This window comes from Delphinapterus leucas, chromosome 16, assembly GCF_059928025.1.
Source record: "Delphinapterus leucas isolate spDelLeu-1000000601 "Yukka" chromosome 16, BTC_Dleu_Yukka2, whole genome shotgun sequence".
NCBI classification, from domain to species: Eukaryota; Metazoa; Chordata; class Mammalia; order Artiodactyla; family Monodontidae; genus Delphinapterus; species Delphinapterus leucas.
In genome coordinates this window covers 77898134-78140285 of record NC_143144.1, presented here as the reverse complement: position 1 = coordinate 78140285, position 242152 = coordinate 77898134, and the positions used below count along the sequence as shown (strand labels likewise).

Genomic DNA, 242152 nt, shown 5'->3' with positions numbered 1-242152 from the left:
CTCCTGACATTTCACCCTCTCAGCCCACACCCCAAGCTTGACACCACCCCAGGCCCCTTGGGCCAACCTCAGCCCTCCTACAACTACCTGCTCCATTGAGGACACGTACAAGAAGGGAATGTGCCCAACTTTGCCTCTCATGCCCTGCGTACGGAGGCTGTAATGGGTCCAGGGAGGCTGTAATGGGTCCAGGGAGGAGAGGCAGGTTGATGCGGGCGTGGCTGTCTGCCCATCACAGCCGCCTTGCCCGTGAAGACCCCCAGGGGCTGTGCGTGGAGGATGCGGTGAAGCTGTCTCAGCCCCATCTGTCCACTGCTCACTCCGCACTCTTCTCTACCTCAGGGACACGACAGGGCAGGGCCCCGTGGCCTTTCTCACTCCTTGTGGGAGCCCACGTTACCTGTCTACCTAACATGAAGGGATAAGTGCTTAGATGTGACGCTGGAAACAGTGACCAAACCGACACTTGCTTTGAAAAAGTTCTTTATTTGGCTTGTCCTATAATAAGAAAAGGCTAAGATATACACCACAGGCCAAAGAAGCTGGTTCATACAAAGTCAGAAAAGAAATTCTATCTAGAACAAGCGCTGCTGCTTCTAGTGTGTGGCTCACTGCCTCACGTGGGATTTTAGGTTCCAGCACCTGCTTGCCTGACATTTTGTCCCAGCACCAAGTCTGCGTTTCTGGGAAAACCTGCTCCCATCTTTCTCACCCCCTCTTCCACCACCCACCACTGTGCACCTGGGCCAGAGTTGGGTGCTCTGTGTGCCAAGCTCTGGACACTGGTTTCTTCCCTCCTCTCACGGGCTCCAGAGCATGGGGGCCTGTGTCTGAGCACTGCGCGTTATCACCTGCTTCACATCCTAGAGCTCAGACGCTGGCCATGGGCAGCACGGGTGCTCCTCCCCAATGTGAAGGCTGCTACAGCCAAGAGCACGGCCAGGAAGACCCCAGCAAGGATGGTGGTGCTGTGGTAGCTCCCCTGGGCGCTGGCCTCCTCTTCCAGGTTAACCTCTGGCTGGTCTGGGAAGGAGAGGGGAGAGAAGTAAGGACGGGGGTCCGAGGGCAGGGTGATGGCAATCAGAACTGTTTGGTGGGCGGGGAAAAGAAGGGAGAAAAGAGTGCCTTGCAGGAAACTGAGGTCAGACCCCAAAGAGCAGCTGAGTGTCAGCCCTGGCAGATTTCACAGTGTCTTGTCAGCCAACAGGAGCAAAGGTTTGTGAACAGGAAGTCAGAGCTGGCCTTTGGCATAAGATCTGGCTGAAGGCTCCCGATGGATGGGAGGAGAGTGAGTTGGGGCATTTGAGCCCATTTGGGAAATGGGCACAAAGGTCCCAGCAAGAGGGACACCGGACTTAAGCTAGCGCAGTGTCGGTGGGAAGAGAAGGGAAACGAGAGACATGAGCAGAGTCCCCATCGGCCGCCTTTGCCCCTCCCTCTGCCCTGCCTTCCTTCTCTCTTGTAGCTCCAGCCCCCGTGGTGGGTACCATGCAGGTGACTTATGGCCGCACTGGGTCCCCTCCCGCTGGAATGGAAGCTCCTCCGGGCAAGGATTTTGATATATTTAGTTCTCTGTCTCCTGGCACAAAATAGGTCTTCCAAAGATGCCTGGAATGTTGCAGATGGGAGGAAAGAGCCTGGAAGCAAGCCAGACTTCCAGGGGAGGGCCCGGATCTGGGCCCTGAGGGGAGAGAGCTGTCAAAGATCCTTGTGGGGTGAAGCCTGTGACTGCGGGAGGATTTGTGACTCTAGCGCCGCCCCACATCTGCCCCTGTCACCAAGGCCACCACATTTGTTGACCTGGCCCGGCCTGGACCAGAAATCATGGGAATCCCTCGGCAAACATTTCCTCACCCACACGCACAACAGAGCGGCACAGTGGGAAATCTGCTCCCCGTTCTAGATGGGGAAAATGAAATGGCTTTTCCAGGATCAAGCCCTGGGAGCCGTGAGAATAAACCAGCCCTGCCTGGATCTACACGGCCCTGCCCAGACCCTGACTGCATGCGCTACTCCAGGGCCACAGTTTGTCATCATCATTATAAGTAATAATGTGATGATTAACGTTAACATTGGTGACAATCACGATAGCAGCAAAAGCACCGCTCTTTGCAGCCAGTGGCTTGTACCCGGCAAGGGCCAGAGCAGTGTAACTAACAGTATTTTGTGTAACGCCCTCAACAGTCCTAAGAGGTGAGCGTTAACGCTTTTGTTTTACAGATGAGTGTGAGGTTGGGTATTCAGAGCCCAGAGGGTAAAACTGTCAGGTGTTCCGTGTCCCACATTAGAACTGTCTTGACCAAACCCTACACGCGCATCCCCCATAGACCAGAAGCTCTTGGAAGAAGGTGAGAACCAGGTCTAGCTCCACTTCATATCACCCAGGGTAGCACAGGAGCCCTATTCGAGGCGAAACGGGACACCCACGGAAGCAACCCAAGTCCCCATGGTGCACGGGCCTGGGCCCCGGCAGATGGCGGGGTGGGGAGATGGCCACCTACCCAGGCTCCTCTTCTCAGCATGCGGGACCTGCAGCTGGATGGGTCCCAGGGCGACATCCACCTTCTCCTGGTAGGAGCCCACACCCCTCTTGGCCCTCACGATGCAGCCTCTACTGCAGCGGGACGAGGCATCGTACGCCCTGCACACGACCATCTTGCACTTCAGGTACACGGAGGGGAAGCGGCTCAGGAAGTGGAAGGAATTGAACTTGAAGCGGAGGACGTTGGGTGAGGGCTGGTGGTAGGATCGGTAGGTTTCATCCTTCACACACCTGGAGGAGGAGAGGAGTCACCGTCAGCTCTCAACAAGGCACTGCACTCCTCATGCCACCCACCCCGTGGGCTGTGCACCCTCCTCAGAGGGTGGCGGTCAGGGGACCGCCTGCTGCCTTCACAACCTTCCTTGTGGACCACCTGCTTGGCATGCTCTTTGTGCGGCACCCCATGTCCTCCTTCTTGTTTAATCCTTCCAACAGGCTGTGATATGGGCTTCACTACGCTCATTTGATGGCTGCAGAAACTGGCTCAGAGAGGTGCTATTGCCTGTCCAGAATGATGCAGCTGGGACGGGGCAGAGCTGGCATCCCAACCTCCATCTGCTTCAAAATCAACGTTTTCCCACTACAGGCATGTCTTTTTTCATATTAAGGCTTGCCTGGAATTTAGTCACTCAGTCTAATTTTACTTTATAGCTAACCTGCTTGATGGCCACTCAGCTCTCCAGATGCCCAGAGGTGACACCCTGGCTGGTTAAGCTGGAGCTACTGGGAGCCCAGTCTGCCTTCCTTGAGCTCTGGGCTGGTTGTGTGTGAATTATCAGGTAGAGGCTGAAGTCCACCCCATGAAGACACTCCTTACCCACTCCGGATGAGATCATAAGTCAAAGATGTAAAGTCATCGGGAGATGGTGATGCCACACAGGTGTCCACAAATAAGGCCAGGGAGGCGTTAGAATGGAGGATTTCAGCCTGAAGGTACAAATCCTGGTTCAGGTCCACATAGTATGGGCTGCTGGTCACGGGATATAAGAATGAAGAGGATGTATAAAAGGAAATGTTCACGTCAAAATTGCTGTATTGTATGTTCTTGACCTCGAGGGTGTCATTAGCAATGTACATCGTGTTAACCCAGGTGTTCTGGAGCATTTTGCAGCTGACGTAAATGTGGAGGTCCTTCCTCCTCTTGATGATGCCACTCGAAACAGCTGCTTTGAGGGAGTTGGAGTAGGTGATGGTATCATTATCCACCTGGGAGAGACAGGCAGGTGAGCAGAGTCAGGCAAACGTCACCTGCTAAGGGAATCTTGCTGCTTTGGGTGAGAATGAGACTGAAATGATGCTGCAAGATTTCAAAACCTTCCCAGAACCACACAGAGACGGCACATGCCTATCACCATGGCTACCGTTCCCTGGGATGGATACACTTCACCAGCAAGACTCCCTCCTTTCACACATCCCCTTTCCTCTGCCACGTGATTGGGGACCACAGTGTGTTGGTGCCTCCCAGGAGCTGCTGCTTATGGAAAGATGGGGGTGTCTGGATGACCCCCTACCCCTGCTGTATGACTAAGCTGAGTTTGGTCTCCACGGCTCAGGGCCCTTCTGGCTTGTTCTATTTCATTCTCACTCTTGCTGGGAGAAATCAGGGGAGGCAGTCGTGGGAGGGGCTAGTGGGATTCGTTTTCACTGTGCTGTTTGGATGGGTCAGTAGTTACTGCAGTTTGGTGTCTGAAGCTGCTGGAGCCTGAAGCAACAGAGATCCAGAGTTATGGCTGCGGCAGGTCTCTGACCTCTGGGGCAGGAAATTCCCCAGAGGCTCATATGGACAACAAGGTGGTAGTGGTGTGTGTAGGGGTTGGAGTGGAGGCCACGGCAATGCTGGAGCACTTCCTGTCACGCTTTGCTTCTCCACTCCCCAAACCACAGGACCATTTCCTGCTGTGCCTTTCATGAAGCAGCAAATTCATAAGAATGTTGGTCTCTCATGCTGTTTGATGTGCCTACCGTCTCATAAGAGTGACCTTTCCAGAGACAAGAGTCTCACACCTGGTGGTCTGTAAGCATTTCAAGGAAAGGGTGATGTCTAAGCATCTCTCTTTTCCCAGGGCTTGGTGTTAACTATAGCATCAGTAGCATCAATAAAGATCCATGGAATGGAGGAAAGGTCCAGGGGACAGAAGTCCAGCAAAAGTACTTGTGATGAAAGGAGGATGGTGCCAGGAGCAACCAGCCCAAATGGCCAAGAGGACACAGGTGAGCAAGCGCCCCTGCAGGCCCCATGGTCATGATCATCTGGCCGCAGGTGAGGTGAGCACAAAAGCAGCATCCCCAGTTGGAGACTGGGGGTGGTGCACTCTTTCCCTCCCAAATGCTGTGATGGTCCTAAGCAAATTGTCCTTGCCTGGTACGAGTTCCCACCAGCCGTGGGTGCCTCTGCAAGAACAGGCACAGAAATAACACCATAGTGGCCTAAATAGAAGCCCTAAAATGTAAGACAACCTCACTCTTAAAAAAAAATAGGGGCTCCCTGGTGGCGCAGTGGTTGGGAGCCCGCCTGCCGATGCAGGGGACACGGGTTCGTGCCCCGGTCCGGGAAGATCCTATATGCTGCGGAGCGGCTGGGCCCGTGAGCCATGGCCGCTGAGCCTGCGCGTCCGGAGCCCGTGCTCCGCAACGGGAGAGGCCACAACAGTGAGAGGCCCGCGTATCGCAAAAAAAAAAAAAAAAAAAGCAAGTTTGTCACTGTCACTAAATGTCATATGACATTTAGTTATATACCCTGTCAGGAGCAAAAGTTCATTCCTTGCCATTTGGGAAATTAGACAAGTTCCCTTCTGAAGCCAGCACTTGTACAACTAAATATAATTATTCTTTAGAGCAGCATGTGTTGGAGAGGCTTTAACTTCATGTCTAAGGTTGCAAAATTCAGCTCTGAGTTTGTCCCTTCCAGAAAGACATGTGAAAAGAGAAAAGTTTAACAACTGTCTAAAGTGGTCTTGCCACCCTGGGACCCTTGCCTACTCTCTGACCGTGGGTTTCCCTTTTCTCCCGTCAGAGGGAGGCTCTGGCCTGCAGGGGGCGCCAGAGCCCGCACTTTGGACTCAGGTCTGGCAAAGGGCTTAGGATGGGCTCTATGCCTTCCATTCCTTCATGGGAAGTACACTGTATTTTCCGCCCTTATATTTTCTTTAAAAAAGCGGGGGGAGCTTTATATTGGAGTGCCAGTGGTTATCGCAATAAACCATATAAATGTTGCCACCTTGCTACTCCTTCAAAGACAAGCTGAGGTGCCTTCAATTGAACTCTGTATATTCACATGAAAGTGTTCTTGAATCCACATTTGCCTGTGGCTTCCGTGGTCAAGCTAGATTCTGAATGCACGTCAAACAATGAAAGTGGGGGGCAGGTGTATTTCTTGAGAAGCTGTTCTGATTTTAAATGAAAATTCATTATTAGACGTCTGCTCAGTGTACAAGGCACTTGGGATGGAGTGGGAGTCTGGCAGACACGTCAACGGCTATCCCATAGAGACTCGGCCTCTTCCGCCTGGCATCCCACTCCTGTGGTGGGGAGACCTTGCCTATTCAGACACACGAGCCAACGTTTGTCAGACACCCACTAAACAGGGCACCTGGAGGAGATGTAGAAAGTCCCGGCTACGGATCATACCGTCCTGCCTTTGAATGCCGGCTCCACAGTTCATGACCATGTGGCCTAGGGCAAGTGGCTTAACCTCTGCAAGCTTCCGTTTCCTCACAATTAAATGGGAATAGAAGTTGTCTCGAGAATTTTGAAAGTCTCGTGGAACTCTTAGTTCAGTGCCTGGCACGCATACTAGCCCTTAATAATATGATTATAAAGGCTTAGGCTCCACGCCAGGGGCACTTGCAGTTGCATAGATGAATGAAACATTGGCCTGCCCTGGAGGCACGGTTTGCTGGGGGATACAGGTATTTAAGTAAGCAGAGGAATCAGAATGTAGCCTGTGCTACCCATGACCAGCCAGGTTAGAAGACCAGGGCTGGCCCGTGGCTTTGGCAGCTCCTGTTGGAGATGAAGGAACACAGATAGGAGGGCTCAGATGTCAGAGGCTCCAGGCTGCATATTTGGAACTGGGAGGGGTGGGTCACCTTTGGCAGACTGATTCCCACTGACTAAACTCAGGACAAGCCAGAATCCAACACGATTGACTGACAGCGCGAAATGTAAAAGCCAGGTCGACTAGAACGTTTGCAGGGCGTGACCCATCTATACCCTCTTCTGCGTGTAAGCCTCCCTGACCCACTCAGCTCCGATCAGAAGGAGCTCTGGCGTCTGTAGGGACTGTCCAATGGGAGCTGGGGGGCCACAGTGGCAACTGCAGACCCTCGGGCCCAAGCACCCACCTGTGGCTGACAGGCCCATCTGGTTAGCTAAACAAGTGTCCCCTCCCTCTCTCACGGTTCCTTGTGACCTTGCCAGGTAATGAACAGCACGCTCATAGCACCTAGCCGGGCACGCGGCAAATGTACGGTACGTCTTTGGTGACGGGCAAACCCTCTGATCGCGTGTGTCACACACATTGTACGTACTTGAGCCTTTTGTGCTGTATATTTATACTGCGGTCCTAAACCTAATAAAAATATTTGCACTGTGTCTGTTCCCTGACAGACAAAATCTTGAAGTGATTACTTAGGTGTCAGCCAAAAATTCAGAACTTAGAGTGCAGAGTTTTAAATGAATTTACATAAAATTAAATGCAACAGCTCTAAGTTTACCATTCGGTGGGGTTTGACAGTAAAAGACTCAACACTCCCATTAATTCAAACAGCTCCATCCTGCCCCTTTGCAGGCAGTCCCCTCCCACCAGGTCAGCTCACTATGTACACAGATTTCATAGAAATGACATCACAGGGTGGGTAGTGCCTGGCTTCTTTCACTCAGTGCCACATTTTTGAGATTCTCAGAGTCTGGCGTTGGCCCTACCGTTTCCTGGCTAAGTAGCTTTAAGCAACCTGCTTGGCCCCTCAAAGCCCAGTCTCCCTGTTTTTCAAGCAGGATGACAATGAGGGGAGACTTGCATCATCTTGGTGGGGATTTGGGGGAGTTTGACACAGACTAATCTCAGTGTCTGCCACTTGTAGGGGGACAGGATTAAGAAGTTTCCTGGGACATGAGACTTCTCCATGCTAAAATCTGCAAAGTCCCAGGTCAACCAAGACAACTGGTCACCCCTGGTGGTGACAGCTCAACAAATGATAGCTGCAGAGGCCAATTTACTGTGAAGCTAATGGAGGTTAAGCTTCAGGGCCCCCCTGCACAGGCTCTTCCGGGGCTCAGCAATGCACTGGCACAGCCATGTGTTTTTGTAAGATTTCTAAAACTAAGATATGCTTGCATTCTTTCCATGAACGAGGCACCTGCCTCTCTTGCCCACCCCAACACCAACCTGTATCAGCTCCAGGCCCTTCAGAACCTGGAGCTGCCCCTGGGAGCTGCTATCGCTCTTGCCGAAGTGATAGCAGCCTGCCAGGCACCCTGTCTGGTGGACAACGTGGGAAAAACTCCCCACTGACTTTCCTTCCTTCTATTTGGGCATGGCTGCAGCTACGTCATGGCACCAAGGGACGGATTTGTATCTTCAGCCCGATTACGTTCTGGTTATACCATAATCGTGTTTCCTGGGTCCCCAGAATTCAAAAAGCACAGCGCAGGGCACTGTAAGAAAGCTGGCTCAGCAGGAGGGAGAGGAAGAAGCTCCAGGCTTACCTGCTCGATGGTGCCACAGCCAGAGTAGGGAACTGTGAAGGTCACCTGGCTCGAAGTAATCTGGGGCCGACACCGGTAGCTCCTGTTCCAGCCGGGAATGACAAGGTCCTTGGCAGAGTAACCCAGGGACTGGAGGTAGCCCACGCTCACACTGGCGCGCATGTGATTCTGCAGGCAAAGCAGCTCTGGGGGCCAAGGGCAGACAGTGCGGTCAGTGTCAGCGCCCGCCCCCAAGCCCACAGAAAGGTGCAGAGGTTGAGGTGGCTGGCAGATGGTCTGCCTGCGGACACAGCTCACCACCGTGCCAGGTGCCCTGGGGCTCAAGTCAGTTTCACTCTCATGAGACCCCCTGAGGGCCCAGGGACTAGGATTTCTCTGATGGAGAAGTGAAGGCAGGGTGTGAAAAAAGCAAAATGTTTTGCTAAGTTGCCGCTTATCCATATAGTAAAGTAACGCTCGGGTTGAATTGAGGGGATGTCGGAAAATCAACATCCTTAGCTATGGACCTAAACATAGGTCCTTTAGCTAAGGGGCGGGTCAGTGCTTAAAATCCTGACCTCAGGATTTTAAAAGAGAGCCAGTACCTCACCTTGCCCGGCCCCTGGCCAATCTGTACATCGGTCCACTTAACAGCTCAAACCGTGGCCATCAGCCTCTGCTGGACGTGGTTGAGCGGCCAGCTCAGACCGTCTTCAGGCAGCAGCCGAATGTGCTAGGTCTCAGGACAAGGTCTGGGAAGGCCACAAGGCCTCAAGCCAGGTGATCCCCTCTGCCCTTGACACTGACAGCTCACTGTCTGTTGAAAGCAACACCTTGCCCTTCTACTTCATCTCTGCTGACCACAGGAAGGCCAATGCCCCACCCATCGGCCATGTCTGGGAGCCAGAGTCCCAAGACCCACTGCCCTTGGCCCCTTTCTGCACCGGATCGAGCCTTGGTGACCTGAAAAGGCGGCCATCACTTCTCATCTCACAGCCATGGGATGGCTGAGCAGCAGAAGTCACTCCGAGGGGCTCCACCCAGACAGACGGGGACTTACTTGTGCTCCCAGGGGACAGGCTGGAGTAGTATTCAGCCTGGAACCCTCTCATCTTGATGCTGCCATCGCTGATGAAGCGAATGGACATGAAGTTGGATGACGAGGTGAAGGAGCCCCTTGCCCCATCACAAACCCGGGTGAGCAGAGGGGAGCTGTGGTAAGGGCCGTCAAACACTTCAATATAATCATAGTTACAGCCGCCTTCAAGCCTGCGGAGACACAGCACACAGTTCTGGCTTCACTTTTTTTTTTTTTTTTTTTGCGGTACGCGGGCCTCACTGCCGTGGCCTCTCCCGTTGCGGAGCGCAGGCTCAGCGGCCACGGCTCACGGGCCCAGCCGCTCCGCGGCCTGTGGGATCTTCCCGGACCGGGGCACGAACTCGCGTCCCCTGCATCGGCAGGCGGACTCCCAACCACTGCGCCACCAGGGATCTGGCTTCACTTTTAACCAGGATTTGATGCAGGGGGTCAGATCTCCGTGAGAGGCATCACACGTCTAACCAGAAACTGTGACAAAATTAATAATTGAAAGTAATCGATTTCTTTTTTTATTGAAGTGTAGTTGATGTACGGTGTTATACAAGTCACGGGTGTACAGTACAGTGAGCCACAATGTTTAAAGGTTACGCTCCATTTACAGTTATTATAAAATATTGGCTATGTTCCCTGCATCGTATTGATACAATGTATCCTTGTAGCTTATTTTATACATAATAGTTTCTACCTCTTAATCCCCTACCCCTGTACTGTCCCTCCTCCAATCCCTCTCCTCACTGGTCACCACCAGTTTGTGAGACTTTCTTAAATTGGGCAGAGATTCATCTTTCCATGACCTCCATACATGGTTCTAGTCCTGCCTTCTGGGGTCACACATATGAGATCTACAGCCCCTCTCCTGACAGCCTTTTGCATCACATGAGAAAGGATCACATCCTACCTTAGACTTTTTCTTTGATCAAAAAGACCCCAGCTTCCCATAGAATTTTTTAAAATCCATGAATTCATAGTGATAGAAACAAATAATTGAACAAAAAAAATACTGGGCAAGTCAAATAGCCTCTCTGCAGCTCAGGTTTCTTATTTACGAAGGTGAAATCTCCCTACCCGTGTACACTGAAGAAAGCCGTCGTGAGGCTCAAACAATGTAATACATGGAGAAGTGCTTCATAAAATGTCACAAATGGTGGTCATTGTTATTAAGATGCTGACTCAGAACCAGTCACGGTCAACCTTCCTCCAAAGGATTTCATACAGTCCCCACAATCCAGTATGAATTGTAATGATGAAGAGATTAAAATAATATTGTACCTTTCTCAAAACCCCACACAAATTTCTAAGGCAGAGACTCCCAAGGCCACTGCAACCAAGAGAGAAAACTACTTTGTTCAGTGGTGGCTGTTAGAGGAGAAATTATGGACACCCCTTCCCAGGACTCTAGAAACTACTGGTGACTCGCTGTGGTCACCCCTCCTTGAACCAATCATGTATCACTGTCATTCTGATGAAGCCTCCTCCACTTAAAACAAGGATTCCCACTCTTCGCTGGATGAGGAACAGATAACCTAACCTCTGCTGCAGGGATTTCTCCTCCTCTGCCCGAAACTCGCCCAAAAAAAGGAGGAAGTAGAGTGAAAAGGGTTCAGAAAAACTGGTGTGGTTGTTAATAGGATTCTTGTTATTATTTCTCCTAACAATTATTATTATTACTATTATAATAAATACTGTAATAATAATAATTATTATTACTCCTAACGATAATCCCACTGGATAACATTGTCCAAGTATTTTCATATATTTCTCTCTTGTGACCCTCCCAGTAACCAGCAAGGGTAGGAAAGCAGTTATTTTATTCTCCTCTCTTGAGGCTAAGGTGAATTAAGTGATTTCCCTTGGTCACACAGGAAATTAGTGACATAGGTGCAACTTGAAACCAGTTGCTCTGGTCCTGGTGCCACCTCTGTGCTCGGTCGAAAATGGAACCCATAAGAAAAAATGTCAACGGGGCAAACATCTCTCCTGAAGTGCTAGGTGCCATTTATCCCCTTCTAAAGTGTCTGCAAGGTCCCTCGCACACACTTACTGGACGTCTCTGAAGACCAGAGTCACACGGTAGTTGTTTTGAACTTCGATGTCCCACACACACTTGGCATTGTTCGGATACTTCCCAGGGTAGAATGGGCTGAAAAAGCTCCCTGAAGGTTGGGACAGGAAGCCTCCACAGGAATAATTTGCTGTTGGGATAAAATGGAAATACTGATGACCCACAATGCACACTGCACAGTCACCTGGGGGAGATTTTTTAAACAATTCCCAAGACAGAAACCCACCAGGCGGTGCCTAGACCCCAGCTACACACAGATGGTCAGTGGGGCAACCCTCCACAGAGACTGTCCTTAGGGAAAACATCTCCTCACCATTCTCCTCATCCCTCCCCGGTGTCCCTGTCACTGAGGAGAAGGGAAAGGGGACTTGTCAGGGAGCTCAGGACTTACTGGCTGGGCGGGTGGGGGTGTAAACAGGATCTGTTGACAAAGAGAAAACATAATGATCAGTCCCCTGGTACCCTTGACACAACTGTTGAGTCCTTGCTGGCTCTGTGCCTGGAAATGTGCCAACCCTGGGTTCACAGTGAATGCTGGATACAGGCCTTGCCCTCAGGGACCACACAGCCTGGAGGAGAGGATGGAAAAGAGCAAATCCCAGCGTCATGGGCTGGGACTGCGATGGCGCAAAGCCCAGGAGGTGGTGGGAGCCTGGAGCTTTGGCTCCTGACCCAGACTGAGCAGGGTAGGCATCAGGGTAGGGTTGGATAATCAGGGAGGCAAGGCAGAAAGGGAGAAAGGGTGTTCCAGGCAGAGAGAACAGTGTGTGCCAAGGAACCTAGGTGTACGTGGCACATTTGGGGAACCTCAGTGTGTATGCAGCAGGGACAGGAGGGCTGGCGGGAACTAGGAGAGAATTGTGCAGAGCCCTAGAGGTTGTGCTGAGCAGTGAGGATCTGTGACCAGAAGGCCCTGAGGAATCAGTCCCCGAGACTGGGACTGACCTTGGCATCTTGTGAAGATGCCCCTAGCTGCACTGCAGAGAACGGATCAGAGGGGAGGGGCAGCCTGAAGCTGCTGCTGCTTCAGGAAGCCAGGTGGGGAGGAGGGGAGGGTGGGGACGGAGAGGAAAGGTCTCAGGGGTGGGGGGAGAGGGGGAGCTCAGCAGCAGCTCGAGAGCAGCCGGTCAGGAGCTCTTGCTGATCACGCACCGAGCTCGGAGGTGAAGCGGGCTCCAGCCAGCCAGCGCTGACCGGGGTCTAGTGTCCAAGGGGAGGCGTGGGATCTACACGGGGGGTGGGGGCAGCCTCGCCTAGGGACTGACCAGAGATCCGAATCTTAGGCTGGCCAGGCTACTAAAGGGCAAAGAGGAGCCTAAAGAGAGGCCCAGCCCTCCTGGGGCTGGGACATCAGCTGCAGGCGTTGCCACGTGCCAGGAAAGGCAGGAGAGGCAAACGCTTTGGAGAGCGAGCACCGTGACTGCAGCTCGGGGACCAGCAGGCAAGGCTGGGGAGAAGGAGCCCGTGCCCTCTCGGTCAGGTGGAGAAATACGATAGTTACTCTAAGTGGTTGCAGTTGATGGGTGCCACCAATCTAGAAAGAAAAGGAAGTGATTTTAGGATATTGCTGGATCATTTTTTAATTCCATGGTCATCAGTTTGATGGAGAAAATAAATCCTTTTCCTTACTGCAGGACTTCTCAGAGCCTTGACCATTCCAATTTAACACTGTGACTGGCCAAAAAGGGTCGGAGTATATAGCACTTCCCAACATATTTAGCACCAGATATTTTCTCTGTATCATAAAAATCATTTGAGGGATTGTTCTCAATGTGAAGCATTCTTTAACAGACAAACGTTTGTAGGAGTGTTCCTCGGCCATGTTTCTAGCATGGTCACAGTTCTCCATGGAATGACTATGAGTTATTTTCATTGGAAACAACCAGAAAACCAAACCTCTTCCCCCACAGCGTGTCTGAATGAGCGCTGGCAGCAAGCGGTGGTAGGAGACCAGAGGGGCCCTCCAGCCAGAGATGAGTAACAGCCATAGTCGGGGGGACTCGGCTTATCACCAAAACAGATTCCAGAGTCCTCAGAGGGAAAGCACTCCATAGGAGGAGGCTGCTCTCCTTCTATTTCTGGAAACCCGAGAGGGTAGAATTCCGGAGAGGAGTCTTGGGTCGGGCTGCAGTGACTCACCTGTGGTAGTAGAGTAGATTTCTGGGCCTGCAAGAAAGAGGGAACATGATCAGCCTCAGCACCCGGTATGTGCTGAGACACACCTAGCAGTTTCCTGGGAGAGAGATGCTGAGTGCCTGGCCCCCACCCTCCAGGGCATCAGAAGAGCGGCCTGGGACTTGTCCAGGAGAGCTGAATAGCAAACCTCAAACTCATATATCAGTATCCACAATAAAAACGGTTTCGGGGGAATTTGTTGTTGCAGCCTGTATTCACCCTTCTCTGCCCTGGTGGTCCACCAAGGAAGGTACTACACCAGACCCAAGAGATTCAGGGACAAAGGAATATGGGTGATGCATTCAGGGAAACTGCCCATCTTTCAGGGAAGTTCAGGTTGAGAGGAGCCCAGCACAAAGAGCCCTTTTCTGGAGAAAACCACACTAAAATTGAAGCTCAATGACTTGGAAGCCAAGCTGAGCAGATGAAACTGGCGGCCACGTGGTGCCCACAGTTGTGGGAGTTCCAACTGCTGTGGGAACTGCTCTACAGGCACCCAGGCAGAGGGGTCCAGGAAGCCCAACATCACTTATTTCCAATGTCAAGGTGATTAGCTCTGTGTCTAGACGGCCGAGTGGACCCAAACCAGACCTCAGCCTCACAGCATTTATGCGCCCCCTGAGGCAGCCACACTGAGGGGTCCTGGTCTAATTCAAAATCCCATGTGTGATCTGTCAGGCCTGACCGTAAGTGATGAGAAGGCTGTGCCCGGCAGGCCAACAGGAGCTACTGCCCTGTGCACGGCAGACCTGCTGCCCAGACAGCGCATCCCAGTTCCCTGCAGGGGCTACTGTCCCGGACTCAGGAACCAATCCCTGGGCCACCTGCAGTCCTAGGCCATGACCTCCATTCAGAAACCTCGTGACAGAACTAGAGTCTCTTGCCTCTGGCTTGCACTGTGGCATATGGAGAAAAAGGGCTTCAAGTCACTTTCAGTTTGGTTCTTTGTTCCAATTCACAGCTACATGCCTGGCAGCTTGTTAAAGAGCTCATACTAATTCTTAGCAGAGAGACAAGGTGATGTAAGGAAGCGAGAAATGTAGAAAATCCTTTGAGAGGGGATCAGAGTGTCAGAAGGAAACCACGCCCCCAGAGATGGACACCCAGCTTATGTGAGACCAACCTGAGCAGACGACACCGGCGTCCTCGCTGTGTCCACAGTTGTGTGTGTTCCAGCCACTGTGAGGGCAGCTCCACAGGTAGCTCTCATGCCCCATGCAGCGCACGTCATCCAGGACGATCGGCCCTGAGCCCTGACCGTACCGGGCACTTCCAGGGGCCGACGTGGCCCAGCCACAGCCCAGCTGCCTGCAGACCACGTCGGCGTCGTTGGTGTCCCAGCCGTCGTCACACACGGTGCCCCAGGAGCCTCGGTACAGGACCTCGACCCGGCCCTGACACCTGTCACCACCATTCACCAGCCTCAGGGCCAATCCTGATTCAGTTCCTGGAAGGAGACGGGAAAATGCACTGTCCTGTGTGTTCCGGAGGAACAGGTCCTGAGGACCGAACGCAATTCACAATCCTTCCAGGGAAAGACTTCTGAGTTCAAGGTAATGTTTTCCTTCCTGAGGACCTGACTGAGCCCGGTCATCATCATTTACCCCACGGGGCTGTTTGATAGAACCCTTGGCAGTGGACAGAGGAACGAATGTTCTCTGATGGGTTCCCCACAAGGCCCAGCAATTCAGTGGCTGATCCCAGCCTTGGGAAGGAGGTGGGAAGAGGGGAAGCCCACAGCCTGAATCCGCAGGGACCACTGGGATGAACTTGAGCCCCTGTAGCAGGAGCCCAGCAGAGACAGCTTCCCAGACCCCACCAAAGAGCCACCTTCGGATGTTCACTCCCACATGGGAACCCACTCCATCAGGCACAAGGCTATTCTAAACACTACTTTTCGCTGAGCACTCACTTGTGTCACTTTCAAACCCGAAACTTAACCTGACTCTTGAACAAGCCGTGCACCCACTGAAAATAATCAGAGCCCATGGACATGATTAGGGACAAGGCATCTATTGGTAGCAGGCTGTTCAGAGTCCTTCCAGGGCTTGTCAGCTGAAGAGCTAGAAAAAAACAGACTCTCTCTCATACTGGGATCGAGACCTGTGGCTAACAACTGTCCCTTGGCAGGGAAGAGATCTCACAGTGAAGTCCATAAACATTAGAAAATAGAGGTAATAAAAGTGCAGGGGAAAAGCTGTACTGGAACTTCTGGATCCAGCTCTACCTGAAGACCGTCCTACCACTGACCTATGGAAGTCATCGCGTTCCCCAATCCACCCCCAGCTCAAGAGAGTGTGAGCTGGGATCCTGTCACTTGGCAACCAAAGCATTCTGGGTAATGTATGCCACAACTGGGAGGCGAAGGTTCTCCACAACTCGGGCACGCAAAAGGAACCCTCCACATTAGATGAGGCGGTGAGCTCAGAGGCTCAAACCAAGAGTCAGGAATTGCACCCAGGCCTGGTCAGTGGAGTGTCTGCAGGATCCAAGTGAGGCTTACCATCGGCAGGAGTTGTGAGCGTCCCCCAGCCTGAAGGGAAAACACAGCAGGATTAGAGAGAAGGTGTCTACAGTCAGGGTTGCTCTAGTGACCTGTCACTCACATCAGGAAATGTGGGGTCTGAGACTCTCCACTGCCTGGGGGAGGAATAGGCCTTTTCTGAGAGCCTGCCGTGAGCCAGATCATGCCCTCCAATGTCCACGGCATGGCGATGAGGCGCCCCACTCCACAGGAGCAATTAGCACGCTCTCCTGACTGAGTGCTCTCCGGCGAAAGTATCCCTTTTGGACTCTGCAGGGGGTTGGGACCCGAAACAGCCCCCGTTCTTCCTGCACACATAACTCTCGGTCTAGACAATGCTTTCAGGCAGAAATGACCCCAGGAAAGGCCCCCCTATCACCCAAAGCTCTGGGAAGACCCTGTATAGCCACAATGTCCTTAAATCGCTGAGCCAGACCCGAGGATCCTTGTGCTATGGCTCCTCTGGAAGCGTCTGCTCGCTCTAGAGTGACCAGGGCAGGTACTGAGTTGGGGCAAACATCCACTGGCCCCACCTGGGGCTCCTGGCTGGAGTCTGTGGAGGTGACTGGGGAGGGAGGGGACAGCCCGGAGTCAAGAGGCACAGTACTCACCTGGCAGGAGCGTGGATTGGGGCCTGGCAGCTGGGAGAGAGAGAAGGCAGATCACACACATTGCACAGAAGGGGCACCACAAGGGCAAAGGGGGACGGAGCTCAGCAGGTGATATGCTCAGTCCATGCCTGAACCCTGCCACGCGGGGTGGGACCTCTGCCATCCTCACCCCACTAAGAGGCTCCTCCTGAGAGGTCCAGGCAGCCCAGCATCCCTTATTTCCAATGTCAAGCTGATTAGCTCTGTGTCTAGATGACCGAGTGGGCCCAAACCAGTCCTCAGCCTCACAGCATTTATGGGCCCACTGAGGCAGCCACACTGAGGGGTCTAGTTCAAAGTCCAAAACCCGTGTGAGATCTGTCAGGCTTGTCTGTAGGTGGTGACAAGGCTGTTCCCGCAGGCCACACAGGGGCCACTGCCGTGCGCACGGCAGACCTGCTGCCCAGACAGTGCATCCCAGGTCCCTGCAGGGGCTACTGTCCCGGACTCAGGAACCAATCCCTGGACCACCTGCAGTCCTAGGCCATGACCTCCATTCAGAAACCTCATGACAGAACTAGCCTCTCTTGCCTCTAGCTTGCACTGTGGCATATGGAGAAAAAGGGCTTCAAGTCACTTTCAGTTTGGTTCTTTGTTCCAATTCACCAGCTACTTGCCTGGCAGCTTGTCAAAGAGCTCATACTAATTCTGAGCAGAGAGACAAGGTGATGTAAGGAAGTGAGAAATGTAGAAAATGCTTTGAGAGGGGATCAGAGTGTCAGAAGGAAACCACGCCCCCAGAGAGGGACACCCAGCTTATGTGAGACCAACCTGAGCAGACGACACCGGCGTCCTCGCCGTGTCCACAGTTGTGTGTGTTCCAGGGGTTGTGAGGGCAGCTCCACAGGTAGCTCTCATGCCCCGAGCAGCCCACATCATCCAGGACGATCGGCCCTGAGCCCTGACCGTACCGGGCATTTCCTGGGGCCGACATGGCCCAGCCACAGCCCAGCTGCCTGCAGACCACGTTGGCGTCGTTGGTGTCCCAGCTGTCGTCACACACGGTGCCCCAGGAGCCTCGGTACAGGACCTCCACCCGGCCCTGACACCTGTCACCTCCATTCACCAGCCTCAGGGCCAATCCTGAATCAGTTCCTGGAAGGAGACGGGAAAATGCACTGTCCTGTGTGTTCCAGAGGAACAGGTCTTGAGGACCGAACACGATTCAGAATCCTTCCAGGGAAAGACTTCTGAGTTCCAGGTAATGTTTTCCTTCCTGAGGACCTGACTGAGCCCGGTCATCATCATTTATCCCCACGGGGCTGTTTGATAGATCCCTTGGCTGTGGACTGAGCTACGCATGTTCTCTGATGGGTTCCCACAAGGCCCAGCAATTCAGTGGCTGATCCCAGCCTTGGGAAGGAGGTGGGAAGAGGGGAAGCCCACAGCCTGAATCCGCAGGGACCACTGGGATGACCTTGAGCCCCTGTAGCAGGAGCCCAGCAGAGACAGCTTCCCAGACCCCGCCAAGGAACCACCTTCGGATGTTCACTCCCACATGGGAACCCACTCCATCAGGCCCAAGGTTATTCTGAAGACTACTTTTCTGCTGAGCACTCACTCATGTCATTTTTTAACCCCAAACTTATGCTGGCTCTTGAACAAGCCGTGCACCCGCTGAAAATCATCAGAGCACATGCACATCATTACGGAGAAGGCATCTATTGGTAGCAGGCTGTTCAGAGTCCTTCCAAGGCTTGTGAGCGCAACAGCTAGAAAAATACGTACTCTCTCCCCTCCTGGGCTGTAGACCTGTGGCTAACAACTGTCCCTTGGCAGGAAGCAAGCTGACAGTGAAGTCCATAAACATTAGAAAATAGAGGTAATAAAAGTGCAGGGGAAAAGCTGTGCTGGAACTTCTGCACCCAGATCGACCTTAAGACCGTCCTACCACTGACCTATGGAAGTCATCGCGTTCCCCAATCCACCCCCAGCTCAAGAGAGTGTGAGCTGGGATCCTGTCACTTGGCAACCAAAGCATTCTGGGTAATGTATGCCACAACTGGGAGGCGAAGTTTCTCCACAACTCTGGCACGCGAAAGGAACCCTCCACATTAGATGAGGCGGTGAGCTCAGAGGCTCAAACCAAGAGTCAGGAATTGCACCCAGGCCTGATCAGTGGAGTGTCTGCAGGATCCAAGTGAGGCTTACCATCGACAGGAGTTGTGAGCGTCCCCCAGCCTGAAGGGAAAACACAGCAGGATTAGAGAGAAGGTGTCTACAGTCAGGGTTGCTCTAGTGACCTGTCACTCACATCAGGGAATGTGGGGTCTGAGACTCTCCACTGCCTGGGGGAAGAATAGGTCTTTTCTGAGAGCCTGCCGTGAGCCAGATCATGCCCTCCAATGTCCACGGCATGGCGATGAGGCGCCCCACTCCACAGGAGCAATTAGCACGCTCTCCTGACTGAGTGGTCTCTGGGGAAAGTATCCGTTTTCGACTCCGCGGGCGGGGGAGACCCGAAACAGCCCCGTTCTCCCTGCACACATTACTCTCGGTCTAGACAATGCTTTCAGGCAGAAATGACCCCAGGACGGGCCTCCCTGTCACCCAAAGCTCTGGGGAGACCCTGTATAGCCACAATCTCCTTAAATCGCTGAGCCACACCCGAGGATCCTTGTGCTATGGCTCCTCTGGAAGCGTCTGCTCGCTGTAGAGTGACCAGGGCAGGTACTGAGAGGTGGCAAACATCCACTCGCCCCACCTGAGGCTTCTGGCTGGAGTCTGTGGAGGTGACTGGGGAGGGAGGGGACAGCCCGGAGTCAAGAGGCACAGGACTCACCTGGCAGGAGCGTGGATTGGGGCCTGGCAGCTGGGAGAGAGAGAAGGCAGATCAGACACCTTGCACAGAAGGGGCACCACAGGGGCAATGGGGGACGGAGCTCAGCAGGTGATATGCTCAGTCCATGCCTGAGCCCTGCCACGCGGGGTGGGACCTCTGCCATCCTCACCCCACTAAGAGGCTCCTCCTGAGAGGTCCAGGCAGCCCAGCATCCCTTATTTCCAATGTCAAGTTGATTAGCTCTGTGTCTAGATGACCGAGTGGGCCCAAACCATTCCTCAACCTCACAGCATTTATGGGCCCCACGAGGCAGCCACACTGAGGGGTCTAGTTCAAAGTCCAAAACCCGTGTGAGATCTGTCAGGCTTGTCTGTAGGTGGTGACAAGGCTGTTCCCCGCAGGCCACACAGGAGCCACTGCGCTGCGCCCGGCAGACCTGATGCCCAGACAGTGCATCCCAGGTCCCTGCAGGGGCTACTGTCCCGGACTCAGGAACCAAACCCTGGGCCACCTGCAGTCCTAGGCCATGACCCCCATTCAGAGACCTCGTGACAGAACTAGCCTCTCTTGCCTCTGGCTTGCACTGTGGCATATGGAGAAAAAGGGCTTCAAGTCACTTTCAGTTTGGTTCTTTGTTCCAATTCACCAGCTACTTGCCTGGCAGCTTGTCAAAGAGCTCATACTAATTCTGAGCAGAGAGACAAGGTGATGTAAGGAAGCGAGAAATGTAGAAAATGCTTTGAGAGGGGATCAGGGTGTCAGAAGGAAACCACGCCCCCAGAGAGGGACACCCAGCTTATGTGAGACCAACCTGAGCAGACGACACCGGCGTCCTCGCCGTGTCCACAGTTGTGTGTGTTCCAGCCACTGTGAGGGCAGCTCCACAGGTAACTCTCATGCCCCGAGCAGCCCACGTTGTCCAGGACGATTGGCCCTGAGCCCTGACCGTACCGGGCACTTCCAGGGGCCGACGTGGCCCAGCCACAGCCCAGCTGTCTGCAGACCACGTCGGCGTCGTTGGTGTCCCAGCTATCGTCACACACGGTGCCCCAGGACCCTCGGTACAGGACTTCGACCCGGCCCTGACACCTGTCACCTCCATTCACCAGCCTCAGGGCCAATCCTGATTCAGTTCCTGGAAGGAGACGGGAAAATGCACTGTCCTGTGTGTTCCGGAGGAACAGGTCCTGAGGACCGAACGCGATTCAGAATCCTTCCAGGGAAAGACTTCTGAGTTCCAGGTAATGTTTTCCTTCCTGAGGACCTGACTGAGCCCCGTCATCATCATTTATCCCCACGGGGCTGTTTGATAGATCCCTTGGCTGTGGACTGAGCTACGCATGTTCTCTCATGGGTTCCCCACAAGACTCAGCAATTCAGTGGATGATCCCAGGCTTGGGAAGGAGGTGGGAAGAGGGCAAGCCCACAGCCTGAATCCGGAGGGACCACTGGGATGAACTTGAGCCCCTGTAGCAGGAGCTCAGCAGAGACAGCTTCCCAGACCCCGCCAAGGAGCCACCTTCGGATGTTCACTCCCACATGGGAACCCACTCCATCAGGCCCAAGGTTATTCTGAAGACTACTTTTCTGCTGAGCACTCACTCATGTCATTTTTTAACCCCAAACTTATGCTGGCTCTTGAACAAGCCGTGCACCCGCTGAAAATCATCAGAGCACATGCACATCATTACGGAGAAGGCATCTATTGGTAGCAGGCTGTTCAGAGTCCTTCCAGGGCTTGTCAGCTGAAGAGCTAGAAAAAAAAGACTATCTCCCCTCCTGGGATGTACACCTGTGTCTGACAAGAGGACCATGAAGTCCATAAACATAAGACAATAGAGGTAAGAAAAGTGCAGGGGAAAAGCTGTGCTGGAACTTCTGGATCCAGATCTACCTCAAGACCGTCCTACCTCTTAGCTAAGGAAATCACTGCGGCCCCCATTCCCACTCCCAACTCAAGAGAGTGTGAGCTGGGATCCTGTCATTTGGCAACCAGAGCATTCTGAGTAATGTATGCCACAACTGGGAGGCGAAGGTTCTCCACAACTCGGGCACGCAAAAGGAACCCTCCACATTAGACGAGGCGGTGAGCTCAGAGGCTCAAACCAAGAGTCAGGAATCGCACCCAGGCCTGATCAGTGGAGTGTCTGCAGGATCCAAGTGAGGCTTACCATCGGCAGGAGTTGTGAGCGTCCCCCAGCCTGAAGGGAAAACACAGCAGGATTAGAGAGAAGGTGTCTACAGTCAGGGTTGCTCTAGTGACCTGTCACTCACATCAGGGAATGTGGGGTCTGAGACTCTCCACTGCCTGGGGGAGGAATAGGTCTTCTCTGAGAGCCTGCCGTGAGCCAGATCATGCCCTCCAATGTCCACGGCATGGCGATGAGGCGCCCCACTCCACAGGAGCAATTAGCACGCTCTCCTGACTGAGTGCTCTCTGGGGAAAGTGTCCCTTTTGGACTCTGCGGGGGCGGGGGGATGGGACCCGAAACAGCCCCCGTTCTCCCTGCACACATAACTCTCGGTCTAGACAATGCTTTCAGGCAGAAATGACCCCAGAACAAGCCTCCCTGTCACCCAAAGCTCTGGGGAGACACTGTGTAGCCACAATGTCCTTAAATCGCTGAGCCAGACCCAAGGACCCTTGTGCTATGGCTCCTCTGGAAGTGTCTGCTCGCTCTAGAGTGACCAGGGCAGGTACTGAGAGGGGGCAAACTTCCACTGGCCCCGCCTGGGGCTCCTGGCTGGAGTCTGTGGAGGTGACTGGGGAGGGAGGGGACAGCCCGGAGTCAAGAGGCACAGGACTCACCTGGCAGGAGCGTGGAATTGGGCCTGGCAGCTGGGAGAGAGAGAAGGCAGATCACACACCTTGCACAGAAGGGGCACCACAGGGGCAAAGGGGGACGGCGCTGAGCAGGTGAGACGGTCAGTCCATGCCTGAGCCCTGCCACGTGGGGTGGGACCTCTGCCATCCTCACCCCACTAAGAGGCTCCTCCTGAGAGGTCCAGGCAGCCCAGCATCCCTTATTTCCAATGTCAAGCTGATTAGCTCTGTGTCTAGATGACCGAGTGGGCCCAAACCAGTCCTCAGCCTCACAGCATTTATGGGCCCACTGAGGCAGCCACACTGAGGGGTCTAGTTCAAAGTCCAAAACCCGTGTGAGATCTGTCAGGCTTGTCTGTAGGTGGTGACAAGGCTGTTCCCCGCAGGCCACACAGGAGCCACTGCCGTGCGCACGGCAGACCTGCTGCCCAGACAGTGCATCCCAGGTCCCTGCAGGGGCTACTGTCCTGGACTCAGGAACCAAACCCTGGGCCACCTGCAGCCCTAGGCCATGACCTCCATTCAGAGACCTCATGACAGAACTAGCCTCTCTTGCCTCTGGCTTGCACTGTGGCATATGGAGAAAAAGGGCTTCAAGTCACTTTCAGTTTGGTTCTTTGTTCCAATTCACCAGCTACTTGCCTGGCAGCTTGTCAAAGAGCTCATACTAATTCTGAGCAGAGAGACAAGGTGATGTAAGGAAGCGAGAAATGTAGAAAATCCTTTGAGAGGGGATCGGAGTGTCAGAAGGAAACCACACCCCCAGAGAGGGACACCCAGCTTATGTGAGACCAACCTGAGCAGACGACACCGGCATCCTCGCCGTGTCCACAGTTGTGTGTGTTCCAGGGGTTGTGAGGGCAGCTCCACAGGTAGCTCTCATGCCCCGAGCAGCCCACGTCGTCCAGGACGATCGGCCCTGAGCCCTGACCGTACCGGGCACTTCCAGGGGCCGACGTGGCCCAGCCACAGCCCAGCTGTCTGCAGACCACGTTGGCGTCGTTGGTGTCCCAGCTGTCGTCACACACGGTGCCCCAGGACCCTCGGTACAGGACTTCGACCCGGCCCTGACACCTGTCACCTCCATTCACCAGCCTCAGGGCCAATCCTGATTCAGTTCCTGGAAGGAGACGGGAAAATGCACTGTCCTGTGTGTTCCGGAGGAACAGGTCCTGAGGACCGAACGCGATTCACAATCCTTCCAGGGAAAGACTTCTGAGTTCAAGGTACTGTTTTCCTTCTGGAAGACCTGACTGAGCCTGGTCATCATTATTTATCCCCACGGGGCTGTCTGATAGATTCCTTGGCTGTGGACTGAGCTACGCATGTTCTCTGATGGGTTCCCCACAAGGCCCAGCAATTCAGTGGCTGATCCCAGCCTTGGGAAGGAGGTGGGAAGAGGGCAAGCCCACAGCCTGAATCTTCAGGGATAACTGGGATGAACTTGAGCCCCTGTAGCAGGAGCCCAGCAGAGACAGCTTCCCAGACCCCGCCAAGGAGCCACCTTCGGATGTTCACTCCCACATGGGAACCCACTCCATCAGGCCCAAGGTTGTTCTGAAGACTACTTTTCTGCTGAGCACTCACTCATGTCATTTTTTAACCCCAAACTTATGCTGGCTCTTGAACAAGCCGTGCACCCGCTGAAAATCATCAGAGCACATGCACATCATTACGGAGAAGGCATCTATTGGTAGCAGGCTGTTCAGAGTCCTTCCAGGGCTTGTCAGCTGAAGAGCTAGAAAAATACGTACTCTCTCCCCTCCTGGGCTGTAGACCTGTGGCTAACAACTGTCCCTTGGCAGGAAGCAAGCTGACAGTGAAGTCCATAAACATTAGAAAATAGAGGTAATAAAAGTGCAGGGGAAAAGCTGTGCTGGAACTTCTGCACCCAGATCGACCTTAAGACCGTCCTACCACTGACCTATGGAAGTCATCGCGTTCCCCAATCCACCCCCAGCTCAAGAGAGTGTGAGCTGGGATCCTGTCACTTGGCAACCAAAGCATTCTGGGTAATGTATGCCACAACTGGGAGGCGAAGGTTCTCCACAACTCTGGCACGCGAAAGGAACCCTCCACATTAGATGAGGCGGTGAGCTCAGAGGCTCAAACCAAGAGTCAGGAATTGCACCCAGGCCTGATCAGTGGAGTGTCTGCAGGATGCAAGTGAGGCTTACCATCGACAGGAGTTGTGAGCGTCCCCCAGCCTGAAGGGAAAACACAGCAGGATTAGACAGAAGGTGTCTACAGTCAGGGTTGCTCTAGTGACCTGTCACTCACATCAGGGAATGTGGGGTCTGAGACTCTCCACTGCCTGGGGGAAGAATAGGTCTTTTCTGAGAGCCTGCCGTGAGCCAGATCATGCCCTCCAATGTCCACGGCATGGCGATGAGGCGCCCCACTCCACAGGAGCAATTAGCACGCTCTCCTGACTGAGTGGTCTCTGGGGAAAGTATCCGTTTTCGACTCCGCGGGGTGGGGGGGACCCGAAACAGCCCCGTTCTCCCTGCACACATTACTCTCGGTCTAGACAATGCTTTCAGGCAGAAATGACCCCAGGACGGGCCTCCCTGTCACCCAAAGCTCTGGGGAGACCCTGTATAGCCACAATCTCCTTAAATCGCTGAGCCACACCCGAGGATCCTTGTGCTATGGCTCCTCTGGAAGCGTCTGCTCGCTGTAGAGTGACCAGGGCAGGTACTGAGAGGTGGCAAACATCCACTCGCCCCACCTGAGGCTTCTGGCTGGAGTCTGTGGAGGTGACTGGGGAGGGAGGGGACAGCCCGGAGTCAAGAGGCACAGGACTCACCTGGCAGGAGCGTGGATTGGGGCCTGGCAGCTGGGAGAGAGAGAAGGCAGATCAGACACCTTGCACAGAAGGGGCACCACAGGGGCAATGGGGGACGGAGCTCAGCAGGTGATATGCTCAGTCCATGCCTGAGCCCTGCCACGCGGGGTGGGACCTCTGCCATCCTCACCCCACTAAGAGGCTCCTCCTGAGAGGTCCAGGCAGCCCAGCATCCCTTATTTCCAATGTCAAGCTGATTAGCTCTGTGTCTAGATGACCGAGTGGGCCCAAACCATTCCTCAACCTCACAGCATTTATGGGCCCCACGAGGCAGCCACACTGAGGGGTCTAGTTCAAAGTCCAAAACCCGTGTGAGATCTGTCAGGCTTGTCTGTAGGTGGTGACAAGGCTGTTCCCCGCAGGCCACACAGGAGCCACTGCGCTGCGCCCGGCAGACCTGATGCCCAGACAGTGCATCCCAGGTCCCTGCAGGGGCTACTGTCCCGGACTCAGGAACCAAACCCTGGGCCACCTGCAGTCCTAGGCCATGACCCCCATTCAGAGACCTCGTGACAGAACTAGCCTCTCTTGCCTCTGGCTTGCACTGTGGCATATGGAGAAAAAGGGCTTCAAGTCACTTTCAGTTTGGTTCTTTGTTCCAATTCACCAGCTACTTGCCTGGCAGCTTGTCAAAGAGCTCATACTAATTCTGAGCAGAGAGACAAGGTGATGTAAGGAAGCGAGAAATGTAGAAAATGCTTTGAGAGGGGATCAGGGTGTCAGAAGGAAACCACGCCCCCAGAGAGGGACACCCAGCTTATGTGAGACCAACCTGAGCAGACGACACCGGCGTCCTCGCCGTGTCCACAGTTGTGTGTGTTCCAGCCACTGTGAGGGCAGCTCCACAGGTAGCTCTCATGCCCCCAGCAGCCCACGTTGTCCAGGACGATTGGCCCTGAGCCCTGACCGTACCGGGCACTTCCAGGGGCCGACGTGGCCCAGCCACAGCCCAGCTGTCTGCAGACCACGTCGGCGTCGTTGGTGTCCCAGCTATCGTCACACACGGTGCCCCAGGACCCTCGGTACAGGACTTCGACCCGGCCCTGACACCTGTCACCTCCATTCACCAGCCTCAGGGCCAATCCTGATTCAGTTCCTGGAAGGAGACGGGAAAATGCACTGTCCTGTGTGTTCCGGAGGAACAGGTCCTGAGGACCGAACGCGATTCAGAATCATTCCAAGGAAAGACTTCTGAGTTCCAGGTAATGTTTTCCTTCCTGAGGACCTGACTGAGCCCCGTCATCATCATTTATCCCCACGGGGCTGTTTGATAGATCCCTTGGCTGTGGACTGAGCTACGCATGTTCTCTCATGGGTTCCCCACAAGACTCAGCAATTCAGTGGATGATCCCAGGCTTGGGAAGGAGGTGGGAAGAGGGCAAGCCCACAGCCTGAATCCGGAGGGACCACTGGGATGAACTTGAGCCCCTGTAGCAGGAGCTCAGCAGAGACAGCTTCCCAGACCCCGCCAAGGAGCCACCTTCGGATGTTCACTCCCACATGGGAACCCACTCCATCAGGCCCAAGGTTATTCTGAAGACTACTTTTCTGCTGAGCACTCACTCATGTCATTTTTTAACCCCAAACTTATGCTGGCTCTTGAACAAGCCGTGCACCCGCTGAAAATCATCAGAGCACATGCACATCATTACGGAGAAGGCATCTATTGGTAGCAGGCTGTTCAGAGTCCTTCCAGGGCTTGTCAGCTGAAGAGCTAGAAAAAAAAGACTATCTCCCCTCCTGGGATGTACACCTGTGTCTGACAAGAGGACCATGAAGTCCATAAACATAAGACAATAGAGGTAAGAAAAGTGCAGGGGAAAAGCTGTGCTGGAACTTCTGGATCCAGATCTACCTCAAGACCGTCCTACCTCTTAGCTAAGGAAATCACTGCGGCCCCCATTCCCACTCCCAACTCAAGAGAGTGTGAGCTGGGATCCTGTCATTTGGCAACCAGAGCATTCTGAGTAATGTATGCCACAACTGGGAGGCGAAGGTTCTCCACAACTCGGGCACGCAAAAGGAACCCTCCACATTAGATGAGGCGGTGAGCTCAGAGGCTCAAACCAAGAGTCAGGAATCGCACCCAGGCCTGATCAGTGGAGTGTCTGCAGGATCCAAGTGAGGCTTACCATCGGTAGGAGTTGTGAGCGTCCCCCAGCCTGAAGGGAAAACACAGCAGGATTAGAGAGAAGGTGTCTACAGTCAGGGTTGCTCTAGTGACCTGTCACTCACATCAGGGAATGTGGGGTCTGAGACTCTCCACTGCCTGGGGGAGGAATAGGTCTTCTCTGAGAGCCTGCCGTGAGCCAGATCATGCCCTCCAATGTCCACGGCATGGCGATGAGGCGCCCCACTCCACAGGAGCAATTAGCACGCTCTCCTGACTGAGTGCTCTCTGGGGAAAGTGTCCCTTTTGGACTCTGCGGGGGCGGGGGGATGGGACCCGAAACAGCCCCCGTTCTCCCTGCACACATAACTCTCGGTCTAGACAATGCTTTCAGGCAGAAATGACCCCAGAACAAGCCTCCCTGTCACCCAAAGCTCTGGGGAGACACTGTGTAGCCACAATGTCCTTAAATCGCTGAGCCAGACCCGAGGACCCTTGTGCTATGGCTCCTCTGGAAGTGTCTGCTCGCTCTAGAGTGACCAGGGCAGGTACTGAGAGGGGGCAAACTTCCACTGGCCCCGCCTGGGGCTCCTGGCTGGAGTCTGTGGAGGTGACTGGGGAGGGAGGGGACAGCCCGGAGTCAAGAGGCACAGGACTCACCTGGCAGGAGCGTGGAATTGGGCCTGGCAGCTGGGAGAGAGAGAAGGCAGATCACACACCTTGCACAGAAGGGGCACCACAGGGGCAAAGGGGGACGGCGCTGAGCAGGTGAGACGGTCAGTCCATGCCTGAGCCCTGCCACGTGGGGTGGGACCTCTGCCATCCTCACCCCACTAAGAGGCTCCTCCTGAGAGGTCCAGGCAGCCCAGCATCCCTTATTTCCAATGTCAAGCTGATTAGCTCTGTGTCTAGATGACCGAGTGGGCCCAAACCAGTCCTCAGCCTCACAGCATTTATGGGCCCACTGAGGCAGCCACACTGAGGGGTCTAGTTCAAAGTCCAAAACCCGTGTGAGATCTGTCAGGCTTGTCTGTAGGTGGTGACAAGGCTGTTCCCCGCAGGCCACACAGGAGCCACTGCCGTGCGCACGGCAGACCTGCTGCCCAGACAGTGCATCCCAGTTCCCTGCAGGGGCTACTGTCCTGGACTCAGGAACCAAACCCTGGGCCACCTGCAGCCCTAGGCCATGACCTCCATTCAGAGACCTCATGACAGAACTAGCCTCTCTTGCCTCTGGCTTGCACTGTGGCATATGGAGAAAAAGGGCTTCAAGTCACTTTCAGTTTGGTTCTTTGTTCCAATTCACCAGCTACTTGCCTGGCAGCTTGTCAAAGAGCTCATACTAATTCTGAGCAGAGAGACAAGGTGATGTAAGGAAGCGAGAAATGTAGAAAATCCTTTGAGAGGGGATCAGGGTGTCAGAAGGAAACCACGCCCCCAGAGAGGGACACCCAGCTTATGTGAGACCAACCTGAGCAGACGACACCGGCGTCCTCGCCGTGTCCACAGTTGTGTGTGTTCCAGGGGTTGTGAGGGCAGCTCCACAGGTAGCTCTCATGCCCCGAGCAGCCCACATCATCCAGGACGATCGGCCCTGAGCCCTGACCGTACCGGGCATTTCCTGGGGCCGACATGGCCCAGCCACAGCCCAGCTGCCTGCAGACCACGTTGGCGTCGTTGGTGTCCCAGCTGTCGTCACACACGGTGCCCCAGGAGCCTCGGTACAGGACCTCCACCCGGCCCTGACACCTGTCACCTCCATTCACCAGCCTCAGGGCCAATCCTGAATCAGTTCCTGGAAGGAGACGGGAAAATGCACTGTCCTGTGTGTTCCAGAGGAACAGGTCTTGAGGACCGAACACGATTCAGAATCCTTCCAGGGAAAGACTTCTGAGTTCAAGGTAATGTTTTCCTTCCTGAGGACCTGACTGAGCCCGGTCATCATCATTTATCCCCACGGGGCTGTTTGATAGATCCCTTGGCTGTGGACTGAGCTACGCATGTTCTCTGATGGGTTCCCCACAAGGCCCAGCAATTCAGTGGCTGATCCCAGCCTTGGGAAGGAGGTGGGAAGAGGGGAAGCCCACAGCCTGAATCCGCAGGGACCACTGGGATGACCTTGAGCCCCTGTAGCAGGAGCCCAGCAGAGACAGCTTCCCAGACCCCGCCAAGGAACCACCTTCGGATGTTCACTCCCACATGGGAACCCACTCCATCAGGCCCAAGGTTATTCTGAAGACTACTTTTCTGCTGAGCACTCACTCATGTCATTTTTTAACCCCAAACTTATGCTGGCTCTTGAACAAGCCGTGCACCCGCTGAAAATCATCAGAGCACATGCACATCATTACGGAGAAGGCATCTATTGGTAGCAGGCTGTTCAGAGTCCTTCCAAGGCTCGTGAGCGCAACAGCTAGAAAAATACGTACTCTCTCCCCTCCTGGGCTGTAGACCTGTGGCTAACAACTGTCCCTTGGCAGGACGCAAGCTGACAGTGAAGTCCATAAACATTAGAAAATAGAGGTAATAAAAGTGCAGGGGAAAAGCTGTGCTGGAACTTCTGCACCCAGATCGACCTTAAGACCGTCCTACCACTGACCTATGGAAGTCATCGCGTTCCCCAATCCACCCCCAGCTCAAGAGAGTGTGAGCTGGGATCCTGTCACTTGGCAACCAAAGCATTCTGGGTAATGTATGCCACAACTGGGAGGCGAAGTTTCTCCACAACTCTGGCACGCGAAAGGAACCCTCCACATTAGATGAGGCGGTGAGCTCAGAGGCTCAAACCAAGAGTCAGGAATTGCACCCAGGCCTGATCAGTGGAGTGTCTGCAGGATGCAAGTGAGGCTTACCATCGACAGGAGTTGTGAGCGTCCCCCAGCCTGAAGGGAAAACACAGCAGGATTAGACAGAAGGTGTCTACAGTCAGGGTTGCTCTAGTGACCTGTCACTCACATCAGGGAATGTGGGGTCTGAGACTCTCCACTGCCTGGGGGAAGAATAGGTCTTTTCTGAGAGCCTGCCGTGAGCCAGATCATGCCCTCCAATGTCCACGGCATGGCGATGAGGCGCCCCACTCCACAGGAGCAATTAGCACGCTCTCCTGACTGAGTGGTCTCTGGGGAAAGTATCCGTTTTCGACTCCGCGGGGTGGGGGGGACCCGAAACAGCCCCGTTCTCCCTGCACACATTACTCTCGGTCTAGACAATGCTTTCAGGCAGAAATGACCCCAGGACGGGCCTCCCTGTCACCCAAAGCTCTGGGGAGACCCTGTATAGCCACAATCTCCTTAAATCGCTGAGCCACACCCGAGGATCCTTGTGCTATGGCTCCTCTGGAAGCGTCTGCTCGCTGTAGAGTGACCAGGGCAGGTACTGAGAGGTGGCAAACATCCACTCGCCCCACCTGAGGCTTCTGGCTGGAGTCTGTGGAGGTGACTGGGGAGGGAGGGGACAGCCCGGAGTCAAGAGGCACAGGACTCACCTGGCAGGAGCGTGGATTGGGGCCTGGCAGCTGGGAGAGAGAGAAGGCAGATCAGACACCTTGCACAGAAGGGGCACCACAGGGGCAATGGGGGACGGAGCTCAGCAGGTGATATGCTCAGTCCATGCCTGAGCCCTGCCACGCGGGGTGGGACCTCTGCCATCCTCACCCCACTAAGAGGCTCCTCCTGAGAGGTCCAGGCAGCCCAGCATCCCTTATTTCCAATGTCAAGCTGATTAGCTCTGTGTCTAGATGACCGAGTGGGCCCAAACCATTCCTCAACCTCACAGCATTTATGGGCCCCACGAGGCAGCCACACTGAGGGGTCTAGTTCAAAGTCCAAAACCCGTGTGAGATCTGTCAGGCTTGTCTGTAGGTGGTGACAAGGCTGTTCCCCGCAGGCCACACAGGAGCCACTGCGCTGCGCCCGGCAGACCTGATGCCCAGACAGTGCATCCCAGGTCCCTGCAGGGGCTACTGTCCCGGACTCAGGAACCAAACCCTGGGCCACCTGCAGTCCTAGGCCATGACCCCCATTCAGAGACCTCGTGACAGAACTAGCCTCTCTTGCCTCTGGCTTGCACTGTGGCATATGGAGAAAAAGGGCTTCAAGTCACTTTCAGTTTGGTTCTTTGTTCCAATTCACCAGCTACTTGCCTGGCAGCTTGTCAAAGAGCTCATACTAATTCTGAGCAGAGAGACAAGGTGATGTAAGGAAGCGAGAAATGTAGAAAATGCTTTGAGAGGGGATCAGGGTGTCAGAAGGAAACCACGCCCCCAGAGAGGGACACCCAGCTTATGTGAGACCAACCTGAGCAGACGACACCGGCGTCCTCGCCGTGTCCACAGTTGTGTGTGTTCCAGCCACTGTGAGGGCAGCTCCACAGGTAGCTCTCATGCCCCCAGCAGCCCACGTTGTCCAGGACGATTGGCCCTGAGCCCTGACCGTACCGGGCACTTCCAGGGGCCGACGTGGCCCAGCCACAGCCCAGCTGTCTGCAGACCACGTCGGCGTCGTTGGTGTCCCAGCTATCGTCACACACGGTGCCCCAGGACCCTCGGTACAGGACTTCGACCCGGCCCTGACACCTGTCACCTCCATTCACCAGCCTCAGGGCCAATCCTGATTCAGTTCCTGGAAGGAGACGGGAAAATGCACTGTCCTGTGTGTTCCGGAGGAACAGGTCCTGAGGACCGAACGCGATTCAGAATCATTCCAAGGAAAGACTTCTGAGTTCCAGGTAATGTTTTCCTTCCTGAGGACCTGACTGAGCCCCGTCATCATCATTTATCCCCACGGGGCTGTTTGATAGATCCCTTGGCTGTGGACTGAGCTACGCATGTTCTCTCATGGGTTCCCCACAAGACTCAGCAATTCAGTGGATGATCCCAGGCTTGGGAAGGAGGTGGGAAGAGGGCAAGCCCACAGCCTGAATCCGGAGGGACCACTGGGATGAACTTGAGCCCCTGTAGCAGGAGCTCAGCAGAGACAGCTTCCCAGACCCCGCCAAGGAGCCACCTTCGGATGTTCACTCCCACATGGGAACCCACTCCATCAGGCCCAAGGTTATTCTGAAGACTACTTTTCTGCTGAGCACTCACTCATGTCATTTTTTAACCCCAAACTTATGCTGGCTCTTGAACAAGCCGTGCACCCGCTGAAAATCATCAGAGCACATGCACATCATTACGGAGAAGGCATCTATTGGTAGCAGGCTGTTCAGAGTCCTTCCAGGGCTTGTCAGCTGAAGAGCTAGAAAAAAAAGACTATCTCCCCTCCTGGGATGTACACCTGTGTCTGACAAGAGGACCATGAAGTCCATAAACATAAGACAATAGAGGTAAGAAAAGTGCAGGGGAAAAGCTGTGCTGGAACTTCTGGATCCAGATCTACCTCAAGACCGTCCTACCTCTTAGCTAAGGAAATCACTGCGGCCCCCATTCCCACTCCCAACTCAAGAGAGTGTGAGCTGGGATCCTGTCATTTGGCAACCAGAGCATTCTGAGTAATGTATGCCACAACTGGGAGGCGAAGGTTCTCCACAACTCGGGCACGCAAAAGGAACCCTCCACATTAGATGAGGCGGTGAGCTCAGAGGCTCAAACCAAGAGTCAGGAATCGCACCCAGGCCTGATCAGTGGAGTGTCTGCAGGATCCAAGTGAGGCTTACCATCGGTAGGAGTTGTGAGCGTCCCCCAGCCTGAAGGGAAAACACAGCAGGATTAGAGAGAAGGTGTCTACAGTCAGGGTTGCTCTAGTGACCTGTCACTCACATCAGGGAATGTGGGGTCTGAGACTCTCCACTGCCTGGGGGAGGAATAGGTCTTCTCTGAGAGCCTGCCGTGAGCCAGATCATGCCCTCCAATGTCCACGGCATGGCGATGAGGCGCCCCACTCCACAGGAGCAATTAGCACGCTCTCCTGACTGAGTGCTCTCTGGGGAAAGTGTCCCTTTTGGACTCTGCGGGGGCGGGGGGATGGGACCCGAAACAGCCCCCGTTCTCCCTGCACACATAACTCTCGGTCTAGACAATGCTTTCAGGCAGAAATGACCCCAGAACAAGCCTCCCTGTCACCCAAAGCTCTGGGGAGACACTGTGTAGCCACAATGTCCTTAAATCGCTGAGCCAGACCCGAGGACCCTTGTGCTATGGCTCCTCTGGAAGTGTCTGCTCGCTCTAGAGTGACCAGGGCAGGTACTGAGAGGGGGCAAACTTCCACTGGCCCCGCCTGGGGCTCCTGGCTGGAGTCTGTGGAGGTGACTGGGGAGGGAGGGGACAGCCCGGAGTCAAGAGGCACAGGACTCACCTGGCAGGAGCGTGGAATTGGGCCTGGCAGCTGGGAGAGAGAGAAGGCAGATCACACACCTTGCACAGAAGGGGCACCACAGGGGCAAAGGGGGACGGCGCTGAGCAGGTGAGACGGTCAGTCCATGCCTGAGCCCTGCCACGTGGGGTGGGACCTCTGCCATCCTCACCCCACTAAGTGGCTCCTCCTGAGAGGTCCAGGCAGCCCAGCATCCCTTATTTCCAATGTCAAGCTGATTAGCTCTGTGTCTAGATGACCGAGTGGGCCCAAACCAGTCCTCAGCCTCACAGCATTTATGGGCCCACTGAGGCAGCCACACTGAGGGGTCTAGTTCAAAGTCCAAAACCCGTGTGAGATCTGTCAGGCTTGTCTGTAGGTGGTGACAAGGCTGTTCCCCGCAGGCCACACAGGAGCCACTGCCGTGCGCACGGCAGACCTGCTGCCCAGACAGTGCATCCCAGTTCCCTGCAGGGGCTACTGTCCTGGACTCAGGAACCAAACCCTGGGCCACCTGCAGCCCTAGGCCATGACCTCCATTCAGAGACCTCATGACAGAACTAGCCTCTCTTGCCTCTGGCTTGCACTGTGGCATATGGAGAAAAAGGGCTTCAAGTCACTTTCAGTTTGGTTCTTTGTTCCAATTCACCAGCTACTTGCCTGGCAGCTTGTCAAAGAGCTCATACTAATTCTGAGCAGAGAGACAAGGTGATGTAAGGAAGCGAGAAATGTAGAAAATCCTTTGAGAGGGGATCAGGGTGTCAGAAGGAAACCACGCCCCCAGAGAGGGACACCCAGCTTATGTGAGACCAACCTGAGCAGACGACACCGGCGTCCTCGCCGTGTCCACAGTTGTGTGTGTTCCAGGGGTTGTGAGGGCAGCTCCACAGGTAGCTCTCATGCCCCGAGCAGCCCACATCATCCAGGACGATCGGCCCTGAGCCCTGACCGTACCGGGCATTTCCTGGGGCCGACATGGCCCAGCCACAGCCCAGCTGCCTGCAGACCACGTTGGCGTCGTTGGTGTCCCAGCTGTCGTCACACACGGTGCCCCAGGAGCCTCGGTACAGGACCTCCACCCGGCCCTGACACCTGTCACCTCCATTCACCAGCCTCAGGGCCAATCCTGAATCAGTTCCTGGAAGGAGACGGGAAAATGCACTGTCCTGTGTGTTCCGGAGGAACAGGTCTTGAGGACCGAACACGATTCAGAATCCTTCCAGGGAAAGACTTCTGAGTTCAAGGTAATGTTTTCCTTCCTGAGGACCTGACTGAGCCCCGTCATCATCATTTATCCCCACGGGGCTGTTTGATAGATCCCTTGGCTGTGGACTGAGCTACGCATGTTCTCTCATGGATTCCCCACAAGACTCAGCAATTCTGTGGATGATCCCAGGCTTGGGAAGGAGGTGGGAAGAGGGCAAGCCCACAGCCTGAATCTTCAAGGATAACTGGGATGAACTTGAGCCCCTGTAGCAGGAGCCCAGCAGAGACAGCTTCCCAGACCCCGCCAAGGAGCCACCTTCGGATGTTCACTCCCACATGGGAACCCACTCCATCAGGCCCAAGGTTATTCTGAAGACTACTTTTCTGCTGAGCACTCACTCATGTCATTTTTTAACCCCAAACTTATGCTGGCTCTTGAACAAGCCGTGCACCCGCTGAAAATCATCAGAGCACATGCACATCATTACGGAGAAGGCATCTATTGGTAGCAGGCTGTTCAGAGTCCTTCCAGGGCTTGTCAGCTGAAGAGCTAGAAAAAAAAGACTATCTCCCCTCCTGGGATGTACACCTGTGTCTGACAAGAGGACCATGAAGTCCATAAACATAAGACAATAGAGGTAAGAAAAGTGCAGGGGAAAAGCTGTGCTGGAACTTCTGGATCCAGATCTACCTCAAGACCGTCCTACCTCTTAGCTAAGGAAATCACTGCGGCCCCCATTCCCACTCCCAACTCAAGAGAGTGTGAGCTGGGATCCTGTCATTTGGCAACCAAAGCATTCTGAGTAATGTATGCCACAACTGGGAGGCGAAGGTTCTCCACAACTCGGGCACGCAAAAGGAACCCTCCACATTAGATGAGGCGGTGAGCTCAGAGGCTCAAACCAAGAGTCAGGAATCGCACCCAGGCCTGATCAGTGGAGTGTCTGCAGGATCCAAGTGAGGCTTACCATCGGTAGGAGTTGTGAGCGTCCCCCAGCCTGAAGGGAAAACACAGCAGGATTAGAGAGAAGGTGTCTACAGTCAGGGTTGCTCTAGTGACCTGTCACTCACATCAGGGAATGTGGGGTCTGAGACTCTCCACTGCCTGGGGGAGGAATAGGTCTTCTCTGAGAGCCTGCCGTGAGCCAGATCATGCCCTCCAATGTCCACGGCATGGCGATGAGGCGCCCCACTCCACAGGAGCAATTAGCACGCTCTCCTGACTGAGTGCTCTCTGGGGAAAGTGTCCCTTTTGGACTCTGCGGGGGCGGGGGGATGGGACCCGAAACAGCCCCCGTTCTCCCTGCACACATAACTCTCGGTCTAGACAATGCTTTCAGGCAGAAATGACCCCAGAACAAGCCTCCCTGTCACCCAAAGCTCTGGGGAGACACTGTGTAGCCACAATGTCCTTAAATCGCTGAGCCAGACCCGAGGACCCTTGTGCTATGGCTCCTCTGGAAGTGTCTGCTCGCTCTAGAGTGACCAGGGCAGGTACTGAGAGGGGGCAAACTTCCACTGGCCCCGCCTGGGGCTCCTGGCTGGAGTCTGTGGAGGTGACTGGGGAGGGAGGGGACAGCCCGGAGTCAAGAGGCACAGGACTCACCTGGCAGGAGCGTGGAATTGGGCCTGGCAGCTGGGAGAGAGAGAAGGCAGATCACACACCTTGCACAGAAGGGGCACCACAGGGGCAAAGGGGGACGGCGCTGAGCAGGTGAGACGGTCAGTCCATGCCTGAGCCCTGCTACGCGGGGTGGGACCTCTGCCGTCCTCACCCCGCAAAGTGGCTCCTCCTGAGAGGTCCAGGCAGCCCAGCATCCCTTATTTCCAATGTCAAGCTGATTAGCTCTGTGTCTAGATGACCGAGTGGGCCCAAACCAGTCCTCAGCCTCACAGCATTTATGGGCCCACTGAGGCAGCCACACTGAGGGGTCTAGTTCAAAGTCCAAAACCCGTGTGAGATCTGTCAGGCTTGTCTGTAGGTGGTGACAAGGCTGTTCCCCGCAGGCCACACAGGAGCCACTGCCGTGCGCACGGCAGACCTGCTGCCCAGACAGTGCATCCCAGGTCCCTGCAGGGGCTACTGTCCCGGACTCAGGAACCAAACCCTGGGCCACCTGCAGCCCTAGGCCATGACCTCCATTCAGAGACCTCATGACAGAACTAGCCTCTCTTGCCTCTGGCTTGCACTGTGGCATATGGAGAAAAAGGGCTTCAAGTCACTTTCAGTTTGGTTCTTTGTTCCAATTCACCAGCTACTTGCCTGGCAGCTTGTCAAAGAGCTCATACTAATTCTGAGCAGAGAGACAAGGTGATGTAAGGAAGCGAGAAATGTAGAAAATCCTTTGAGAGGGGATCGGAGTGTCAGAAGGAAACCACACCCCCAGAGAGGGACACCCAGCTTATGTGAGACCAACCTGAGCAGACGACACCGGCATCCTCGCCGTGTCCACAGTTGTGTGTGTTCCAGGGGTTGTGAGGGCAGCTCCACAGGTAGCTCTCATGCCCCGAGCAGCCCACATCGTCCAGGACGATCGGCCCTGAGCCCTGACCGTACCGGGCACTTCCAGGGGCCGACGTGGCCCAGCCACAGCCCAGCTGTCTGCAGACCACGTCGGCGTCGTTGGTGTCCCAGCTGTCGTCACACACGGTGCCCCAGGACCCTCGGTACAGGACTTCGACCCGGCCCTGACACCTGTCACCTCCATTCACCAGCCTCAGGGCCAATCCTGATTCAGTTCCTGGAAGGAGACGGGAAAATGCACTGTCCTGTGTGTTCCGGAGGAACAGGTCCTGAGGACCGAACGCGATTCACAATCCTTCCAGGGAAAGACTTCTGAGTTCAAGGTACTGTTTTCCTTCTGGAAGACCTGACTGAGCCTGGTCATCATTATTTATCCCCACGGGGCTGTCTGATAGATTCCTTGGCTGTGGACTGAGCTACGCATGTTCTCTGATGGGTTCCCCACAAGGCCCAGCAATTCAGTGGCTGATCCCAGCCTTGGGAAGGAGGTGGGAAGAGGGGAAGCCCACAGCCTGAATCCGCAGGGACCACTGGGATGACCTTGAGCCCCTGTAGCAGGAGCCCAGCAGAGACAGCTTCCCAGACCCCGCCAAGGAGCCACCTTCGGATGTTCACTCCCACATGGGAACCCACTCCATCAGGCCCAAGGTTATTCTGAAGACTACTTTTCTGCTGAGCACTCACTCATGTCATTTTTTAACCCCAAACTTATGCTGGCTCTTGAACAAGCCGTGCACCCGCTGAAAATCATCAGAGCACATGCACATCATTACGGAGAAGGCATCTATTGGTAGCAGGCTGTTCAGAGTCCTTCCAAGGCTTGTGAGCGCAACAGCTAGAAAAATACGTACTCTCTCCCCTCCTGGGCTGTAGACCTGTGGCTAACAACTGTCCCTTGGCAGGACGCAAGCTGACAGTGAAGTCCATAAACATTAGAAAATAGAGGTAATAAAAGTGCAGGGGAAAAGCTGTGCTGGAACTTCTGCACCCAGATCGACCTTAAGACCGTCCTACCACTGACCTATGGAAGTCATCGCGTTCCCCAATCCACCCCCAGCTCAAGAGAGTGTGAGCTGGGATCCTGTCACTTGGCAACCAAAGCATTCTGGGTAATGTATGCCACAACTGGGAGGCGAAGTTTCTCCACAACTCTGGCACGCGAAAGGAACCCTCCACATTAGATGAGGCGGTGAGCTCAGAGGCTCAAACCAAGAGTCAGGAATTGCACCCAGGCCTGATCAGTGGAGTGTCTGCAGGATGCAAGTGAGGCTTACCATCGACAGGAGTTGTGAGCGTCCCCCAGCCTGAAGGGAAAACACAGCAGGATTAGACAGAAGGTGTCTACAGTCAGGGTTGCTCTAGTGACCTGTCACTCACATCAGGGAATGTGGGGTCTGAGACTCTCCACTGCCTGGGGGAAGAATAGGTCTTTTCTGAGAGCCTGCCGTGAGCCAGATCATGCCCTCCAATGTCCACGGCATGGCGATGAGGCGCCCCACTCCACAGGAGCAATTAGCACGCTCTCCTGACTGAGTGGTCTCTGGGGAAAGTATCCGTTTTCGACTCCGCGGGGTGGGGGGGACCCGAAACAGCCCCGTTCTCCCTGCACACATTACTCTCGGTCTAGACAATGCTTTCAGGCAGAAATGACCCCAGGACGGGCCTCCCTGTCACCCAAAGCTCTGGGGAGACCCTGTATAGCCACAATCTCCTTAAATCGCTGAGCCACACCCGAGGATCCTTGTGCTATGGCTCCTCTGGAAGCGTCTGCTCGCTGTAGAGTGACCAGGGCAGGTACTGAGAGGTGGCAAACATCCACTCGCCCCACCTGAGGCTTCTGGCTGGAGTCTGTGGAGGTGACTGGGGAGGGAGGGGACAGCCCGGAGTCAAGAGGCACAGGACTCACCTGGCAGGAGCGTGGATTGGGGCCTGGCAGCTGGGAGAGAGAGAAGGCAGATCAGACACCTTGCACAGAAGGGGCACCACAGGGGCAATGGGGGACGGAGCTCAGCAGGTGATATGCTCAGTCCATGCCTGAGCCCTGCCACGCGGGGTGGGACCTCTGCCATCCTCACCCCACTAAGAGGCTCCTCCTGAGAGGTCCAGGCAGCCCAGCATCCCTTATTTCCAATGTCAAGCTGATTAGCTCTGTGTCTAGATGACCGAGTGGGCCCAAACCATTCCTCAACCTCACAGCATTTATGGGCCCTACGAGGCAGCCACACTGAGGGGTCTAGTTCAAAGTCCAAAACCCGTGTGAGATCTGTCAGGCTTGTCTGTAGGTGGTGACAAGGCTGTTCCCCGCAGGCCACACAGGAGCCACTGCGCTGCGCCCGGCAGACCTGATGCCCAGACAGTGCATCCCAGGTCCCTGCAGGGGCTACTGTCCCGGACTCAGGAACCAAACCCTGGGCCACCTGCAGTCCTAGGCCATGACCCCCATTCAGAGACCTCGTGACAGAACTAGCCTCTCTTGCCTCTGGCTTGCACTGTGGCATATGGAGAAAAAGGGCTTCAAGTCACTTTCAGTTTGGTTCTTTGTTCCAATTCACCAGCTACTTGCCTGGCAGCTTGTCAAAGAGCTCATACTAATTCTGAGCAGAGAGACAAGGTGATGTAAGGAAGCGAGAAATGTAGAAAATGCTTTGAGAGGGGATCAGAGTGTCAGAAGGAAACCACGCCCCCAGAGAGGGACACCCAGCTTATGTGAGACCAACCTGAGCAGACGACACCGGCGTCCTCGCCGTGTCCACAGTTGTGTGTGTTCCAGCCACTGTGAGGGCAGCTCCACAGGTAGCTCTCATGCCCCGAGCAGCCCACATTGTCCAGGACGATTGGCCCTGAGCCCTGACCGTACCGGGCACTTCCAGGGGCCGACGTGGCCCAGCCACAGCCCAGCTGTCTGCAGGCCACGTCGGCGTCGTTGGTGTCCCAGCTATCGTCACACACGGTGCCCCAGGACCCTCGGTACAGGACTTCGACCCGGCCCTGACACCTGTCACCTCCATTCACCAGCCTCAGGGCCAATCCTGATTCAGTTCCTGGAAGGAGACGGGAAAATGCACTGTCCTGTGTGTTCCGGAGGAACAGGTCCTGAGGACCGAACGCGATTCAGAATCCTTCCAGGGAAAGACTTCTGAGTTCCAGGTAATGTTTTCCTTCCTGAGGACCTGACTGAGCCCCGTCATCATCATTTATCCCCACGGGGCTCTTTGATAGATCCCTTGGCTGTGGACTGAGCTACGCATGTTCTCTCATGGGTTCCCCACAAGACTCAGCAATTCAGTGGATGATCCCAGGCTTGGGAAGGAGGTGGGAAGAGGGCAAGCCCACAGCCTGAATCCGGAGGGACCACTGGGATGAACTTGAGCCCCTGTAGCAGGAGCTCAGCAGAGACAGCTTCCCAGACCCCGCCAAGGAGCCACCTTCGGATGTTCACTCCCACATGGGAACCCACTCCATCAGGCCCAAGGTTATTCTGAAGACTACTTTTCTGCTGAGCACTCACTCATGTCATTTTTTAACCCCAAACTTATGCTGGCTCTTGAACAAGCCGTGCACCCGCTGAAAATCATCAGAGCACATGCACATCATTACGGAGAAGGCATCTATTGGTAGCAGGCTGTTCAGAGTCCTTCCAGGGCTTGTCAGCTGAAGAGCTAGAAAAAAAAGACTATCTCCCCTCCTGGGATGTACACCTGTGTCTGACAAGAGGACCATGAAGTCCATAAACATAAGACAATAGAGGTAAGAAAAGTGCAGGGGAAAAGCTGTGCTGGAACTTCTGGATCCAGATCTACCTCAAGACCGTCCTACCTCTTAGCTAAGGAAATCACTGCGGCCCCCACTCCCACTCCCAACTCAAGAGAGTGTGAGCTGGGATCCTGTCATTTGGCAACCAGAGCATTCTGAGTAATGTATGCCACAACTGGGAGGCGAAGGTTCTCCACAACTCGGGCACGCAAAAGGAACCCTCCACATTAGACGAGGCGGTGAGCTCAGAGGCTCAAACCAAGAGTCAGGAATCGCACCCAGGCCTGATCAGTGGAGTGTCTGCAGGATCCAAGTGAGGCTTACCATCGGCAGGGGTTGTGAGCGTCCCCCAGCCTGAAGGGAAAACACAGCAGGATTAGAGAGAAGGTGTCTACAGTCAGGGTTGCTCTAGTGACCTGTCACTCACATCAGGGAATGTGGGGTCTGAGACTCTCCACTGCCTGGGGGAGGAATAGGTCTTCTCTGAGAGCCTGCCGTGAGCCAGATCATGCCCTCCAATGTCCACGGCATGGCGATGAGGCGCCCCACTCCACAGGAGCAATTAGCACGCTCTCCTGACTGAGTGCTCTCTGGGGAAAGTGTCCCTTTTGGACTCTGCGGGGGCGGGGGGATGGGACCCGAAACAGCCCCCGTTCTCCCTGCACACATAACTCTCGGTCTAGACAATGCTTTCAGGCAGAAATGACCCCAGAACAAGCCTCCCTGTCACCCAAAGCTCTGGGGAGACACTGTGTAGCCACAATGTCCTTAAATCGCTGAGCCAGACCCGAGGACCCTTGTGCTATGGCTCCTCTGGAAGTGTCTGCTCGCTCTAGAGTGACCAGGGCAGGTACTGAGAGGGGGCAAACTTCCACTGGCCCCGCCTGGGGCTCCTGGCTGGAGTCTGTGGAGGTGACTGGGGAGGGAGGGGACAGCCCGGAGTCAAGAGGCACAGGACTCACCTGGCAGGAGCGTGGAATTGGGCCTGGCAGCTGGGAGAGAGAGAAGGCAGATCACACACCTTGCACAGAAGGGGCACCACAGGGGCAAAGGGGGACGGCGCTGAGCAGGTGAGACGGTCAGTCCATGCCTGAGCCCTGCCACGTGGGGTGGGACCTCTGCCATCCTCACCCCACTAAGAGGCTCCTCCTGAGAGGTCCAGGCAGCCCAGCATCCCTTATTTCCAATGTCAAGCTGATTAGCTCTGTGTCTAGATGACCGAGTGGGCCCAAACCAGTCCTCAGCCTCACAGCATTTATGGGCCCACTGAGGCAGCCACACTGAGGGGTCTAGTTCAAAGTCCAAAACCCGTGTGAGATCTGTCAGGCTTGTCTGTAGGTGGTGACAAGGCTGTTCCCCGCAGGCCACACAGGAGCCACTGCCGTGCGCACGGCAGACCTGCTGCCCAGACAGTGCATCCCAGGTCCCTGCAGGGGCTACTGTCCTGGACTCAGGAACCAAACCCTGGGCCACCTGCAGCCCTAGGCCATGACCTCCATTCAGAGACCTCATGACAGAACTAGCCTCTCTTGCCTCTGGCTTGCACTGTGGCATATGGAGAAAAAGGGCTTCAAGTCACTTTCAGTTTGGTTCTTTGTTCCAATTCACCAGCTACTTGCCTGGCAGCTTGTCAAAGAGCTCATACTAATTCTGAGCAGAGAGACAAGGTGATGTAAGGAAGCGAGAAATGTAGAAAATCCTTTGAGAGGGGATCGGAGTGTCAGAAGGAAACCACACCCCCAGAGAGGGACACCCAGCTTATGTGAGACCAACCTGAGCAGACGACACCGGCATCCTCGCCGTGTCCACAGTTGTGTGTGTTCCAGGGGTTGTGAGGGCAGCTCCACAGGTAGCTCTCATGCCCCGAGCAGCCCACGTCGTCCAGGACGATCGGCCCTGAGCCCTGACCGTACCGGGCACTTCCAGGGGCCGACGTGGCCCAGCCACAGCCCAGCTGTCTGCAGACCACGTCGGCGTCGTTGGTGTCCCAGCTGTCGTCACACACGGTGCCCCAGGAGCCTCGGTACAGGACTTCGACCCGGCCCTGACACCTGTCACCTCCATTCACCAGCCTCAGGGCCAATCCTGATTCAGTTCCTGGAAGGAGACGGGAAAATGCACTGTCCTGTGTGTTCCGGAGGAACAGGTCCTGAGGACCGAACGCAATTCACAATCCTTCCAGGGAAAGACTTCTGAGTTCAAGGTAATGTTTTCCTTCTGGAAGACCTGACTGAGCCTGGTCATCATTATTTATCCCCACGGGGCTGTCTGATAGATCCCTTGGCTGTGGACTGAGCTACGCATGTTCTCTGATGGGTTCCCCACAAGGCCCAGCAATTCAGTGGCTGATCCCAGCCTTGGGAAGGAGGTGGGAAGAGGGGAAGCCCACAGCCTGAATCCGCAGGGACCACTGGGATGAACTTGAGCCCCTGTAGCAGGAGCCCAGCAGAGACAGCTTCCCATTCCCCGCCAAGGAGCCACCTTCGGATGTTCACTCCCACATGGGAACCCACTCCATCAGGCCCAAGGTTATTCTGAAGACTACTTTTCTGCTGAGCACTCACTCATGTCATTTTTTAACCCCAAACTTATGCTGACTTGAACAAGCCGTGCACCCGCTGAAAATCATCAGAGCACATGCACATCATTACGGAGAAGGCATCTATTGGTAGCAGGCTGTTCAGAGTCCTTCCAGGGCTTGTCAGCTGAAGAGCTAGAAAAAAAAGACTATCTCCCCTCCTGGGATGTACACCCGTGTCTGACAAGAGGACCATGAAGTCCATAAACATAAGACAATAGAGGTAAGAAAAGTGCAGGGGAAAAGCTGTGCTGGAACTTCTGGATCCAGATCTACCTCAAGACCGTCCTACCTCTTAGCTAAGGAAATCACTGCGGCCCCCATTCCCACTCCCAACTCAAGAGAGTGTGAGCTGGGATCCTGTCATTTGGCAACCAAAGCATTCTGAGTAATGTATGCCACAACTGGGAGGCGAAGGTTCTCCACAACTCGGGCACGCAAAAGGAACCCTCCACATTAGATGAGGCGGTGAGCTCAGAGGCTCAAACCAAGAGTCAGGAATTGCACCCAGGCCTGATCAGTGGAGTGTCTGCAGGATCCAAGTGAGGCTTACCATAGGCAGGAGTTGTGAGCGTCCCCCAGCCTGAAGGGAAAACACAGCAGGATTAGACAGAAGGTGTCTACTGTCAGGGTTGCTCTAGTGACCTGTCACTCACATCAGGGAATGTGGGGTCTGAGACTCTCCACTGCCTGGGGGAGGAATAGGCCTTTTCTGAGAGCCTGCCGTGAGCCAGATCATGCCCTCCAATGTCCACGGCATGGCGATGAGGCGCCCCACTCCACAGGAGCATTTAGCACGCTCTCCTGACTGAGTGCTCTCTGGGGAAAGTATCCGTTTTGGACTCCGCGGGGTGGGGGGGACACGAAACAGCCTTGTTATAGCCGCACACATAACCCTCAGTCTAGACAATGCTTTCAGGCAGAAATGACCCCAGGAAAGGCCCCCCTATCACCCAAAGCTCTGGGGAGACACTGTATAGCCACAATGTCCTTAAATCGCTGAGCCCGACCCGAGGAACCTTGTGCTATGGCTCCTCTGGAAGCGTCTGCTCGCTCTAGAGTGACCAGGGCAGGTACTGAGAGGTGGCAAGCATCCACTCGCCACACCTGGGGCTCCTGGCTGGAGTCTGTGGAAGTGAGTGGGGAGGGAGGGGACACCCCGGAGTCAAGAAGCACAGGACTCACTTGGCAGGAGCGTGGATTGGGGCCTGGCAGCTGGGAGAGAGAGAAGGCAGATCAGACACCTTGCACAGAAGGGGCACCACAGGGGCAATGGGGTACGGCGCTGAGCAGGTGAGACGCTCAGTCCATGCCTGAGCCCTGCCACGCGGGGTGGGACCTCTGCCATCCTCACCCCGCAAAGTGGCTCCTCCTGAGAGGTCCAGGCAGCCCAGCATCCCTTATTTCCAATGTCAAGCTGATTAGCTCTGTGTCTAGATGACCGAGTGGACCCAAACCAGTCCTCAGCCTCACAGCATTTATGGGCCCACTGAGGCAGCCACACTGTGGGGTCCTGGTCTTATTCCAAATCCCATGTGTGATTTGTCCGGCCCGACCGTAGGTGATGACAAGGCTGTGCCCGGCAGGCCACACAGGAGCCACTGCCCTGCGCACGGCAGACCTGCTGCCCAGACAGTGCATCCCAGGTCCCTGCAGGGGCTACTGTCCCGGACTCAGGAACCAATCCCTGGGCCACCTGCAGTCCTAGGCCATGACCTCCATTCAGAGACCTCATGAGAGAACTAGCCTGTTTTGCCTCTGGCTTGCACTGTGGCATATGGAGAAAAAGTGCTTCAAGTCATTTTCAGTTTGGTTCTTTGTTCCAATTTACCATCTACATGCCTGACATCTTGTCAAAGAGCTCATACTAATTCTTAGCAGAGAGACAAGGTGATGTAAGGAAGCGAGAAATGTAGAAAATTCTTTGAGAGGGGATCAGAGTGTCAGAAGGAAACCACACCCCCAGAAAGGGACACCCAGCTTATGTGAGACCAACCTGAGCAGACGACACCGGCGTCCTCGCTGTGTCCACAGTTGTGTGTGTTCCAGCCACTGTGAGGGCAGCTCCACAGGTAGCTCTCATGCCCCGAGCAGCCCACGTCGTCCAGGACGATCGACCCTGAGCCCTGACCGTACCGGGCACTTCCAGGGGCCGACGTGGCCCAGCCACAGCCCAGCTGCCTGCAGACCACGTCGGCGTCGTTGGTGTCCCAGCCGTCGTCACACACGGTGCCCCAGGAGCCTCGGTACAGGACCTCGACCCGGCCCTGACACCTGTCACCTCCATTCACCAGCCTCAGGGCCAATCCTGATTCAGTCCCTAGAGGGCAGCACAAGGACACCTCCTCTTATCTCTCCTGAGGTCACAGGCCTAAGGCCCGTTCCAGACTCAGGGGAGTTCCTGTCGGTGAGTCTCCCCTGGGCAGGAATCACCTTTCTTTTATGCCCAGGAGTTAATCTTCATCACAGGGAAGTGAGCAGAGATTCCTATTCTGCCCAAGTCTGAAGATGCTCAAATGCAGAGGCACAGCCCATCACTCCAAGAGGAGGCGAGCACGAAGGTTACCCTACCCACCCAAGATACACCCAGGCTAGTGCACCATGGTCGCAGGAGGAAAGTCAAGACCATCCCCCTGCTGGTAGCTTGTTGGCTCCCGGGTGGTTCTCCCTGGGCTCTGGCCGCACCCCTGGAGATGACGGGACCGGGTTCAAGCATTTTACACCCAACCCTTCGGGCTGGACAGCCATCCATGGCCTGAGAGACCAGTAGAGGTACCAGCAAGACGGACAGGCATGCAGGGCCTACACTGACCGCCTGGAAGAAAATCTTTCCTGAGTATCTGGACCCGATCCCACTGGACACAGCTCACCAGCCCACTAAGATCGGACCTCAGACCTGGCCTCCAGAGACTCTTGCTTCACTCACAGGCACAAGGATATGGACAGCCACACCCTGAACCTCCTCCTGTCACATCCAAACCCCCAGTTTATCCAGAAGCGGAAACTAAGCCCCAGGGAGGTGGATAGGAATATTTACCTATGCGTGACGGAGCACGTGAGGATACGGCCTGCCGGGAGGCTGCAAGTGGCAACAAAGGGAAAGGTCAGAGTTAGACAGCACAGGAAGGAAGCCTTGGCAGAACGTTTACCCAGCATGGTGGTACCAGTTCCACATCTGGATCCTGCCACTTGCTACCTGTGTTTGCTGAGCAAACCTCCTGCTCTGCCAGCTCCTCTGGGACAATGGCCCTGTCTGAGGTCGGCCGGCTCCCTCCACCTCTCTAAGCCTGGCATGTTCTCCTTCCCGTGAAAAAACCTTTGCCACCTCCCTTCCATGAGCCATGTCCGCACTGGCACATCTGAGGGGTTGTCCAGAGGCAGAAGTGGACAGAAAAGTCAGGGGGTGAAGCTGGAGCCAATCATGGTCCTTGGCACCCAGAGCACTGCAGTCCCTTATGACCCACCATCTCCTGGGCACTGTCCCTGCCACTTCCGGATGCAGGTGTGGCCCTGTTGGATCGGAGGCATAGCCCAGAGTGAGGGATGCAGGCACTCCTTCCTGTTCTCATGTCCCATCAACAGAAGGTCAGTGATTATCAACCTTCTCCCACAAAACTCTCCTCAGCTGGGATGTAACAGGGCCTAGAGTGGTGGAACACATCCCTGGTTCTCTGAACCTGCAGGTGACGATCTCTGAGACAGTATCAAGGACAGGATGTGACAACTCAGATGGATCAATGGGAAGACGGGAGTGTTGGAAACCCCATGTCTAGTTAAGAAGAACCAGCTGGGAGACTGAGCAGGGGAGGGGACAGAACCTCCCAGGTTCTGCAAAGTACAGCGATTCCCCCAGAGGGGAGAAGAATGGGGCATGGGCAGGGAGTAAAGGGACATCCGGAGGAAGGTCGCCTGAGCCTCACTCAGCCAGGCAGTGGACTGGGGCCGAGCAGCTGCGAGAAAGACACGGAAAGTCAGACACAAAGCACACAGGGGTCCCACTGGGATCCCAGGGGGAAGAGGCTCAGCCTTCACACGTTGCTGACACTTCTCTTAGGACCTCCGCGTGGGGAGTGTGTGCCCACCATCGACGACTCAGTCCACTGGGGCCCCTCGTTCTGTCTCACTTCCTGTGCCTGACCGCCTGGACCTGAGGGCTTACTTTCCTGAATATGAAAGTCCCTGGCATGCCTGCGACCGGCCACCAGTGCGACCAGCCACCGGAGCTACCGCCTTAACTCCCTGTGGGAACAGCAAGGAGGAGCCCAGGTGGTTAAGGTAGGACCCCAAGTCCACCAGCCCAGCTGCAATGAGGGTGAGGCTCATCCAGGCGCCCCAGAGTTTCTGCCTGGGGTCCAGCTCCTGCCCCAGTGTCCTAGCAGGCTCGTTACCAGTCCACACAGCCACCCGCTCCCGTACCCCTCCGCCTTCTCAACTGTGTTCACCACACTCACACGTGCACCTTTTACACTGGAACTCTGTTGACTGAGTCGGCTCTGAGAGGACCCCAGTCTGTAAGCCATCAAGGGCACCTTTCCCTTTTGGCAATAGCATCCCCTAGACTCCGCCGGGGGTGTGGGACATGAAAAAGCCCTGTTCTCCCAGCACACATAACTCTTGGTCTAGACAATGCTTTCGAGCAGAAATGACCCCAGGACAGGCTCCCTGTCACCCAAAGCTCTGGGGAGACACTGTGTAGCCACAGTGTCCTTAAATCGCTGAGCCAGACCCGAGGGTCCTTGTGCTATGGCTCCTCTGGAAGCGTCTGCTCGCTCTAGAGTGACCAGGGCAGGTATTGAGAGGGGGCAAACGTCCAATCGCCCCGCCTGGGGCTCCTGGCTGGAGTCTGTGGAGGTGAGTGGGGAGGGAGGGGACAGCCCGGAGTCAAGAGGCAGCAGGACTCACTTGGCAGGAGCGTGGACTGGGGCCTGGCAGCTGCGAGAGAGAGAAGGCAGATCAGACACCTTGCACACAAGGGGCACCACAGGGGCAAAGGGGGATGAGGACGGCACAAGGACACCGCCTCATGTCTCTCTTGAGGTCACAGGCCTAAGGCAGGTTCCAGACTCACACCATTTCTAATGGCCACAGTTCCCCGGGCAGGGGGTCACTTTGAACGTGGCCACGAGTTAACCTTCATCACAGGGAAATGAACAGAGACTTTCCTTCCCCAAGCCCAGGCTACCAGAAGCTCAGGCTCTACTGGCTGACCTCCCAGCTCTCCTACTTGGGGCACCCCCAGGGGGGTTTACGGGACCTCTGATGTCCACAGGCTGAAGGGTCATGGTTCCTGTATAGTGCAAAGAAATCAATGTGGCCTCATATGGGCTCAGCCAAAGGCACAGACAAGGTGGCCCCCTCAACAGGTATGCACCTGCCTCTCCAGGCTGTGCAGCCAGAGACCCAGGACCCTAGGCTGACCAGAGGTCAACATGCATTGGTGAGGACCACACGGTAGGCTCTGAGCATGGGCAATAAGACTCTCTTGGAGACAGAACACCAAGCTCCATCTTGGAGCTCCTTGGAGATACCTCTGCAGGTTGATTCCTCCCGTCTCTCAGAGTCAAGGTCCAGGGAAGAGATACCTTTTCAGACCTGAGGCCTTGTTCAGAAGTCCCCACCCTTGAAAGCTGAGCACCCCCATCTCTTACAGCTTCTGCACCTCTTCTGGATCAGAGATGGACCTCTGGGTGCAGAAAGGTAATGAGCCCACAGGGATCCCACATAAAAAACTTTACCTTCTGCTGCACTTGCTGTTGAGGGTTCCTCCGTGACAAACAAAGCTACAGAGTGGAGAGAAGGAAAGGTCATTCGATGTTGGCTCTCCTCCAGGAGGGTCGACCCTCTGCGCCTTGGCTCAGAAAAGGGGCTGGATGCAAAGATCCGGAAGCTCTGCCCACTGCCCAAAGGCTGAGAACCTATCTCTCTGTCACTCTGTCAGCCTTCATTCAATGTTGGAGGCCACCAGGGACATTCTTGGTTCTGGACATTCACCACCTCCTATGCTTCCACAATGTCCATCCCAAATATCACCCTTTGATGAACAGCCCAAATCTATCCACAAGATTAAACTTCAAATACCAACTGCCTATTTCTATGGCTCAAACGTAGTCTCAAATGACAATACCTACCATCACTGAGATATGCCTGAATGTGGCCCCAGCTAGGAGGAAAGGCAGGTTCCAAAGATGCAGCCCCAAATGTCAAAATAACGTGCTCCAAAGCGACTGCTCTCTTGGGGAACACATTCTCATGTGACAGCTGGGTTATCACGGTCACATTCTGTGCATAGTGACATGTATGTACACACAGCAGTCCACATAGTAAATGCCAGAGGTTACTCTAAAGATGGATGATTTGACTAGAAACTCCCCTTTGGGGCACACAAGACGGGTGACATCCTTAGAGGCTTCTTTGTGGATTAAAGGACCCGTTGGTGCTAGAAGACCCACCAGCACTCTGAGCATAAAGGAGAAATGTTGAGATTTGCTAGGTTAAGTCAGGGAGAATTTCTCTTCTTCACGGAGGCTGTACATATCCTTCATTTGTCATTTAATCACCGATAAAGAGAACATATTGGTTACTGCTTAGTTTGCTTTTGATATAGATTTAAGTTTTAAAGACCAAAACTCCCCAATCCTTCTTCCTCGCATTTAAAAGGATGAGAAGGTACCACTTAGGAAGGTGTTTGGTCATCCGAGGCCAGGGATGGTTGTGATGCTGTTCACAGGATCGTGTGCCCCGGGGGATGGCACCAGCAAGCTCTGGGGGTGCCGAGACTAAAACCCATCTCCACCACTTCAGGCGACTTGCCTGAAGCTTTAGGACTTCAGGCAAGTCGCCTGCCCTCTCTGAACCTCCATTTCTTTATCTGTGAGAAGGGACAATGACACCTGCCCCCTAACATCAAATAAGAGTAGATCAGGTAAACTGCAGAGTGCCCTGGGTATGTGTCACGACACTGAGGACCTTGGGAGCCCTGTCCTCAGGGTGGCACAGGTGACAGTGCCAGTGACGTCTGTGCTACCTGAGCACCCGACTCCAGCGTGCTCCCCATGGCCACGTTCACGGTCGCACCACCCGCTGTGGGGCAACTGGGCGGGGCAGGGGGTGCTCCCTTCCCAAGCAGTGCACGGTGCCCACAAGAACGTCCCCTGTGCCCTGACCAGGGTGGGTCCCACCCAGGGCCGGCAGTGAATGGCCACAGCCGAGCTGTGGGCAAACAACGTCTGCATCCCGGGCGTCCCAGCTGCCGTCACACACGGTGTCCCAGCAGCCTTGGTACAGGAGCTCCACCCGGCCCTGACACCGGTCACCTCCATTCCCCAGCCACCCTGCGTGGACACGGTGGAAAGCCCTTGCCGTCACGCTCTCTGCCGCCCCGCCTTTCACCAGCTGGCACCCTCTGCCCTCCCTCCTCTGACCACTGTCCCCTCTCCTGGACCAACGTTTCTCCTCTCTCAGGACCTTATATATGGTGGCTCCCCCAGCGCCGTCTCAGCCCTCTTCTCTCCCCCACCTGGAGGGCCTCATGGACTCTGAGAGCTTTCCAGGAAGAAGACCCCCAGTTCCACCTCTCCAGCCCTGATCAGCCCTGACCAGCTCAGCCCCAAGCTCTGGACCAACGTTTTCAAATGGCCTCCTAGATCCCATCCCCTCCCCTGGCCGACCCTGGCCCACACTGAACACAGGCTCTTTCCTCCATCTGAACCAGCAGTGTCATCACGTTCCACATTAACTGTGTCGGGAATGTGGGCGTAATATTTGATTCCTCCTTCTCCCCACCCCTTATACCCAGTCTGTCACCAAGGTCGTCTTTCCGTTTTTACTCCACTGCCATTTTGCGAGGTTAGGTCTTCCTTCTCTTGAGCCTGGCCTTCCCCGGGGGCCTGCCTATTCGTCTCCCTGCCCCTGCCCTTCCTGTCTCGAATCCATCCACACCCACTGACTCAACCAGCATTCCTGAGGTGCCTACTCTGTGTCAGTTCCTGTGCTGAGCTGATTCATCTGTCTCCCCCAGACAGGGCACCGTGCTCCTGCCTGCCATGGTCCTGTGGAATCACCCACGCTGATGACACAAGGAAAACAGGCAGCAGGTTTTGAGGGATCCAGCCCAGCGTCCTGACAACAGGAGCCTTGTCAGTGGTTAGTCTGAGGTTATGAGAAATTTTTGGTCGGGGAGTGATCAGAGAGGTTAGAATGGGATGGAAGAGAAAGGGGCAGGTGGCGCCCATGGTTGTTGTCAGGGTAGGGGTCGGGGAAAGAGAGAGGAAAGGCCAAATGGACTATCTGTTGGGTTTTCCCAAGGTGCATTCTGGGCTCCCTTAGCCCCTCCTGCTGTCCCCTTCTGGTCACTCCTGTGAAAGGTCCCTGCAGAAGAGATCTCAGCCTCGGCCTGTGCCTTGCTGGAGGTCAATCATCAGAAAGCTGTCCCTCAAGTCCCTCCCAGGACATTTCTGGACTCTCAGGGCATGCTCTGAAAGGGCAGGGATTGGCCTCAAAACAGCTAAGACCCAATGGCAGGGTCAGCTGCCCTAAGTGAGCACATGAAGGACCCTGACATATCAAATTCGGTGCAAAGTGTGCGTATTCTCACTGAGCAGAGGAGAAGAGATGATACATTTAGAAAGAATCCTGGACAGAGGCAAAGGCACCTGTTCTGGGTTCAAATCTCTACCCAGCCACTGACCCACCATGTGACCTTAGACACAGAACTTGACAAGTTACCTAACAATGCCCCGGTTTCCCTATCTGCACAAGGAAGGTGATGATACTACTTCCCTCAGTGTTGTTGGAAAGATTTCATGATAATAGCACTTACTATGTGCATTAGTTGAGCACTTATTATGTGCCAGCCAGTCTTTTTTTTTTTTTTTTTTTTTTTTGGTATGCGGGCCTCTCACTGTTGTGGCCTCTCCCGTTGCAGAGCACAGGCTCCGGACGCACAGGCTCAGCAGCCATGGCTCTCAGGCCCAGCCGCTCCACGGCATGTGGGATCTTTCTGGACCGGGGCACGAACCCGTGTCCCCTGCATTGGCAGGCGGACTCTCAACCACTGTGCCACCAGGGAAGCTCGTAGCCAGTCTTTTAAATGCTTTTTTATATATTAACTCATTTGGTGTATGAAAATAATTTTGTGCAGGGTACAAAGCAAATGCTTGGGAGATGTTAGCTATCTTTGATAGAACTGACATTCATGGTGAGAAGAGACACTGATTTGTTTTTCACCTCTCTCTCCTGACACCAAGCTGAAGGTAATCTCATTCAATGAATAACTGAGAGGCAGAGAGAAGAAGGAAGGAGAACGGCAGATGAAACTGGCTGAGCATGTGTCTGGGACACGCAGAGGATCTCTGAACCCTTGACCCCTCCCTCTCCATCCCTGCGTTCTAAAGGGCAGGCACTTGCTCTGTGGCCAAGACTGCACTCAGCCTCAAGTAACCCTGGCCGACCCAGCCAGCGAGCAAAACCCCAGGGAAGACAAATAAAGAAAAAATATCTTACCATTATCTGTGGTGTGGAGAACCCACGGATCTAGAAAGAAATCAAATTCATCTTAGGCGATTCTGCTGTTTGTAAATGATCTACAGACACAGAAACTGGCTTGACGTTCACCTCACAATCATGCCACGGGGTGCTGTGGTTCAATGTTGGGTTTCTGTGCCTGCAGCATTCTTGCTGAAAGTGTTTGGGGTTTTGCAATAGACCTTTAAAACAAGTGGGTTGGATCTGGGGTGTTCAGTAATATTAGATGTAATAAAGTACGTGTCTCCTTTCCAGGCCCTCTAACACCAGTTATAGTCACAGGATGTGATCTATGCTCAGGAAGCACCCAGCTTATTCCATGCTCTCAGGTACTATCTTTTCTGCCATACAGAATGCATCTATCTCAGTGAAGTTTAAGGATTTTGTGGATGGGAGCCTTGTCTGAGCCCTCTCCGTGGACGAAGGGGAGGATGTCCAGCCTAAGGGGATGGTACGGAGGGACAGGATAGCACAAAGTGGAGACTGTGCCAGGCTGCTCACTGCTTGATGCGTCAGTTTGAGACATGACCAAGGATGAGCATCCGGGAGATGTGCACATGGATACATCTCTGGATTTGCCTCCATCATCTCCATGCAGATTTAGACGAGGACTTAGAAAGCAGACAAGAACCGAGTCTGACTGCAGCTGCCCACACACCTGCTCTTCACCCATTTGCCCCAAAAGACAAACGGTGTTCTACCACCAATGGCAGGTGACACTTCCAAACTTTGTTGATCAGAAGCCTTTTTTTTCTAGAGCTTCATAAAATGTATCAAAGGCACAGTTTGGGGAATGGGACCTAGAGATAACCTCCCATCAGCACGCTATTCTGGTTAGCTACACGATATAAGGATGGCTAAGCATGGGGAGCGGGAGTATCTGACTGCAGGGGGAGGGTGACTACTGTCGTGGTTAGCTACACGATATAAGGATGGCTAAGCATGGGGAGCGGGAGTATCTGACTGCAGGGGGAGGGTGGCTACTGTCAACCTAAGTCTGTATCTATTCCCTCAAGTTCCTGGCAACAGTGCCAATGAGTAACAGAAAAACACCCTTCCTCCTCTGTCTGGCTAACTCCACCATCAGCCCCGGACCTCAGTTTACCTGTGGCTTCCTCGGGGCTGCTCTCTCTGATGGCTTGAGCATGTCTCTCTTGCTCTGGACCTCTTGCTGCAGCACCCGTCACAGCTGTAGTTGTAACTGTGTGCTCAGAGATTAATGTCTATCTTTCCACTGGACCCTGAGTCCCTGCAGGGACTTCTCCTGTTTAGAAGGATCCCTGGTAGGACCTCTTCTGGCCAAGTGAGGTGGCATGGATGTGGAAGCCATTGTGAAAGATGTGTAAAATTTCAATCTCTGCAATTCACTTATGGAGAAGTCTTTACATCAACAAGTCAGACTTATGATGTAGCCAATAACCATTTGGGAAAATGTTAAAAATCTGCATTTACTTGACATTAAGCAAAATACAGACATCAAGAAAAAATAAGTTTAAAAAGGTAGCCCTTAAACTATATACACGTATCTTCTGTTGCTTGCTTTGGAAATTTTTAGCAAAGTCCCATAATTACATTGTAAACATGAAAACTTCATTCAGTCCTGGGCCATGCAGCATGCTTGCTCAAAGTGCGGTCTGCAGACCATCCTTATTTTCAGTTATATAAAAATGCAGATTCCTGAGCCCCACCCCAGACCAGCCAAATCCGAGTGTCTGGAGTGGGGAGGTGAACTCTAAGGACCTGCATTCAGCCAAATATCTTAGTTGATTCTGATGTGCACTGAAGTTTGAGGCAAAGGCAAATTAAAATTGAAGAAGAACCTAACTAGATAACCACATGGTCCATTTATGCTGTAGCTGAAGGAAGTTTCTATTGCCCTTGTATTTCCGTAAAGGACACAGATCATATACGTATGCGATCCTCATACCATTCATTAAAGTCCAGTGAGGCAGTGTTTATTCTTTAAGATATAAATAACTGTATAGAAGGATAAATAAATTTTAAACCAAATACAGGATGCTGTTTTCAAAGTACTTACCACTTGTTCTGGGAAGATCTGATTCAGAAACTATAAAGGAATAAAAGAAAAATCAGACGCATGCATGCTTCACGCACAGGGAACCCTAACCAAGAAATCCACCTTTGAGCCATTGCTTTTCTTATAGTTGACTCTGAAGTAAAGACGTAACAACTGCATGTAACTCAACATCAACAAATCTGGAATCTGTTTTTGAAATTTAATTCAAATTGAAAAGATTTCTTGAGGCTCTAGTGCAATGAGAGGTCTAGGCTTGCTTCTAAAATGCCTCAAAAGTCCACACTTGTGCCATCTCTTCTCCTCCTTCACAGGCACCCAAGGGTGCTGATTTTTAAAAGCTTAATCATGGCAGAAGATTTTGTACATTTTCTAACCTGGGGACCTGGGGTCATATTCAAGAGTTTTATATGTGTCATCTTAGTTAATCCTCGTACAACCCCATAGGGAAACTGAGGCTTGGGTAGGTGACCCAAATCAACTGACTAGTAAGTGACAGGGCAGGATTTGTGCTCAGACAGTTGCTCTTAACCATTTCACTATTCTGCCTCCCAGTGTATATATTTTTAAAGTTTGTATTATTTGGCCCAAATCATGGTCTGCAGTTTTGCACAGGCAGGTATGCTCATGCATGCACAGGACTAGAATAAAAGAGGAATTAGGGAGCAGAAGAAGTTAGCCTTTAAAGCATTGACTGAGGCAGGGGTATTCACTATTTCCCCAAGACCTGTTAACAGTTCTAGAAAAGAAGAGAAATGTGATTATATCCAGAGAGGCTCAGTTAGATGCTGCTGTCCCTGTCTGCCCCTGCTGCCCTGCTGTCTGTAACCCCTGCTGGACACCCAGTGGGGCAGTCTGGGGGACAGAGACCTTAGGAAAGAAGTGTGGCTGGACAGAGACTTGCATGGAAACTTGGGGCCTATCTTATGGTCAGTATGGCACCTCACAAGGAAGGAGCTAAGGGTCCAGGTGGACCCCCTCAGAGGACCTGTCCTACATCTAAAACCCAGCAGGATTCTCTGCAGCAGTCCCTCCTGAGTTCTTGGGGGTGGCCTTGGGCACCACAATCGCCCGGCTCCCAAGTTTGAGAGTTACCGGAGCTGAGTGTCTGTGTCTCCCAAAAAGCAGTTTCTCTGGTGTCACTCACTCTTGATGTTGCTGAAAATACAAGGAAAAATAGCCAAATGAGAGTCTTCCGAAAACAAGAATTAAATCCGGACCCACCCTCCCACCATCTAATTCAAGCAGGGGAGAACGTTGCATTACTCTTTGCTTTGGAGGGTAGCTGGACCCATCATTCATTAATTGATTCACTCAGGGAATATGGACCAGTCTCTGACCGCACAGGGGGCACAGGACAGTAGGGATCCATCAAAGAGGGTAAGGTGTAGTCCTCTGGAGCTCAGAGGCCACCTGGCAGCCAGACTTGCTAACCAGTAACTCTCCATCTTGGCCAATGAGGAACACAGTGGAAGGGGAATGGAAATCTCAAAAGAAACAATTCCCGGGCTTAGGAGAAGGACAGGAGGAATCCAGAGAGGAGAGGATATTTCAACAAGGCTTAGAAGAAGACATAGACATACATCAGGAGAAAACAGGGTGGAAGTCGAGTTGCCAGATGAAACACAGGATGCCCAGTTAAATTTGAATTTCAGATAAACAATGAATACTGCCTTAATATAAGTATGTCTGCAATATTACATGGGATATATGTATACTTAAGAAAAAAAATTTATCTGAAATTCGAATTTAACTGGGTGCATTGTATTGTTACTTACGATATCCGGCTACTCTAGATGAAAGGCATCTCATAGGTGGCAGTAGACAAGAAGTTGTCTTAACTACCCTATATGTAACCCACTAGCCAGATCCACTGAGGCTCTCCATCCTCTCTGTAAACCTACTGAACACTAGGGCTGGTATGCTAATGTCTAGTACACTTGGCATCTTTCACTCCAACCAAGCTGTGTGATCGATTAAAGGCAGGTGTGAGTCCTGAACCTGTTTATGCTGGTTGTACCTGGCATTAGATTAAATATTAAGTAAATTGATCAAATATGGGTACAAAAAGAAAGATGCCTTTAAAAAAAATAAGGCTGAATGCTTTGGAAATAAAATAAAATCAAGTTGCTAAAAGACATCAAGTGGGTTAAACAGTAAAAAGTAGAAGGATATGTAAAGTAATAGAACTTCTCCCCTCATACTGCTTTGCAAATGTCTTTCATTTCGTGCTCTACTTTAGAGAAGCTAAAATTAGAAATTATAGATAATGCCAAATGGACGTAGTTTCTGTAAGAAAGACATTGCAGAATTGCAGAAGATCCCTACTGAGAGAAAAGCCTACAGCAACAAATTGGCAAATCAAGGTGTGTTTATATGTTTTAAGATAAAATGAAACATTTAAAATGTGTCTGTATCATATTTTATGATTTCCCCATTTTAAACAACATTTTTGAAAAACCAACCAACTACCGGACCCAGTTACGTTAGAAAAGTGTTCCTTTAGAACAATGGCTCTTAAAACGGTTCCATGAATCAGCAGCACCATCCAGCATGTGGGAATTTGTACAAAATGCACATTTTTAGGCCTCCCCCAGACTTAAGAATTTACCCTGGAGGTGGTGCCCAACAATATATGTTTTTAACAGGCATTCGAGGTGATTCTGATACACACTAAGGTTTGAAAACCGCTCGGTGTCCTGCAGCAAGAGCGTTTCGACACAGTGATAGGGAATAATTCATTCAACAATCATTTACTGGCACCTCCTGCATGCTAGACTCCAGGAAGCCGGGGGAATGCTGAGATTACATGATGCCGCCGCTGGTAATTGGCTCTAGTGGTCGAGGCCTGCAGGTAAGCAATTACAGGACAGGAGACTGAGGGCTCTGATTGCCGGACGTCCAGGAGTCCGGCAGAAGATCACGCGAGATTTCCTGGAACGGGACCTGGACGTCCAAGCGGACGTGCGCCAGGCAGAGGGGAAGATGTGGGTGAAAATGAGCTCCAAGGAAGTAAAGACATGATGAATAAACTTTCCTTTCGAAATAAACTCATGAGAATAAAACTACAAACTCTATGTGAAGCTTCGTGGCTCTCTCCTGGCAAATGAAGAGATGAATCGGGTTTCTGGATGGAAGGACTGAATATAGGAAAATCAGTCATTCTAAACTAATTCATAGGTTTGATATAATTTCCATCCAAAGGTTTTTCTTGGATTGATTGGTTCTTTAAAAAATGATTCTGGGGGCTTCCCTGGTGGCGCAGTGGTTGAGAGTCCGCCTGCCGATGCAGGGGACACGGGTTCGTGCCCCGGTCCGGGAAGATCCCACGTGCCGCGGAGCGGCTGGGCCCGTGAGCCATGGCCGCTGAGCCTGCGCGTCCGGAGCCTGTGCTCCGTGACGGGAGAGGCCACAACAGTGAGAGGCCTGCTTACCACGACAAAAAACAAAAAACAAAAAAAAAGATTCTGAAGTTTAGCAGGAAAAATAAATAGGCTAAAAATGACTGATAAGTTCTTGAAAAAGAAAACAATACTGATGAGGCAGGGGTGGGGGCAGTGAGAGTGGGGCTGGGAGGTCTTGTCCACCTATGAACCTGGGAGACAGGTGACTTAGGTTCAAATTCTAGCCCTGCTGCTTATTTGGTCTCTAAACTTGGGCAATTCATTAATTCTCACTCAGTCCTCGTTTCCTCATCTGTGAAAAGGTAGTTACACTAACCTACTTCACAAGGTTATTGCGAAGACAGTCAGAAAAATACATCAGGTGCTTACTATAGTGTTTGCCATGTAGTCAGCACTCAAAAAATTATTAGTAGCTCCAAAATATTCAAAATAAAGCCATAAAATTAAACAAAGTTTAAAATTTTAAATACTTTAAAAATTATTTTAGATACCTATTTCACACCAGAAAGCAAAATAATTTTCAGAACAGAAGAACTAGATGTTTTTAAACACACCAAGACAGGAAACTAATTAAATGTTTATCCGGTTTCTGTGAAATTTCTAGGTGTTAAATCAACAGGAAATCACAAAGGAAAATAGCAATAAATTTAATTTTGTAAAAATGTAAAATATTTGTGTGGAAGAAAATCAAAATTAAAAGGCAAACAACAAACTGGGAAAATATTTGTCATCAATGTAATGGACAAAGTATTAACATCCAAATTATAGAGAGAGTTTATATAAATCAACAAAGATGATACTAGCTTTCACACACACAAGATAAATGGATAAAGGATATAAACAGACACTTCAAGGAAAAGGAATGTAAATGGCTTAAAAACATTCACCTTCACTGTAAACAAAGAAATGCAAATTAAAATGACTGTAAACCGTTTTTCACCCAACAATTCAGTCAAGATTTTCGTGGTAAGCGGGCCGCTCACTGTTGTTTGACTTAGTAATTCCACTTCTAAGAACCTAGCCAAAGGAAATCATAATTTACTTAATGTGGACAAAGATGCATGAACAAACATTATCTTCACAGTATTAGCCATTATAATTACAGAAAGAACCTGAAAGGGGGTGGAAGAAATAGGGAGAGGTTGGTAAAAGGGTACAAACTTTCACTGATACCATGAATAAGTTCTCAGGATCTAATGTAAAACATGGGGACTATAGTTGATAACACTGTATTTATTGTACAGTTGGAATTTGTTAAGAGGGTAGAACTTAAATGCTCTCACCAAAATAAAAGATAAAAATGTGAGGTTATAGATATGTTCATTAACTAGGTGGGGGAGAATATTTTCATAATGCATATGCATATCGAATCACCACGAGATACTCTTTAAATATCCTATAAATTTCTTGGTCATTGTACCTCAATAAAGCTGAAATTAAAAAAAAAAAATAAGGAGAAAACCTGAATAAACGTCAGTCTCCAAAACCATGACTGCATGTTAAAATGTTCAGAATATAAACTATAGAAAGACTGTATATGAAAAGATATCACTTAGGGACTTCCCTGGTGGTCCAGTGGCTCACACTCCGAGCTTCCACTGCAGGGGGCACAGGTTCGATCCCTGGTCAGGGAACTAAGGTCCCTCATGCCGCACAGTTGCAGCCAGAAAAAATGATATCACTGCATACACACATAATCTGAAAGAAATACATATTTTAACAAAGGCAATCTCGAGTGATAGGATGATGAGAGTTTTCACCTTTTCTCTGTTTTTCTCTAGCTCCTACATTTTCCACACTATGCGTTAAAAGCTGTGGTTTGAGGCTGAAGGCATGAAATGAGGTGGCAGGTAAGGTAGGAGGCAGATTCTTTTAGGGGAAGAATCTTTTAGGGAAATGGGGTTGTAGCCTAAAAGAAAAGAACAAGGATGAAAAAGAAGATAAGGAAAAAATGATGCTAAGGATAAAGCCGAGAGGGAGGAAGAGGAGAGAAAAAGAAGGAGGGGAGAGGGGAGAGGTAGGGAGGGGAGATGCTCATACCTTTTAGCGATTAGGACATTCCGGCATTAAGCTAAGTGGTCTACCTGTAGTATCTCATTTTATCTTCACAATATCCTTTATGGTAGAATTATTACACAATCTGTTCTATAGAAGAGAAATCCAAGGCTTAGGGAAGGAAAACAACTCGTCAAAGGTCACACAGCTGTGACAGAGTGAAACTGATGCTGGAAGTTGAGTGCATTGATCCCAGAGCAAGTGTGCTCACAGCTCAGCTCCACTGCTTCCCAAAATTCAAGTGAAAACACTGAGATTCCATTTCAACTTGTCAGAAAGCAACACAGTCTGAAATAATAATATTTAGTAATGGAGAGGCTGTGGTCAGTATTGTTCCTGATACGGTGTCTGGCTCCCCATAAACTATACGTAAGGGAAGAGAAATACTTCACGGGACCTGGCACAGGGCACAGAGGGGATGTCTCAGGGCACAAGCACCCTCTCTCCTGCCCGTCCATTACCATCAGCGGGAGCCTTTGGTAGGCTCCTGGTGATGCACTGTGTTGTCCTAAGTGAGCAAGGTGTGGCCCCTGCACTCCAGGGACTCCCGGCATAGCAGGATCTCTAGAAAAATCCACAGATGATCTAGCGTAAGAGTTAAGATGTTATGGGAGAATACGAATGGCAACCACAGGGTGACACACTGCGTGCGTGTGGTGTGTGTGTGTGTGTGTGTGTTGAGAGTACATGTTAGGGTTCCTGGATGGGACAGTGTCCATCGTATTTAAAAAGAGCAGCTAGATTTAGCCAGAGGAGGGGAAGAATAAGACTGCGTTCCAGGTGGAGGGAACAGCGTGAGCGCAGTCACCATGGCAAGAGGCAGCATTACTGCGTGGCCTGAGGCGGGCGGGACAGGTTGCTTTGTACTGTGAGACATCCCGCTACCAAGTGTCCTGGAAAACAGGTAGAACAAATAAAATCATGGGGTGGAAAACAGCAGGGAGCAAGTGGGAACTGAAACCCAGGTGGGGGTCTGGAGAGACACAGGAGGCTGGAGAGGATGGCCGGGCAGGAACGCAGGGTCCCGGTGCCAGGCTGTGACGCTTTGGGACTCGGTCCTGGGGCACGGCCTTGGACTTTACCTCCTTTCTGTAACATTCCGCACCTAGACTGGACTCAGTGACATAATGCCCAGGGGGGGATTTTGCACAGTAAAAACGAGTTGCAGCCAAGAGAACTGGCGAGGGAGTAATTAGACGTCTGTGAGGTCTGTTTAAGTGATAACAGAAGTGCCTCCCCCAGTCCAATGTCACCCGCATAAGGACATCTCGCAGCGCCTTAAAGTCCTTCCATTCCATTTCCTCCTTTTTTTCATGGCGTTAATCATTGCCAAAACCCCTGATAAACTGTGAAAAGGGGAAGTACAGGCATTAACACTTTGCTAGGAATTAGTTTGTAAGCAATTATAACTTTCTTATTTTGCAAAACATTGACCTTGAAGAAATGGGACCAAGGGAAGTTGAGCTAAAAGAAATTCTTTCGCAATAACTTTACAGAGTTATAGAAAAGTTGCAGAAAATACAGAGAGTTCCCATATACTCTTACCCAATTTCCCCTCATGCTAACGTCTCACATGACTGAGGTACATTTGTCACAATTACCAAATCAACAATGGTACATTCCTACTAACTAAACTCCAGACTTTATTGGGATTTCACCAGTTTTTCCTTTTTCTAGGATCCAGTCCAAGATACCACTTTGCATTTAGGAAGTTATGTGAGGAAAATGCCTAGGAGAGTAACAGTGGACGGCACCCAGGCCCCCTCACACCCTCCAGGTGCCAGACACCGCATGGGTGACCTCAGGTCTATACAACCCTGTGAAGCTGGAACACAACCCCAATTTACCAGTGAAGAAAATGGGGCTTGCAGAGGCTCCAGAGCTGGTAAATGGCAGAACCAAAGACATTGCCAGGAGCAGCAGGGGTTCCACGGCCCCTAGAGCCCTGCACAAACCTGAGCTCACTGACTCCTTCTCAAGAATTTGTGCAAAGACCGGAACTGAGAAGAGTGTCTGCTGCATGGGTTCCCCCAGCACAAAGCTCCCCTGGGGGGCTCAAGCACTCCTCAGATCTCTGCAAGGAACAGCAGGGGTTAATGGGCCAAAGCTGCTACCCGTTACCCGAATGCCAGCAGACCTCCTCCTGGTTCAAATCCCGGCCCACCGCCCACAGCAACTGCTGACCTTGGATGGGACACAGAACCTTTCTGAGCCTCAGTTTCCTCTTCTGCAATGCGGATACCTAACTCGTTAGCAGATTTAGACAAGGGAAGATAGGTACCCTGTCTCACAGAGCACCTGGTACAGAGCCAGCGCTTTGCAGAGGGTTAATCCTTACGTCTAAAATACAAATGCAGGCACGCTTGTATGTGTGTGCACATAGCATATGTGTGCACATAACATCATGTCAAACCACAAGTTCCCTCAAGACACGCGTAGAAGCTGCCTTAAGCTCCTTTGTAGATAAGGACATGGCAATTCGCTCCCTGTCCTTTAGGGGCTGACATGAATCTCCCATTTTCAGAGCCAGTGCAAGTCCAGAGATTAACTTCGTACTCATAAAAGCTGGAGCTAAGAACACTGCCTTCCATTTTCAAATATTTTGATGGAGGCGTAATCTCCAGCCCCGAGATTGTCCAGAGCCAGTACCCCCCAAGGTCCTCCTGACAAGAAGGGAAGGTGGGTGTCAACTGTCAGCGTGTTCCTGGGCAGAGACAGAGGGTGAGAGAGACAGAGAGAAAAAAAGAGAGAACTAATAGACAGACTGGCTAATTGTCCTGTTCACTTAGCATCTCGGTAAAATGACATTGAGATTCAAGGTCTCACTGATTTGCCCAGGGCTCTTTCGTGTCCCTTTTATCACTTGACACTCTAAGAACACAAAGATATGCTTGACTAACTAAGCTTCAGATCATTTCTCTAGGACTTCCCTGGTCATGCGGTGGTTAAGAATCCGCCTGCCAATGCAGGGTACACGGGTTCGATCCCTGGTCCGGGAAGATCCCACATGCCGTGGAGCAACTAAGCCCGTGCGCCACAACTACTTAGCCTGCACTCTAGAGCCTGCAAACCACAGCTACTGAGCCCACGTGCCACCACTACTGAAGCCCATGCGCCTAGAGCCTGTGCTCCGCAACGAGAAGCCACCGCAAGGAGAAGCCCACGCACTGCAACAAAGAATAACCCCTGCCCGCCACAACTAGAGAAAGCCCGTGCGCAGCAACGAAGACCCAACGCAGCCAAAAATAAATAAATAATTTTTTAGAAAGAGAGAATTTAACCACATCTTATAAAAAAATAATCATTTCTCTAAAGTAGCGACAGACACAAACTTGCTATCATAATGATCTTATCTGTGCTCAGCCACTTGATCTGATTTTGCTCTGTAAATACTAATTAATAAGCCAGACACACCTGCAGAAAGAACTCACATGATGAGCATTTCCAGGGCAATCTTTTCTGCCCATTTTCATCAGTACACAAACTAAGGTCTTAACCAATGATGACAAAGTTTTAGGACCTCTTAATAGTGCACACTTTTCCTTAATTTCAGGGATTTTTCTAAGACCAGTCAATCATTTCCTTAGTTGAGTAACTCACTGTAGACACTGACATAATGATTGACTTTTTCTAACTACAACCATGGCATTTCTCAGCCAGAAACAAAATAAAAATACTTGCAATTACAATGATTAGCAAAGAATTGCCCCCACCCTTGATAGAAAACTCTTGAGATGGAAAGTCTAGCACCAAGAAACAGATCTAATTTGCCATGATTTGGAGTTAGAGCCGTGAAATTAACAAATGTAGCAATTAGATATAATACCTGTAGATAGAACTTGACCCAATAAAAGACATATTTCAAGGATGACTGTAGAGATCCCCATTTTTCTGGGTTCTTCTCAATTTGAATAAAAATGCCTTGCTATTTATAAGTTCCTAGCTATAAGGAGGCGTGTCTTCCGGGGTACTCTATTTCTACTGCTGCCGTAAAGATAAAGGAAGTAAGTGACTTTTCTAACAATCGATGGTTAATCTGTGGGAACAATTTAGGTGTGTTGGATTGATTGTCATATGAACCGTCTGGCTATTGCCCAGCTGCACAAGCACTGACATTAGCGATGCAATTTCCACTTCCTTCTAGGTGAACCTCGAAGTCTCTCAAGTGCTCCCTGAATATAGGATTGATTTTAATCTTGGAGAATTTGAGTGAATTTGTGGGAAGACTGCTCCAAGGTTCGGGGCCGAGCAGGATGTGGGCGGCTGAGCAAACACAGGACATGGTGCCAAAGGGGAAAATCATCTCTTGGGGATGATTTGCCCTGGCAGGGAGGTCTCCTGTTGGCCCTTTGCCTTGGAGAAATGAGGATGGCGTCAGTGCAGACATGACCGGAGAGCAGAAGACGTGAGTGATACCCATGGATTCCACAGGCTTGTATTAGCTTTAGCCATCACCGTCTGCCTCTCTCATGGATTCCATAACCCAGGAGCTGAGAACATGGGATCTCAAACTGAACCACCTCCAACCACTCACAGTCTTTGATTTCTTGCCCTTGGCATTCACATTGTCTGACCTTTGGAGCTTTGCAAACCCACCACACCTGCCCCCAACCTTGCCCGCAATCTCTCTCTTACATAGAGGGTTCCACGCTTTGGGACCCCCAGTCTTTCTTTATCGCCAGACTCTGGTTTTACTCCGACAATCTACCAGGAAGGTTTCTTGTCGTATATTTTTTATCAAAACTCTATTGGTGGTTGGTAACTCTTGGTTAGAAGCATATGGCTTTGTAGGACTTGCCTCTGTTATCGTGGCCTGAGTGAGCCATGTCCCACCTCTCAGCTGAGATGTGGAGGCTATGAGATGACACCTTGGCCTCCTTGCTACGAGCTGTTAACCCCTAGTCTCCTGGTGCTTCATTCTGGAAGTATACCAGGAGCCCATGCCCTGTATTAGCCAACAAGCAGGATTTAGGGCTGGATGTCTGCATCTGGCTTCATCCACATGAAAGTTACTTTCAACCTTGGATTTCTTTTTTTAATCCTATAGCTCCTCCCGTCGTTCCCAATTTCCTTCTCTCCCCTTGATGAGAATAGGCAAATTTCTGCAGGATAACCTCACTCTTTCTCATTCTCCTACTTTCAGTCCAACAGTTGATGAGATTCAGGTGACAAGAGAACCAGGACACACATCTGCTAGGGAATGCCTAAGACCAGACAGCACTGTGGAGCCCTCTGACGGGGGTTATGATTGTTTGGATCTTGAAGTGCTGGGCTGAGAATGATTATGAAGTGCTGAATTTGGGATCATCAAAAAAAAAGAGTGCTGTGATTGATTCGTAATGCCTGCCCTGAGCACAGCAGAGAAAAATAGAGGTAGGAGTACAAAATATTCACGAGGGAGGAGGGGGTACAAAGTGTCCCTCCCCCACAGAAGCACACTGCCTGGTCTTAGAGACAGACCTGCATGGTGACAGTTACAACAGGGCATGAGTATTAATACAAGCTGCTATGGGAGAATACAGGGAATAAAACGTCAATCAGATGGCAGAAGCAGTTTCTCTAAGGAAGTGAGACTTGAAATATAAGCAGGGGTCATCGGGCAAACAAGGGTGGGAAGACCAGATGAGAAACAGGAGTGACCTTTCAGGATTGTGTGAGAGTGGAGTGGGTGGTTGGGATCCTGCCAGGAGACTGTGGAGGAGACCGCATCAATAGCTCAGCTCAGAGCAGAAAGAACAGCACCATTTCCTCATTTTTGTCATTGTGATGACCCTGTCCTCTCCCCCCTGTGGTTAGCGTAAGGATCCTAACACAACAAGGGCTTGTGAGCTCTTTGTTCAGAAGACACCAGGAAGGAGGAAGAGGAGGGAACGTACCTGTCATTTCAAAGCCAGCTGGAGAGGTGTCCAGGTGGAGCAGGAAGGCGGTGGGGTCCTGGATGTGCGGGAAGAACACAGTGGGGCCGCGGGCCACCTGCCACCACCGTGTGCGTCCTTCATCACCAGGACCCCACCCTGTCCCAAGGCCCTTTGTGTCCCATGGCCTTTCATCAGACCCTGTTCAGAGTGGTCTTCCTTTTGTGTAGAGAAGAGGGTACTGGAGAGACCCATCCCTCTCAGAGGGCCAACCATTCTTTCCCCTGCCCACTGGTTAGAAGCATCTATGTCAACAGCATGTCTGGGTAGAAGAGCAGAGCTACAGAACTCCATTTCCTAATGAAACCTGACATTAAGAACAGTAGGGAGAAGGAAAAGCTCATTAACGATCCAAGACTCTAGGGCTTCCCTGGTGGCGCAGTGGTTGGGAGTCCGCCTGCTGATGCAGGGGCCACGGGTTCGTGCCCCGGTCTGGGAAGATCCCACATGCCGCGGAGCGGCTGGGCCCGTGAGCCGTGGCCGCTGATCCTGCGCGTCCGGAGCCTGTGCTCCGTAACGGGAGAGGCCACAACAGTGAGAGGCCCGCGTACCACAAAAAAAAAAAAAAAAAAAGATCCAAGACTCTGCCCTCAGACCCCATTTCTCAAGGACCTTCCCTGGGTGATTACGGCCCTGATGACCACATGCTCTTGAAATCTCCAAAACACAGAACCAAGCACTGGGCCTCAACGCGAGAGGCCTGGCCTTCACTGGGGAGAATCCTCTATAGGGGTCCCTCATGGCTTTTTTTAAGAGGCAGAACACTTTCCTAAGTTGAAAGTCGTGGGGAAGCTCCAAATATCAACATTAACAAGTCACTGGGACCGCTCTGAGTGTGGCAGGGGAGTCCCTGCCAGCTCAGCCAGTGCCACCAGCCCCTGTCCTCCTAGAGGGCAGCCTGTGGCAGAGCTGGGGGTTCCCTGATGGAGGCCAGCCTCTCCCTTTACAGACCAGGAGCTGGAGGCCCAGAGAGGCTCCTGGGGTTGCCAGAGGCTCTGCCCTGATACTGAGCCAGGTCCCAAGTGGACGCCATAGAGCAGGCACCTGCCCTCAGCTTGGGATCTCTAAGCCCCTTTCCCCAGAGGTCGGCTCTACACCCTGCCGGCCACCTGGGTCCTCCCACCCTGTGAGGTCTCTGATCTCTGAGCCCGGGAGCCCCGTGACGTGGGACAGACCTAGGTGGGAAGAATCGGGGGGCTGTGGCCTCTCGGACATCACCGTATGCTTCCAGGTACTGGGTCCCAGGAGTCTGTGTGACCATGGCTCCCCTTTGGGTGTCAGCTTGACCCCTAAAATCTAATTTTACTGTCGCTGAGTAGCCTGACATAATTGTTAGCCATTGTTACCATTGTAACAACCCTCTGGGCACTGTGTATGTGATACCTACAATGTTGCAACATCACTCAGCTTTGCCCTCAGAGAGCCTGTCTTCCCAACCGGGTTACCAGGGACCCGCACCCCACCCCAGCCCCCAGCCTGAGGACCAAGCTGAGTCTCATCCTTTCCTGCTGCTCCCCTGTAATTGGGAGCTTCAAGCCGATCAGGTGTTCAGTCGGCACTGGCTGTTGAAAGTGGCTGTCAAAAGCAGCACCACCCCCTGCCCCTGCCTTCCAGGGTAACCTACAGCCTCAAGCAGGGGACACTCCAGGGAGAGGAAGTGACACGCAGAGCCAGGCCAGTGTCCAGGGCGGCAGAAACTGGCTCTCGTGAGAAGGATGGAGAGTAGAGGCCTGACACAGCTCTCTGCTCACCAGGGGGCAGCCCAACTGCAGAATCTTCCAGCAACAAACACAGCCCTCTAATGACCCTAGAAAATAGAAGGCTCACCATATTCTTCTCATCTTTCTCAGTGCAACGCGGAAAGCCCTCACCGTGGTTTACGAGGGCCCGCTCAACCAGCCCCCGTGACCTCTCTCCCCGCAGCCCACTCTGGCAATCATCCAGCCCCAGGATCTTTGCACTTGCTGTTGTCTCTGCCTGGAAGACTTTTCCCCCAGAAATCTGTGAGTTCACCCCTCCCTTCCTTCGGGACTTTTCTGACATATCATCTCCTCCGGGCAGACTTTCCTGACCCTCCCTCCCCAGCACTCCCTACCCACTCCACAGCCCTTCTCACAGTCTGGCTTCCTTATAGTTTACTTCTTTATTCTTTTGCCTGTCTGCCCACTAAAACTTAAGCTTCACGAGGCAGGAATTTGTGTCTGTTTTGTTTACTGCTGTATCCCCAGAATCTAGAACAGTACTTAGCACATAGTAGGTACTCAGGAAATATGTGCAGAATGAGTGGACTGAATGAGTGTGGGCAGCTCGGAAGAGGAGGACCAGGGCTCTTTACCCAGATGGTTTGAGCGCGTTCTACCTTAACTGGGTGTCAACCACGTGCTGAGGATTATGTTATCCATACATTTGTTCAGTCAACAAATAAGTGCTGAGCACCTACGATGTTCTAGGAACTGCTCTAGGTAATAGGGCTGAAGTTTAAAGCCAGATAGACATGACCCCTGCCCTCCTGGGCTTTATAAACTAGGGCAACACAGACAATAGGCAAGAGATAAATATGTAGGGAGAAACATTTCAGATTGGGATAAGAGTTTTGAAGGAAATGAACAAGGTGATAGAATAGCAAGTATCTGTGGTAGGGAGGGCTATTTGGATAGGGTGGTCAAAATCTCACACAAGCTCAATAACTCCTTCAGAGATTCCTCATCTCAGGCTCAGAGAAGTTAAGTAACTTATGAAAGTCACACAGCTAGAAAGTGGCAGAGCCAGAGCTTGAACTGAAGTCTAACTCCAAAGCCTGGTATTTTTCCACTAGACCCCAAAGCCTTCCCCTTCCCCCAAGAAGACTGTGTTTCCATTCAAATGGCAGGCCTTGTGTCTAAGTGCCCCTCACCGAAGGATGCCTTGCTATTCAGAAACATTCAAAGGAATGGGTAGAGAAGGAAAACTGGCTCTGAGGTCATCAGAACAAGCACAGAGTTTTTTGACATATGCCCCACAAAGGATGCTAAGTGGCTTCTCCCTGAAAGAGTAAAGGGAGGATATCTTTAAAGGCAGCACTAGATCTAGACCAACATGGTTGGAAGTGGTATAGGCGAAATTGCAGTGCCCAATAGGCTCACAGCAAAGTGGGAAAATAAAACATCAGAGATGCGACCATCTCCCTGGAGTTATTTACTCCTTAACACTTTCCCTTAAGGTACATGAGGTTGGTGGAGCCCAGCGCACTTCCCCAGGGAAGCCTCAAGAGTGAAGGTCTAACAGCAAAGTGAAGGAAGCGCTGGGCGGTGGGGGAGAGTGGGGATGGCTGCTTCAGGCGGGGCTGTTGACGGGGTGGCAGCATCATGGAGTGTTAGCCTTTTCAAGTTCAATTCGCCCCAGTGTGATCAGATTCTAGGAAATCCAGTTACATTAACTACACTCGCCAGACACTAATTGGTGAGCCAGGAGACTCATTCATTTGCAATCGGAGTATACTTTGACTAAAGAATTATTCTGCTTGAGAGATCAAATTATACGCCAGTAGTTTGCTTGGGGAACAACGAATGAGAACAAGGAAACTGGACAGTGTCCAAAAGAAACTCTTATCAAGATAATGGAGCCTGTCATTACCCCATTTGGGAAGTCTCAGCATAAAGAACCGTTTGGGGTTCCTCTAGATGCTTGTCATCCTGTCCGCCCTTCCAAACCCCCGACATGGGGCCCCTGGTAAGTAAGAGACACAGGAGACTCAGATAGACCACCTCCAGCAAGAGCATGGGTGAACTTGGGCCACAGCCAAGTTGGTTCGTTTCATGATTTTCCATGTTCGATTCAGTTGCTTCAGAAGGGTGGCATTTGACAGTCTTTTTGCTAAATTAAGGGACTAGAGCTCAGCTACTTTAGGTGAAGTCTCGTGGCCCAGAGGGGCTGATGTTGGGTCTACTGAAGGGTTTCCTGAGCTGCAGGTGAATCCTTCATCCCCAGGTCCTTCAACACCTTTACACATGACTGGACAACAACATAGAGGGAGGGATGAAACAGAAACAGAAGTTACCACCCGTACGCATGACAATCTAGAAAGGCTGAACCACCAGCCAAGCCAACCGTGATTAAATGTACCCAAATCACACCTGTCTTTGAGTCTAAAAATCAACTGTGCCAGTCCTGGATGGTGGGGGTGGGTGGTGGGTTTTTACACGTGTAAAAACCGTTATAACGTTAGAATCGACCGGAAATATAACAGGAGTGCAGTGGGAAAAGGCGCCACCAAAAGTGAATGGATCTAAGGGCATCTTAATTGCTGCTCAGGCGTGGGGTGGGCCTGAATGAGGAAGAACCCACTTCCCTCTGGATGAACCAGACCATACCTCAGGTACTACCTCAGGTTCATCCGGCCAGTTGGTGCAGTAAAACCACTGGTGCTCACCCAGCACCAGCATCATCTGGGCGCCTGTTAGAACTGCAAGGTCTCAGGCTGCAGAGTGGGTCCCAGCAATCTGCGGCAGCGCCGAGGCTCACTCTGCACTACACAAACCTGCGGGGAGCGCTGCCTACGCGGCGGGCTCACTTGCCCAGCCAGGGACATCCAGGGGAGTAGAGCAGGGCCCTGACCTGCAGGGACAAAGCAGGGCCAGTGGTGGTGGGGAAGGAGATTTTAGAGGTGATGGCAGCTGAAGTCAGGAATGTAAGCTGGGGGCCGACTGGATGGCAAGGGCGTAGGGACAAAGGGGATGAGGGAGCCCAGGAAAACCAGTTCTGCTTCAAGTCTCTGGGCCTCCAGGTGAAAGAGGCACCACATGGGACAGGGAGCTCAGGAGGAAGGGTGGGCACTGGGGACAATGAACGCTTTGTCTCTTCTCTTCCCTCCTGACGGACTCCATCTGCTCCCGTGGCTTCATGGGACACGCACTCACCCCAGTCCTTTCTCCCCAGTCCCTGCGTCCCCCTCCCTCTTCGAACCTCCCGCTGGTCACCTCTACCTGCACAAAAGCTTAACCTGCACCTTCCGTCGATGCAGCCCTGGAGGGGGTGGGAGAGGGGCCCCGAGACAAGATACTACACTGAAGGACAAGCAGCAGGGGTGGCCGAGACTGAGCCACAGATGACAGCAGCCCAGACCCCTGGACTGCCGTGTCCTCTCCACCCAAGGTGGGGAGGGGAAAATGTTGGGAGGTTCCAAGGGTGGGGGTCTGGAAGGCGTGATGAAAAGGAGGGGTAAGGCTGGGGGTGAAGCAGATGAACCTGGGGGTCACCTGTGAAATGAGGTACGGACTTGTCATCATTCGTGCGGAGGCACTAAGGACAGGGAGGGGGAGGCTCGTGCCCGGGAGTGGTGTCTGGCAGCAGCGCATCAGGCTGAGGTTCTTCGAGTTGCTAAGGTCTGGTGCGGCCATGGGACAAAGGAAGGTCACTGGGCAGAAGGGGTCCAAGAACCGAGGCGCTGCTGGGCTCTGCACTTCAACGTGACCCCGACCTGCTGTTCCCAGACATTGGCTTTCACAGCCCTATCAATTTTCAGATAAATGTTATTTGGGGTCATTTTTGTCCCCACAAGCCTGCCATGTTTTATTTGGTAAATGGAGACGTTTTTAAGGCCCAGTTTTCATCACCATTGTTTCATAAACTTATAGATGTTTAAACAAAAAGAATCGGGGATGACAGAAGATCAGATTCAAGGACCATCCTCCCTGAGAAGAGACCTGTTTTCTCATTTTGCCACAGATCAGTCCCTCTTCATCCTAGTGGCGCTGTCCACACGTCAGCATCTGGGGGCCGGCGGTGAGGGCCAGCGGCAGATGCCAGGGCAGCATCCCTGCCTGAGAGGGACCGGGGCCGTCCAGTCTCCCTGGGACAGCCCAACTTCTTACTTCTTATCCCAGAGCCATGATTGCTGGAGCATCCGTCCATTTACACCAGTGTCCTGGTTGGGATGAGTTGACATGGCCCCCGCACCCTCCCACATCTGGCCCCCTCCAGCCCGGCTGGCCTTCCTTCCTGTCCGCAGCCACACCACGTGCCCTTCCCCCTCAGGATCTGGAACTCTCTGCTCACATCCTTCTCTCTCCTTCAACAGGGAGTATGGGCCTTTCAAGCCAGTGAAACAACACCAAAGCAGAAGAGGAAAGCCATGTGGGCATCACAGGAGGGGGTGACACTGGTGATACATGATCCAGATTCAAACCCAGACTGACCAGCCCCAATACTGTGGATCTTCACACTTCTCTGGGCCCCAGAATTGGAGGGGAAATATGAGGGGAGCCCAGATCTTAGCAGGAGCCCAGCAGGACCACCATCGGACCTTTGGGCAGGGCATCAGACCCAAGCCACCACTCTCAGTCTTGGAGATGAGGCCTGTGTCCAGCCTTTCATTCTGATTCTGAGGATAGAGGGCAGTGGTTCCAAACAGCAATCAGGGTGGGCAAAGAAGAGCATCCCGAAGGACACTTATCACCCAAAAGGAAAGCTTTCTATTAACAAAAGGAGGATCGTCCGTTGCCCACGTTGGCTGGAGAGCCCACTCTAGCCCCAAGGTGAGCTCAGGTGGCAGGTGTGGCCCCAGGGGCCGGGAAGCTGTGGCCATGGCCGCTCGGCTCCAGAGAGCTGGTTCACACTGAGTTGGAGGCAGTGGTTCAAATCCGCTTCTTTGTGCATCAACAACACTCAAGTTAGTCTTTGTTGTGGCCTTGACAGGTGGTGTTGAAAACCACAACACCTACTATAAAACTCCAAGGAAATTGGAATGAGAAAAGAGCCTTAAATGGGTATAGGGCAATGACAAACACATAACACTCAGCCAAACCAAAGAAAACAAAAGTACCTTAAAAACAGCACAGCCATAATGGAGTTCTTATGCACGGCCAGCGAAGAAGGCGACGTGATTGACGGCCTCCACAAAGCTCTCACTGGGTCTCAGCTAGTTCCTTGAGTGAGAAATGTTTTCTCCATATTTCCTTCTTCCTTGTTACAACACAAGACTCAGAGAGCCAGTGCACATGTGTGTATGTGTGTGTGTGTGCTGCACACACGCATGGGCAGTATCCCCCAGGAGATGCCTGACCAACCATCTGGGTGGATTTAATGGCATGAACACATTTTTGCCGTAGCCTTTGATCGGGCTGAGAATTGACCACCAGGGAGTCCAGTCCAGGAGGGAGTTGACCTCAGGCCAAGAGAGCCAGCCTGGCTTTACCCAAGGCTGGGGGAGAGCTGCGTGGCCTGCCCCACCTCTGGGGTCACTTCCGAGCCATTGGCGGCCTGGGCGCTGAAGAGGGGCTCTGGACTGGTAGACGAGCCGGTGCCTAACCCTTTCCTCTTGCCGAAAGTGCCAGGGCATAGGGAGGGCTTTAACCCTTTCTCATTCAGCCAAAAGACTTATTCAGAATTCTCTCTCCTCCTCTGGGGTTGCCTCACACATTCTCAGAAAACCAGATTAAGCCCTCTTGCCTCTCTCCACGAAGCCTTTTCTCTCCACACTCATGGAGTCAGTGGCCCCACTCACTCCCTGTCTTCCTCTGGCTCACATGCAACATTGGACGGGGCCTAATTATTCTGCGTATCACAAGCTGGGTCCTCCTTGTGAAATCAGGAACCACAGCTTCCACTCCCCCAGCACTGCATACCCAGCAAGATCTCAAACAGTACTTGAGGACAAGTTGCAAAAGCTGTCATGCTCTCAGCACCCTTTGACCACAAAGGCTTACATATGCTCTTCAGGTGAGACTCAGCCCACTTCACAGATGAGGAAAACTGAGGCTCGCAGAGGTGAAGTACCTACTCCCATGATCAAGTTTAATAAGTGAGCAGAGTGGGGAGAGCTCAGGACACAAACTCATGACTGCCTGACTCAGATCCTACAAGCTCGCTGATGATACTCTCCTTGGCTGAGATTCCCTGAAGGGGTGTGATATTTCTCCCATAGTTTGTGTGCACCTGCCTTGCTCCAAAACAGTTTGATGCGATTTTCAAAACCACATATGGTGTAATAGCAAGGAGAGAAATGTTTAACAAGACCATGAAAACTAATGGTAGGTTAGAAAACAAAGCTAGGGGAAATTTTCAACACAAAATTGAGAAATACCGTAAGGTCCTCCACCGAAGGACCTTAGTTGCTAGGCAGCAATTGGAATTGTGGCTCTAAAATTCCTAGCAGCCAAAGCAAAGAAGGAAACGAGATCAGTATAAAATTTAACTCATCTGTTGTTCTTAGAGGCATTAGTTTTCTTCCTCCCAAGCCCTGAAAAAATGTCTCCCAAATGGCCTCACGGACAGATTACCTGGGTGAAACACGGCAGCTTTCAAATCATATTCCCACATCCCTGGGGTGCCATGGGTGTGATGAAGAGAAGGGCGAGGAAGCTAGCTCTGCTCCTGTGCTTACCTCCTCCCCACGAACCTCAGCTCCAGCAGAGCAGAGATTACACTTAGAATGCTACGGTGGCCTGTGAAGCCTAGAGACAGGCAGCTCCTGCGTGTCAATTCACTGCCATCAGGAATTTTGACTTTGACTTTATTAAAATTTTCCATCTTATCCTATTTTCTAGCACCCAAAACTCCCAGGAGGCTTTCATTTCTCTATGCAAACAGACATACAAGGATCTCAGTCCCGTGCAAGAAGCCCCGCATCTGGACCCCCTGTCCCTTTCTCCTCTCTTCCTCTCTTCACTGCTAGGAGCCCTCAGTGCCTTTCCTGAGCTGACAAAGCCCCTTGGAGGTGGTTTTTCTCTTTACCTTATTATTCTCTCAAGAATTCTCCAGTAGAGCTTTTGTCTCTTCTCTCCTCGAAAAGAAGGAGAAGGGAAAAACACTCCACACTCAGCAGAGAGATAAGGGCTGTGTCCCCCTCTTAAAATATACAGAATGCCCTTGATTATAATATGGCGTGGATCATATAGAAGTCTTGTCCTGAGTTACTATGTTGGAAGAGGAAGAAGGAAGAAACAGCACAGTAAAAGTGTCTCAACCGAGACAATTCCCAATTTCAGAACTGTTAAAAACTGAACCCACAACGTGTATGTGTGAATCAACAAAATAGTTGGATTAGAAAAGATTTTTTTCTGATAGTTCCTTGCAGTACAAAAAAGAGAGCTTAGACGTCATCTACTCAATGCCCCTAAAGGTTATGTATCTTCCCTAAGTTTCCCGACCCCTCCCTGGTCAAAGGTCTTTTCCGTTCCACCTGCTAACTTTACAGATTTCTAATAAAACTAAGAACATACAACTCCTTGATAACCACTGCCTCTCCAGTAGCAAACTACAATGATAGCTTCGAGATAAGTGGAGATAAGAGAGCCAGGGTTTTTGAAGCTGGCTTCCTGGTTGAACCAGAAATACCTTGCCTCCCTTGTCCTGTGGCCCAAGGTGAGGAGGACCCTCCCTGGGGATGGAGCAACTTTCTCCAGGTCCTCCTGGAAGCTGTCTTCATAGAACCGTAGAAACTTACACAGGGCAGGGGCTCATTAAGTTTCCCTTTTGTTTTTCAATAGGGCGACCTGCAGTGGGAAGCTGATGCGGTTGCTCCAGACTGATTCCAAAACCAGAGGCCACTAAGCTCTTCTGGTGAGGGGTTGGGGTGGAATGGGGGGAATGGAATCATCAGGGGTATCAGGGGTATCGGTTTAAAATACAGAAGCCTGGGTCCCATGCCCTCGAGATTCTGATACACTAAGTTTGGGGTTGGACCTGGAGATCTTTCTGCTTAAATTTCCCAGATGATTTTGATATACACCAACGTGTGGGAACTGAGAGAGGCCAGCTCTGAGCAGGACCTCCTGGCTGCAAACACGGAAGGAAATTCACACTGGGGCAGTGGCAGATTCATTTGAGAACAGCAGGAAGGAGGTTTGGGCTTCAAGGAGGTGGTTTCAAACAGCTTACGGAGGACTCTGCATTTAATTCACTGGCAGGGTTTTGAGGAGGAGAGTGGTGGGATGCGTCTTTTATAAAGACAGACAATAGAACAAGAAGTGACAGTGTGTCTGTATCGGGACGCATGGAGGCACACACACATTTATTGAGCACAGCCATACTCGTCATATCGTGCAGGAGTCTGGAAAACTACCAGGAAGAATACAATAATCCCTGCCTGAAGAAACAAACAATCCAGCTGGACAGAAAAATCACTGGCTCGTCAGAAAATAACAGATGGAAACTTTTCGGCCCCTCTAAGACCTTAGAGACCATAGAAGATTTTGACTTTAAGAAAAAAGCTTAGATGAACTCTAATTCCTTTAAAAGTTTGAATCTGGGGAACAGATAAGAGTCAGATCTCTGATAGGGAAAGATTTGTGAGATGGTACCTAGCAGTGCCTAGGCATGTGTAAGTTCAAATCTTCATCGATATTATGTATTCACTTTTTTTTATAGCTAGAAAATCACTGGGTGTTTTGAATTATTATTTGCATAAATATTTTTTATTTCAAAGGTAAAAATGAAATCACCAGCAGTACACAGGCCATCTGTGCTGTGTCTGGTGGGTGAATGCACCAGGTGGCCTGTGAAGCCAGCTTCCATGGATTCGAGGGATGCAAGGAGACTTAGAGCAGTTTAGGGCTTCAGCTGGACCTTGTGGTTGCTGTCAAAATCCTTGACATTTCTGGGAGATGTGTCCCCAGATCTTGTAAGTGTCTGATCACAAACCGCTTTAGAAAATTCTAAGGTATTGACAGAACAGCAGCCAGAGGGAGTTGCAATAAGCTGTAATTGGAGTCATGAGTTACCATTTGGTTTAGATTTAAAACAGCCTCATTGACAAATTGCTGCAACAAGCTATCAAAATTTAACTTCCAGGGCTTCCCTGGTGGCGCAGTGGTTGAGAGTCCGCCTGCCGATGCAGGGGACGCGGGTTCGTGCCCCGGTCTGGGAAGATCCCACATGCCGTGGAGCGGCCCCGTGAGCCATGGCCGCTGAGCCTGCGTGTCCGGAGCCTGTGCTCCGCAACGGGAGCGGCCACAACACTGAGAGGCCCGCGTACCGCAAAAAAAAAAAAAAAAATTAATTTCCAGGTCATATACAATTTTGTAATGGAAGTGCAACTTTTTTTAAAAAAGGGAAAAATGTTTCATTTTATGAAGAAGGGCAAAATATATGAAAATAAACTCTTTCACTTTACATTTGTATAAATGCATCTTCCAAATAAATGTTTTTTAAGAAGAATACGTTTGTATCTTTATCACAAGCCACGGTGATAACTGCTTCACAATTTTCATATGGAATAAACACCACATTAATGTTTCTTAATCCAATCAAATCCTGCCACAAGCCTCCCATTCACCAATTTTTTTTTTTGGCTGTGCCACACAGCTTGTTCCAGAATCTTGGTTCCCCGACCAGGGATTGAACCCGGGCCCCAGCAGTGGAAGCTTGAACTCTTAACCACTGGACCGCCAAGGAAGTACTCCATCCACCAATGCTGATGAGAAGGCCAACACCCATCATTCCTCAGGGATTCTCCTGCCTTCTAGGGTGGTACCGAGGTCCCAGGTTCTTCCTGGGTGGTCTCAAGTCCCCACCACCCCGCTCCACCTCTCATCCCCACCCTGTGGTTGACTGACACTAGGTTAATCCTGATCCTTCCCAGCCATCCATCACTATAACTTTGTAGAAGCAAGTCTTCCTTGAACTGCATCCTGCCCAGGCCAGCTGGCTTACTCAGTAGTGGGTGACCCTAGTGTCCAAGCCCCTGGGCTTAGTGCCCAGGCCCCCAGGCTGGCAGCCCCAAAGCTCTGGTTTGTGATTTAAAGCAACCACAGTGCTCTACAGCGCTTCTGAAGAACACCAGCCTAAGTTTTCTTTCTGGAACAGGGGGCGATACTAAATTTTTAAGTGACAGAAACAAAAACTAAATTTGTGTTTCGATTCCACCATGGACTGCGTTTTTTCAGTGTATCAATTACACAAGCAAATTTCTAAAGGAGAAGTACGATTTTTAAAATAAGTTACAGAATAATAAAATGAATGGCTTCCTATCATAACACAGACTCCCACCTATTTCCCTAAAAGATTTATGAGTCTCGAAATGGCCCCGGAAGGATTTTAAGTATATTTTCTTTACACAAAAGAAATGTCCTTGAAACTTCATGAGTAACGTTGTGAATGGAACTTTATTTGTATGGAAAGTAGGGAAACTGGTCATTTAAAGGAATCCGTCAGGACCCTACTTGTACATTGAAAAATCATTTGCTAGTGATTTGGGGGTAAATCAGGCTTCTGAAGCATCAGCTTGCTCAAAGGTTTAGTTTACTTTACTTTTCTAGGTTAGTTAAACTGTTCTTTCCATTTTGGCTGAGAAACGGAAATTCAAAAGGCAAATCAGTTGTCCTTATAACCGGAGAGTAGGAGCGTCCAGTGTTAAACCCATAGGAAGCCATGGCTCCTTCACCTTGGCTTTTAGGACCCCTCGGCTTCCCTGTTTGGAAACCGCCCACCTGCAGTTCCAGGTCCCCTTAAGGCTCCGGATCCCAGCACTAGCAAGGACCTCAGCGAACATTCACATCCAATTCTTCTCCTGCCCCTGTTTTAGAGACGAGAAAACAGAGTTCCAGGGAAGTCAAAGCACACATCCAAATTCAAAGGAGTGGGTCCAACCCCTCCTGCTTCCCACTGGTTACCCTGCCTCTGGGAAGTCCCCCCTCGGAAGGGGCTGCTGCAGGCTGGACAGAGCTGCTTGCCCTCCAGACCGTTCAGCTGGGGGACGTGTGTGACGGGAAGGACAGGCCGCACAAGGCCACTGTGGGGCAAAGGGAAGCATCTCACCCAGCTTCCGAGCTGTGCAGGGGCCACTCAGGTAAGTGTGTTCCAGAAGGACTGAGCCGCCCGATCAGTGAGAAGCCCCTGCAGCCCCCGCCATGCCCCGGAAGCCCCAGGACAAGGGGCAGGTCATCTGAGTGCCCTTTGTGAGGCAGTGACTATGGCAAAGGTTGCACAGGAGTTGGGGACAGCTTCCTGTGCCCACTGCCAGACTTCCCAGCTGCCCTCTGTCACCTCAGTCAGCGTCCACGGCCTGTCCTTCCACATGGTGGGGCCTCAGTCTTCTCCGACCTCTTCCTAGTCTGTCTCCCTTTCGTTTTTGTTGGTTTTTTTTTTTGCGGTACGCGGGCCTCTCACTGTTGTGGCCTCTCCCGTTGCGGAGCACAGGCTCCGGACGCGCAGGCTCAGCGGCCATGGCTCACGGGCCCAGCCGCTCCGCGGTATGTGGGATCTTCCCGGATCGGGGCACGAACCCGCGTCCCCTGCATCGGCAGGCAGACTCCCAACCACTGCGCCAGCAGGGAAGCCCTGTCTCCCTTTCTTTTTGACCTGCTCTTCCGGAGCCAGACAGCGGGTTCCCTAGCCTCCCCTCTGCCTTTAGCTCTTTGAATCAACCCCAGATGGTGAAACTTTCTTGCTTTGAAAAAATTCAAAAAACAAGGCTCCACTACTCTCAGCCGCCTTATTTTGTGGGAAATAAAACACAAGAGTCGTGAGAATAAAAGTTGTTGAGCACTGTCTAAAATAAGGAAGTGTCTCTTTGTCCCAGTCCTGCTAGGGCAAGGTTCCCTCTGCCTTCCTCTGAGACCAGCAGAAACAGGAATGGGATGGAATGGCCCGTGTCAGCCTGGCTGAGAAGCACCCTTGCCCTAAATAAGCACGTGTGCACAGGTGCACAGGCACAAACACAGGCAAAGAAGAAAAAGAGATTCAGCTGGATATTAAATGAAACCTGTCATTCAGAATTTTTTCAAAATTCATTTTGTGCATTATAGATGGCATCTTTTCTCAGGTCCACATGTTATATGAATTTCTCCTACCACCTAGAATATTCCATGGTTCCTTTCCTTGTTCTAATTGGGCCACTTCTAGATCGTAGGAATAGTGCTGACAGTGCTTGTGCCATACACAAGCCATCACAGTGTCTGTGACTAGAAAGGACAGGCCCTCTTTTTTCTGTTGCAATTCAAAAAAATCAGGGGAGGACTCTGATTGGCCTAATTTAAGTTCAGTGCTCACCCCTGAACCAATCAGCAAAGGCCAGTTGCTGGAGTCTCTAAGAACATGGCAACTCCTGCTCCAGTGGATGAAGCAGTTTCCCAAAGCAAGAGGAAAGCTACCCTCAAAAGAATCGAAGACAAAACACTCAAGACAATAGACATCCACAATAAAGTACTCGTAAGTCTGCACAGAGGTGTAATGAGCTATGACAACACCACTGCCCGAAGACACATTTAAACATAATAAATACATTGAACAGAAGGTAACAAAATGTCAATAGCTCTCACATTAAGATGGTAGATGGTAGAAACTGAATACCTTTATATTTTTCTAAAAAACGTTAGAATTATGTATTAAGTTTAGAAATTTAGGGGTAAGAATAAAATAAGAAATGCAGAATTTATAGCTTCCACATCAGCAAAGGAGGAAAAGGGAACATGAAAAAATTTCATCAATCTAATTGAAGGCAGGACTGCAAAAAAATGCAAACAAAAAGGATGGGAAGCACAAACCATAAAAGAAGATGTTTAAAATAAGTTTAAATATATGAGAAACCACAATAAATGTAGATTATGCTTACTCTTTAAAAGAAACAGATTATCCATTCATACTTTTTTTAACTAAGCTATATTCTGTCTATAAAAGTCATGCCTAAAACAAAATGACACAGAAATATTGAGGAAAGATATACTGTATAAGTACTAAACCATAGTTTGCATAGTGGTATTAGTTTATAGTAAAGTATGATATAGCTTACCAAAAATCATTAATATAGATAAGGAAGAATGCTACATAGTAATAAAAGAAACATTCCACCAAAATTTGATTGCATCTACCAAAATAATCTGGAAACATATTAAGCTAAACCTGAGGATCTTAGCAGGTTTTTCTCAGACACTTACAGATGAAGCAGGCATAACATGGTTAAGAATACAGAAGAGTTGTTTAAAAAAAAAAAAATGGGGCTATTAGTCACCAAGCCCTGATTAAAATCCAACCACTAATGCAATTCCAGGTAAATCACAAAAGGCAGAGTTTTTCACTCCGTGGTTCTCAGTGCCCTTTCTCTTAACAGCCTGAAAATAATTTATTAGTGAATAACATGACTGGAAAATGATGGCTCTTGGAAAATGATCCTTTAGTCATTAACCTAATACAAGACACATTTATAAAACTTGCCACAGGGCTTCCCTGGTGGCACAGTGGTGGGCTTCCCTGGCGGTGCAATGGTGGACTTCCCTGGTGGCACAGTGGTTGAGAGTCTGCCTGCCGATGCAGGGGGCACGGGTTCGCGCCCCGGTCGGGAAGATCCCACATGCCGCTTAAGAAAACTTGCAACAGGGTAACAATTTTATAAAAACAAGAGCAAGCCAGTCCTTGACTTTTTATCCTTTCATCGCTTTGAAAAAAATGGCATCAAGCTGAAAGAACAAGAAGACCACCAATATCTCCTGTTGGTCTCTGCCATAAGACCTGCTACCTATTGACCAATGGCCTGGTCACCATTCAGGAACTCTTTCTATGGCAGTGGTTCCCATCTAGATTTTGGCAGGAACTTGAAGAATAAAAGACTCAAAACAACACTAAAGGTTACAACAGGATTTCCACGCCGTCTATAAAAGCATTCACAGTTAATGTGATATTCACTTGGCTGGTCTTTACGACCATATCTCTGTTTGATCAAGAATGTTTGTTGCCCTGACTGTATTCTCTTAAATACTCACGTCCACTTCTGTCTCTGACTCAATTTCATGCTAAGCCTCATAACTCTTTGGGGAAAGAGCTACCTCGCTTCAAATGCCTGTTTAGTTCAACGAGCCTATGATCAATACCACCTCACAAAATAAATCTTTTATTAAAACAAAGATACATTTAAAATGTTTATCTGACTCTTAACCAAGGGTTCATAACCTGTTGAGGTTCCACTCGAGAACCACAGTTCTAGGGTCTTATTATCCTGACATCCTAGAAGTTTTCCTTTATAACATTTTGCTTTCAGTCCAGTTCCAGGAAGGGAAAAAAAAAAAAAGAAAAAAACTTGCATAATCCATTCAATAAGAATTTACGGAGTGCCGGCTCCATGTCAGTTCCTGGTCCAGGTGTTGGGCTTCAGAATGAGTCATACAAAGTCCCTGCTCTTAACGTGCTTCTGGAACAATGGGGCGAACTATACAGCAGGTAGTAGCCGTACAGTGTGATAAGTTAACTAAGGAGGCTCCGGGGCACCAAGGAGAGGCCTCTTGCTTGGGGACTGGTACAGAGTGAGGCCATTAGTCACTAAGGCCATGCCTGAGCCAAGTCATGAAACAAAGTAGGTAGTAAGGAAGCAGAGGACGGAAGTGGGGGTGGGGAGGGCTCTGAGGACAAGAGGATTAGCATGTGCAAGGCCGTGAAGTCTCAAGAAAGCACTGGCACGCTGGGAGGATTGCCAGGGAAGCACTGAGTGGGAGGAGGAGGCACCTGGTGAGAGATGGGGGGCCTTGTGTGAGCCGCTGAACGAGGAGATGGGGTGCATTCGTGGCTGTAGAAGGGGGCTTGGTTTCATCTCTACAGCAATTTCTCACGGATCTAGAGGCCTGATATACCCACCTCTTTGCTGTATCTTCTTTGGGTTTGAATCAATTCTGTAGCCTTTTGACCTGTTTCCAGCTGCCATCAGATGCATCTAGAAGCCTTCAATGTCCATTGTCTACAGGACAGACTTCCAAATTTGACATTCAAGGGCCTGCACCACCTCCATCCAATCTACCTGCTTCTGCACACACTCTCTCCTCCCGACCAACAATGTCCTAGTAACAGACCTTACCCTCCTTCAACTCTTCTCATTTGCTTACAACGGCCAGGTCTCCTTCTGCAAACTTTTTTAGCCTCAGAGCCTGAGAATATGTCTGGCATTTCATACATGCCATCTGGCCTTGTCAAATTTCTTGTAAGTTTATTTCTCATCTCCCGAGCGAAACTGTGAGCTCCTAAAGGCAGGGCACGTGCTCCTAAAGGCACGATGTACGTTTTAAAAAGTGGATTGGATTAACATGGGTCAGAACTTGAGCTTTGTGAAATTGTTGTTAAAAGGAAGATTCAAGGTTAGGGAATGTTAAAGCCTAGCACCAGAGACAGCGTTACTTAACAGACTGCAGGAGAACGGACAAGGACTTACGTTCTCACTATGAGATTCAGACTATCTCACCATGGTTCCTGTACTGCCAAGGTCATCTCCTGACCGCCAGTCATATCAGCAAACGCTGACATCCATAAAGGTCTGAATTACTAAGCAGGAAGATATGGAGAATATTTAGCTCTGAAAGTGGCAATGTAAATCTATGAGGGGAATTTCCCCTTTTACTGTATAAACTTTGGCCTTGTTTGACCCTATTGTACATACATAAGATAGAGTCAAAATAAAAACAGCTATTAAAGGGTTTTTTTTTTTTTAGTGCCAAGTAACCGGAAAGCTTACAAAAAATAATGTCATATTTGGATGTTGTGTTCTTGGCCAAGAAATCAACAACAAATTACTCACGGATTTAGCAAATCCTAGTAAAGAAAAGTTGATCATAATAAGCGTGAAGGGGGAATTCGCTGGCGGTCCAGTGGTTAGGACTCTGCATTTCCACTGAGGGGCCACAGGTTTGATCCCCTGGTCGGGGAAATAGGATCCCAGATGCCACACAGCACAGCCAAAAACATAAAATCTTAAAGGTTTCCGTAAATTATGGGGAGTTCCCTGGTGACCTAGTGGTTAGGATTCCAGGCTTTCACTGCCAGGGCCGGGGTTCAATCTCTGGCCTGGGAACTGAGATCCCACAAGCCGTGCAGCACGGCAAAAAAAAAAAGAAGGAAGCATTTTAATTAGCAAATTAGCATTAACTATGTCAGCCTTGTTAGATTTATAAGGACTTTGAGAATGAGGTACTGGATGCCTCCATGCTCTACATGAACCTCCAATTTTTCCCTCAATACCTTTTTCTACAGCAAGTAGAGAAGTCAAAATCATTCCGTGGACCTTAAGTCCTTCAAACAGACCCACAGAAGCACCTCTATTGGTTGATGGCAGAGTTTCTGCTCAGAACAGCAGTTTGAGAATCAGGAATCATCATTTATTCCACAAATATTTATTGCATCTACTGTGTGCCAGGCACTGTACAGTGAACAAAGAACACAGGAGCCCTGCCTTCCTGGGGCTTCCAGACTAGAGGAGGAGCCGTAAGCGATGAAACATGTAGGTAAAGAGGAACTAAAGCAACACTGTCCCCTTTATCCACGCCTATTTTATCTGAGTCCCCCAACTAATTTATTTGGATGCATTTAACGACCACCAGCGAACAGTGTAGTAAAATCTGTTCTTGATTTGCCTCATCCTTTCCCATAAGGGGTTTATTGAGTTTGCTTGCTTGAACTTGACCACAGAAATACTTCTCACTTGAGTTGAGTCAAAAAGGCAATTCTCTTTAGTACAAGTATTCTAATCTGAGCATCCAGACCTTTCCCTGGGAAAGACAGCCGAGGAGGCTCCCCTCCACTGAGGACCCAGATTCTGACTTTGGCAGAATTTGTGATTCAAGGAAGAAGGCTGGGGTCAGCCCACTGGACCCTCAGCTTCGAAAGAGTCAAGGGCTGGTGAAAAGTAGTAACTGCCAATGCCGTTTGGAATCCCGCCAGACTGCAAGCATGGTGCATTGTAAGTGCTCCATAATCCATTTATGATTAATTTCTTTTGAGCCAGGGGCTCCCAAACCTGGTCCCATGGACATATGGGCTTGAGAGGCCTATGAACATTTAAACTACAGGGGTGTGTGCATCTTCCTAGTTATAGAGTCCATGGCTTTCATCCAATTCTCAGAAGAGTCTGAGCTTTAGAGGTTGATGTTCTCATCTAACGAACCATTATGAGCGGAGGTCCAAAGCGCAGGAAGAAGAGCAATGAATTCAAGTTCTGCAGTCAAGGTCGCTCATAGGAGGGCACCCAAACCGCTCTGGAAGACCAGACAGCGATGACAGAGAGAAGCTTTACTAGGCTCAGTGCATTGTGCTGCAGTACTTCATTTACCCGCCCATAGTTTATGAGACAAGTACCAATGTTATCATACCCACTTTACAGATGAGGAAACTGAGGCTTGGGAAAGTTAAGTAAGTAGACTCTTATCACAAATAATAAGTGACAGTGCTTGGATTCAATCCCAGGTCTATGTTTAAGTGGTTTCCAGCCTGTGTGCTTAACCATTACCTTGTGTTTGCTCTTCCCAAGGTCAGAAGCACTTGCCGTCTCCTATGGGAACGCAAGAGCGCTATGATTACAAAGAGCCTCTAGCTGTCCCCTTTGCCAATAAAATCAAGTCGAAAACCTGGTACCGGAAGGCCCCAAAGCTGTCTCCAGCAAAATCCGATTTAAAAAAAAAGAAAGGGACTCCAGACAGGTTCCCAAGACTTCACAATGCTCAGAGCTCTGACGCTGGTGAACGCATATTTCAAAGAGCCATTGTGCATCTTAATTACAGGTAAACAGGTGGACATAATAGTCTCTGTTGACTCTTTTCAGGTCTAGTCATTTCCTTTGGTCTGCTCAAGGGTGAAAAACTCAAGTTCCCCATCCCCTGTCAAGATCTAAATTTTATAATTCAACTCAATTCCACCATAATCTAACCCAGCACCTATCACTTACAAGTCAACAAGCCCCAGGCAACTGTGGGCAGGAAGGTGGTCACAGAGATGAATAAGACATTTCCTATATCCCTCCTGGCAAAAACCAAGGATGCAGGATACATTTTATGTAATCTATACAGCCCTAAAAATGAGGCACAGATCTATGGAGTCGGATTGAAGAATGGTGGCAATGATGAAGATCACCACTGTCACCCCCATTCAAGGAGGACCGACATGGCGCTGGCATGTTATACGCAGTGTCCCAAAACACTGCAACAATTCTAGGAGGTAAGTTTTACTGGCCCATTTTAGAGCTGCAGTAAAGTGGAGGATATTGCCCAGTGGCGCTACAATAATCGCTAACTAATTGGCTGAGTGAGAGCTTGAACCCGGTTCTGTTTGCCTCCAGAGCCCTGCCTACTTGCAACCAGCTCATTCTGCAAACCTTTTGCCGTAATGTGAATGCCCTCTGCTTTATCTGTTTTATGTACTTGGTCTTCCAAAAGCATATTCAAAATAGTAATTTTTAAAACACAGTGTAATTCTAGATTTTAGCACCACACAACATAGACCCGTGATCTAGGAAGAGTTAAGAGCTTCACGCTGACCTTTCCTTTTCAACATCATTTGAAGAAGTCTTCCATTCACAGTTGCCCATTCACTGAGCAATTCACATCTTCCACCCCAAGCCCGGGGCTGGTGTTCTAGAAGCCCTTCTCCTGGGGAGCTGCCTAACACTAGGTGATCTGGTTTCCTTCCCATGAAAATGAGCTTGAGACACCTACCTAATATCCAACATTATCCAGTGTGTTCATCTTTACACTTCAGTTAATCATTTGCAGTGTTTTGTCACAGTTTAGACCATGCAAGTAACGCACAGCACAAAAATAATCTGCCAGAAAGATTAGCTGTCATTGTTCCAGTATGTTATAAAACTACCGAATTGCTGACGTAAGTTATCACTCCCTTAGATTGTGAGAAAACACCATGTCCCAAGAGTGGCTTTATTTTATGAATAACTCTGATTCCCCCAAGTTTTCCAGGCAAAACGTCCAGCTTCCTCTATTTGTCAAACGTCGGGCTCCTAAGAGCCATATATCATACTGATAACATGAGTTAACGGGTGGAATGATAAATGTTAATTTAGGGAAGATGATGTCTGCTGGACATGCCATAAAATGCTTACTGTTGTTCCTCCTAATAATTGTTTTTGGGGTTTGTTTTGTTTCTTTGTTTTTCGGTCACACGGCATGTGAGTTCTTAGTTCCCTGACCAGGGACTGAACCTACACCCCCTGCACTGGAAGCGCAGAATCTTAACGTCTGGATCGCCAGGGAAGTCCGGTTTCTCCTAATAATTGTTAATAGAGGGCAATTAGGAGATAGCTTTTATCCAGGCTGTTCTGTACTCTATAGAAATCTTACAGGAAAATCAATCATAAGAATTAATGGGTTCAGCCCAGGTGTACTGAGGCCCCAAACTTCATGCTAATTAAGTTCATAAAACTGCCAAGACTGTTAATATTTTGAAAAACTTTTGTCCAATAAACAGAAAAGTCACACTGTTCTCAAATCATAGGTAACATCAAAATCAAGGGGTCTGGGAGGGGGTAAGGAATCTTAATATTTGCTCAGGTAATTCTGATACAGGTGATCTTTGAGACTGCACGTTAAAAGGATGTAGCTGACCATCTGGGTACAGGGCATCCCCTCCCCTGGCAGCACGCCCATCAGCAATGCCCTGGGGCTGACCCACACCTTGGTGTAAGGAACAGTAATGCTAATAGTTCCAGGTCCTTGTTTTTCCTTATTCTTTTCAGAGGCGAGGGCTTGGGTCTAAGGATAAAGGCCGTTTTAACCCCTGGGAAGGTGGCTAATTTGTTTAGTTGGCAAGTGACCGTAAATCATAGAGGCAGATATGCTCGGAGCAGCTTACCAAGTCCCTGCTCTCTCTCAGAAACTCCTACCCCCTTGGCCCCAGTGCCTTCCCCTGATCCCTCCCTCCAGCCTCTCACCAGTCCTCTCCCTCCTTCGCGTCCCCTGAGCTCCAGTACCTCCCCTTCTCCTGGTTCTCTGTCTTTAAGTTTAAAGAAATGTTTATCTTCACTGCTGTTCATTTAAAAATCAGAGAACTCCTATTTTGATTTCACTTACAGAAGTTGACCCAGTTTAACTGTGTTTTCTTTTGTGTGCTGTTTTCTTTGTATGATGGGGCCCCTCAGTCACTAGCTAATTACTACTCATTTCTCTTGAGCTGGGACCTCTAAAAACACAAAGACTTTAGACGTGCTTTTCTTGAGGACAGAGAGTTGTTTTACTCATGCCTGCGTTGCTTTCCACAGAGACGATACTCTCAGAAATAGAGCAAGTGCTCAAAATACAGCTACTGCATTAAGTCAGTCCAGGCTTCAGAAACTTACATCCTGGCTGGGGGTGTGGACGTAAGTGCAGGGGAAAAAATCATGACACGGACCGTATTAGTTTCCTATTGCTCGTGTAACAAATTACCACAAACTGGGTAGTTTAAAACAACGCAAATTTATTTTCTTATAGTTCTGGAGGGCAGAAGTACAAAACAAAAGGTCTTCTGGGCTAAAAGGTTTTAGCTGGGCTGTGTCCCTTCCAGAGGCTCCAGGGGAGAATCGTTTCCTTGTCTTTTCTAGTTTCTAGAGGTGCACGTATTCCTTGGTTCATGGTCTCTTCTTCCATCTTCAGAGCAGATCACGGCAACCTCTGCTTCTGTGGTCACATCTGCTTTCTCTCCTTCTGACCCTCCTGCCTCCCTCTTATTAGGACCCTTGTGATGACACTGGGCCCACCCAGATAGGCCAAAATAATCTCCAGAGCCCAAGATCCTTTATTTAATCACACCTGCAAAGTCCCTTCTGCCATGTCAGGTGATACAGCGGCAGGTTTTAGGGACTAGGACGTGGGGGCATTATTCAGCCGACCTCAGACAAGCACAGACCTAGGGATCCAGGAAACAGTGTTGGCGGAGGGAGACCCCTTAGGTGGGATGAGTAGGGCTTGGCTTTCTATTAGAAGAGGCTTTCCAGCTGAGCCGTGAACGGTAGGTAAAGGTAAGAGCATACGTTTCGAAGTGAAGCAAACCCGAAGCCTCGGTTTCCTTATATGTAGCTTAATATAATGTCTATTCCATAGGGTTATGGGAGGATTAAATAAGATAATGTATGTAAAGTGCCTGGCAACGTGGTGAGCCTGCCGCGTGACTAATATGTAAGACGTAGAAAGAGGATTTTGGAAACAACAGAGATGATGTCCACCTCAACTGCTCATTACAGGCTATTCCCCCTCAAGGCTGGAAGGACACGGAAAAAGTGGAATTGTCAGTGAAAAATGTAGTGTCCTAGGAGTGACCAAGAAAACATCTTACAGCGCCACTCTCCTTCCCAGAGGTTATAAGTTCCACATCTAGCTGTCAAGATCTCTTGCCAAATGACTTGGCCATTTCCATCCAGAATAAAAAGAAGTTAGGGGTGTGGCCAAGCCAAAGGAAATGCACTTGGCTCCGAACCGTTCCCACAGTGACCCAGCCCCACCAGGCAGCCGCCGTCTTGGGCTGTGTCAGGTGCTGGCTCCAGTCCTTACCCACTGCCAGGGAAATGCTCCCTCCTCGGGTTTCCTTTTAAAACATTGGGTTGGTTTTATGAGAAAAATAAGTCTGAAGGGGACTGTTGGTGATGATCCCAGTGGTGGGCGGCTGACTCCATGCTGCTTGGTAATTGCCTCTTAAATGCGCAATGCTGGTGAGTTTGGGGTTTGTTGCAACCAGGAGGATGGGGGGAAGCTCGCATTCTCCTTCTCTACGTGTCAGACCCTGCTCAGGGAAGGAATAGGACCACAGGAACAGGAAAGTCACAGATGGGTACCCAGCATCCTCTGGATGCACTATGGACGTGGCATCAGAACATGGGAGGGAAATTGGAAAGCACAGGCGACACCTTAGGAAGGGCCGAGACGCCAGATGTCGGGTGCCTGTGCATCCTCACGCCTTCAGCTTTCTCCAATATTTAAATATAAAGCGCTCACGTGCCTTGTCACCTACTGAGAGCATCAGCACAGCTCCCATGGTTCTGTCACTCATACCGGAAATCACCACTGGTGCCTGCTTCCTGCACATACTGAGCTCAGCGACCGGTCTCACCAGGGTCTTACCACCTCATCTGTTTGCTCCTCTCTGCCCAGCATTGACCTAAAGTTTCATCAGCAAAACATTACCCACGTTTGGGGACAATGAAAGGGGTTTACAGAAGAGCTAGAGCTTCAAGTATAAGCTCCTCTGTCAGCTCTCCCCACCCACAGGAATTTCTCACTGGCTTCCCGTCAAGATCTGTGTCTCTTTGCCCCTCTGCCCTCAGATTTTCTGGGCTTGCTAACCTCTCTCCGAAGGCTGCCCAGGAAAAACCCAAATTTCTCTTGTCTTCTTTGACAAAGCAGCCATCTCCTTCTGCTTTTCTCCTTCTAGATCAGGAGTTTCGCCTGAGTCAGGGCCTTCACTTTTTCAATCCCAAAGGCCTCCAAATTCTCCCCCAAAACAAAACACCACCTGCTGTGGTGTGAGTGATGCCATTGCCCTGGGGCTGCATGGCAGCTGCAGACAGCTCTCGGTTCAAAGAGCAGTGTCCCCTCTCTCTGCCAGAGCTGTAAAACCACACTGACTCTGAGTGGGCTTAAAGCGCTGTACACACCCCGGTGAGCCAGCACGATGCTGCCTTCCAGTGTGAAGGGTGCCTCCTGGAAGAAGAGAATCGTGTCTCATGGACCCTGGAGTCAGAAAAGACCTGGAATCAACTTCCTGCTCTTATTAGCTGAGCATCTGGGACAAGCTACTTAGTGAGCAAAAGCTCACTTTGCTCATCTCTGAAATCGGGCCATAACACCTATGCTGTAGGGTGTTCTAAGGACCAAATATGAGAGTCGACACACTTCTTTTTTGTTTTTAATTGAAGTATAGTTGATGTATAATATTATATAAGTTACAGGAGTACAATATAGCGAGTCACAATTTTTAAAGGTTATACTCTATTTATAGTTGTTATAAAAATTGGCTATATTCCCTGTGTTGTATGTATCCTTGTAGCTTATTTATCTTATATGTAGTAGTTTGTACCTTTTAAACTCCTACCCCTATATTGCCCCTCCTCTCCCCTCCCCACTGGTAACCACTAATTTGTTTTCTATATCTGTAAGTCTGTTTCTTTTTTGTTATATTCACTAGTTTGTTTTCTTTTTCAGATTCCACATATAAGTGATATCATACAGTATTTGTCTTTCTCTGCCTGACTTATTTCACTTGGCACAGTGCCCTCCAAGTCCATCTGTGCAAATGACAAAATTTCATTCTTTTTTATGGCTGAGTAGTATTCCATTGTCTATATACATCACAGTTTCTTGATCCATTCATCTGTTGATGGACACTTAGGTTGTTTCCATATCTTGGCAACTGTAAATAATGCTGCTATGAACATTGAGGTGCATGTATCTTTTTGAATGAGTTTTTTGGTGCTTGTTGGTCTGTTTGTTTTTTGAATAAATATCCAAGGGTGGAATTGCTGGGTCATATGGTATTTTTATATTTTCCATTTTCTGAGAAACCTCCATACTGTTTTCAACAGTGACTGCACCAATTTACATTCCCACCAACAGTGTATGAGAGTTGCCTTTTGTCCACATCCTCAGCAACATTGAGAGTCAACACATTTCTGTCTTCAGCTAATGGTAGCCATTTCTGTCATTATTATTATCGCTTGGCAAAAACTCTTTAATCCATTTTTAATTAATTTTTATTTTTTGCAGGTTTTTAATCCATTAAAAAAAATTTTATCCTCTCAAAACTCTACGAGACAGCATCCATGCGTGCACGCGCGTGCGCACACACACACACACACACACACACACACACACAGAATTAAAGGTTCACCTGGCCGAGCTGACCTAGCTAATAAGTGGCTGAGCGTGGAGCAGAACCAAGGTGCCCCACCTCCTCCCCTGCAAAGCTGCTCCTTGGCGCTGCCTAAAATCAAAAGCCTCCAAGCTGACACACTGGGTGGCCAGAGGTGAGACAGGGAGGAGAGTGTTCTTCCTCCTCAAGTTACTCAATTTTTCCAGCAACTGGGTGTTGCTGATGTGCGCGCTGACCCGGACCTCAGCCCAGTTCCTGAAGCCTCGGGCTGCACAATTCTCCCGGCTGCATCAACTGCAAGAATAGTTACAAGCACAGGTGTTTCCCATCTGGGAGCTGATTTTTTTTCTCTCTGGATCAGATGAAGTGGTGGAATGTGGTCCCTAACGAAGTCCAGATTGAGCCTTTTAACAGGGAGTTTCCCCTCCGCTCCTATGTTTTACTGATTCCAGGGTCGTGCCCTCCTGCCTTCCGAGGCGATAGCGGCAGCTTAGGATAAAAACACAGCACAACGGTGGACATTCAAAGACTCTCGAGTAAACAGTAACTGCTGGAGAGGGTGCGGAGAAAAGGGAACCCTCTTGCACTGCTGGTGGGAATGTGAATTGGTTCAGCCACTATGGAGAACAGCATGGAGGTTCCTTAAAGAACTAAAAATAGAACTACCATATGACCCAGCCATCCCACTACTGGGCATGTTCCCTGAGAAAACCATAATTCAAAAAGAGTCATGTACCACAATGTTCATTGCAGCTCTATTTACAATAGCCTGGAGATGGAAACAACCTAAGTGCCCATCATCGGATGAATGGATAAAGAAGATGTGGCACATATATACAATGGAATATTACTCAGCCATAAAAAGAAACGAAATTGAGCTATTTGTAATGAGGTAGATGGACCTAGAGTCTGTCATACAGAGTGAAGTAAGTCAGAAAGAGAAAGACAAATACCATATACTAACACATATATATGGAATTTAAGAAAAAAAATTGTCATGAAGAACCTAGGGGTAAGACAAGAATAAAGACACAGACCTACTAGAGAATGGACTTGAGGATATGGGGAGGGGGAAGGGTAAGATGTGACAAAGCGAGAGAGTGGCATGGACATATATACACTACCAAACGTAAAATAGATAGCTAGTGAGAAGCAGCCGTATAGCACAGGGAGATCAGCTCGGTGCTTTGTGACCACCTGGAGGGGTGGGATAGGGAGGGTGGGAGGGAGGGAGACGCAAGACGGAAGAGATATGAGAACATATGTATATGTATAACTGATTCACTTTGTTATAAAGCAGATACTAACACACCATTGTAAAGCAATTATACTCCAATAAAGATGTAAAAAAAAAAAAAAAAGACTCTCGAATAGAGGCCACAGGGAGAGGGGACAAGGGAGCAGATGTGGTTCGACAGCAGGTCACATGGCCGCTTCTGGTAATAGAGTCAACTTGGCTTCCAATTTGCATGAATCAAGTCTCTTGGTTGCCAGAAACAGAAAGTAACTGGAAGCAGCTCACACAAAAAGGAAGATTCTTTATGCATCCGGGGTGTCTTAATGGTCTCCAAGGTCCAGGACACAGCAGGTCCCCAGGAGGGGATGGGAAGAAGGGGCTCAGGCTGCTTGGGACTCTCTCCTTCCCTCATCACTGCTCCATCAGAGCTCTCTCACTGGCCTCTTGCTTCATTCTGTCCTCCCCCTCTCTCTCCTTGGATTTTCTCTGCTTACCAAGGAAACAGCCTCTGGCTGCCAGCAACTCTCTAATTTGCATCTGCTCCTTTAAAGAGACCCACAACCTTAACCCAGAATCTCTTAGTTTCAACTTAAAAAGCCAACAAATTGGAAAGCAGGGCTTGACACTGCATTTGTATGACAATTTACAGAAGGCTGAATCAATTGCCTAAAATAAAGAATGGGTGTGGGCTTCCCTGGCGGCGCAGTGGTTGAGAGTCCGCCTACCGATGCAGGGGACACGGGTTCGTGCCCCGGTCCGGGAAGATCCCACATGCTGTGGAGCCACTGGGCCCGTGAGCCATGGCCGCTGAGCCTGTGCGTCCCAAGCCTGTGCTCCGCAACGGGAGAGGCCACAATAGTGAGATGCCCGCGTACAGCAAAAAAAAAAAAAAAACCAACCAACCAAACAAACAAAAAATAGAATGGGTGTCCTCAGCAATGAACATCAGGGGACTTGGGAGGGAGGGTTGTGGAAGGTTTAACCACTTCTCAGAGCTTCCAGGGCCCTGGTCCCTTCACTGTGCCAGGAGGCTGCTTGGATGCCAATTGCACTTTCCATGTGAATTGGGTGAAGAGATAGCTCCGAGAAAAGTTGTGGATGGGGGAGGGTCCTGAGCAGAAAAAACAATAGATGCTCGGTACAAAGTAGTTTATACTTAAGGCAAAAAGCATCCAGAGAGTGTACGCCATACTCGTTTCTGGCATACACTGCAGTCCCAAACATTTCAGCAGAAACTCAGCTCACCAGGAATCTCTCATCTGAGACTGGAAAGAGGAACACATTCAGAGGATGAGCAGGATGACGAAGGGATGGAAGAATGCATCCCAGGAAGGCTGCATCTCCTTCTTAAATTCTGGGTGGTTAGCCTAGACGATGAAAGAAGTAAGGGTGGGCATAGCTGCTGCCCTTAAATGTGCAATGTGCTGGGGTTCACGGAGGGGTGGGATGGCCTGTATGACCCCTTCAGGCAGAACTGGGGCAAAAAAGTAGAACTTAGCAAGACACAGATATTTGACCCGATTTAAGATAGAGCTGCCCTTTAGGGTTCGGAAGGAATGGACAGCTCACGGTGGTAACTTGTGAAGGAAACTGGGTTAGAGGACTCATAAAATTCTTTCCGGTCTTAGAGAGGAGCCCCCTGGGCTGACCCTGTTCACTGGGCCACAAGCCCTCCTTTTATGAGGCCAACCAGAAAGGTTGCCTTCGCTGGACATTGGGGAAGATACTGGACACAGTGTGTCCTGCAACAGGACTCATCCTGGGGGCTGGAAAACCACTCCCTGTAGGTCTTAAGAAGATTCTGTGGCCAGGGACCATGTGAGATGCCTTCACCTGTGTCCCCTCACATAGGCTCCACAATGTGTGAGAAAGGTATAATGATTCCCACTTTACAGATCAAGACACTGAACCTTTTCACCATAAAGGTCCATCAATCAGGAAATAGAAAAGTTAATCCTGGCATATTCATATGATGGAGTACTACAATGGAGAAATAGATGCAGATACAGATATAGATATAGATATAGACCTATCACGACAGGATAAATCTCAAAAAACAAAGTTGTATAAAAACAGTTATAGAAAAATACACACTATGATACCGTTAATGAAATTCTAAAAGCCTGTATGAAACAGTACATATTGCCCATAGATATATATGCAATATACTAATGTATGAAAAAGTGACACATCAAATTAATAACAACAGTTGCCCCTGGGGTGAGGAGGCAGGAAGGATGGGGTTGGGCAAAGGTGGTCAAAGGGAAGTTCCAATGTGTTTGTAAGGCATCTCCTTTTTATTTGTAAAAAAGCGAATATAGCAAAGTGGGAGCAGTTATTAAACCTGGTTCAATGGAAGATGGGTGCTTGCTATACTGAGAGACAGAGACAGGAACAAACTGAGGCCCCAAGAGACTAAATAACTTCCAACATCGCCTGGGACATGGCCTGAAACGCACTTTCCAGGCTGTGCACCCAGCAGCGGGTGGACTCTGACCCAGTTCTGCTCAGTTCCCGCCTCTGCCTCACGTTGGGCTGGAGCCATCATGCTTGACAGCCCCCTGTCTCCCCCCTATTCACTGTCCGGAACCCCAGCAGCCTCAACCTTTAACAATAGGGAAGCCTCAAAAGGTCCAGAGTGTGAATCACTCACTCAGCATCTCTGCAAGGAGTAAGTAACTCACATCAGAGCCTGAGAAAACATGAGTGATGGGAGAGGCCTGGAGGCCCGGTGGGTGCGGGAAAAGAGGAGGGCAGAAACGGCTGTAAATAAATGTCCTCAGCCTGACAATTTGCCACCCTGGAGAAGACCAACTTATCACCTCCGTTCCCAGTATTTCTTGCTGGGAGGAAGAGGGCCCAGCATGAGGTGGAAACAGATCTGATCTCCCAGGCAGGGTTTCTCAGCTACAGGGCCTGTTAGCATGCAGGTTCCCAGGCTCAGCTCTGGGTGGGTCTGGGGGTCAGGAACCCAGGGTGGAGGGGATTCTCAGACCAGGTGTATCACTGTGAACAGATACACAGCAGGTTACACCAGGTCACAGCCCAGTGCCACTGGGGACACTAAGTCCAGCTGATCTTCAAAAATGGGAGAGATGCTTAGAAGTAAGGAGAGCTATGACCAGAAGAGATAAATACAGCAGGAGAGGAAACCAGCTACCCAAACTGGAGATCAGAGAGGCGTTCCCAGCAGTACTCCCCTGCCCCTTAGCTCTAACTGTCCCAAATTTCGAAGTACGGGAAGCCAGAGGCAGCAGGATGCTCCCCATTGGCCAGGAGGGACACAGCAAATGCCTGAGGGTGTGGCGGACATTTTTCTACTGCAGCTCATTTTTTCGTTATTCCTCAGCTGTTCCTTTCCTACTCCTGGCCCCACTGGAGAGGCTGTACGTAAGGTCCTTGCTGTCAGGGGGCTTGTATTAATATTTTAGCAGGAGAAACAAATAATAAACAAGCAGACAAGTAAATGAGATCGGTGTGTGCGCACACAGAAGAGAAGGGGGCTGCTGTGTCTGGATCACAGAAGGGAACCGGGGGCGTCAGAGCTGCCCCCCTAGGCCTGGCGATGCTGCCCAGTCATGGCTGGGGGAAGCTGCCCACTCCTGCCCCCAGGATCGCCGGCTGGTCCTTCCGGTTGCTTCCTCCAGGCACCCTTCCCTTTCACAGCCAAGTCCTCTGACAACTCCCTGGACTTTCATGAGGTCAGTTCACCCCCTAGTGGACACACCTACCCCGTCATCCCAGCTGTGATGTTAAATGGGACCTTTTCTCCTCTCCCAGCCCAGTAACGAGTAGTTTAGGGGTCTGGAGCTTAGATGTGATATGCCTGCTTCATAGGTAGAGAGGAGGTTATAAAATGATCTGGGAGGAGGAGAGGAGCCCTGTCTGAGCAGGGACCAGGTGGTCCCAGACCTAATAGCCCAATACTCCTAAAGGGGCTTGGCGGGGGCATTCATGGAGGGAAGAGAGCACAGTAGCCAGGCAGGGGCACCTGGGGCGGGTAGACAATGCAAGAGGCCATAGGCACTGCCCGAGAGCCCAGGAGGGAGGTGATGGTGGCTTCATGGAGTAGAGGCAGCCGTGGTCATCAAAAGCCTCCGGTCCTGATTGGGCTCTGAGGGATTTTGTCACAAGGACAGGTGACTGCCACAGGAGAGGGGTGGCACCCAGGGGGTAGAAACGCACACAGAAGCAGTCTGCCTGGCGCACCTCACAGAGCTCCCAGTGCAAGGCACAACGTCCCCCCTGCCCCCGGCCTTATTAGTCAAGAACAGACTTTCTCCCATCAGAACATGTGTTTCTGTCGCAGACAAAGGACGCGTCGGGAAGCCCTGGCAGAGCAGGTTGCAAGGAACCGGGCTTGGAGCTACGTGGGAGCCACGTGGGGGCCAGCAGCGACACTCCCAGCACCTGCGATTGGGGTTTTCACTTTTATTTTCAGGGATAACTCAGCAGGCTTGAGCCTGCTGGGGAATCTCTTCCTTGGGAGGCTCTAAAAGGCACCCTCCTCTCACCTTTGCCCAGAACGCCTGTCTTGGATCTGCAGTCTGGGCCAAAGGAAGCAGAACGCGGGCTTCCCTGGTGGCACAGTGGTTGAGAGTCCGCCTGCCGATGCAGTGGACACAGGTTCGTGCCCCAGTCCGGGAAGATCCCACATGCCACGGAGCGGCTGGGCCCGTGAGCCATGGCTGCTGAGCCTGCGTGTCCGGAGCCTGTGCTCCGCAACGGGAGAGGCCACAACAGTGAGAGGCCCGCGTACCACAAAAACAAAAAACAAAAAACAAAAAGGAAGCAGAACGGGGCCACTGCTGGAAGCCAGTGTGGGGGAGCAGAATCTGAAGTCACTTTCTGGGTCAGGCAGGTGCTTCGTTTAGCTCTAGGGCTTGATGGTGAGTTCATCTCGTTCAGATGTTTGTTTTTAAACTTTAATTAATAGACTATTTTTGAGAGCAGTTTTAGGTTGGAGCAAAATCGAGGAGGAAGTGAAATTCGCCTACACCCCTTGCCCCACCCCACCCACAGGCTCCCCCCATCACCATCCCCCCCCCCCCCCCCCGACGGTACGTTCGTTACAGCTGGTGAACCTACAAGACACATCCTTATCACCCAGAGCTCTCAGTTTGCACTAGGGTTTACTCTGTGTCGTACATTCTATGAGCTTGGACGAATGTATGTGTCCATCATCATAGCATCATACAGAATAGTTTCATTGCCCTAAAAATGCTCTATGCTTCACCCATTCATCTGTCTCCCCCCTAACTCCTGGAAGCCACTGATTTTTATTTTTACCGTCTCCATTGTTTTGCCTTTCCCAGAATGTCACATGGTTGAAATCATGCGGTAAGTAGTCTTTGCAAATTGGCTTCTTTCACTCAGTAATAAGCATTTAAAGTTTGATTTAAATAAGCATTTAAAGTTTTCAGGGTTTGATAGCTCATTTCTTTTTAGCATTGGGTCATATTCCATTGCCTGGATGTTTACTTATTCATTCAACTACCGAAGAACACCTTGGTTCCTTCTAAGTCTTGGCAATTATGAATAAAGCTGCTAAAACCTCCGTGTGCCGGTTTTCGTGTGGACGTAATTTTTCTTTCTAGATGCTTTTGCTTTCACTCTTTGTGGCTTTTCAGCTTAAAGTAATTTGACTGGTGAGAAAGCTGTGCTGACAAATGTTTACCCCTTTTCCCACCCAAATCCAGGATAGGGACTGGGTGTGGGGCTCCAGACCACTAAGCCAGCCAGTACGGAAGATGCTCTGGGGCTGCCGCCATGAGAGCCAGCACACGGGTTCAGGAGGCAAAAAGCCTGGTTTCGACCCTCTGCTCTGACTTTAGTGTGTCATCCAGTGAGGAACGTTGCCCCTCTGAGCTTCAGTTTCCTCCCGTCAAAAGGGAGGCAGCAAGGTTGACTAGGGTGCCATCAGAATTCCCCGGGATGGTGGCTGTAGAGCCTGAGCAACGCAGGGCACAGAAACAGCGCTGCATAAAAGGTCGCAGGAATGGGTGCGTGACCAAGATTAAAAGTAGAAACTGATGTGGTAAGCCCCTACCTCAGCTGCCCTGTCTTGAGAGGACACTCCCTCGAAACCCCCATTCACTTTGATCTACTTTCATTAGTACAGGAGGGCAGCTCAGACTCTTTCATACCTACTCCACCTTTCTCAATTTCAGTCATTAAATGTCAGTGTAATTAACTTATGAGGGAAAGGGCAAGGATGATAAAGCAGAAAACAGCTAAAAATGTTGAGGATTCTAATGAAAAAGAATGTATATATACGTATCACTGACTCACTTTGCTGTACAGCAGAATTTAACCCAACATTGTAAATCAACTATACTTCAATAAAATTATTTTTTTAAAAAATGTTGAGGGTTCTTGGTTGTCAGGATTTTTGATGAAGTTTGAGGTCAGTGCAAGTATTTTACTGATCTTCTCTTCCTGGAGGTTTTAGGATGTGTTCTTTGGGCTCAGCGTCAGTGCCAGGCCTTCAAAGATGAAGCACACTGCTTACCCTGGGTATGGTTTCAGACTTTGTGTTCCAGATCTAATGACTCGTCAGAAGACAGCACAATGGAAAAGGCACGAAGGCAGACAGGCAGCTGGGAGATGATGCCCGGATTATCAGTGAACGAACGCGAGACGGGTGTGCCTCGGGCTCTCCCTTACTGCCCACAGCATTTATGACCCTTTCTGGGGGGCGATGCCCATGAAACCATGTGAGCTTTCCCGTTTTGCAAAGTCATTCTCACAAAACAGCCACTAACATCATTACTGCTTCAGAGATGGGTCAAGTGAAAATTATACCACCCTGGAAATGTGGGTCTTCAGTTACAAATGTCACTGGGCAGCATCAGGCAAAGGGGATAATGGCCGAGTGCTTAAGGGAGGGCTTGAAGCTCACGCAGCCCAATATCAAAACAACAAACAACCGGGCTTCCCTGGTGGCGCAGTGGTTGAGAGTCCGCCTGCCGATGTAGGGGACACGGGTTTGTGACCCGGTCCGGGAGGATCCCACATGCCGCGGAGCGGCTGGGTCCGTGAGCCATGGTCGCTAAGCCAGTGCGTCCGGAGCCTGTGCTCCGCAACGGGAGAGGTCACAACAGTGAGAGGCCAGCGTACCGCAAAAAAAAAAAAAAAAAAAAAAAAACCCAATCCAAAAATGGGCAGAAGACCTAAATAGACATTTCTCCAAAGAAGATATACAGATTGCCAACAAACACATGAAAGAATGCTCAACATCATTAGAGAAATGCAAATCAAAACTACAATGAGGTATCACCTCATACCAGTCAGAATGGTCATCATCAAAAAATCTACAAACAATAAATGCTGGAGAGGGTGTGGAGAAAAGGGAACCCTCTTGCACTGTTGGTGGGAATGTAAATTGATACAGCCACTATGGAGAACAGTATGGAGGTTCCTTTAAAAACTACAAATAGAACTACCATACGACCCAGCAATCCCAGTACTGGGCATATACCCTGAGAAAACCATAATTCAAAAAGAATCATGAACCACAATGTTCACTGCAGCTCTATTTACAATAGCCAGGACATGGAAGCAACCTAAGTTGCTTCGACAGATGAATGGATAAAGAAGATGTGGCACATATATACAATGGAATATTACTCAGAAACGAAACTGAGCTATCTGTAGTGAGGTGGATGGACCTAGAGTCTGTCATACAGAGTGAAGTAAGCCAGAAAGAGAAAAACAAATACCGTATGCTAACACATAGATATGGAATCTAAAAAAAAAAAAAAAAAAAGGTCATGAAGAACCTCGGGGCAAGACGGGAATAAAGACGCAGGCCTACTAGAGAATGGACTTGAGGATACGGGGAGGGGGAAGGGTAAGCTGGAGCAAAGTGAGAGAGAGGCATGGACATGTATCCACTACCAAACGTAAAATAGATAGCTAGTGGGAAGCAGCCGCATAGCACAGGGAGATCAGCTCGGTGCTTTGTGACCACCTAGAGGGGTGGGGTAGGGAGGGTGGGAGGGAGGGAGACGCAAGAGGGAAGAGATATGGGGACATATGCATATGTATAACTGATTCACTTTGTTATAAAGCAGAAACTAACACACCATTGTAAAGCAATTATACTCCAATAAAGATGTTTAAAAAAAAAAAGAAAAAAAGAGAGGGCTTGAAGCCAGGCACTTGAGTTCCGATGAAGCAGGTTTACCTTCCTTCTTGCTGTGTGACTTCAGGCTGGTTACTTAACTGCTCTGTGCCTCACTATCCTCATCAGCAATATGGGGATCCTACAATGGTGGTGGAGGAGGAAGAGGAGATGGGGTGAAAGAGGATCAGGCAGTGCATGTACAAAAGCTTACCTGACCCAGTGAGACACATGTAACAGAATACTATTTTCATAAAGCATTTGAACCAGTTTTCATTTTTAGTTTTTTAACTAATAATGCATTTGTTAGGGTTTATTTCATTTGATGTTTGCTGATTCTTGGCAGGCACCACACGGAGGCAGCTTTTAAAGTTCTAAATAAAACAGCTGCCTAATGGCAGAAAGGCCTCTGCTCTTTACATGCTCCACCCACATTTATTTATTTGTTTATTTTTGCGTTACGCGGGTCTCTCACTGCTGTGGCCTCTCCCATTGCGGAGCACAGGCTCCGGACGCGCAGGCTCAGCGGCCATGGCTCAGGGGCCCAGCTGCTCCGCAGCATGTGGGATCCTCCCGGAACGGGGCATGAACCCGTGTCCCCTACATCGGCAGGCGGACTCTCAACCACTGCGCCACCAGGGAAGCCCCTCCACCCATATTTTGATGGAAATACCAGAGGACCATTGGCTCCGGGTGGGAGCCAGTGCGGACAGCAGCGAGTCAGCCCAGCTGGGCCCCAGAAGCAGTACACAGATGGGTTTGGAGGCCCAGGTAGCTAGGCCCAAGGTCTCCTGCAAAGACCATGGCCCTTCTGATGTGGGCGCCTACACGTGGGCACTGTTTAATTCCAGGAATGGGCCTTGTGCTTGGCAGGCCGACTCCTTCCTGTGAGCTGTGGCTCAGTGCGTCCTGGGGGTGCGGGGGGACACATGCTCAGAAATGTCACCAACAATACTTGTTTCAAGACAGGGGTGGCTTTTCAAGTGAGTATCCTGATGGTCCCCTCATATCCAGGTGGCCAACAGTCACATCCCATAGGCCAATTATGGTGACAGTTCTTTAGAACCATGTGGGGTCCCTGCAGGAGAGAGGTGGGCAGTGGCATGTGAACATGGCTTTTAAACACCTTTGTTTTAAAACACCTTTGCGCTGAGTCTTACAACCAGCTCAGCCCGGAGGACCCAGTAGAAACCTATTTGCCATCGTGGCACTAAGCCACCCTGGTGCTGCCATACCCCTGACCCACCTATAACCACCTTCAGAGGAGAAGGCAGCTTTTGCCATAACCCGGAACCCGCACCGGCCCACTCGCCCAGACACGGGCCCCCTTCCGCACAACCTCAGCGAGCCCGGCCCTGACTTGAGTGGCATTTACCAAAATGGGCCCAGCACCCTTGCCGGCCAATCAAAGCACCACTGTCGGAGGCTCGGGCCTGTCTAAAGCATTAACCAGGTGGAGACAAGCACTGAGCGAGTTCTCGTAAACACACACTGCCCTTCACCCCATCCACCAGACATGGGCATTCTTCCAAATTTTCACACAGAAAAGAGCGTGACCCTGTACAGAGCTGTTGGCATGACACCCACTCAGCTGGGCCCGGAAAGCACAGCAAAGGAACTCTTGCACTCAGAGCCTCTCCTGGCCGGAGCATCTCGTAAAGCATCCCTCAGGGCTGGATGGGGACCGGCAAGTGACGCAAATGTGCTGGCGAAATCCAGCCCCCGTGATTGGCAGCGTCGCTTGACGTTTCACAAAAGCTGGAAGCAGAGGACTGGAGCCGGGGGGCCGAGACTGGAAGATGTGTGGGTGAGCGGAGGAAGCTTTGCAGGAGACAGAGAAGAGCGGTAGCTGCTGATCTACCAGCCAATGGGGCTGTTGAGAGACCTGAAAGGGCCAGGATGAGTCATCAACCCAGCAGGGGGCTGAGTCCGCACGTCCCTATGACCACCTTCTAGAAGTGGTGATGGACCTAGACTACACAGAGATGAAAGGGCCAGAAGCCTTGGTCCTAAGAAGGTAAAGACGGGCCAGGTGGCACCGTACAAAAGCCATGAACTCAGACCTCCTGGGCTTAAATCACAGCTCCCGCTTATTAGCTCTGTGGCTTGATCAAGATGCCTAATTTCTGATGAGCCGTTTCTCTACCTGTCAAAGGGGATAAATGTGGCATCCACCTCAGGGCTGATCTGAGGATTGAACTACTAGCTAATAAATGTAAGATGCTCAGCATGGTGTCTGTTACACAGCAAGCATCCGACAGACGTCTGCTACTGTGAGTGTCATTAAAGACCAGAACAATGGCAGGCTAATACCAACAAAAACACTAGCAGCTGTATTGACCTAGTGGCACGTGCCATCATGGTTAACCCTCACAACTCCAGTACAAGGGGGACATTATTATTGTTCCACATTTTACACAGGGGGAAACTGAGGCTCAAAGACAGTTAACATATATGTCGCTAGTATTTATTGAGTGCTTACTGTGTGCCATGTATTACTTCATTTAATCCCCACAACAGCCATAGGAAGTATTATTATTATCCCCATCTTACAGATGGGAAACAGGCACAGAGAGGTTAGGTAACTCTTCAAATGTCACACAGCCAGTACAATGTAGACAGTAGAGTGAACCCAAGTCCATCTAACTTCGAAAGCCATGCTCTTTCAACTCAGCTCTGCCTCCCAGGTTTTAAGGCTAATTCGGGCTGCAAAAACCTCCATCACAGCCCAAAGGAAGAAAAAGAAATATCTGTTCTGAGTAGTCTTGTGAAAGCTTAAAGGATGAGTATGGGGTGCTAGGATGAGCAGCTCCCACAGGACACAGGGCCCCACAGGCCAGTGCAGCCTTGTGACCAAACACATCATGTCCCTACAGCGTGCCAAGCGGTTCTTTCTGCAGCCTTGTATGTGGGCCTACAGACCAAACATATGCAGGCCAAACTCCAACCCCACCCACAGCCCTGTGGATCTTCGGGAGATATTGCTGAGTGTTTACAGACAATTCAGGCCCATCGGTCGCCAGGCCGATTCCTTCCAGAGGAACCCTCTGTGATCTCTCGAGTGGACGACAGGCCGAAGATAGATGGGCTGGGGACCGGGCAGGCTCTGACCTCAATGCCACCCAGCACGTCCTCCCCACCTGTGGCAGCACCTCGGCAACGGGGACCACCAGAGGAGCAGGCCCACGGGCAAAACAGCTGAGGATGAACCCCTGAAGCCACAGGCCATTCTCTGAGTCACCACCTTTAATGAGGAGGCAGGGGAACGCAAAACCCATGCCAGGAGGGAAAGCGTTTACTGGCTCCTTCCTGACTCTACAAGGACATCTAAGCAGAGAGCAGAGGGACGCACTGCGCTCAACAGGGCACAAGCTGCTCGGCTGCCGAGCGTCAGTACTGATGAGGGCTTGGCTTTGCTGCGCCTCCATTTCGCTGCGGCCTTTTACCTTCCACAGCCTCTCCAGTTTCGAATTGCTCATAGAGATCTCGTGGTCGAGGAAGGATTAAGCTCTCAGTCTACAGAGCTGAACCTCCCTCCTGTCCAAGGCCCCCCCTTGACTGCTGACACTTAGAAAGCCTTCAGGCTCTGCTCCGGGTGTAAGGAGGGTCCTCTGCGGTGGGCGCTTCCCCGCACTCAGGCCTGTGCAAACTTCCAAGCTAAAGTTTGGCCGCCATATTCATGGGTCCAGCTTCCCAAACTCCTGGAAGCTTTCATGGAGCTAAAAGTGCCCACAGCTGCTTAAGGCCGCATCAGTTCAAGGACACATCGAGGGGAGCCCTGCTCCAAACCCCACAAGGTTTAAGATCTATTTCAGAGCCCCAGACAGCTGGAATCAGCTTCAACCTGTGCCTTCTAAAGACTCAGGACTGTTCTCGGGTCGCATCCTGGTCTCCTGAACCATCTCCCTTTCAGAAAGAGACCTAGTTTCTCAACGGAAGCTCTGGGGTCCCACTCTGCATTCACCCCTCTACCCTCGGCCCTGTGCCTTGTCTGGCACACAGCAGAGGTCCAGAAAATCTTTGCTGACTTATTGCACGGTGTGTGGAGTTAACAGCCTCTCTTTAGTTTGAAAAGCTCCAGGTTCAAGGGCAACTGACCTCAGGTCTCTTTCACGAAGCCGGGGTGGCCAGGCACAGTATTCACAGCACTGGTAAACCCCCGGGATGATTCTGAAATAACTGGTGCGGCCTCAAGCTCAATCGGCACGGAAAACGTGATGTAATGAGCAGGCCGTTGACATTATAATCAGTTCAAAGAGACTCCAACCAGCCGTTCCCAGCAAAGAAGGACGCCAGAAAGCAAAGTATGAAGAAGTATTTTAATAGCTCAAACTCCAAGTCACTGTGCTCCCAGTTCTGAAGAGGTTCCTAAAGGAGGCGACTTTGGCCACTTTGGAAGCCAGCGTTCACCCTCCCGTGGTCTCGGTATCTCCCTCCTCTGGATGCTGACTAGGAGGAAAGCATAAGCACGCCTGGTACCATCCTGGCTCCCATGGGACCTTCCTCTTACCTACACGTTATAGCAACAGGCTTAGCTAGACTAAGATGATGACTCGGTTAAAGGAGACAAACGTTGACTGTCCAAGCAGGAGCAGTCCAAGCTGGCAAGAAAAAGCGCGCTGCGTACATACGATACAGAAGGGCGAGCTTCTGCCTGTGGGTTTACAACGTTACACTGGCTTTGCCTACGACCTATCAAGAAGGATTCTGCTGGCCAGTGTTTCTGCTGAACAAGCAACATGGCGGTCAAAAGTCTTGGGCATCCAGTGCCACCAGCCCAGAGTCATCATGCATCGTCCACTGGAGAGTCTTTAAGGGAAACATGAAGTCCAGCTCATGCCTCTGCCTACGGGTCGATTTCTTCGGGAATCACGGTGATCATAATGTCTTCATTGCCCCTGCGGACAACCATGTTCAGGGTGCTTTCCTTCTTGATGACGTCGCTGACGTCGTTGGCGGAGATCACTGACTGTCCATTGATGCTAATGATGACATCATTTTCCTTGAGCCCACCACTGCAACACAAAGGGGAATGCGACTGTAATGTTTCCATTCCTCCTGGTCTAACTGCCACGAAAGGTGATCAACTTTACATCGACAGAGGCACAGTTTAGGACCTAAAAGCCCAGAGCAACCAGGGTGGGGTAATAATGAACTTATGTGAGACTGGCTTAAACCAATGGGTTGCATTATTTCCTTTTGAGGTTTTTAGGCCACATCATCAATCATGTCCATTGTAGAAATGCCTACCAGCACTTGTATGATCTTATCATAGATGGACCCCAAAGGAGACGAGGATGTACCATCTACCATGTACCAGGACCGTGGCCAACTTGCTTGTAATGGGTGTTACAACTCAGAGAGCAGCTCCTACGGGGATGAGTTGATGGCTCTACTGTGAGACACCTGCTTTGTGCTGTTGCTGGGACTGTAGCTCTTCTATATGACAGTGTCCAATAAGCGGTTATGGTTCTTAATGGTCTAGCACAGGAGTCAGCGAACTTTTTCTGTACATGGCCAGATAGGAAATATTTTAGGCTTTGCAGGCCAGATGGTCTCCATCACAACAACTCAACCCTGCCGTAGGAGTCCAAAAGCCACCATAGACAATATATAATCTATTGGGCATGGCCGTGACCCAGTAAAACTTCATTTACATAACACTGGAGTTTGAATTTCGCATCGCTTTCACGTGTCCTAAAATACTGTTCTCATTTAAATTTTTTCAACCACTTAAAAATGCAAAATCGATTCTTCCAGATCTGGTTCCCAGGAAACAGGGTGCTGGCCCCTCCCTGGTCTAGACCTCTCTCTGGATATTTCGTCGATACAGGTAACAGACCCTGATTGTTAGCTGACCTACTTCTTTTCATGTTATTTTGACGTCCCCTGGGTTATTTTTCTAGAGGTGTGGATAAGTACGGCCTGACTGATAACAGACATCATTAGCGAAGGCTTCAGGAGGAGATGCATCCAGCAGCCTCGGACAGGACCTCTGCCCGAGGTCTCCAGGACATTTTGCTCCTTCAAGCCTCCTTCCCCAGCCAGGCCTGTTCTGGAGACTCGTAACAAGTCCGATGTCACTCTTTCCATCTGATGCCCCTCCTCAAGAGGACTTTTGAAGGCAGGAAGCAACCTTTTGCTGCCGAGTCCTGAGCTGAACCAGGCTGGAAGTCCTGACTGGCAGTCGACCAAGGATGTCCGACCGTTTTGTCAAGGATTCTCACAATCACCTGAGCTGATACGAAAAGAACAGCCCCCTGCCCCTTGCCCCCTACCTTCAGGAAACACAAGGATATTAGGAAAAGGGAAAATAATTCTAACTCACGCTTCTGCGGGGGTATCAGGAATTACTTCGATAATATACGCTCCTGAAAGCACATCTGGGAAGTCTCGGTGGCGATCCTTCAGCTCTTTGGCTTTGCTGCTCAGGACAAACATACCTGTATTACTGTTAGGTAACAACGGGGCTCCTGCCCGGCTTCTCCTCCTTCCCTGATTCTAACGTAAAATTCCTCCAGGGATTTTGAATCTGCTTCAAATTGCCTATTTCCTAGAGTTACTGGATAACAGCAAGGGAAGTGTTTTATCATTATTATTATTAATTGATAGTAGCTACCACTTGAGGAGTCAGTCCAATATAGTGGTCGGCCTGCTTTGGAGCCCCAGCTCTGCCGCTTCCTGACTGTGTGATCTAGGGCAGTTGCTTAACTTCTCTGTGCCTTAGTTTTCTCACCTGTAAAACAGGGATAAGACCATCTAGGTCCAGCACCTGGCCCAGTGCCAAGCACGTGATAAATAGTGGGCGGGGTCACCATGGCTAGTGACCACTGCCACCACCCGTTCATTCAAGCTTTGATACGCAGGAAATCACTCAGTCCTCACCACATACCAACCTGCCTGCACAGTTATCCTCATTCCGCAGAGGAGGAAACTGAGGCACTCAGGGGTCAAGTCATCCCAAGGTCACAAGCCAGGAAACAGTAGAGCTGGGACAAGAACCCAGGAAGCTGGACCCCAGGGCCCGTACTCCTTCCTTACGCCTTCATCTCTCAGAGTTCCCAAACAAGACCTGATGCACGTTTTAGTCTTGGCAAGCCAGCTGAGAAAGGTACCACCATTTATTACATGTGTCTAAACTATAGTCGTGTGTTCACAATTAATAGCTAATTAACTACAATAATTAATACATTAATATTTATATCAATATGTGCTGCTCCTTGCCAACTTTACCTACAAGAGTTTCAAGCGAGCCCTTAGGTACCAGGGCTCCTACGATTACACCAGATTTTTTCATCAAGGTTAAAATACCAGTACGTTATGAGTCTGGCAGCCACATACCACAACTTCCACCAGCTCGGGAAAAACAAGCCCATCAGTCATGCTGGGCCTGACGGGCATTCCAGGAGCCTCAGGCCACAGGCGGCAGAGCTGAGGAAAGGCAGGGCGCTCTGGGGCTGAGGGAGGTGTTCGGGGCACTCCTGGAATGTGAGCTTCAACAGAGCAAGTGGTGAAAGGAAGGCATGGGGGAGTGACGAACACCCGGCTCTTCAGGACTGCCTTCCAAGAAGAATGGAATCTTCCAGAAGGAAGGGCCTGCTCAGAACCCAGAAACAAACATGAAGGATAAAACAAGAGGCCAAGGCTAACGGCCCTCTCTCTTTCCTAACGTTACTTAACTTTAACCAGAAACTGAGCTGTCTTGAAGCAGAGTAAGGCTTCCCTTTTAGGGGTGCCAGTGAGAGTCTTCTGAAGTTCAGGTTTGTTTTAAATTTAAGACACAGACAGACACAGACATTCTGTTACCCACCTGGATGTCAGTGACATCATTCGGATGCCAATATACTTCTTCTTGGTGATGGCTTTGCCTGGAAAGGACAACAGAAGGTCAGCCCAGTTGGCGGCTGTGCCGGGTACACCACGAGCCATGGGGTTCAATCCCTCAGTTTGCTGTGTAGAGTCAGGACCATAGGGGCATACGCTCGGCTTGTGGTTCAAATCCTGACTGGGATCCTACCTGCCTCCTCTCTTCCCCAGGTAGAAGGTAAACATCACACCTGCAAGGGACCCTGTTGAGCCTCAAACCCCCAGCCTGACTCGAGAAGAAGGTTCAATAAACATTTGTGGAATGAATGAGCTCCATGAATCTCAGTTTTCTCATCCGTAAGATGGGACTAATAATTCCCACCTGATCACGCAAAGGAATTAAATGACATAATGAATAACGAAGTGAAATGATGTACAGAAATCACCCAGGATCATGCCCGGTACATACCAGATTGAACCGTATGACACATTCATGATCATAGGTTGAAAATAGTCCAACACCTATGACCTAATACCACGGGCTTAATAGCGTGTGTTCCTTTCCCTTCTGACCCTCAGGGTGTCATTTTCCCTGACCCAAGTCCCCGCGGGGCACTTGCTCTACCTTTGGCTTGTCGGTCGTGGGATTCCGTTAGGAACTTTTTAATCTTATCAGATGGAATTGCAAAGGAGATACCAGCTGTCACTTTCAGTGTGTTAATTCCAATCACTTCACCATCCTGAAAAGCAAGATGGAAACAGCTTACTGAATCCGTGAAGGTTCACCTGAAGATACGCACCGATAGAGAGTGGAGAATTTGCAAGAAAGGAGCCTTGGAGCTTCTTCAGAGAAATGTGTGAGGTGGGGGGAGCTGGAGGGAGGGGGCTTCTGGGTCGTAGAGGGAGAGGCCTGACTTGGGCAGCGTAAGCCAATCTCAGCAACGGAAGAATCGACACCCACTCGACTCAGAGCTGAGTGATCACCACGCCGAAAGCACAGCAACAGACACAACAGACAGTTTCAAAATGCACATTTGCTCCTTTGGCATGGAATACGTTTCCCAAAGCCCCAGAGTCCTTTAGATGGCTGTCCACACCTTCCTGCCTCCCCCATTTCCAGTGACCTTAAGATTCCTCTGCTGACGTCAGGGAGAAACAACCTTAGCGCTTAGGGCGGACGGACTTCATCGTCAGGAAAACAAAGCCTCACCTCCGAGCTGACTCCGGGGCACTTGGGGGAGGCAGAGGGCTCACAGTCGCATCTCACTGCCTCTGCTTGTCACAGACTAGCTTTAAATCATGGAGGAAGCCAGTCTACCAGGTGTGCTTCAATTCAAGATAAATTCACAGTTCAGTGAACGCCACACCATAGGAAACCATCCTGGTATAACAGTCTTGCCTCACACCATCCAACCATTATTCTGAACACTATTGTTAAAGGGTCGTTCAACTCGGACTTAGAACGGAAAACTGCCAGGAGAGTTTAAGTCACTTCTTGCACATTTCCCGCAGCGCTGAGAATTCAGTCCCCGACTCAGAGGGACCTCAGGAAGGCACTGCCATCCTGCACTTTGCTAAACAAGGCCTCGAGTTCATCACCTATAAATGAGAGTTGGGATGGGTGACCCTGAGCTGCACCCTGGCTCTGACTGTCTGATTCTAAGGCTTCCCTTTTTTGCCTAAATAAAATATAAACTTAGGTGACATCTTTGTGAGCGGGGTAACTCCTCATTCCAGCCTGGTCTTAGAGGAGGGCCCCTGGCCAAGACAAACCCTGTGGATGAGCCACGCCAGCTCCTTAGGCAGCGTAGGGACAGGCCAGAACTGCTGACACCTTCAAAATAAAGACCCACTCCTTTAACCACTCCTGGATTGGACCTGAATTCCAATGCCTTTACTTGTAACTTTGAAACATAAGCATGTCTGCTGGCAGAGCAGTTCCAATCCAAACTCCATCATGCCTTACTCTTTGCAGAAAAGATAAGAAGAGTAATTTGCAAGGTACAGTACAGTCACAGATTTCACTTTAAAAGAATTAGATAATGTGCTTTGGCAAGTTCATGTGTGAAAAGAAACCAAAAGGAAGAAAAAGACATGTACATAGATTTTTAAAAGGCCTTACCAGGTTTACTAATGGGCCTCCGGAGTTTCCATACTGAAATTAAGCAAAAACGAAAAGGTTATGAGTTTATGTCATTACATGGTCCAATCTAGTTCTCTGCCTGGCAGGTCCCTGAGTGCAAGTTCTTGCCGGAGTTTTGTTCCTGTCTACCTAGTATTTTGCTGGGGAAAAAAGGACCTTAAACAATTTTCAGAAAGTTTTAGATGTGCCATAAAGGGGATATATATAGGTATAGATAGATAGGTAGAGAGATGGATAGATTTTTTTTTTTTTTTTTTTGCCAACTACAAATTCCCAAAGGCCAACTACAAATTCCCCAAACACCCAACACATCTTCCTTGTCTTGGCAATAGGCTGGCTGCCCACTTGCTCCAGTATCACAGTATTTCAAATCTTCAAAACCGCCCCCCCTACATCTATGTGACCCCCTACTTTGCTGCTTGGCCTGGAAATCCACATGGCTTGCTCTATTTCCATTACTTCATGAAGATCACAAGAAAGTTTGGGAATAAAGCCTACCAGACGCAGCGAGTGCACAAGACATGCTGTGTTTCTTATTTATTAGATAGATGTAGGGGAAAATGCTTTTTAGAAACGTTAATCCTATAGAGAAACAGCTGAAGTGGAAAAATGTGACTTGAAAAAGATCCCATTGATGAGATTGTGTGTGATAATCCTTGACTCCTCTCGGGGCTACAGAGCCTGTGCTGAGGTGAGCATCCCTCCTGCCACAAAGTTGAACAAGCAGCTCCAGCCAGGGGTGGCTGACCCTGGGGCAGGGCGGCAGGGGGCACGGAGAGCTCCTCCGGGCTGCAAACTTTGGCAAATCTCAAGTTCCCGTCACAGGAGTCCCCGGAGATTGCCAAGAGGCTGAGGACCAGCCCTCTGCCTCATCTGCTGTAGGGGATCCTTGAAAGCACCTTGAGGATCCTGACTCCAGCCCTGGTTCCTAAGCCCAGCCCAGCTTTCCAAAAGCCCACCCGACCCTGCAGCGGAGAGGGCTCACGTTGATGATGGCATCTGTCTGGATGTAGTCCATGTCCGAGTTCCGGAGCCCCAGCTCTTTGCCGCCTCGCTGGGTGGTGCTGACAATCCCAGTGGTGACAGTGTTCTGAAGGGAAAACGGGCTTCCAATGGCAACCACAAACTCTCCGGGCCGCAGCTCCGAGGAGCGGCCAAGCAGTAGCACGGGCAGCTTTCCCTGGAAACACAAGGTTGGCGTTGCTGCATTTGGTTAAGTGAACAGAACGGATAAACGCACAGATGTCGTGGAGCGCCAGGTAAGGGACACCACTCATACCCACCAGGCCTTGCAGGAAACCGAGGTCAGGCCTAGCATCCCTTCCCGGCTGAGGACTATCTTCCCTCCCACCCAAGATAATCAGTGCCTCCTTGTAAGCTGCTGCAAGTCAAGTGCGCACAGCCGCTGCCACACGCCAAGGAAGACGTGGGACGGATACTGGAGGCCAACTCAGGGTCTCAGCACATCTTGAAGCTATCAGCACAGACTTGCTCTGAAACCCGGAGGCCAGGAGACAGAGGGGGACAGGTTTAGGACTGGGGGCAAGCCTGACTGCAGCACCCTTAGACAGCCACAGGGAAGGACCCAGAGCCCACACCCCCCCACTTATCATAGGCTCGTCCCTCCTGGGTTCTGAAGAATCAGGGGCTCTGTGGGCTTGCAGCTGCCCTGACTCCGTCCGGTGCATCTCTGTGCTAAGCACATGCAATCCTGGGGAGGGGCAGGGGTGGGGCTGGGGGCAACAGGGCATCCAGGGCCCCGAGACGCCAAGACCCGAGAGGTGGGCTCTCCCCTTGCCTGGAAAGGTCTTGCATCAACCACCTCTGCTCCCGTCCCTGGTGGGCTGATTAACCCAACAAAGCCTGGTTGATCCCCGATGCCCTGTGAAGGCCAGGCAGAGTCAGAAGCCCCAAACTACTCTTCAGACCAAAACTGGACAGAATAAAGCCAGCTCTCGTCACTAGGGCTGAGAGCTGGGCTTCCGTCTGAGAAGGCTCTAAGCTCTCCTCCCTCCCTTCCTCCCTGGAGCCAGACAAACCTCCGAGTTCCTTTCTCCTTTGTTTCCTGAGACAAAATGAGCAGCTGCTCTGAACAGTGTGGACCAGCCCAGAAAGCAAAGAGCTGGCCCAGGCCTAGTGCTAATTGCGAGGTAAGAGTCCTCATGTTCGTCCACCTCGAAAAAGAAGGAAAGAGGAGAGGAGGCTGGGAGGGTGCAGGGGGTGGAAACCAGCGGTTACTTAGCACTTCCTTCGCCAGGGATGAAGCAGACACCAGCTGATGAGATGGGGAGATCACTGGGCCCATTTAACAGATGAAGACACTGAGACTCCAAGCAACTGGGTGACTTGAGACCGGCCAGGGATTTAAAAGTGCAACCCTGAACCCAGACTCTCATCCACCACAAAGTACTGAGTCACAAAGAACCCCCTCTGACCCCAAATAAGGAAGATGCTGGTCAGGAACAAGCTGGGTCAGAAAACTCAAGGAGGAAGAAGGGATATGGAAGAAGGGATCCAAGACCTAAAACTTTAAGGGGCTGCATGAGAAGGGATGCCCCTCAGATCACAGGTACTGAGAAGCCTAGAAGAGTGCCCCAGTGAAGAGCACGGACCTGGGACCAGGCGGCCTGATTAGATCCTGGCTCAAGCTTACAGCCACTCTGGTCCTCAGTGTTCTCATCTGGAAAATGGGAATAACGCGGCACACGTATCTCATTGGTGTGTTGTCAGAATTAAGCGACTGGAGACCTGAAAAGCTCTTTGAAGAGCACCTGGCTCAGTTAAGCACCACATAACTGGGACACATAAGCATCAGAGGTGTTGGTTATTGTTATTAGTATCAGGGTCTGTACAGTCTCAATGCGGGAAACCCCACCAATGAAACTCCCACAAAGTAGCGCATGTCACCCAGCCCTCCACTAGGAGGAGGCTGGTGGCACAGGCCTGCCCTGACAGTGACACTTTGCCCTTGCGGTCACCTGAGGCTGGCGTGTGTGGTACTGATCTGGAGGGGGCAGCCTGCAGTCCTCACTCCCCGAGCTCATCCAGAAGCACGCCAATGAGCTCAGCGTGGCCTGTTTACCCTGGGCCCGCGCCAGCCACCCCTGCCAGGAATGACTTCATCCAGTAGCCACAGCGGGTGGGTGGGCAGGAGTCAGGGCCAGTGATGAGCACTGACCACTGTGGGGAGGCCCGCCAGGGACACTAGCACTCCTTCAGGGCCCAGGGACTGCTTTCAGGGCTGGGCTTGGGGGGTGGGCAAGGGGACACAGTGGCAAAGGCTCCTGGGCTGGGTTTGCCAGGCTGCCCAAGATTGCAGTTGCTTTTCACCAGCTTCAAGGCAAGAGTTCAGGTTCAAACACAGAAAGGCGGGCCCAGCCCACATCAGCTCAGCCACAAGTCGAGAACCACATCAGAAAGTTACTGGGCAGGTCTCACTGCGGAGGGTCTTCATTAGCATTTGCTCACCGCCCGCCCCCGTTCCTCCACCTCCAGCCCCTAGGAAGGGGGCCAGACCCAGGCCCCTGCGTCTCAGGGGGTTGAGAAGGCAGAGGGGCCCAAAGACAGCGCTCCCTGGAACTCCCCTCTTCCAAGTCTGAGCTCAGGCCCAGGGGATGGGAAAAGGAGGCACATGCTCTTGGGGAGCAGAAGCTGTGAGGACGGAGGGGAGAGACCCCCCAGGAGGGAAGGAGAACACCCAGGGCCTGCCGCTCGGCTGGCTGCACTCACTGGGGAGGAACAGGCCTGTGGTCAGCAATGGGGCCCAGAGAAGCCTGTGGATGAGCTTGGGTCCAGCGCAGTGAAGTCACCACACTGTAGTGACCATGCAGGCTTGGACAAGTGGACACCAGTGATAGGAGCCCAGAGTCTCCCCGAGGACCAATCCTCACTTCAACAACAAGGGGAAGAAATTCGGATCACAAGTGGTCATTTAGCCAAACCTGCACCGATGGCAACACCAAGTATCACCTTGTTTAAGTTTTTACTCACTCAAACATCTCCTAGATTCTAAAGGACAATCATAAGACAGAAATAAGCAAGTGGACACGTATCAAGGGGGATCCTTAGACTGTGAAGCTTGGACTGATGTGAAAGGAATGACACAGGTGACATTTTACCTCCCAGGTGACAAAGCACTTTCATGACCCCCTTGGCAGTTAGGGCGTGTTTCCTCCCATCTTACAGATGTGGAAACTGAGGCTCAGAGAGGGAGTGACTCCTCACAGCTCACGAGCACCCTGGCTAAACGAGAGAACAGGTCTCCCACCTCCCAGACCTTCACTCCTTGTAGGTGTTAACGTGAATTCTAATTGTAGGCAGGAATCTTTGCAAGAGAGTGACGTGGGGCAGAGACGTGGGCCAGGCCAGATTTACAGCCTTCATGAGGTCAAAATGCCTTTTGGGGGCCATTTGGCTCCCGTTTCCCGCAGGTACCAGCGGGCCGCACAGGCATCAGGCTCTCCAGCCTGCTCCAGACCCAAGTGGGGCTCATCCTCAGCCTCCCTCCTCACCTTGGGCCTGTCTGCTCGGCGCAACTACACCTCTGCTGGCCAAATTCCTATTCGGCAATTGAGCGTTTTATTCCACAGCTGTCTAGACACACGCTCCACGGGGGGACTCGGGGGGAGACGAAAAGCAGATATGGCTGGAAGCGCCAAGGCACGCCTCGGCCTTGACCTGTGGATGGGAAACCCTGGGGCCACCCGTTCCTGGTTTAACCCCGCGCTGCTGTCCGCAGGTTGGTTCCCAGGCCGCCCACATCAAAGCCGGCTCCGGGCTCCCTGCGGCAGACACTCTGTCTGAGCCTCCCTGTGAAGTGGCCCAGCCACAGGCCATCTTGGAGATGCCCGACCCTCTTCTAACAGCCCACATCTCAGCATCTCGCAGGAGCCTCGCAACACGCCTACGAAGTAAAGGCACAGACATCCATCCTCCACTTGGCAGCCGGGAGGAGCAGAGTGGGAAGGAGGAAGACTAGGGCGTGAGGCTCCCGTTCCTTGTCTCCAGATTCTCCAACCACTGGCGGGGAGGGAGGGTGAAATGCAAGTCGGGTACACAGCAAAGCTGGGATGGGGAGCTTTAACGTGGCAAAAGCTCAACCCCCAGGCTCCGGATCAGAGCGGGGCAGAAGCCCTCGGGCCCCACCAGGAGAGCGTGTAGCTCACGTTGTCCCAATCCCTCCAGGACGAGGGGCATCCCAAAGTGAGTCCATCACACTGCCCGTTCTCAAGGTCATGCTCTTGTTCATGAGAGGGAGGAAGCTGGGAGGCCAGTGGGAAAGAGGGGACATCCGCGTTGAAAGGCACAGCATCCTCGGTTTGCAAGTGACTCACTTGTGCTACATGCCGGCCTCACAGCAGAGTCAACAAGAGGGGCTGGAAGGGAACACGGATCCCGAGGACAACTGGGTCGTCGGCCATGCCAGCCAGGCCGATGGAGACAGCCCAGACGAGGGTGTCAAGAGTCCTGCGTGTGGACTCTACGTCCGAGTTAAATCACTAACTACAAGCCGTAGGCGGGATAGTAACGGCGTGATAGATTTACTGCTAAAACCTGGAAGAGGTTGGTGAGTAGCATGATTAAAGAAGGCTCTTACCGTTCGTTTAGATGCCAACAAACAAACAGACAACAACCAGCAGGCCTGGCATCACCGCTCCCACAAAACGCTGCCTACATGAAAGAGAACTTTCTCAACAAGCATTCACTGAGGACGGGCCTGGCACAGGGAACGTGAAAGATCAACGAAACCCACCCGTGCCCTCCAGGCTTACTGTCTGATGGTGGGGGGAAACACACAAGCCAGCAGAACACACAGCAGTAAAAAGAGATAAAATCCATCTCCCTTCCCAAGGGCAGCTCAGCCTAGAATCTTCCATAAAGGCTAAATATAGATCAACACTAAAAATGATTTGGGTGCATCAATTAGGGTTTGTTTGTTTTTTTTCCAGCTGCAAGTAACAAAAAACCCAATGCAAAATGGAGTAGACATCCACCTGCTCACAGGCGCGATGGCAGAGGGCTGCTCACTTCAAAGGCTCAAGGGCAACGTCAGTCAAGGAGAAGCTCCTGCCTTCCTTCCATCTGATCAACGGCAGCCTGGGCCCATGGTCACAGGAGGGCCACCATCATCCCAGGCATGACATAAAGATGCAGCAATGCCCACTGGAAGTAACAGACTCTTTTCTCCCTTGTGTGTCTCTTCAGAAGAGCTGAGAATCCAGAAGGGCCCAGCACATTCTTCCTCGTGGGTCATCAGCCACTGCCTGGTCATAGGTTATCCTCAACCGCCCTTAGGTGGGGGGGGGGGTGGGGGGGGGATCATAGCCCTGGTGACTGCCTTAGCCTCTCAGGATTTGCCTGAGTTAGGAATGCGGGGCGCGGTCAGGAGTGGACCTAAAACAAACTCAGGGCTGTGCCAGCAGGGAGGAGAAGGGCTGCGTGCTGGGCCACCATCAGAGTCCACCAAAGCTGGTTCCTTTTACAGTGGTGATGCTAATACGTGTCTGGAAACATCTGTAGGTGTATATTCCTTCATGCAGGTTTCTTTTTTTGGCAGAGGGGAGAAAGAGGAGAAGTCCGCTTCAGAGGAAAGCAATGGCCACACATTTCTAGGGCAGTCAGCGTGAAATACAAGTGGTCCGAGCAGAGCCTCATCAGTGTAGACAAACCTCCCTCTTATTCGCATGCCCTACACGCCTTGTGCTCTGTCCCATGAGCAGATGGGACGGGCATAGTGCCCATTCCGCTCACCAGGGGACCGACGGTCCTGCAGCTGGTGGTGGTGGTGAGCAGTGCTCACCGCCCAGGTGCTCAGGGTGCACAGCCAGCCACCAAAGAAGAGCCTCTCTGTGCCAGACCTTGCCACGGGGCAGGGCAGGAGACGGGAGCAGACATGACACACAACAGGGCCAGGGAGCTGAAGGAAAGCAGAGCAGAGGCCACAGCCAGAGGAAGCCAAGGTCACACGTCCTCAGGGTGAGGGCCCAGGCCACGGTGGTACCCTCAGACAAGCCCCTGCTGTGTGGCACTGCCTGCTTCACGGGCTCGCTGTGTGGCCTGGGATCCCCCTGAAGGGGCATCACAACTACTGATTCCCACAGGGAAGAAAAGGCCTGTGCTGAGTAAGGGCCCTGGCTGATGACTTGCTATGGGCTTATCCTCCAGCATCCACAAAGGGTAGTGCTGAGTGAGGACACAGACAAAACACACACACAGCACCACCACAGCCTCCACGTACACTGGGAGCACACAGTCCCAGGGAGCAGGGCATCCGTATTAACTCACTCTGACCTTGGGCCACTTGACAGACTTCTCTGGGTCTCAGTTTTATCACTTCTAAAATAAGGGAGTCGAGCCTGGTGATGTCCAAAGTCATCCCAGCTCTGACAATTAGGGATCTTTCCAGAAGACCTGGTAGATTTCAAAAAAAAAAAAAAAAAACCTATTAGCAGACAATGGTTAAATTGGTGAGATCAAAACAAGCACCAGACGTACTTCCCTGGTGGCGCGGTGGTTAAGAATCCGCCTGCCAATGCAGGAGACACGGGTTCGAGCCCTGGTCTGGGAAGATCCCACATGCCGCAAAGCAACTAAGCCCATGCGCCACAGCTACTGAGCCTGAGCTCTAGAGCCCGCGAGCCACAACTACTGAAGCCCAACACGCCACAACAACTGAAGCCTGTGCACCTAGAGCCCGTGCTCCGCAACAAAGAGAAGCCACCGCAATGAGAAGCCCGCGCACTGCATCAAAGAGCAGTGCCTGCTCGCCACAACTAGAGAAAGCCCGTGCGCAGCAACGAAGACCCAACACAGCCCCAAATAAATACAAATAAATAAATTTATTTTTTGAAAAAGAAAAACAACAAGCACCAGAGTCCTTAATAAATCTCTTCTCACACAACTTCGCAAAGAGGTCAGATGATTCCTGCAAACTCTTACAGCCGCAAGAGGAAAGGGGATTCCTGGAATTCTCCAGACGCTGGCTCAGCCAGAAATCATCTAGAGCGGACCTAGAAACAATGATCCATCAACATTTCAGCTTCTGGCCACCCTGGGTTTGGCCTAAAAGCCTTTGAGCGCTCCTCTCGTTGCAACCTCATTCACTAAAGCTTGGAGAGAAGAGCAATAAAATGAACAAATAAAACTAAAAGAAAAATTGGCAACTTTCTTTTAACCTCATGAGGCAACTCAGCTACTTCTTTCTCTTCCTTGCAAAGTATAAACTGCTCCTGTTACAAAAATATTTTTGTTGCTGAATCTGCAGAAGCCACTGTATCCACCAGCTGCCCAGCACACCGTTTTCAAGAGGCTGGGGCTTGCAGGCTGGTGTTGTGTGTTGGATGAAGTTTGCTTCAAAGGTTAATGTTGCAGCAACTGGCTGAGACTCAACTAAGTGATTCAATGTGTCTTCTGGAAACAGTTATGCTAACCTTTCATTTTCTTTAAAAAAATATGCAATGGGGGAAAAGAGCACGTCTCCCGTGCACGACCCCCATACACAGCAAGAAGCAGTGCCATTGAACTTGCGTGCTTCCTAAGGAACAGCAAACTAGACCACAGAGTTCAGGGGGATGTTAGCAGCTAAGACTTGCCTGAGACACAGGGATCCCGCCTGGGGAAGGAGGGAAGTGAGCCCACGAGGGGCTGAGGGACAGGGAAATGTGAGCAGATGGGTGGACCCAGATGAACCACAGATCTGCTACATAATTTGCAGGGCCCAGGACAAAATAAACATGGAGACCCCTTGTTCATAAAGTGCATAAAAAGTGCCATTAAAGGTACTAAAATATAAAGCTTTTTTTTTCTTCTATATTCTCTCTCTCTCTTCATCTGTCCCGATGTTTTTATCTGCTGTTCAGTGTCATGCTCCCTGGGGCACAAAGATTTTCATGGGGTGAGTGCAGACCCAGGAGACTCAGACTCAGTGCTCTGCTCACCAGCTACTGGACAGACCCATGCACTGTGCCCGAGCAGCGACAGGGTAGTAGAGCCAGGCCTCTCCCCATCCCAAGAGCTCACTGCCCCAACCCACAGAGGATGGACCACCCCCAAGGGCACTGCAACTTCCTTCGGCACCAGGATGCACTAGGTACCCGGATGGGGTGGAAAAGGCTTAGCCCTGCCTCGCTGCCGGCAGAATGACCTGTGGCATCATCCACCCGCTGCCCAAGATGCTGTGGGGTGTATGTACCCCATGCCTGTACTCCCTGGGGGAAGGAGGGTGGCAGTGATTGCTGTGCGGGGTCCGAGGTCCCAGGGGCCAGAGGAGTAGGGAAGCCAGGAACCCATGCTGGGGAGGTAGGAAGGCAACAGGAAAAGAAACAGTGCGGAGGCCAAGGCTCTAAGCCCCAGCACATACTCCGCTGTCTCATCAGACTTCACTTACAAAGCACAAAATTCAAAGATAAAATTAAAACAAAGACCTCAGAGCATTAAACCCTCAAGCGGGGTTCCGTTCTGAGCATAGGGTCTGTAAGGGCACAGGTCACATGCCCATAAAGCAGCTGTGCCGGGGGAGGAGGAGGTGAACCAAGACTGAGATGCTTGGCATTCAGATTAGAGAGCGGAGAGGTTATCAGTGACGACAAGGTCAAGGGTACAACCAAGAGAGGGCGGCTGCAGTGTGCAGGTGAGCCGGGAGGCCAGGCCAGGAAGGATCTGCTACACAGCACCGAGATCACAACACGCGCTGAACTCGGAAGGACCGTGTAATCAAGTTACCCCCGTCCGTTTCCCCAGATTGACATATTACAGTTGCTATACAGGGAGGGGAGGAGGGGAAGAGGTGGGATGAGTGGGGGGATGTTCAGGTGGGACAGACAAGAGAAGTGGGGGAGATGGAGAGAAAGAGAGAAAAGGAACAGAGGATGGTTACGAAAAAACAAAACAGAGAAAGGGCTAATGAAGCAAACTTCCCCCTCACTGTGTATGCACAGTTCCATGATATTTAGACTCCTTTAGGCTACATCAAGAAACACTGGCATTTCAAATATTCCCGTACAGAAATGTCAACATTTCTACACGGGAGCCCGACAGCCAGTGACTGTATATAGTTTGCGGCATGGAGAGTCGGAGAAACACCATCTCATCAAGTGTAACTTTTGTCTTCTCATCTATCAACCCCTCCACTTTTTTTTTTTTTTTTTTGCAGTAGGCGGGCCTCTCACTGCCGTGGCCTCCCGCGTCGTGGAGCACAGGCTCCGGACGCACAGGCCCAGCGGCCATGGCCCACGGGCCCAGCCGCTCCGCGGCATGCGGGATCCTCCCGGACCGGGGCATGAACCCACGTCCCCCGCATCGGCAGGCGGACTCCCAACCACTGCGCCACCAGGGAAGCCCTCAACCCCTCCACTTTTATCTGGTGACTTCAAGTTAGCCACTGCTGCTACAACGTTGTTTGGCCAATAAATATTTATGAAAATCACTGGATGTGAAAGTGAATATATGAACAAATAAATCAGGTCTTAAAAGATCCATCAGGATCTTAAAATTGGGATTAGTCCAATATTTGGACTAACCTTGGGGTTAGCCAGGGCCTGGCATTTCAGTTTGGGTAAGGACTCCAGTTGCAGCCTGGTTTTCAGCCGTCTATACGGTGGTAGGCTCAGGGCTCAGGTGGGTAAAGGGACAGCTTATACCCACCAGCTCCGCAAAGGGAAGGGCTGCGGTCTCACTCTGGTAGGTCCAGTGCTCAACACACAGCAGCCACTCGGTACCTGCTGAACTGAACTGAGGGCACAGTCACCATTACCCATGACCACACAGAGCTCATGTGGCTCCATATGCAGGATATATCATTCTTGTAAAATTTATTCTAAAAAATTCTTAAAGACGTATAACCTCCTCTAGATAAAAATAATTTGAGATGGTCAATGACACAGGGCTTACTACAGTGAGTTAATTCATATCTCTTTATGACATAAAATGGTGGCATAGGAAGTATTCTAGCCACAGGGCCAATGGTTTCTATGAGCTGCCTGGCAGCCAAAGCAAAAAGGGAAATACCCTGAGTCATATGTTCTTGCTATCAGATTCTGGTGCCTTATTTAACAAAAGTGACTTGTTGCTTAGCACATTTATTAGAATAATCAGTCCTCAGTTCACCAGAATGTCTTATTTCTGCCTTGCCATAGAAAGTGGTTGGTTTTAGGAAACCAGTTTTGGGAAACTGCCTCCATCCTGCCATGAATAAGAGGTGACCAGCTCATTATGAACCCTTTGCACTTCTAGACTCTCAGGAGATTGACTACATAAGAAATTGGAGCTTTCCAGAGTACGATCGGGAACCCCCAAGAACCAAGGCCAATAAGATACATGGACAATATGCAGAGGAACTGGCTATACAGAAGCACTGGCTTGTGTTCTGGAGGCCTCTAAAAAACTCACTGGGAAATAAGTTTGCACTGGGCCGAAGGTCCAGGTCCTCAGGATGGGCAGAAAAGGAAATCTAAGCAACCCTAGGTACCCCGCTCTTCCCCTTGGCTGGTTCTGTCTGTCCTCCACGTCTCAGCTTGGATGTTACCTCCTCAGATAAGCTTCTCTGCCTATACTACCTTCAGGGTCTCCCCAGCTCCAGTGCCTTCTCCTGCTTCTTCTATCTGTTCCTTCATTGTACCAATGACCCTATTTATTCCAGTTTACCTGTTTCCCACACTAGACCATAAGCTCCATGGCTTTTGTCCATTGCTGTTACATCCTCCGCACCTAACACAGTGTTTGGTCAAATAGATGCTCAATAAATATTTATGGACTCTGTGAATGAATAAGGAATAACTGAAAGAATGAACCGAGACCTTAAAAGTTCATTAGGATTTAAAATTGAATAATAATTTGGAAAACATCTTCAAATTCACAAAATTCCTCTCTACCGATATTACAGAGAAATGGTCAAAACTAAGGCCTCTCTCTGCTTAATCCGGCACGACCGAAGCATCGTCTTCAGCAAAGAAGCACAGTCCCCACGAGAGCGAATGAGATCAGCTTCTCTGTCCTTTCCCCGGTAGTGACCTCGTGCTTCACCTCACTTGGGTCTTAAGAGTATATTTTGGTCCAAGCACACCTTGCTCCTTTAGAACAAGGCGTTAATCATCTCACACTGGGGTTGGCAAACTTTTTCTGTGAAAGGCCAAAGAGTAACTACTTTTGGCTTCACGGGCCATGTGGGCTCCATCCCAAATACTCTACTCCGCTGCCGTCCAGCAAAAGCAGCTGTAGACTCTACTGATACATAAGCAAATGGGCATGGCTGTGTTTCAATAAAACTTTATTTACAAAAGCAGATGGAGGGCCGGATTTGGACTGCAGGCCACGGCTAGCCAACCCTGGGCCCCAACACACTGCTACTCACTCACTAAACTGACAATGCATGCCCTCCCTCCTCATTGAAGGGGACATTCCCGATGAAGCATCTACAAATTCAGTCCCGACAACCCAGCTGCTTTGTCAGAACCATAAATAAGAGTCTTGGTCAAATACCCTGAAGAGAGTCTGCCAAAGTGAAAAAAAGCATTACCATATTAAGAGAAAAACATAGCCAAAGAATTTCCTTAACAATCAACTAAGCTCTTGAAATGGGGCCAGAGAACACACAAGGGCTCCAGCTTTGATAGTCTGGGGAACTGAAATATTTTCATTCCATGAGAAGCTGCAATCAGAACAATGAGAAGCCTCGTCCCCATGAGCCTCTGGACAAAGGCTGGCCCAGAGCAAAAAACGCCGGCTTCCATGCTAGCGTCTGGATTGACATCACCTAATGCAATACTGATTTGCATCCCCCTAAAAATGGTAAAAATCAATACGGTAACAGAAGCCTCGTTACATCGACAGGGTCTGGGGCCTCTTTAACGAATGCAATGCAGGCCTCTCAGTTCAGGGAGAAAAAGAGGAGAGACCACAAAACAACCAGGACGGAGGGAGTGGGGAAAAGAATTCAAATGGAAAAACACAGAAACAAAATACGAGGGTAACTATGGTAGGGCAAGCAGCATTCCAGCTCTTGGTTACTTTACAAGCATGAGTGACAGACTCCAGAAGATGGGGAGCCGGTCCAGCACAGGCTCTGTGTTATCTGATCCACTTTTGGATGAGCTCAGGCGGCTGAGTCAGCGCCTTCTGACAATCAGGTTGTCTGAGGGGAACTGGCTGAAGGCTGGGCGCAGGGTGGGGGAGTGGAGGGGCACGAGTCACACCTGGCACCCGCCACTCCCCTCCCCCACCATCGTCCCCAGGCCGCCTGGACCCTCCTCACTCAGAGAAGTTGGGGCAGATCCACTGCAAGCAGGCCACGTTCCAGGAGACAGGCCTGGAGAGACCAGAGCCCGCTCAGCAGGAGAAGGACCCTCTGCCCACAAAGCAGCACCCGTGCCCAGGGCTGTCACTCTTCAGCCACTTCAAACAGGGCCATAGGTGGCATCTGGCCCAAAGGTGGCCAAGGGCGGATGCAGGTCTGGGAGTGAGGGAAGAAAACCACTTCACAGGCCTCGACAAGCTTGCTTCCAAATATTCCCCTGGGTGTTGGCGTTGGGGTAAAAGTGCCTACAGGAAACCTCACCACCTCACCAGGGCTCTGAGTTACCAAAGACCACAGAGCTACAGGGGCCCCAGCAAAGCAACACGCCGTCCAAACCCCAGGCAGCCGTTGGATCAGATGAGAACTGGCCTTGGAGTCTGGGGGCTGCTGCTCTGCAATCAGCCTGCTGCGCGGTCACCTCCTCACCGGAAAGGGGGCAGCGGATCACTGCAGGAGCCCCAGTGCCTCCCTGCTCCCCGAGCCCTCAGGGCAGCCGGCCTTGCCTGCTGCTGAGTGGAGGGCTCGCAGTTCATACCCAGGACACGGCTGTTGAGCCTCTACCTCCTCACAAGTGACTAAGACAGGTGTGCCCCTCACACTCTAGCAGCAGAGAGAAACCGAAATCCACAAGTAAATAAGACAATAGTGAGTTATGATGAGGGGGCGAGAAGGGACAAATGAACGATGAAATGTGACCACCTCCGGGGTTATGCATCCCCAGAGTGATGAGGGGAGGTTGGGACGTGGGGCGCTCCCCGGGGTAGGGGGTCAGGGAAGGGCCGTCTGGGGCAGAGGCAGAATTTAACCCAAGGCCTGAAGGACAAGGAAGGTCACCTATGGAGGAGCTGGATGGGGACACCCCAGGGAGGGAAGGCCAAGGCCCCAGGAGAACAGCCCTGCATGGGGGGCGGGGGGTAGCAGAGAGGGGGAGGGGCAGAGGGGGGAGTGCGGGGTAGAGTGGGGCGCCCGTCAGGCTGGGTGGCCCTCCAAGGCCCTGTAAGCAGTTATGATCTCTCTCTAAGAACAGAGAGCGTGTGAAGGGGTTTACACAGGGCAGACAGGACCCAATCTGAAAGTTGCAATCATCAAGGCGGGAGGACAGATGACCTTCTCCTGCCTGTTTTCTAATCAACACAGCGGAAAAGCAGCTGGGACAAAAGTAACTTTCCTCTCTCACCTTCTTCAGTACATCCCTGGTATTTCTGTCCTGCACTCTGGCCTAAAGAAACCAAATATTTTCCCTCTCTCTCTCTCTCCCTGAACTACTCAGCAAAAAAACTGCAGAGGCAGGGCTTCCCTGGTGGCGCGGTGGTTGAGAGTCCGCCTGTCGATGCAGGGGACACGGGTTCGTGCCCTGGTCCGGGAAGATCCCACATGCCGCAGAGCGGCTGGGCCCGTGAGCCATGGCCGCTGAGCCTGCGCATCCGGAGCCTGTGCTTCACAACGGGAGAGGCCACAACAGTGAGAGGCCCGCGTACCACCAAAAAAACAAAAAAACTGCAGAGACAAAGTGCTGCCTTTGGAGGAAAGTTTTAAATGTTCTGCAGACACAGCCAGTGTCATGTTCAACGCATTTGGAAACCGTTTTTATGTAAGGCTGAACTAGTCTGCCCTCAAAGCTGCTTTCTATTAAACTGTTTGCATGCACACTGTCCTTCCTTCCTGCAGCTGGCATTCCCTCCCCTGATGAATGCTGGTCCCAGGCATGGTCCTGAGGAAAGGGGAGCTGCAAATCCTAGGACAGAAGCACAGAAAGAGATATCCGGGCCGCCTGTGGTTGGAGGGGATGGGCCTGCAGGGGGACATTCTCCTTCTCCAGCTTGGTGGGAGCGGCAGACCAGGGAAAGACAGCTGCTCTGCCCAGTGAGCTTTCTTCCAAAGGTTCTTCCTGGCTCAAAACTCAGCAGGGAAAGTGAGCGCACATGTGTCCGCTCGGCAGTGAGAAGCAAAAATTCCTTTGGTCGCAAGCCCAGAAACGTCTCTGGCAACTTCAAGACGAGGCAAGTGTACGGAAGATGTGAGGTGGGGCTTGCAAAATGGAAGGGAAAGTAGGTAGATCAGGCTCAGAAAGGGCAGGAACTCAGGGGGCAGTGGGGTCCCGGGAGCAGAGGCTACACCAGCTTCCCCCATATTGTTTTTCTGGGGGTGGCCTCCAGCCGCTGCTCCAAGCTGAAGATCTGCTCGGTCTGATGGGTCCTGTGTCCACCTGGCCCCGGAGGGCAGGGTGCCATGACTGGTGGTCCCTTCAAGACTTTCCAGTGGGGGAGAAATGGACCCCGAAGGAGATGCTGGCCTCTGCTCCCAGAAGAAGGGGGGACGGGGTGGGTGAAAAGTGGGCAGTGATAACAGATGTCCATGGTAAGTTTCATTCATTAAAAGTGGCAAGAATCGCATGCTCAGGAAGGAGGATGGCTGTTTAAGTAATGGAGAGCCCTTCAAGTGAAATCCTGGTGCTGGGGGGAGGAAATGGGTCCAGAGTATAAGGCACCAACTTAACCACTGGGCCCGTGTATGCGGGGGGCGGTCACACCAGTTCCACTGGGTTATTAGCAAATGGCCCTGGGGAGGCTGGGCCTTGACCTCACACGGCAAGCGCCATTCGGAATGACTTCGACCCTCAAGTCCAATTTTGGTTGGTTCTGTTCTGCCTCCTCTGAGATTTCCTGCCCTGTTTCTCGCTGCTGAGGTGACACAGCGCGAGGCAAGCTCACCTCAACCCCCGGCGCTGCCGGCACATTTATCGTGTGCTCGGGCACATCTGTATTCACCCAGGTGAGAGGCTCCTTCCCAACTGAGCCTCATTACAAGCCAGTCCGCGGCCCCTCTCCTAAATAATCAATCATCAGACTAAGGGAACAAAATGGAAAGAGCTGGAAGAGATGTTTTTACTCTCTCCACTTCCAACCACAATCAGCAAAAAAAAAGTGGTTCAGTCAGTGGAAACCAGTCTCTTGTGTGGGCGTCTGCAATTTAACATCCTCTCATTTCCGATTCCATTTTGAACGGCCACGTTAGCTCGACTTTAAATTTTCAAGCTCCTTTTTCTTGGGCTAGAAACGCATCTCAAATAGCGCGCTGCTGGCAGGAAGGCTAGCCTCCCGGGGACAGTAGGAGCCAGGTCAGAAACACCTTACAAAGCTGGTCTGTCGAGATGGGAGATGGTTCACAGCCAGCCGGGACATGCCAGGGATGGCAGGAGAATATACTCGCCACCTTGGCTCAAAAGCTGAAAAGAATATCCCCCGGCCAGAGCAGCTGCATGGGCTGCACCCACGCGTGCCAAACATGAAATTAGCCCGCGGGGGCAGCTCACGCAGCGTCCAGACCAGAGCCCTGCCTGCAGACAGCCCGCAAGGTTGGCTGCTTCCCCAGGGCTCGGTGGAGCTGAGAAGTCCCGCGTGTGGCCACAGGCTATGCTATTCTGGTCACCTCCTTCCGGTGAGACTACCACATCCTGGACACCTTTCGCGCGGGGTGAACCTAAGCCGGGGTGCGCCAGCCTCCCAGTGGGCTATTTAAAGTTGAGTCAGCCCATCACCTCAAAAGGCCAGGCTGCGTCCCTCCCATAACGGTCACGGGCTTGGGCACTTGGGGAGCCTGGCCGGCTTCGGAGGCTATAACTTCACCACAGCATTAGATGTGTGGCCTCGGGCAGGTGACTTAAGCTCTCTGAACCCCTGTTTCTTCCTCTATAAAATGGGAATAATACAGCTATCGTGCAGATTAGGTGAAAGTTACAAACGAAAGCAGAGCCTGGTCCAGCTTTGGAGCTTATCAAGCAGAAGTTATTATGATTATACTGTGACCGATAAACACATTTTGAAAGATTAGTTGTTACAGAAATTCCACGGTAACCTAACAGAAATAATACGCAATTGAGACATCGCTAAAGGCCAGTTACCTGGTTACCTACACCAGGCACAGAGCCTGTTTCTGTCCCAATCAACAACACAAACATAAACAGCCCGTGCTGTACCACCTGGGTCTGACTTCACAGCTTGGATCAAGTAAAATGTACAGAGAGCCAGAGAAGAAGATCCCTCCTGGCTCGAGGTCTATGATCTTTTTTCCTGGGCCAGAAACAAGATTCCAGCCTAGCCTGATTCCTCTTTCCAGATGAAGTCTGGAAAATGACAAGAGCGTGGAGAAACCAGAAAACACCATCTCTCTAGGCACCTGCCACACAGCAAAACAAACCTCCATAACTAACGTACCAAAGAGTGGGAATTGTTGATGGTCTAAAAAAATTGGATTTAAGTTCAGGTATGAAGACTGCTAAACAAATCAACAGAACAAAAATGCCTACATGGAGAATATTTCAAAAGAAAGCAAACCTTTTCCCAAACTGAGCTCTTTGTGTCTCTGTTTAAAAAAAAAAAAAAAAAAATCTACACTCAGAAAATTGTAGTTTAGAGTACACACCCTTTTGTAGGAGAGTCATATGCACGTTAGCATGTTAAAAGCTCTGAGAAGTGCTATGAGGACGAAATCCATTAGCTTTGTTTTAATTCACGGTTTCCAAAACTTTTTTGTGTGGAGTATTGTTTTAAAACACACCTAGTAACTCTGCAAAAACCCAGTTTGGGAGACCTGGTTTGTTTTCAGAGTGGCTGTTCACATGCTAGTGATGGCTAACTTCACAACCCAGCAAGTCCTCTATATGTGAAGAGTGCACAAATGAACAGAAATCTGTAGCCACAGTTGCCTCAGGGCTAAGAATGGAAGGGAGACTCAATTTTCACTGCTTACCTACTAATTTCTTTATAAGCCTATTGCTTTCTTTTATAAAAATTGAAAACACTACTGTGAAAACTCTCACCTGAGGGCTTCCCTGGTGGCGCAGTGGTTGGGAGTCCGCCTGCCGATGCAGGGGACACGGGTTCGTGCCCCGGTCCGGGAAGATCCCACATGCCGCGGAGCGGCTGGGCCCGTGAGCCATGGCCGCTGAGCCTGCGCGTCCGGAGCCTGTGCTCCGCAACAGGAGAGGCCGCAACAGTGAGAGGCCCGCGTACCGCAAACAAACAAACAAACAAACAAAAAACCTCTCACCTGATAGCCTGCTTATTAAAGAAGCTTCCATGAGCTCCCTCCCCTCCCCCACCCCAGGTCACACTCAGCATGTCCTAAATGTTCTCCTTTGGTCCGGACTTGACTGGTTTGGTCCAGCTTCAGAATCTCATGAAATCAGGGAGTTCTGGTGCCTTTTGACCTCTCCAGATTTAGCCAAATGTCTGTCAAGGCACCTGAGAACTTGGTCCTGCAGGTGGGGAACACACTTACCTCGTGGTCAATTTTAATAAGTGCAATGTCGGCCTTCTCATCCACATCTTTGATTTTGGCCTCATACGTGGCACCATTCTTCAGCTCAACTTTGACTCGGTGCTTGTTGGTCACCACATGGGCGTTTGTCACAATCAGTCCATCTTCGGACACGATAAACCCAGACCCACTGGCCACAGGCACCTCCCTCTTAGAAAAAGGAAGCCTAGAACCAAAAAAAGTACCTGGTTAAGGCTGAAACATCTTCAGATCAGCTCTGAGACACACTGATGAACCGATTCTGTAACAGCAGCACGCATCTAGCAATTGTTACTTGACACACTGGCTTTATTTAACTTTAAAAAATGGAACGTTAGACTGACTTCTATACGCATCCAAACATTCCATTTAGAAAATATTCTTAGGGAATCTCTTCAGAACCAGAGGTTCTTAAAATATCTAGAAGGGGCAAGAATGTAGATTTAAGTAGTCAAACAGGAAAACATCCCAAGGGAGAAATGCTTATCTTCCTGTAGGACTATATTCAGTGACACTCTAAATAGATCTGATGTTTTGCTAATGGCAGCGGTTCCGGTGGGAGCTTCAGAGGCCGCGGAACAAAAGGAAGGCTCTCTTTACTTGCGAAACAGTTCGATGTGAACCACAGCAGGAGCAATCTTCTCCACCACATCGGCAATAAAGTTGTATTTATGGCGCAAACTGTTGGGATCTTCCTGCCCTGAGAACAGAAACAAAGACGAGACACTTATAGGTGCTGTGCTCTGTGCTGTGGCCACCTGGAGAAAGATATAGGTTAGAAGAGCCAGAAAACCTGAAAGGAGGGTGAGGACAAGCGCCCTTTGCAACTGGGCTCAGTTGCAAAGATCTTTCTGGTTCTTGAGGAAATACCCACTCAGGTAAGACAGCAAAACCCACCAAAGATGACCTCTTGGCTTGGCTTCCTTGCTCTCAATAGTTTCACCTCGAGAATGTTGAACCAGAGGCTCCAGCAGATACCCGGGCCTCCTACATTATTCCAAAGAGTTGGTCGCCCGAGGGCCACCTTGACATGGCCGTCCACCAGTGTCCCTTCCCCAACTGCCGCAGCACCACACCGCCGCTGTCGAGGGGAGGGCTGAGGCTGTTTTTGACAAGATGCTCATCAAATGTTATAGATTTAAAAGGCTACTAGGAAAAAGCATTAAGGCAAAGGCACAGATGGTGTCTTTCCCGCTGTCTGTCCCCAGAGCAGCTTCCCACCACATCTTAAGCACTCACTCCATTTCCCCGACCCCAGGACATCCCAGACCAAAAGACACAAGAGATGCCTTGATTCGTTGGGGAAAAAAAAAAGAGAAAATCGAATGACCATAATTCTCTCTATAAACATATGCACTGTAATTAGGGAACCCCCCGTATGGTGGGCATTTGCAAAGCTCCTTTCAGACAAAGCTATCAATCACAAATCTGATGTAGGTCTCCCAGCAAGGCAAAAAGTTAGTTACCACCAGCCTGATGTGCACACCCATGGCATCTGATTCAGAAATGAGCTCCTGGAGGCTCAGGGGCTGGGAGCCCCCATTCTGCAGGCACACGGGTGGCAGAGGCAGCCTGAGCCTCTTGCTCTGACCCCAAACCCGTGCCACCTGCTGATACCCCTGAACAAGTCTCTCTGCAGAGAGACAGCAGAGGGGCTCCAGGCCAGTCTGTAGCCAAGAACCCCCGCACCCCTTCCTTTCCCTCCTCTCCGCCTTGGCCCGTGGGTCGAGCACAGGGCTGCACCCAGCAGCTCTGTCAGCCCCGCTGCCACCTGGCCCCATGCAGGAATTCACAGGGGGCTTCCAGAAACCTTCATAGAAATTTGACGGAGAAATCTTATGCCTCTTGCATCTAAAAATTTTAAATCGGGGCTGATATTTTCTGTCTTTTTAAACTATATTTTGGTAGTAATTCATTTTTAGCATATTTTACAAAAGTACTGATCCATGATGAGTAGGAAATAAAAGGGAAAGAACCCTGACCCTTCACCACAGCTGGTCTCCCTCCCTCACCGTTCACACAGGGGGGTTCGCAAGGACGCTGAGGTTTAAAAGGAAACCACAGGCCTGCAAAACTGCCCCTTGCTAACCAAAGGGCCTGTGCCCCCAACACACACACCCACGCCCACACCTACACTTACACACTCATGAATATATGCTCACACACACACATACACTCACACACTCATGATCGTACACACATATACATATACTCACATGTACACACACATAAACACATCCACACACATACGCACATACGCATGCACACACACTTACATACAGACTCTGACTCTCACCAAAACACTTTTGTATACACACACGCTCTTACACTCACACACATACATACATTCACACAGCTACACTTGTATACACAGATACATACACTCCTACACACAAACACACCCCTCTGTGCCAGGGGTACAGCCGTTCTCCAGGTGCCAGGCTGTGAAAGCTGTGACATTCTCAAGTCTTCTGTGGCTCTCAGAGCTGCATGTCCACAGGCATCCCCAGTGGCACCACAGCATCTGTACAGATTGAGCTGTGTGTCCCCACCAGGGACCTCAGCTCTCCAGCTCAATACCCCTGGGCACAGGGACATCTCGGGTACCAGCCTGCCTCTCCCAAGCTTTCCTTCTTGGAAGTGAAAGACCATCGATGAACAAAGGGCCCCTCTCTGTCACGGCTACTGGGCTCTGAGCTGCTTTATTTCAGGGCTGGAATCTGCTCTCTTTTTGCATAGCTTGATTTTTGTAAGGTGCAGAAGAAGATCTGCAACTACTAAGCAAGATTAACTAATTCAACAAATTTACGGTAGCATAATATTTATTATTTTTGCTTTCAGAACCCTTTCATATGGTACCATCGGAAAAGCCTTCCTGGGGCTTCTCTGGTGGTGCAGCGGTTAAGAATCCACCTGCCAGTGCAGGGGACATGGGTTCGAGCCCTGGTCCGGGAAGATCCCACATGCCGCGGAGCAACTAAGCCCATGTGCCACAACTACTGAACCTGTGCTCTAGAGCCTGCGAGCCACAACTACTGAGCCCGCATGCCACAACTACTGAAGCCCGCGTGCCTACAGCCCGTGCTCCACAACAAGAGAAGCCACCGCAATGAGAAGCCTGCACACCACAATGAAGAGTAGCCCAGCTCGCCGCAACTAGAGAAAGCCCGTGCACAACAACGAAGACCCACTGCAGCCAAAAATAAATAAATAAAATAAATAAACTTAAGAAAAGCCTTCCTGGGACTTCCCTGGTGGCGCAGTGGTTAAGAATCTGCCGCCAATGCAGGGTACACGGGTTCGATCACTGGTCCAGGAAGATCCCACATGCCGCGGAGCAACTAAGCCCGCCACAACTACTGAGCCTGTGTGCCTACAGCCTGCGCTCCACAACAACAGGAGCCACCACAATGAGAAGCCTGCACACCACAGCAAAGAGCAGCCCCCGCTCGCCACAACTAGAGAAAGCCCGCATGCAGCGACAAAGACCCAACACAGCCAAAAATAAGTAAATAAATGTATTTAAAAAAAAAAAAAAAAAGAAAAGCCTTCCTTATGGTACCCTTCCTATGGAAGAGCAAAATCAGATATTGTTCCCATGTTATATTTAGAGAAACTGAGGGTCAGAGACTATAAATGACTTCTCTAGAGACACTAAATTTTCTTCCCGGAGTGTATAAATAACAGAAAAGTCTGAGCAAACCTACAACGTTTCCACATCACACACCTGCTGCCCTTCCAGGACCCCAGGTAGCTGTGGTTATTTAACTGGCGCGTCTCCCTGCATTCTCCAACAGGAGATACAAACAAGGGGATAGGAACATTCCTTCCCAACACAGAACCCGTGAGCATCACCCAGAGACAACTGTAAACAAATGCATCTGGGCTTCCTCGGACTAGCTCCCTGGGAAAGGCCAAAAGGAGGCTTAACTCCAACAAGGCCAGCAACCCCCAGGGAAGTGTGGAGATTCTGAGACCCTCAAAAGAAGGACGATTACTAGTCTTGCCACTAAAAATCATTCACTCGCTTCCTCTTTCTACTTCCCACATAAGCCCAGGAGAATCTGCCCACATCAGGGATGAAAGTGAGAATGGGTTTTTCCAGCTAAAACAAGAAGCAGTTGCTTCCTCACACACACTAGAGAAAGTGGCTCCAGGGTCTGTCCACCTGGGACGGCAACGTGGGAGAGCAGGAAGGATGCTGGCCTGGACACTAGAAGGCCCAGGTTCCATCTGCAGTCTACTGGGTGGTCTCCATTTCCCCGTCTGTAAAATGGGGCCAACTACCTCTAGAAAGAGCTGTGAAGTCTATTCCAGCTCCAACATTCTATGATCTAATCCGTGTCTCTCCCCCTCACTCCAACATGCTACAGCAAGATAAGGAGACTGTGGAATCTGAGACTGGGCACAGGACTCCCCTAATTCTGCAGATGTGTAAACAGAAAGGAGGAGCAGTGGGTGCACAGACCATACTGAAAAGCCACAGTGACAAGCCTTAATTGTGCAGCTGAGATGAAAAAGCAATGGGTGGATTGCCCTGGTGGCACAGTGGTTGAGAGTCCGCCTGCCGATGCAGGGGACACGGGTTCGTGCCCCAGTCCGGGAAGATCCCACATGCCGCGGAGCTGCTGGGCCCGTGAGCCATGGCCGCTGAGCCTGCACGTCCGGAGCCTGTGCTATGCAACGGGAGAGGCCACAACAGTGAGGCCCGCATACCGAAAAAAAAAAAAAAAAGCAACGGGTGACCTCTATTATCATTGGTGGATCTGTGTTAATGGGAGAAATAAATAGAGCAGAAACAACTGAACTGAAGGAACTATCAACTAATAGTCCAAAGATGGGCAAAACGTCAAACCAAAGAAGTGTTTGTCTTCTCCAAATGCAATTTCAGAATGAGGAATAAGAGTGTTGCTAAGAGCAGCTTGGCTCAAGGCTAGGGTCCTGCTCCATGTAAAAGGTTGTCCATCGAGCTAAAGGAAGCTGCTGCTGCCTCGTGGTCTTTAGAAACCCTGGCTGGCCCCATCCGCTGTGATTTCAACTGCGGGTCAACTATCTTCCTTCCAGAGGGGTCAACTCGGGTGGAGAATTCCAGAGATGGACCTGGGCTGGCTCTGCCACAACCCACTCTCCGAGTGATGCGGACAGATGGAGGGCTGGGGCATCCAGGCCACTCAGTATGGGGAGGATAGGTAAGAGCACAGGCTCTGGTCTCAGAAGGATCAGAGTGTGACACTTGGTATGGGACTTATTGGCTATGTGATCTTAGTATGTCACCTTACTCCTCCAAGTCTTCTCCCCTTGTCCATAAAATGTGATGATAATAATATCTACCTCCATGTGTTTTCTTTTTTTGTTTTTTGTTGTTGTTGTTGTTGTTGTTGTTTTGCGGTATGCAGGCCTCTCACTGCTATGGCCTCTCCCGTTGCGGAGCACAGGCTCCGGACGCGCAGGCTCAGCGGCCATGGCTCACGGGCCCAGCCGCTCCGCGGCATGTGGGATCTTCCCGGGCCGGGGCACGAACCCGCGTCCCCTGCATCAGCAGACGGACTCACAACCACTGTGCCACCAGGGAAGCCCTACCTCCATGTGTTTTTGATGCTGATTTTATGAGCTCCTGTATATGATGAAGTGCTTGGCCAAGTTATGGCATAGTTTAAAAATAATAAAACAAAAGAACTGGTGGAGGTGCTGCTCAGTAGGCAGCTCTGGACAGGTGTGAGCACCACTTACCTCAGTGGCACAGCAGAGAAGTAAAAGGAGAGGTGAAAGTGTCTAGAGAACCACTCTCCTCACCTTGGCAAATTTGTGTACGTCTCAGAGGCTCCTCCTAACAGGGCCATCGTGGCCACAAGTGCAGAGGCAGGGGTCAAGGGGAAGGTGTGCGGTAAGCCGGTTTTTCTGGCTTTGACATGTACTCTGTTCCCCAGCTTACAAGGGCAACCTGCAGCCACTGGGAGACGGGGACTGTGTCAGCAGGGTAGTCTAGCCTGAACTGAAGCCCAGCTGCACTCCCTCAAATTCCCATGGAGTAACCAACCTCACCAGAAGAAGACAAATATAACTCCCTCTATGAAGTGAGGGCCGTGTTTAATTATGCCAGAACTGAGGTGGCAGAAGGTAATGAGGATGGGAAGTCTCAAGCCGGGTGGAGACCTGGCCCTTCTAGCTACTCCATTATCATACAGAAAGCTGGAATTGGCTGGCATTCGGTAACAGCCTGCCATTTACAGAAAGCTGGTAATTCAGAAACATGAAAGTAAGGTATTTCCTACATTCCCGATGAATGAAAAAAAGAGAAAAGACAAAAATGGCAAACAGGGAGTCAAAGAGGGAGCATCAATACAGATCCTACAGACAATAAAAGCATGATAGGGAAGTATCATGAACAAATTTATGCACATAAATTCTACAGCTTAGAAAAAATGGACAGATTTCTTTTAAGACATAATGTATCAAAACTCACTGAAGAAGATATTGATAACCCAAATAATCCTACAGCTATTAAAGAAGTTGTATTTGTAGTTAACAACCTTCCCAGAAAGAAAATGTCTGGCCCATACAGCTTCACTGGCGAATTCTACCAAACACTTAAGAAAGAAACAATACTAACACTTCACAAACTTTCTTCAAAAAAGAAGGTAGGGCTTCCCTGGTGGCGCAGTGGTTGAGAGTCCACCTGCCAATGCAGGGGATACGGGTTCGTGCCCCAGTCCGGGAAGATCCCACATGCCGCGGAGCGGCTGGGACCGTGAGCCGTGGCCGCTGAGCCTGCGCGTCCGGAGCCTGTGCTCCGCCACGGGAGAGGCCACAACAGTGAGAGGCCTGTGTACCGCAAAAAAAAAAAGAAGGTAAACACTGCGCAACTTATTTTATGAACTCAGCATTACCTTAATATAAAAGCCAGACAAAGATATTATAAGAAAATTATAGACTGGAATTCACTGGTGGTCCAGTGGTTAAGACTCCATGCTTCCAATGCAGGGAACGCAGGTTCAACCCCTGCTCGGGGAACTAAGATCCCACATGCCATGTGGCCAAAAGAATTGTCTTTTCTAATTAAAAAAAAAGAGGATTTGGTTCAAGATGGCAGAGTAGAAGGGCGTGTGTCCACTCCCTCTTGCCAGAGCACTGGAATCACCACTAACTGCTGAACAATCATCGACAGGAAGACACTGGAACTCACCAAAAAAAGACACCCCACATCCAAAGACAAAGGAGAAGCCACAATGAGACGGTAGGAGGGGCGCAATCACAATAAAATCAAATCCCATAACCGCTGGGTGGGCGACTCACAAACTGGAGGACAACTATACCACAGAAGTCCACCCACTGGAGTGAAGGTTCTGAGCCCCACGTCAGGCTTCCCAACCTGGGGGTCCGGCAACAGGAGGAGGAATTCCCAGAGAATCAGACTTTGAAGGCTAGTGGGAGTTGATTACAGGACTTCAACAGGACTGGGGGAAACAGAGACTCCACTCATGGAGGGCACACACAAAGTAGTGTGCGCATCGGGACCCAGGGGAAGGAGCAGTGACCCCATAGGAGACTGAACCACACCTACCTGCTAGTGTTGGAGGGCCTCCTGCAGAGGCGGGGGGTGGCTGTGGCTCACCGTGAGGACAAGGACACTGGCAGCAGAAGTTCTGGGAAGTACTCCTTGGCACAAGCCCTCCTGGAGTCCACCATCAGCTCCACCAAAGACCAGGGAGGCTCCAGTGCTGGGTCGCCTCAGGCCAAACAACCAACAGGGAGGGAACCCAGCCCGACCCATCAGCAGACAAGCAAATTAAAGTTTTACTGAGCTCTGCCCACCAGAGCAACAGCCAGCTCTACCCACCACCAGTCCCTCCCATCAGAAAACCTGCACAAGCCTCTTAGATAGCCTCATCCACCAGAGGGCAGACAGCAGAAGCAAGAAGAACTACAACCCTGCAGCCTGTGGAACAAAAACCACATTCACAGAAAGACAAACAAGATGAAAAGGCAGAGGACTATGTACCAGATGAAGGAACAAGATAAAACCCCAGAAAAACAACTAAATGAACTGGAGATAGGCAACCTTCCAGAAAAAAAATTCAGAATGATAGTGAAGATGATCCAGGACCTCGGAAAAAGAATGAAGGCAAAGATTGAGAAGATGTAAGAAATGTTTAACAAAGACCTAGGAGATTTAAAGAACAAACAAGCAGAGATGAACAATACAATAGCTGAAATGAAAAATACACTAGAAGGAATCAATAGCAGAATAACCGAGGCAGAAGAACGGATAAGTGACCTGGAAGACAGAATGGTGGAATTCGCTGCTGCAGAACAGAATAAAGAAAAAAGAATGAAAAGAAATGAAGACAGCCTAAGAGACCTCTGGGACAACATTAAATGCAACAACATTCGCATTATAGGGGTCCCAGAAGGAGAAGAGAGAGAGAAAGGACCCAAGAAAATATTTGAAGAGATTATAGGCGAAAACTTCCCTAACATGGGAAAGGAACTAGCCACCCAAGTCCAGGAAGCGCAGAGAGTCCCATACAAGATAAACCCAAGGAGAAACATGCCAAGACACATAGTAATCAAATTGGCAAAACTTAAAGACAAAGAAAAATTATTGAAAGCGGCAAGGGAAAAACAACAAATAACATACAAGGGAACTCCCATAAGGTTAACAGCTGATTTCTCAGCAGAAACTCTACAAGCCAGAAGGGAGTGGCATGACATGTTTAAAGTGATGAAAGGGAAGAACCTACAACCAAGATTACTCCACCCAGCAAGGATCTCATTCAGATTCGATGGAGAAATCAAAAGCTTTACAGACAAACAAAAGCTAAGAGAATCAGCACCACCAAACCAGCTCTACAGCAAATGCTAAAGGAACTTCTCTAAGTGGGAAACACAAGAGAAGTAAAGGACCTACAAAAACAAACCCAAAACAATTAAGAAAATGGTAATAGGAACGAACATACATATCAATAATTACCTTAAAAGTGAATGGATTAAATGCTCCAACCAAAAGACACAGGCTCGCTGAATGGATACAGAAACAAGACCCATATATATGCTGTCTACAAGAGACCCACTTCAGACCTAGGGACACATACAGACTGAAAGTGAGGGGATGGAAAAAGATATTCCATGCAAATGTAAATCAAAAGAAAGCTGGAGTAGCAATACTCATATCAGATAAAATAGACTTTAAAATAAAGAATGTTACAAGAGACAAGGAAGGACACTACATAATGATCAAGGGATCAATCCAAGAAGAAGATATGACAATTATAAATATATATGCACCCAACATAGGAGCACCTCAATACATAAGGCAACAGCTAACAGCTATAAAAGAGGAAATCGACAGTTAACACAATAATAGTGGGGGACTTTAACACCTCACTTACACGAATGGACAGATCATCCAAACAGAAAATTAATAAGGAACCACAAGCTTTAAATGACACAACAGAGCAGATAGATTTCATTGATATTTATAGGACATTCCATCCGAAAACAGCAGATTACACTTTCTTCTTAAACGTGCATGGAACATTCTCCAGGATAGATCACATCTTGGGTCACAAATCAAGCCTCAGTAAATTTAAGAAAATTGAAATCATATCAACCATGTTTTCTGACCACAACACTATGAGATTAGAAATCAATTACAGGGAAAAAACGTAAAAAACACAAACACATGGAAGCTAAACAATACGTTACTAAATAACCAAGAGATCACTGAGGAAATCAAAGAGGAAATCAAAAACTACCTAGAGACAAATGACAATGAAAACACGATGATCCAAAACCTATGGGATGCAGCAAAAGCAGTTATAAGAGGGAACTTTATAGCAATACAATCCTACCTCAAGAAACAACAAACATCTCAAATAAACAATCTAACCTTACACCTAAAGGAGCTAGAGAAAGAAGAACAAACAAAACCCAAAGTTAGTAGAAGGAAAGAAATCATAAAGATCAGAGCAGAAATAAATGAAATAGAAACAAAGAAAACAATAGCAAAGATCAATAAAAGTAAAAGATGGTTCTTTGAGAAGATAAACAAAACTGATAAACCATTAGCCAGACTCATCAAGAAAAAGAGGGAGAGGACTCAAATCAATAACTTTAGAAATGAAAAGAGAAAAGTTACAACACACACCTGAGAAATACATAGCATCCTAAGAGACTACTACAGGCAACTCTATGCTGATAAAATGGAAACCTGGAAGAAATGGCCAAATTCTTAGAAAAGTATAACCTTCCAAGACTGAACCAGGAAGAAATAGAAAATATGAACAGACCAATCACAAGTAATGAAATTGAAACTGTGATTTAAAATCCTCCAACAAACTGAAGTCCAGCACCAGATGGCTTCACAGGTGAATTCTATCAAACATTTAGAGAATAGCTAACACCCATCCTTCTCACACTCTTCCAAAAAATTGCAGAAGGAGGAACACTCCCTAACTCATTCTATGAGGCCACCATCACCCTGATACCAAAACCAGACAGAGAAAATTAAAAAAAACGAAAATTAAAGACCAATGTCACTGATGAATATAGATGCAAAAATCCTCAACAAAATACTAGCAAACAGAATCCAACAACACATTAAAAGGATCATACACCATGATTAAGTGGGATTTATCCCAGGGATGCAAGGATTCTTCAATATATGCAAATCAATCAATGTGATACACCATATTAACAAATTGAAGAAGAAAAACCATATGACCGTCTCAATAGATGCAGAAAAAGCTTTTGACAAAATTCAACACTAATTTATGATAAAAACTCTCCAGAAAGTGGGCATAGAGGGAACCTACCTCAACATAATAAAGGCCATATATGACAAATCCACAGCAAACATCATTCTCAATGGTGAAAAACTGAAAGCATTTCCTCTAAGATCAGGAACAAGACAAGGATGCCCACCCTCACCACTATTATTCAACATAGTTTTGGAAGTCCTAGCCACGGCAATCAGAGAAGAAAAAGAAGTAAAAGGAATACAAATTGGAAAAGAAGAAGTAAAAGTGTCACTGTTTGCAGATGACATGATACTATACATAGAGAATCCTAAAGATGCCACCAGAAAGCTACTAGAGCTAATCAATGAATTTGGGAAAGTTGCAGGATACAAAATTAATGCACAGAAATCTCTTACATTCTTATACACTAATGATGAAAAATCTGAAAGAGAAATTAAGGAAACACTCCCATTTACCACTGCAACAAAAAGAAGAAAATACCTAGGAATAAACCTACCTAGGGAGACAAAAGACCTGTATCCAGAAAACTATAAGACACTGATGAAAGAAATTAAAGATGATACAAACAGATGGAGAGGTACACCATGTTCTTGATTCGGAAGAATCAATATTGTGAAAATGACTATACTACCCAAAGTAATCTACAGATTCAATGCAATCCGTGTCAAATTACCAATGGCATTTTTTACAGAACTAGAACAAAAAATCTTAAAATTTGTATGGAGACAAAAAAGTCCCTGAATAGCCAAAGCAGTCTTGAGGGAAAAAAACAGAGCTGGAGGAATCAGACTCCCTGGCTTCAGACTATACTACAAAGCTACAGTAATCACGACAGTATGGTACTGGCACAAAAACAGAAATATGGATCAATGGAACAGGATAGAAAGCCCAGAGATAAACCCACGCACCTATTGTCAACTAATCTATGACAAAGGAGGCAAGGATATACAATGCAGAAAAGACAGTCTCTTCAATAAGTGGTGCTGGGAAAACTGGACAGCTACATGTAAAAGAATGAAATTAGAACACTCCCTAGCACCATACACAAAAATAAACTCAAAATGGATTAGAGACCTAAATGTAAGACCAGACACTATAAAACTCTTAGAGGAAAACATAGGAAGAACACTCTTTGACATAAATCACAGCAAGATATTTTTTGACCCACCTCTTAGAGTAATGGAAATAAAAACAAAAATAAACAAATGGGACCTAATGAAACTTAAAAGCTTTTGCACAGCAAAGGAAACTACAAACAGGACGAAAAGACAACCCTCAGAATGGGAGAAAGTAATTGCAAACGAATCAATCAACAAAGGATTAATCTCCAAAATATATAAACAGCTCATGTAGCTCAATATTAAAAAAAGAAACAACCCAATCCAAAAATGGGCAGAAGATCTAAATAGACATTTCTCCAAAGAAGACATACAGATGGCCAAGAGGCACATGAAAAACTGCTCAACATCACTAATTATTAGAGAAATGCAAATCAAAAGTACAATGAGGTATCACCTCACACCAGTCAGAATGGGCATCATCAGAAAATCTACAAACAACAAATGCTGAAGAGGGTGTGGAGAAAAGGGAACCCTCTTGCACTGTTGGTGGGAATGTAAATTGATACAGTCACTATGGAGAACAATATGGAGGTTCCTTAAAAAACTAAAAATAGAATTACCATATGATCCAGCAATCCCACTACTGGGCATATACCCAGAGAAAATCATAATTCAAAAAGACACATGCACCCCAAAGTTCATTGCAGCACTATTTGCAATAGCCAGGTCATGGAAGCAACCTAACTGCCCATCGACAGGCGAATGGATAAAGAAGTTGTGGTACATATATACAATGGAATATTACTCAGCCATAAAAAGGAATGAAATTGGGTCATTTGTAGAGACGTGGATGGATCTAGAGACTGTCATACAGAGTGAAGTAAGTCAGAAAGAGAAAAACAAATATCATATATTAATGCATATATGTGGGAGCTAGAAAAATGGTACAGATGAACTGGTTTGCAGGGCAGAAATAGAGACACAGATGTAGAGAATAAACATATGGACGCCAAGGGGGGAAAGTGGTGGGGGGGAGGGGGTGGTGGTGGGATGAATTGGGAGATTGGGGTTGACATGTATACACTGATGTGTATAAAACTGATGACTAATAAGAACCTGCAGTATAAAAAATAAATAAAAGAAAATTCAAATAAATAAATAAAAGAAAATTATAGACTAATATCCAGCATGAACACAGACTAAATGTGCTTAAATTTTTTAACAAATAGAATTCAGCAATATAAGAAAAAGGATACTATATCATGACCAGGTGGGGTTTATCCCAGGAAAGGATAAATAAGGTTGGTGTAACATCTGAAAACTAAATAGCGTAATTCACCAAATTAGCATACTAAAAAGAAAACCCAAGCGATCATCTCAATAGACGCAAAAAAAGATCTGACAAATTTGAACGTCCATTCATTATAAAAAAAATACTCAGCACACTAGAAATAGAAGAGAATTTCCTCAGTTTGATAAAAGGAATCAACAAAAAACCTAAAACTAACATCATACTTAACGGTGAAAGATTACATGCTTTCCCTCTAAAAATGAGAACAAGGCAAGGACATCTATTCTTACCACTTCTATTCAATATTTTATTGAAGTCCTAGACAGAATAATTAATTAGAAAAAGAAATTTAAAGGCATAAAGATTGGAAAGGAGACATAAAGCTGTCTTTATTTGCAGATGACATAAGGGTCCACATAGACAAAGAATCTATAAATATATTACGTAGAATAAGTGAGTTTATCAACATCACATGATAACAGGTCAATATGCACAATCAATTGTATTTCTATGTATTAGCAGTAAACAATTGGAAACTGAAATTTTTAAAAATACCAATTATAACACACCATCAAAAATACTTAGGAAAATGTTGAATAAAATATGTGCAAGACCTGTTCACTGGAAGCTACAAAACTGCTGAAATAAATTAAAGAAAAGCTAAATAAATGGAGAGAGACATCATACATGTGGGTCAGAAGACTCCCTATTATTAAGCTATCAATTTTCCCAAAATTGATCTATAGATTCAACATACTCCCAGTGAAAACCCCAGCAGGAGTTTTTGTAGAAATTGATAAGCTATTTCTAAAATTTATGTGGAAAGCAAAGAACCTAGGATATCAAAATAATTCTCAAAAAGAGAAAATTGAATGACATACTATGTGATTTTAAACAGAAAAATTGTGAATAACTAGGATTAGTAGAATGATGTCACAACATTTTACAAAGACAGATCTTTCCACTTCCCTAATAAATATTTATCATTAATAATTTTAAACACAGCAAACGACCCATTAAGAGTAGCCATTTACTATAATTTTATGAGTTTTACAATTGCCAGATTCCCATCCAAAGATAATAATGATTCATCTTTCCCCTTTATAAACTACTAGTCATGCGCAAAACTCCACAAATGCTGCTTCCTTGGAACCATCATCTCTGGAGTTTTACAGATGATACTTCTTAACTACTTTCAACAACTTACTTACATGAAGAAAGAGAGACACAGTGTTGAAAAGTTTCAGTGATTATTATCAGAATCAGAATTAACAGACACTTCCATTATTAAGTGTTTACTGAAAAAAAGCCAGACAGTAAGTTAAGTACTGGACATACATGATCACACTGAAGAAAATTTGTTGCAGTGAAAATGAAAATCACAAGGGGACTATGAATCAAAGGACAGACTTTTATCTGTGTTTCTCTCAAAAGATTTAGCACACAATTGCACATGTGCTTTAAATACATCAAAATGTGTGTTTCATTCATCTTTAAGGCAAAAGTGTCAGGTAAAGATGAGAGGTGAAGCAAGAAGAAAGAAGTCTTGCCGGTCCTAATGCATTTGTTCTCACTCTGCCCTGAACCACCCCTGAGTGCCATAGCAAACTCACAGGATATTTCATGTCTTCTGGGGAAACACAGCGATACTTGATATCTGTTGGACACCTCGAGAACGAGCTCTAGGCCATTCACGGTTTCAAAATCAGATTGCACTACATTCTTTTGATGATTCCATATTTTGTGAATTTGGATTTCTGGTGGTCTCTGTGATTAAAAGAAAGTACCGTACAGGCTTCCCTGGTGGCGCAGTGGTTGGGAGTCCGCCTGCCGATGCGGGGGACACGGGTTCGTGCCCCGGTCCGGGAGGATCCCACATGCCGCGGAGCGGCTGGGCCGGTGAGCCATGGCCGCTGAGCCTGCGCGTCCGGAGCCTGTGCTCCGCAACGGGAGAGGCCACAACAGTGAGGCCCGCGTACCGAAAAAAAAAAAAAAAAAAACAAAACAAAGAAAGTACCGTACAAAAATCAATGTTGAACTGGAAATGGGTTGGCAGTGTCCAATCTGATTCCAAGATTTGAGAGGCTGTGTGGCTCCCAACAGGTGTGCAAAGATCATTTGTATTAATTTTGTAAGTAATTGTGGTTATTGAATAATGAAATTAAAATATCATTTTTCTTTTTTTTTTTTTTGTCAAATGACTAATAGGTTACAAGGACACAAAAACTTATTAAGGTGTTGGGACCTAATTATAATACTTGATAAATGGAACTGTCAGATCCTTCTTTTGGCCTAGGGGGTGCCATGAAAAATTACTGAGACATCAAGGGTGCCCACAAACCATGAAGCTTTGGGAACCTTGGCCAGGTCTCCTGGGCTCTCTCCAGTGGATAATCCTGAATCCCAGCACAGCTACAATAATCCAAAGCATAAGTGGATTTAGAGTGAAGGTAAACAAGGCTTTGCCCTAGAACTGGCCCGCATTTGCCCTGCGAGGGCTCTAGCAAAGCATTCAGCTTTCCAAAGCAAACGCTTTTGGAAAATCTGTAGAAATGAAATATTTAAACTGCAGTTGGTTGAAACCATTGCCTCCTTCCCTCTGTCACACATCTCCTGTCCTGTCGGAGTGCTGTGGGCATTTGGGGATGTGGCTAAGAGGAAAGTAAAACTAGAGGGATCATTTTGCTTTGCGTTTAATTTATGTGCTTTGAAGTCACTTCTGGTTCTAGTTATCTATCCTGGGACAGAAATGGTTTCCAGGGGCACTGCTAATGCCACCCTGCCAGCGCCCCTACTGCAGGCCACAGGTTGTATAGAGTATGGTGATCTGGCCTGGAAGTATGTGGGTAGTGGAGAAATATGCCAGAGGAAAGACTAAACTAACAATAATAGTAGTAATAATAATAATGACAATAAGAAGAAGAAATAATTCTATTCTCTTCAGAGGAAACATTACAAAATATGTCAAATGAAAAGGCGATCAAAGAATCTACAGCCAAAAAATACGGGGGGGGGCGGCGGGGAGGAGTATTTTAAAGGTGAAAGTGGATCCGGTAGTTACAACATCATGACAGTTTTCTGGGTTTTGTGCAGTTTGTAGAATTTGTCCACTTTAAAAAATTTTAATTTGTGGCAGTTTGTTTTCTGCCTAAATAAGGAATCATTTCCATGCCTACTGCTGTATTCATAATTGTGAATTCTTTTTCTTAAGAGGGTGCCCCTTTCAGATCCCATAAAACTGGACCTGCCAGGGGTAGGTGGGAGTACCAAATCTTGCCCAGGGACCGGGCCTGGGTGCCACCCTCGTGGCTCCCTGACCCCCTAGAGCACGTGGCTGGCTCACAGTGTTAAGAGGGGGATGCCTGAGCCAGGCCAGCAGGACACCTGAGCTACACCTACAGGACACACTGCCTCTGCCGGCCAGGACTCTCAGTGCCCGACAAGTCACCATGGCCAGTGTGCCATGGATACACTTTATTTTTAATTGTTTTTATATTGGAGTATAGTTGATTTACAATGTTGTGTTAGTTTCAGGTGTACAGCAAAGTGATTCAGTTATACATATCTATACATATCAACCTACATCTAAATCTATATATATCTGTTCTTTTTCAGATTCTTTTCCCTTATAGGTTATTACTGAATATTGAGTGTAGTTCCCTGGGCTATACAGTAGGCCCTTGTTGTTTATCTATTTTATACATAGTAGTGTGTATATGTTACTCCCAAACTCCTCATGTATCCCTCCCCCCAACCTTTCCCCTTTGGTAACCATAAGTTTGTTTCCACTGTAAGAGGACCAAGGCGGCCCTCCAGGGTGGCCCCCGCTCCACATCTGGCTACAGTTGTCCTAGAATTGGATCTGGACGCTCTGTCCCTCGGCCCTGTCCCTTGGTCCCTTGTCCCTTCTCCATGCGGTGCTGCCCACCCTCTCCCACCCCGGCTTAGCAGCTCAGGTTCACAAACCCAGAGTGTCTGAGGGAGACAGGAAGGCCAAGCTGGACTCCAACCTCAGAACATTCTTAGCAGGGTCAGCAAGGCTGGGTAAGGTCGCAAGTCTCCTTGTTAATGCCAGAGTGACTCCAGAGCAGACCTGGCCTCCAGTCCCGATTCTCTGCCCCTCACAGCTGTGTCGCTTCAGGCAGCGGCTCTGCCTGTCCAAGCCTCATTCTCCCCTCCTGCAACATGGAGATAATACCACTACTTCTGGGAGTTGGGAGTCCTGAATGAGAAAAGCACAAAAAGCACTAAACCCCATGCCCGTCTCGAGGCCACGAGCTGGGTTATCACCTCCCAGCTCTCAGCCCTGCACTCAGCCTCCCCGGTGCATCTCAACACCTCCAAAAGGCTCCTCCCACACTTCTGAAACTTCTAAGAATCCCACTTCTACATTCTAATTCAGGCAGGTCTGGCCCATTTTCGGTGTCTCCTCTAAGTAATTGCCACTTGGGGTGCATGAACTTACTGCAGGACCCCCAAGGACATCCCCATCTCCTGTCTCATCCACAACTCCCTCCATCACGTGGCTTTGAGTCCCCAGCTCTATCTCCCAAGATTCCTTAATGCACACTCTCCACTCCTGCAAACCTGCAGGGAGGGCCTTACCTCCAGTCTACAGAGATGGGGAAACAAACGGAGCATCAGAGAAGTCAAGCACGATGCTCAAAGCTTCAGAGCTGGCGAGCGCGGCCATCTGTCTGGCTCCCCAGCTGGACTCTTTTCTCTGCCTCTGTGGCCTCCCTTCCAGGTCCCAGCCCTTTCACCCAGCCTCCAGTCCCCCGCAGCTCCTGCAGTTGTGGGGACACACTTCCCACTTCCAGGCCTGAGAGCTCAGAGCCAGGATTCAAGATTAACAACGCAACCTTCCCTTCCAGCAAGAACAATCGCGCTCTCCAAATTCTCAACAGAGTTGGTAAGCAGGGCTAATTGGGAAAACAAAACACAGTATATTTGAGGGAAAAGAAATAAATCCTCCTTTATTCAACGGGAACAGCATGTTCTCAAAAACCGTCCCACATTTAGGACCAGCTAGATAATTTGCAGAGCCCAGTGCAAAAGGAAAACGTGGAGGCCCCCTGTTCCAAAATTATTAAGAATTCCAAGCTGGTCACAGCAGAGCATTAAGCCAGGGGTGGGCTCCTCCTGAGGGGGTGGCACACCCATGAAGCTGGCCCTGCCTACTTTCCAAACTCATCTGTTTTAAAACCCAAAGTGCACATGAAGTACTGAGAAGCATCACACTTGCTCAGGACCTGATGGAGATGCTGCCTTAATCTGGCTGAGCCCACAGGCAGTCAGTCTATAGGAGCCGAGGAAACGTCCCATATGCTAGGGGACAGACACCCCCCTCCTGTGATCTAAGATGCCTGGTACAGCTCACACTCCGTGAGGCAACCCGTGCGACTGCAGCAAGCCCCTCGTGCCGAAGGTTCCTCCTCTTTAAAATACGGAGGCTTAATCGGGTGGCTTCCAAGGTCCCTCTCGGCTCCACAGAGAAAGGGAAGAACTCACTTGTGATTTTTCACCTAATTTCTTCAACTTTAAACGCCAGCAAAGACAGTCATACTTTAAAGACTACTAATCGTAGCACAGCCCGATCCTGAAAGTCGACAAGATGCAGGGGAAAGGACAAAATGGGAAGAAAGAAGCTCAGCCAAAATGATGGCTGGATTCATCCAGGGTCTACTTGCCAAAGGACTGTGGCAGGCTGGTCAGGGCAGCCTCCCTCCTGCTCGGCCCCAGTCCCCCTGACACTTCCGGTCCAGCCCTCTCTTCCTTCCCTGTGTGGACCTGGGCATAAGTGACAAAAGAAATAACGTTCTTTTGAAGGCAAGGGCACATATGCATTGTACAGAGGTTGGAAATGAAAGCCAATGGAAAACATATTCGCATTTTCATTTGAAGAACCAGAAGAAGTAATGACCCCTGAGATGCCAGCTTGGACCCACAACTGCTCTGAACTCAAAGTCCTACCCAAAAGCCTTGGGAAATTTCTCTTGGCCTCCAGCAGACACAGCCAGCCAGTCTCCCACAGGCTCAGAAACTGTAAATAAAGGAGCAAACACAGCAGGCTTCCAGTGGGGTGTCATGAAAACTTAAAATAGCCTTTGGGAATGGCTCAGTTGAGTAAGGGGTCTGGGACGCACTCCTCACCTGTCATCAGCCACCCTCCCACAGCCAAAGCACCCCGAGCAGGGGCTCCCCATATGAGGTCCTGTCTCTGGAACCCCATCCTCCAAGGACCAGCCTAGATTCAGGCCTAGAAACCAGTGATACCTCAGAATGCACTGCCATGGGGGTGTATGCTGGAGGCTGTCCTCTTCTTCACCTTTAGAGGGTCCCAGGGTCACATCTGAATATTTCTCTGTCCCTAGTATGGCGAGATTAAAAGTAACTACAAAGAGGCTACTTGCTTGGTAAATAAATCCAGGCCCAAATCCAGAGGGGACCCCCCCCCAGGAGGAAACGTGGGCCCAGGGGTCTGTTCTCACCTGGCCCATTCCACTCACTGTTCGGCACCTTTACCTAGAGGCCAAGTGGAGCCTGGTGAGGCTGGGGTGTGGGAGTAGGGGGATGGGAACGCTGGGCACCATACTGCCCTGAGCCAAAGGTCCCCCTCCTTCTGCTGGGGATAAAACAGCAGAGGAAATGAGAGGGCTGCAGGCCAAGGCCAGCGGATGGGGAGGCCAGCCGCGGGCACCATGGAAAGAGAGATGCTGGAAGACTGAGCTTCACCCTGAACGGCGGGCCCTGCCACGACTTCTGATGGCAGGATTGGAAGGTGGCCTCCACAACTCTGGCCAAGCGCGGGCACCCAAGGCCCCAGTAAGACACCTGTGCCAGGTGTGTAGGCGCGTGGAGACAGGGCCAGGAAGCGGGCGCTTCAGTAACCCGACACCTCGCAGCTGGGAGGGGGGCTGGTCCACAGCAGGGAAGGCAGCGGGATGCCTTTTCACTAAGAAAGGCTCTCTTTGTGAGGTTGCATGATGAATTCGAGAATCACCTTGAGGGGCACAGGAGGAGAAGGCCAGACCAGCTGAGGGGGAGACAGAGATCAGGCGGGCTGCAGTTAAAGGAGCCAGGACAGCAGAGAAACCCAGAATGCTTCCTCTTCTGCCGAACTTTGACTGCTTTCTCCCTGAGGGTCAGGAGACAAATCAATTTAAACAGGTCCCTAATGGCTAAGGATGCATGAAGTGCAAAGGGGACGGGGCCTCCTTTTTGCAAGAGTGGTTGCCGGGGGGAGAAAAAAAAAAAAAGCATAACTCAGTGACCGCAGCAGAGATGCCCTGCAAGACTCATCTTCTCCATGCTTTCAGTTTGAGTGACTGAATTCTGTCTGTCCCACTCCATTAAATTCCAAGGAAAACCTGTCAGCCACGGCTCCGACCCAGAGTCTGGCCCAACGCTGGTCTGGAGTGTGGAGACAGCAGAAACAGAAGCAAGACCTTGCACATTCCAGGAAACCAGACCCCCATTCTAATCGGTGCCGCGGCTGCAGACTCCAGGGCAGAGGGGCCCGTGCAGCTGGGTTTCTCTGAACCCTGCAGGAAAAACGCTCAGGAGAGAGAGGCATCACTTGGCTGTGGCCAAGGCAGCCGGCTGACGTCTACAATCACCTTAAAGTCCTGTACCTCATCAGGGCGACCGTCCGCAAATCTAAGTGAGATAGATCGAAACAGAAAAGACACAGCTTTGGAATCAAGCTTCCCATGGCCAAGGGCCCTCAGCCCTATTTTTGTCAAAAGAAACTGAATTCGCAGGAAGCAACTGTTATTTTTTTTAAAGATACATAATTGGATGATGGACCACTACACTCTGTCTTTTGCAGACAAATGAAGAAGTAAAATTCAGGAGAGTTACGTGTGACCCATTTCTCTGCTCCTAATGAATAAAGGAGGCAGAGAGGGGAGGAGCCCGGGAGCCTGGCCTCAATTTCCAGCCCACACTGGCACTTCCAAGGCCTGGCAGCCCTTGGCTTTCCGGTGCAGTCTCTCAGACGGCTCAGAGTGGGAAAAGCTCGCCTGACACCAGACCTCAGACTGCAAACCCGTCCCCCATATCCATGGGCCCTGAGCAAGTGACTGTTTGCAGGGGCTGGGACCAGGCTCCTGCTGGTGATGCTGGAAAAGACTCGGCAGGTGAAGTGAAGGGGGAGAAAGGCAACCCAAACAAGTGTAAGAAGCCTCTCTGGAGGAGGAACAGCTTTCAGGGGGCACCCGGCCAGCTGGCCGTCAGTCATATGCACGGCCCAGTTCTCTGCAGCTTCAGCTCTACTGGTAAAAGATGCCTTTTCCAGAACAATGCGTCTATGTCTAAAGGTGCCTGTCATTGATAACCGCTTTTCAGTCTCGCTGGCAAAAAAAAAAAAAGTCCTCGCTTGCATCCTCATGGTGAATGCTTGGGTTTGCTGGGTATTGTTGCCTTTAATCGTTTTTTTCTGACCTGTCAGATGTTAGAAAAATAGAAAAAGAAGTTTCCAACCAGCTCCACCGCACGATTTCTTTTTTCAGAAGTCTCCTGAACACCCGAATGATGCGTCTATTATCATCTTTGGGGAAACAGCTGACTGCTCCGCTCACAAAAACACTATTAACTTTCCTCCTGATAAGCACCTGGCTCCCGTCCTGACCTCCCCAGATTTCTCAGCTGGGTTCCCTTCCCGCTCCAGCTCCTTCCTCCTGGTTGTTGTGTCTGAAGTGGCCAAGCCAGCGCAGGCTCCCGAAGCCTCCAGCTGCGAGCAGCGGGCTGGGCGGTGACGGGTCCATTTATTAAGGGTCTGGGACACGCTCCTGAGCTGTCAGCAGCCACCCTCCTGTAGCCCCTGGTCCGGGAGGGTGGGCCTGGGGCTTGGGAAAGTAGAAGCGGGGATGTGATGGTGAAGCAAGACCCTCCGTCCAGGAAGGGCACAGTTCTTCCTGAGAGGCGCCCCCTGCCCGTTTGCCGATGAGCGCTGTCTTCGAGGTGTGAGGAGGGTAACTTGTAAAACTGAGACAAAAGTCAGAAGGAATCTTTGGCTCAAGTGAGAAGTGAATAGTGGGTCTTAAGACCCAAGACAAGCCACTTCCCCTCTCTGGGTCTCAGTTACCTCATCGGTAAGACTAGGGGCAGACTAGACCATTTCCAACATCCTTTCCAGCTCCAAAAAAATATTATATGATCTAATAAATCTGAAAAGTGCATTTCCTGATCTTTTCCTTTCAGTATGTAATTCCCATCCTTACGGAATATTCTTATTTTCCAGGCTGGCTTCCTGCATCGTGTGCTCCAGTTTCTTCTGAGCCGTCTGAGCCGTCTAGTCACTTTCAAGGTGACTTCTGGGGCTGGGATTAGGATTTCCCCAACAGGAAGAGGAGATAAAATAAAAGTCTGGCCTTACTACATTCACACAACAGAATATTATTCAATCATAAAACGGAATGAAGCACGGACACACGCAACGTGGATGAACCTTGAAAACATTACGGTCAGTGAAAGAAGCCAGTTACAAAGGACCACAAATGTATGATTCCATTTATATGAAATGTCCAATGTCCAGAATAGGGAAATTCATAGAGACAGAAAGAGATTAGTGGTTGCCTAGGGCAGAAAGGAAGTATGCGGTGACTGCTAGACTGCTAACCGGTACCGGGCTGCTTTCTGGAGTGAGGAGAATATTCTAGAATTGCACAGTGATAACAGTTGCACTACTCTGTAAGTATATAAAAACTCTGATCTATCCGCTTCAAAAGGGTGAATTTTATGGTATGTGAATAATATCTCAATAGAACGGCATTTAAAAAAAAAAGAAAAAAGTCACTGTTTCTTTTTACTTCTTTAATGTGGCTACTAGAGAATTGCATTTTATATATGACGCTCCAGTTGTATTTCGGCCTATGTGTAACCAAACAATCGAATAAACATATTGCTCACTTTTCCAAACAAGCACAAACAGTCTGGCCTCCTCCTGCATCCTGGACAGAGCTGGCATCCGGGAGGCTGAGCGCAGAGAGCCGTGGGCTGGGCGTCCAGAAACTCAAGAGTCTCTGTCACAGCCTGGCTTGTGACCTCGGGCTTTCACATCCCCTCAATGGTCCTGGCCCCTCAATGAAAACACAAGTGTTGGACCAGATGACCTGATGACCACACAATCCCCCTTCCAGTCTGTAATCACAACTCCATCCGCAGGTAAAATCAAACTTTAAAAGTTCTCATTCTACCCCAAACATTGCATATCTCCTAAAAGCAGTCAATCTGGGAATAAAAATCACTTCAAGACAGACCAGGTCATTTACTGACTGAGCAGAGTGACCGTTTTGGTACCATCCTATTCCATTTATCCTGAAGGATTTCTTTCAGGAGAATTGCTTCTTGGCTTCTTCTGCCCCAGCTGTCAGTGACTTAGGAGGTGGGTTATTCTATAGCTGACGGCAACGGATATGGGTACAACCCCCTGGAAAATAATTTGGCAACCCCCTGGAAAAAACTTTATGGCCCTTGGCATACACCAAGGGCCATAAAAGAAACTTAACCTTCCATCCAGTCATTGCACTTCTTAGTATCTATCCCAAAAGAATAACCCTAGATTCAGAAATAACCATGAACACAAAAATGTTTGTTTTGGGGCAAACGTGGCCCAAATGGACACAAAGAAGGACTAGTTAACCAAATGGTGGTAATGCTGGGGACAGAAATGATGACGCTGCTGGAATAATGGTGGAATCCTGAATCTTTTTTCTTCTTTTATTTTTGATGTGGTTAAAGTATATTTATAACTTTCAAAAACTGGTATAGTGCAGTGTGCCGTCAAACGTATAAACGCATTTCCCATGATGTCTAAACAGTACGGTGAAAAGAGATTCAAAAGAGTCTTTACGCTGAGAGAGGAAATTCTTGGTATATTCATCCCAAAGAAAATCAGACCACAGCTTAAAAGACATTGAAGCATCTCAGCCCTGATTTATCTGGTGTGTCCACCACTATATTTATACTAATTTTTTTCTTTTTAGCAAAAGCACTGTAATTATGGTTCAAGGGCATTAATAGGTGCTTAGAAGTCTTGAGAGGAGAAGTCAGTCATTATATGGATAGCTTTTTGGTCATCTTCCAACCCAAGGAGCTTATTTTTGGCGGGGGTGGGGGAGGAGTTTTCTTTAGCATCATTTTGTAATGGGAGACTAAGTGAAAGCACCCACTGTTTCTGCCTCATGGGAATCGTGTGCATGGACCCCAGCCTCTCCCAAATAACCCCCTCCTTTAGCAGGAAAGTACAGCTGAGGAGGGAAGGGCTCAAGGGCTCTGCCTTGGGCCTCAGGATGGAGCCCACACTGACCCACCATCCTCCTGCCCCGATGAGCTAAGCAGCTTGTGAGAGTCGTGTTCCCTTTGGGTGCCTCTCTCTGAAGTGAAGGGTTGGGTTACGGGACCTGCGAGAACCTTCCACACTCAGATTTTGTGCGCTGGGATTCTGTCCACAGCCAGCTGGTGTCTTTGGCCAGTCAACAGCGTCTCTGCGAGGGCAGAGGTGTCCTTGTCCACAAAATCCCAGAAAACATGAAAATGGAGAGTTGATGTGGTTAGAGATGGGTTGTGGAAGGTGAGGGCACAGCTGTATTTTTCAGAGGATGAAGAACTATATGGCTGACCAAAGGTGAGCATTCCAAGAGAAGTGCCTTGGATGAGAGTGTTCCAGGACCCCACAGACAGAAAGGGATCAGTGCGCATGGGGCCTTTCTAGATGGTCTCAAACTCTTGCCCTTCCTCCTATACCTTCTGTGCTTTATCAGACTTCTCCTCCTGGGTTTTTTCCAACGAGGGCTGAACCACATTGGGCTACATTTTCCAGAGCCAAAAAGGTCAAATTGGTAGAGAAATGTCAAACTAGAACCTAAGAAACCCCAACTCAGGCCATTTCTTGACCAGTAAATGTTCAATAGAAACTTAGCCTGAAAACTCAGCATGAAGACCACAGGCTCCCTGGTAAAGAGCACACGCTCTCTGTGGTGGAGACACAGAGATGGTTGTGTAGTCAGAACCCAGGTTTCCACAAACCGGGAGGCCGTAAAGGAGACAGCAGCTCAGGGCTCCAGAGTAGACTCCAGAGACATCAACATTCATCTTCCGGGAACTGACAGACCAAGCAGGCAGAAAATCAGTAGGATATAGTTGACCTTATCAATCCACTAGACCTAACTGATGTTTATGAAACACTCCACCCAACAACCGCAGAAGATTCTGCTGTTCACATGGAACATTCACCAAGAGAGACCGCATCCTTGACCAGAAAACACATCCTAACAAATTTAAAAGACAAAAAAAAAAAACAGAAAGAAGAAGAGAAATCATACAAAGCATGTTCCTAGACCACAGTGAAACTGAACTAGAACTCAATAACAGAAGGCGAGCTGGCAAACCCGCAAGTATTTGGAGATTAAGTAACACGCTTCTAAGTAACACCTGAGTCAAAGACATCTCAAGAATAATCTGGGAGAGAGGCAGACTTGGGTTCAAATCCTGGCTCTACCTCCCTCTACTGGGTAGCCTTGGACAATTATCAGTCACTTCTTGGAGCCTCATCTCTTCCCAGCTGGAGAACGGAACGATGCCCCTCCCTCCCTGGGTGACGGTGAGGGAAGCACGAGTTTGGCCCATAACACAAAGAGCACAGTGCCCAGCTCCCAGAAAGCACCCAGTGGTGGTAGCTCTTCTGGTCACTGTTCTGCCCACTGATGTTTCCTACCACCTGGCTGTCCTGGAGAACACTGTCCCCGTCCCCCCGTCCCCCAGGCTAGCTCACCCTCTGCCAGAGAAAAGCAGACGTGACTGCTGAACGTTGAGCCTTCCCTCCTCTGTATCCAGTTGGCAGCCATCGGCCGGGACAACCCCAACTGGCAGAACCCTCCGTGTCCATCCATCCCCACTGAGCAGGGATGCCGCTTGGAATACTGGCACCAAAGAGACAGCGCTCCTAGTCCTGGGGTGTGAGATGACTCAACTGTTGGATGATCTAGTAAAATCTCGCCCGCCACCTATGTGAAAGGGAAGTCTACCACAAATCTCACCAAACTCTCAGAAAAAAATTAAAAAATAAAATAAAATAAAACAGTTTATCAGGCAGACAGGCCTATCGTCTTCTCCTTGAGATCTGATTGCACAACTAATGAAAAAGATGCTTCCTGAGGTTTGAAAATATTGCACAAGGCTCTGACTCATTAAGACAGGGCTTATTCAAATTTGAAAATTATTGAAAATTCCAGCCACAACAATACGCCCTCTGAAACCACCATGTGCCCGAGGAAGCATGATTATCTCCTGGTGAGGGACCAGCTGCTGTCACATGACGCTGTGGAGGACTGCTTTTACAGAACACACTGACTTGACAATTTGTCCTAAGAATCGAAAATAATAGGGTATCTGTGGGCTCCCAAACTTTGTTTTTTTCCTTAAGATGTGACAAATCTTTCCTCGTGAGGAATTCCCAAAGCATGGAAAACAAACTAAGCATCATTCAGGAAGGTCTTGGGGCTGCTATGCATGCTCTCTCCTGCGCGTCACATACTCTAAGGAGGGTTAATGAGATGACATTTGTAAAATCCCAGGCATTCCAGGCATGCAGCTCTTCATTCAAGAGAAGTCACACACTTCTCAGATGGTAGGACAACGCCTGGGGGTTTCAGAGGGTGACGACAGGCAACGTGGTGTCTGAGTCTCTCTGCCCAGAGAAGCTTTTCTAACATATTTGTTGGCAAACCCCAAGTCAGCCTCCAGGACACAGGTCCCGCATCACCCTCCTTCTCTGTGACGCCTTCTTTAAGCCCCTCACGCACCTTATCCCCAGGGAGACATCACTATAGCGCTTCCTCTACTGAGCGGACTCCTTGACGGTGCTGATGATGGTGATGCTAATTATTATTACAGCTAACACTGATCCAGTTCCAGTAGTGCACTGGGCACAGTTCTAAGCACCAAGTTCACATAATGAGGCGTTTCCGTCTTTCAGCAATCCTACGACATAGGTATGTGGGCACCATTATTTTTATAATGATTTTACTGAAACTTAGAGAGTTTAAGTCACATACGAGAAGTCATCCCTTTACAAAGTGGTGATCTGACTCCTTAAGCCGGGTGTGATATGACCTACTAAGAACTTCTTGAGATCACGGGCTACCCAGCCTTTCTCACCTCTGATTCCTTCTATCTGGACCTTCTAAGTACACAGAAGGTGTTCAATAAACGCTCTGAATGAACTTAGAAATAGAACTCATGTCACTAATTCCAAAAGCTGAACTCTGCCCTTCCAGCGGCAACAGACATGCCTCTTCAATGGGAGCCATTTGGGATGGCTACACTTCTCATTTTCTCTGCTGACATTAATTTTCTCTCGTTTTGTTAACGGCAGAGAAGATGGGGAAGGAAGGAGAAAGGGCTCAGGAGGGATCTCACTCCAGAGGACACATGCAGCCCAGCCTCGGAGCCCCTGGGAAACAGCAAGGGCCACCAGGTTCAATGGAGCTCACCTCCTGGGGCTGGGCATGTCACCACAGTGGTCATCTGGGGACTCGCAGCAGGCAGCACAAAGCTGCAGTACGAGGCAACCAGACCCAAGTGGGCCACAGGCATTCAACTCGAACCCTGGCTTTAACCATCAATAACTTAAGAAAAAGAAATAACTCTTAAAGAAGCCAGCCCAGGCTTTAAAACAAGGATGAGGTTACCACAATTCTTCAGAGACTAGTTCTCTTACAAGAATCACACACCATTCCAGCTGGAAGAGCCCTCAGAGATCACCTGGTCCAATCCCCTCACTGTTGAGGCTCTGAAGGTTCGGGGGCCGGTCACCTGGTCAGGTAACAGCCTAGGCAGGGTCAGAGGCAGTCTCAGCCTGTCAGTCCCTCCACCCCAGCTGGCCTTCCAAGGAACCCTCACCCACTGCCAAGCTTGATTTCTTCTTCAAATTAAGCCTTACCATCACTATTTATTCACTTGAAATATAAGCTCATGGAAAGTCTGATTTCTCAATCCAAGGCACGGAACGGCGTCCAGGATCACACAACTCCAAATGGACTCAGGATCCAGCCCTGCAGTCCCGAGGCCGTCGGACGTCTGACCACAGTTAGCTCATGGTCCCCGCCATAATCACTTACTGAATGCAGTTATTTTAAGTGCTAATGCAATCTATTTACACCTCCTCCGGATGGAACGAAGTTACTCAGACGCTTGGCTTCTATACACTTGGCTTACTAATTTTATGAAACCCTAATATTTTAACTCTTTAGCAAAACCAACTGAGAACAAAAGAAGATAACCAACCAGAGTGAGCAAAGCCTTATAAACTATTCAAAAGACATCTAAGCCAGTGGTGGTTCTTCGCCAGGAATGCCTGCACCTTCAGAAGCCCTCCTTTGTCAGGCCTGGGGTGAGACCAGGACGAGGAGTTCCTGGGCTTGGAGACCTCTGGGCTCGGGGCTGCTGGGGCTTTTTTGGGTGGGGCGGGTCGCTTTCCTGGAGAGTGTACTAGGAGGAGAAAAGGACTAGGCTTCTGATGCTTGAGGAGTCTTTTTCAGGCCTCTTTTCTGGCTTCCTGTCCTTTTTTTGGCAGAAATCTGCTACACATCCTGGCTAGTTTTTTGCAGTGTCTGGGAATCCGGAGGAGCCTTTCTCTGCCCAAGAGCAGTTTGGGGCCTGGGGCTCTGGTTCGGATGCATCTCTGCTACAGCTGCTTCTGCTTTTTGGCTTTTTTTTTCAGCAAGGGCTGCCTTGATGGCAACTGGGGGCAACCATGTCCTCAGACTCCCGTGCCTGCGGAGCGAGAACTGTGACGTGTCCTTTGTTTCTGTTTCATCTCAAGGCCATGGCCATCTGGAGCTCTGTTTATTCCAGCTATTAGCTTCGGCTTAGCTGGGGTTGGCTTGTAATCTCGGTTTCTCTGTCAACAGCACGGAGTGCTTATGAATGGGCTGTGGACCAGATGCACGGGTTCAAGTCCTGGGCAAGGTAATGTTCTGTGACTCTGTCTCCCAGCTGTAACCTGGGGAGGATTAGAGCACGCCCCTTATAGGGTTGCTAGGAGGATCAAATGGGTTAACGCAGGCCTGGCACAGAATAAGCACGAAGTATATGTTAGCCCTTATTATCAGACTATTAGTAATTGCAATTCCTTTCTTTTTTCGTAATCCCCTGACCAGTATAGAGTTTTTGCTTGAAGCTAATCCAAACTGCCCCTGGTGGAAGATGACAGCTCTTTTGATCTCTGGTATAACTGGACACTTTCCCATCCAAACCCTGACAGCAGCATTGATTTCTGAAATAGATGGTTTGCCTTCATTTCCAGAACCATGATTAGAGACCCCCTCTGGAGTCTTTGTGAAACAGCTTACAAATAAAAGTGCTTTCTTTCGAATGGTGGCACATTCCGCCATCCAAAGATCCACTGTGGCTCCCAAATGCTGCTCGCCAGCCTGTCCTACCTCCCTTGCCCTCGCTCTCCGCTCCAGACAAACCCTCTTCGCGATCTCGTGAATCGGGGAGCCGATCCTTCCCCTCGTCCTCGCACGCTCGCTCCAACTCCAGGCCTCCCGTACGACAGCGCCTCCTCCAAAAGGCCTCGCAGGGGCACTCCAGCTAAAAGTGCTCCTGCCAAGGCTCACAGCTGGAGCGGGCGGCCAACGCACAGCATTTAACAATGACGTCAGGTGACCTGCTTGTGGGCAGGGCTTCGACTGAATGAAGTCTTGGCTCCCAGGCTCCTGTCCTCAGAGGTACCTCCAGGAAGTCAAGGGCGGAATGCTAGATGGGGGGAGAAGGGCGGCAAAAGTGAAACCTTCCGTTGAGGAAAGACTGGGTGGCCGTGTATCTCCAGCATCTCTGGTTTCTTCCTTCCTTCATTTATTCATTCAACATCCCCCCACGCATCTGCCAGGTGCCTCCTATGTGCCAGGCAGACACACACACACACACACACACACACACACACACACACACACAGTGCCAGATGCACCGTAGAGCTCAGTAAATATTTGCAGAAAGAAAGAAGGACAGAGGAAAACAGCTCTGCGCCCTCTGTCTCTCCCTCCTTTCTGGGCCACCACGCTCATCCTTCCGTGGCTGCCCCCTTGCTGGCTTCTCCTGGGAGCCCGCTGTGGGCCTGACAGCCAGTGGAAGAGGACCTGTTTCCCTCCACACACACGCTGACTATTAATGACCTGAAACTTACTCAGTGACTCCACCTCACTGGCAATAAATTCGGTGCTTGAATACTGCCAGTTACTCAGGACCCCGTGCAGCTCGACTACAAACAGTAACAGCTAGCTTGTTTTTGACAAAAACACAAAATGTGCTTTTTTTATAGTCAGTCATCACCTCACACCCAAACTACTGATTGCACTAGCCCGAACTCCGTGCCCTGGCGTGTTTGGCATTCTACTGCTAGCTTTGTCCTACCCAGGTTTTTTTGGTTATTGTTTTTTTGTTTTGAGCTGCCCTGGCTCAAGAACATCTGAGAACACTTTGGCCCTGGGGCTCTGCACCACCAGCCTGGGTCACCCCTGATGCCCCCCACCCCAAGCATCCCCAGCCACGCCAATCTATTCACCAAGCAATACCTGGCTCAGCCTGACCCCTGCACTCCACGTGGGATGCACTTCGGGCCCTCCCCAAACTTCCTTTACCCAGCCTGACCTCCCTTCCCCAGGCTTGGGGTTAAACACTGGGTTGCTTCTGAGTAAGGCTGTCCGGGTTCAAATTCCAGCTGAGTGGCCTTGGGCAAGCAGTTCAACCTCAGTTCCCCCACCTGTAAAATGGGAATGACAGCAAAGGCTCCCTCCTCTCGAGGCTGTGAAGGCCGAGTGCAGTCACACGTGTAACACACCAGGCACACGGACTGGGGCACAGAGTGGGCACTCAATACGCACGCGTTGTCATGCCCATACCTCAGACTCTGCAGGTTCACTTCTCTCGGGAATATCGCTCCTCCACCCTCTAATTAGGCTGTTTCCTGAGCGCGGAGGCTGGCTCCCAGCTCCCGTGCTGGCAGAACACACAATCTCCGTTTCACCTACACTGCTCTGGCACCTTCCTCTCTGTGTCGGCCAACCTGTGGAGGCCCTAGTGCTGGACGGTTTTCCTACAAAGAAAACCTAGAGCAGCCCCTTGCGCTGGGCTCCCCTCTTTCCCTTTCCACGCACTGCCCGCGGTGAAGAGGCACCGTGTGGCTGCAACCAAGTGCACTGCCAAGCAGGGCTGGCCCGTCCCCACACCGCTGGATTGGCCGTAGCTGAACTCCGTATTGTTTTTCCACATGGTCTCTCTGACTGGCGACGAGAAGCATCCCTCTGGAAGGTCCCGCGAGAGAGTTAGACGATTGCTCCACCCTTTGCCCCATCACCACCTCCTCTGCCAGGATGGGTCTTGCTGATAGAGAAAAGATGCTTAAGGAGGGAGAGGGTACCCTTCTCCCTCATCCCTAACCCTCTCCCCTCACCTCTACGTCTGCATATTTTGTGATCCAAAACTACATTCAGCTTGTTCAAAAAGAACCACTTTCATTTTTGTAGAGTTGGCTCAAAACACGGGAAGCAAGGCGGCAGCAACGCCGCTGCACCGCCTAAACTGGTGCCTGGCCAGGGCGGCGAGTGGGGGGGGGGCGGAGAGGTCACCCGGGGAAACTGGGGAGCCTGACGGGCAACACCGTCCCTTTCGAATAAAAAGGCAATGTTTTCAACGACAGTATCCGAAATAAAAATGAATGCATGGTTAATTTTAAAGGGCGGGGGGGGGCGGATGCAGAGAAAGAAGGGAAAGCTACGGAAATTAGACCCGGTCCCAAAGCCTCAGGCTCACGCAGCACACGGCACTTTTTTCAGCCCCGAACTTCTCAACTCTCTTTATGCCCACATTCCTGTCTTGTTTGTCCCCCAGGCCCTGGCGCGGTGTGGCTCCCCGCGGGGCACCCAGCAGCCGGCCAGCGGGCGGGATGCCCCGTCACCCTGGCTCCGGGCTTCTGGACAGAGCACGTCCAGGACCCGCCGCGCGCGGAACAGACCCTGGGCTAGGCGCAAAGCTCGGTTCCGACAGACCCCGCGCAACGCTGCCCCCGCCGGGGCGGGTGCCCGCCTCTCCCGGCCAGTGGGCGCCCGGAATACCCCGCCAAGCTTCGCTGCCCCTCTGCCGGCCCGTCCGTCCCGCGGGGGCAGGTCGGGGCCGGGAGGCGGAGAGCGGGGAGCTCCCCGGAGCGCAGGTACCTTGGCCGCAGGCGCCGCGCTGCAGGACGATGACCGGCGGCCGGTGCAGCCTCTCAGAGCGGCGGCTGGCGGCGCGCAGCCGGCACAGGTTGGCGTAGGTAGTGGCGTCGCTGCCGCACACCGGCTCGCTGCTGGTGCACACGCAGAGGCCGGCCTGCGCGCGCCGCCGCACCGTGGCCGAGGCGGGCACGCCGAAGGGCACCACGCACTGCAGCCCTTCGCCGCACGGGCCCTCCTGCAGGCCGCACTCGGCCCCCTCGGGCGCGCCGCACACCTCGCAGCAGCCGCACGCGTCGCGGACACGGCCGCCCTCGCAGTGTGCCGGCGGCGGAGCGCAGCGCGCGGGCTCGCAGCGCTCGGGACACCCGGCTGCGCCTGGCGCCGCGAGCAGCAGCAGCAGCAGCAGCAGCGGCGGGAGGAACGGGGCGCGCGGGGGCTGCATGGCGGCTCCGACGGCGGCGGCCGGTTGAGCGAGGGCAGAAGTGCGGCGCCGGGGAGAGAGCGGGAGGGACTCAGGGCCAGCGGGCGCGAGCGCGCGCGGCCGCGCGGCCCAGCCCATTGGCCTCGCGGCGGTGACGAGCTGCCTTGGGGACGGGCACTGCGCCCGGGAGGGGGGCCGGCCGGATGGCGGGAGGGCGGGCGGGCTGCTGGACCGGGGACCGCCCGCGGCGGGGGCAGGGCGGGCGCGCCGGGGCACGGCGGAGCTCGTGGGCGCGGGCGGGGCGGCTCGCGGGTGGGCCCGCCGGCTCGCGGGGCCCCGTTTCCCGGTCTCCGCTTCCCATGTATCCGCCTCTTGCGGCTTCCCTCGCCGCGATTCGCGACCTTAAAACTAAAAAGAGGCTCTGCACGGGGGAACCTGCGGTTGGCCGGCGCGCGAGCGCCCGGGAAAGTTCCCGCAAATTGCAGAGCTGGGGACCCGCCCCGGCCGCGGGAGGGGCCGTTGCCCAGACCCCGGGCGGTGGCACCGCCTGCCCCGGTCACGCGCTCTAGAGGAGGAGGACGAGCACCACTCTGGAACTGACCCCTGTGCTCGGCACGCGCGACCGGGACCGTGGACCCTGTGCAGCCCTACGAAGAAGGCGGGGCCCGCGGGGCTGGCAGAAAGCCAGCGCCCAGATCCACGGTTAAGTGAAAAAAGCAAAGAGCATAAGTAATTAGAATATAATCGTTCGAGTCAGATTCTTTTCAAAAGTTGTTATGGGCAGGATGCGTGCTTGTACATGCACAGAATAGCTCCTGAAGGAGAAGCGAGAAGCTGCTAACGCGCGGGGTGGGGGGAGTCTTGGGTGGGAGAGAGGCTTTGTACTGTTTGAATTTTTCACCACATGCGTGATTCTCTCAAAACGTTGTTATTAAATAAAAGAACTCGCCTTTGATCTTCCACTTGAGAGTCTTCGGTGAGCCATTTGGGACAGACGCCAGTCTAGGCGTCGTCAGGAGGAGCAGGGACGACCCTGAGGTGGGTCCCCGTGCCCTGGCGGTGCCAGGCCGGCAGGTGGGCAGAGCTTGAGCCGGAGGACCCTGTAAGAGGCGGGCTCACGCAGCCCTGGGCCCGGCCAGCCGGGCAGAGGCTCCCAAGGGCAGGTGGGTACGGGCCTGAGATGACCGGCCTTAGCGGGGCTTAGCGACTTTTCACTATTCTTCTGTGTTTGGGTTGTTCCCTTGGGCACGCGGTACTTTTCCAACAAAAATAGTTTAAACGTAAAATCCAAATATGTGTAACCTCCGCTCCAAGCACCTCCCAAATGTGAGGCATGTTAGCGTCCAGGGTCCAGAGGGGTCCCTGGGACCAAGAGCCCGGAAGCAGGAGGTCCAGGAACCCGGGGCATGACAAAGATGTCTTGGTCTCCAGCCTGTGTCCCTAGACCCCATGGCAGTATTTCCTAAAACCAGAACCTCCTTCTTGTGGGAACGGAGGCCTTCACTCAGAATTCACTCAGCCCTGGATACCAAAGGAGGGTGATACCTCTGCTGATTAGAGGCCCTGAGTGCCTGGCTGGCTGTGATTACCCAAAAAGGGGTTGGGCGGGGTGCAGGAGAGGAATAATTAGCAAAGTCCATCAGGAAATAAAAAGACTCTCCCCACTGCAGGCCAGTGAGCAGATGAGATAAACAGGGCCTGCGGTAGTGGATAAATTGGTGAAAACTCCTTTTCATCCAATACTTGTATTTTACAGATGAGAAAACTGAAGGCCAGAAAGGGTAAGTGACTCCCCAGGTCACACCGCAAGTTAAGAGTGATGGAGCCAGAGCACCTTCTAAACGGTCTGTGCCTGCAAGTTCCCATCCTCCACCCTCCAGCCAAGTGACCAGACTGCAGAGTGAACTAGATGATTCAAAACAAAACATGACCACAACTTATCCGAGCTCCCTTCTTGTCAGAGAATAAGTCTCTGAGGGTCCCACTGGGTCCTCATCACGCTCGCACCCCGTTCTCCACTCCGTCCCCCTACCACACACACTTTGCTCCCCCAGAGTTGAATAACTTGCATTTTCTGGAACATACCTTCCTGTTGAAGGTTTCTCTGCCTTTGCTCGTGCTCTCCCCTCTACCTGAAGCGCCCTTCCTCCCCTCCAGTGTGTTAGTGTGACCTAGTGAAGCAGGCAGGAGCCATGTCATCTGATGGGCTTGGATTCAAAATCCCACTTCTAGCCCTTAATTCTGTGCTTTCTGTAAATCGCTTAAGGACCTCAGGGACCTTCACCAGGAAAATGGCCGTGACAACGGGTCTCCCTGGGGTAACTAACCTAAGAGCGTTTTTGGCAATGGAACCACTCCTGTGATGGTTCACAACATAGAAGAGGTGTTTGTGACTGTGACGATCAGCAATGCAAGCCACATAGGCCACAGGGCTGTACTACTAGGGAAGGAAGAAAGCACCTCCCTGCTGTTGGAAGCCATGCTGGTGGAGGAGTCAACTGAGGGAGGAATGGAAGACCGAGCAGAACCTGAGAAGCAGAATTGGAAATGCCCAAGGTTTTAGAAAGACCGTGATCGCATCACGGTCACCCCCCTGCTCTGAGGATAACGCGAATCGCCAAGGGGACAGCTTGATCCAGGGGCCCCAACAAGTCCACAGACTCTGAGTTAGAAAATTAAAGTCCCACTGAAAGGATTATGGGGGCCCTGAACCGTCCACTTGGGAGGGTGTTGTGTGTGTGCCATGTGTGTCCACGAGAGGGCACGTGTGGAAGAACACAGAATAAATCAGGTGAAACCTGGCCTCAGGGGCCCAGCATTGACCTTCCCTTTGTCCCAGCATCTCCACATCTAGAAATAATGCTTTTGAACTGAAAGGGTTACTCTTTCTCTCTTTTATTTCTTCCTCCTCTGCTGTCACTTATAAAGACAGTTTCTTAAAAGATGCATTTTTTGAATACATCATGAAAAGTCATTTCTCACTCACCAGGTCTTGGCATAGATTCCTAGAGAGGATTTTTCCAGAGAAAAGGGGGCAGCTCTGAAGCCACACAGGCGAGTTCCCTGCCATCCCCTCTGCAGGCCAGATCTGCAGCATGTAAGCTTTCATTTTGAACAAAGTCAAGCCTATTCATGAAGAATGAACAATGAAACACCATGGCTGCCAAAGCCTGGGTTTGGAAATGGGGCTTCTGAAGTGGAACCATGGCTGTGCTTCTCCGAAGGAGAAAAATCTCCCACGGGGTCTCCCAAGTGCATGAAGGACCCAGAGTGCTGAGAGCCCTATTGCCTCTCCTCATCCACAGGACCAGAAGCTAGGGAGCAGTGGTAGTACTTTTGACTCTTCCTAAAGTCTTGTCAGTCCCCTACCCCCTAACTTCCTGGTCTCTCAGTCACAGTCACGTGAAGCCCACACTTCATGCCCCATGCTCTCCCCCAAAATGCCCTCAAACCAGGCTGCCCTGTGGTCCCAGGGCGGCAGGTATCCTGAGTTATTCCCCCATAGCGCCCACTCTCATTCTCTCTGTAGTAACAGAACCCTGGCTGGCACAAGCCACCTCTGAGCTGGTTTGGGCTCCCTTCCCTCTGAGTACCAGGCACGCTCCCATCACCTCCCACCACCCCACCGTCAGAAGGTGGTGACCTCCTGTGACAACAGGCACACCCTGGTCCTGCTTCTCTGAAGACAGTCTCACGTCCGATCGGTTTGGTTTGGTTCAGGAGAAACTTCCTGAGCATCTGCCATGTGGTGGCCATTCTACTGCCCACCGGAGATGTGCCCCGCAGGAGCTCAAAGTCCAGAATTTCCTGCCGTGATGGAGAGGCTCTCTCTACTTGTGCTGCCCCAGAAGGTCGCCACCAACTAAACGTGGCTGCTGAGCTTTTGAAATGTGGCAAGTGCCAGTGAGGAACTGAACTTTACTCGTCTTTCATTTTAATTCATCTAAGTGTAAACAGCCACGTGAACGCACTCCGTGAGGCGCAGGAAACTAGTGCCTGTTACTCAGGAGAGAGAAGGACAAGAAAACAAATGCAGGGGGGTTGAAGGACTTCCGTGAGGGGAAAATTGGGGCGTTACAAAGGTGCTAACAGAGCTCCATCTTGAGGGACGGGGAACAGCAGGAAGCACATTGTCCACGGGGGTGGGAGGGGATGTGATATTACGAGTGCGCCTAGTTGGGAAAATTCTAGTGTGGCTACAGGCAGGAAAGGGGTCCCCGTGGGCAGGAGAGGCAGCTGGAGTAGGGGGCCAGGTTGAGAAGGGCTCCAGCTGTCCGCCTAAGGAAGTTGGGCTTACACTGATGCTGATAAGTTCCACTAGGCTTTTAAGGAGCTGTGTTTTGGCAAAATCACCCTGCTGCAGTATGGATGCTAGACTGAAAAAAAAAAAGTGGGTTCGGTAACATACATTTAAAACTATAGATACATTATTCGATTTTAGGTGAAGGAGAACTTTGAATTACATTGAAGATGCAGTTAGCATAACCCAATAGGATAAGAAGCAAAGAGATTCCATTAGCTTTGTAACAGTTAATTCATTTCAGCTACGACTTCTTCAGTGCAAACCCCTCCTTCAGAAATAGTGCAAACGGTATGGATGTCTAAAATATTCTGGAGAACTTCTGAAGCACTTTAGGAATATTAGGATTTCTGATATCAAGCCACAAAACATTCACGGCTATTAATTAAAGAAGGACCCCCCGTAGAAAGCAATCCCAGACCTGGCTATTGCTCTGTTTCCTTTCAAGCCCTCAAGATCTCTAATTCAGACCTTTCATTAATTTAGACTAACCTGTCGCCTAAATCAACTGCAGAAGACCAACGGTCCACGTTTGCACTAATTAGCTCGTTCCAGTATATTTGCTTTAGAAAACTAAAAGTGCAAGGTGCGTGACCAGTTTTTTCCACTCTCAATGACCAAATATCAGACAGACACAATTTCAAATAGACCCACAGGCAGGCACCAAATTGTAATGAATGACAGCTTGTCGATTTTCTGTTATTCAGGAGCTGCATGAAAAGCTGAACAAGGTCACATGTAGAGCATGCCACCTTTTAGGCAAGGTTGTTCGCGTTTTTTCTTTTTTTTTCTTTTTGAGGAGAGGAAGGGAACAAGCATTTATTGAGCACCAGCAGGTTCCCAGCAGTTTGAATATACAAGCTTGACAACAGCCCTGTAATGTAGGTATTATTATCACAACCTTGCTTTTGAAATAAGGAAACTGAGACTTGGAAAAATCCAGTAACTTATCGAGGTCGTGCGTGTTAGAGGTGAGATTTGGTACCCAGGTCACTCTGTCTCCTCCCAGTTGTGTGTGATTAACTCTCCTGGCCACATTGGAAAATGCTTCATGGAGGAAGTGACATTTGAAAGTAGGCACAAGAAGTATGTCTAAAGGCACAGAACCAAGACAAGGCTGTTTAAAGAGCAACGAGGGGCTTCCTTGGTGGCGCAGTGGTTGAGAGTCCGCCTGCCGATGCAGGGGACACGGGTTCGTGCCCCGGTTGGGGAAGATCCCACGTGCCGCGGAGCGGCTGGGCCCATGAGCCGTGGCCGCTGAGCCTGCGTGTCCGGAGCCTGTGCTCCGCAACGGGAGAGGCCACAACAGTGAGAGGCCCGCGTACCGCAAAAAAAAAAAAAAAAAAAAGAGCAGCGAGGAGCCCATTTTGTCTAGACAGGTAGGAAATAAGCATGGGAAGGGAGCTTGGGGCAAGACTGTGGAAGTTCATATGCCTTACTAAGGAGTTTGGATGAGTCAACACAAACCAGCACCACGTCACAGAAAACAAACTGAAATGCAAACCCTGTTGGTGGTGGTTTGATGATGTCATCTTTAGGTAGAGAAGGGAGCATCCTGCTACCCCCTTGGGTTAGTCACAAAATGAACCCTAGAAAATGTCATTCAAAAATCAGTTGGAAAAAGCACTTACTGGAAAAAAAAACCAACCTGCCTTCAGAAAAGGGTTTTTTGTTTGTTTTTTAAGAAAATATCTTTTAACATTTAAGAGGTTTTTCTAGAATGTGTAGTCTTTTTAAGGATATTTCATATTTTTACGGATATATTTATTTTGGACCTCGGGTGCACAGGATTGAGTAAATCATACTTTTTATATTTTTCCATTCAAGGCCCCTCTCTTGTTTTCTGTATTTATTTATTCTCCTTTACTCACCTATCCATCTCTCCACCTCCATCCCACTCTCAATCATTCTGATGGTTCATTGTGTGTCTGTTCATTTGCACGTATTAGTGCAAACAGGCATTGGTTTGGAGGCATGCATTTTTACTGAGGTGTTATTGCATATAACATTACATTAGTTTCAGGTGTACAACATAATGATTCGGTATTTGTATATGTTATGAACCGATGGCCACAGTAAGTGCAGTTAACATCTGTCCATCCTCATGGATAGTTACAAAAATTTTTTCCTGTGATAAGAACTTTTAAGATTTGTTCTCTTAGCAACTTTCAAATATGTAATACAATACTATTAACTGTAGACACCATGCTGTACATTACATCCCCAGGACTTATTTATCTTATAGCTGGAAGTTTGTACGTTTTGACCCCTTTCACCCATATGTGAACCATATGTGACCCCTTCACCTATATGGGAAAAAGTTCACATATAGAACATGCTGTCTTTTAGGAAAGATTGTTCAACTTTGACTCAAGGAAATTATGAGACAGAATTTTAAAGGTACTCGTAAAAAGACTTTTTAAAAGGGAGGGGGTACTTCAACCTTTGAGTTATCTCACCATCTAGTTATATAGACACTAAAGTATCCTCAAAGTGCCGAAGTTCTATAAGCATTAAAAAGCATTCACTAAGTTTATTTATCAATAGGATCTCTAAGGTGCTTAGAAATCAAAGTTTAAACCAACTTGACCTAGAAGGCCCAGATTCTTCTTCTACAAACTTGAATTGTTTTCTTACATATACCGCCAAGTGTTTTTTCTTTTAGTTTTTTTTTTTTTAATCCTTAAATCAATGGGAACCATGAGATGTGTAAAGCTGTGAGAATATAAAAGAATTATGCAGCTTTCTCCATGTCTACTCTAAAAACCTGGACCAGAAGTCGCTGACAGCTGAGGTCTCTGCTCCCCTCAGTATAACCCCCCAAGATAAGGCTGCCACCAGCTCAAGGGGCCGCCCAGATGGCCTTCCACGGGCTTTGGGATTCCCGTCACCCAGTCACATTCTCCCACCCACGCCATCTTTCCTGTTTCCTTTGTCTGGCACAGAACATGTTCATTGGAAATATTTGTCAATATTCTTGATTCACCAGCTGTAAAGAACGTGTGCTTTGAGAAACTTGAACCAGAGAAGGGCTGGTCCTGCCTGGACCTCCCTGTGACCATAGCTACTAGGCCAGGGGGTCTCAAACCTGAGCGTGCATCAGAAGCTCCTGGACGGCTGCTAAAGACTCAGATAGCTGAGCTCCACACCCTGGGAGTTTCTGTTTTGTAGACCTTAAACAAAGGCAGGGAAGAGCAGAGCAGAGACGGCCACTGCTCCCATTTATTGAGGATGGAGGAACTCAGGCTTCATCTAGGGATGGGGTTTTAATCAGGAATGGGATGTGGTCAGATTTGTGTGTTAGAAAGACCACCAGGACCAGGATGGAAGCGGGCCTGAGGGATAGGGAAGTAGAGGGAGGGTTCTGGCAGGAGAGAAGAGCGTATGGTAAATAGAGTTCAGCTAGGATTTTAGCAGCTGGGCTCACGTTGTGCCACAAAGAAAGAGTCTGCCGCTCTGCCTGCAGTCACTCTCTCCTCCCCTCTCAAATGTCAAGCGCAGACTCGCCAAGGGCGGAAATGAAGGGTACACATCCAACTAAGCAGAACAGACTGGCTGTCCCAGGCCCTCAGGAGGCGGGCCTCTCCCCCCCACCCCCTCCTCCGTGGCTACAGCCAGTCCTGGATGGAGAAGGCTCCGTGTGCTAGGTGCAGGGGGTGTAATGCTGTCTACTCGCCAGCCGGCTGCCCACCTGGGTCAGCTCTGGGAGAGGGGTCTTTTCCCAAGTCACACAAAGGTGCCCCAGAGGATGGGTACCATGAAAACTCTTTCCTAAATCATTAATGACCTGAGGGAGGACATTCTCCTCCCTGGCTTTAATGGTCCTCCTCGGCGAGAGGAGGTGACAGAGATCCCTGTTGTCCAATAGAATCACCTGGGGAGCTTTAAAAAAAAAATGCTGGTACCCAGGAATTTGGCAAAAGTTGGATAAATTCAGTAACCGATAGTATTGAGTCTGTGCTGATTTCGATCATTTTACTGTGGTTGCAAAAGGGAAAGTTGTTTTTTGTTTGTGTTTTGTTTTGTTTTAAGAAAATACACACTGAAATATTTAGAAGTAACGAACCTTCATGTCTGCAACTTAGTCTTAAATGTTTCAGAGATAGAGAATGATTAAGCACATGTGGTTAACACTTGGGGAATCTGGGCTAAGGGTAAATAAGAGTTTTGTCCTATTTTTGCAATTTTTCTCTAAACCTAAAATTATTTCCAAAAAAAACAATTTTTAAGGAAAAACAATAAGCACCAGCAAGCCCGTGAAAAATTCTCAACATTGTTGGTCATCAACAAATCAACACCATAATGAGATGCCACTTCACATTCAGTAGGGTGACTAGAATCAAAAAGCCAGGTGAGGGCTTCCCTGGTGGCGCAGTGGTTGAGAGTCCGCCTGCCGATGCAGGGGACACGGGTTCGTGCCCCGGTCCGGGAAGACCCCACATGCCGCGGAGCGGCTGGGCCCGTGAGCCATGGCCGCTGAGCCTGCGCGTCCGGAGCCTGTTGCTCCGCAACGGGAGAGGCCACAACAGTGAGAGGCCCGCGTACCGCAAAAATAAATAAATAAATACATACATACATACATACATACATACATACATACCCCTCTAGGGGGTGTGGTTGAGCATCCCTTGTGTCTAGTTTTCAGGGCTCTCCAGGGACTGCAATGGGCAGCCGGGCTGAGAACCACAGGCTGTTCCTATGTAGTGATGCTATGTGAACACATGTTTAAACCATCCAGTTATTCTATAACCAGGGTAATGTCCTTAGAGATTCCAAATTCGGTGGCACTGGGAATTCCATTTGTCTAATCCACAGCCCTTATTTAGTCAACCAAACTATGCTTGGATGGCTCACCCCATGCCACCCCCCTACAGCTTCAGCAGGCTGGGAGCTGCCTGGACCAGCCACCTGGCCTGCCCATTGAGCGAGACGGTGCCAGCCACAGAGCAGACACAAGTTGCACACTGGCTGAGTTAGAGATGCTCGCTTGCAGCAGAAGCCAGGAATTGCATTGAAGTAATACATTTTCATCTTGATTTTCATTTACTTTCTTCCCTTCAGCTTGGTTCCGTTTTTGATATGACCTCTGCTGTCACTGTCAGTACTCCCGGATGGTGACGGTGGGGCACCAGCAGCACGTTATCCGTGATGAGTCACGGCCGAGGTACTTTTCCACTGGGCTCACAGCCACAGCCCTTCTCCATCCTTCCATAGAATCACCGCACACCATGGACACTTGCCTCTCTCTCTCCTGCTGGACTCCACTTCGTAGCTTCTTAGGGACAGTTTCTGGGTGCTCAAGCCTATCTCAGTGCCTAGCACCCAGTTATTAAATTGACTCTCTATTCCTTTAAAAAAAAAAAAAAAAGGAAGAACCACCACTTTTAGAAATCAGACTGGAAACTCAGTCTCTTGCGTTTACACTAGCCTTCCTGACGTGAAGACCTGTAGCTTGATAGGAGTGGAGGGAGAAAAAACCAGAACCCTCAATTTCAGGAAGACTGAGCCCAACCCCTGTGATCATTCAAAGAGATTTCAGGAAATCCTCCACTAACGGCCCAATTTCCCTGGCTTGAGATCCGAGAGGAAACAGGAGAAAGACCCAGGGGTTACTTATACACCGAACAAGAAATGCAGGATATAAAACTGTGCGTGCTGTTTGCTCCTGATTGTTTAAAAAAATGATCATCAGACTTAAACCTGGAAGGAACAAAACCTGAGTGTTAACAGTGGTTCATTCTGCGTAGAGGGGTGATGGGTGATGGGTGATAGTTTCTGCTGCTTTTTATTTTTTGCACTAACCATTAATACTAGGGGAGAGAGTATTAAAATGAAGGAAGGAAAGGTCAAGAAAGCCAAAGCCCTGTTAGGGGGCAACCTCCCCAGTCGTGCTCTCCTTAAAGCCAAGGCCCCCTCTCCTAGGGCCCCTTAACCCTGGGCTGTGCTCCTTCCTGGGGTCACTCCTAGTCCCTTAGGCACTTCACACCCACCTCTCCCCTCCTCTGAGCTCAGCATTTGCTCCATCCATGACTGCCTTCTATTCGTTGGGCACATGGTAGAGTGTGTACCAAGTGCTTAGCACCGAATGAATACAAAAAGATTACAGATTGTTCCAAATCTATATTTTCTGACATTTTAAAATGAGGATGCTTTTCTATGTGTTTTTCAATCCACCAAGATACCTATACATCTTTAAAAAACAAAAAACCTTGAAGTCTTTAGATAAGCTCTTTTGGTATCTGGACGTGGCTTATCCACTCCCTTTCTGTTTTCCCTGTTTCACTGTCCCCATCCCTAGGGGCCAGTTCTCTGTGTCCTGGCACAAGGAAATGGCCTTGCAAACTCTATAGAGGTGGCAACTCCCAGGATACCCTTGAAGATGGTGTTTGGGAATCACAACATAATTTAACAATAATCAGGACAGCTGGGTATTGGCATATGGATGAAAGTATAGATCAATGGAACAGGAAGGAGTCCAAGTCAGACTCATACAGACAAAAGTCACCTGATTTCACAAAGGCACAACTGCAATTAAATAGGGTCTTTTCAATAAATGGTGCTGGATTAATTGGCTATTCATATGGGGGGGGGGAAATGAACATAGGTCCCATACAGACATCAACTGTAATTAATTCAAAGTGGATCATAGACCTAAATTTGAAAAGTAAAAATAAAGAGTCCAGGGACCCTATGGCCTGCAGAGCCTAAAACGTTTACTATCTGGCCCTTTACAGAACAAGTTGCCAACCCCTCATTTAGACAATCAGTAAAAGAATAAATCAGGCCTTAATTTGTAACTTCCAATTTGCCAATTTCTGTGGTGTAAATGCTCCCCCTGTGGGCACGTCACACTGCCAATATAACATCACTGAACACGGAATTGGAAGGAGAGGCAGGGCGCACAGCATCACACAGTCCATCAACCACCCAGGTCCAGTAGATGTAAATAACCCCTAGAGCATGGGTAATAGTTAGATGCAGTAAAACAACTAGGAAGTGATGAGTTTTGAGTTTTTTTATTACCTTTGTTCCTAATGTAATTTATGTAATTGTAAGTTTATGTCTAATTTTCAATAATGGCTGTTTGACAACCAGCTTGCATGATTCCCCAAAATTCAACAGTTGACTCTCCTGAGCCAGCCCTCAGCACCTCACCAACTGAAGTGACCAATGGCCTGGCAGATGTCAGTTTTGTGGCTTGTGTCCACACCGGGTTCCACAGAACTGGGGGGAACACCCTTCTCTGTGCCCACTCTGCCAGCTGGTCCTAAAGCAGGGGCACTTCTTATCATCCTATCTCCAAAGGCATGTTACTCACAACCTTCTCTGTGTTCAGAGCCTCCACCCAGCCATCCTCTCCCACCACGCACGTGGCCTCCTCTCCGCAAATCTCCTTCCCCCAAATGCAAACAGCTACCAGGAAGATCCCCAGTGGGGAGACCCCCCTGCCCACAGAGTCACCTAACACAGCTACTATCACATCTCAGTTGTAACAGGAGCACCTCACAAAACTACAAACGACGTAATTCCAATTTTTAAAAAGTAAGATATTTTGGAACTCCAAGATAAAGATTCAGAGTTTCAAAAATTGAATAGAAAAACATTTCTATGATATTAAAATATATTGTTAACTACAATTACTCATATTGTATGATTCTGGCAGAGAAATATCCATATTCAGGTTATAAGAAGTTCAGAAATGGACTCCACTCTGAGTGATTACTGCCTGAGTGCTATAACCTGAATGTCTGTGTCTCCCCCCAGATTCATATCTTGAAACCTAACCCCCAAGGTGATTGTACTGGGAGGTAGGGCCTTGGCAAGGTGATAAGGCCATGAGGGCTCCACTCTCACCCCATCAGAGACTCCCGAGAGCTCCCTTGCCCCTCCGCCACATGAGGACAGAACGAGAAGGCAGCTGCCTAGAACCAGAAAAAGCGTGCTCACTAGACGTCGGAACAGCTTGATCCTGGACTTCTCAGCCTCCAGAATGGTGAGAAAGACATTTCTGTGGTTTATAAGCCACTCAGCCTAAGGTATTCTGTCGTAGCAGCCCAAGCTGACTAAGACACTCATAAAAGTCTTATTTCAAGTCAGTCGGAAGAAATAGATTTTTAATACTAACAGCTTAGAGAAAACTGGACGGACTCCTGGGCTAGTGTTAAGGACGTTGATCCCATCTTACTCAGTGTCCCTTGTAACACATCCATACAACAGAAGCTTCTGAATATTCAATGCCAGAAAGGTTCTCTGGCTGAGTAAAGGTGACATGCGTCTTTGCGTCAGACAACAGACTTACAGATCTCAACACCTGCTTCTTCCATTGCCGGGAGGCTCAGGGTTAAATGGTACAAGCACCTTTCCCAGATTCCTGATAAAGTTCTGTCTCTATAGAAGATATCAAATACAGAAAACTTTTTATTCTTATCTGAGTGTAATCTCTCAAAGCAGGTGGATGCAGACAGCCTTTCTCAGTGGGGTTCCTCAACTGAACCCCAGAACACAGATGGTGATACGGGTGACCACTTTCTCAGCTCTCCTAAGGAGATGCCTAGGAGAGAATTCACGACACGCAATGGATGCTTTAGGGCAGCGGGTCTCAGACTTTATGGGCACCGGAATCACTTAGAGGCGTTAAAACAGATTGCTGGTCCCATCCCCAGAGGCTCTGGTTCAGTAGGACTGGGGAGGGGCCCGATAACTTGCACGTCTAACAAGTTCTCGGATGACGGTGACACTGTTGGTCTCCGGACCACACTTTGAGAGCCACTGCTTTCGGGAATTAGAATTTACTTTCTCCCACTGCAGGCTCAGAAGAGCAATGGGGCAGTTGTGGGCGCTCCAAACTTCAATGTGAAATTGAATGTGATGCGCGTGAAAGGGACCCTGGACCTCCAACAGCTGTGAGTGACTCTGCTGAAACCACGCGTTCTCGCAGTACTTTCACAGAGCGGCCAACACGACCAGGGTCTGTTTAAATTCTGTTTTCTCTCTTATGTACTTCTCTTTTGGGCCAATCTAATCAACAAACCGCTAGACTGAGGCTGTCTCCATTTTCTAATCTCTTTCAAATTTTGAAGTCATTGGCTTTTTGAAAAGACTGCAGCGGTGAGAGAAGAAGCTATTACAATCAGCCCAGAGTTCAAGCACAAAATCTTAAAATGCATTCCAGTTCCAATTAACTGAGTTGAATGTTGGCACAGGAAGGGAGAGGGCATCAGGTATTTTGGGGCCATCGTGGCTTGTGTTGTGGGGAAGCTGAGAAAGCAAGTCCAACATCTCAAGGAGGAAGTTGCATCTTAGCAGAAATGGAAGGATGAGTGGGATTAAACAGCACAAGGGATCAGGAAAGTGGCACTCAGGCAGAAGGACCAGCGCGAATAATGACAGGGAGGTAGGAAAATCAGGAAACAAAGAATGGTTCCCTGCAACTGGCACGTAGGATATACAAGAAGCACTGTGTGAGAAGGTGGAAATGTAAGCGCCTGGAGCTAAGAAGTTTAAACACTTTCCATAAGGAGACTGTTTCTCAAATGGGAAACCCAGACTTGTTCTCCTGGGATCACTGATTCTTTATGATAAATTATATATGTCACACTTGAATTTTAATTTTTAGACGACCCATACCTTTGATTTAGATGGCCTCCTTATACCTGAATTGCAGCACTTTATTCTGGTGCCCATGTTTGTGTTTGTAATCATCTTGGTGCCAAGTAAAAATCAGATATCACAACTTGCCATATAAACAAAGTGTTCATGTTAGTTCATTTGAGTTGAAGACAAAGTGAGTTCTTGCACAGTGTGTTTTGCTCAGCCCCACGCACATACATTTGAAAACTTAGAATGTATACTTTTCTAGGAATACAATTTATTGAAACTGAGTCCAGGGACTTCCCTGGTGGCGCAGTGGTTAAGAATCATCCTGCCAATGCACGGGACACAGGTTCAGGCCCTGGTCCGGGAAGATCCCACATGCCATGGAGTAACTAAGGCCGTGCGCCACAACTACTGAGCCCACACGCCACAACTACTGAAGCCCATGCACCTAGAGCCCGCGCACCACAACATAGAGTAGCCCCCGCTCGCCACAACTAGAGAGAAAGCCCGCGCAGAGCAACGAAGACCCAACGCAGCCAAAAGTAAATAAATGAAGAAATAAATATATACATACGTAAATAATTTTTTTAATTAAAAAAAAAACTGATTCCAGAAAAGATAGAAAACCTAAGCGCATCAATTTTCATAGAGGACATGAGGAAGTAAGTTGTCAAATGTAGCCCCGCAAAACAGGTCCAACAGGTTTCACAGGGAAAGTTCACCAACTCTTTAGAGGAATAATTCCAAGTCTTTTTCAGCTGTTCCAAAACAGCTTAAAAGAAGAAAATCTTCCAAGATCTTTCCACGAAGCTAGGTATAACACCACAAAGTCTACAAAGACTAGATCCACACAGAAGAAAAATACAAACCAGTATCACTTGTATTTATGCCGAAAAACCCAAATAAAGTTATAGCAAACAGAATCAAGCAGTACATTTTTAAATAATGCATCCTGGGCTTCCCTGGTGGCGCAGTGGTTGAGAGTCCACCTGCCGATGCAGGGGACACGGGTTCGTGCCCCGGTCCGGGAAGATCCCACATGCCGCGGAGCGGCTGGGCCCGTGAGCCATGGCCGCTGAGCCTGCGGGTCCGGAGCCTGTGCTCCGCAACGGGAGAGGCTACAACAGTGAGAGGCCCGCGTACTGCAAAAAAATAATAATAAAATAAAATAAAACAAAATAATGCATCCTGACCAAATGGTACTTATTCCTGAAATGTAATGATAGATATTAGGAAATGGATTAATGTTATCCACCAAATTAATTGATCTAAGGAGGGAAACAAGATTATTTCCACAGATATTGAAGATATTTGATAAAATTCAACTACCCTTCATTTAAAAAAAAACCTCAATAAAATATGAATAGTTGAATACTTCTTTAACCTGATAAAATATTCCCACCTCAGCCCAAAAGCCAGCACCATGCCCTTCAATGGGAACCACTAGAGGCCTTTCCACTAAAGTCAGGAGCATGACAAAAATGACTGCAGTTGCCTGTTATTTAAGACGGTAATTCATGATCACAGAGCTCAAGTGTTGCCAGGATGTCCTCTAGTTCCGTAGTCCATTCCTTTTCCACAGTCCGAGACAATTCACACTTTCTACTCTCTCCTCAAACCTCTAATACCGTCTTCCCCATCTCACCGTTGAGGATTGTCTCCTAAGTTGCTGAGACTGAGGCAAGCAGACTTTCAGAGACTCCTTCCCTCCACATGCACCCACTTACTCTGCCCTCCCACCACAGAACACCGACACATTGAATAAAGCCAAGCCCTCTACTGGTGTGCTAGATTCCATCTCATCTCCTCCCGGACTTGGTTCCAACAAGTCTCCCCACCTCCTACATCATCAATCCTCCTTTTGCTATTGGGTCATCCCATCAACGAAAGGCCACTATTTCTTCTATCTTAAAAAAACAACAAAAAATTCTTGAATCCGCTTTGGTTACCAGCAACCATCCCATTTCTCTGCTCCTGTTACAGCAAAACTCACAATAGTTCTGTTTGGTCCACTCCACCAAAACTGCTCCTATTAAGATTTCCAATGGCCTCCACACTGCCAAACCGAGCAGTCATTTCTCAGTCGGCCTCTTACTAGACCTGTGAGCATCGTTTGACACATCTGAGCCCCTCCTCCTTGACTCATTTTCTGTCCTTTGCTTCCAATTGACTTGTAGTCACAACTTCTCATTTTCCACTGCCAGCTCCTCTCCTGAGCTCTTAATGTTGGAGCACGCTGTCCGTTCCTTGGTCCTCTTTTCTCCTTTCTTCATCTCTATAATCCAGTCTCATAGCTTTGAATAGCACCTAGTATGTTGAAGGCTCCCCAATTTTTATCTCCAATAAAGATTGCTCTCAATTCCAGATTTGTATATCCAACAGCCTTCCTGACCTTTCTCCTTGGTATCTAATAGGCATCTCAAGCCATCACACTCAATACTGCAATTGCAACCTTTGCCCTCCAACCTGCTCTACCTGCAACCTTTGCCACCTCAGCTCAAGGGCTCTCTGTTCTTCCAGTTGTCCAGGCCAAAAAACTTGCCGTTATCCTTGAAGCATCACTTCCCTTCACTCGCCATTTCTAATCCATTAGGGAATCTTCCACTTTGGAAATACAGACAGGCGAAAGGAGAGTGAGAAGAAAGGGTAACATGAGTGGTAACATGAACCATGACAAGGAGCACAATGCATATGAAAGTCACAAAGGAAAAGATGTCACTGGGACCAATGGCCTCTATTTGGAAATAATAAGGTTCCACAGGGAAGAGATTAAGTCCACATCGTGAAGGTACCAAAGCCAGGCAAAAGTGAGTTTTGATGTGGTTAAGTTCCTAAATCATGGAAAGATCCCCACATTTCCCACCCACTCTTTCTCTCCTGCCCCAATGCCGACCAATGCTGAAGAAAACCAGTATGACAGGTAAAAGTACTCTCATTTCGAAGGGAGAAAGAGGCAATGAAACTTCAAGAGAACAATTTAAATTTTATGCACGAATTTGGATACTTCAAATTGCAAATCATCATTTCCAAATTTATTGTCATGTCACATAGCTTTTACTTATAAGGACCTTTTTCTCTTCTGGGACCTTTCCAAATCCCCTCCATCACTATGCTTCTCTTATTACCCACTCCACCATTACCATCTCAGTCTCTGGATGTGTAGTTTTCCATGACTGATTTGATCACATATTACACTTCATATTTCTTTTAGCAAATTCCTTGCGGGTGTCATCTTTTTCTTAGGTTTCCTGTGCACTGCATATTGTAACACTGGACACCCATTTGGCCCAAGACCTCATCAGAAGGTCAAAAGTTTCTTCACATGGAAAAACACCTCACTCTTACCCTATACCCAGTGTATAACCAGTTTCTGCAACTCCTTCCAATTCCAGAATCTGGCAACCTAAAATAAAGCTATTTTTAAATCCTTATTCTGATAACCTTATTCATTTACATGTCAAAAGTCAGGGCTAAAAACCTCTCAGGGAGGTTACGATCAGGATATTTATCTACTATCGATTCTCAAATGTTAAATTTAAATGCATGTGTAAAGAATATCATTTAAAATATTATGGTTCTGAAAAATACTGAAAATAGATTGAATGAAAATTCAACTCATTTAATAATTTGGAGATAGTACAATATAAACAAAGAATGATTTTCAAGACTTCTACTGAGGCAGCAGTACCATAATGGTTAAGAGCCCAGACCTTGAAATAAAAAAGATTGGATTGTAAACCTAGTGTGATTTTAAACAACTGACTTTTATTTCCAAACCTGTAAAGTGGGAGGTAAATGTGATTCTAAAAGGGCCACAATGAGAGATCCTTGTGATGATGGAATTGTTGTTTCCTGACCATATCAGTATCAATATCCTGGTTATATTATTTTACTATAGTTTTTCAATGTTATCATTGGGTAAAACTGAGTAAAAATGGTATACAAGAGCCCTGTATTATTTCTTAAAATTACATGGGAATCTACAGTTATCTCCAAGTAAAAGGTTTATTAAAGAAGTCATTCACAAATGTTGACTTAAGTTTTATATTAATTTCCAAACTATCCTAGGCAATTACGTATCTTCTCTAATTTTCTGTGAATGAAATAGTGAGGTTTGAATTTTAACAATGATGTAACCAGAAGGTGGCGCTATTACTTCATGAATATACCATAGTAAGGCACTATTCACGTTATGTCATAAAACGCTAGGATTTCGTCAGTCAAAATTGTAAATGTTAACTCCAATTCAGCAATATTTTCAATACATGCCTTACGTGAGGTTTGACAAAAATACAATTTTCGTTAAGTCATTAAAAAATAACATATACAAATAACCAATTCTGGATCTGCTTAACAGGGAAGTTTGCAAATGGAAAATACGAACCCATCTAAGTGTATTTTTCGCTGCGTCATATGTGGACTGTCAAACCTCCCATGACAAGGAAGATTCTTACCAAGTCTGGTACTAAGCTGGTATGTCATTCCAGTTTTATACAAACATTTCCTGCCTCACCAACTGTTAGAACTTCTGATAAAGACACAGCACTACTTTAACTAGAAGTAAAAAAATGGCTGAGAAAGGATCTTTTTTTTTTTTTTTTTTTTTTGGTGAAAGCAACAAAGTTTAGAACTTCCACATTTTTTTAAAAAAATAAAAACATTTAAAATACTTTTCAGGGAAAGAAAATTAAGTTGCACCAGTTAATAAAAATTACCAACACAGATATCCAGTTGCATTATTACTAGATGCTGGATACACAGCAAGTGCGGACTACTTGTTACTAATAGTGGGTTTGCAAGAAGCAGCCTCTAATACTTAACAGGGCATTTTTATGAGTGCAGGTCTACAGCTCACCTGGGGATCAGTATGTCCTCTGCACTCATCCTTATTTGTGTCATACCAATCTAACCAATAACCAAACACCGCAAAAGCAGCCTGGATGATTCAAACAATGCTTTGAAGCCAGAATAATTGATTTTGCTTTTGAGAACACGTTTTCTAATTAAGCAAAATAAGCTCTTTTTCCCCAAAAGACTCATGTTTCCTTGTGCAATTTCATATCAAGTTATACCCTTCCAAGTCTACCAAATAACCTGTCCTTCAATTCAAGTCAATTAACCAAACACATTTTGTACTTGTTCTATTTACTTGTTCACACAAGAACTGAACCAGACCAAATGAGAAATAAGTTAGAATTAATTTTGAGCAATTTATTCTCAAGTCATTACAGTGGTCAACCAGTTTGATGTATAAAGATGTCAGACATAAAAGTAAACAATGGGAAGCACACATATATTCCCATTCTGAAAGAAGACATGTTATATATACAGAAAAAAATGCAGCAAATATTAAGGTATTCAAAGTAATTCTTTGACAATTCAGATGTGACATATTTACAGGAAAAGTATAAGTTTTAAAATAATTAAATAATTTTCATAGAATTATAAAAGTATTGAGATAAATATTAGGAGACTCTGACAATCACAAGACCATTTCCCTGTGCTATTTTATACAAGGGTAGTTCTATAAAAAGTCCCAAAATAGAGCTAATATTTTGCCACTATGGAATATATCAAATTACCAATACCAAAATATTAACATGAACATGCAATGTAAAAGCTGTACCAAAGAAAACAGCATTAGGCTCCTGAAATAGCCAACTGTCTACACAAGATTTCTTAGGTGTGTTCATGAAAAAAGAGCTTTCTAAAGGAGCTGCTGTAATGGATATATCTGCAGAGAAAGTGATAACTACTTAAAACCTTTTCATTCTACCATTCTCAAATGTAGCTGCAAAAAAGGAAAAATCTAAATACAACTTCTAAAAATATTAGCTTATGAATAAAAATGTTGAGTGGTGCATTCTTGATGCATTCGGATTTTTAAAGTGATGCTATGATAATTCTAGTATAATAGTAACCTCTGGACCCCACCACTGTAATAAGAAATCCACCCTCCCCTCTCTTTCTCAAACAAGAAGTCATCTTAGAAAATGAAAAGGAGAAACAGTGACATTTACGAATTCAAAACAACACAGTACTGTAATACGGCAAAATATCATAAAAATAGCAGCATGTGAAATTCAAGACTATTTTCTTAAAGCAAATGTTTAAGAATGAACCGTAAAAACAGTACTTGGTCAGACTGGTCTATTACTCAACACCTGAAACTAACGATCTTTTCGAGAGGTGCTTATATTTATGATATCCCCATGATTAAATGTAAAGTCAAATATGTGTTTTAAAACATATATTGCACAGATAGTAGAATAACGACATTCTGGTATCTCTAACAGAAAATGGTATGTTATTTAGTACATTAACCTATGCTACTGAAAATTAATTTTACCCTAATTGTTTAAAACCAATCATGTAGGGGTTTTGAGCACATTAATCTCAAAATATTCCTAAACAAGATGAAAAAACACAGGCACTTGAATACAGGTTATTAGTGACAAAACACAGAGGTTACAATCGCATGACTAAGGGCAGTATGTCTTTACACATAAACTTGAGGTCTTTCACTGATCCAAATATAGAAATAAGAACTATTTTACAAAACTCTGACAAGAAAATCAGATCTCCAAGAAATTTCGTATCAAATAATTTTCACTGAATAAAGCAATGACTGCTGCACGTCTTGATTAAGCTTTTACAAATAAATGTCCGAGACACGGTTGTTTGAATTCTAATTCTCCCCTTTTCTCCACCCCAGTACAACACACGACCCTCACTAACTGTCCAATAATATCCTCTATGCAAAACTCACAGCTCACCTTGAGATCCAGAGCATCAAACATGGCTATCATTTCAAAACTGTCCACACTGCACTATACATTTTACAGCACCACAGACGTCATGAGTTTAGATCCTTTTGTCTGGCAATATTCCATTCAATAATATTAACCGGTAAGAACGTGTAGAGATGGAACATTTAATTGGAAGTCACAGTAGCATTTTTAAAACAACCAAAATAATTAATAAGCATTTTTCATGTTTTAAATTGTGAAACATTTAAATTGTCAAATTCACTTGGAAAAAATATCACACACACTTTTATCATCCCAATGAGAACAAAGCTTCAGACAGCTGATACTGAGATACTTCGGGCTTTTCTCTTTTTTTCTTTTCTTAAAGAAATTGCATTGAGTTTGGCCACACCCTAGCTTCTTGGCTTACCAGCTTATAAAGAGAACATCGATGAGGCAGTATACTATATGCATTAAAGCCCCTTTCCCCTTTATCATCTTTGGCGAGAAGCCTCTTGAAAGGACACTGAGGGCGGATGAGGCAGGTCAGGCTCCACGTGCTTCCATCTCACACATCGCTGACTGGAAGGCTTGCGTCATCCAAGTCCACGGGGTCACAATCTTGTTCCTGAGGGCCATTTTCACTTTGAGGTTTTAGCAGAGCTTGTTCAGTCACTTTGGTAGCTGGTTCTCTTGGAGAGACAGTCTGGACCTTGAAGTTCCCTGGCTTGACCTTGGCAAGAGATTCGTAAAATCCTCGCTTCTCCATGGAAAAGCTTGAGACCAGAGAGTCGCTGCGAGAGGCTGTGGATCGCGGGGTGGCTGCTGTGGCACCGGCAGAGAGGAGAGCGTGTTTGGGTTCGGAAGGACAGCGGGAATGCTCCTGCAAAGAGGGGTGCTGATCAGACACGGGCAATCATTAACGGCAAGGCTAGTAACTCAGTGTGAGACTTTATTCTCTGAAAAACAAACAGAACAAAACACACACACACAGAGCAGAAGCATGAGCCATGCAGCATACATGTGCAAGTTCCTTCCCAAAGCAATGCATTTTTAGGAGTGAGTTTAGAGCGATGACAGCCAACAACCACTCCCAGTAAGAACAACAGTTCTTTTTTCTGAAGCCAAAGTTCGTAGCTCTGACACTGAAGACAGCCTAAGTGGGAATGCAGTGTGCCAACCGCAACTGAACTGTGTTTAACAGGGGGCCTACCAGCTTTACCATTTTATTTAAGAGTTTATTCTCAATAAACACTAGGAATTATCCCAGACATTTTAGAAAGATTAAAAAATGAAAATGCAGAATATAAAAATAAAAGGCCATTATCTCTTTAATAAGCAAAACTCAACATTTTTCAAACCTATTATTTTGTCTGGCAGCCTTTAAGTTTTTGGTTCCCTGAATTTCACTGCAACCAATAATATCATAGTCTTTTCACTTCTTAGTTAACTGCATTTATTTATTTTTGCATATGGCATACATTCATATGGTTTAAGATTTTGAAGGCAGAGAAGGGTGCATATTTAAGCATTTATTAAAACTGTGGTGAAATAATTTCAGTTGTGAATATTAATTTCAATATGCTTCTAACTAAACCAAATCTGAAGACAGCCTGAAATAGGACCATTCCAAATGCACTGCCATATAGTTCCTAGTATATTGTGTTCATTTGTGACATCAGTGGCTTTGAAACCAAAGTGCTACAGAACACTCTAGATCCCATCAGGTGGCTAAATTTCACCTGAGATTTAATACACCATGCACGCTATACTAATGTAGAGTTTATCCGATGCATGTGCACCTGTGAGTTTGAGCAAACTGTCACCACAAAGGTGCATTTTAAGTGGTGTAGTATAAAAAATTTCAAAATACACGAAATACAGAAATTGTGGCAATTCAGTAAATTAAGCTTTAGTAGATATGACTTTTTAAATTAGTAAAGTTGTCTCTTTTTTTCGTTATTTATTAATATCCGTATCCAACTTGATGACTGTAGTGAAATAGTTTGCGTTAGTGTTGACAAAGTCAGTTATGATAACTGCAGAAGGCAGTTTAGTTAACTCAACTTTCCAGAATCAGTTGTTAAGTAGTGAGTAAGTCCGGGCCCTCTAGTAAGAAGGCACGTTTGCGTGAGAGCCCACATACGTGCTGCATTCCCCAGTTCTGGACGTATACCTCTGTATACAAGGATTCGACAGCCTTCTGGCCTGCCGCATCTGGAACACAGTGCAAAGCTAAGATTAGAGTTAACCTGTACTGGAGGGGGAGAGAAAGTTCCGCTGACAGTTACAGCTTAGAGAGTCCAATCTGCCCCCACCACAAAGCACAAAACACAAACGCCCTTCTCCAACTTTTCCTCTTCCCAACAGACATTGTTTTTGCAGAGAGTCTCATACTTGACTGCTGAAAAGGTCACATAAAACACAGGCAGTTACAAAATTAACACCTATGAAAATAATTTCTGAGACATTCCAAACAGGATACAAGAAGAATAACTTTAAAAGTGAGAAAAATGGATTTGTATTTACTGATCTAGAGTCATTTCTAACAAGAAACGATTAAAAGACAATATTACTGCAATACTAGAAATGCAGGAAAATACTGGAAGTGCAGACTGTCCAGCATCAATGAGTCTAGATACTAAAGGCTCTCATGCTCCATGTTAGACCACCTTCTGCAGACCGATGTGCTGCATTTCAAGGCGCCTGAAAGTTTTTCATTCCTTAGTAGAATTTGTATTTTCAGATCAGAGATCAGTGACCAAAGTATTCCAAAGCTAAATCTTATTCCTATGATGAACTTGTACATGATAAATTAAAAAGTAAAGACATTTTCCTTACTGAGAATGTTTAGCTGTTTTAATTTTATTATTACACTACCAAAAAGATAATTAAGATAGTAAAAAGCAGCCTTTTAAATTAACCTAGTAAAAAATGAGAATGAAATGGAAAATACTGACTGAGAACACTAGATAATATTTAAAGTTCCAGCTGCTCAACTGTCTTGCAGCACTAGTGAGGCAAAAACCTAAACTGAAATTATAGGAAGCAAAAAGGAAACTGAGACCTTCACAAAACTGTGTAATGCTACAAGTAAAGGTGCCTTACACGATTAGGCCAAATACCATACTAAGAATTGGTAAAATTATACCAAATCTAGACCTACTGACAAGTAAGAACTCCTAAAACAAAACAAGGAAATGTTCATTCTTTAGTTGCCCTGCTTGTGCATTTAAGACAATACAATGCACAGAAAGTTATGTATACATAACACTACAGGAAGCATTAAATTAGAAATGCATTATTTTTTTTGCAAGTCCAATTGGTATGAAAGTCAACATGCAGATAAATCTCAAAACAGAAAGAAACTGAAAGGATTAGGGGGAGAGGAAGAAAAATAACTTGACAGGATCAGGGGACCCAAGGGAGTATCACCCCAGAGAACAGGAAACATACAGAAGACGCTGATCTGCCAGGTCCCCGCTGTGCTACAATGGCACCAGAGACTGCTTTAATCCAACTGTGCATCTCTTCAGGGCTATCAGCCTAAGGGGAAGGAAGGATTCATTCAATTTTTCCTCAAAATCAGCTCCTATGTCTATAAATCCAATGTATTCATTTTGGTAATTAACAGTGTCAACAACAAAATCACTCTAAGGCAATGGTTTCCAAAAACTTTTAGAAATCACTTTTTTAAACCAGGTTTTGCTGGGTAACTCACAGAGATGTAAGTTGGGCATGTAATGTTTTAAGATGAGACACATCAAAAAGTGTCAATATGAATAATTATGGAGAGAAAACAAGAAGAGGAAGAAGTCAAAGAAAGACCTTCTCATTTCTACTGCTATATTGTTTGAATTTTCAAGATGAATATTTATGTAATTGTGCAGTTAAAAATCCACTGTGACATCATTTTATATGTTATTTTTCTAAAAATAATTTCTAGGGCTTCCCTGGTGGCGCAGTGGTTGAGAGTCCGTCTGCCGATGCAGGGGACACGGGTTCGTGCCCCAGTCCGGGAAGATCCCACATGCCGCGGAGCGGCTGGGCCCGTGAGCCATGGCCGCTGAGCCTGCGCGTCTGGAGCCTGCGCTCCGCAACGGGAGAGGCCACAACAGTGAGAGGCCTGCGTACCTCAAAAAAATAAATAAATAAATAATAATAATAATTTCTAACAGTACCCTAAATCGTCATATTCCAAAGCATCATCTTCCTTGATAGGACCATGACTTCCAATGTGAATTAAAAACCTTACTATGACTTTAATCCAATTAAACAAGGCCCTCAGGGGGGTGGAGAGGTACTGCCCTTTACTTCTGGATTCTACTATCTAGTAGTTTAAAAATTTTAAAGATACAAGTAATATTTTTGAACCAATGATATTAACAAAGAGTTTTTAAAAGGAAAAACTCAAAGTAGGCAAAGGTAGAGTATACTTTCATTCACTACAAACAGGAGCACCAGTCTAGAAGTCAATTTGGCAAAATAAAGAGGTTTAAAAAAGCTCACACTCTGATAGTTATCCTCGATCTAAAAACGTATTGTAAAGAAGTAAGAAATTCAGGCAAATTTATGCACAAAATGTGCACTACCACATTAAATCACAGTAAATGTACAAAAACTATGTAAATGAGTGATCAGTAACAGTACAGTAGAGAAACAGTTTAATTGTGAAACATTCATATAAGAGAGCATAGTTCTAAAAGGTTTTCAGAATTGGTTTTGTTTTTTTTTTTTTTTTTTTGTGGTACGCGGGCCTCTCACTGTTGTGGCCTCTCCCCTTGCGGAGTGCAGGCTCAGTGGCCATGGCTCACGGGCCCAGCCGCTCCGCGGCATGTGGGATCCTCCCGGACCGGGGCACGAACCCGTGTCCCCTGCATCAGCAGGTGGACTCTCAACCACTGCGCCACCAGGGAAGCCCAAGAGAATTTTCAACGTAGAAAAAAATGACTATAATATAGTAAACAAATAGGATATAACACTATATTGATATCATATAATCCCATTTGTTATAAAAAGATATGCTCTAATAAAGGAAAAAAAAAAGAATGGTTGCCTGAATGTGGAATTCTATATGGTTTATAAAACATTTTTTCTTCATATTTCTGTATTTTCTAAATTTTCTGCAATAAGCATATGTAATAACTTTTATAAAACAAAACCAAATGTTCTTTTAAAAAACTTCTAATCTAAATAAATGTGTTAAGTAAAAAGTGTATTTTAAACTTAAACATAGGATACTATCTACCATTAGTGAAATGATAAGATATACTGTGTACTTTTATTATGGATATTTGAGCCCCCCTTCTTATAAAATTACCAAAAGGTGATATAATTAAAATTCCAAAATATGTGCAAAAATAATCCAAATTACACTTAGCATCTGACTTAAATAGCATTTCCCTTCCTCCAAATAAAACTTAATTCCATCAAAGAATACCCCTATTGGCTGAACATATGACCTGCCAATAATCTTACATATAACATTTTTTATTAAATTGGCATTATATTTGTCATATTTTTTGCTTATTTTTATGAGCAACACATTTACTTATGTTTATTTCACCTCTAAAATTATTTATTTCTTGTTAGGAGGATCTATAATCTCCAAAGAAGTATCCTACCTGCACATAGAAAGTTCGAGACGATGTTACAATTTCAAAGAGGTTGTCTCTCATCATTATGTCACTGTTAACAAAAAAAATTTTCCAATTGTACTTAAATAGCAGTTTGATAGTTTCCTTTCACTTCTTTACCCAGTACCAAATATGTGTCAATGAGAAAATAAATATTAGAGATAAAATACTGATTTAATTGAGAAATACTAAGTGATCGTTTTCCAATTTATTTTTGCATTAAGTTTTACATATTTTATATAGTTGTATGTATTCTTAGAAAGGTTCATAAAACAACTTTAAAATTCAAAGTTTTCAACTGTGAAGAAATCAGTTTGCTCAAAGAAACAATGGCACAGTTAACATTCTTATAAAGCTCTATTCTGCAGCAACCCTGAAATACTAGAATTAATAATACATCAATTTGTCAAATATGATAGCTGTTCACTTTAAATTTTGTCCTTTCCATTAATAAGCTTGAGAACTGTTTCCTAATTTGTAGTTTTCAAACAAAAAAATCTCAATACTCTGTTTCATCTGAAGGTTTTGAAAGTTTTAGCATAACCCACTAGCAATAACACAGAAAAGTATCATCTGTAAGTACATCAATTAAACTAAGGAATTATACATTGTGTAATAATAAGTTGTGCCAGGCACCGAGTCAGAGGTGGTGCTTACCTCTGCTTACATTCCTGGACTTTATGAACCTCTTTAAGTGGTATTACGCGGAGAGGTTCCTTTTCCTGTCAAAAAAAGCAAATAAACAGATACATGACATATATTTTTAAAATGCTTTTAAGCATTAGTTGTTTTATTTAGAGGTCTATGCGAAAATCATGCTTCTTTCCTGAAGCACATCTAAGACATAAATCTACCTTCTTGAACCATCCAGCATCAGAATAGCTCAAATACTATAACCTGATACACACTGTGATTTGAAACAAGGAAACTGGCATATAATCCATGTTCACAGTATTTACGTGCTAAATGACAGTGTAGCTTATTAAAAACCATTAACCACCAGACTTTTCCTTGGTGAACCCCTATATACCCAGTAAGTGGAGTACTTCCTATTTTGGAATGTTATTTTCATACAGAGGGTACCAGAGTAGTGAATACCCAGCTTCTTTGAGTTAAATTTGTCATTTTAGGAATATCACTTTTATATGAACACATCATTTTAACAAGCACAATTTATTAAACATTTACTAAGTGCCAGGACATCTGCTATGTTTTAAATGTGTTATCTCACTTTCCACAACCCTAGAATACATGCACTATTACTCACCTGAGGAAACAGGATTAACCATATTAAGTACCTCACCTAAGGTTACAAAACTAGATATAAGGTTCACACATAAGATATAACTAGCTCCTAGTTAGCACAGTACCTACAGTAAACATTTCATGAAATACTATACACTGTATTTCACTGAAAACGACACCATGAGTTTAAGACATACCATTACTTTATGCAAATACTAAGAAAATAATTAAACCATGGCTGAACACTTTTTTAAAACCAAAATCTATTTTTTAAGTTTTAGAAAATAACTCATTTGCAGGTAAGCTCTAGGACGGCGTCTTCATCTGTGTGGCTCTGGCCGCCCACACTGGCTGCCACTCCAGACACTCCTTCCTGCTCCTGCACCACCACCAGGGACACCTGCACTGATGTGCCTTGCCTAGGAAATTTACATCTGAATTGTAAGGAACGGATGGGAGGAAAAGAGGGAAAACAGGGTGACGAAGGATCCCCCAATTTTTAAGTTTCTTTACATATTACAGATATTAATGTTTTATCTGTGATATATGTTATTAAATATTTTCTCCAGTTTTTGTCTGCTGAAATCTTTTATACCTACTGAAAGAAACTTTTAAATTCTTATCTTTCAGAGAAACATACAAAAATATTTACAGATGAAATGATATGCCTAATATTTGCTTCAAAATAGGAAGGGAGAAGTAGGTGGTGGTACAGAAGAAACAAAACTAGTCATGTGTTGATAATTATGAGATCTGGGTGATGGCTATATAGGGGTTCAGAATACTATTCTATCTATTTACTTTATGTTCAAACTTTTCCATGATCAAAATGTTTTGTAAAAGAGCCCTTTTATACTTTAAACATCAAATTTTATCATATATTATCCTTGAGCATATATAAAAATATATAGGCAAAATAAATGGGTTAAGGTTTTTTTTTTTTTTTTTTTTTTTTTTTTTTTATTTTTGTGGTACGCGGACCTCTCACTGTTGTGGCCTCTCCGGCTGCGGAGCACAGGCTCCGGACGCGCAGGCTCAGCGGCCATGGCTCACGGGCCCAGCCGCTCCGCGGCATGTGGGATCTTCCCGGACCGGGGCACGAACCCGTGTCCCCTGCATCGGCAGGCGGCCTCTCAACCACTGCGCCACCAGGGAAGCCCGGGTTAAGGTTTTTTTAAACCTCACATTCAGATCCCAGCTCACTTTCTGACTAGAAGCCATCAATCGCAGTGTTTTTCACTCCATACTATTCTCTGGGCCAGAAAGAGCACTGGTGATACTACAGCATTTCCTAAGAATCTCCCACTGCGTCCCTGAGATTTTCTTCCAGCTGCCAGCACCCTTTTCTGCAGGTTTTGATGCTGGTGTCTTCTGGTCTTACCCAAAGGTGCTGTGCACACACAGGCAATGACAACACAGCACAGCTGCTGCCTGGCTCCCTCACCTTCAGCATCCCTAAGAGACCTGAAGATTTCAGAAATGTTAAAATGGAGGGAGGGGATGTGCATCTTAGTAACTGATAAAGGTCAATAATTATATTTAAAGTGTTCAGCTTTATCTGTGTTTGCTAAATACTTAACATATTCCTGAATACACATAATATAATTTCCCTACCTCCTATGATAGTTCAAGTATTCTTTCATCTCAAACTTTATAGCATAATATCCACATGCAGGTTTTCAAATTATAGTATATATTTCTATAATAGTTCTTGTCTCATTATAACTACTGTGGATGACAAGGGGACATGTCAATTTCTCTGGTAAAACTGAACTCCTGAAGGCCAGACATCACTGACTGCGCTCTTTATTCCCAGTTCCCAGTGCACCAGGGCCATGGAGAGCTCAATGAACGTCTGGTGCAGGAAGGACTCCTCCCAGAGGACTGGCATTAACCGAAAGCAACGAATCAACCTGCCAACCAAGCACAAGGGTAGCTTCTGAGACACCAAGGCTGGTACTTTTTGAACCAAATAACTACTGCTTCCAACTGAGGCTCTTAGGTTTTGAAGTCTAAGAAAGGGTCCCATGCTAAAATGGCTATTCTTGTTATGCTATGTCATTTTTTTATTCATTCAAAAACACTTATTATTTTCTAAGTACCAGGTGCTGTGTTCATAAAAGGGTGCAAAAGAGAATCTTTGCTCTCAAGAAGCTCATGCAATTAACTGGTAAAGACAAGTATGCAAACAATTACAAAACGCAGTGGGAAGTATCATGACAGATGTGGGCATCAGCTTCCATGTATGTAAAGAGAAGCCGCGAAAGCCAGAGTCCAAAAGCCTTCCAGAAGAACAGACACCTGAGATGAATCTGAAAATATTCCCTTCCTATTCTCCAGTGCTCTGTCGTCCAATAGAGTAGCCACTAGCTATGTGCAACTACTTGAATTTAAATTAACGAATACCAGATACAACCGGCTTTAATTTTAAAGTTAAATACAGTCAGGCTCCTCAGTCACACTAGCCATAGTTCCAGTGCTCAAGAGCCACATGTAACCAGCAGACGTGGCCAATGCAGATAATGGAACATTCCCATCAGTGCAGAGTTCAGCTGGACAGTGCTGTTCTGGTACCGTCATTCAAATAAAACATATGGTTCCCCCCTCAAATGTCCCATAAAAAGAAGAGGTAGAATCGCACTCAATTTATCCAACAATCTATTGCAGAACTCAGTCACATGACAGGAGTATTTTAAATAAGGATGTTACTCAAACAAGTGAAAGACGGACCTTCAATCTTTGATTCTACCTTCAGATAGGACAAAAATATCTTATATGAAGAAACTTAAAAGTCAATCTGAAATAGGAAAAGAAAATATCAAGAGAGGGCAGGGAAGAGAAGGCAGAAATCAGAGGGTCAAATGTTGACTTTCAGAGACTTAATTCTTTCTACCACCTCCTCCAATGCCTTCAGAGGAAATCTGTAGACTGAGGGGTTCTGATATTTTTAATTCTTTCAAGTTAGAATGCCTTTGAAGATACACTTTTTATTTAAGATGTATTTAACAAAAATATCATTAACCAAAAGCATCACAACAAAATAAACTGAACTGCATATACCTCTCAAAACCAGAATTTAATTATTTTAAAAATAGAAAACAGGACAAGAAATTATATAATCACCACAGTGTAACACTTGTCAAACATTTTTAAAGCAACATTCATGACTCAGCAACATACCAGTTCGGATTTGAAGTAGCCTATTGTGTTTTCATCCAACTGAAAATATCTTCTCTTCCAGTTTTTCATCTATCAGAGATGAACACAGACATAAAACTTCTGTTTCTAAGAATGTCAAATGTTAATAACAACTTAATTATTCTGATATGAACCCACAATCAGAAATGTCAAGCGCTGGAAAACCTTACTACCATCCCTTAGTGAGGAGATATAGGAAATTTCATCTCTTTTGCTACTCAGGCCTTGAACTCCTAATTCAACTCTGGTGGCTGGCTTTCAGCTCTTACTGTATGATTTTATAATATGGTCTTATTTTTTTTATGCTCTAAAAGTCAAAAAAAAAAAAAAAAAGCACTTCCCCATCCCCCACAAAGTAAATGCTACCAAGAGTTCAACAGCAAGCACAGGAAATGTTAAACCACAGCAAGCTTCTCGTCTGTAAAATGCATGAATCCTTCTACAGGTACTTTATAATACTAAGAAGGAAAGCAACACGTATTTAATAAAGTGAATATGCTTTGTACAAATATCTTCTGTCAATGAAATTACAGCTTTTGTGAAAGTACTTCAATATCTCTAAGGGTTAGTTAGTATTTTGGATTTAAGAGTAAAACAAAAAGAAAGGAATGTCTCTTTAAAAGCCCTAATTAACACTCGACCTGATGAGAATTCTGATTTTACCCTTAGACATGCTGGAATGAAAAACCTTCAGCCCTTACCTTCATTTCCCTTAGCCTAAAGAAGATCACACAATTAGGGCTGAAAGAACCTTCCTCTGGCTGACCTAAGCTGATCAGACTTGCCAGAAGCGATGTGAGGTCAAGCAGAACCGCCAGTAGACATTTAAGTACTTTTACTCACAGAAATTTTTAAATTTTTATTTTTAAACTTTGAAGTTTATTTTCTCATGAAAGTCTATAGATTTAGTTCACATTTTAGAAAGGTATTCTGGATTCATAAACACCGGTAAATTTACTTGCTCTTCCCACAATTCACCATTATGGATCTGGTTGTGTGAGAATATCTGGGCCAAGACGTAATAGCTCTTACTAAGGACCAGGTGCTATGCTAAGTGCTTTCTATTTATATCTTTCAAAAAAGGCCTCTGGATGGTAGGTTTTATAATATAATTTTCCATAAAAAGAAACTGAGAGCCTGAGAGGTTAAGTAAGTAGCCCAAGGTCTCAGTGTTTTCAACTGGGGTCGCCCAACCCCGAATCAAGTAAGTGATCCTTCCACACCCTGCTCCCCTGGTCTCCCCTTTCCTGCCAATCTCCCTACTAGAGCTCCCTTTCCCTGACCTATTCCCAAGGGGGGTAAAAAAATCAACAGAAAAACTTTCTGGAATAAATTTAAGCTGTTAGGAAGCTCAGTTAAAACTGAAGGTTAGTGGTAATAAGCATTAACTTATCCAGCCACCCACAGACCAAGAAAATAATAGCACTGAGTTTTGAACACAGAATAACCCCTATTCTATCCGATGACTCCTGGTCAGTAAGCTGGTCTTTCACTTTGGATCTTTCAAAAAACAAAGCAAACCCTAACCCTAACCCATTTTGAGAGTTTGCTAATATATACTCATTTTTCATTACTTCACATATTTTGTTAAACTACTCACCACTGCTCCTTGTTTTACACAATATCCAGCTTTGATAACGGCACTATCTGAAGATGGTTTAGGAGTAAAGTAAGGAAGATGGCTTTGTGACCGCTTCAAATTATTTCTGTCAATACTTTCACCACATTCATTTACTTCTTCTTTCTAAAATGAAGCAAAATAAAGATATTCCTTTTTTGCTTGTTTACCTTCAAAGCATACTTGTAGTTCACGGTGTCATTCTAGTAGAATAATCTTAAAATCTATCTTAGCTCAGTTAGAAGCACGGATCTTGGAGTAAAGAGTTTTCTAATTAATTCGAGATACTTAATCATAACTTTCAATACCATTGATTAAACCACAGATTTCTATTTCTCTTTTTCTGCAAAAGTCCTGCCACCAGTGTTTTTTGGTTTTTGTTTTGCTGGGGGGGGCGCTGGATTGGGGGGGTATAACTTTTAATTTTGAAATAATTATAAAGATTCACAGGAAGTTGTAAAAAAACAATGTACAGGAGGTCCTATGTACCCTTCAACCGGTTTCCCTCAACAGGGAAACTGTATAACTATAGCACATTATCGAAACTGACACCGAAACATTTCGCAGACCTTATTCATATCTCACCCGTTTTACATGCATTCATTGTCTCTGTATATATCATTCTATGCAATTTTATTGCCAGATCTGTGTAACCACCACCAGCGCCAATGTACAGAGTGTTCACGATATGCTCCCCTGGGCTACCCCTTTAGAGCTTCTATCCCCAGTTCCTTGGCAGCCGCTAATTTGTTCTCCATCTTTATTATTTTGACATTTAGAGAATTTAATATAAATGGAATCATACAGTAGGTGAGCTTTTGAGATGGTCTTTTTTCACTCTGCATTCACTTTGGAGCCAGGTTGGTCCTTGTACCAACCGTCTGACCCTTCTCATTGAGAGTAGTATTCATGGTTTGGACGTACCACTGGCTAATTCACCCCCTGAAATGGCACTTGGGCTGTTACCACATTTGGGCTATTAGGAATAAAGCTGCTGTGAACATTCACGCTGTTTCTGTGTGAACATTCATGCTGTTTCCGTGTGAACATAAGTCTTCATTTCTTTAGGATAAATGCCTAGGAGTGCAAATCCTAGGTTAATACACTGATTGCAAGTTTACTTTTATAAAAAACTGCTAAACTCTTTTCAGAGTGGCTGTACAATTCTACATTCCCACCAGTTATGTATGAGTGATTCAGTTTCTCCTCATCTTTGTCAGCATTTGTGTTATCATTAATTTTTAGTTGAGTCATTCTGATAGCTATATGGTGATATCTCATTGTGGTCTTAATTTGCATTTCCTTACTGGCTAATGATGGTGAATATCCTTCCTAGCACTTATTTGCCACCTGTGTATCTTTTATCTTTTTTTTTTTTTTTTTTTTTTTTGCGGTACGCGGGCCTCTCACTGCTGTGGCCTCTCCCGCTGCGGAGCACAGGCTCCGGACGCGCAGGCTCAGCGGCCGTGGCTCACGGGCCCAACCGCTCCGCGGCACGTGGGATCTCCCCAGACCGGGGCATGAACCCGTGTCCCCTGCATTGGCAGGCGGACTCCCAACCACTGCGCCACCAGGAAGCCCGTATCTTTTATCTCTTGATGAAATCTCTGTTCATGAATTTTGCCCATTTTCTAACTGGACTGTTTGGTATTTTTACTATTGAGTGTTGATATAGTTCTTTATATATTCTAGATACAAGTGCTTTGTTGTATATGCGGTTTTGCAAATATTTTCTCCCAGCATGGTGCTTTTCTTTTCATCCTCAACAGACAAAACATTTTTAATTTTGATAAGGTTCAATTTATCAATTTTTTCCCTTTATATAGATTGTGCTTTTGACGTCAAGTCTAAAAACTCTTCACCTAGTCCTAGATCCTCAAGATTTTCTCCTTTGCTATTTTCTAAAAGTTTCGCAGTTTTAATTTTTTTTTAACAGTTCAGTCCAGTGCTTTTAAAAACCTAACTATACTCAGGTTTTCATGTTCCCCAAAGCATTAGCCTCCTGTTTATTTATAACGTACAACACAGGTGACAATCTATTCTACAAATCAACCAAAGGTGTATTTTCAAGAACTCCTAAATCTCGAGAGAAAAACTAAGTACTCAAGTCATATCTTAGGGAATTTTCAATCTGTTCTACATTTAGACAGGTCAACAGCACTAATTATGTACTTAATTTTGTAATCCTAGCACTTAACCTGCTAAACCAATAGTTACTGAATAAATTAATCATGCAAATGAGATGTCATTTTGTTACTGTTATCTGAATACTTTTATAATGAGTAAATACTACTTTAAATAAACTATATTGTAAAATGATAAAGCAATACAATTCTTTGGGATCTTTTTAATATTGCACCTGCCATACGCTCTTAGAACCTACTGAATAATCGATACCAAAATTAAAACACAAATCTTAATTCTATACAAAATTAAGACAGCCACAGATACAAACAAATACAATATCTTAATACAACTAAAGACAAATTGTCTTAGCTCTTCTATCAACACAAGACATAATACAGGTGAAAGCAGCTTAGTCTAGCTCTATCTTAACCAGAAGTCTTACAGGTTAAAATCATTACTTTTTTAAGAAAGTAAATACACACACACACAAATTCCTAGTTTATTTTTTATCCAACTTTGGTGAAAAATGTAACCTCCCATTAGGGCAGGGAATTTTTGCTCATTAATACATATATCCTCTGTCTAGCATAAAGAAAGCACTCAATAATTAATTAATAAGTCTTTTAAGTACAAAAAGGCACACAGGTAATGAAAATGCCTCACATTGGCAATATCAATTAATTACCTTAAAATTCTTCATTTCTCAACTGCTAGTAATTTAATTTGCATTACAAACTCATTTACTTAAGAGCAACCCAAGAAATTTAAGTGCATACAAGTTTTAATTTCATCAAAAACTTTAAAATAAATTTATATTTTCCATAATACCCAAGAGTAAGAATTAACTCAGCATACCAGTACTTTGGGGATAGAACTGACTTAAAATTCCAGTCTTCTGTTTAGTTCATCTAGGCCAGGTTGTAAAAAAACAGGTTTAAAAAATTACACATATTTACAAACACTTTGACTTGGCAATCTTCTCTCCAGGAGTTTATCCTTTAAAACATATTATCTATGGCTCTAAAGTTTATGCTACAAGCATGTTCATCAAAGCATTTACGAGATAATGGAAAATATCTCATTGCCCCCACCTGCCCCACACTTCCTGGCACAGGGCTCCTAAAACCCTTGTAATTTCCTAAGTGATAAGAGCACTAGAAGCATCTTTTGTGCTAATATTTGGTCTTTGACGCTGCTTCCTGACAAAGAGTTCATAAATCCCTTGGAATTTCCTGGGTGACAGCATGTCTTTTTTTCTAATAAGGTGACTCTTGGTGAACTCCTGAATGGGGGATAGTCACCAGAAAGACCAAGTCATGATTAAAGGCTTGGAATTTTCAGCCCCATTCCCTACTCTCTAGAGAGGGGAGAGGGGCTGGAAATAGAGTGGATGATCAATCATGCCTACGTGATGACGCCTCCATAAAAATCCCTACAATATGGAATTCAGAAAGCTTCTGCGTTAGTGAATTAACGGAGGTACTGGGAGAATGGTGCACCCAAAGAAGGCATGGAAGCTCCACACCCCTTCCCACATACCTTGCCCTACACACCTCTTCTATCTGAATGTTCATCTGTATCCTTTATCATATCCTTTTACAATAAACAGGTATACAGTAATTAAACTGTTTTCCTAAGTTCTGTGAGCTGCTTTAGCAAACTAACTGAACCCAATAAGGGGGCCACAGGAACCTCGAATTTATAGCCCATCAGTCAGAAGCACAGGTAACAACGTGGACTTACGACTGACATCTGAAGGGGGGGGAGGGGCAGTCTTGTGGGACTGAGCCCTTCACCTGTGGGATCCAGATAGGCAGTGTCAGAATTGAGATAAATTGTCGGACACCCAGCTGGTGTCACAGCATTGCTTGTGTAGGGGGAAAACCCCACTCATTTCGTGTCAGAAGTGTTGTGAGTGTAGCAGTGTGAGAGTACGGGAGAAACACAGGAGGAAGAGTGGGTTTTTCCTACTTCTGTTAGGGGAGCCACTGACCAAAACCGCCCACTCTGGCCAGGCACAATAGTAACCACTTGCATGAGTTCTTACAACAGGAGGTCCTGGTATGGAACATAGAACTAACAAGCTACCACCAACCAGAAGGATTCGGGAAATGTCAAAAGGACAGAGGAGAAGCCAGTCCGTATACCCTACCAACCTCCCAGAATCCTTCTCACTGGAATTCATCTTGGCTGAGCAATGCACGCGCCTCCAGGAAGAACCCTGAGTCAGAGTGATTGTCCAGAGACCACCCCGAAACTAACGCCATCACCATAAACCCTGAGACCGCGAGCCACGTGCAGAGCAGTTCTCCTGGGTTCCCTTACCCTGCCACTCTCCGCCTGGGTGCCCCTTCCCAATAAAGCTTCTTGCTTTGTCAGCACGTGTGTCTCCTCAGACAATTCATTTCCGGGTGTTAGACAAGAGCCTACTCTTGGGCCCTGGAAGGGGTTCCCCTTCCTACAACACTTAACATTGTTTGTAAAAGAAAAAAGGAAAGAGAAAGGAAAAAGAACTCTGTCCAACAACAGAGGGTTTGTAATTTATAGTAAGTTCATGGCAAAACTACTACACAGTCATGAAAAATGACATGAAATAATTTTTGATGACTTGGAAAATGTTTGAGATGTAAGTGAAAAAAGCTGTTTACAAAGTATCCCCATTTCTAGGGGCAAAAGTACAAAGAAAGGCTCCGAAGAAAACATGAAAAGTGCTAAATGTTGTTTATCTATGCTTTCCAGATATTTTACAATAAAAACATACTTCTGAAATAAGAAATAAATATAAAATTTTTGTATTAATTATTGCATTAATTCAGTAAAGATGTACTGTTTGACTTTTGATAGCAATACAAAAATCAATATGCAGTAGTTAAGCCATCACACAATAGAAGAATTAATTTATTACCTGAGTTGGGGTAATGATGGGCACACCACCAACAATGTCAGTTCTGTAAGACACTTGCTTCTTCCCACATTCACCTTGGCGACTTGGGTTATCAGAATGAGGTTGTGAGTCTGACTGCTTTGGTACCTAAAATAATAAGTCAATGAATCATTTTGCAACAAGCATTATATATGAGACCCTCTTTATCACAGAATTTCCAACTGATCATCAATTTATATATAATTGGCATATATAAAAATTATTTTTAGTATATGCATATACCCCTTTAAGTTCTCATACTAATTTTTCTTTTACAGTATTACTTTATGACACAGCCATCATTTACTGAGTGCTTACTTGGGCAGGTACTATTTCATATATTTTCCCATTTAACCCTCCTGTCAACCCTATGCATAGGGGGAGCATCGCCACCGTAGCAGTAAGAAAACAGGCTCAGGGGCATTAGGGAACATAAGTTTTTTTTTTAATTAATTAATTTGGTTGTGCTGGGTCTTGGTTGCAGCAGGTGGGCTCCTTTGCGGCTTGCCGGCTCCTTAGCTGCAGGACGTGGGCTCCTTAGCTGCAAGACATGGGCTCCTTAGTTGCGGCACACAGGCTCCTTCGTTGTGGCATGCAAACTCTTATTTGCGGCATGCATGTGGGAATCTAGTTCCCTGACCAGGGATCAAACCCAGGCCCCCTGCATTGGGAGCACAGAGTGTCATCCACTGTGTCACCAGGGAAGTCCCAGGAACATCAGTTTAGATCCTGGCTGTTCCACTTTCTAGCTAAGTTCGTGTAACTCTCTTCCACACTTAACCACTATACTACATCCCTAGTTTATCAGAGCACTTGACATTGTATTACCTCTCTGTGCTGTTACCTTTCCCTTTCCTCCATTCCTGCCCAAGATTTTGCAACATCCCGAGGACAGGGGATCTTGTCCTTTTAGATGCTTCCCCTAATGACTCTCTCCCCAGGCCTTAGGCCAACCCTCCACCCTCTCTCCATATTTAAACTACAATACCAGTCGTGGGCAGAAACAAAAGAAAGGGGGCTTCCCTCGTGGCGCAGGGTTAAGAATCCGCCTGCCAGTGCAGGGGACATGGGTTCAAGCCCTTGTCCGGGAAGATCCCACATGCTGCAGAGTGACTAAGCCTGTGCACCACAACTACGGAGCCTGCGCGCCTAGAGCCCATGCTCTGCAACAAGAGAAGCCACCACAATGAGAAGCCTGTGCGCACCACAACTAAGAGTAGCCCCCACTCACTGCAACTAGAGAAAGCCCATGGGCACCAATGAAGACACAACGCAACCAAAAATAAAAAACAAATAAATAAAATTTAAAAATAAAAAAAACTTTAAGTTAAAAAATAAAAAACGAAAGAAGGAAACAAGAAAGGCAGAGAAGAGAAATGAATTCTGGAGGGGAAAGCCTGAATTCTTCTAAGACTTCTTTTCTAAGAGGTTGCACATTTTGGAGTGCTTTTTAAAGGCAATATGATAATGGACAGAATTTTACTTGACGAGATTTGCAAAAATACTTAAGAATGAAAGGGCTATAAAGTTCACTGCACCCAGAAACAATTTGCTAAGGAAGTCCCAGTGTTTTCTAATGAACAGCATCATGTATTTCAATTATTTTGACAATGTGGCCAAGTTATCCTTAAGAACAGAAAATGGCATTAAAAGAATATGAAACCAGAGACAGAATTATCTATTCAACTTATGTATTAGCTGAAATGTGCTGTTAAAAGGTGACCCATATAAAAAGTGGCTATTCTCTCTCAAGAAGTTGAGGACTTAATCATACATGAGAATATCCTAAAAAACACCTTTAATATCACCCTAAAAATATACTAAAATTTACATTGGTTTTTCCATTTTTCTTCAGAAATGACAGTATATTAAAAATCCTTGGGCTTCCCTGGTGGCGCAGTGGTTGAGAGTCCGCCTGCCGATGCAGGGCATACGGGTTCGTGCCCCGGTCTGGGAAAATCCCACATGCCGCGGAGCTGCTGGGCCCCTGAGCCATGGCCGCTGAGCCTGCTCGTCCGGAGCCTGTGCTCCGCAACGGGAGAGGTCACAACAGTGAGAGGCCCACGTACCGCAAAAAAAAAAAAAAAAATCCTTCCCTATGCTGTTAAACCTACTGCTTGTCCTTATAATAAAATAAAATGCTAAGTATAGCGTAATTCCAATGTTACAGTTCAACAATTAACTTAGAATTGCATTTTTTTTTTAAAGTGACCTCCCTAGACAGATGGCAAATGTCAAAGACATTGAACATGCTTGGTTTCGTTGCCTATTGCCTTTTTCCCCTCTCCCTTGCTTCCCTATCCTTTATTGTTCTGACTGTTGTTTTGTGAGAGATTTGAATGTATTTTTGGCAAACATTTGCACATGATCCTAACAGTAGGAAATTCTAATAGTAGAAAAAATAAAAGGTAAAGATGACTAGAGAACAGATGAACAAAATGGAGAATAATGGCAGGGCTTAAAGACTGAAACCTAAAGCATGCAAGAACAAACTCTTGGGTGTTAGGATCTTTCTGAGGGGTCTACCCATGACCTGCAGGCTTTGGGGCACACACTTCTGTTAGGGCTAAAGTCCTGTATTCAGCTTATTCTGTCTACTCCCAGTTGTCAATTAAAAAAAAAAAAGTTTAGAATTTTGGCCATAATTTAAAAACATTAATTTTTAGGTTAAAATCTAATATTGAGGGCTTCCCTGGTGGTGCAGTGGTTAAGAATCCACCTGCCAATGCAGGGGTCACGGGTTTGAGCCCTGGTCCAGGAAGATCCCACATGCCCTGGAGCAATTAAGCCCGTGTGCCACAGCTACTGAGCCTGTGCTCTAGAGCCATGAGCTACAACTACTGAGCCCGCGAGCCACAACTACTGAAGCCAGCGCGCCTAGAGCCCGTGCTCCACAACAAGAGAAGCCACCGCAATGAGGAGCCCGCGCACCGCAACGAAGAGTAGCCCCCACTCGCCGCAACTAGAGAAAGCCCGCGCGCAGCAACAAAGACCCAGCACAGCCAAAAATAAATAAATAAAATAAATAAATTTATTTAAAAAATTTTTTTTGATTTTCCAAACTCTAGTCAATACTTCCTTCAGGGTTGTTCCTCTACTATTGCTCTTCCTCTCTTTTTTTTAAATAGGGGGAAAATTTTTTAATGGTAGCCACCAACACACACTCAAAAAGACTTCATGAAAGTAAGGAAAGCCATAAACTATGGTGTTGGATGATGGTCCATTAAGACGGCATGGTACTATAATTAATAAGTAGATAAATAATCACCATTCCCTTACCCACTACCCTCTAATCACCTCTGACCTACCTCCAAAATCTAATTTTGGATTTCCAAAACTTTTAAGTTTACATATTACATTGTACTCAGCGGACTACTAAATTACATAGGTTCACCAAAATCTCATTTGGAGTGACTCCACAGAAAGGTAAACTGCACATACATTAAAAATGTAAACTTGAAATATTCAAAGAAATCTACACGTAAATCACCAGCAATTTCCATAGTAAAGTATGACAAATTAAAGATTCTGCACTGAAATGTGTAAAATGCATATGCAATTAAAACTGGTAAGATTTTTCAAAGAATAAAGTTAAAAATATATCTTATTAAAGCATGGGAAGTTCTTCCCTTGCTATTCTATGAGTTAATGTGTATCTATATAAAACTGATTTTTAGTAAGTGCTATCAATTCTATACTCACTTTAATATAGTTATAATCACTTTGTTGACTGGCTACGGATTTCTATATCTTAAATATATATTCTCTAAATGTGAATTATAAAAACACAAATATCAAGATTTATCTTAAAAACTATAAAAATTTCAACATGTAACAGCTGCAAGACCACAAAAGCTATTGAAAAGTCCACATACTTTGAAACATTACCCAGTTCCTCATCAGTTTCTCTTGCATTTGAATAAGCTTAAAGTGTCACTTGTATAAGATGGTTTGATACCATTAATAAATTAGATATAGCAATTCATGAATCTCCCAAATGGTAAAAAGCCTGAGACCATTCACTACTTTTTCTCTTAAAGCTCTAAGAAACCAGTGCTGCTTATCATTGCAAGTGTAAAAAAAATAGATTAATTCAGTAAAGTTACTACATGTTGTCGTTCTAAAGAAATTTTCCAAATAGGGAATATTTATTTATTAAGAGTCAAAAACAATCAGTTAAAACCTTTTAAGAAAATGAACTTCCGAATCAGTTTAAAATTGCTTTCCTGAAACTGCACAAGCCTAAAATAACTGCTGCTCCACGTACAGATCAGATGCAGTGCGTGGCTGTTTTCTGTCATGTGGTAACAAGCTGTTCTGGTGCAAGATAAAAAATCGACTTAACTCTGAGAACAGCTTTAATTATATTAACTCTTTATTGTGTTGTGATATAAATATGGAATCACTTATTTAAATGGAAACGAACATATGCTGTCAGGGCATATGTTTTTAAAGAGTAAGTCATTTAGGGTCAGTAAATAGCCTCATTTTAGTAAAAATACACTTCAATTTACACGGATCTCACACAGGACCTCCTTGCCCACACTTCCCATGCGGGCCTGCTGTGTGTGTTTTCTCCACTAGTGTGTAAAGAGGAGAAAGGGAAGGAGAGGCTTCATCAGGGAACAGTTCCTGCCTACTTGCTCACCAGCAGCAGTAGTAAACTCTCCCCCAAGTTTGTTTTCTGCTTCAGGGTCAAAGAGTAAGGAAGGAGGCTCTTTTTTTTCAGGAAGCAGTGAGGTGCTGCACTTCAGGGTTAGGTTCCAGAGTCAAGCAGATGGGGTGGCTCATGGCTCCACAACTTACCAGCCATTTAACCCATAAAAGTTACTCAATCCTTCTAAGTCTCACTTTTCCAGATACTTTATGTAGAACCTTCAGTGCAAGGCCTGGCACACTATAAATAATCAAAACATATTGATTTCATCAGAAAACCAAGAAAAGAAGCCCAGGTTGGCAGCAGGAAGCTACAGCACAGGAGGAAAGTGCCCGGGAACTGGAGGGAAAGAAGCGATGCCTGAGACAAACCCCTCAAGGACCACGCAGGCAGGACCCTCTGGGTGCCACAGCTCTTCCGATCAGTCCCTATCCTATCCCCATATGTCATTTCTAAGCCCTTTGTCTGCCTTGTCCCACTCCTATCTTCAACTCCTACCTACCTAACGCCAGTCCCAGTCACGGCTTAGAGGAGAGATGGAATGCCACTCCTATTCCCTGGGTAGGTGGCAGGAAGTCTCTTAATCTTCCCTGGGGGGTAAAAACATATCCTCAAGGTAAAACTCTACATGCATTTTCCCCTAGAAACACTACTGTAAACAGTGGTTAAAATCTACAGTAAGGGACTTCCCTGGTGGTCCAGTGGTAAAGAATCTGCCTTCCAATGCAGGGGACACAGGTTCGATCCCTGGTCGGGGAACTAAGGTCCCACGTGACGCGGGTTAACTAAGTCCAAGCGCCACAACTACTGAACTTGCGCGCCTCAACCAGAGAGCCTGCATGCCGCAAACTACAGAGCCCACACGCTCTGGAACCCTCACGCCACAACTAGAGAGAAGCCCGTGCGCTGCAAGGAAAGATCCCACATGCCTAAACGAAGATCCGGCATGCTGCGACTAAGACCCTAAGCAGCCAAAAATAAATTTTTTAAAAGTTAAAAAAAAATAATAAAAGTATCATAAATAATTTTTTTAAAAAAATCTACAGTAATATAGACCCTTATTAGGTACACAATGGGTTAAAAAGGCATCTATGGGCTGATTTTAAGGGCCAATAGTTACCATGTACAAGAAAATTCATTCACATTATAACCTGTCTTTTAAACAAACTCTGAGTAACTCTGGGACAAACTGTTGATAAGCTGAAGACACTCAGTAAGTATCGTTACAAACGGTAAAGATCACATCCACACATTAAAATTTTTTCACACAAAAAGTACAAATACTTACTGTAATTTTTATAGCTTTGTTCAACACATTTACCCATTCTACTAGGTCCTGCTGATCATTGGCTTGTAGGAAATATTTCCTCATCCCTGCATTCATAACTGTTGAGAGACAAAACAAACTACAACATATGAAATTTTGCACTTGTTACCTCAAAATTTATGTCTGCAGCAGCTGAAAAACCTTGCAAGCTTCAGTATTGTGACTCTCTCGAATTTGACAAAATGTTAGACCATATATGATACTTCTTTTACCACTCAATAACATAGGTAAAACTCTCATTTTTAATGGCCACGTTTTTCAGTAAATATAAAAATACCACAATTTATTTAGCCAATCCTCTGTCGATGGACATTTAGGCTATTTCTGATTTTTGAAACTATATAAAATATCCCAATGAAACATATACATATACTTCTCCACACTTGGGATAGCATTAGCATAGGATAAATTTCTTAACATAGGCTTACTGGGTCAAAGAAAATTCACATTTAACATTTTTATAGATATTAGGAAATTGTCTTCTCCAAAGGCTGAATCCATTTACACTCCTACCAATAGTGTATCCAAAGGCCTATCTTGTCTAATAGTCCTCACCAGTACCTCTTGTTTTCAGCCCCAAGGCTCTGTGACATTATTTCCTAGACTTCCTTGCCAGCACGGGCCATGTTCTGCCGATGGGAGCTCCTGGCGGGAGCCTGGAAGGTGGGAGGGAGGTGGCGGAGGGGACTCCCATGCAGAGTCCTGCTCTTGCTGGTCTCCCTCCAGCAGCAGCCAACACACAATGGCCACTGCTCCAGGCTCTTCTGCTGCTCCCTCCCTCCATCAGCCTTGCAGTCCCCTCAGAAAGTCCTAGGTTCTGGTAAGACCATCTCCTCCCTTTCCTCTCTCCAGCCCTGGGGATGGTAGCTGCTTCATGCAGGTTCCAATTTGTGGGTTACTTCAGCATTCCCTTTGTGCTCCTTCAGCCTTTCAACATCTGGTTATCCAATTCCCTGTAACAAATGCCCTGGGTTTGAAATGCCAAGTGTGGTGTGTTTTCCTGACTCTCTGCCAAGCTAACTGGTGAAAAATTACACCTTGTTTAAATATGAATTTCTTTGACTACTGAGACAATTAGCTTTATATGTTTATTGGCCACCTGCATCTGTTTTGTGAGCTGTTTATTTTCTTTACCCATATTTCTCCCGAGTTGTTGACTTTTTTTTAACTGATTTATAAGCACTTTTGTATTAATCCTTTGTTTTATCTCAAGTACTTTTCCCAGTCTATCATTTGTCTTTTCACTTAGTTCATGGTATCTCTGATCAATCAGAACCAGTCTATCAATCTTCTTCTTTTCCTTTTCCTTTAATGATTCTAGCTTTCACATCATATTAAGAAAGTCTCTCCAACTCAAGATTATAAAAATAAACAGCTTTATTTTTCCAGCACTTATGCATTTTATGTTTATAATCTTAATACATTTGGAACTTTTTACGCAATTTATTTTACATACACCCCTTTAGTGACTACCGACTTCTATAAAGCAAAGCACACCTGCATATAGTTGCTGACAAACTACTAGTCAATGTTCAAATTAAAGCTTATTAATTATACATCACACGATTTATTTTTAAAAACAAACATTATTCTAGGAGATAAGGCATCTGAATAGCTACAGTGCTGCAATTTTTTTTTTGTAAATATACAAATAACTTCCAAAAGTCTCCATCAAAATTTTAAATGGTATACTAACAGTTGAATGTGACTAAGGAAAGCGGGTAATGAAAACCCTCAAGGGAAAAAAGCTTATTTCTCAAATACACAAGATTATGAAATTGAGACTGAGACCAAGACACTAAACAAGAGCTTTCTTGTATTGATATGAGAGTCTTATCTTGTGAAGTGCTATAAAACAATTAGTTTGGACCTAAAGAAATTTAACACACTATAAATCTGTTCTTTTATACCTTACTAGAGATTGGAGAAATTATAAATGCCATAAATTAAGATAAATTAGTAACTCACTAGGCTATTACATATGTCAGTATATAGCTTCTGTTTTTAATTTCTAACCATCAGTAAAGCATCCTTTCATAGTCTTTTTCGAGCTCCGGCTAAAGCTGAGCTCTCCTCGTAACAGCTATTTTCCCCCTCAATGTTGTTTTGGGCAGCTACCTAAAACATCTCAAGAGTTTAAAAATCTAAGCTCTGGGTAATACACTGCACCTGCTATAAAGTGCTTAATACGCATATTTTTGAATAAATAACATTTATATAAGGAGCTCTTTGAAGGGAAAGAAGAGAGGCAAATACACCTCTAAAAAGACTCTCAGCACACTTTGCAGTCTGAATAAAAAATCATGTGCTTTAAGCATTATTTAATGGCAGGAAAAGGCACAGCGATATGACAGGGGGGAGAATCAGAGCCTGGAGTTGGCAGACCTGACTAGCTCATGCACCTACTAGCAATACCATCTTATAAAATGTATTTAATCTCTGACTCTTGTTTTCCTCATCTATGAAGTGGAATGCCACCCATCCCTGCCTTGGGGGGTGGAGGTGATCTGTGTAAAGAAACTAGCACAGTGCCTGGGATAGAACAGGTATTCTTGTTCACCATCTTCATCACCTTCATCACCATCATCATCACTTGGAGGTTTCCAAGTAAAGAAGTATTGTGGAAAATGTAAAGCAAATTACTAAAAACTTATATTAGCAATGCTGGAGGAACAGTGGACAGGGAAAGGAAGGAAAAAACTTTTAATAATAATAATAATAATAAACTGTATGAAACCTGTAAGTTTCCATGCTTTTAAGGCAAGGGTTTCATTGTGTATAATGAATGCATAGCAGAGGCTTGTGTGCTTACTATCTTTTCACTTAAGTACTCCCTTATTTCATTTCAAGTCTTTACCATCAAAGTGAATGTACCAAATGGATAAAACCTGAAGCATAAACATTAGCTTGACTCCAAACAAAAATCATTTCACAACCTAGGATCAACTGGTTACGGTTCAAATATGGTTATGGAGCAAACGGTTATGAGACATTTTATTATATTTCTTTGCCAATTTTCTCCCGTTTTCTCTATCTCTACTCTTTCTCCATCCTTTCCTTCTCTATTAGTCAGACGTTGGCTTTCTTAATGGAAACTCTAATTTAATTTTCTTATTTCTCTCCTACTATTTATCTTTGTTTTATTTTTAGCTTTCTTTGACTTCTTCTTCGGAGTTTTGCATTGTCTCATGTTCTTTTTCCTATGTGACAGTTCTTTCTTCTCAAACGTCATGCAATCCTGGACTGGCCAAGACCAGGATTGCATTTTGGTACCATATTTAAAAACAAGGTAACAAAAAACGGATTGGAAGCTCTCTTGAATATATGTAGGGTTTCTGACTGGTGGGCTTTGCTGTACAGCAAGCTCCTCTGGTAGAAATGCCCAGCTGTCAGTACCTATGGCTCTCTTCTCTGGGGTGTTCAGATTCTTGCCCCACCTCCACCTGGCTACCTGGTGCTCTGGGCCTGGACACGGGAAAGAGTTGCATTCAGTGTGCAGACTTTTTCATTTAATCCTCCCATTTTCTGTTTCATGCCTCATCCCCCCACTTCTCTGAGACTACTGTCCCCATGCACACAGCCTCACTGATTCTATTTCTGGAGATACTACACATGCCATTCCTCGCTGGGATGGGGGAAGGGTGGCTGCCTGCCGGAGCCAGATGGAGGTAGGGACTAGAGGTTGTTTCTATGTAGACATGCAAACAAAGTCCCTGTGTTGGGTACCTCCTCCCTGTTGCCTCCCCAGACCAGAGCCAACACCTAGTCTATCCAGAGCTGGCGTGGGGGCAGGACATGGAAATAGCTACCTTCCACTGGTCTCTTCTACTCTGTCAAGTCATTTATTCCTCCTCCATCCACTTTCCATCTTTATACACTGTGGATTACAGAAATCTGCTAGTTTCAGCAAAGATGGTTTGGATGTTTCTTGTTCTCACTGTTTGGGGGCAATCTGAGAGGAAACAGGGAAGGAAAGTCTTTATGTCGCCATTTTGAATGGAAGCTGTAGTTCCATTTTAGAAGCCAGTGCCTCTCTCTGAAGGCAAACATTTTATGAATCTTTACTCCCTCTAATAGTAAAGGACCAATAAACTGTTGGCAGACCAATAAATAACTGTTAATCTCTGATTTCAACTAAAATCACTCATTCTAAATACCCCAATAACTGAATAGCAAATCTTTTACTGTATATTGCAAGCCCTTCAAACTGTATGTTTGAGATTTTACATTAAAGACCTGTCAAGAGTATGCACATGATACACTCTAAAATATAAAGTTCTCTATCACTTGACTTGCCCCAGTAGCCTTCCATTCAACAAGGTTCTGAGGCATTTTCCTATTTAGCAACCAAAAATTATAAATTTGTAATAAATACATGACTTTTTATTAGTTTCTTAGTGGCAATAAAAGCATTATAGAGGATTCTCTGAACAGCTATACTACATCTTGCTCATATCACATTTTCTTACTGGATATATATGATTGCCATCAGATGCTATCCCTAACATACTGCCTACAGAAGAAACCTGCTCTTTTCAAGCAAAAGAAAACAAAGAAATTTAACATCAATTCTACCCCAAGAAGTATCTTTTTTACTTTAATGTAAAATAGTCCCTATTGATGTCAGCTGGAAACTCCTAATTTTCATCCCTTTCATCACTAATGTCCACTAACATACGCTCTAACAGCATATCGATCCTCCCAGCTTCAAGTACACCCACTATTTTAACAGATTCTAAAGTTTTCCATTCTTGATCTTCAAGCTCCATCCAGTCCTCAATTACTGTCACCAGAATATTTCCATTTGGACGTTTCCCCACCATTCAAACTCCTTACCGAACATTTCACCCTATCTAATCTGCTCTCCTGGATCCCTCATTTCTTTCCCTGAAGCAAACCTACTGGACACCTCTCTCTTCCCTTCAACTCCCACATATCCAGTCACCGAGTCTTTGTGCTTTTCCTTTTGATGTTCTTCATACCTCCTCTTTCCCCCTAATTCAGGATCTGTGTTAGGAACAGCAGTTCAAAAGCCACTTAACTAATGTACTTGCATCAAGCTCTCCAATCCATAAGAAAAAAAAAAAACTTCCTTCACCTTATATCTACTTTCTAGATGCTCTCTAATTTCTCTTCTCTCGTTTTCCAGAAAATAAAAGAAACAAACAAGGAAAATCACTTGTCAGGCTTCCCTGGTGGCGCAGTGGTTGAGAGTCCGCCTGCTGATGCAGGGGACACGGGTTCGTGCCCCGGTCCGGGAAGATCCCACATGCTGCGGAGCGGCTGGGCCCGTGAGCCACGGCTGCTGAGCCTGCGCGTCGGGAGCCTGTGCTCCGCAGCGGGAGAGGCCACAAAAGTGAGAGGCCTGCGTACCGCAAAAAAAAAAAAAAAAAAAATTGCTTGTCAACACATTACACCCTGACTCCTCTCTTTTTACTTTTCAGTCTCTCACCATTCTCTCCAGCTTTACTGAGTGCTCAGTTCTCTGCACACACCTTGTTCTTCTCCCCTACACGCCTCTGTCCTCCCATCTTTTCTCCCCAGTGATAAAGGATGATCAGGTTAGTCTCATCCAGTGTGGCTCCCTTCACTCCCAAGATGTCCAAAAAGGATCTGAAGCTCTTCCTTGAATAGACTGTACATTGCTTTATCTACCGCCTGTGATAAATGCAACGATAACTCCCTGGTACGGTATCTGCCTGTGACACAGCCAGCCCGTGAGATTCTTAAGGGTGGCAATTGCTTCTTACTACTCTCATAGCCCCATGGCAAGCACAGTGCGTACACCAGACATTCATTACATGTTCACTGAGCACTTAATCCAATACCCTCAACTGCCCTTGCTCCCAAACCGTAAACTTCTCATTACCCATAAGCTGCAAACTAAATCCTTTCTGTTATTTAAGTATTGAATATCAAATAATATCGGGTAGAGCGTTTAAAATTAATCTCGCTGGACGTGATCACTATAAATGTCTAGATAATGATTACACACGGGCTGAGTGGGAGGAGGTTGTGACTGGGATGGGACACAGGAAAGAGGCTTCAGGGGTTGGGGAGCAGTTTTATTTCTTCACCAGATGATAGCTTCAAGGGAATTTGCCTTAGAATAATTCATTACCCTATAAGATTGTGTTGTGTGGTTTTCTGTGACTGTTTTTTCTTACAATATGATGAAATTATATTAGTCTAACTTAAAATAACTAACGTATAAAATATGGCTACTCACCAAAACAGAACTCAGCCTTTGGCCTTAGCTTAGTTGCATCGCTAACCTAACAAGAAAGAGAGATGAATCACTCACTTCTTCATGTGCTACTATAGCCAACCTTAAACACTACGTGAATTCCACATGTATGATTTCCCAGTAATCATACGCATTTAGCACACAGATCTAAAATTAAACTTTAAGGCAACTGTAAAAGAACCGTAAATTAAATTTAGAATATGGGTCCCAACTTTAAGATGTTTAAAACAAATGATACTTCTATGCTCTCTTTGAACAAAATTGTTTTTTCTTCAAAGGAAGTGCAAAGAAATTGAAAATAAACCATTAAGTTTTATGTCACACATACACATATTTTTGGTTTAATGTAGTTTTCAAAATACCCTCAATGAATACTCCACAGAAACTATGAATTCTTGCCAAATTGCATATTTCTAAATTAGCTGTGAACTGCATGAGGAAATGGTGGTGGGTAAGGGGGAGATTGTATATGTAATAAAGTCCAAAAATCCAGAAGGCATTAACCTGCAATGAGGAAATCAAAATGGCACTGGATTCCCACTTGTACATTAAAATACTCTAGGATAATGGGCCCCCCCTTTACTAAAAGCAGCACATGGTTCCGTTTAGAAGGTGAAGCAACTAGCTGCACCTGGTTGCTGCTAGCCCTTTAAATAAAGTAGCTCACATGGAAGCCCATTCATGACTGTTGCCATGCTGTTGCCCAGTGTTAGAACTTACAACTGTAGCATCTGTTCTGTACCTTCAGAAGGAATTCTAAGTCTGGGGTTCCTGACTGATCTCAACTACAAATTGAGCACTGAGTCACAATGAAATTTGTTCCAGGAATAAATTCTGAGGAAAAAGTGGCGTGTCTAAAGTAGAGTACAAGGTGTACAATTCAAACTTCAGTAAGCTATGGGACAGAGATGAAACCTAACAGAACTACACAGGGAAGGTTATATTTTAAAAAGGAAGCAATGGAGGAGGGGAATGCAGCTGGCCAGTCAGTCTGCCTGCTTTGCTGAGTTAATACCTTAATTTTTAAAAAGACCAGGCAACAAGCAATTGAAAAGATACAGGCACATGGGCAATTTCTACCTCAAATGCCTATTCCAAGAAAACAGGCCTTTCCACATCACTTCATTAAGAGTCAAAGGTCCCTGGCAGCATATTTACATTGTAGTATACCTGTACTGTAGGCAATCAAGTAAAGGGGAGGGGGGGCCAGAATTATCTACAATTTATTCTACAATGGAATTCTACACTTGCTTCCTAATGATAGTCTCTATAGAATTTAAGCTGTAAGATACCCTGAAGTATTACTAAATGTCTTAAATTTACAGGAACACTTGAGATATACTTCAACAATATTTGTCTTTTGCAAATTTACATAATATGGCTTTAACATAAAATGGTTCCCTTTAAATATGTAATTTTTTTGGTCTATGAGAATGAATAGCTCTATTATGATGCTGATAACAGCTTTTTTTAATCAAAATATCTTTCTTTTAAATAGAGGCACACTTGTAAATTGTTCTTCTGTTGAAGACCTTTGCTAACAAGTCTCAGTGTGTGCATAATAGTATGTATATGCATATTAATCATACTGAGTTGCTACTTTTCGTATCTCATCTTAAGTCATCATCAAGCTTATTACTTTGTGCAAAACAAAACTAGTTCCTCAGCATCTCTCTATCTCAGTTCCCAAAACACTAAGAAGAGACAATAAGAGGGAAAAAACTACCTAATACCAAATCTAAATTTCTGAAAAGAAAAGAAAAACAGTATTGCAAAAATTCCAGAAAAATCAACAAACAAGAAAACAAGTTAGTAGAGACCAAGTCAAATGAGGGAAAGAAACTCATCTTTTATCATGAAGATGGTTCATATTTTCCTCAAAGTAAAACATAAAGGAACAAACAAAGGTAATGAGATTAAAAATTACAGTTTAAATAAATAAATACAGACTTAGAAAAATCTTCTCCAGATTTCCCAAAGACAGAACCTAATTGTTAACAGACGAATCTCCCCTTCTGACGTTCACATACCTGATCATAAAAGTTAATGTTAACTTTTCAATTTGCCACATCCTGTAATTTAACTCCATATTCTTCCTAATTTTATCAAAGAACTTCCTAAACATAGTAATCAGGTACTGTTTTCAATGTACTATGAACCAGAACATCATCTTAAATGGCAAAGAGAGGAGATGGCTCCTTTTATTCACACTCTCATTCTAAGGGATTTTAATTCATGCATGAATGTAAGACAATACAGAGAGACTACCTTTGAAATGTAGGTAAGTTTAATGGCTCCAACACGTGATGATCCAGAAGGCAGGTTCTATAAACAGATTATTAATATATAATTATTATCCAACATTACAAATTTATTTCATATAAAATGTTCTACACACACCAAAAAAAGTTAAGAAATCAGATTTTTTTAAATGTCACACTTTACAAATTAACTTTCCAGTTCAAGTATTTACTAAGTCTGAAATCAAGTGGACAACATGGATAACAAAACTGAACTCTAGTCTGCTCCACCACAACGCATTTTATAACTAAAAGGCTATTTTGTTAGCACTGTATCTAAACTTTTCTTTTTCATAAACAAGATCAGATTTTACTCCAGAAAGCAATGGGGAAAAGTATTTAGACATAAAACAAACACAAATGTAAGAAATTTCAAAAGAGTATACATGTAACTTTGTTTTATTAAAATTTTTAAATCAAATATCTCTCTTGAAAAAGACTGGATTTTCCCTCATTTAAGTCATATTAGTATTTATTACACCATAACTAATCTACATTTATACCATTTTTCCAAAAAATTATTGATACTTTTAAAACCATATTCAGGGAATGTATATATTGGCACTTTCATAAAAAAATATTTTTATTCTTCCCTTAACAAGTTTAAGATGTAGTTTGTGTCTTAAAAGAGCTAAGGGTAAATTAAGAAGAAGGAGAATCATTTCATGCTGAGGCTATCAGGAAAGACTCAGTGAAAGAATGAAGGGCTTTTAAGCTGTACTTTATTAAAGAAAAATTCCGAAACACAAAAAGCAGGAGAGAGAATATTCCAGGCAGAGAAAACAGATGAGCTACAGCAAGCAGGTGAGGATGTCCAGAAGCCCTCTACTGAAATGGGAAAAAGGCTGTGTTGGGCCATAATACAGTCACAGAGGGCTGAAGAAAGAAACAGCAGTTTAGGAACTTGAACTAAGAACCTAATTATACAGGACCTAAATAAGAAACAAACTAGCAAGGAATTTATACTGTTAAGAATTTGAAAACATTAAAGAAGGCTTTGTGAGCAGTTCTGTAATCAAACTGTGTTTTAATTAATATATCTTATAACAAACTGGATGGATTATATAAAGGGGGAAGATGGAGGTGGGAAAATCAGATAAAAGAATCTGGAAAAAAGTAATAAATATAAACGTAAAGACTGACAGATTTCAAAAGTAAAAGTAAAACAATCTTGATTTTGAATGTTTCCTCCACTGTAGATTAAGAATCAACCTTTTGGGACCTTCAAGATGGCAGAGGAGTAAGACATGGAGATCACCCTCCTCCCCACAAATACATCAAAAATACATCTACAGGTGGAACAACTCCTACAGAACACCAACTGAATGCTAGCAGAAGACCTCAGACTTCCCAAAACGCAAGAAACTCCCCACGTACCTGGGTAGGGTAAAAGAAAAAAGAAAAAACAGAGACAAAAGAATAGGGATGGGACCTGCACCTCTGGGAGGGAGCTGTGAAGGAGGAAAAGTTTCCACACACTAGGAAGCCCCTTCACTGGCAGAGATGGGGGTGGGAGGGGGGGGTGGGCAGGGGGGAAGCTTCAGAGCCACGGAGGAGAGCACAGCAACAGGGGTGCAGAGGGCAAAGTGGAGAGATTCCCGCACAGAGAGGATCGGTGCCAACCAGCACTCACCAGCCGGAGAGGCTTGTGTGCTCACCTGCCGGGGCAGGTCAGGGCTGGGAGCTGAGGCTCGGGCTTCAGAGGTCAGATCCCAGAGACAGGACTGGGGTTGGCTGCGTGAACACAGCCTGAAGCGGGCTGCGCCACAGCTAGCCAGGAGGGAGTCCGGGAAAAAGTCTGTACCTGCCTAAGAGGCGAGAGACCATTGTTTCAGGGTGTGTGAGGAGAGGGGAATCCTTCCCTGTCTGCCCACAGAAGGCAGAGCACTGGCTTAACGAGCTCCAGAGACAGGCGTGAGCCACAGCTATCAGCTCAGACCCCAGAGATGGGCGTGAAACACTAATGCTGCTGCTGCAGCCCCAGGAACCCTGTGTGCAAGCACAGGTCACTATCCACACCCGTGCTCAGGAGCCTTTGCAGCCCGCCACTGCCAGGGTCCCACGATCCAGGGACAACTTCCCTGGGAGAACACACAGCACCTCTGCCGCTGCAGGTTCCTCCCACGTTCCAACTCTACCTACCGTGCCCCTCCCACCCCCTGGCTTGAGTGCGCCAGAGCTCCCGCATCAGCTGCGGCTTTAACCCCGTCCCGTCTGGGCAGGAACAGAAGGCTGAGGGCGGCCTACACGCAGAGGTGAGGACAGAACCAAAGCTGAAGCCCAGGAGCTGTGCAGAGAACGAAGAGAAAGGGAAATCTCTGCCAGCAGCCCCAGGAGCAGCGGATTAAATCCCCACAATCAACCTGAGGTACCCTGCATCTGTGGAACACCTGAATAGACAACAAATCAAGCCAAAATTGAGGCGGTGGACTTTAGAAGCAACTGTAGACTTGTGGTTTGCTGTCTACGACTGACTTGTTTCTGATTTTTACGTTTATCTTAGTATAGTTTTTAGTGCTTGTTATCATTGGTGGATTTATTGGTTTGGTTACTCTCTTTTTTTTATTACTTTTTTATTTTAATAATTTTTTTAAATTATTTTATTCATTTATTTACTTACTTTTTTTTCCCTCCCTTTTCTTCTGAGCCATGTGGCTGACAGACTCTTGGTGCTCCGGCCTGGTGTCAGGCCTGAGCCTCTGAGGCGGGAGAGCCAAGTTCAGGACATTGGACCACCAGAGACCTCCCGGCCCCATGTAATATCAATCAGCGAGAGCTCTCCCAGATATCTCCATCTCAACACTAAAACCCAGCTCCACCCAATGGCCAAAAGCTCCAGTGTTGGACGCCCCATGCCAAACAACCAGCAAGACAGGAATACAACCCACCTATTAGCAGAGAGGCTGCCTAAAATGATACTAAGTTCACAGACACCCCAAAACACACCATTGGACGTAGCCCTGCCCACCAGAAAGTCAAGATCCAGCCCCACCCACCAGAACATAGGCACCAGTCCCCTCCACCAGGAAGCCTACACAACCCTGAACCAACCTTACCCACTGGGGGCAGACACTAAAAACAACGGGAACTATGAACCTGCAGCCTACGAAATGGAGACCCTAAGCACAGCAAGTTAAGCAAAATGAGAAGACAGAGAAATATGCAGCAGATGAAGGAGCAAGATAAAAACCCACCAGACCTAACAAATGAAGAAGAAATAGGCAGTCTACCTGAAAAAGAATTCAGAGTAATGACAGTGAAGATGATCCAAATTCTTGGAAACAGAATGGAGAAAATACAAGAAACGTTTACCAAGGACCTAGAAGAACTAAAGAGCAAACAAACAATGATGAACGACACAATAAATGAAATTAAAAATTCTCTAGAAGGAATCAATAGCAGAATAACTGAGGCAGAAGAACAGATAAGTGACCTGGAAGATAAAATAGTGGAAATAACTACAGCAGAGCAGAATAAAGAAAAAAGAATGAAAATATTGAGGACAATCTCAGAGACTTCTGGAACAACATTAAACACACCAACATTTGAATTATAGGGGTCCCAGAAGAAGAGAAAAAGAAACGGACTGAGAAAATATTTGAAGACATTATAGTTGAAAACTTCCTTAACATGGGAAAGGAAACAGTCAATGAAGTCCAGGAAGCACAGAGAGTCCCATACAGGATAAATCCAAGGAGAAACACACCAAGACACATATTAATCAAACTATCAAAAATTAAATAGAAAGAAAAAAATATTAAAAGCAGCAAGGAAAAAGCAACAAATAACATACAAGGGAATCCCCATAAGGTTAACAGCTGATCTTTCAGCAGAAACTCTGCAAGCCAGAAAGGAGTGGCAGGACGTATTTAAAGCGATGAAAGGGAAAAAGCTACAACCAAGATTACTCTACCCAGCAAGGACCTCATTCAGATTCAATGGAGAAATTAAAACATTTACAGACAAGCAAAAGTTAAGAGAATTCAGCACCACCAAACCAGCTTTACAACAAATGCTAAAGGAACTTCTCTAGGCGGGAAACACAAGAGAAGGTAAACACCTACAAAAACAAACCCAAAACAATTGAGAAAATGGTAATAGGAACATATATATCGATAATTACCTTAAATGTAAATGGATTAAATGCTCCAACCAAAAGACACAGACTGGCTGAATGGATACAAAAACAAGACCTGTATATATGCTGTCCACAAGAGACCCACTTCAGACCTAGGGACACATACAGACTGAAAGTGAAGGGATGGAAAAAGGTATTCCATGCAAATGGAAATCAAAAGAAAGCTGGAGTAGCAATTCTCATATTAGATAAAATAGACTTTAAAATAAAGACTATTACAAGAGACAAAGAAGGACACTACGTAATGATCAAAGGATCAATCCAAGAAGAAGATATAACAACTGTAAATGTTTATGCACCCAACATAAGAGCACCTCCATACATAAGGCAAATGCTAACAGCCATAAAAGGGGAAATCGACAGTAACACAAGGGTAGGGGACTTTAATACCGCACTTTCACCAATGGACAGATCATCCAAAATGAAAATAAATAAGGAAACACAAGCTTTAAATGACATATTAGACAAGATGGACTTAACTGATATTTATAGGACATTCCATCCAAAAAAAACAGAACACACTTTCTTCTCAAGTGCTCACGGAACACTCTCCAGGATAGATCATATCTTGGGTCACAAATCAAGCCTTGGTAAATTTAAGAAAATTGAAATCGTATCAAGTATCTTTTCCGACCACAACGCTATGAGACTAGATATCAATCACAGGGAAAAAACTGTTAAAAATACAAACACATGGAGACTAAACAATACACTACTAAATAACCAAGAGATCATGGAAGAAATCAAAGAGGAAATCAAAAAATACCTAGAAACAAATGACAATGAAAACACGACGACCCAAAACCTATGGGATGCAGCAAAAGCGGTTCTAAGAGGGAAGTTTACAGCAATACAATCCTACCTCAAGAAAAAAGAAACATCTCAAATAAACTACCTAACCTTACACCTAAAGCAATTAGAGAAAGAAGAACAAAAAAACCCTAAAGGTAGCAGAAGGAAAGAAATCATAAAGATCAGATCAGAAATAAATGAAAAATATGACGGAAACAATAGCAAGGATCAATAAAACTAAAAGCTGGTTCTTTGAGAAGATAAACAGAATTGAAACCAGTAGCCAGACTCATCAAGAAAAAAAGAGAGAAGACTCAAATCAACAGAATTAGAAAAGAAAAAGGAGAAGTAACAACTGACGCTGCAGAAATACAAAGAATCATGACAGATTACTACAAACAACTATATGCCCATAAAGCAGACAACCTAGAAGAAATGAACAAATTCTTAGAAAAGCACAACCTTCTGAGACTGAACCAGGAAGAAACAGAAAATATAAACAGACCAGTCACAAGCACTGAAATTGAAACTGTGATTAAAAATCTTCTAACAAACAAAAAGCCCAGGACCAAATGGCTTCATAGGCAAATTCTAGCAAACATTTAGAGAGCAGCTAACACCTATCCTTCTCAAACTCTTCCAAAATACAGCAGAGAGAGGAACACTCCCAAACTCACTCTATGAGGCCACCATCACCCTGATACTAAAACCAAAGATGTCACAAAAAAAGAAAACTACAGACCAATATCACTGATGAACATGGATGCAAAAATCCTCAACAAAATACTAGAAAACAGAATCCAACAGCACATTAAAAGGATCATACACCATGATCAAGTGGGGTTTATCCCAGGAATGCAAGGACTCTTCAATACATGCAAATCAACCAATGTCATAAACCATATTAACAAATTGAAGGAGAAAAACCATATGATCATCTCAATAGATGCAGAGAAAGCTTTTGACAAAATTCAACACCCATTTATGATAAAAACTCTCTAGAAAGTAGGCACAGAGGGAACTTACCTCAACATAATAAAGGCCATATATGACAAACCCACAGCCAACATCATTCTCAATGGTGAAAAACTGAAACCATTTCCTCTAAAATCAGCAACAAGACAAGGATGCCCACCCTCACCACTATTATTCAACACAGTTTTGGAAGTTTTAGCCACAGCAATGAGAAAAGAAAAATAAATAAAAGGAATACAAATTGGAAAAGAAGTAAAAGTGTCACTGTCTGCAGATGACGTGATACTATACATAGAGAATCCTAAAGATGCTACCAGAAAACTACTAGAGCTAATCAATGAACTTGGTAAAGTAGCAGGACACAAAATTAATGCACAGAAATCTCTTGCATTCCTATACACTAATGATGAAAAATCTGAAAGAGAAATTAAGGAAACACTCCCATTTACCACTGCAACAAAAAGAAGAAAATACCTAGGAATAAACCTACCTAAGGAGACGAAAGACCTGTATGCAGAAAACTATAAGAAACTGATGAAAGAAATTAAAAGATGATACAAACAGATGGAGAGATATACCAAGTTCTTGGACCGGAAGAATCAACACTGTGAAAATGACTATACTACCCAAAGCAATCTACAGATTCAATGCAATCCCTATCAAACTACCAATGACATTTTTCACAGAACTAGAACAAAAAATCACACAATTTGTATGGAAACACAAAAGACCCCGAATAGCCAAAGCAATCTTGAGAAAGAAAAATGGAGCTGGAGGAATCAGGCTCCCTGACTTCAGACTATACTACAAAGCTACAGTAATCAAGACAGTATGGTACTGGCACAAAAACAGAAAGATAGATCAATGGAACAGGATAGAAAGCCCAGAGATAAACCCACACACATATGGTCACCTTATCTTTGATAAAGGAGGCAAGAGTATACAATGGAGAAAAGACAGCCTCTTCAATAAGTGGTGCGGGGAAAGCTAGACAGCTACATGTAAAAGAATGAAATTAGAACACTCCCTAACACCATACACAAAAAAACTCAAAATGGATTAAAGACCTAAATTTAAGGCCAGACACTATAAAACTCTTAGAGGGTAACATAGGCAGAACACTCTATGACATAAATCACAGCAAGATCCTTTTTGACCCAGCTCCTAGAGAAATGGAAATAAAAACAAAAATAAACAAATGGGACCTAATGAAACTTAAAAGCTTTTGCACAGCAAAGGAAACCATAAACAAGATGAAAAGACAACCCTCAGAATGGGAGAAAATATTTGCAAATGAAGCAAATGACAAAGGATTAATCTCCGAAATATACAAGCAGCACATGCAGCTCAATATCAAAAAAAATCAAACAACCCAATCTAAAAATGGGCAGAAGATCTAAATAGACATTTCTACAAAGAAGATATGCAGATTGCCAACAAACACATGAAAGGATACTCAACATCACTAATCATTAGAGAAATGCAAATCAAAACTACAATGAGGTATCACCTCACGCCGGCAGAATGGCCATTATCAAAAAATCTACAAACAATAAGTGCGGGAGAAGGTGTGGAGAAAAGGGAACCCTCCTCTGGAGCCCATGCACCACAGCTAGAGAGAAGCCCAGGTGCGGCAACAAAAGATCCCACGTGCCGCATCTAAGACCCCGATGCAGCCACATAAATAAATAAATATTAAAAAAAAAATCTGTGGGCTTGTTTTCAGGAATGATTAGGAGATACCTTTCTCAAACCTCTATAAGCTTAGCAGAAACAGTTAATTCTATGGAAGCCTAGACATTTAAAAGACTTAAGATTCACAAACATGAACTGATTATTGTTTACAGGGACAGGTCTTTTCAAAACCTGTAGTTTCTATGTAAACTACAACTCTATTATGTTCTGCTTTGAACTACAGACTATGTACAAGCTTCCAAATTTAAATCTCCATAAATATGTATATAAAATAAAATTATAATTTTTAATATATACCTTTAAATGGTTGTGTTTTTATATAAAATGTTTTATGTTTAAAGGTTTTTAAAAAAATTTTGGATGAGAAAATGAAATGTTAAAATATCTTCAAGATCTCCTAACCACTACCAATGTGATTTTTTTTCAAACACTGCTATCCTTCCATTCAAAATCATTATTTTTCTTTTAAGTCCTCCATAAGTCTATTATTTGAACTAGCTGAATACAGCTCTAACCCCGTGTGTGAGGAAGAGAAATGAGCAACTATGTCATCACTGCATGACATAAAGGGTCACAGATTAAACAGTGGCACATTAAAAGGAAATATAAGTAGCTGGGAGATAAAGTGATATTCAAAATACCTAGTTTCTAAGAACTGGTACGATTACTGCCAAGTTCAACCAGAAAAAATGTGGGTTTCAAAATTTGTTACTTGACAATGAACAAGAAATAATAAACCAATCTGACATTTAAGATAAAAAGGGAAAGAAACCGTTTGTTCTCATGAGTTCCTGTACTCATTTTGCCAAAATACTCTCTCAAGTTTTCTCAAATTCACTTCCTAATAAAGCTACTTAGTTATTTAATTCTCCACCACTTCTCATTCCCTCAATAAAACACAGAAAGCGCCGGGACTTCCCTAGTGGCGCAATGGTTAAAAATCCACCTGCCAATGCAGGAGACATGGGTTTGAGCCCTGGTCCGGGAAGATCCCACGTGCTGCGGAGCAACTAAGCCTGTGTGCCACAACTACTGAGCCTGTGCTCTAGAGCCCACAAGCCACAACTACTGAGCCCACGTGCCACAACTACTGAAGCCCGAGTGCCTAGAGCCCATGCTCCACAGCAAGAGAAGCCACCGCGATGAGAAGCCCACTCACCACAACAAAGAGTAGCCCCTGCTCACAGCAACTAGAGAAAGCCTGCGTGCAGCAGCAAAGACCCAACACAGCCAGAAATAAATAAATAAATTTATTTTTTAAAAAACAACACAGAAAGCCCCAAATTGATCCCTAGTAATACACTACAATGGATTTTTAAACCAATGGTTAGTGGTAAAGAAAGCAGTGATCAGAGGAAGAACGGCTCCCTAAGGACAGGTGAGCCAAGCTAACTTCTTTCATCATCAGGGTTACTATGATCAGTAAAGCAGTGAGTGTTACGGCACTTAACATAGCAACCAGGCTGAATCATATGAAATTGCCATTTTTTAGTAGATCAAAATGGTGGTATATTGGCAATTTCCTGTGGTTCAACCACAATAATCTTATCAAGACATTTTACTAAAGTTTTCATGAAGAGATGTGCCTTAATACATTTTAAAGTGACACAAAGCTGGTATTGATGGCTAATACACTGGATGGTAGAATGCAGATTGTAAAAGATTCCTATCAGTTGGAATGAAGAGATAAAATTATTAAGAACTGAATAAAAAGACAGATTTAAAATTCTATACTACATTCAAAAACACTAATGGGCTAATTACACCACAGAAATCTGGCTTTAAAAGAGTTCATGTGAAAAAGATCTAGCTGAGTCCAAACTTTAACATATACCTTCCCTGCTATAGCCAAAGTGAACTATTTTGCAAATACACTACAGGGTTTCTTACTTTGATTTCTTGCCCATGCTATTCTTTGAGCACCAGAATACCCACTTCTCCACCTCTTGGCCAAAATCATACCCATTCTTCTAGGTCAATTTCAAATGTTACCACCTCCATCAAGACTTTCACTCCCTCTGCTAGCTATAATCACACCTTTCCTCTGAAATCCAAGCTTATGGTTCCTTCAGTGTAATAAACATATTCTATTTTGTACTTTTCTTCTTTTAGCTCTGTTTAAGTGGGAAGTACCGACAAAAGGAGAAATTCTAAGAAGACTCTTATATATAAAGACAGAAAAACAATCAAGGAGTTGTAAATAAAATTCAGGAGAAACTATATACGAGTCAACCAGATCTTATGAAGACAAATGAGGGAGAGCTCACAGGCAGGACTGAGCAGTGGTTTGCATGGGGGAGGAAAACCGAAACTGGAATCTAATAAACTGTAATCAGAGGGAGTCAAGGGGGGCTAAGTTACTTTCCACCTTGGGAAAAGGAGTTTGGGAAGGGATTGTGCCACAGATAAAGGGATGGGTAGTAAAAGGGAGGAACTGGATTTATGTTTTTAAAAAAAGGAAAAAGAAGGTAAACATGAACTTTTGATTTCTGCTGACTTGTTCCTTCTCCCAGTGGCTCTGGTCAAGTAAATAAAGGTATTAATCATGCAGTTGCATAGACAGGTTACTATCACCCAAGAAAGCTGGTCACACCCAGAGATAAGGGAGTAAAACAGGGTGTCAATAAACTCAATAAGGATAAGGAGAGAGAAAAGACAGTTCCTAGCAAAGAAAGTCTCATACAAAGTCAGCACTCAAATAATATAAACTGAATTAAAATACAAATTCTCTTCCAAAATTTGAAAGGCTGCATGTGGATAAAGGACTAAATTTATAGAGAATCAGAGAGCAAAAGTAGATCAATAAGTAGCAGAGGCAAAAGTAGATCAATAAGTAGAAGATACAAGGAACTAGCTTCTGGTGCACAAAAATAATAATAATTAAAAACTGTCTCGAATATAATAAACACTTTTTTTTTTGTTTTTTTAGTAATATATAGTTCAAACAACAGTTAAAGTGAAGATCAGGGATAGATGGGTTTCTTGCATTAAGGAGGAGGTTGAATTAATACTAAGGACTAAGGTCCCTAACAACTCAAATTCTTTTTTTTTTCTGACGTTTATAATTTCTTTTAATTATCAGTAGAAGTGCGAGTTGTCAGTATATCTGGTGTAGGAAATGATAAATGTATAAACTCCAAATCCAAGATATATGACACTGTATTTTCTAAAATAATGGTTGATAATCAACTTCTTGTATTGTGTGACCTTGGGTATATTTTAAACCAGATCGCTGGAGGCTGCCCTGATCACCACCTTATTACCTTTTGTATAACAGAAGGAAAAAAAAACCTGTCACAGGACTTCCCTGGTGGTCCAGTGGTTAAGACTCTGCGCTTCCAATGCAGGGGGCGCGGGTTTGATCCCTGCTCCAGGAACTGGGATTCCCCATGCCGCATGGCGCGGCCAAAAAATGGAAAAAAGAAAAAACCTGTCAGAAGTCAAGCTCCAATTTATCATCTCTCCTTGGTCTGTCCCCATTACAGGACAGGATGAGGGGATGTTTGCTTCCTCACTGGACTTGCTTTTCACAAAGTCCTGCTGGGGGTTACTCAGTACCCTGTGGCTTTCAAGGGTATTGCCAATTGATTACTTTTTCAACTGTCTAGTATTTATCCTAGTTCTCTTTTTTTTCCTTTTTTATTTTAATTTTTTTACTGAAATATAGTTGATTTACAACTTTGTGTTAATTTCTGTTCCATATATATATGCCATATACACACATATACATACACACTCTTTTTTATATTCTTTTCCATTATGATTTATCTCAGGATATTGAATATAGTTCCTTACATGTCAAATTCTATATGAACAAATATAAATGCATTAGCACATATTTATTTTGTCTAACCTAAAATCAGTACTGGGGAGGAAAGAATACCAGACCAGTTGTTCGGGGATCTGGGTCCTGCTCTGTGACACAGAATGGAACCTCCTACCAGTCCCTGCTCTTCCCCAACTTTTCATTCCTCACCTGCACAAGTCATCCACTAGACCAAATCAGCTTAGAAGTTTGCTAGGGACTCATCTCTTGCTTTGCACATGCTTCCTTGCAACATACTTCTCAATTTGAATAAAGAGTTTCACAGGCAGAGAAAATGTAAAACTACTCAACAGATGATCTCTAATCCAAGGCCACTCACAGATCTTAAAACTGGGATTCTAGTTTTTAATATATGACATTTACCTCCAATAATTTGCAACAATAAAATCAAATTCACGAGTGGCCAACACTCAAGTCTGACACTACAAGATGAAAGGACTATAAATGTGCAAGAGTATCAACTCGTTTAAGTAGTTTATTTACCAAAAGATAGTAGTCTCTATCTTAGAGACAGTATCTTAAATTTAAACGATTCAAAAATTTTCTACCAGAGTTAAGAGTTGCCCCTCCCAAGGAAGGGAAAACATAAATACATGCATAAATTTTTATCAAATAAACTGAGTTTCAATCTTCTGAAATTTATTTAACACAGTAGGAGTTGGGGGTACAGGGCAAGGAGAATACAGTCAGTAGAAATAAATCTAAACATATTTTCTTTAGGAAGACAAATCCTAACACCTGCATAGTATAGCAAATACTTTCATAATTAAAACTCTTGTATGCTTTTGAAGAGGTAACCCTTTGGATTTTACAAACCTGTGGATTATCCATGTACCATACAAAACTATCTTCTCTGGTATCCAGTATGAAGTACCTCCGAAGAAATTTCCCACTGTTTTCATTTTCTTCAATGTCTAGAAAACCACAAATGCGATTCTGACGATCCACATAAGGCATTTCTGTGCTTGAACATTACACTGTAAAATAAAAACATTAACAGTAAGTACTTCTCAGTGGACTTCAAGCATTAAATGTGCTATGGTATGGTTTATTCAACAAAGAGCCTACTTTCCAACATTATGTGGGGGCTGGTTAATGTGAATACATAAAAGCATGGGCAAAAATCACTTGAAATTAAGCTTATTGTGAGTGGTTACTAAATGCAACTATACAGAACTGATGCGGACAAGGGACAGCTATTCATGTCAGCTGAATAATTTACTTAACTTTTCACTATGAGTAGGCATCGTCATCCCCATTTCATAGGTAAGAAATATAACACTGAGAAGGGGAAGTGCCTTTCCAAGATTAGTGAACTAGCAGGTAATGAATCAAAACATGAACCCAGATTCTTGGACTCCAGAGCTCATATCTTAACGTTTACATCATCCTGTCACTCTAAAATCCTTGGTATTATTAAAACCAAAATGAATCAAAATAAAGTAAGCTAACATCATGAAAAGAGATAAGCAGGTATTATGTGCCCCCCGAATGGAAGACACAAACATCACCAATAAAGAACATATAACAAAAAAAAAAGGTTTATCTCAATCTGATCAAGTTTCTAGATTTCCCTAAGTCCAGCTTCCAGTTCACAGGAAACAAAGAACACAGAAGAACATATTAAACTTCACCACAGGTATTCAATCAGCAAAAGTGGACCGTGGGAAACATCAGGACCAAAAGCCCAGTTTCTTCAGCAAATAAACTACTACAGGGGGAAAAAAAAGGGGGAGAGAGAGAAAGAGAAGTCACAGATTAAAAGCGACTTCAGAGGCATATCATATTCTGATTCTGAAGTACTGAAATTTTTGTTATGTTCATTAAAGTTAAAAACCATGGCTTGGATAAAAAGCAGTGTTTCCATCCATTTTTCTCTAAAAACTGTAGATATGTGATTCCCTCCTGATGTGATGCAAATCTGCAGACTATTCCTACTCCAAAGGTACTTCTACAGCCAGCGCCAACATCTTTCGGCAGGTTGAATTATTTATGTAACTATTTTTTCGTTTAACTCACAGTGAAAATTCAATTAGAATACGCCCTGATATACTGTTTATCTAAATCACTATTCTGTATACAGCCAGAGAAATGGTGAAACACGCCAAAAAGTTTTCTTTAATTAATTATTTATTTATTTTTGGCTGCATTGGTTCTTCATTGCTGCACATGGGCTTTCTCTAGTTGCGGCGTGCAGGGGACGCTCTTCGTTGCGGTGTGCAGGCTTCTCACTGTGGTGGCTTCTCATTGCGGAGCATGGCTCTACGTGCGTGGGCTTCAGTAGTTGTGGCATGCGGGCTCAGTAGTTGTGGCTTGCGGGCTCTAGAGCACAGGCTCAGTAGTTGTGGTGCACGGGCTTAGCTGCTCCGTGGAATGTGGGATCTTCCCACACCAGGGATCGAACCCATGTCCCCTGCATTCGTTGTTGGATTCTTAGCCACTGAGCCACCAAAAAAGTTTTAAACAAAAGTATAAATTAAGTTTGTATGTGTGTATTATTACAGATCTGGCACTTGGAGACAATTTTTTAATGAACTTACCCAAGTTCTAAAAAATTTCTAAAATGTAATCAAAGCTTGGAAAATTAATACACTATACTAACACATACTGCAGGTAAAAACTGTCAACTCGTGTGGTACGCCATGAGGAAAGACACAGGCCAAAGGAACAGAATTGAGAGCACAGAGACAAACCCATACATCTATGGCTAACTGATTTTCAACGACGGTGCCAACATCATGCTATAGGGAAAGAACAGCCTCTTTAACAAACAGTGCTGGGACACCTGGAGAGCCACGTGCTGAAGAATTAAACTGGACCGCTATCTTACACCATATACAAAAAATAACTCAAAATGAATTAATCTAAAAATAAGAGCTAGAACTATAAAACTTCAAGAAAACATAGAGGAAAATCTTCATGGCCTTGGAGTTGGCAATGAATTCTTAGATGTGACACTGAAAGCACAAACAACAAAAGAAAAAATAAGACAAATTGGACTTCATAAAAATTAAAAACTTTTTTGCATCAAAGGACATCAAGAAAATGAAACTACAACCTACAGAATGGAAGGAAGTATTTGCAAATAAGGGTCTAATATCCAGAATATACAAATAACTCCTACAACTCAACAACGAAAAAACAAACCCAATTAAAAAATGGACAAAGGACTTGAGAAGACATTTCTCTCAAAGAAGATAAAACAAATGGCCAACCAGAACACAAAAAGTTGCCCAATATTATTTGTCATTAGGGAAATGTAAACCAAAACCACAGTGAGATACCACTTCACACCCACCTGGATGGATATAATTAAGAGAGGAAAATAATAAGGGTATAGGCAAGGATGTATAGAAATTGGAACCCACCTACATTGCTGGTGGGAATGTAAAATGGTACAACAGCTGTGTAAAACAGTTTGGTAGCTCTTCAAAAGTTAAACATAGAATTACCATATGACTCAGCATTTCCACTCCTAGGTATATATCCAAAAGAATTGAAAACAGGTACTCAAACACTTATACGTGAACATTCATAGCAGCACTATTCACAATAGCCCAAAACTGTAAACAACCCATATGTCCATCAACAGGTAAATGTACATACATACAATGGAATACTACCCAGATACAGAAAGGAATGAACTACTGATACAATACATCCAATCAAAATTCCAAGATATTTTATAAAAACTGACAAGGTGGTTCTATTATATATATTTAAATGCAAATAACCTAGAAAAGCTAAATCTATTTCCCAAAGAACAGACTGACATTACTTGATTTCAAGACTTACAACAGAACTACAGCAATAAAGATAGTGTAGGACTGGTGAAAAGATATAATAAATCAATGGAACAGAACAGCATCCAGAAACAGACCCATACATATACTGTTAATTGATTTTCAACAAAGATGTCAAAGCAATTCCAAATACAGTCTTTCAACAAATGGTGCTGGAACAATTAACTATGCATGTGGAAAAAAATTAACTTGAAATGGATCAGAAACCTAATGTACAATTAAGCTTCTCGAAAAAAAAAAAATACACACACACACACACACACACACACACACACTGATATATTTTTTAAAGACATTTATATATACATATAAATAAAGTCTTCATGATCTTAGGGGTAGACAAAGATTTCTTAGATAAGACACAAAGAGCCTAAACCATATAATGGTTGATATAATGGACTTAATCAAAATTAAAAACTGCTCTTTGAAAGACACGAATAAATCAAAAGATGAGCCACAGAACAGGAGAAAATATTCAGTACACATATATCTATCAAGTAACTGACATCCAAAAATAGGCAAGGAATTATTACAACTCAATAAGACAAACAACCAAGTAAGAAAATAGGCAAAAAAATTTGAACAAAGTCAACAAAGAAGATATACATAGTTTTTTTTAAATAATAAAAAAGAAAAAGGAAGACATACAAATAATAAATAAGCACATAAAGATGCTCATCATTAGTAAGATGATACAAATAAAAACTGTGAGATACCACTACATACCTACTAGAATGGCTAAAACAAAAACAAACAAATAAAACCCTGACAATACCAAATGCTGGCAAGGATGTGAAACAAATGACGAGTCTCTCATGTTGCTGATGGGAATGGGAAATGGTGCCGTAGCTTGGGAAGACAGTTTGGCAGTTTCTTAGAAAGTTAAACGTACCCTTAACGATATGACCAAGCAATGCCACTCCTAGGTATTTATCCAAGTGAATTGAAAACTTATGTTTATACAAAACCTATATGCAAACGTTTAAAACAACATTATTCATAATTGGCAAAAAGCAGAAACAAACCAAATGTCCTTTAACTGGTAAATGAAGAAACTGTGGTACATCCAATACAATGGAATACGACTTAGCAAGATAAAGGAGCAAAGTATTGATACACACAATATGGGTATTTTGTTAAGTGAAAAAAGCCAGACCAAAAGGCTATAGGGACAGAGAACAGATCAGTGAGAGGGACTGACTTCAAAGGGTAATTTACGGAGCGATGGAACTGTTCTGTATCTTGATTGTAATAGGATACACAACTATGTATTTATCAAAAGTTGGCTCAAATACCACATACAGTGAGCTGTATTGCATACAAATTAAAAAAAAAAAAAACTACAGTGATAAAAACCAGATCAGAGTTGCTAGGGCTTGCGATAGAAGAACAAGAGAGAACAAGAACAAAAGAGAGAAAGAACAAGAGAGAAATTTTTTTGGCAACATAGCTGTTGCACATCCTGATTGTGGTAGAGCTTATATAATTACATGCATCCGTCAAAACTCATAGAACTATACACTAAAAGAGGTAAGATTTATTGTATGTAAAATTATACCTCTATAATGCCGAATTTCTTTTTAAAAAGATGCCATATATACTCACCAGACTGGCTAAAATTAAAACAGACTGACAACACCAAATGTTATTAAAGGTGTGGTGCATCCAGAATTTATGTACTGTTGATGGGAATGTAAGATGGTACAATCACTATGGGAAAAGTTCTGACAATAAAACCAAACATACACCTACCCTATGACCCAGCCATTCTATTCCTAAGTATTTACTCAAGAGAAATGAAAACATATATTCATGCAAAGACTAATTCACAACCATTAGTAGTAGCAGCTTTATTCATAATAGCTACAAACTAGAAACAACCCAAATGTCCATCAAAAGGTGAAAAGATAAATAAAATGTAGTATGTTTATACAATGGAAAAGCTGTCTACAATATAAAGGGACTCCTACTGCATGCAACAATATGGTCAAAACTCATCAAATTGTAAACTTTAAATGGATACAGTTTATTGTATGTAATTTAAACTCCAAAAAGTTTTAAAAATCCAGCATAATAAAAAATTCATTAAATAAATTTGACTACAAATAACTTTTTAAAAAATATTTTGCATGGCAAATCCTGATCAGCAAGTCAAAACCAGTAGAAAATATTTGCAGCTTATATTACAAAGGGCTAATCTCCCTAACATTTAAAGAGTCTGCAAAAAATGTCAAGGGAAATATATCAAAACTTCAGTAGAAAAGTGGGCAAAAGACATGAACAGACATTCCACAGAAAAAGACATAAAAATGACCCTCAAACATATTAAGAGATGTTCAATCACTCATGATAAGAAAATCCCAAAATGACACACGATGCTGTAGGCATTGCTACTGACACCACAAACAAAAAAAGGCAACCAGACTTCATGTGCCTCCTTGTGGAATTTATACCATCTATAAAACACTTATGAAAAAAAAAAGTACAAATACCTGAATCTAGATCTAACTACCAATTTATAGGAAATAGAGAAGACAGAGAAAGAATACGTTAACCTATATCACAGAGATTCAAATAGCAAAATTCAAACTATAATTAGTTTCTCAGGACAAACAACATGGCTTCTTCAGAAATAAATTCCAAGGGAGTAGGGGGAAAGGAACTGGAGGAAGAACTTATAAGTTAAAAGACCTAAAAAGACATAATCACAACATGTGGGCCTTATTTAAATCTTGTTAACAACAACAACACTGAGTTATCTAAGGAAACTGGAAATTTGAATACTGCCTCATGATATTAAGGAAACATATATATTTTTTTCAGTGTGGTGATGGTATTGTGGTTATGTTACTAAGAAAATGAATTCGCATCATTTAGAGATATTTATTCATACAGAGACAAAACATTATCTGAATACTCTGGAAGGAGGGCTGGATGAAGGAGGGATGGCCTGGGTGGGCAGTTGTCGGGGCTAGATGATGGGTACTGTAGTTACACAATCCTGTCTACTTCTGTGGAAGTTCACAATTCTTCATTACAAAAAGAAAGGTTAATAAGAACTTTTTTTCATAAGAAAAGTTCAAAAAAAGTCTATACTACACAGAGATACCATTTCTCATCTATGAGACTGGCAAAAATTCAGAAATCTGACAACCTACAATACTAGTAAGGCTGTAAGAAAACAGTAACTCTCTTATATTGCTGGTGGGAATGCAGAATGGTATGACCCTACTGAGATGAATCTGGCACTATTTAACATGTGCATTTACCCTATGACCAGCAACCCTACTTGCTACTGTAATTCTGAAACAATTTTATGCAAATGATAGTACTTCAGGTGCATCACAGGACAATGTAAACATACTGATGCTATGATTATATTTAAAGTAAAATAAAACAAATTTTGTTATTAGGAACCTAGATTTTTACAGTAAGGGAAAAAACGTACAAATACAAAACAAAAGGAAAAATTCTATACAATGCATCTGAATTAGAGTTAGTATGAACTCATGATCTTTGAAAATATGATAGTAATAGAAAATCACCACTTTGCAATTCCAATATAATCACTGATTTAAGCAAGAGTCTTCAATGAATACCAATACCACTAGAAAACAGGTTGTTAGGGAACAGAATACTCAGTCTCAAAATTTCACCCCAGTGTTCTTACCAATTACAAAGAGCAAAATGTATGTATATGTATCTTTACAGTGGTGAGATCTTATAGTCCCCACCTTTACCAAATGATTTAGCATCTAATGAATCTAGAAGCCAGGGATTAACGGATATCACTTCTCTCTAAATAGATCACAACACTATATGATTCCACCGATCTGAAATATCCAGAATGAGCAAATCTATGAAGATAGAAAGTAGATTAGTAGTTGCCTAGGAGGATGGGGGATGGGAAGGAATGAAGAGTTGCCTAGAGATGGGAGGGTACAGGGTTTCTCTTTAAGGTGATAAAAATACTCTAAAACTGACTGTGATAACAGTTGCACAGTTCTGCAAATATATTAAAACCATTGAATTGCACACTTTGAGTGAATTATTCCTCAACCAAGCTGTTTAAAAAAAAAAAGAATTATAATTGTCTTTTATCTTTCATTCCAGAGCACATCAGAAACCTTAAAAAACATTTCCTCTCCCAGACCTCTGAATGCTGTGGTGTCCCAGGGGATGGTCCACGGACCTCTTCTCTATTTACACTCAATCTCTTGGTGAGCTCACTCATTCACATAGGTCTAAATACTGCTATCTCCAGCCCTGGACACTCTGCTGGACTCCAGACTCATGTATACAACTGCCAACTCTATGGATCTACTTACTTACCTAACAGGCCTCTCACACTTAGCAAACTGTGCCCAGATATACCCCCTCAGCAATCTGTTCCCCTCTGTCCTTCCCATCTCAGTAAAGTCACTCCCTTCTTCCAGCTGTTCAGGCAAAATCTGGAGTCACACTTGATCAAGACTTGTTTCTCTCATTCCATGTCCAGTCCATAAGCAAATCCTACTGGCTCCATCTTCTAAGTATATCCAGAATCCCACCATTTGCATTGCTGCCACTCTGGTCCAAGCCACCATCACCTCTTAGCTGGACTACTGCAAGGGCTTCCCTGCCCCCTTCACTCCATTTTCAATACAGCTGTCAGAGTGATCTCATTAAAACGTATGTTCGAGTGTTTATTCAATATTTGCCAAGCAAATATTTAAAATTAATTTAATCCTTATAATAATTTTACAGATGAGAAAAACAAAGCACAGAAGATTTTAAAAATAACTTGTACAAGGTCACATGATTAGGAAGTGGCAGAGCCAGGATCCAAACCAGGGGAATCTGGCTCTAAAGCCCATGCTCTTCAGTACTATAAAATGTCACTCTGCTCAAATCTCTTCAACTTTGGCTGCTTATTAACATTACCTGGGAGTTTTTTTGAAAATCCTGATGCCTAGATTAGAGCATCCAGACCAATTAAATCAGAAACTCTGGAGATGGGATCTAAGCATCAGTACATTTTTAAAGCTCCCCCAATAATTCCCACGTTCAGCCAAGGTTAAGAACCACTGTTTTAATGCAATCCCATCGCATTCAAAGTAAAAACCAAAGCTCTTACAAAGACATACAGGCTTCACCTACCCCCCACCCCAACCTGTCCCAGTTCCCCCGCTTGATTACTCATCTAGTCCCTGACGCCTACCACACTAGACAAGCTCCCCACTCGGAGCCTTTTAACTCAAATGTCACTTTCTCAGGGAAGCCTTCTTGACGCCCCATCTAACTGCAAATGCTCCAAACTGTCCTGCCACTTCCCATCTCCCTTCCCCACTTCATTTTTCTCCTTAGTATTTATTGCTAACAAACAATATCATTTACTTATTTCTTGTCTGTTTCCCCACACTGGAATGTAGGCTCCCTGAGAGCAGGGACTTTTTTTCTATTTACTATTGTTTCTCCAATGCCTAAAACAGTGGCTGGAACATGGAAGGGACTCAATAACAATTTGTTGAATGAAAAATTAAGGAACCCATAATTACTGCATCAAATATTAATGTTTAAGTTTCCAGACAGAAAAAAGCCGCTTTTGCGCCATCTGATGGGAAACCATTTAGCAAACGATTTAATCGACTGGTTTGCTTAGATGATGGAAGGAAAAAGGTTCGATAGTATATTTCTGTTTGGATTTATACTTTCAGTAAAGCTAGTATGAGGTAAGAACAGATAAAACTGTGTAATTAAAACCTCTACAAAATCTATCCTTCAGCTTTACTTGTGCTCTAAGGGCATAGTTAGATCATACAAACATTCATAAATTAACACACACAGTTAACACTTCATCAGTCAGGAACCATGAAGCAAATCAAAAAAATAAAAACAAAACAAAAATCAAAAAAAGAGAAAGAAAAGAAAAAGAAAAATTAAATTCTGCACAGTGAGACTTCATTAGGCCCACAGGACTTCACTACTGAAGTCCTGATTAGATGCTGAATGAGACTACTCTTGTCCCCAAACTGTCGACAAACACAAAGCTTAAGATATACAGACATCAAGGATCAAATACCTGTGGAGTCTGGCCCTGACACCCCACACACACCTCAGGGCTATGGTACTCTAACCAACGTCTTACCGTCATTCCACTCTACATGAGCAGCTGACAGAAGAGAGGGAAAAACACGACAAGTATTCCAAGTGTTCAGAGAGAAGGAAGGTGATGGTCACCCAAAAGCAGTGGTAGGGGGCCCCAAGAGAATCATTCACCAAGATCAGAAGTGCCTACAAGAAGGACAAATTGTCATCTTTCTCCAGTTCAATGTCTGCTTATGAAGTAGACTGAGTGACTGACCCTGTGCCTATTTGAGCAGGGGGACAAAGAGAATTGATGAGAAACGGCAGGGCACAGAAAGGAGGCAGACTTAAGCAGGCAGCAGGCCACCATTTGACATCAAAAGGAAGTAAGTTTCCAGTGTATTAAGTGTAAATTACAGAAGGTAGCTGGACTTGAGCTGTCTTGCTGTTATCAAAAAATCTGGCTGCAGAGAGAAACCCACCTTACCCCCAAACACTCATAAGAACCAGCAAGTAGACTGAGAGGACAGAAATGAGGAGGGCGTGTAGATTGGTAAAGGTTTACCCACAGCAAATTTCATATCCAGGGACTGTGCAGTGGGGACTCTCCCTGCAAGATCTCACCAAAAGTTCCAGTTTGGAAGCCTACCACTAGACATTAATGGCTCGCCACTGTTAATCAAGAAAAGGCTTTAATAACACCAGGTAAGAAAGAGTTGCCTTTTTTCATTTTTCTTCTAACTAGTCTCTATTCAAATACATCCACAAAGAGGGAAAAGAAAGAGGTATCCAGGGAGCATATCACAATCCCTCCCCACTTCAAGTGCTTCAGGGAATAAGTGGCCAGATACTGGGTTAAAGGAGGAGTGGAGCTTTAATAGGAGATTGAAGGTTTAAACTGAAATAGATTAGACTGGAGCTTTTAATAGCTGTAAATGATAGAAAAGCTACCATTTGCCCATGAAATCATGAGGAAGCAGGGAGAGGGAAGATCCAACAAAGCATAGTTGAAAGCAGTCAATGTGGAAAAGTATAACTGTCTTAAATCTGTTCTCACCAAGCTCAGACTGCTCAGTAACGTACGACATACGGCACAGCATCACCGCCCTGAGTAATGACAGGAACACCTGATGTGGAAATTCCCATGGGGGATTTACGGGACCCAGCAAGATGCTACATTAGAAGTCCTCTGAGACCACTTCCAATTCTAAGTGCCTGATTGTCCTTTCTTCTGATTGTCCTTTCTTCAAGAAGAGGTTAAACTGAGTCCAGAATCCAGATTTCAAGTGTTAAACTATTAAAGGCTAGGCTACCCAAAGGAGTAAAACCACAACTTTCTGAAGAATAAAATTATCAGACTGATAAGTCTGATAAGGGTTCCATGTAGGAAAAAATATTTAAGACTTCAATATTTTTAAGACTCTAAAGACTTAAGCATTAAAATAATATCCTAAATGACTTTGATTTTTCTTTTACATTCAACAGAAATTCCAGTTCAAAGAATGTTTATGATTTAAAATCCTCAAAATACCATCTTCCTAAATCAAAGCAATTCAACTAATCAAAGGCTTACCAAAATAAACAGCAAGCACATGTTTGCTTAAATATCTTCTAGGAATTACAAACTCACGTGTTCTTTATCATACAGCAACTACTGGGAAAAAATATCACTCAGAGTTCAAATGGTTTAATGTCACTCATTAAGCATAACAAAATCCTATTGCTGCAACAAATACCAACAATTTTTATTTTTAAATTAAAAAAAAAATCCACACGTTTATGTTTCTAAAAACAATTAAGCATTGCAGACAAGCATCTAAAGCAACAGAAAGTTTCTACCCTAGGAACTCTTTTCTGATACCAGTCAATAAATTTCCAAATGCTAGGTACTTACAAATGGCCAAAAGAATTAAAACTAAATATTAATATTTATCTCCTAATAAAGCCATTTTATTGTATCATTGCAGATCTAAATGAGAGAATCACCTTGAAATTTAAAATCAAATTTTAATATTATCAAAAGTAAAATGCTCAAGCATGTGGGAAAGTAATAAAGCTGAGGCAGTTACTGCTATAGAACTTGAAATTTTCTAATAAAGGCAGAGTGTGAGTAACTACTGTCACATCTGAATAATTACTACATTTTATTCAGAAAACTATTTATCTTCCTCGTTCTTAAATGACAGTTATTTAAACAAGAACAATTATTTAACATCAAACGGTACTTCAATGTCAAAGGCCGACTTAAATTATTCTAATAAATTACTTCATGGATTTCATTCTGGATTACAAATTATCATCGGTAGAAGTAACTGTGGGTTTTGCAGTAGGAATGTAAGAACTTTCAGGCTTAAATAAGTCTTTATTTTTTAAGCTGCATTAAATGTTTTTTGAGAAAAAGCCCTATAAAAAGATAAAATGTTTCCATCTTTCCCAAGTTATTCTCCTAGGGGTCTTCAATATCACAACCTATATATTAACAACCAACATGTGAGTGTTGCCCACAGTGACTTTTTAAAGAAAATAACTCTATGCTATTCTTAATGTCCTTAAACAATTCTAAAACGGTCCTTCCGGCTTATGAACTCATGGCAGTTTCCTAACAATTGTATACTTATCCTGTTTTACTGTCTCTCCTAGTCTATGACAAACTCACATTTACACAGCACCTCTTTCCTATTTTGCTACATTGCTAAAACTAGGGGGGGAGGGGGATACAAACCTGCTACTTCCCCCCTTTCTCAAAAGCAACAAAAATACTAATTAACAAGATAAAATGAGGTATGAAGCAGTTTCAATACATATAAATCACATCTCCTTAATGCCACAAAGTTATCCTCTGCTTACCACAAAGGACAAATGCATGGCCATATCCTTTGATACAGGTATACTCTTAAAGAGAATCCTGTCAATGGATACACTGTAGGGTTTACAGCACTATAAAATAAATAAATTATTAACTCAAATTCTGCTAAGCTTAAATACTCTTGTTTAAATACATAAATGTTCTAAAATGTAATTTCCCCTGGGAAGATATGGCCAAGTTAAGGATTTAAACTAACTCTACTTGGGGAAATATCTTTTGCCACAAATGTGTTACTATGAAAATTTGAGTATGAAACGCAATAGGCTTTTTAGTCAGAATGAATCTTACTATTTTTTAAATAACAATTCTTCAAGTTCTTCTGTGAAAAAAACATTTAGTTTTACAAAATGATTTTTTCAAGTTTTTCTCTGAATCATATAAAGCTTACCCCAATTTTGCTGTAGAGTTTCAATGGCTTTAAACTAACATAGAAAGTGTGTAAGCTGAGTGCCTGGGGGGAAATAAAGCAGACAGATGAGTAGTTCTCGGATAAAAGACTATGGTATAAACCGCATAGTGCGCTATTGGTTCCAGTCGTTAAGCACACAGGAAATAAGGTTTTCTAGTTAAAAAAACGAATTGACAAACGGCAACGACTCCGTTAAAGCTAAGAAAATCTTATCAAAACCAACAACGATCAATCATAAAATAAGAAAACAAGCATTATAGGATTGTAAGGTGAAATCGGAGGGAGAAAAAAATGGCCCAAATTGCCTTACTATATCTTCTATAACCTCCTCTAGGACCTGCCCCCAACAGAGCGATCGAGTTTCATTATTCAGGTGGCCAGCCGCGCGCAGATGCTCTGCTGTTGGGCACAGCATAACTAGAATTCTACCAAAGGCGGTAAACACGACTTTCATTATGACAACACTTTCCCCTCTGATGGTCTATCCAGGAGGGTCAATAGAAAGAATCGGAAATAAACCACAAACCACTCAAGACGGTCCCAAAGCGGTGAGACTGGCAGCTGGCCTCTAAGCTTAAAGACCTGGGTTCTGGTCGCCTCCTTGGTCCTACTTGCGTGACCCTGGACAAGTCACTTCCAACTTTCGCACTGGTCACTGCACCATTAAGGTGCTAAGGTAAAGCACTAATACTGAAGGATGCTAAGGAACAGGGCGGAGTCGACTTCTGACTCGGCGAGTCCTAAAGTGAAAGCGCATTAACATAATACAAGACGATGCCCCTAGGCAGCTGAGCCCCCAAGAGCTCTGCCCTTAAGTCTAGCCATTCGACAGGCGTCGCCCGCCGGGAATCCCCCGACAGCTGGCCGGCCGTGCGTCCGGGAGGAGGGCGCGACGGTACTTTTTAGCAGAGCCACCGCATGGCTCCTCGGCGACAGCGACCGCCGCCGGGCTCCCTACCCTCCTCGGCCGGACGCCGCCGAGGGCCGAGGTCAGGAAAACAATAAAGGAAGGAGCCGCGGGAAGACGCCGCCGCCGCCCCCTCCCGCCGCCCAGAACTCGGCGCGCGCAGGTGAGCCGGCCCCGCGGCCTCTACCAGGTGCAGCCGCGCGGGCCGACCGGCCAGGAGAGAGGCCTCGGGGCGCAGCCCGGGACCCCGCGCCCCCCACCGCCCGCGGGCCCGCACTTACCAGCGCCCGCCGGTCCCTCGAGCCTCCCAGCTCGCTTCAGCCGGCGCCGCGCTCCTGGAGCCCGGCCCTGCTCACCCCGCCCCGGCGCGGCCGCGCTCCTCACGCCGAACTTCACGGCGGCCCTCGCTCGGGAGCACCGGCGCCGCCGCGGCCCCTGGTCCCACAGGCACCGAGCTGCCGGGAGCGGCGCCCACGACGGCCCGCCCGCGCACTGCGCACGCGTGCCCGCGCTACCTCAGCCCCCAGACGGCGGCAGAGATTCCAGAGCGGGCACTCCCAGCCCGAGGAGACTACAAGTCCCGGCAGGCGCCGCGCGGGTCCTGGAGGCGTGGCGGGCCGGGTTAGGGGGCCGTCTTCCTGGTTCAGGGGCGGTGACCTCGGGCGCGTTGGGGAGGACCGCGCGCGGAGCGCTGGGCCCTTGCGCTGCGGTGCATCCTGGGATTCGTAGTTTTCGAGGACCACGGGGCTTGGCTCGGGGTTGGAACTCAGGGTTCTCTTGTGTCACCGCCTAGAACTTCCAGGCACAGGGATCTTTAAAAATAGGCTTCGTTCGTTTGCAGATAATTTCTTTGCAAGCTGTCCCATAATCAGTCCAGGAAGTATAAATTCACAGGCTGCTGTGTGACCTGGGGAAAAACGCTTTACAGCTCTTCGCGCCAATTCTAACAATTTCTCTCTCCCTAGAACTGTATCTGCACCTCCTACTTAATAGGACACGAGGCTTAGAGAAACTTAAAGAATGATTAGTCGAAATTCGATTAGTCGTTATTCGATTAGTCGAAAGACTGGAACATAAATATGTATTATCATAAATATTTATTCGTAAATATTTAACCTGTTTGTTGAGCACGTACCATGCCAAATCCCGTAAGAGGCACTAGACACACACTTGAGAACAAGATAGATGCCGTCCTGACCTCATGGAGTCTGCAGTCTGTAGCGGGAGCTAGCCCTTAAACTAGCAAGATAAATACAGATTTTAATGCAATGGAGAAACTAAGCAAGTTAAAGAGATAGTGGGGGAGGAGGGGCTCTTTAGAGAGGGTGGTCAGGGAAGGCAGTCTGACGAAGTGATTTTTGAGCTGAAACCTGAAAAAAAGAATCATTCAGATACGCAAAGAGCTGGGAAAGGACTATATGCCACGGCTTTGACAGTGCATGGCACACGCTAGGCTCGCAATAAATATTTCTTCCGTTTGTGTCCTTCCTTTCCTTCTCCATCAAAATCTTTAGGAACACCTTTCAGAACATCCTTCCTATGCAGAGATGTACAGGAGACAAATCAATGTCCAGCAGTAGCACAGGCTGTACGTGTACAGCTGCTAGGACAGAAAACACAAGGTGAATGCCTACGAGCCTGGCGACATGGCTGGAACCTTGACTACTTAACGCCTTCTTTATTTGTGAACTGGGTCAAAAGTCTCAGCACTCAGCCTGGCCTCCTGACTCACTTCTGTTTATGAGGTAGAGAATGGGATTTGGAGTTTACCTCCATTAGGATTCTAAAGGAAGCCTAGATATTATCTCATCAAAATCAGAGGTGGAGTGAAAAACAGCCCTAGACTTACCTGTGGACACTTACCTTTGTGACCTTAGGCAGAGGGTGACACTTTACCTTTCTGATGCTCAGTGACCTCAACCGCTCACCTTACAGAATGTTCTCAGAGTCTGATAAGCTGATAGAGGGGAAAACCGCTCTCCAGCCTGCGTGGAATGCTCCCGCCCTGGTTC

At 47.0% G+C, this 242152-nt stretch overlaps 3 protein-coding genes across 29 annotated transcripts; all 3 read right to left on the bottom strand.

Annotated features, from left to right (window-relative positions):
• Positions 1–466: 466 nt before the first annotated feature.
• Positions 467–64821, bottom strand: DMBT1 (deleted in malignant brain tumors 1). Of its 19 annotated transcripts, XM_089898280.1 has the most exons (49): positions 64495–64812; positions 56305–56367; positions 55213–55242; positions 53154–53183; positions 49388–49432; positions 48555–48584; positions 46690–46731; positions 45649–45972; positions 44838–44867; positions 44206–44235; positions 42848–43171; positions 42037–42066; positions 41399–41428; positions 40039–40362; positions 39228–39257; positions 38596–38625; positions 37215–37538; positions 36404–36433; positions 35766–35795; positions 34406–34729; positions 33595–33624; positions 32957–32986; positions 31597–31920; positions 30786–30815; positions 30154–30183; positions 28773–29096; positions 27962–27991; positions 27324–27353; positions 25964–26287; positions 25153–25182; positions 24521–24550; positions 23140–23463; positions 22329–22358; positions 21691–21720; positions 20331–20654; positions 19520–19549; positions 18889–18918; positions 17509–17832; positions 16699–16728; positions 16067–16096; positions 14687–15010; positions 13528–13554; positions 11780–11809; positions 11368–11518; positions 9288–9496; positions 8249–8433; positions 3360–3748; positions 2502–2773; positions 467–1023 (listed from the first exon to the last, which is right to left on the bottom strand). In XM_089898280.1, the coding sequence occupies exons 1-49, from the start codon at positions 64553–64555 to the stop codon at positions 857–859; spliced, it is 6279 nt and encodes a 2092-aa protein (XP_089754406.1). In that variant the 5' UTR covers positions 64556–64812; the 3' UTR covers positions 467–856. The 19 variants fall into 19 exon arrangements, with proteins under 19 accessions (XP_089754406.1, XP_089754412.1, XP_089754411.1 ...); XM_089898286.1 differs by lacking the exon at positions 22329–22358 and having other exon boundaries at positions 64495–64815; XM_089898285.1 differs by lacking the exon at positions 27962–27991 and having other exon boundaries at positions 64495–64814.
• Positions 64822–105759: 40938 nt separating this feature from the next.
• Positions 105760–162892, bottom strand: HTRA1 (HtrA serine peptidase 1). Its single transcript, XM_022568541.3, has 9 exons — positions 162319–162892; positions 130590–130689; positions 129972–130176; positions 112389–112583; positions 111383–111415; positions 109886–110000; positions 109265–109322; positions 107783–107878; positions 105760–106469 (listed from the first exon to the last, which is right to left on the bottom strand). The coding sequence occupies exons 1-9, from the start codon at positions 162875–162877 to the stop codon at positions 106301–106303; spliced, it is 1530 nt and encodes a 509-aa protein (XP_022424249.1). The 5' UTR covers positions 162878–162892; the 3' UTR covers positions 105760–106300.
• Positions 162893–181809: 18917 nt separating this feature from the next.
• Positions 181810–240569, bottom strand: PLEKHA1 (pleckstrin homology domain containing A1). Of its 9 annotated transcripts, none has more exons than XM_022568543.3 (13): positions 240422–240569; positions 226906–227066; positions 214632–214688; positions 212346–212391; positions 206078–206175; positions 200115–200240; positions 195065–195208; positions 193447–193515; positions 189679–189743; positions 189010–189073; positions 186842–186931; positions 185532–185602; positions 183950–184268 (listed from the first exon to the last, which is right to left on the bottom strand). In XM_022568543.3, exons 2-13 carry the CDS (start codon positions 227044–227046, stop codon positions 184058–184060), a joined length of 1182 nt encoding a protein of 393 aa, XP_022424251.1. In that variant the 5' UTR covers positions 227047–227066; positions 240422–240569; the 3' UTR covers positions 183950–184057. The 9 variants fall into 9 exon arrangements, with proteins under 9 accessions (XP_089754404.1, XP_089754399.1, XP_089754400.1 ...); XM_022568544.3 differs by having other exon boundaries at positions 185562–185602; XM_089898278.1 differs by lacking the exon at positions 185532–185602 and having other exon boundaries at positions 181810–184268; positions 212346–212386.
• Positions 240570–242152: the final 1583 nt, after the last annotated feature.

Coding starts and splice junctions, on each gene's coding strand:
- DMBT1 (XM_089898280.1), bottom strand. CDS start 64,555: ATGGGGATCTCTACAGTCATCCTTGAAATATGTCTTTTATTGGGTCAA. Junction 48,585..49,387: donor AACAGCAAGTGCAGCAGAAG/GTAAAGTTTTTT, acceptor TCTCTCTCGCAG/CTGCCAGGCCCCAGTCCACG. Junction 45,973..46,689: donor ACGTGCTCCGTCACGCATAG/GTAAATATTCCT, acceptor GCTGCCCTCTAG/GGACTGAATCAGGATTGGCC.
- PLEKHA1 (XM_022568542.3), bottom strand. CDS start 227,046: ATGCCTTATGTGGATCGTCAGAATCGCATTTGTGGTTTTCTAGACATT. Junction 200,241..206,077: donor ACAAAGCTATAAAAATTACA/GTAAGTATTTGT, acceptor TTATTATTTTAG/GTACCAAAGCAGTCAGACTC. Junction 189,744..193,446: donor GCTACTTCAAATCCGAACTG/GTATGTTGCTGA, acceptor TTTTTTTGACAG/GAAAAGGAACCTCTCCGCGT.
- HTRA1 (XM_022568541.3), bottom strand. CDS start 162,877: ATGGGCTGGGCCGCGCGGCCGCGCGCGCTCGCGCCCGCTGGCCCTGAG. Junction 109,323..109,885: donor CCACGACCGACAAGCCAAAG/GTAGAGCAAGTG, acceptor TGTCCTTTCCAG/GCAAAGCCATCACCAAGAAG. Junction 107,879..109,264: donor ATGATGTCACTGACATCCAG/GTGGGTAACAGA, acceptor TGTCCTGAGCAG/CAAAGCCAAAGAGCTGAAGG.